General features: G+C 36.9%; 3 protein-coding genes and 2 pseudogenes across 4 annotated transcripts in view; 2 read left to right on the forward strand and 3 right to left on the reverse strand.

The window, feature by feature from the left end:
• Window positions 1–11,132: 11,132 nt before the first annotated feature.
• Window positions 11,133–138,624, reverse strand: FRK (fyn related Src family tyrosine kinase). Its single transcript, XM_003827562.6, has 8 exons — window positions 137,390–138,624; window positions 79,012–79,133; window positions 43,754–43,917; window positions 42,728–42,896; window positions 37,821–37,979; window positions 25,930–26,111; window positions 24,710–24,875; window positions 11,133–24,315 (listed from the first exon to the last, which is right to left on the reverse strand). The coding sequence occupies exons 1-8, from the start codon at window positions 137,731–137,733 to the stop codon at window positions 24,104–24,106; spliced, it is 1,518 nt and encodes a 505-aa protein (XP_003827610.4). The 5' UTR covers window positions 137,734–138,624; the 3' UTR covers window positions 11,133–24,103.
• Window positions 115,984–117,375, forward strand: LOC100995368 (triosephosphate isomerase-like; annotated as a pseudogene).
• Window positions 138,625–178,106: 39,482 nt separating the features above from the next.
• NT5DC1 (5'-nucleotidase domain containing 1) overlaps window positions 178,107–288,358 on the forward strand; it is a 144,820-nt gene continuing 34,568 nt past the window's right edge. The window contains exons 1-6 of one of the 2 annotated variants that reach the window (XM_003827561.5): window positions 178,107–178,370; window positions 183,621–183,712; window positions 185,739–185,810; window positions 188,225–188,331; window positions 193,067–193,146; window positions 195,214–195,298. In XM_003827561.5, coding sequence (XP_003827609.1) covers window positions 178,278–178,370; window positions 183,621–183,712; window positions 185,739–185,810; window positions 188,225–188,331; window positions 193,067–193,146; window positions 195,214–195,298 — 529 coding nt within the window. In that variant the 5' untranslated portion in view covers window positions 178,107–178,277. The remainder of the gene's footprint in view (window positions 178,371–183,620; window positions 183,713–185,738; window positions 185,811–188,224; window positions 188,332–193,066; window positions 193,147–195,213; window positions 195,299–288,358) is intronic. The other variant, XM_063605433.1, reaches the window with a different exon arrangement.
• On the reverse strand, window positions 196,381–243,606 carry COL10A1 (collagen type X alpha 1 chain). The gene is made up of 3 exons (XM_063605431.1): window positions 235,860–243,606; window positions 202,699–202,867; window positions 196,381–199,318 (listed from the first exon to the last, which is right to left on the reverse strand). The coding sequence occupies exons 2-3, from the start codon at window positions 202,850–202,852 to the stop codon at window positions 197,430–197,432; spliced, it is 2,043 nt and encodes a 680-aa protein (XP_063461501.1). The 5' UTR covers window positions 202,853–202,867; window positions 235,860–243,606; the 3' UTR covers window positions 196,381–197,429.
• On the reverse strand, window positions 214,384–220,053 carry LOC103783171 (60S ribosome subunit biogenesis protein NIP7 homolog; annotated as a pseudogene).

Below are 288,358 nucleotides of genomic sequence, written 5' to 3' on the forward strand. Positions count from 1 at the left end.
ATCATCAACCTCTTTCCTGGATCAAGCCCTTTGTATTTGCTAATTTTTTTCTCCTGTCCTTCAAATGGCTAGATTATTTTTCATTATTCAGGCCTTATCTCCCTTGCCACACCAACAGAAACATTTCTATGTCTAAATTAGCTCAGATTCAAAATTCCCACATCGGTTTGTCTTTATACCACCCCATTGTTATCAGAAATCTTGCCCCAATGGTAATTGTTGTTTTTAGTTTATTAGTTTACTATTCCCACAAACTGGGATACCATACTAGGATGTGAGCACCAAAAGACAAAAAGTTTTGTTGTTAGTGGTGGTGTTAATGGTGGTGGTGGTGGTGGTGATACACATACAGAAACACTGCAATTGTCAAAAACTCAGGTGGACCCTCACAGAATTGAGTGAAATGCTTGTCCAGGCATTACTAGGATTTATATTTTCACAGTTTCTCTAGTTGGTTCACCACTGAATCTCTGGCACTTAATATGGTTCCTGATACCCAACGAGAAGTTGCCTCTGTTAAAATCAGAAGGGTGTGCAGCAATAAGGGACTTAAAAGGGATAGAAAGCCACACACAGAAGCAACAGATGGAAGGTGTCATTGACTGTAGGTAAAAATAGCAGGAGGAGGAAGTGATGTTACCTGAGCTCTGGAGTGGGAGAAAAGGGGCCAACAACAAGAGCTGAAACCAGGATCTCAGTTCAACAGTGAGGAGATGAGAGGAGAAATAATCACCCCAACTCACTTTCCTCCCATCCTTCTATTGTCCAAGTCTAACCCAATACCAGAGAACAAGGGAGATGAGTGATACAGCTGTGGAAGTCATCCTCCCATGGCACAAAGCACGGCAAAGAAGGATTTGCAGCAAGCAGAGAATGACCAGCACAGCACTCAATGAATACTTGTGGTTTTTAAATCTATGTATACATGAGAGTTAACACTGAAGGAATAGACAAGAACTCTAGCCAAAGTGTGATTAGATATGAACAAGAAATCAAGAAGCAACTATTTTTAAATGCCCTTATCTAGGGAATGAGAAAAAATGGAAGTTTAAGAGAAAAATATGACATTTGTTGAGGGTCACTACACTTTTCCATCACTATTTTCCATGGGCTAAAATTTTAATAGTAAATATTTTTAATAAGCAATTTTCCTTTCCCACATTTTGATTGAGACAAATTTCCCATTCCTTTTGAGGCTTATGGTGTTCATTTGACCTATTTAAAATGTAGAGTTCTGCCTTTGATAGTCTACTGGTAGGAAAAAAAAAGATGAATATAATAAAAAAGAGGAAAAAGTCAATTGATTTCTACTACTGTCTTTTAAAAATTAAAATAAAATTTGTCAATTGATTACAGTCACCATATCTCTAAGCAAATTACTCTCAGGAATTTTAAGACAAACTTAGAAAAGATGAAGTAGATAAGACTTAGAAAAAGTGAACTAAGCAGATGTCAAAATGTCCTGCCTTCTCAGATAAGTCAGAAAAGCAGAAGAGTGAAAAATCATGAAAAATATAACAGATGAAAAAGGGAGGTCAGTTTCAAACTTGCAGATTTTAAGTAGATAGTTTCCATATTTGGAGATGGAGTAGGCTACACACTGAGCCATTCTAAGCAAATTTTACTTATAGAGAACATTCCCTACAGAAACTATAATATCTATGTAGAGTTACTCAGAATGTTTGCAAACCTTTGGCAATCTACAACCCAAGATAAGATCTAAGTTTCTTGGTAAACAACAGGTCTCATTAGGCTCTTTGAAGCTGTGGTCTGTTGATGAGATGTTTCAAAGAGGACAGAGACTGTGTTGTTTTTGTTGTTAGTGGCGGTGGTAATGGTGGTGGTGGTGGTGGTGGTGGTTGTGATACACATACAGAAACACTGCAATTGACAAAAATCAGGTGGACCCTCACAGAACTGAGTGAAATGCTTGTCCAGGCATTACTAGGATTTATATTTTCACAGTTTCTCTTTTATAAGACCTAACATTGCCAACAGTGCCCCACCATAGCTCTCTAACATAAACTGTGATAACTAAAGCCCGAAACATTTCATTTTTTATAAAACTATCTAAACTTAGGCACTCAGATTATTTCATATGAGTTCTATTTGAAACGTCTCTAGAAATTTTCTAGGATGAAAATAAATCTGATAATTTTTATTTAACAAGGAAATAGGCTTGTCAGTTCTCTATTATCCAGGTCCGGGGAAATTGAGAATGATTTCAAAGAATCATCAAGCCCTTGGAATTTGGTTTAAGAAAAACCTCAACCATACAGCAGTGCTGGCAGACAATTAGAGAGTATTTTAGTGCTCTGAAGATTAATGACATAATGAGAAGAACTTTAGCACCATTTTACCTTTATATCCCCATAATATTGCCCTTTTGGTTACAAAAACTGCAGCATTCAGGCAGAAATACTGGGTCAGAGTGAATCATCCTTAGAATGTGGGGCCGAGACTTAGTCGATCTTTCTAGGCCCATTATCCCTAGGGGCTAGATAATATCTGGCACATAATATGCACTCAATAAATAGCTGCTGAATTAAAATGAATGAATGAATGAATGAACGAATGAATAATCACTTTAACTTGATCTAAAACACTCATCTCGAGAATGGAGAAAATTAGTAAATAGCGAATCATACTGGAACCTTGAGTGAAGACAGCCTGAGTATAGCTGAATTTCGATTATAATAATAAATTTGTTTGACCTAAAATTTTCCTTTATGGTTCAGGAAGCCCTCCTTATAGAACCTTCCCATAACATGGAACCTGCTCAGTTTAAGATTTAACATAGCAATTCTTTCCTGACATCCAAGCCTCCTCACATTTTTAAGTCACAAGCCCTAAAAACTGATACTAACTATATCAGGCTTCATGCATATTTTAGGAAAATTTGTGAATTTTTGTTCTTCGCATGATTGGAAATTAAGACAACAATGTTCTTTTTTTATCTAGTTAGGTAAGTGAGATGATCCCATCTTCATCCTAAATTCAGTCTCTTATGATCCCGACCCTAGGTAATTTTTTCTTTGATTTCACATTGAGAGACAGAAGTGAAGATAAAGAATCCTTATAAACTTTAGCCCGAAAGGAAAATGAATTTAATCCACTTGTTTTTATTTATTCTGGAAACAGGTATTCTAATTAGTGAATTGGGAGCTCTCTCATGTGCTTCTCTGCAGAAAGCTTTCAAGGAAAGATTCAGCTCCACTTGATTATCTATGGAACCAGAGTTGTGAATAGATGACTAATGGAGAATGTCTTTTGACTTGGCTCTCAAGTTGCATTCATCACATTCGTTCATGGCACCAGTTCTACGGATGTCTTCTCCAGAGGCAGAAAGTTTCGCCACTTGGCCACCAGCTGATCTGGATATAGGCAAACCACACCATCTCCAGTATCCCTTTAAGAAAATGTTTCTCTTGCCATCTGCCAAGAAGCCAGAAACTGTGTTTTTAGTTGTGAAGGTTTGGACTGTCCTCTTTTTTATTTATTCAAGAAAATAATATGTACTGGTTGCCTACTTCATGCCAGGCACTCTGCTAAGAGTTGATCTTATGTGATGTGAGGCCAACTACCTCTAGGAGAAAGAGATCATTTTAAACTACAAGTGAGTTCTGTGTATGAGCATGAACTGGAATTCAACTCAGATTGTTCCGAAACCTTCTGTGTGCTGGGCATTCCTATATTAATTATTCCCTGCGATACCCATATTTTATAAATTTTTAAAAATGAGAGAGCCTGATTAGTCACCTCCAGATCAGAGAGTCATGGAGTAAGCCTCCTTCTTCACACACTGAGTTCTCTCTACCAAAACTCACTTTTATGTGCTATGTTTACTACCTTGGAGTTGTCTTCCCTACACTGGTGTTTCTCTTCCATTATATATGCCAAACTTGAAGAAAAATGTGAGGCAAATAAATGTTATTTTATGAGAACCAAGAAATTTCAAAATTCTCTAGAGACTAAAATTTTAAAATAGGAATAAAATGCAAAGAATGGTTACAGTATTTTGAGAAATATGGCAAATGAAGATAGATTAAAAGTAGACTTAACTGAAAACTAACTTTTTAAATTTAAACAGATGCCTACAAACTAAACAGAATCTCTGATGAACTTAAAGGGTCAAGTTATTTCATGTCCTAAAAGAGGGGTCTGGTTGAAAACCCTAATTAAAGTTTCTAGGATAAGTCCCATAAACTTGAAACTCAAACTGGAAGCCTATATGTGTGTGCCAATTATTTTTCAGGATAGATAGAATACAAGTCCTTGGCTTAAGATTCAATTCCCTTCAAAATCTGGTGGTGATTTCTTCTTCCAACTTGGACCAACCCTCCAATCTGATTTCATTGTGTCTCCTGAGCCCTGATAGTGGTCCATGTATGTCTGGGTAATAGCACTTACACTATATTGTAGTCATTGGTTATTCATCCATGTTCCCATAGATGATAGTCTTGGAGGACAGAAGCTGAATGTTTAAAGCTAATATGTTTTGAGTACATAGCCCTGTGCCAGACATTGCTCAAAGTGTGTTTCTTACTTAATTCTCAAAACAGTTCTGTGGTCTAGGTAATATCCCCATTTTGCAGATTAAAACAAAACAAAACAAAAAAAACAAGTAAACAAGATTAGGTAACCTGACCAAAACCAACAACTCCTAATTCAAACTTAGAATTTAAATCCAATAAATCTAGCTCCAAAGCTTAACCACTTAACCACACTGTCTTCCTCTGTTATTCATATTTTTATTCCCAATGCTACCCAGTCCCTAGCACAGAGCAGATGCTCAATAAGTGTTGGATTGAAGAGTGAATGAAAGCCCAAAGCATTTCCACCACCAGCACTCACCCACCTCCTTATATCTCAACCTTCACAGCAGGAGATATACTGCCCAGACTAAAATTAAATTACATTGCTTTTCTTAACTACACACTGACGAACTTGTGAAAGGAGACAGCTCAAAAATATGCTATGTGGCAAGGGAATATCAGTGCAGAACTAAGTTCCTCACACATAACCCACTAAGTGGTATTTGAGAGTTGGCTATATTTGATAACACATACTTAGATCCAAATATCTCAAGACCTTCATGAAATATTCATAGCTTTATATTCATGAAATCCTCATTGCAATTCATAAATACTAACAACAATATTTTACCAAGAGAAAAAAATGCTTATAAAATTAAGTGATATGATTTGACAAAGGCCTGTCAGTAAATCTTTGGCTAAGACTGAAATAGATGCTGTAAATCTAACTATGTAGTCTCAAGAGGGAAGAATGAGTTTTCTCCCACGACCTCACCATCTCTGCTTAGCTACGTTTTTTTCTTCTTCCAGGTTCCCTTTCTTCTTTTTTTTCATGGGATCCCATTTCTACCCTATGCCAAACACAGGAAAGAATGAAGTAGAGAAAATGGAACAATCCCTGCAGAAGTCAGAAAGCAGAAAATTCCTCAATTCCTCAGAGAACATTCACCCTTTCCTTTTCTGCTGCCTTCATATTCCCCTGCAACTACTTAGTAGTTATAAAAGTGTTACTGAAAGCTTACTCTGTAGGTAAATCAAATGTTCTCCTAAATAGGCCCAAAACCAAAACTTTCTTTGCCCAGCAGTGTCTCAGAACCATATTGGGATTCTAACATTCCACATATTTGCATCTATTTTTACCCCCAGAAAAAATAAGACAAACCAGATATGAAGTCAACTTTCCATTGACATTTTTTCCAGCATTAACCAAGTAGTACTTTTCTTTCTTAAAATCTTCTTGCTATCAGGACACATGGACATGAGACTGCCAGAATTTAACCAAGCAATGTCAAAAATGTGAGAAAATATAATTGTATCATTTGTGCAGAAAAAGTACAGAAATCTTTCTACATCTTCATCTCATTAGAAATTTGTTTATCAGGATAGAATGAACCTGAAGGACATAATTCTTCTTTATTGGACACATTGATTTATAATCCTAATATTGAGCAGATAATAAAGTACAGATCAACTAGTTTTCAGATCCACCAAAAAGTATCTATGGAATTTAGACAGTCTTAAAGTGTTAACACAAAATCAATATTTGACATATTAATATACTTAAATTTTATGCTGAAATGCATTAAGGGTTTAATGGAAGAAAATAAAATTATTCTAAGGTTCCATATTAAGTAGAGTTAATGCCACAAACAACATATCATTTTCACTGTTTCCTGATGTAAAAGTTCTAAAGCACAGTGGGAAAAAAATTGTGCAGTTTTTCACTGGTGTAATAATTTAAGACTCCTATGATTGAAAAAATTGAACTATGATTAGTTGTCAGTTTTGAGTTAGTATTAAAAATGTTTTACTTTTTGTGTTAATAATAATTCAAATGCCTGTAATTTAAAAAAATTAATTTCACAGAGGTCTATTCATATTTCTTTGTTAAAAGAGTGAATAAGCAAAGAAAGAGAGCAAAGATATATAAAGAGCATTTCAACGCATTTGAAATATAATTGGGCATGTGGGAAGATCTTCAATATGCATCATAAAACACATATAAAAATAAGAACTGAAATATTAGAATCTCTATAGTAAAAAAGGAAAATCCATGAGGGCTATATGCTATTAACTCTGTTTTGGTGAGGAATACTCAGTTATTTTGATAATTAGAGTTTGGTGAGTCATGAACTGTGTAATTTTGCATTTTTTCTAAAATGTAGGGCACTGTGTTGTAATCTATAATCAATGCCTTCATTGCAGATGTGAGCATAGGTACTTAAAATTAAGGGAGCACATTTTCAGTATTTTTTTAATGCACTGAATATGATATCAGAATTTTAGATTATTTCTAAAGTCCTTTTCTTTTTTCTTCTAATCATAAAGTGTTTGGCAGCAATCTGGGCCCCCATCTGCTGGTCAGCTTGAGAACTCCTGAAATTAATTTCTCTGTTGCTCTAATTTTTGCTATTACTTGATGTTGGTACCCATCCCCATTTGCACAACATTGCACATCATACATGTTTTACAATATTTGTAATGTGCAGCCATAAAATCAAATCTTGAATTTTATCTTTGCAATTCTCTAAATTAGGCACCATAAGTTTCTCTAAAATACAGGGAAAAAACAACTCGAGACAACCTTATTTATGCCATTTCTTTAGGATTTAGAGAGTCTATGAAGCAGACTCATTTGAAGAAAAATGTCCCTTGAATTACTAAATATCCCTTGCTTGTTATTATTTTTGTTTCCGAGTTTCATTCCATAAGAGGAAAGAGCTTCTGATAGCCTGACTACATGATCTCCAAGGTTCCTATCAGTTCTAAAATTCTGCAGTTCTATGAAAATAGATTGATGAAGATAATGCCCAAGGAAGATTTTATTGCAAGATCACTTCTGTCTGACTCAGCCCCCAAAACTTAGGGTTTGAACTAAGGATATGTTAAAGCCAAATAAGAACACTTCTGCATTATTCATAAGCCAATTAACCAGATAAAAGAAGAAACATTTCTCCAAAGACTTTGATGATATGTTTTCTTAAAATAGCCTTGCTTTTCTTTGTTTTGTTTTTCCTTCCTTTTCCCTTTTATTTTTTCTTATAATTACATTATTTGGGATGATTCAAATATCTTCTCTCTGACACATTAAAACTTCAGCTTCTTGTTACCTCTTTGACACTGTTTTAACATATTCCAATTGATTTCATACTTCATCTGCAATAAGCCATATTGTTTCAATTAGACCTAACATCCACATTCAAGAAAAATGAAAAGATATTTTACTTGGATTTAGTTGAAATTTTTCTTTTTTTACCTGTTTCTCTAGTCTAGATAAAACATATTTCTAAAGAAAAGCAAACTGCTTACTCTCAGAATATTAGCAAACTAGATTAATGTTTGGGAACAGGTAAGAAAATGTCACCATGAAACTCTTATTACAACAGTATATGGTTAGTCCTGGAATAGGAGATGTATTCGTTCAAAATACGTTTTTACTATATTCCAGGCTTAAATTCCCCTAAGGCAAAGAAATTTTGTTTAACAAAGAAGGCCTATATTATGCAATCCATACAAATTCAATAAGCAAGATAGCAGTTAGTTATTCTTTCAGATTTGAGTCACTAATCGTTCCTACATTATTCTATGTATTCTATTTTGGCCAAAATAACCTCTGGCAATCATTTATAGAGCATTCAAACGAGACCTAGTCTCTCCCATTTTTAGAAACACAAACACACACACACACACACACACACACACACACACACACACTCTCTGAATTTCAAATCCACAGTTAGTTATGTCTCCTCTCACCTTCACAGCTCCATGTTGGAAAAAGTTGTCAGTCCAATAAATGTTGCCCCCAACCTCATATCTCTCACTTGTGCCTCAACCCACTGCAGTCTACTGTTGATCCCACTTCTCAGGTGAAGATGCTCTTCTTTAGGGCCTCCACGTTGCCAAAAGCTAACAGCAGTCTTTAGTTAACATCTCAAATTAAATGTTTCATAACATCTTAAACTGATTAACTAACAAGCTCCTATGATCACCACTACCCACCAGCTTCCTTTCTGTAGTCCCATATTTTAATTACTCCTGGAGGACATCCTTGATACAAAATTCTTCCTGGCCCACATAGCCAAACAGTTGGCAAGTTCTGCTATTTCCACCTCCAAATGTCTCACGTGCGTCATTGTTTTCATTATCTCCTGCCTTCCACTAAGCTGACCCACTATTACCTCTCTCCCAGACAATCCATCCTCCTAAATTATCTCTCCATATCCATTCTTATCCTCATCAAAGCCATACTTTAAATAAAATAATATTTTAAGGTCCAAATTAGGTCATATTGTGTCCGGAATTGGTGGGTTCTTGGTCTCACTGACTTCAAGAATGAAGCCACGGACCCCCGCGGTGAGTGTTACAGTTCTTAAAGGCAGCACGTCCGCATGTCCGGAGTTTGTTCCTTCTGATGTTCGGATGTGTTCGGAGTTTCTTCCTTCTGGTGGGTTCGCGGTCCCGCTGGCTCAGGAGTGAAGCTGCGGACCTTCGCGGTGTGTGTTACAGCTCTTAAGGTGGCGCGTCTGGAGTTGTCCGTTCCTCCCTGTGGGTTCGTGGTGTCACTGGCTTCAGGAGTGAAGCTGCAGACCTTCGTGGTGAGTGTTACAGCTCATAAAGGCAGTGTGGACCCAAAGAGTAAGCAGCTGCAAGATTTATTGCAAAGAGCGGAAGTACAAAGCCACCACAGTGTGGAAGGGGACCCAAGTGGGTTGGCACTGCTGGCTCCAGCAGCCTGCTTTTATTCTCTTATCTGGCCCCACCCACATCCTGCTGACTGGTCCATTTTACAGAGAGCCGATTGGTCTGTTTTACAGAGCTGATTGGTCCGTTTTGACAGGGTGCTGATTGGTGCGTTTACAATCCCTGAGCTAGACACAAAAGTTCTCCACATCCCCACTAGATAAGCTGGATACAGAGTGTCCACACAAAGGTTCTCCAAGTCCCCACCAGAGTAGCTAGATACAGAGTGTCCATTGGTGCATTCACAAACCCTGAGCTAGACACAGGGTGCTGATTGGTGCGTTTACAAACCTTGAGCTAGATACAGTGCCGATTGGTGTATTTACAATCCCTTAGCTAGACATAAAGGTTTTCCAAGTCCCCACCAGAGTAGCTAGATACAGAGTGTCCATTGGTGCATTCACAAACCCTGAGCTAGACACAGGGTGCTGATTGGTGTGTTTACAAACCTTGAGCTAAATACAGAGTGCCAATTGGTGTATTTACAATCCCTTTGCTACACATAAAGGTTCTCCAAGTCCCCCCCAGACTCAGGAGCCCAGCTGGCTTCACCATGCGGATCCCGCACCAGGGCTGCAGGTGGAGCTGCCTGCCAGTCCTGTGCCCTGCACCCGCACTCCTCAGCCCTTGAGTGGTCAATGGGACTGGGCGCCCTGGAGCAGGGGGCGGCACTCCTCTAGGAGGCTCCGGCAGCACAGGAGCCCACGGCGGGGAGGGGAGGCTCAAGCATGGCGGGCTGCAGGTACCCAGCCCTGTCCCGCAGGGAGGCAGCTAAGGCCCAGCTAGAAGTCGAGCACAGCAGCTGCTGGCCCAGGTGCTAAGCCCCTCACTGCCCGGGGTGGGCGGGGCCGGCTGGCAGCTCGGAGTGTGGGGCCCACCGAGCCCACGCCCACCCGGAACTCATGCTGGCCCGCAAGCGCCGCGCGCAGCCCCAGTTCCCGCCCATGCCTCTCCCTCCACACCTCCCCGCAAGCTGAGGGAGCCGGCTCTGGCCTCGGCCAGCCCAGGAAGGGGCTCCCACAGTGCAGTGGCGGGCTGAAGGGCTCCTCAAGCACAGCCAGAGTGGGCACCAAGGCCGAGGAGGCGCTGAGAGCAAGCAAGGGCTGTGAGGGCTGCCAGCACACTGTCACCTCTCAATATTAACAATTTCAAGGTTTTCAGTGACTGCCCAGTGGGATTAAGATTCTGATTATTAATCTCAACTATACGAACCTCTATGATTGGGACTGGACATGCCTGGCCAGCCTTAATGTGAGTACTTTCCCCCTCACTCCCACACTCCCATCAAACTGGGTCTATGTCTTTGCCATGCATACCTTCGGACTAGAGGTACTTAATAAGCTTTTCATCTGTAAGACCACAGGTAATCACCACTTTCTTTATTTTTCCCCAACCCCCAGGACCAGTTAGGAGTATTTGTTATTCACTCCCACAGCATCCCGCATTTCTCCTCTATAATACTCAGCATAACCTACTTAAGTACTTTCTGTGTGACTTTTGTTTAACTTCCATATGTTGCAGGATACTATTTTAAGATATTAGCTAATGTTTTTCCCAGGTATTTTCTGTTATGCTTTAGTCCTCCCACTTTGGACTACTAGACTATGAGGCTCTATCATCTAAAGGGAGGATTATTATGGTTGAAAAATAGGAAAACACAAGTCAAATTCTTGTCGTTAGAGTTTTAAAATCCAAGGCTTTTGAAATGAATTTATCAGTCTTCTGGTCCACCCCACCTAAGTTCAGCATCATAAAAGACTAAAGATTCAAGTGCAAAGGGAAGAATGGAGTTAAACGAACATTCACAGTTTGGTAAGCCCTGCTCTACAATGTGAAGAGGAAGAATGGGAGGACTTCTGGGTGAGGTGGGGGAATCTGAGAGCAGAGGGTACCTATGTTCATTCCCGAGTAGAGACTGAGAGGAGGAAAGCTTCCAAGTACTTTCTCACATATGGCATGGTAGAGGGGAGAAGAGCTCCTGGTTGTGGGAGCATTTAGGCAGAGGGGTTGAATTCTTCCTTTGGACTACATAAGGATATAGAAATGGATTAGAAAGAGTTGAGGCCACATTCACTTCAATTGGGAGAGAAGACATCTCAGCAGATAGCCACATAGACAGGTAATGACATGATACTGGCACCAGACAATTCCTCCTGCCCCAAAGCCTTAACATGCTAAAGGCACATAGCACTTAGGGAAAAATGCTAGAAATAACATTTATTTTCCAATACCTGGCAGAATTAAGATTTTAAGTAGATAATGTGTTATTCAGAAATTGGGTGTGCCAGTCTCTAGAAATAGAGATTAGACATCACAGTTTCTTAAATAGCATAGCATTTCAGCCCTCCAATACTAGAATTCCTGAGGTCAGCAATCCAAGGATGGCATGGCAACTTCCCTTTCATCAATGACCCACACCCTACTTAGAAGTGACTTCCGGGCCGGGCACAGTGTCTCACGCCTGTAATCCCAGCACTTTGGGGGGCCAAGGCGGGTGGATTGCCTGAGCTCAGGAGTTCGAGATCAGCCTGGACAACATGGTGAAACCCCGTCACTACTAAAATACAAAAAAATTAGCGGGATGTGGTGGCGTGCGCCTGTAATCCCAACTACTTGGGAGGCTGAGGCAGGAGAATCACTTGAAATCAGGAGGCAGAGGTTGCAGTGAGCTGAGATCCTGCTATTGCACTCCAGCCTGGGTGACAGAGCGAGACTTCGTCTCAAAAAAAAAAAAAAAAAAAAAAGAAGTGACTTCCATCTCTAAGTGTTCCTCATGATCTAAGATGGCTGCCAGGGTTAAGGCTTAAGACTTAACAAAGGAGAAAAAGACAAAGAACGGCCCATGCCAGCTGTTTACCATACAAAGTCTTCCTAGAATTCCTGCAAACCAACTTTCTCTTACATATCTTTCGCAACCTCTAGCTGCAAAAGAGGGACGGCAGTGTGATCTTTCAGCTGGTTCTGCTACTAAGGAGGAAAGTGAGAATGGATCCTTAGACGATAATTTAATTCTTAGGAGGAAAACAAGAAGGTAAAAACTGTGCATGTAGGTTTGTGAGCTAAGATTCACATGCCCAGTTGGTCTCCCCTGATATTAAGCTTAGAGAAAAACAGGGTGTATTTCTCTGTTAACAATTATATCCAAACATTTAGTTCAATACTTCTACTTAGTAAGCAATCAATATATGCTGAATGAATAAATATAATAATTAATGAAGAAGAAATGGATAACTGAGTACTTGTGACCTTCCACCACTCAGCCTCACTTAGAGTTTGTTTTATCACAGTGCAACAGGCTTTAGTGCTACTTAGTGAGTATTTCTGGAGAGCTCTATGTCTGGGTACATGGTAAGATTGTATATCCATCATTCCTTGTGTCTGGGTGAAGCCACGTAATTGTGGCCAATGAGTGGGAGCAAAAGAGACATGTGTATCTTTTGGGCCCAAGGATGGAACTGCCAACATGAGATCCGCTAGAGCTTTCGTTCCTACTGCCACAGCAACCAACAACGTCTAAGCTGGAGGTTTCTCCATTAGCCTGGGACTTTGAGAAAGGTGACATGAAGCAGATGATCTGCAGTAAATGGCATCAGCAAGATCATATCCCCTGGATTCACAGACTTACTTTCTTCATCATACAAATGCAAACTCTTAACATAGTCAACTGAGGAGACATTTCACTTGCTATGAACACATTGAATTTATATTTTAGATCCACAATCAACTTGACTTCTGAAACAGTTGACTTTTAAAAGTCAAGGTAAAAATAATCACTTTGATATAATTATCATAATAAATCCAGTGTGAATAAAAATAGAATACATAGGGCAAAATATAATTTCAAGAAAAACCATTGCCTTAATATTTTAAAGAATACAGAAATAAAAATGTTTAAAAATTGTAAGTAGTTACATTTGAATCAGGGTAAATAATAGCATTATAACGAGTGGTACAATTAAAAGAGGTCTTCTTTAATCCCTGTTGCTACATATAAATTAGTCATATGTAATATGTGTCACATGTAACTGTACAATATAAATATTAAAGAATACAATATAAAAACATGCATGTTTTTAAGAGAAAAATCTCACTGTGGTAGCTTTAAAGTATACAAATCTGGCTAATTGATTTTATTTCTTATTTTTTGAATCAATAATTAAATATAGATTTTGAAAATTGATTAAAAGCTATGATATATTTTTACTCTGAAATTTTGTGGACCATAAAAATTAAATGTAACTTGGTTAATACCAAGCAGTTTTCTTTTTCACAAATAGTATAATTGAAGCCTCTATTCTAAAATATCAGAAAATCATTATAAAGCAATATTTAGTTTCTTCCAAACAGGGCAGTTTTAGTTGCTTTTAACCACTTTTTCCCAACATACAACTTCTGGTTATTAGGTAATATGACTTGAATCCTCTGCATGGTAATACTTCCAACTGGACACTTGAGGTGTGTTTGAGATATAGCACCCTTTTCTGGAAAAGCTGATTATTCTCCATGAAAATGAAAAAGATGTTACATTGACGTCTGTTGCTTCAAATGAATAATAGATAACTACCTAGGCAAGAAGAGTAAATGGAAATAATTGGGCATCTCTTTTCTTGTAATTTAATCTTATAACATCTCTGTATATAGTGTCATCTGAATGTAGATTGAAGCTAAACTTGTTAAGGCTTTTGAAATTCAGGGTTTACATACTACTTTGTTCTCCAGTATATTTCTAAATTTCATAAATAACTTGAGAGGCCTACTAACATCACTTTCTTAACAAAAGCAGAGAAAAATCTAAAAGAGTTTAGTGGGGGAATGTAGGCAGTAAGAGGATAACACTGAAAATTAAGATATGAATTTAAAAGATTTTTAGATACTTTCCAGCATTTTTTTGATCCTATGACACTGAATATTTGCATCATGTTGAAGATTACAGACTGAATCTTCTACATGATAATTCCAGAAAAAACAAGAATCAAACATTGTCAGATCAGCCCACTGGCAATTCCAATACCCAGGTGTACAAACCTCATTTACTTTTACTTTAAGAATGGCCTTTCTCTTGAATTAAATGATGATGCAATTTGAATAAGGTACCCAAATCATCACCATTCTAGCTCACATAATGTGTCTTTGTAAAGAATCATAATGAGTCACCAATGACACAATACCAGAAAGGCTATTTGGTTCAGAAATCATATGCTCAACCAGACCATGAAAAAAGTGATTGTAGGTATGGCATATGCTTAACAATCCATGGAACACCAGCTGGGCTCTGCTTCCTTCAGGAAGCTCCAGCTGGGTAGTGGTATGGCATCCTTCCAATGGCAACAGTTTCCTTTAGGCCTCCACAGAGTCGGAAGAGTTTGGGCCCCTCCTGGTTCATTAGATCCACACGGTCATCATACAGATATTGTGGGTAGAAGCTGAGGGTGAGCCTAGCCTGATGTTACCCCACAAGCTAGTTCTTTGTTTGTCTTTTAAGTCAACCCATTCCCACAGCCAGTTTGCAGATTCCTGGTCACTCTGACTTTAACTTTGTTTTTGATGACAAAATATTCAGGTTCCACAACTATTCAGAGTCTACCCTGTGCCTCTTTTGACCTTAGGTAACTTAAATCTATTCCCTTATTTCCTTCCTTACCCTCTTTTAAAAAAAAAAAGAGAAAGAAAAACTTAATGGAACATTGAATTTTCTTTATTGCAAATTCTTAGGGTTTCTGTCAAAAGAGATTTGAAATACAACATGAAATGATGTACTCACATCCCTCACCACCATCTCCAAATAACTGAATTACATAAATAAAACATTATGTGAAAAGTGCTTTGCTACAATTTATGGGAGGTAAATTTAAGAAGAGCTGGCTCATTGTAGGAAAATTCAACTTATCTTTTCCTGATCCTTTTATTTAATACAGGGAGAGAAATTTATGGCAGTTAAAAAAAATCTATTACTGTTTCTCATAACTGAATCCATTATTTTTCTCCATGATCCATCAGGTAAAAACAAGAATAATAGATTGCTTTGACAGAACCTTGAACATAAATGTCCCCAAGAATCAAACACAGTAAGTTAAACGGGTATCAGGTGGTATTAAAACAGGAAAGGATAAACTTCTTTTCATATTTCAAAATCAGATCTTACTTAAAAATTTATTATTATTAGCTACTAAAAAGAAACAAACTATATAGTGGCTGAATTTGCACATTGAAATGGGAATATTTCTATTCATTTCTATATGTGCGCAAGAAAAATTAAACATGAAATGAATTCAAAGAAAAGGAACTATTTTCTTTCCATTTATGCTAACTGGTTATTTATAATTTACTCCTTGATTGCATTAGACTAGATGACTTTAAATAAACAAGTTGTTCTATACACAGTCAACTAATTTGAAAGATTAGTGTTGATCTTATCTTAGAAATACTTTCTGTTTATAAAGGAATCAAGGGGTTCTATAATCTTTAGCTTCACATGACCCATTTAATTTCAAGGTCATCAGGAAAGTTTGGGTATATATGCACACATCTGCCTGGAATACACACACACACACCATATAAACACACAAAAAAATAAATATATACACACTCACATACCCGCATGTATATATTTAGAGAGAGAGAAAGGAGGGAGATGAGGTGATGATGATGATAGATGGGTGGATAGATAGATACAGAGATAGATAATTCTAACCATTAATTCATCTCAGGGAATGTTCTCCTTAATGAACACCTCTCCAGCATCTCATATTCTCTGCTTTTATTCAGATAAGCCAACCTCTCAACTTGTCTCTGAGGAAGGTGACCACATTCCCAGATTCAGAGTCAGAACTTATTTTAATCCAATCAGCACATAACATTCACATTAAGCCTATTTTTGGTCCATGGCTGGGCATAGGACCCAAGTTTGCTGGAACACAAAAATGAAAATAATTTTTAATCCAAGCTTGGGATAGAGATTTCCCATTTTCTCTTGCCAGATGAGGAGAAGAGAACGTGGAACCCCAGTTTTGCCATTGATAGCCATCTGTGACCCTGGGAAGGAGGGCAATGCTGATGGCAGAGGGAGGTTTGGAAAGGACATGGGTCTTCGTTCACATTGAACTGCTAATGATATTGTGCCTGGAGCCCTCCCTACTTCCTGTCTCCCAGTTAAAAGAGTTTACAAATTTACTTCTTGTTTAATCTACTTTGAATTTGGGTTTCTGTAACTGTTTAGATAGGCGCTTCTCCTTTAAAGAAAGGCATGAGAATATACTCAAAATATTCTGCTTTCTCATGGCTTGTTTCATTCCTATTGCTTTACACTGGAAGATCTTTGAATATATATTTGATTTTGAAACCATCTTGGAAAAGTCTACCTAGTTATCTAATGAGACAGATAATTTGATACATGCATTGTTTAAAAAAACAATAACTTTGTTACAAAGTTTAATTCAAACTTAAGATGAGTAAAAACCCTCTTATCCTACCAGACCAAAAAAAAAAAAAAACTTTCATAACCAAGTTTGGACATTATTCCTAGCCTCTAGTTCTGAAATAGAGTTTGACCTATTTTGTAGTCCATTTAAAACTCTGGTCTGATTGCTGGCAAGATGGCCGAATAGGAACAGCTCTGGTCTGCAGCTCCCAGTGAGATCAACGCAGAAGGCGGGTGATTTCTGCATTTCCAACTGAGGTACCCAGTTCATATCAGTGGGACTGGTTGGACAGTGGGTGCAGCCCATGGAGGGCCAGCTGAAACAGGGTGGGGTGTCACCTCACCCAGGAAGCACAAGGGGTCAGGGAACTATCTCCTCTACCCGGGCAGCCATTTGGGCAGACACTGAACTAGCTGCAGGAGTTTTATTTTCCATACCTCAGTGGTGCCTGGAATGCCAGCAAGGCAGAACCATTCACTCCCCTGGAAGGGGGGCTGAAGCCAGGGAGCCAAGTGGTCTAGCTTGGCGGGTCCCACCCCCATGGAGCCCAGCAAGCTAAGATTCAATGGCTTGAAATCCTCATTGCAAGCACAGCAGTCTGAGGTCGACCTGGGACACTCGAGCTTGGAGGGAGGAGGGCCGTCTGCCATTGCTGAAGCTTGAGTAGTCATTTTACCCTCACAGTCTAAACAAAGCTGCCTGGGAGTTCGAATTGGGTAGAGCCCACCACCTCAGCTCAGCAAGGCCACTCTGGCCAGACTGCCTCTCTAGATTCCTCCTCTCTGGGCAGGGCATCTCTAAAAAAAAGGCAGTCAGGGACTAATAGATAAAACCCCATCTCCCTGGGACAGAGCACCTGTGGGAAGGGGTGGATATGGGAGCAGCTTCAGCAGACTTAAATATCCCTGCCAGACAGCTCTGAAGAGAGTAGTGGATTTCCCAGCACAGTGCTCGAGCTCTGGTAAGAGTCAGACTGCCTCCTCAAGTGGGTCCCTGACCCTCGTTTATCCTGATTGGGAGATATCTCCCAGTAGGGGCCAACAGACACCTCATACAGGAGAGCTCTGGCTGGCATCCGGTGGGTGCCCCTCTGGGACGAAGCTTCCAGAGGAAAGAACAGTTAGCAATCTTTGCTGTTCTGCAGCCTCCACTCGTGACACCAAGGCAAACAGCATCTGGAGTGGACCTCCAGCAAACTCCAGCAGACCTGCAGCAGAGGGCACTAACTCTTAGAAGGAAAACTAACAAACAGAAAGGAATAGTATGTCCACTCAGAGACCCCATCCGAACATCAGCAGGATCAAAGACCAAAAGTAGATAAATCCAGGAAGATGAGGAGAAACCAGCGCAAAACAGCTGAAAATTCAAAAAAACAGAATGCCTCTTCTCCTCCAAAGGATCACAACTCCTTGCCAGCAAGGGAATAAAACTGGATGGAGAATGAGTTTGACGGATGGATAGAAGTAGGCCTCAGAAGGTGGGTAATAACAAACTCCTCCAAGCTAAAGGAGCATGTTCTAACCCAATGCAAGGAAGTTAAGAACATTGTAAAAAGATTAGAGGAATTGCTAACTAGAATAACAAGTATAGAGAAGCACATAAATGACCTGATGGAGCTGAAAAATACAGCATGAGAACTTCATGAAGCATACACAATTATCAATAGCCAAGTCGATAAAGCACAAGAAAGGATATCAAAGATTGAAGATCAACTTAATGAAATAAAGGAGAAGACAAGATTAGAGAAAAAAGAGTGAAAAGGAACTAACAAAGCCTCCAAGAAATATGGGATTATGTGAAAACACCAAGTCTACGTTTGATTGGTGTACCTGAAAGTGACGGGGAGAATGGAACCAAGTTGGAAAACACTCCTCAGGATATTATCCAGGAGAACATCCCCAACCTAGCAAGACAGGCCAACATTCAAATTAAGGAAATACAGAGAACACCACAAAGATACTCCTCGAGCAGAGCAACCCCAAGACATATAATCGTCATATTCACCAAGGTTGAAATGAAGGAAAAAATGTTAAGGGCAGCCAGAGAGAAAGGTCAGGTTACCCACAAAGGGAAGCCCATCAGACTAACAGAGGATCTCTCTGCAGACACCTTACAAGCCAGAATAGAGTAGGGGCCAATATTCAACATTCTTAAAGTAAAGAATTTTCAACCCAGAATTTCATATCCAACCAAACTCAGTTTCATAAGCGAAGGAGAAATAAAATCCTTTACAGACAAGCAAATGCTGAGAGATTTTGTTACCACCAGGCCTGCCCTAAAAGAGCTCCTGAAGGAAGCACTAAACATAGAGAGGAACAATCAATACCAGCCACTGCAAAAACATACCAAATTGTAAAGATCATCGAGGATACGAAGAAACTGCATCAACTTTCGGGCAAAATAACCAGCTAGCATCATATGACAGGATCAAATTCACACATAACAATACTAACCTTAAATGTAAACAGGCTGAATGCCCCAAGTAAAAGACAGAATGGCAAATTGGATAAAGACTCAAGACCCATCAGTGTGCTGTATTCAGGAGACCCATCTCACATGCAAAGAGACACACAGGCTCAAGATAAATGGATGGAGGAATATTTACGAAGCAAACGGAAAGCAGAAAAAAAAAGCAAGGGTTGCAATCCTAGTCTCTGATATAACAGACTTTAAATCAACAAAGATCAAAAGAGACAAAGAAGGGCATTACATAATGGTAAACAGATCAATGCAACAAGAATAGCTAACTATCCTAAATATATATACACCCAATACAGGAGCACCCAGATTCATAAAGCAAGTTCTTAGAGAACTACAAAGAGACTTAGACTCCCACACAATAATAGTGGGAAATTTTAATAGCCCGCTGTCAATATTAGACAGATAAATGAGACAGAAAATTAACAAAGATATTCAGAACTTGAACTCAGCTCTGGACCAAGTGGACCTAACAGACATCTACAGAATTCTCTACCCCAAATCAACAGAATATACATTCTTCTCAGCACCTCATCGCACTTATTCTAAAAGTGATCACATAATTGGAAGTAAAACACTCCTCAGCAAATGCAAAAGAACGGAAGTCATAACAAACAGTCTCTAAGACCACAGTGCAATCAAATTAGAACTCAGGATTAAAACTGACAGAAAACCTAACAACTACTTGGAAACTGAACAACCTGCTCCTGAATGACTACTGGGTAAATAATAAAATTAAGGCAGAAATAAAGTTGTTCATTGAAACCAATGAGAACAAAAACACAACATACCAGAATCTCTGGGACACATTTAAAGCAGTGTGTAGAGGGAAATTTATAGCACCAACTGCCCACAAGAGGAATCAGGAAAGAACTAAAATCTATACCCTAATATCACAATTAAAAGTACTAGAGAAGCAAGAGCAAACAAATTCAAAAGCTAGCAGAAGACAAGAAATAACTAAGATCAGAACAGAACTGAAGGTGATAGAGACATGAAAAACCTTTCAAAAAATCAGTGAATCCAGGATCTGATTTTTTGAAAAGATCAACAAAATAGAATGCTAGCCAGACTAATAAAGAAGAAAAGAGAGCAGAATCAAATAGACACAATAAAAAATGATAAAGCGGAGATCACCACTGATCCCACAGAAATACAAAATACCATCAGAGATTACTATAAATACCTCTAAGCAAATAAACTAGAAAATCTAGAAGAAATGGGTAAATTCCTGCAAACATACACCCTCCAAAGTCTAAACCAGGAAGAAGATGAATCCCTAAATAGACCAATAACAAGTTCTGAAATTGAGGCAGTAATTAATATCCTACCAACCAAAAAAAGTCCAGGACCAGATAGATTCACAGCCGAATTCTACCAGAGGTACAAAGAGGTACAAAGCTAGTACTATTCTTTCTGAAACTATTCCAAACAATAGGAAAAGAGGGACTCCTCCCTAACTCATTTTATGAGGCCAGCATCATCCTGAAACCAAAACCTGGCAGAGACACAACAACAACAACAAAAAAAAAAAAAAAAAAAAAGAGAAAATTTCAGGCCAGTATCCCTGACGAACATCCATGCAAAAATCCTCAATAAAATACTGGCAAACCGAGTGCAGCAGCACATCAAAAAGCTTATCCACCACGATCAAGTTGGCTTCATCCCTGAGACACAAGGCTGGTTCAACATACGCAAATCAATAAACACAATCCATCACATAAACAGAACCAATGACAAAAACCACGTGATGATCTCAATAGATGCAGAAAATTTGATAAAATTCAACACCCCTTCATACTAAAAACTCTCAATAAACTAGGAATTGATGGAACGTAGCTCAAAAAAAAATGACAGATTTAAGACAAAACCACAGCCAATATCATACTGAATGGGTAAAAGCTGGAAGCATTCCCTTTGAAAGCTGGCACAAGACAAGGATGCCCCCTCTCACCACTCCTGTTCAAAATAGTATTGAAAGTTCTGGCCAGGGCAATCAGGCAAGAGAAAGAAATAAAGGGTATTCAAATAGGAAAACAGGAAGTAAAATTGTCTCTGTTTGCAGATGATATGATTGTATATATAGGGAACCCCACCATCTCAGCCCAAAATCTCCTTAAGCTGATAAGCAACTTCAGCAAAGTCTCAGGATACAAAATCAATGTGCAAAAATCACACACATTCCTATACACCAATAACAAACAGAGAGCCAAATCATGAGTGAACTCCCATTTACAATTGCTACAAAGAGAATGAAATATCTAGAATTACAACTTACAAGGGATGCAAAGGACCTCTTCAAGGAGAACTACAAAACACTGCTCAAGGAAATAAGAGAGGACACAAATAAATGGAAAAACATTCCATGCTCATGGATAGGAAGAATCAATATCGTGAAAATGGCCATATTGCCCAAGGCAATTTATATATTCAGTGCTATCCCCATCAAACTACCATTGACTTTCTTCACAGAATTGGAAAAAACTACTTTAAACTTCATATGGAATCAAAAAAGAGCCCGCATAGCCAAGACAATTCTAAGCAAAAAGAACAAAGTTATAGGCATCATGCTACCTGACTTCAAACTATACTACAAGGCTACAGTAAACAAAACAGCATGGTAGTGGTACCAAAACAGTTATCTAGACCAACAGAACAGAACAGAGGCCTCAGAAATAACACCACACATCTACAACCATCTGATCTTTGACAAACCTTACAAAAACAACCAATGGGGAAAGGATTCCCTATTTAATAAATGGTGTTGGGAAAACTAGCTAGCCATATGCAGAAAACTGAAACTGGACCCCTTCCTTACACCTTATACAAAAATTAACTCAAGATGGATTAAAGACTTAAACGTAAGACCTAAAACCATAAAAACCCTAGAAGAAAACCTAGGCAACACCATTCAGGACATAGGCATTGGAAAAGACATCATGACTAAAACACAAAAACCAATGGCAACAAAAGCCCAAATTGAGAAATGGGATCTAATTAAACTAAAGAGCTTCTAGACAGCAAAAGAAACTATCATCAGAGTGAACAGGCAACCTACAGAATGGGAGAAAATTTTTGCAAGCTATCCATCTGACAAAGGGCTAATACCAACAATCTACAAGGAACATAAACAAATTTAAAAGAAAAAAACAAACAACCCCATCAAAAAGTGGGCGAAGGATTTGAACAGACACATTTCAAAAGAAGACATTTATGCAGCCAACAGACATATGAAAAAAAGCTCATCATCTGATCATTAGAGAAATCCAAATCAAAACCACAATGAGATACCATCTCACACCAGTTAGAATGGTGATCATTAAAAAGTCAGGAAACAACAGGATGCTGTTTTGGATGCTAAAGAGGATGTGGAGAAATAGGAACACATTTACACTTTTACTCTGTTGGTGGGAGTATAAATTAGTTCAACCATTGTGGAGGACAGTGTAGCAATTCCTCAAGGATCTAGAACTAGAAATACCATTTGACTCAGCGATCCCATTACTGGGTATGTACCTAAAGGCTTATAAATCATTCTGCTATAAAGACACATGCATGTTTATTGTGGCACTATTCACAATAGCAAAGACTTGGAACCAACCCAAATGCCCATCAACGATAGACTGGATAAAGAAAATGTGGCACATAGACACTATGGAATACTATGCAGCCATAAAAAAGGATGAGTTCATGTCCTTTGCAGGGACATGGATAAAGCTGGAAACCATCATTCTCAACAAACTAACACAAGAACAAAAAACCAAACACAGCATGTTCTCACTCATAAGTGGGAGCTGAACAATGAGAACATATGGCCACAAGGAGGGGAACATCACACACTGGGGCCTGTCAGGGGATGGAGGGCTAGGGGAGGAACAGCACTAGGAGAAATGCCTAATGTAGATGACGGGTTGATGGGTGCAGCAAACCACCATGGCACTTGTACACCTATGTAACAAAACTGCACATTCTGCACATGCACCCCAGAACTTAAACTATAATAAAAAGTAAAAAATAAAAAATAAATAAAACTCTGATCTGTAGGCCAAAGGGTACTTCTTTTTCTTTATTAATTACTCAGAAGTCTAGGCCACAGCAATCCTACTGTTCTCCTCTCATTTTCCTAAACTATTTTGATACCTATTTCTCAGACTTTATGGGCTATTAGACATTTCTCACATTTCCATAGATAATAACTCATCCGTTTTGCAACCTGATTCTCAATATTAAGAGATTAAAACTAATGTATATGACTCTCAGTTGACACATACTGAAGTACAGAAAAATTCCATCATTTCCTTCTGCAAAATGAAAAAGACTTCCATTCGTTTTCTCAACAGCTGCATCATTTTTTTATGCATGGAAAAAAATGTGCAATTACTCCAAGTACAATCAAGTCATTTAACATGGCTTTACCATCATTGTAGTTACAGGATATTTTAAAAGAGAAAAAAAAAATCTCAAAGCACAGGTCCTGCTGTGCAGCAAAGCAATCAAATTCCTTCATAATAACAGCCTGATGGGATTCAGCAATCTGAGGAATAATGAATAACCACTATAATCAGTAAACAGGAAAATGCTACAACAGTCACTGAGTAAAAATTGGACTATCATCTGTTGATTCTCTTGATCGGCATTTCAAACAATAAATGGAAATGTAAGTATCTCTTAAAAAGAAAAATAACTTGGTTTAGTGTGCTTAATTTTACCAGGCAGTGAGGAAATTATATATCACCTTGACTGTCCTGCAGTGTTGCCCAGTCAATAAAATGCACAAATAATCTTTTTCATAATACATGGCCAACTTTATCCTATCACTTGAATATGTCAGGATAAACTGATTGTGCAGTTGGTTGATAACATTGTATTTTGGAATGGATTATTTGAATTTGTTTTGCTAGTTTATTATTTGATATTCTTCTCCAGTGTTCATCTTATGAAGTTATTTGCATCTGAATATGAAGAGTCTGTTTCAAAATAGTCTTCAAGTTTCCAACGCAGTGTCTCAAATGTAGGTCGTTCCTTAGGCTCTGCATTCCAGCACTCCAACATGATGTTGTAAAATTGCTGTGGACAGTTGGATGGTTGCGGAAGTCTATAGTTTTGAGCCAACATCTGGATTACCTGGGCACCTGTCATACCTTGAAAATACAGAACGAAACCAACAACAACAAAAAAAACAAGTTAAAGGTCAGAGTCTTAAACTTATAGCCATTTATACTCTAGGTTACTAAGTAAGTCAATTTCCTTGGCAAAGATTTAAGGTCTGCCATCCCCTTCTCAGGTTACACAGATTAAACTAAATCCTGCAGCAAGTGATGTCTATAAGACTGCAATTCACTAGCAAAGGAGAGGGAAGCAATAAACCACCTCATTAATGCAAATTATCATCATCAAATTTTATCTATCAAGCTCCCACAGGTATGGTATGGTCAGCCTCATAACTCTGCCCTCTAAGTCTGGGCAAAGCAGTTAAAATCACACCTAAGTAAGTGACATGCAGCAGAAAGGTCCACTTCAGAATTAATTACTCACCACTGTAAGGCATTTTGCCATAAGTAATGATTTCATAAAGAAGGATTCCAAATGACCATACATCGGACTTAATGCTGAATTTATTACTACGAATGGCTTCGGGCGCAGTCCACTTCACCGGCAGCTTTATTTCGTGTCTAGATTCATAGATGTCTTCATTATCTACCTGTTAATGTATTAAGGAATCAGGCCGAGTTAAAGCAATTTTTTTTTTTGCTAACCTCATTCATCTATAATCTGCTTCACTTCAAAATTTAGAGAGAAAAGATTCAAAATGAGCTTAGTTCAACTGACAATTACAGTAGCAAATTCTGAATCTTGCATACAAGACTGAAAAATATGTGTGAAGTCATTAATAAAATATTATTTAAGAGCCTACTATGTGCCAAGAATAGCACTGAAAGAAACATTCTACTACATTTGGAGAATTAATACATGATGATTCTGGCTTCACATCTGGTCTTGAGCAAAAAAAAAAAAAAAAAGGAAGCAAAGTCTATTGTTTGATTTACTGATGATATTGAAAAGCCACTGACTTTGATAATTACCATGTAACCACTTGCTAATAATGAAAAGTAGGATCCAAGTGTTTTAAATTAATATATAAACTCACTGGGGTACTAATTAATTTACAAAAAGAAAAAAATGATGAATTCATGAAGATTAAAAGGGAATCATTTATTTGTTGTTTTATGCCCTATGTCCATATTTTTAGGGTACAATGTGGAAATGTAAAATTAATTTAAGAGAAAAACACCTAATATTATATCTCCTATATAGTATCTTTCAGACTGAGGTAAAAATGGGGAAATCAAAAAGCCAATGATTGCTGAAGAATTCTGGCAGCATGCAAATTAATCTGGCATACAGTGAGTAATAGTGGTTTAGGTTAACACTGCACAAAGTGTACTGCTTTTGTAAAGGAAATAGAGGCAAACAGAGGTGACTGGTACTAACTGAAAAATAGATCATTAATTCAACTATAAACTTAAGTACATACTTTCCAATCTGGTTGGTCATTGTTTTCTCTATTTTGTTTCTCCTTGATTAAGAAATAGGAAGGTGCGGGTAGTTTGTAAGGCTTTGGACTACTGAAGTAGTTTATGGACTACAGAACTTGGAGAAACATTGTTTTAAAGAATAACAGTATATCTATTGGTCTACTAACTGTTAGACTTTTGACCTATTACAAAAACTAATTAAAACAAAACTAAATGCACCTTAAAAACTCTGGCAAGTCCAAAATCTGCTACTTTGTAGATATTATGTTCGCCAACGAGGACATTTCTGGCAGCCAGATCTCTGTGAATGTAGTTCCGAGACTCCAGATAGGCCATTCCAGAGGCAACCTGTGCCGCTATGTCTACCTGTTGAGTCAGATGGATTTTTGATCCAGTGTCATCTAAGTAGTAAGAGAAAAGTAAGAAAGTTACCTTAGAGAACATTTGAAGTATGAAAGTGAATTCTGAGAATTTTGAATGTATGAGCTATCAGTGAGATTAAGTACAATGGCACTGATCTGTTGAGCAAAATATATATATTTATCATTAACACAACTTAATTTGCTGTGAAAGGTTAATAAGGCAAGGCCCTCTCTTCCTTGAATGAGTATTACAAGTAACAAGTCATCACATGATCCAAACGTGGCTGCAATTATCTGAGAGTCTGGCTATTTTGCCTTTTTTCTTTTTTAAAAAATTTATTTATCTTTTATTTTAAGTTCAGGGGTACATTTCCAGGTTTGTTATATAGGTAAACTTGTGTCATGGGGGGGTTATTGCACAGATTATTTCATCACCTAGGTATTAAGCCTAGTACCCATTAGTTATTTTTCCTGGTCCTTTCCTTCCTCCCTACCTTCACCCTCTCATAGGATCCAGTATGTGTTGTTCCCCTCTATGTGGGTGAACATAGCTCCCACTTATAAGTGAGAACATGTGGTATTTGCTTTTCTGTTCCTGCATTAGTTTGCTAAGGATAATGGCCTCCAGCTCCATCCATGTTGCTGCAAAGGACATGATTTCATTTTTTATGGCTGCATAGTATTCCATGGTGTATACATACCACATTTTCTTTATCCATTCTACCGTTGATGGGCATTTAGGTTAATTCCATGTCTTTGCTATTGTGAATGGTGCTGCAAGAAACATACATGTGCATGTGTCTTTATAATAAAATAATTTATATTCCTTTGGTTATATATCCAGTAATGGGATTGCTGGTCAAATGGTAGGTCTGTTTTGAGATATTTGAGGAATGGCTGCACTGTCTTCCACAATGGTTGAACTAATGTACACTCCTACGAACAGTGTACAAGCGTTCCTTTCTCTCCACAACCTTGCCAGCATCTGTTATTTTTTTACTTTTTAATAATGGCCATTCTGGCTGGTGAGAGATGGTATCTTGTTGTGGTTTTCATTTGCATTTGTCTAATGATAAGTGCTGTTGAGCTTTTTGTTCACATGATTTCAATACCACATGTCACTGACTAATTTCTTCATGGAAATTATTACTCAACTGCTACTGAATTTCTTTCAAGCACTGCATAATTTGTTTTAGTCATTGAGCCTATAAAACAATACTAACTTTTATGGCTGAGCCAATGAAAAATTCTCATTCTTCCATCATGTTGTTTTTAAAAACTAGCCCACTAACACAAATGAAAGGTCTATCCATAGTTATAAAGTATGAATATTACATTTGTACCACCAAGCTTGATACATTATTTTATTTCTCTGCCTTAGTCTGTTATTCTTAGAATAGGTTGCTCATCTCTCCAGACATGCACATACCTTCAATAGGCAAAGTTTCTCCTACTGCTAATTCTTTATAACTAAGTATAAAAAATTTATATAGTACAATCAGTTTGATTGTCGTTAGTAGAGGGGGGGTCAGCATTATTTTGTGGTGACTGACTCATTTGTATTTGTATTTGACTTACCTATTTTATATTTGTACACAAAATAATACTGACTCCTTCTACTTTGAAATGGGGTGAGTCATCCCTGGATAGGATTTAGCTGCCATACTGTTGACAGATGTTTTTAGATGTCTGGAGAATTAAAAGAATCTCACATCAACTCAAACTAATATTACTCTTATATATCCCCGTCTCAATAAGCTGAATACTACATAAAGTCCATTAGACTCATGGTCAAAAGCTTAGACACAAGCCCTGACTTGAGAGGCAGCTATATACATTACAGGGGCCAGGAAACCTGGTTTGAAGCTAGAGGGCCAGACTTTAAATCAAGGATATGCCTGATATTTCTTTGTGACCTTGGGCAAGCAGCTTAACATTCCTATGCCTCAGTTTCCTCATCTGTACAATGATAATAGTAACTACTTTATGGTATTCGTTGTTAAAATGAGAATTAAAATGAATTAATTCATGTAAAGCACTTAAAGCAGTGCCTGGCACCTAGAAAGAACTCAATAAATCCTATCTATTATTATCATTGCTCCTATCTAATCAAGATAAAACATGGAACTTGCTAAGCTAGAGATACACATGAATTACCTATGTGGAAATGACTGAAGGAAGACAAGCTATGGGTCTGGAACTCAGGGGAGAATATGCAGCAAGAGATATAGATTTAACGATCATAAGTTACAAGTGGGAGTTAAAACAGTAAAAGTGGGTGAGATTGCTAGGAAATGACAGAGAAACACCAATATTGAGGGTGGGCAGAGGAAGATAAACCTACAAGAAAACCGTGAAGAATCAGCCAGAAGAATATGAGAAGAAAACCACTGGAGAAACTTGTAACAAGTCAAAGGTTTTGAGAAACAGAAAATGCCATCATAGTCAAATTCTACAAGTAAGTCCATGAAGAAAAGGACTAAGACATTTGTCGAATATAATAAGGGAGACCCTGGTGATCTTGGGGATAGGAAGAGCAGTTTGACTGGAGATCAGGTATAAGGATTTGAGGGCTAAATATGAGTGGAGGACATGGGGACAGAAGGAGGAGGTGGCAAATTCCAAAATCCTAATCAAGAAGGAAGACAAGAAGGTTCTGGTAGAGGTAAACATAAAGTAATGGGAAAGCAGTTATCATAAAATTTGGGATAGTGTGGGGTTGTAATTGACAAAGTATTCAGGGGGTTTCTAGGGTGCTGGCCACATTCTAATGCTTGATCTGGGCAGTGACTGAATGGTTGCTTATTTGTTTGCTTTATAATTACATGTTAAACAATATTGTATAATTATGTGTTTTCTATATATATGATATTTTTAATAAAAAATGAAATAAATAGAGTCAAAAGAATTTTTTAAGGGAAAGACTTAAACAGTGTATGTGTGTGTGTGTGTGTGTGTGTACATATATATTTACTTTTTTAAGGCAAGTAGCATATCTCAATAAGATGTGAGGTGAAATTAACTCCTTACCAATCCTTTTGTCCTTTCTTTTTTCCCTGAGCACGCACAGAAGATTACATTTTCCATCTTCCCTTAGAGTTGAGCCCTGTCACTAGTTCTGGGCAATGCAATGTGTGCAAAAACGATGAACATCACTTACAAGCCTGGCTCTTAAAATCTCCCACATCTTTATGGCTAGAGGGATGCATTTCAAAATGGTAGAGCCACATGAGTCTAAATCCCTGTATTACCCTTTAGAGAAAGCCACCTAGCAGAGCAGTCTGGCCCATATCAAAAAAAAAGTCTATTGTTTTGTATTAAGTCATAGAGAGTTTTGAATTCTATATTATAGCAGCTGACATTATTCAGTCTAAAACAAGATGTGAGCATGAAAATAAATAGTATGCAGCATAATGGCAAAACATTGCTGCTATGATAGCCAAAATAGCTAGGCCTTTTGATATCAAATTCACTCAATAAGAAAGGAAATGTATGGAAATTAAGACAAGGTGGTTACTAACCGTGAGCTATGTGGTATCTTCTAAAATGGCTCCCAGTTACCAGTACCTCCTGATATTCAAGCCCTTGTGAAAGCCTCTTCTACTAATTGTGGCCTGGACCTAGTGACTCATGTTTAACAACAGAATATGGCAGAAGTAGGTGGGATATCACTTCCAAGATTAAATTATAAGAGGCTGTGACTTTGCCTTACAGATAATCTCCACCCTGTTGTTCTCTCGCTTGCTCACTCTAATAAAGCAAGCTGCTATGTTGCAAGCTGCCCAGTGGAAAGGTCCCTCTAGCAAGGAGCAAAGGGCATCTTGCAGCCAACAACCAGAAAGGAACTGATTTCCTCAGTCCAACAGCCCAGGAGGAAACGACACCTGCCAAGAGTCAAATGAGTGAGTTTAAAAGTGGATCTACCTCCATCAGAGCCTTCAGATGACTGGGTACTTGCCAACACCCTGACTGCAGCCTTATAAGAGGACCTGAACCAGGAGACCCAGCTAAGCTACACCTGGATTCCTAACCACAGAAACTGTGAGATAATAAACATTTGCTGCTTTAAGCCACTAAGTTTTACAAGTTTCTCCAGTGGTTTTCTTCTCATATTCTTCTGGCTGATTCTTCAGTTTTCTTGTAGGTTTATCTTCCTCTGCCCACCCTCAATATTGGTGTTTCTCTGTCATTTCCTAGCAATCTCACCCACTTTTACTGTTTTAACTCCCACTTATAACTTATGATTGTTAAATCTATATCTCTTGCTGCATATTCTCCCCTGAGTTCCAGACCCATAGCTTGTCTTCCTTCAGTCGTTTCCACGTAGGTAATTCATATGTATCTCTAGCTTAGCAAGTTCCATGTTTTATCTTGATTAGATAGGAGCAATGATAATCTTTTAATCTTTTGTGCAGCAATAGACAACTAATACAGATTGATATTAGGAAGATAACATCAGTGCTATGAATATAGTTAAAAACATGAACTATGAAGCCAAACTTCTGCCTTGGATGAGTTACCTAATCTCTACATACCTGTTTCTTCAACTGTGAAGTAGGACTAATAATACTTACCTCATAATGTGGTTAGAAAAATGAAGGAAGTTTCCTTGTAAGTTGTATTCCTAGGTATTTTATTCACTTTGTAGCAACTGCAAAAGGGAGTTTGCTCATGATTTGGCTCTCTGTTTTTCTATTATTGGTGTATAGGAATGCTTGTGATTTTTGCACATTGATTTTGTATCCTGAAACTTTGCTGAAGTTGTTTATTAGCTTAAGGAGTTTTTGGGCTGAGACAATGGGGTTTTCTAAATATACAATCATGTCATCTACAAATAGCGATAATATGACTTCCTCTCTTCCTATTTGAATACCCTTTATTTCTTTCTCTTGCCTGATTGTCCTGGCCAGAACTTCCAATACTATGTGGAATAGGAGTGGTGAGAGAGGGCATCCTTGTCTTGTGCCAGTTTTCAAAGGGAATGCTTCCAGCTTTTGTCCAGTCAGTATGATATTGGCTGTGGGTTTGTCATAAATAGCTTTTTTTATTTTGACATATGTTCTGTCCATACCTAGTTTACTGAGTGTTAAGGACCTCTTTAAAGAGAACTACAAACCACTGCTCAAGGAAATAAGAGAGGACACAGACAAATGGAAAAATATTCCATGCTCACAGATAGAAAGAATCAATATTGTGAAAATGGCCATACTGCCCAAAGTAATTTAAAGATTCAATGCTATTCTCATCAAGCTACCATTGACTTTCTTCATGATTTAGAAAAAACTTCTTTAAATTTCATATGGAACCAAAAAAGAGCCCGTATAGCCAAGACAATCCTAAGCAAAAAGAACAAAGCTGGAGGCATCATGCTACCTGACTTCAAACTATACTACAATGCTACAGTAAACAAAACAGCATGGTAGTGGTACCAAAACAGATATCTAGACCAACGGAACAGAACAGAGGCCTCAGAAATAACACCACACATCTAAAACCATCTGATCTTTGACAAACCTTACAAAAACAACCAATGGGGAAAGGATTCCCTATTAAATAAATGTTGTTGGGAAAACTGGCTAGCCATATGCAGAAAACTGAAATGGGACCCCTTCCTTATACCTTATACAAAAATTAACTCAAGACGGATTAAAGATTTAAACATAAGACCTAAAACCATAAAAACCCTAGAAGAAAACCTAGGCAATACCATTCAGGACATAGGCATGGGCAAAGACTTCATGACTAAAACACCAAAAGCAATGGCAACAAAAGCCCAAATTGAGAAATGGGATCTAATTAAACAAAAGAGCTCCTGCACAGCAAAAGAAACCATCATCAGAGTGAACAGGGAACCTTCAGAATGGGAGAAAATTTTTGCTATCTATCCATCTGACAAAGGGCTAATACCAAGAATCTACAGGGAACTTAAACAAATTTACAAGAAATAAAAACCATCAAAAAGTGGGCAAAGGATATGAACAGACACTTTTCAAAAGAAGACATTCATGCAGTCAACAAATATATGAAAAAAAGCTCATCATCACTAGAGAAATCCAAACCAAAACCACAATGAGATAGCATGTCACATCAGTTAGAATGGGATCATTAAAAAGTCAGGAAACAACAGATGCTGGAGAGGATGTGGAGAAAGAGGAATGCTTTTACACTGTTGGTGGGAGTGTAAATTAGTTCAACCATTGTGGAGGACAGTGTGGTGATTCCTCAAGGATCTAGAACTAGAAAATACCATTTGACCCAGCAATCCCATTGCTGGGTATATACCCAAAGGATTATAAATCATTCTACTGTAAAGACACATGCACACGCATGTTTATTGCGGCACTATTCACAATAGCAAAGACTTGGAACCAACCCAGATGCCCATCAACGTTGGACTGGATAAAGAAAATGTGGCACATATACACCATGGAACACTATGCAGCCATAAAAAAGAATGAGTTCATGTCCTTTGCAGGAACATGGATGAAGCTGGAAACCATCATTCTCAGCAAACTAACACAAGAACAGAAAACCAAACACTGCATGTTCTCACTCATAAGTGAGAGTTGAACAGTAAGAACACATGGGCACAGGGAGGGGAACATCACACACCAGGGCCTGTCAGGGGGTGTTGAGCAAAGGGAGGGATAGCATTAGGAGAAATACCTAATGTAGATGACAGGTTGATGGGAGCAGCAAACCACCATGGCATGTATATACCTATGTAACAGAACTGCATGTTCTACACCTGTATCCCAGAATTTAAGTATAATCTTAAAAAATAAAAAAAATTGAAAACAAAAATGAATGAAGTTAATATTTATAAAAGACTTAGAAATTGCCTGTCACAAGGTACTACAGTGTTTTTTAAAGAAAAAAAGTATATACATGATCCTCTCCTATCACTATCTCATATAGTTTATTTCCAGTCAATCACCTAATTTAATACTCTGAACAACTATATGAAGTAAGTATTGCAATTATTCTTCCCCATTTCATAGGAATTCCTTTTACTCAAAGGAATAGGTAACAAGTTGTGTGACCTATAATAGATGTTCTATAAGTATTTACTGGGGGAAAAACAAGCCAAACTAAACTTTTTAAAAATGGAGATATTTATCCTCTTTAAATTGTAATAAGATCTATCTGTCATTAATTACCCTCAATACTAAAGTTTTTTTACAGATCTTTCTCATTTTGGAGAAATGTATTACAAAAATTATCCAGCCAAGCTGAGAAACTACAAAAAAGGTTATATAGAAAAAATATGTATGTTATCTCAACTATCACATATGACATCTAATCCTATTACAATGGATAGAAAAAGGTTTGCACTGACAGGCATAATACTGGAGGAAATTGAGTGACACACATTTCCTACTTTGAAGGGTGCAGTAGCCTCAGTACTGCCTAAGTAAACATCAACACATACTTTTAATACAACCAACAGAGGTCAAAACCGATGTAAAAGTTCACAAACCTATGATGATTTACATTTGCAGCAAGAAAATATTTTCAAATATATTCCATTACTCAAGAATCTTGAGTAATGTTTTACTCAAGGTTTTTTGGCTGCATAAATGTCTTCTTTTGAGAAGTGTCTGTTCATGTCCTTCGCCCACTTTTCAGTGGGGTTGTTTGTTTTTTTCTTGTAAATTTGTTTGAGTTCATTGTAGATTCTGGATATTAGCCCTTTGTCAGATGAGTAGGTTGCGAAAATTTTCTCCCATTTTGTAGGTTGCCTGTTCACTCTGATGGTAGTTTCTTTTGCTATGCAGAAGCTCTTTAGTTTAATTAGATCCCATTTGTCAATTTTGTCTTTTGTTGCCATTGCTTTTGGTGTTTTAGACATGAAGTCCTTGCCCATGCCTATGTTCTGAATGGTAATGCCTAGGTTTTCTTCCAGGGTTTTTATGGTTTTAGGTCTAAAAAAATGCGCACCATCACTGGCCGTCAGAGAAATGCAAATCAAAACCACAATGAAATACCATCTCACACCAGTTAGAATGGCAATCATTAAAAAGTCAGGAAACAACAGGTGCTGGAGAGGATGTGGAGAAATAGGAACACTTTTACACTGTTGGTGGGACTGTAAACTAGTTCAACCATTGTGGAAGTCAGTGTGGTGATTCCTCAGGGATCTAGAACTAGAAATACCATTTGACCCAGCCATCCCATTACTGGGTATATACCCAAAGGACTATAAATCATGCTGCTATAAAGACACATGCACACGTATGTTTATTGCGGCACTATTCACAATAGCAAAGACTTGGAACCAACCCAAATGTCCAACAATGATAGACTGGATTAAGAAAATGTGGCACATATACACCATGGAATACTATGCAGCCATAAAAAATGATGAGTTCATGTCCTTTGCAGGGACATGGATGAAATTAGAAATCATCATTCTCAGTAAACTATCGCAAGGACAAAAAACCAAACACCGCATGTTCTCACTCATAGGTGGGAATTGAACAATGAGAACACATGGACACAAGAAGGGGAACATCACACTCTGGGGACTGTTGTGGGGTGGGGGGAGGGGGGAGGGATAGCATTGGGAGATATACCTAATGCTAAATGACGAGTTAATGGATGCAGAACACCAGCATGGCACATGTATACATATGTAACTAACCTGCACATTGTGCACATGTACCCTAAAACTTAAAGTACAATAATAATAAAATAAAAATTTTTTTAAAAAAAGAAAAAAAAAGAATCTTTCATCTTAATAATATTCATCATGATGGGCTGCTTAAGAGTGGTACATCCATTTTAAGACCACTTTATTGAATGTGAACCCTCTTGACTGGGGAAGGGGCTATCTGCAGTGAGCATTTGTTCATTACTCCTTCTGGCTACTAATCATCATCCTCACAAATGAAGGCACTGATAAACTTGACCCTAATGGCCTAACCCTGAAGCTGATAGGGTTCATACTTAGCCCTGAGTAAACCACATCACCAAGCCACAAAAATCCTCGATGTCAAAGGTGTTAGCCATGTACCAAGTTGATCTTTTCAAGCTAATACCAAGAGTCTCAAAACAAGCTTGACTCCAAGTCCCAATCTTGTTAGGTTCAGGATGGTCCCAACTTAATCTATTTATTCAATACCTAATTAGCCCATACTTTCTTATGTGCCAGACACTGTTCTAACTCTGAAACAAAGAAAACACTATCTGCCTGTGTGGAGTTATATTCAGAGGATACTAAAAATAAGCCAAATAAATAAGATACACAGTATAAGATGCTTAACAGCCAAGAAGATAAAATAAAAAGCAAGGGAAGAGGAATACTTTAAGAGTCAGTAGAAAGAGATTAAATTTTAAAATTCAGAGGGTGACCAGTGAAACACTCACCAAGATGGAAACATCTAAGTAGAGATTTTGAGGAAATGAGAAGTGAGCATGTGGATAAATGTCAGAATAACAAAAAAATTCAGGCAGAGGAAATAACGAGTGAGGCAAAAGCATGCCTGGATGGTAGGAAAAATAGTAAAGAGGGCTAGTGTGGCTGACGAAGACTGAGCAAGGAGAAGTTGTAGAAGATGAGATCAGAGAGGGAATAGAGAGCCAGGCCATGCAGGACTTCATGAGTTACACATGCTCTGATTTACATTTTAACTGTATCTCTCTAGCTGTTATGTTAAGAAGAAACTGAAGGAGACAAGAAGCAGAAGATGAAGACCAGCCGGGAGCTACTGCAGAATTCAGGTGGCAGCCTGGATCAGGGTAGGAGCATTGAGGAGAGGTAAAATCCTCTATATATTTTGAAGGCCAGCCAATGAGATTTTGCTAGCAGGTTAGAGATGGGACATGAAAAGTAGAGATGATGCCAAGGTATTAGGCCTGAGTTGCTACGGTCAAAGAAGGAAAGACTGCAAGAGTAGCAGATTACTGGGGAGAATACAGGGAGATCAGTTTGGGGCATGTCATCTTGAGATGTCTAATAGACATTTCTACTATAGTAGAAATTAGGGCTGTTCACAAACAATGATTTTTTTCCTCCTTTCAAGTACTTTAGAGAATTGTACTTCCCTATCCTCTTTGACTTGATTTGTCCAAATGGAAAGGGAACAGAATTACTTCTGTCACTTCTGGTCAGAAGCTTTAAGAATCAGGGTGAGATTAGTCTCATCCCCTTTCTCTGCCAGGGTGATCAAAAGAACTGAGCCACCAGCCAACCTATTTTGCAATGTAGCATGGATAAGAAATAAACATGTGTGTTAAGCCCTCAGGGATTTGGAGACTGTTAGTTATTGCAGCATATTTACATTATGCAGACTGATACAAGATTCAAGTGGAGAAGTTAAGAAGGCAGTTGGGTATGATTCTCAAGTAAAGGGGGAATAAAATTTGGAGAATTGTCAGGACATAAAAAATTAAACAATGAGATTAGATGAAATTAATAAGGGAACTAGTGATGTTGTGAACAGTCTTGGAGAACTCCAAGATATTGAAGGGTCTGGGAATGAAGGAAATCCCATAGGTTGAAAAGAACCAGCAAGAAAGGAAGGAGGAAATGCCATTGAGTGAAGTGTCCTGAAAGCCAAATGAAGGAAATGTTTCCAGGAAAAGAAAGCATCTATTGAATTAAATGCTGTCGATAGATCTGAGGATGGGGAATAGGCCATTAGATGTAATTATGTGAATATTATTAGGGACCTTTATGAAGCATTTTTTGTTAGCTATGACCCAAGACCACTTTTGCACTTTGTCCTGGGAATAAGGCAAAAGGGGTTATTTAATAGCTGAGTTTAATCTTTCTATGGTGGGTAACATATTCTGATGATGTTAAATTCAATATTTTTCTGCAAGGAAGCTGAGTATATTTCTGTTTTTAACAGCATTCAACAGGCCTTATTATGTTCTTTGTTATTCTTATCTTGTTTTGTAGCTTAATGTTACCAGCTTCATAAGTCATCCTGAAATCAGAGGATATTCTTATCTTTCTGAAATCTTTGTTTCATCATTCTCACCTCCCTTTACCTCTAAACATTCTATCATTCCATCCTGACATTTCAAGAAATTATGGAAGTCTCCTTTTCAAGCTCAAATTATTGTCAATACTTGATCTCACCTTCTTTGAACATCTCATTTTAATGCTCATTATACTGTATTGTTGTTTACTAAATTATCCATTTGTAATAAACATCAAAATTTCATAATGCCCTTCAGTCTTCTCTGACTACAGGAAGCAAACAGAGAAATAAAGTAATAGTATATTTCTGCTTTTTTGTCTGACAATTCTTATGTTGCCTAGCAGTGGAAGTATTTTAAACAGCAATAAGTACAATGTTGTCAAATACCAGCAAATAAAATAAACATAGGATACTTCCCTCCCTTTTTCCCCAAATGTATTCCATGTCCCTGAATTCTCCGTGCCATAGAAAATATTGGTCCATAACTGATAATGTTCAATTAGTGTAGGAAATAAAGCATCATGCAAAGCATCATGCTAAATATCCATTCTTTAATTTCCCACGTTACATTCAATTACCCTAATATATCTGTTGTGAATAATTTTCTCTTCCACTACATAAATATTTTCCACCTTTTGAATATACAATATACAACCTATTAAATAGTAGTTGAGCCATTCAGTGTTAAGACATTCATTCTCACAGACATACACATAGTAAATATCCTTTCGGTTACAGAAGGCTTGCTAAATTGACACTTATGGGACTAGCTAAACTAAATTCCTCTTTTTTTCCTCGTATTAAGTCTTTAGCTTACTTTGGAGATATTCTTGCAGACTTCCATGTCTCATCAACTCTGTAATAATATAAATTGGATCTTCTAAAGTGCAAACAGCATAAAGCTGGATAAGCTTTGGATGTCTTAGGTTCTTCATTATCTGTGCCTCCCTCAGGAAGTCATTTGGATCCATTGAACCTGAAACAAGAAGAGGGAGAAATCACTTTATGTTATTGAGGCATTCCTATCCTCACAGCAGCCTGGTGGGAATCATCAAGATTGCCTCCTGCTTCTCAGTAGAGTAAGAGCCTCAGTATCACAAATCTTCAGAGTTATCAAAAAGAGAATCAGTTCAGCCAGAGCAACCTAGTAACTGGATGTGTTGGTGCATCAGGAGTATACGGTTTATATGTTATGACCTGTAGGTGAAGAGAGGTTGATTCAGATCTACATGAAAAATGAAGGAAAAAGGAGAGACTGACAATCTAACTGATAAAACAAGGCATCTTAACACAAAAGGAAAACATTCTATGAACACGAGCGCTGAAGGTCACTGAATATTTAATTACTGCAACCAGAGACTGATACCTGCCCCGTCCTTGGTGCCCACTGTGGGAACAGCTGGACAAAAATCCTAAAACAGTGACATTCTGCCATACTTTTGTCTTTAATTCTGTAGGAACATAGTGTGTAGACCAAGTGGAAAACATCCAAGACCATCCCCAAAAGTTAATGGGTTTTTTTTTCACATGTTTTATATGTTCAACTCGAAACTGATATTTAATATTTTCTCCTGTACTATCTGCTTCCACAGTCAGAGCCTTAATAGCATGGCCAAATGGAGGAGAGACAATATTAAGGCCTATTTAGAAGACTTGTCTGCAATTAAATCATATTTTAATGGATCCACTCTGACTCATCGTGCAAGATGTCAAGTAGTTGACATCAAATAAAATCTAAGAGGAGGAAGATTATCTGGAGTTTACATTTCATCAGTAATTTTAAAATCTTTTCTTTTAGAATATGATGTTTCAGAGGCATTACTGTAATTAAAGGAATACTGTCATTTCACATCTTAGTATTCACTATGAATAATGCAAATATGGTTTCCATTGATGCTCAAAGAGACTACTACATTCATCATCCTCTTGATGTTGAAGACTTTACAACTGATATTTAAACCCAGACATGGATAAGCTTTGACATTCTAAGGCAAAACTATGACTTGTTTATTAATGTGAAGTTGAGTTAGTTACATGTGACCTGCACATCATTTCACATAAAACATTTGAGCAGTCTCCCCTTTGAGAACCCAGAAGTTCAGAACTGGACTAATCAGACTCTGCATTCTAGACAAATCTCAACTCTCTGCCACTAGTGCCCTGTGTGATCTTGAGCAAGTTATCAAACCTCTCTAAACTTCAGTTTCTTCATCTGTAAAACATGGCTAATAATTTTACTGACATTGTAAGATCATTACCAAGATAATAGCAATGCCTGCACGTATGTATTCAGTGACTGTTGATCATTATTTATATTATCATTGATATGCATAGTCTTGGAAAAACCAAACAGACCAGCTGTAAGTATATTTCATAGGCTAAGGAAGAAAAGGGACAAGGACTTAAAGAGAGAGAATAGGAGAAAATGGCCGATTCTCTTTTCTGTTACATGTTTCTGAGCTCCATCAATTCCATCTCTACCACTGGTTTACTCCACACAGTCAAATAGGATTAAAATTTGGAATCATAGTCACAAAATGGAGCTGAGAATAAGAGACACCTAAATCATAATAAGGGACTTTGTTCTTAATTGTTACAACTAGTTTGGCCTATGGTCAAATATAATATAGTGGGGACTCCCCCCACTACCACCCCCCAAAAAACAAGCTTCCAATGATAGCAGTAATTATGATAACCATACAGAAAATTAGGCTGGGCATGGTGGCTCAAGCCTGTGATCCCAGAACTTTGGGAGGCCAAGGCAGGCGGATAACTTGAGGTCAGGAGTTAAGAGACCAGCCTGGCCAACATGGTGAAACCATGTCTCTACTAAAAATATAAAAATTAGCCAGGCATGGTGTCAGGTGCCTGTAATCCCAGCTACTCAGGAGGCTGAGGCAGAAGAATCACTTGAACCCAGGAGGTGGAGGTTACAGTAAGCTGAGATCACACCATTGCACTCCAGCCTGGGAAACAGAGTGAGAATCTGTCTCAAAAAAGGAAAGAAAGAAAGAAAGAAAGGGGGGTGGGGAGAGAGAGAGAGAGAGAAAGAAAGAAAAAGAAAAAAAGAAAGAAAGAAAAAGAAAGAGAAAGGAAAAAGAAAATTATATATACAATATATATTTATGTTAATAAAATTTCTGTGTTGTGTGGCTATCAGATTCAAGCAATACAGGACACTCAAACGCATTCCCAAATCAGACTATGCACAAGAACTGAAATCACAGTAGGTCAGAAGCCTCTGCAGGTGAAGACTGTTTCAGAGCACTCCTTCATGGCCATGCTGGTTATAGCTCCCCAGCTGCAGAGTAAAGGAAACCCAATCTCAACTCAGCTAGTAATGTAACATTAAATATTAATTTTTGCCTGTCAAAGCTACTGTGGGAGTTCATTTCAGGCTCATCTTTATTGCGTAGTAGCCTGCTCAGCAATAAACAGCCGCTCAGATTGATTAATGGCCCCAGTGAAGTGAAGACATTTAACCAATCACTAAAGCTGTTTGTGGCTATTACACTGTAAATCAATAATAATTATTCCTGTTGGAGAGAAAACTATCGTGGTTTTTTTTTAACATGAGAAATCTGACTTTTTTTGTTGTCTTTTGACTTCCCAAAGGGCTTCCTTAGAGAACAACGTTAGGCAGGCTAGCTAGCTGCCTCTTCTTAGAAAAGAATTATTAGATTGGACAATAAAGTTCAGCCACCATTTATTAACAAGATTAGGGTTTAAAAGCATATACACAGTGATTGTGAAAATCTCAGGTGCTAGAATAGAATGTCCTCACCTGGAGCACTCACATAGCATCTGGCCACTTTAAAGTGCCTGTCTCTTGCTTCATCTGCCAGATGAAAATGCTGAAACTGAATTCCTGCACTAGTAAATTTGCACTTCAGTGGACACATCTGTCAGCAGCCCCATGGAGGCTAACATTTATTAAGAACTTGCTGCATATACTTTACATATATTGACTCCATTTGTCCTCATAAAACCCTAGAAATTAGGAACTATTATGATTCCCACTTCCAGATGAGAAGATTCCAAAAGGTTAAAAATTGTCTGAAGTCACAGAGGGCAGAGCCAGGTTTAAACACAGATTTATCTTATATCGAATTTGACACTATTCACTTGTTACACCAGAGGATCCCAGTGTTTTCAGTTCATGGAACCCTTAGTGTCTCCATAACTTTTTTCATGATGTCTCTAAGTGAAAATTTAAAAAAACCTAACAGTTATTTTGATTACTGGGTTAGATCCAAACAAGTTAAGAAGTATTTATCTTAACAATTTAATAGCCATTTGAAAAAGTAACACAGGTGAATTGAAAGGAAAACATAATTCTTCACTTAATTCTTAACTACAAGTGCTTACTAAAGTGATATATGCATCCCTGGGACACTGCACAATTTCTCCAATCTTAGAATCAGATGAAGCACTGCTACCCCCATTTTCTGGTCCATATTGATTTTTGTGTGGATTTTGCATTTGACCATAGCAACTATCAAAAACCCAGCTTCACAAAGATATGATGTCAACAAAAGGAATGTTGTTCTAAAGTTGAAACTATGAACTACTTCAAGGTAGCAGCTTGTACAATATTCAGGATGTTGACTTCAAAACTTTTAAGTATTCCACAGCACTCTTTTGAATTCACCGTGGTGCCCCCATGAGCCTTGGCACACAGTTTGGGAACCATGGTGTTACCCTATGCTGCTAGCCAACAAATCCCAAGTGCTCAAGTTCTGCCACCAGGAGGTTTACCAAACCTCTAAGAATTCTGGGCTAGGTAAATAATGCACGTCTCCCAGAAAACTACAATCTAGCCTATGTTGATTATTCTTACCTCTGTTATAAAGGTATATATGAGGCTACTATAGCAATGTTGCACTTTTATAGACTGTCACTTCCATGGAGCGTGAGGCAATAGTAATAAATGTGAGTTCAAATCCCAGCTATGCCATTTACTGACTTTTTCCTTATTATAATAATAGTTTTTATCCATCACTTACTGTGAACCAGGCACTATACAAAGCATGTCCACTAATGACCTAATTTATCTTCTCGGTTGGCCTTATTATTATCTCTGTTTTACAAATGACAAAACTGAAGCATAGAGTTCAAAAATTTGCTCAAGATCATATGACCAGAAAGTATTTGGAAAGTTACTTAGTCCCTCTTTAAAATGGAGGGAATAAAGCCTGGCTGAATAAATACTGATTTCAGTATAATTTTACTTGCCATCACAGGAAAAAGGAAGATGGAAGGGAAAAAAAGTTCCTACATTTTCAAATACAAGTTTCTTTAGATGGACCATTTTGCCTTTTAACCATACAAAATTAATACTTTTAAAAATATTTGTTCCCTGAATAGTATCAAGATTCCTTGTGATTTTTAAAATATTTTCAGCTAAGTCAGTATCTTTTAACTAAGGCTAGGAACAAAATGGGAAGAAGGACATTGGAAGACTGAATCCTAACTCAGAGAAGAGATGAGTTGTCAGACTCTTCAATCAGCGATATTTTAAGACTCAGCTGAACCAGGAAGTGTGTTCTTGTTTTTATATTTTAATGCCTTATCCATAGGTTGGGGTCACCTGGGCTAGAGACAATGACCACAACACCTGCTTGCTGCCAGTATTAGCCACCCTATGACCTCTTAGATATTTACAGTGTTAAATTGAGCTCATAAAAAACAACATATGCCATTTAACCTTTATTGTTCTCGCACCTGGTTTTAATGTTTTCACTGCTACTGGAGTGGTATTGTTCCACAGACCTTCCCATACTTCGCCAAACTGACCAGATCCCAATCGCTTCAGAAGCTGTATGGAGTTGCGGTCTATCTCCCATTGGTCCACGGTTTTATACGACAAATCAAATGGAGCTGGGACCTGGATCTGTTTCATAGAATAATAAGAGCAATTGTTAAAAAGAAAAAAAGTAGATTTAATATTATTTTGTTGAAAATAATAGTCTAGGTACTTTTAAATAAAACTTCTTAAAACAAAATATTGTAAACTGTATTATAATTACTTCAAAAACAAAAAGTATGGTGGGAGAATCTGCATTTGTTAACTCTTCAAATTGATCTTCCAGATCTTGGGAAGTCAGGCACCTCGTTGTCCACCTGTCTGATCCCATACCTAATGCCATCCTCACTCAGGTCTGGAATGACTTCTCTCTACCTCTTCGCCTAGCTAAATCCTCTCAGTTTCAAGGCCCAGCTGAAGTTCCCTCTCACCCACAAATCCTTCCCAAATTCTTTGGCTATAGTTTTATTATATGTATCACCTATTTTTGCATAATTAATTGTTTTATATTTTTCAAACTCATTTTTTCATTTCTTTATTTGTTCATTCATTTAGTTACTCATTCATTTAGTAAGTAAAATTGTTTTAAGAATTGACTAGGTTCTTTTCTATAAACAAAACAAGCAAGACCCCTGCCTTCCTAGAACTCATATTCTAGTTTACCACCTGCCCTATGGTCTCCGTTGCACCTTCTAAACTCTGCTGTTATGGCACAAAAGAATCCAAAGAAAACTCGTATATGAATGAGCATCTGTGCAAATAAAACTTATTTACAAAAACAAGCATACGTCAGTGTGAGCTCATAGGCCATGGTTTGCCTATACCCGCCTCAGGTAATAAAATGACAATTTTTTTCCTGAACTGATATTCCATGAAAAATACTCAGATATCTGAAGGAAAAAAGTTAACTTCAATAAAAAAACACAGCTTGAAAGCATTTTCACCTTTAAGCATGGTTTCCCCAGCTTGACACACAGGCCGTCACTTGTCTTGGTGTAGTGGCTCACAAATTCGTTCAGTGTTGAAAAGATTCTTCTTCGCGTGAGAAAAAATCCCCCTTCATCCAGTCTTTTAATTCTGTAGTGTTTTACAACTGCTCCATCTAAAACTGGAACCCAAAATAATTCCTGTTAATAAACTTCTTGCTAAAACCAAGCAGATTTATTTACTTTGTGGTGACATTTTCAATGCATAAAATGAAATCTATATAAAATTATATGTATTTCTCAACTTTGTCTCAGAAAAGATTTAAGAAAGTTTACAAAGGATATAGAACAAAAGAGAGAGTGTGAGAACTGGGAAACAATACTGAAGGAAATAGAAAAATAAAGGGGTGAGGCTAGCACTAAAAGAATCCATGCTTCAAAGCCTAGTATACTTGATTAAAACAAGCCATAAAATTGACTCTATCACTCTAGCAATGCAAAGAAGGACACCTTACCATTTTGAGGAATCACAGTATCCATAAGATAAAATCATGAAAGGTTTTTAGAAACAGTTTGACTCTTCCTGGTGCAGAGACCAGGGAGAAATTTCTCCCATGAAATCCTATAATGTGGCTTTGGAAATAAACAGTGTGCTCAATACTGTCTTACAATAATGCATGGAATTCCACAGGACTGTTCATTATATTGTACCTCAATGCAGACTGGTAACAGAATGCCCTAACACAGTTCAATAAAAGCAATTCCACAGAGCCTAAAATGATGCAGTCCACACATGCAACGTTCTAGCAGTATTGCTTCATCCAAGGGTAAGTCCTGTAGGACCTACAGGAATAACTAAACTGTGTTATTTTGACCTAGTCTGGCTTGCAGTGGCTATTTTGCTACTGTTGCCGCCCACCTACCATTGACCCTTCTTCTGTTAACAGCACCCCCAGTTTTCCTCAGAGAATTGTTGTTTCTCTGAAAGCATGTGGTCCAGAGGGACCTGGTAGCCACTTGGAGCCGAAGAAGACATAATTAGTGCAATAAGAGCCAAGGAACCCCAATTCCGGGACTTAATAGTTCCAGAAAGACAGGAAGAGTTTTGTTGCTGTGGCTGTTGTTTTGGTTTTCGTTTACTGATGGGAGTTTGGAGCTATTGACAGAATCCTGGCCTCCAGACAGGAAGCAAGCTTGCCTGAGAAGAGAAGCAGCCCAGTGGGAGGCAGTCTTGATTTGGAAAGTGAAGCTTAATCCCAGGAGCCAGCCAAGCCTGGCTTTTCAGCTACAAGAGTCAATTAATTACCTTTTTGGTTAAACTATTTTGAATAGGGATTTCTGCACTTACATTCAAAATATTGACTAATGCACTTTATACCTATGCTTTCACTTAGCAAAGTTGTTGATAAGTATTGGGCAGCATTTATCACCAGAATGCTATTCTGCATTCCTTGCTAAATATATAACTTTATGCTTCAATGATTAGTCAGGCTGGTGCAATGCTCTTATGAAAGGAAAGAAGACATCCCACTTCCCATATGGAGGTTTACTGAGGGCATGCCAATAGCTAGGAAAATTTTTTTTTTCAAAAACAGGAATTGGCACACACCAGAAAAGCTAAAATGAAAAAAGTATTAACAAGGAAGTGGAGTGACTTCCCACACACAGTTGATGGAAGAGTAATTTTTACCACCACTCTGGAAAACTGTTTTTCCTTATCTACTAGAGTTGAACACAGTCATACATGTCATACAGTAATTCCACTCCTAAGCATAAAATCAATAAAAGTGCACAATATATTCACCAAAACATGTGTTTAAGAATGTTTTTAGTTGCCTGATTTGTAAGGGTTCAAACCTGGAAACAATCCAAATGTTCATCAACACATAAATAGAACTATCCAAATGTTTATCAACTAAAAAACAATTGAATTAGCTAAAAAATTGTCATCTAGTGGAATGCAAATTTGTAAATAAACAAAAACTGCAGCTACACATAACAAAGTGAATGAATCTCGCAAACTCAAATATATAGTCTCATTATTAAAAAGCAAGGCTGAGCTGGGCGTGGTGGCTCACGCCTTTAGTCACAGCATCTGGGGAGGTTGAGATGGAAGAATTGCTTGAGGCCAGGTCTGCAAGCCAGTCTAGGCAATGGTGGCAGACCCTGTCTCAACAAAAAATAATAATAATAATTGTTTTTAAATTAGCCAGGATTGGTGGCACACACCTGTAGTCACAGCTACTTGGGAAGCTGAGGCAGGAGGATCACTTCAGCCCAGAAGGTCAAGGCTGCAGAGAGTTATGATCGATTGTGCCACTATACTCAAGTCCAGCCTGGGCAACAGAACAAGACTGTCTCTAAAATAAGTAAATAAATAAATGTCAAAAACAAGCAAAACTATTGATATGAGGGGTCAGTGACTGGGACGTTAACCTTATTCTGTTTCTTAACTTGGTGCTGGTTACCTGGATGAATTCACTTTGTACTCACCAAACTAAATTTTTATGAATTGTGTACTTTTATTATGTGTATCACACTTCAATTTAAAAGAATACTTTTAAAATGTCAGTGTTTTGCTTCTCTTTATGAACAAATGGTGAATCGAGTCTCCAAACTGCTATATTATGGTTCATGCTGTATTATTTCAGTATGGAAGGTTATTAAAGTAAATGTTACATAATTTTCACCCTGGGTATAAAAATTCTCAGTAACATACACGTAGAATATTAACTTTAAGCAAATAAGTTTTCTAGTAAGCACTGTGAGAAACCTCCTAAATAACTGAGTTGACTTGCACTATAGGAGTATTTGCTATAAGCCAGAAAAATGCAGGGAAATATCAAACAAAAATCAAGACTTTAGGTGTACAACACTGAATTTGAAGGTAACCTTTCTAACACAGCATCAACCACAATAATGCAAACAATACACAGAAAAGCACAACTAATAATTAAAGCCTACACCTTTCATGTTCTTCCCAGTGGTCTTTAATTTGTAGTCTGTGAGAATAACACTCCCCTGTCCCTAGATGAAAGCTCCAGCAAAGTTTTTCTGCCCACTTTTAGGTATTAGACAGTCTTACTTCCACTTAAAATCACAAACAGTGTCTCAATTCAAGCCTAGATGCCCAGTCCCAGATGATAACCAAAACACTCTACTGCTACGTGATCAGATGTCGAATCTTCTCTCCTTCCCCAGCTCGGTCTGGCCCGCTTCAGGCAAAAGGCAGCAGTGGAAACATGGTATGGGTGGCTTCCTCTCTGTTTCTCTACTATAGCTGCTCCTCCACTTTTCCTTCCCAGCTGGGCTCTGAGCATCCAGACTAAGAGCAGAGAGAAGAGGGAGTAAAGAAGGAGAAGGCCACACTCAGTCAACTTCCCACTCCGAGCCTGCTGGCAGAAACTCAAGCTGACTCCTCTCTGGGACACTCATGCAGGCCCTTTGGGGCTTCCCCATCTCTAAAGGAACCCTCACTGCAGCTGCTAAGATGCAGACATTTCTAGGATGCCTGCACCCAATTGCCTCTCAGCTTCTGTTTCCTGGGCAGTTCTCCCACTACATTCTCCCTTATAGGTCTCCTCTTATCCTCCAGCAGAAGCTTTCTTGAGCAAAACCCAAAACTCCTCCAGACTGTCCATCTACAGTGCCGTAGCACTTTTGCTCATTAGGAGACCCACTTATGGTCCTGAGATAATATTTACACATCCCTTGCCCTGACAATTACTAGGAGGAGAGAGAAGCTGGTGCCCTAAGTCACCTCTATCCTACTTCCACAGGATGCTTTCACCTTCTCAACCTGAGTCAGGCACCTGTGTTCTATCCTCCCAACTGCAGAGGGTGGAGAGTTAGCTCTCAGAGTGGCCTTCCTGAAGCACCCTCTCACTAGGTTTGGGGTCCCATTCATTAGCCCAGGAATAAAGGGGGTCCCATAGTGTGCCAACAGCTTTCTTCAAAAGCAAAATGCCATCAGCAAATTCTTCCTCCATTCCACTCCTTGTATCCTTTCTAAATTATTAACAAGCTGAGAGATCCAAGAACAGCCATACCTATCTTTGACCAATTCCTTTGTCAACTGTGAGTATGGAGATCTGACTTTGAACTTCTACTTCTATTGTGTCTTAATAACCTCAATCAAAAACTCCATTTTAACATTGTTATATTCACATGTATTGACCCAAACACCATGCTAAGCATGATTTTACATTATTTTGTTGTAATCTTATAACAGTTATATAAGGTAGTTATTAGGTCCATTTTACTACTCATAAAAGTCAGTAGATGGCACTGCCAGGATTCAACTTGGGGCCTTGTGACTCTAAGACGCTCTATAACCAGCAGATTTCACATAGCAGATCTAAATGTCTAAGAAGACACACCTCCAGTTCACGACAATAATATTATGTCATCTGTGTTCAGGAAAATGTTTTACTTTCAGCAGTGATATCATTCATTAATTTTAATGTTTTCCTTTACATTAAAATACAAAAGGCAAGAGTCCATTTAGTTCCTTCAAGAGCAATATCATTTTCTTAAACTTTTTTGTGTATCTGGAACACATCCTTGCACTCTGATTTGTCAAGCTACCATTCCTACTGGCTATGACTCTTAGGCCAGTGTTAATTGCCCTATATAATAATCATCAAATAGAGGACTTTTATCAGGATATAGAGCTTAGCTCATAATATATTCCTGAAGCTGGAAACCATCATTCTCAGCAAAATAACACAAGAACAGAAAACCAAACACCGCATGTTCTCACTCATAAATGGGAGTTGAACAATGAGAACACATGGACACAGGGAGGGGAGCATCACACACTGGGGCCTGTTGGGGGATGCGGAATTAAGGGTGGGATAGCATTAGGAGAAATACTGAATGTAGATGATGGTTGATGGGTGCAGCAAACCACCATGGCACGCGTATACTTATGTAACAAATCTGCAGATGCTACACATGTATCCCAGAACTTAAAGTATAATGTTTAAAAATTAAAAAAAAAAAAAAGCCAACAAAGGGCTGGGCATGGTGGCTCATGCCTGTAATCCCAGCACTTTGGGAGGCCAAGGTGGGCAGATCACTTGAGGACAGGAGTTCAAGACCAGCCTGGCCAATATGGCGAAACCCCATCCCTACTAAAAATACAAAAAATTAGCCGGGTGTGTTGGCATGTGCCTGTAATCCCAGCTACTCAGGAAGCTGAGGCAGGAGAATTGCTTGAACCCGGGAGGCAGAGGTTGCAGTGAGCCAAGATTGTGCCACTGCAATTCAGCCTGGGCAACAGAGCGAGACACAGTCTCAGAAAAAAAAAAAGCCAACAAAAAGTCAAAGACAGCTGTAAACAATATCATGTTAGTCCCAATTCATTTCTCCACAAAGTTATAAAAATATAAGAAGTAGAAGGATATCTAAATATAAAATATACTTGCTATTTACATAAATTCTTGGCCTACATGTTCAAGCCTTGACATCTATCAAAAAGAGAAGTCCATAAATTAAAGCTGAGATGTCTAGCAAGCCAATAGGTCTGTAATTGGAAATGATGGGAAGCAATAAAAAGAATTTCCCTTATATAAACAAGATGAACTATCTACTAGTTCCAAATTGAAATGGACTACATGGAAATTAAACACAAACTTACAAATTCCTTCATAGTGCACCACAAAAGATCTAATAGTCTCCAAGCTAGAGACTAAAGTAAATAGATGGCAGAGGGGTTAAAGTGTGCTTTGTGATTTTCTTAATAAGAGATGCAAATCACAGTGATAAATATGGCTTTGGAGATTGCTACCGATTATATAAAGAAAGCCTAAATAAATATTTGCCAGATCTTTATGATGCAGGTTTAAATTTTCAACTGTAAAACCCAATGCTTGGCAATAGCACCTAGAGTTTTCAAGCACAAAGAGAGGTATTTTGCTTAATGGAAAAAGCAACAGACTAGGAAATGGCAGACCCAGGTTAAAATTTAATTAGTATATAACCAAAAACATGTCAGTCTCATGGGCCTTGATTTCTTTATTATTAAAATAAAAGAGTAGGCTTTTAAAAAAATCTCCAAATTTCCAAATGTTTCCATCTTAGCATTCAAAGATTTCTGAAGAGCATTGCTTTCTCTCCCTAAATTCTGATCTGTTTGTGTAGTCCTTTCATAAAATTTTAGTAATTCTTACCTTGGAGCTTTTGAACCCCATTTGAATGCTTTTCCTGTGAATCTTCTAGAATCTGGCCCCTTCCTTTCCTCTCAATTTAAATCCTCAGAGCCAGCCTTCTCTATCCACTCGAGCTCCTCCTTTCTATCACATAAACCTGTTTAATTGTGATACTATTTATCACAGTAGAATTATCTCTGTGAGGGCAGGGGCTCTGCTGTCTTCATCCAATAACTAGAGGTTGGCTCAGAGTAATCACTAATATAAACATCTACTAAATGAATGAATGATATCACTAACTCTTGTATTTTAAGTGAAATATAAATTTCTGAGATGTCTGCTGCAATATTAAATAGGTAATTATAGCAATACTTTCGGGACTTACAAGACTTCCCTGCAATCTTATTTTAAAATGGCAAAAATAAAAAAAACCAACCTCAGGATATAAACACTACTAGAGAATAGTCATTCAAGTCAATATCTAATTTCTTGATTTTTAAAATATAATGCAGAATTTTTTTTTCATCTCTTACTGGCATCATGAGCATTTATATATGGTTCCTTCAAGTTTTCAATCTCAACAAAACTGGAAGATATATATTATTTAAAAATAAGACAACAAAAGCTACATCAGGAAAATTCAATACATTGTAGCCAGGATGAAGGCACTTTTAATATTGCATATATTCATAAATAATCAAATACAGAATACGAACTGTTTTTTAAAAGTATTTTCATCTGTTAGTGGTGAGTTCATATGCTTGCAAATTGTCGTTCTTAATGAAGGTTGAATTCAGGTGTCTCAGAACCAGAGAGAAATGAATTTTCTATTCCTTTCCTGGCTTGTGATCTTTATTATTGAACTGAGCCTATTCCATTTCCTACAGACCATAAGTGAATGCTTTTGTGCCATTCTTTTTGTGAAATACTATGAGTTCATACTAGTTAAGTATTTTAGTAGTTCAGCTGCAAAAAATATATAAGATTAACTAAAATAAACTGGAATCATCCATCAATAAAGTTGCTGGCATTATGATTGAACTCAGCTAAAAGATCAAAGATCCCGAGTTTACTTGTTGTTTGACCTAGGGAGAAATGTTTCACCTGTCAACTGATGAATCTAGCAGAACATGTCGAAGAATTAGGACATATTGTGGAGACGTGGGTAAGTATGTATCAGGAATACAATAAATGTTGGTTGCATGTTGAAAGAACTCAGCTATTCTGCATGTTAACTTCTATATGGACTATACCACAGGTCACCTGATTATTTGGCAACCCTCACATCCAGAGTAACTGGTTCGGGAGAGGATCTATGAGATCTAGTTGGGGTCTGATGATTTCCGTCCTATTTGCCAAACCCAAGTGCATTTATGTAATATATAGTTGGTGACAGATATAGAAGCCCAGCTTTCTTCTAACATGGTAAGGTCTTATTTTGCAGTCCTTTCATAAAACTTCAGTAATTTTCACCTTGGAGCCTTTGAGGTAGAAAAGGGTTTCTCTGCCACTATATAAAAGAATACTGTGAGATTTTATCATAAAGCACTTTCAAAGAACTCTGCCCCAATTCTACCCCACACAGGTAACATATTATTCAGAACATATTAAACAATTATGAAATTCAGGATATTCCAAAATTAGATTTTTAAAAGACAGAAATTCCAGAAACTAAGTTTGGAATATAACATAAACATAAAGTCAGAGGCTGTGTCTGCAAGACACAAAGACGTCAAGTCGGCTCAGTGAAAAACACTGGTATAACAATTAGTTTGGTGTTTTACAGAAAAACAAATGGTTGATTGTGCAGATTTTTGTTTTTCAGCTGGTCTTCTGGCATCATCTGGGCATAGCCTTATTCCTACTGACTGATAATAATCTCTTCCCATACTGAGTAAAACAATATGACTTCATTGATTGAGCAAAGGAATGAAAATCAAGAACTCACTCCCCTAATCTTATTCTGCCAGTGATTTGTTCTCTGACCTTAGGCAAGGAATTTCATTTCAGTTTCCTTATCTAGAAAATGAGAATAATGATCTTATCTATATACTCCCACAGGGATAGTTTGAGTGTCATTGTTCACAAAGGATGATAGATATTTCTAATGTACAATGTGTGAATACTGTATCACAATATCAGTATTGTCAAATAGCATTGTCAACAAAAGAGAGGCAGTTCCAAAGTAATATTTTCTACTCCTTACAGAGTAATGGCAACTTAACATAGTGGCTACCAAGCATATTAAGCTAAGAAATTGCTATTAATTCTGTGTGCAAAAACTCCTGCACTTGTAAACTCCTGTTTATTTGGTTTGTTTTTAGATTTGTTTATACTTTTCAAAACCATTACAAAGACAACCATGATGATTCTCCCTATACCACTGCCTCAGAAATCATGCTAAGATAGCTCTACACCAATAAGTGAATAACATTAATTGATTTGTTATGTTGTATCTCCCATTAAAACACAGTTCAAGACACATGCTAATGTTACACTGAATTCTCTTCTACAGCAAATAGAGTAGGATTCCAGCACGAATTATTTTGAGAGAAGAAAGTACATCTGTCTAAATTATTAAAGTGCCATCATGTAGAAGAGTTGTTCTCTCCTTTCCTGGGGAAAAATGTCCACTAAGACTAAAGAGAACAAACACAGCTGATTCATTTTATGCATACAACTCAACCTATGGGTCTCAAAGGGCGCTTGGCTCCCAACCATGAAAATTCTGTGTGCTGCGGACATTGGTCAGTAAGTTTTACTATTAAACTGTAGACTGAATTAGATCATGATCCATTAAGGAAGTGTCTATATTAGTTGACTCAAGAAAGCTTACCAAAAGAGCTTTTTGAGGATACATCTAATAGGTGCCAAGTCCTAGGGTCTGTCAGGGTTGTTACTGGTCAAGAAGCCCAGCTGAGGTTACTTTATAGTTAGAGGCAATAATCAACAACTTTTGTAGGCAAAAATTAACTATCTCTTCCATATGGCATAGCATAGAAATTGTGAGCCTGAACCATACATTGGTTCAAATGCTGATCACATTTTTGAGAAAAATTAGTCTTATTCTAAAGACCCCAATAGTCCAATCCCTTATGGGAATAAACCAACTTCTTATCAAAACTGGCTATTAGGTGTTCAGTACAGTATGTCAATTTTATTGTTTATATATCCGGTATGTAAAGCAGATGAGTATCTTTTTAATTAACAATAAATAATTGTAACATTCAATATTTTGCCAGCTAATTTAATTGAAAATTACAGTTTCCCATGAAAAGTACAATTTCCCATGAAAACAGCATTTACAGCATCTCATATTGCAGAGAAATGCTCAAAGAAATAACTTGATTCTTTATTCCTCTCGGGACTCTAACTCCTCACTTGGTATTATATCTGCAATAAATCACCAGGAATTAACATACTTGGATTATATTATCCCAGTTTCCTACAGAAAATCTTACACTGGGTAAAGATATAATGAGACATGAGACCCAGTGTATCTACTTTTCAAAACTTACTCTAAGGAAATAATCTAAATATTTACATCCATTTATTTAGTTATATCCCTACCTTGTTCTAAAAATGTCTGAAGGTTTGCATAAATTATAAAATGCCTCAAAATATAATAAAATTTAAAATAAGTAGATGAAGGAAATAAGACAAAAGGTAAAGAAAAGGACGATGACTCCAGGAACTTGCCTATTATGCTTTACATAGATATCTTCAGATGCCAATCCACGTTCAAGCGATATGAGCCAGATTTGGCACTGTGCCTTTCTAGCGCTCACAGTAAAGAAGTAAACACATTCAGTTACCTAATTCCATGAAGAAAATATTAAAAAACTATTAGTAAAAACACATACACACACACAACTACAGTCATGTGCCAAATAAAGATGTTTCAGTCAACAACAGCCTGCATAGGTGATGGTGGTTCCATAAGATTATAGTGGAGCTGAAAAATGCTATTGCCTAGTGACCTCATTGTGCTACCACTTGTAGCACAATGCATTATTACATGTTTGTTGTGTACAATACATAATATATGATAACAATAATTAATGACTATGTTACTGGTTTATGTATTTACTATGCTATATTTTTTGTTATTATTTGAGAGTGTACTCTACCAGCCTGGGCAACACAGTGAGACCTTATCTTTACAAAAAATGAACAAAATTATCTGAGTGTGGTGGCACATGCCTGTAGTCCCAGCTACTCGGGAGGATGAAGTGGAAGGATCATCTGAGCCCAGGGAGGTCAAGGCTGCAGTGAGCCATGATCACACCACTGTACTCTAGCGTGGACAACAGAGTGAGACTCTGTCTCAAAAAAAAAAAAAATACATGCAAAACAAACAGACAGAGAGTATACTCTTTCTACTTACAAAAACATATTTAACTATAAAACAGCCTCAGGCAGGTTCTTCAGGAGCATTCCAGAAGAAAGCACTTTTATCATAGGAGATGACAGCTCCATGGGTGTTATTGCCCCTAAAGACCTTCCAGTAGAACAAGGTGTGGATGTGGGAGATAGTGATATTGATGATCCTGACCCTGACTAGTCCAAAGGTCGTGTGTGTGTTTATGCCTTTGTTTTTGACAAAAAAAGTTTAAAAAGTAAAAAATAGAAGAACTTTAAAATAGAAAAAAGCTTATAAAGACACAACAAGAGAATATTTTTGTAGAGCTGTAAAATGTGTTTGTTTTACACTGTGTTATTACAAAAGAGTCAAAATATTTTTTAAAATTAAAAAATGTATAATGTAAAAAGTTATAGTAAGCTAAAGTTCATTTACCATTGAAAAAAGAAAAATATTTTTTATAAATCTGATGTAGTCTAACTGTACAATATTTATCATAAAGTACAATAACATCACAGGCCTTCACATTGACATCACAGGCCTTCACTGACCCACCCAGGGTCCTGCAACTTGAGCCCTGCAAGTTACATTCATGGTAAGTTGCTTATACAGGTGTAACATTTCTAATATTTTAAACCATGTTGTTACTGTGTCGCTTATATGTTTAGATATAAATACACAAATACTATTGTGTTACAGTTGCTTACAGTATTCAGTTTAGGGACATGCTGTACAGGTTTGTAGCCTAGGAGCAATAGGCTATACCACAGAGCTTAAGTGTGTAGTAGGCTATAGCACCTAGGTTTGTGTGAGTACACTTGGTAATGTCCACACAATGGACTCACCTAATGGCACATTTCTCAGAACATATCCTGGTTGTTAAGTCATGCATGACTATATTTCTGATATTAAAATGAGAGAGAAATTTCTCACATTATGTCCTCATAAGGAAAACACAGAAAATACAATGAGCAATATCATCATTAACATTCTTAATAGTAAATACACCAATATATTGCAAAGAACTGACTCTTATAATGTCCATTAAGACGGACCAGTTACCAACAGGGAATTCAATAAAGGTATTTGTATGGGAAACTACAACAACACAGTTCACCACCCAGAAGAGGAAAAGCAATTTGCACAAGAATGTTCACTAGAGCATTTTTCTAGGATTAAATGACTGTTAAATTGTAGCAAATCTGAAAATTCAGAGTCGTTTTTTAAAATTATGTAATTGTAAAAATTATCTAGCAGCAAGAAAAATATGTAAAATGTATTAAGTGAAATGGTAGGATACAAAATTAAGAGAATATCATACGGAAACATGAGGATACATCTGGCAGCTCACGTGTCCTAGAGCCCTGTACTACTAAAGGAATCCAGCTGAGGTTCCTTGTGGAAACCATAATTGTATATGGGCAAAGATGATTAAATTTGCCAACATGAAAATAATTGTGTTAGATTGGCAGATTTGTGGATGTTTTACTCCCTCTGCTTTCCAAATCAACTGTAATAAAGTTATACTGCCTTTAAAATAAAAACATACACATAATGCTTCCAGCTTTTTTAGAAAAGCAGTATGAGAATTAACAACTTAAAGACAATGTCTGCACATTTTGCTGAAGACACTGTCTGGTATGATACTTGATATTCTTTCCATAAAGACCTCATGAACTCATTTCTCTTTGAACTTAATGCTTAAAATTATAATGTGTCTCCTCTTATACATAAGCCAGTGAGAAGCACAATGTGTTTCCCTTTTTGCCTTATCTGCCAGAGAACCCCTGGCTAAACTGATTTCTAAACTGTGATAATTATCTTCTGTTAGAGACTCAGCATGATCTACATCTCTGTTCTTTTTCGTTGATTTTGTCTTTTTTATGTTTAGCTATATTTTATATTATGTTTCAGCATTATATGCTGACTTAAAACCTTTTGGAGATATATGGAAATACATGCACAAATGAAAAGATAATCAAATGACACGGCACACTTACTAAACATAAGAAAGAATTACTAAAGAACTGAACTGCCCAACAATAAAATAGGCTGATTCTCCAGGATTTTTGTTTATGGGAGCTTTGAAGCTTCGAATTATGAGAGATTCCTCAGCAAAGACAATACAGTAGTAGACTAGACATTCTTCACAACTTCTCTTATTCTATTAATGAAAAGAAATGGAGAAAAGAGAATATGATATGTGAACTATCAGAAATTTTAAAGATGGTTTAATTTTTTTTCTTTTACTGATGAGAAAAACAAAATCTAGAGGTCTGAAGTACACCGTTGGTTGTTTTCAGAGCTGGAATCTAAGTCTAGCCATATGAGTGATAGTAGAAACAATAGAAACATTTAACCACTAATTTCCTATTTCTTGATCAAAGAAAAAAAGTTAAGAACTTCTTATTTTCTCAGTAAGATGTTATATGTTCCAAAGCTTTCTGAGGGAAATCTTTCCCTTCTCTCTCAAAACTCTCCTAAAACTCTCAAAAAGCCTTCCCCATAATGAGGGAAAATCTCAGGACTCAATTCCTCTTCTCTTTTTCCCCACCCAATTTCAGTAATTAGTAGACATGTTGAACAGGGTAAACATGAAAGTCATACAGAAAGGTAACAAACGGTAATTAAAATACCTTGAAATCAATTTTTATCTCCTTTGGAAATACAAAGGAGTATTTTTTGTATTAGCTAATTTATTTTCATAGCAGATTATTGTATTTCATTTTTTCACCTTGTTTCTACATATGCAAGAAAACTATTGGTAATTTGATAATTATTAATTCTCATTTCTACAAGCAGATAGCTCTATTTCTTGGAAATTTCATCATATTTAATGAGGACCCATGCTGTTTATTTCAAACAAGGATTAGACAAAGGTTACTGTGATGGTTACTTTTATGTGTCAAATTGACTGAGCTAAGAAATGCCTTGATAGCTGGTAAAGTGTTATTTCTGGGAGTATCTGTGAAGATGTCTCCAGAAGAGATTAGCATTTGAATTAGTAAAGAAGATCTTCCCTCATCAATGTGGGCCAGCATCCTACAATCCACTGAGGCCCTGAATAGAACAAAAAAGGTAGGATGGGCAACTTCACTCTCTCTCCTGGACGTCCATCTTTTCCTGCACTTGTACATCAGAGCTCCTGGTTCTCAAGCCTTTGAGTTCTAAGACTCACACCATTAGCTCTCCCGCTTCTCAGGCCTTCAGAGGCCTCTAACTGAATAATTATACCATTGCCAGCCTTTCTGGGTTTCTACCTTGTAGATGGCAGATGATGGGACCTCTCAGCCTCCACAATTTTGTGAGCCAATTCCCATAATAAATTTCCACATATATATACTTTACTAGTTCTGTTTCTCTAGAGAATCCTGACTAATACAATTAAAGAGGGTAGACTATGTTTACTTTTATTTGTCATTGTTTGGTGCAAATGTAGGTCAGGTAACATACAAGTAAACACTTCATATAAAGACAAACCACCCCTTAGTTACAGCCTGCACTTTGAAGGCTGGCTAATCATCTTCCTAATGACCCTTACTCATTCAGGAGTGAACCAGGTGAACAACTGTGAATTACTCAGTCCTATCCATCACCATTCCTAGAAAAACAGCTCAAAGTACACATTCCAATGAAAGGTGGGCCAACAGCTCCATCTTTCAGTGCAAAACATAGCATTCTTTATGAGTAATAATAAAAGCTATTGAGGCTTGGTGGGGTGGTTCATGCCTGTAATCGCAGCACTTTGGGAGGCTGAAGCGGGTGGATCACTTGAGGTTAGGAGTTTGAGACCAGCCTAGCCAATATGGTGAAAACCCATCTCTACTAAAAATACAAAATTTAGCCAGGCATGGTGGCACACACCTCTAATCCCAGCTACTAGGGAGGCTGAGGCACAAGAATTGCTTGAACATGGGAGGACAAGGTTGCAGTGAGCCAGGATTGCACCACTGCACTCCAGCCTGGGCAATAGAGTGAGACTCTATCTCAAAAAAAAAAAAAATCTATTGAATTTGTATTGAGCACCTGACCTAAGCAAGCACTGTGCTAAGTGCTTGTTTATGTAATATTTTGTCTAATCCTCATAACAACCTGATGGGGTTTACAGTGGAGAAAACTAGTTTATGAAGAGATCAAGTAATTTGTCCCAGGATACAGAGCAAATATCTATGAGTGCTATGGTTCAAAACCAGGTAGTGAGATTCTGAAGCCCACACTCTTAATCCCTACATATCTCCCTCTATTGTCAACCAGCAAGCACTTTTAGGCAGCTATCACAAGGCACTGCTCACAGCTCCAAAAGCAAGTAACCTTGGAGCTACTGTTTAACAAGATGATAATGCTTTGGATAAAGTCTATTCTATGACTGACACCTCTTAAAGGGAAATACTAGGTTGCGCATTACCTTCTTACACAGTATTTTTCTCCATCTAATACCATGACTCTATTTTCCTCAGTCTTACAGATACAAACCAAAATTTCAATTCACATTATCTTATTCCCCAAGTGTCCTCCCCATCTTCACTCCTCTCTCTCAATGAATGGCACTGCTATTCTGAATCCCAGACATGAAAGCTGGATTCCTCTCTTCCTGCCTTCTTAATTCTGGCTGGGCATTATACTCTATCAATTTGTCCTCTGCACTGCCACCACCTTGCTGTTTCTCTGCCTAGAGTGTTTCAGTAGCTCATAGTCTGTTTTCCATGTCTCCAGCCTCACTGTCCATCTTCCAGTCACCAACATCATCTTTCTAAAATGCAAATCTGACCTTGTTACTGTCCCCTTTAAAGCTCTTCAACTGTTTCCCTACTGCCTAAAGTTCAGACCCCATAACAGAATTCTCCACTGCATCTTATCCTCAAGGTTTAAATGCTTATTTGTTGCTCCCTGAATGTACTATGGTGTTTTCTATCTGCGTGCATTTTCACAAACTGTTAAGGTAGAATATCATTCTATTTACATATTACAGGGTAATTCATTTTTCAAGGCCCAGCTCAGGCATCTCCTCATTTATTAAACCGCCCAGTGTAAGCGAGCAGAGTAGCTCACTTCGTCCTTAGCATCCATTGTGTATCTACCTCTGTTATTGAATTCATTCCACATCATTGCTTATATATTTACCCTGTACTTCTCCTACTGGACTTTGAGCCCTTTGATTGTAGAGACCATGTCTTCTTTATTATCCTAGTACTTAGCACGAAATTTTCAAATCAGCATTATCATTATCATCATCATCATGACTAACACTTATTGAGCTCTTATTGTATGTCAAACATGGTGCCAAGACCTTCACACACATTATCTCAGTGAATTCTCACATCAGTCCTGATATGGGAAAGTGAAGCTGAGATGGCTTAAACAGTCTGTTCAAGACCACTCAACTATTAAGTGACGGAGCTGAGACTGAAATCCAAATAGTTTGATGTCTGTGCTCTGCAACCTATTGGCTCAATAAGAGTTCTCAGCACATGTTTGATGGATATGTAGATAAACAAATGGATGCACTAATAATGACTCTACAGAAGTAAGTCCCAAGCAGAACATGGCCTGTTCCATGAGTTTTGATGTTTATTCCTCTTGTTTTTTGTTTTCTTTCTTTTTTTCCTGAAATCTCAGTTGAAATATCCTATACCTGTTTCCCTCTGCCATTCACACAAAGTCTAAGGGGAGATTAAAAAAAAAAAAAAAAACTCCAATAGCTTCTGAATTAGACTTTGAATCACATGATCAGTATCCACTTCTGTTGTGAACTTTTGAAACAAATTTGTTTCGATGTGCCGATTTGGTGATAATTTAGAGATCTTCATTTGGAGATCTTAATTTAGAGAGCTCACGGAGCATTTTTCTTTCACAATTCAAGAAAGCTTCAATAAGCACATCCTTGTGGGTGGAATACCATCTGACAATTACAATGACATCATCCTGAGCCTTGTACTTGAAAGGCAGCATGGTGGGGAAGAGCCTGAGCATGGTCTCACAGAGAGCTGGATTGGAAATGAGATCTGCTACTTACATGCAAATCAATTAATTCATCTTCTCTAAGCCTCAGTTTCCTCACTGTAAAGCCAAAAAGAACACTCCCTGAAGGATCATGGTGAAGATTATAATAAATACACCTAAATCAGGGTGAGCGTTCCATGCATAGTAACTACTATTACTTGTTTCCAAAACCCCACACAAATAGCATCACTAAGCCCGGCCCTTTCATGAGCTCTCTTTGGGTGGTTACTTTTCCTTTCAGGGACTAGGATATAAGACAAGGATAGAGACAGCGGTGAGGGCAAAACACTGCAACTACAATTTTTAGTAATGTGTTTAAATATTTAAATGCTACAATGTTTATTTTTAAAAAGAATGATGAATGAGATCTCAATCTTATATTTCTGTACTAGAGTTTGCAAAGAATTTTCACATATTCTTTTTTATTGTACAATGGGGTGGATGTCCACATAAGTTCTGAGTCAGATAGCCTGGCTATAAACCTCAGATTCTTTACTTTCTAGCTGTGTGACCTTGGACAGCTACTCCATGATGCAGTTACTTCCACTGTAAATTGGTGGTAATAATAGTGCCTACTTCAAATAAATATGCTAAAACATGTAGAAATGTTCAGGACAGTGTCTAGCACAAGGGAAGCACTCTGTAGATATTATTCTCATCAACCAATAACGTAGACAGGACTGATGCTACAACTATTTTACAGATGATGAAACTGAGGCTCACGCAATGAATGCCCAGAGCTTCTGATTTCCAATCTGGAGTGATTTTGAGATAAAGAAAAAATATAAAGAGGAAAGTATCAATACTTTCTCCCAACAAGCAGCAAAATCATTATGATTAGAATGCTGAGTGCTTATATTATACGTATATTTTATAGTAGACAACTTTTCAATACAGTGATGTTGCCTTTTGGTTGGGGGGGAACAGTTATTTGAGGCTATTTTTATACCATTAATATGTGTACAAATTTATGTCTGGGACTATTTATGTGAAACATGGGGTTAATTATTCATTCTCTCCTAGCCTTTGCCATGACTCTCAATTAGATGCAACATTCTTCTCCATCCCGCTTACTCAGGATGTGGCCAAATGACTTGCTTTGGTGAATTGAGTAGCGGCAACCATGACAAACAGCTGTCTTCACAGAAGCTTTAAATAATTTGGTTTGCTTCTTCTTAGTCTTCTGCTCTCCGCCATGAGAAACCCATGACTCACATAGCAGCAGGTCCTTTAGCCTGAGTTCCAGAATGAAAGGTACATGGAGATTACCCTAGGCCTGTCTACCTTAGACAGAGCCCAGTCGAGCCATGACCAAACCAGCAGCCATTATATAGCTTGATTAAACCACTGAGATTTATGGGCAAAAGTGATTAATACAGGACATTTCAAAGAAAGCACTGTGACTTCTGTATAATGTTTAAAAAATATCAACAGATCCTGTTTTAGAGCTATCTGCTCACATCTAGTCATGTTAGCACGGATGAGTAACACTCTATCTAGCCTTTAATTCCTTCAGTTATGAAAACAGTGTTTTAAAGAGGTGATCTCTTCAGTTCAAGTTCTCTACTTCTAAGATTCTAGCAAGAAGGTTTACAGAAATAAAGTTATCATAACATTCAAACGTGGTGGAGAAAAATTATGATCTCTACTTTCTGAAAGAGAAAACTGAACCACAAACATTTAGATGAAATCTGAAAATTCTAGAGACTCATTATTGTGACAAGGCACATCCAGGGAAATGTGGTGGGTTATACATCGAGTAATGTGTGTTGACACTGGGATTCTGCTCTGTGGGCATCCCTTCTACCCCTGATAGCAGCTCCATTAATTTGCCTAATTCTTATTTTTTTGCAAACTAAATTATCCAAACAAACAAAACAAAATGCTGAAGCTACATCACAAATTCCAGAGAGAAAAGAACAAACCCAGTACCTTCTTTCTTCCTTCCCACAGGCAATTATAATAGCATCTCAATCTCTTCATAGGCCATGGATGCCAAGCTACAATCATGGGACAAGCTCTATGAAGGTTCTTTATTGCTCAGGCTTGAGTGCTAATGGCAATAGCAAATACTGATTTTGCTCGCTATGTGCCAGGCTATGTTCTAAGCAGTTTTCATGCATTAACTCATTTAATCCAAACACCACCACCAAGAGGTAGGTACTATGTTTTATCTCCATTTTACTGAAAAGGAAGCTGAGGCATGGAGAGGCTAAGTGACTTGCCTAAAGCCACAGTTCTAGTAATAGAAAGAACCCAAACCCAAGCACCCTGGCTGCAGAGTTCGTTATCATAAACTGCAATACTCTTAATGGGAGAACCCATTTGGAGTTCTGATGACCTTATCCTTCCAATCAAGATAATCTTAGCATAAAATTCTGCTTTCAGATTTCTTACAAATTGAAGACATAAGAAAGCAATCCTCATTTCTACTCTAACTCGTTATTATTATACACATAAAATTAAGTGTTTTCCTTTATTTTGACCATTTGCTTATCTTATAAAAACCAGAGTAACACAACAAATTAATATCTTTCCTATACGGGTGTCTCTTTTCATTTAGTTGGCATTACCCCTCTACTGCCAATTCGAACATATGCTTCACAATGCAGGAACTGTATCACTTGCCATTTAGTCCAGCCCTCTGAATACTTAACTGGCACTTAGTAGGCATTAAATAAATATTTGATGAATGAATGGATGGGTTTGTAAATGAATCACAAGTTCTTTAAGGCATGGATCATCTCTTTGTTCGGGACTATACATACAACAGATATATAGAAAGTGCTGTTCACTATAATTACGTAAAAATGAAAGTATAATTTTTGCTTATTTTTCCTTCTTTTATGCTTGTGCTTCCTACTTACTTTACTTTTCACAAAACCTTTTTTACAAACATCTGCAGGTGGTAAAGAGATAGCTCTGCAGAGAGAGGGGATTGAAAGAAAGTCCCTGCTCTGCTGAAACAAATAGGAAAATAAAATTCCAGCAATGCATAGGCTTTTAAGACAACAAAATAGTTTCTCAGATTGCAGTTTCTGTGCCAAATTTTCTAATAATATAATGCAAGGCATGTTTCTAAAATGCATTATAAATGACTTCATGATTGACAGGATGCTGATAAATAGTTATAAAGCAGCTAATGTGCATATATCATTTTAGATACATGGTTTAAAATTAGAAACAATAACTTATTAAATTGGATTGTGTTTATTTCATTCATTTTTATATCATGAACACATTTTGTGTAACTATCACCATATAAAAACTAGATGCCTAAACCATTAAGAAAAATTAAGCTTTGGTCAATTTTTTGACGTTCATAAAGCAAAACTGCTACTGTATGGAAGTGGTTTCATATAGCATAAATTACTAAAAATGCTTTTAAATTGTACATTTGTTTTCAACTAAAATCAGATATTCTTTTTATGAATTAATGGGTCATGAAAACTAAAAACAAACAAAGTTAACAAAAACCTTCTATGTTTTGTCTACATGATGGTGCGTTATTTCTGACATGCCACAAGAAGGAGCACATGTTTGAGTGAAAGCCCTCCAGTGGCCCACAGATGTAAATTAAGAGTATGGAGGGAAGAGTTGAGTAGCACTCAACATCATAGTGTCCTGTTTGTATACGCGATACACTACTTGGACTTCATTTCACATTATTTTTTCAATAACATATTTTTGCCACTTGGAATAACAAAAGTAAATTTCTTACATATCTTATTTGATGTAAGAATCAGGCAGCCTTAAGATTCAAACATTTATTTAGTTGTTATTTACCTGAAATACAAACTGAACTTAATTTCTCAAGCCCAGTGAAAAGAAAGAGGAACTGGATGCCCTCTTTCTGACTGACTTTCATCACCAGGGCCAAAGAGCTTTAATTTCCTGTTCAATCCAAAACCCGCACCAGGTCTTCTCAAATGTTTGAGATCATTTTTTTTCAATTTGAGATCATTATGTCTACATGATATCTCGGTCTGAGAAGCAGAGAGACCAGTCAATCTCAGTTCTGGCACTTTCTAGCTATCCAAAAATATTATCCATATTGGATTTATCATGGCCAAATTGATAATATATACAATCCAGTACCTTTGTTAGTTATTCAAGCATAATGGTGGTAATAGACTAACAATTTACAGATCTTTTTATTTGCTAAATGGTTCAAAAGTGCATCACAGAAAACAATTTCCAATTCTTTTATTTATCTATTTTATTTTAGATTCAGGGGGTACATATGCAGGTTTGTTATATTGACATATTGCATAATGGTGAAGTTTGGGCTCCTAGTGAACCCATCACCCAAATAGTAAGCTTTGTACCTAAATAGATACATTTTTAAACTCTCACTCCCTTCCCATCCTACCCCTTTGTTGAGTCCCCAGTGTCTATTATTTCCATTTTTATGTTCATGTACCCATGGTTTAACTTCCACTTGTAAGTGAGAACATGTGATAATTGGTTTTCTGTTTTTGAGTTATTTCAGTAAGGATAATGTCCTCCAGTTCCATCCATGTTGCTGCAGAGAACATGATTTCATTCTTTCTTAGTATAGTATTCCATGGAATATACATACCACATTTTCTTTATTCAACCATTGATTGACACTTATGTTGATACCACATGACCTTGCTATTGTGCATACTGCTGCAAATAAACATACAGTTGCAGGTGTCTTTTTGGGATAACCATTTCTTTCACTTTGTGTAAATACCCAGTAGTGGGATTGCTCAGTCAAATAGTAGGTCTATTTTCAGTTCTTTGAGAAATGTCCACACTGTTTTCCATAGGAGTTATACTAATTTACATTCCCACTACCAGTGCACAAGCATTCCCTTTTCTCCACATCCTCACCAATATCTGTTATTTCTTGATGTTTTAATAGTAGCCATTCTGAATGGTGTGGGATGGTATCTCATTATGGTTTTAATTTTCATTTCTCTGAGGATTAGCAACGTTGAGTATTTCATGTTTGTTGGTTGCTTCTGTGTCTTTTGAGGAATGTCTGTTCCTGTCCTCAACTTTTTAACGGAGTTGTTATTTTCTTGTTGATTGGTTTGAGTTCTTTATAGACTCTGGACATTAGTCCTTTGCTGAATGCATAATTTGTAAATATTTTCTCCCATTCTGTAGGCTGCCTGTTTACTCTGTTGATTGTTTCTTTTGCTGTGCAGAAGCTCTTTAGTTTAATTAAGTCCCACTTGTCTATTTTTGTTTGTGTTGCATTTCCTTTGAGATCTTAATCATAAATTATTTGCCTAGGTCAATGTCTGAAAGATATTTTCCTAGGTTTTCCTCTAGGACTTTTATAGGTTCAAGCATCACATTTAAGTCTTTAATCCATCTTGGGTTAATTTTTGTATGTAGAGAGAGGGGTCCAGTTTCATTCTTCTGCATACGGCTACACAATTTTCCCAGCACAATATATTGCATAGGGTGTCCTTTCGTTATTGTTGAATTTGTCAACTTTTGTTGAAGATCAGTTGGTTTTGGCTATGTGGCTTTATTCTTGGGTTATCTATTCTGTTCTATTGATCCGTATGCCTACTTTTGTACCATTACCATTCTGTTGTACTTATTATAGCCTTGTAATATAGCGTGAAGTTGGGTAATGTGATGCCTCCAACTTTGTTCCTTTAGCTTAGGATTGCTTTGGCTATTTGTGCTCTTTTTTGGTGCCATGTGAATTTTAGAATTTTTTTTCTAATTCTGTGAAATATGACATTGGTAATTTGATAGAAACTGCATTGAATTTGTAGATTGCCTTGGGCAGTATAGTCATTTTAATGATATTATTCTTCCTATCCATGAGCATGGGATGTTTTTCCATTTGTTTGTGTCATCTACAGTTTCTTTCATCAGTGTTTTATAGTTGTCCTTGTAGAGGTCTTTCACCATCTTGGCTAAATGCATTCCTAAGTATTTTACCTTTGTTGTGGCTATTGCAAATAAGACTGAGTTCTTGATTGGTTCTCAGGTTGACTGCTGTTTGTGTATAAAGATGCAACTAATTTTTATATGTTAATTTTGTATCTGGAAACTTTACTGAAGTTATTTATCAAGTCTAGGAGTCTTTTGGAGAAATCTTTCAGGTTTTCTAGGTGTAAGATCACGTCATCGGTGAAGACAGACAATTTGAAATCCACTTTTCCAATTTAAATGACTTTTATTTCTTTTTCTTGTCTGATTGCTCTGGCTACAATTTCCAGTACTATATTGAATAGGAGTGGTGAGAGTGGACATCCTTGTTTTGTTCCAGTTCTTAGAAAGAATGCTTTCAACTTTTTCCCATTCAGTATGATGTTGGCTGTGGGTTTATCATCTAAGGCTCTTATTATTTTGAGTTATGTTCCTTTGATGCATAGTTTGTTCAGTTTTTATTATGAAGGGATGTTGGATTTTATTGAATGTTTTTGCTTCATCTATTGAGATGGTTGCATAATTTTTGTTTTTAATTCTGTTTATGTGGTGAGTTACATTGATCAATTTGCATATGTTGAATCATCCTCCATTTATTCCTGAAATAAAACCCACTTGATCATGATGAATTATCTTTTTGGTATACTGTTGAATTCAGTTTGCTAGTATTTTGTTGAGTATTTTTGTATCCATGTTCATCAGGGATATTAGCCTACAGTTTTATTTTTTTGTTATCCTTGCCAGATTTTGGTATCAGGATGATAATGATTTTGTAGAATGAGTTAGAGAGGAATCCCTCCTCCTCAATTTTTTTGAATAGCTGCAGTAAGATTGATGCTAGCTCTTCTTTGTATGTCTAGTATAACTTAGCTGTGAATCTGTCTGGTCCTGGGATTTTTGTTGTTGGTGGTAGATTTTTTTATTACTGATTCAGTTTCAGTATTCATTATTGGTCTATTTTGGGAATTTTATTTCCCAAAAATTTTATTTCCCAGTCATAATGTCACTTTATCATTTCTGACTGTGCTTCTTTGAATCTTCTCTCTCTCTTTTTGTTTCTTTTAGTTAACCTAGCTAATAGTCTATTTTGTTTATCCTTTCAAAGAAATAACTTTTTCATTTCATTCATCCTTTGCTCTTTCAAAGTAAGAAAGGTTCTTAATAATAAACATTGTCTTAACAGAAAAACAAATTCTGTGCCACTATTTTCCATTTGCTTTTACTCTCTACTAAGCATAGTGGTGTTTGTTGTCTCATCTCCTGTAATGCCCTCCCTTATAAATCCCTTCAAAAGAAGTAATTGCTCTCTTTTCTGGGTCTTAAATCACTTTGCATATAACTTGATTATTATGCTTGTCATAGTGTGACCTATTTATTTGCTTACATAATTATGTCACATAGTAAACACAAATGAAAGTGCTATGTTAAATGAGTAAATGTATGAATCAATGATTAAATGAATGGTTAAAAATAGTTCAAAGTGTTTCTCCAAATAGTTTTGAAAATTTCTTTTCTATATAAAGACAAATTGAGGCCAGGAAAAAAAAACAGTACCATTCTTATTAAAACAATTCAACCTTTATAAGAAAACAGTTATAAAGAAAACACTTCAACATGCAAAACACCATGCTATGTCTTGAGTACCTTGCTCAAAGAAAGTAAAGAGAAAGGTTTAGAAGATGGGAAGTGCAAGTCTTAATCGTGCAATAGCTTATGTCATAGCATAGCATAGTTTAACTTAAAGTAATACAAACGATTAGACAAGAAATGGCTTTTAGCAAGGCTATGAAGGGCTTAAATGTCAAGGTAAATAGGAATGTATGAGGTTTGTAAAGGAGAGCTATTGAAGGTTTTTGACTCTTCTAAATAAAAGAGAATGAGATACAATACCAAAGCAATGCATAAACTTCTATCTATTATATCAAAAAGCAAATAAATAGAGAACCAGAAAGGACATTGGGAGAGATTCGAGTATGAACTCTAATAGATAATATTGTTGTATCCATCTGAAATTTTCTAGGTTTAATAATGGAAATGTAATAATGTAGGAGAGTGTCCTTATTCATAAGACATAAATACTAATGCTAAAGTTTTTAAAGTTGAGGTGACATGATATCTACAACCTATACACGGATGTATGTAGATATACAAATAAAGGCGAGAGAGAGGGAGAAAGTAAATGTCACAAGGTGTTAACATTTAGTAATTTTAGGTGGAAGTATGCAGTTATCAACTTTATCAACAGTCAGGCAAAATGTATACTTATCAACTTTTTAAATAAGTTATGAGAAAAATAAGAAAGATTTTATATGTTTTTATTGAGTTTTAATATGTAATGCTGTGAAGAATTCTGAAGCCAACTCAATTCTCATTCTTTTGTGATTAACTTATTTTTTCCCTGGATGTTCACAGAATTTTTTTCATTTTTCCTTGATATTATAATATCTTGAAAAGATGCCCTAGGTATAAATATTTTCACTTATTTTGCTTGAAATACTGTATTTTCAATCTGCCAACATGAATTTAAACATTAATATAAAAGAGGGCTTGGCCTGACTTCACCACTACACAGTATATTCATATAACAAAACTATACTTATACCCCATAAATTTATACAAATAAAAAAATTAAGGGCAAATGTAAGCATGCTTTCTTGAAAAATAAAAAAGAACTGAGGAAAGCTTTCTTATGCTACATATTTAACTATTGCTTGCATTTAATTATTCTAATAAATTTCAAAGAAATGTCTCCTCTTTGTGCATCATTTGTCCTCACAAACTTTAATCTATTATTCTTTCTCCCCAAAGAGCATCTCAAGTATGCTCTTTATATCACTAAGTGATATCTCTCATCAATTGCCTTTTCATGCTGTTTTTTATGCTTAATTTCATAGAATTTGTGCTTTCTTGTATTCTGAGATTTCAAATCAAATGATTTCAAAATTTATCTACTGTTCCTTTCAGTGAATTATGTCTCAAATGTAGGAGTTTTCTATCTTCACGTTATTGTCATCTCTTATAGTATTCTTTTTCCCAAACCATGTTTTATAGAAAACTTAATGGTTCTATGACCAAGTAGTTTGAGATATTCAGGGTTGAAAAAGTTCTATTTCTTTGCCATAAGACTTATCAGAGACTTTAATATGCTTTGTCAAGTCAAGGCAGAGATAATGTAACATGGGGTACTTTCAAGTGCACGTAACTGCTGAACCCCCCCTTTCCAGTGAAACACTATTGGCTTATCAAAGAATTGGGGTCCTAGAAGATAAGTTGGGAAATTTTGTTATTGGGTATCCAGAATCTCACAACCCCCCCGCCTTTTTTTTTTTTTTTGTCATTATACTCATCTTTGAATGAAAAGAAACCTGGTACTTAGAAAAACATGTGCCTGTCCTCCTCGCTATGCATTTGGATGAGTCTACACTTTCTTCTGTTAACTCATACACAGCAGGGCTGCAAATGCATTAAGTCTCTAAACATATTAGCAATGCCTAACAAATATTCAATCCCTATGATTTTGCCAGAAAAAGAGTGGATCTTCCCCTACTTTACTGGCATGGCCACTGACAATAAGAAACAGAATTTAATACTTTGAAATTGTTATGACCTGCAATTGCAATTGTGTCCCTTTCTCAAAATTTATATATTGAAGCCTTAAATCTCAATGTGATGGTGTTTGGAGGTGAAGCCTTTGGGAGGCGATTAAATTTAAATGAGATCATGAGGGGTGGAGCCTCCATAATGGGATTAATGCCCTTATAAGAAGAAAAAGAGACCAAAGCCCTCTCTCTTTCTCTCCCATGTGAGGATACAATAAGAAGGTGGCCATCTGCAAACCAGGAAGAAAGCCCACACCAGACAACAAATCTGTAAATAGAAATGAAGGGAGCTATGTGGTGCCTAGGGAAGGGCCAGATCACTGAGTTCGTTCCACTTAGGAGAGCAGAAGCTGCCTGGTTTTCCACTAACTGCACATCTTGCCTCTCTAAAACAGGGGCACACACTCAGCATGAGTGAAAGCATCCTCCTATCTTCAACTTGACTAGCACTGATCTGATGCATAGGTCAAAATCTATTCCAGCCACTTAACAACATCTCAACCTACATTCACACTGAAGGTGTGAGAGTATCTACCCAGATTCTAAGAAATCATTGGTTGATAGACTTAGTTTATAGAGCTACTATGATTCTGCATCTCTTATGCATGTTTTGAATAGTTGAATAGGAAGTAGGAGGATGCTAACTCCAGCCACTATCTTAATCTGAAAGTACAAAATGTAAATAAAGGATCAATTTACTTCAGCTGTTAATAAAATGAAAAAATCAAGGGGGTAGAATATATCATGAATTACAAAAATATAGCAATTTCTCACATGACTTATCAACTTCCTACTTATTTATTTAATATCTGAAATTGATTATTATAAAGCAGCATCCAAAGGGTAATAATAGGCATTATTTCTTTGTTATGTTTTCCTCCAAATTGCTGAAAATATCAATACAAAAAATCTTTTTAACAAACCAAGGTAAGCAAAAGAAGAAAAGAAAATTAAGACAAGTCAATGTGAGGGGTTCACAGACAAACAAAAGAGGGAAAAAAAAGAAAACAAGCCTTGTAAAGAATATTTCTAGAAATGTTAGTTATGAATTTTCAGTAAGATAAAAGATTTCTTCATGAACCAGTGCCCTAGAGGAAAAGGTTCTTTGCCTGTGCATCTGCGTGTATATGTGTGTGTACAGATGCAAACACAGACACATGTGCACATAATAAAATGTTAATTTAACTTTATAGAGTATTTAAAACATTTGAAATATAACTTATCATTGGTAATGTTCAGAAAAGGCAGTACATACCATAACTCACAGAAAAAGTCACTTGCAATTATAGGCAATGATATTTGCAATTTAGCTGAACACAACTAAATTATGACTTTAATTAAAAGGCATTTTCTAAGATGGCACCAACATGTTTAAAATTTAATACATTTTATATGAGATACTGGAGTTATTAACATAACATTCTCTTTCTGCAGCATGTGCACTTTTTAAAAAGCAAAACATCTTTAACCAATATCAAAATGCTCCCAGAATCCATAGAAGTTTCATTGCATAATAAATTCAAGGAGCAATATTTTTTTTGTTTTTCCAGTCGTTTAATATGTGTCTCTTCTTGGGACATACATCTGTAGTTAATGGTAATAGAATTACTGACAAACACTAGTGGCCACAATGTTCGCATTAATTTTAAATGAAGAATGAATGAATGGCTCAAGGGACTGATGATGAAACTTAGAACATTTTGTGATTGGACTGAGTCACATTCGAATGACTCTGAAGATCTCAAAAGTTTGAACAGAATCATGGTAGCTGAAGGGTCTGTATAAAGTGAGTTTAGGACGAACTCTGTGCCTGGCAGAGACATAGAGGGTCATACTAACAAGTGATATGTCTTTCTGATTGTGTTTCCTCTACAAAAGTCTTATTACCTGGAAAAAACTGACCTGTCAAGGTGTGAAATTGTCTTTCTAAAATAAGTCTGAAACACAGCAGATAGGAGGATTATTTGTAATCCTACATGGCCCAGACTTCTAAGGTTTAAGGCAGTGACAATGTCCTTGATTATCTCTGCACCTTGTAGACTACAATGTAAAGAGGTGTTTGTGTGGCTACTGATTTTACAAAACTCTACTGTAAATTATGAAGATAGAGAAGAAGCATGAAATAGAAGCAATAAAAACATGTTCTTCTACTGAAGGAGTTTAAAATCTAGTTTGAGATGCATATTTTTACCTACAATGAAAAAGCCACTCAAATTTAAATGAGTCTTTTAATTTGTAAGTTCAACATGAAGGATACACACAAGGTCAACAAGAAAGGAGACACAACTTTCCTAAGGAAGCTGTTACTGTTCTCATTACTTTTTGAATTGCCTTTAGAATTAATTACAAGGTATGCAGTAATATTTACAAAGTTACAAATCCAGAGTATCATTCAAGTTAATCATCCATATTATTCAGAAAGTTGCTTTGGATAATTCTGCCTACTTCCAAGTATCAAAGCTGCCCTTAATGAACACATAATTACCCCAGCTAAGGGATATCAAATAATTATCACATAAAGTAGTATTCTTTCTAAAAAGGCAATTCTACCATTTGTGCAATACTTTGTACAATCATAGTCAATTACTTTGAAGAGCAAAACATGTATTTGGTTCTGAAAATTCTAATATGCTTATTTTTCCATTAAACTATGCCACTAGAGAGGCCTATTATATTCTCAAGAAGTGACTTCACAGTGATCATAAACTACTATTATAAAAGTCCTGCATACTCCATGGGAACTCCAAGTTCACTGTGAGGAAATTTTATCATAGAAAGTACTCTGCTCAAAATCAGCACAAACAAGTCTCCCTGACCAAAAAAAAAAAGGAGAATGGCTATTTGTATGTTCACTCGTATGTGTCTCAAGCACCTCTGAGATTATTTCCCTTGGTTTCTTCCCCTCTCTCTGTAAATCATCTCCTCCTTAATACCTCATTTAGCCAAAGCTACCACTATCCCCCAATCCCTCATGTCAGAGATCTGACATCCATCCTAGAATCTCATTCTCCCTTATTTTGCCCCATTTCTGATTAGTCACCAGTTCCTGTCAGTTTTATCTTCTAGATATTTCTCACCTCTATTCTTTTCTCTTTGTTCCTCATAACTCTGTCCTGGTTCAAGCTCTCCTTTATGGAGAAAGGAGACTGTGTAGAAAAGAATCCTGGGAACTCTTTCTGGATTGCAAAGCAAAGGGTTCACTAGGCCTGTCCCACTGTCACCCCATAGGGACTGCATCTGAACTCAGCTTCCCACAGCCCAAGTGATTTCCTCTTCTGAGCAAAAGAAGCTGCCATTTCCCACAGCACTTCAAGCTCATAGGTGCTGGGCTTTCCAAAGAACCTTACAAATAACTGATAACTAAACTCAGACTGCTTAGCACCAAAGCAGTCTTTATCCCCAGTCCTTGGGCGACTCCCATACTTGCTCATAAAAGAGAAGAGCAACAGAGGGGCCCTATGCTTCTGGGGATGCCCTCTGCTAGAGTAGAGACAGTGCAGCCAGCTGAGCTTGGGATCTGTTGCTTCTGTCTGCAGAATGCTGATGGACTCTGCTCATCTTGCACCTATAATTTCAAACAGCAACTAGTGATTCCACCGTGTGTGTTCCTCTCATATCCCCCCGGACTATTGCCTACAAATCTCTCATCCATTCTCAACATCAAAGGTAACATCTAACAGACAGATTACACTAATTACTTTCTGCCTAAAACTTTGCTCTGTAGAACAAGGTCCAAATTCCTCAGTGTGATATACAAGGTCGTGAATAGTCTAGTTCCAACTTTCCTTTCCACACTTATTTTCTACCATCCCTCCTCGCCTTCATCCACTCCCCACATGCACCCACACACCTGCACTATCCTCCCGCCTTCCAATCACTCCACAAAACACCAGAAAAACTCACAACTCTGTGCATTTGTCTTTGCCAGAAATAATAATTTACACACTGCCACCTTAAAACACAAATTGATACCTTCCCTGACTCCCCTCAGAGATTTGGCCCCTGCCCTCTCTTGTCTCACAACAAAATAACTGTATTGTAATTCTTCTCTAGACTGAGTTCAGGGACTGTGCCTTGCTGGTCTTGGCTGCCTTTCACTTACTAGAGGGCCTGGCACACAGTGGGCATACTGAATGCCGTTGAAGAAATAAACAAAGGTATAAGTATATGTCAACTCCTAGATGCATCACCTTGAATATTATTGATGAGCTCTTTTGCCTTATGGCCTCAATGTAGTCACTTTTCAATTATCTTCAATATATTATTGCTTGGTGCTGAACGGGTTTCACTGACGAAAAATGTGAAAGCTCTACTACTCTGTAGGCTTTTACGTGCAGAGTTGTCTCAAGTAAAATCACAGTATTCAATGCAGAATCTCCTCTGAAAAACTCAGCTGCAGCTCAATTTTAGACCCTAAAGTGCATTTTTTAAAGTGTACTTTAAACAATAAATAATACTAATGCTTATAGAATACCAACCAGTAAATTAATATTAATGGTAATAACAATAATAGTTTCCTTTAAAGTAATTGATTGAAGTCAAGAAATAGCCAAACCAGTTGACATGCAGTTAGAATTTGGTATTTTTCATCAGAAAAACAATTCACTACCAACGACAAATAAGAGTAAGGTCACTAAAACTATCTGTCATGCATCTAATGAAGACAGATTCTCTGGCTACCACATATAATATGTAATATTCAAAAGCGCTGCTGTAATTCACAGCTAATTAGTGTCTTGCCATTATGAGAGGTGTCGTGGCCCTAACTCTCTTTTCAGATCTACTCAGACCTCACAAGAGCAGACAGCCGTGCAGGGATCACAACAACCCAATTAGCACCCACCCAACCTTGGGCTGCTACTTCTCAGCCCACTCAGCATCAATAAATCATGCACCCTCATGAAGCTCTTCTCTGACAGCTCCAAGCCATTGTTGCTCAAGGAATAAAGACAATACTTCTAAGGAAACTCATGTGGGAAAGAAAGAGATAGAAAAGGGATATTTTTTGCCTTCCTTTAGCAGCACAGCAGTCAGCAAAATTGAAGACCATCAATTCAGACTGATTAAGAAGACAACTGCACTAAGAAATAAATCTATGAGTGGTATATCTGAAGATCCTTAGCAATAATCAACAGTCCGCAATTGGGTTGTTTGTTTTAATGTGGATATATTGAAAGTCCTTTTTCTTTCCATTTTTCTCCTGTATAGCCTTCCCTCTGGCTAATAGGAAAAATTTTCTTTCAGTAGAACATAATGGTATGCATTTACTTTGTCCCCCAGTGAATACATAGCAATCAGATAATTTGTTTAAAAGACTAAATTGTTTGACTTCATTGAAAAGAAATCATAATGATATGCTGGTCTCTAAGCAAGGCCTGCAGAGCTTCCTAAATCCATAAGCAAGCTCTAGAGTATTCACAGCACATAACAGCCAATATCCTTGTAATTTTTTTCTAAGCCTGTAAAGCTGTTTTGTTCCATAACATTCTACTTAGAGAGTATTCTGAACAGTCACTGTAGCCTGGCCATTATTCAAAGATATAATTCAGGAAATTCTACTTTAAGTTTGTTTTCCTCATGAAAATATCATTCTTTCTTTTTTTTTTTTTTTTTTTTTTGACAGAATCTCACTCTGTCACCCAGGATGGAGTACAATGGCGTGACCTCTGCTCACTGCAATCTCCACCTCCCAGGTTCAAGCAATTCTCGTGCCTCAGCCTCCCTAGTAGCTGGAATTACAGGTGTGCACCACCATGCCCCATTAATTTTTATATTTTTAGTAGAGACAGGGTTTCGCCATGTTGGCCAGGCTAGTATTGAACTTCTGGCCCCAAGTGATCCACCCACCTCGGCCTCCCAGAGTGCTGGGATTACTTACAGGCATGAGCCACCACACCCTGCCTCATTCTTCTATATTTTTAACGCTAATCTAAAAACATTTGATCTCACTTTTGACTAAATAGCTGCCACCTAATTTGATACTTATTGCCAAAGACAAATAAACAAACAGGGATGTATTTAAACAAGGAATTCTCTTATAACTCTTCTTATTAAGCATAAAGATTTCAAAAAGATTTTTCTTCCTCTGAATATATTACCATGAAAATACTCAAATATTCAACTATTTATCTGTAAGGATGTCCACTGTATCATATTTTATAGCAGCAAAATAATTAAAATGTACAAAATATACAATAAGTCAAATAAATGATGATATACCCATGCAACTTCTAAAAGTAATAGAAGAATATTAAAGGGCGTGCAAAAATGTTCACAAGATACTGCAAGACAGAAATAAGAAATATGGAGCTTGGGCCAGGTGTGGTGGTTCACGCCTGTAATCCCAGCACTTTGGGAGGCCAGGGAGGACGGATCACGAGGTCAGGAGATTGAGACCATCCAGGCTAACACGGTGAAACCCCGTCCCTACTAAAAATACAAAAATTAGCCAGATGTGGTGGCACATGCCTGTATTCCCAGCTACTGGGGAGGCTGAGGGAGGAGAATTGCTTGAACCCAGAAGGGAGAGGTTGCAGTGAGCCGACATGGCGCCACTGCACTCCAGCCTGGTCGACAGAGTGAGACTCTGTCTGAAAAAAAAAAAAAGAAAAGAAAAATGGAGCTTGGATCCATGTTATACACATACATGCATACATGCATGCACACACATATGTATATACATATGTCTGTACACATGTGTGTATATTTATCTAGATATAGATAGATTTATAGATATATACACTATTAACAAAAGTTAACCTGAAAGAGCCAGTCTTCAAGATGGATCCCAAGTGGCTAACTGGTCCTAAATTTAAAATAGAACCAAGGGTCCATTTGCTGATAGAGGTCACACACATACTCTGAGTTTCCTGAAAATCCACACCTCTTTAACTTTGGGACTTTCAGAACTTACTTGCCTTGGCCTATCATGACTCAGCTGTATCAACCAATCAGGACTCAACTTTGACAATCAATCAAGGTTCAGCTGTATTGACCACTCAGAACTAAGCAAGTTTGAATCCCTCATTTGCATAAATGAAACTGACTGGGCACCTGGGTAGTAACTTTTCTATGAAATCATAACCCTCCCTTTGTTCTCTGGAATGCATCTTTGTTTTACACAGAAGGCTGCATCTTCTGGGTCTGCAAACTTCACTGGAATAAAGTCTCTTCTTTCGAATTCCTTTTTGGAGAATTTTGTTTACAAAACATACACACACACACAAGTATTTCATTCATTATTTACAAGCTAATGTTTGATGCATAATCTCTTCTGAAAATTCATTTTCAGAACATAATTTTTCAAAACAAAAATTGTGTTTTCTGTGTATGGGGGTATAAGTATGTATGTATATGTATATGTGCATAAAAAATATACGTATAGGTCAAGAATTTTTAAAAATCCTGACAGGAAAAGTATTTCGATATTTAAAATGCATCTTTAGAAAGTCTTATTCTAGATTCTTCTTCTTTAAGCTGTTTGCTTATAGAAAAGCTTTTTATGTTTCTTTCATAATGAGAAAAAAACATTGCTATATGAAATATTCACTTATATCACTTGGATATACAGATGTGGACTGGTGTGAAGTCCCAGCCTGGTGGAGCATCTTTTCTGAGTGGCTAATGCCCATCCCATATCAGTCATTAGATATTTTGATTATCACCTTGGGTATAAACAACATTTAAGGTAAGTGACAGGCCAGGCATGGTGACTCACGCCTGTAATCCCAGCACTTTGGGAGGCCAAGGGCGGTGGATCACGAGGCCAGGAGATCGAGACCATCCTGGCCAACATGGTGAAATCCCGTCCCAACTGAAAATATAAAAACTAGCCAGGCATAGTGGCGCGCGCCTGTAGTCCCAGCTACTTGGTAGCCTGATGCAGGAGAATCGCTTAAACCCGGGAGGCAGAAGTTGCAGTGAGCCACTGCACTCCAGCCTAGCCATAGAGCGACACTCCGTCTCAAAAAAACAAAAAAATGGTAATTGACACATCACACACAATCACATTTCAAGAGTAACTGTCAGAACTAGCATACTCTAACCTCTTATCCATGGATTAGGTAGTAGTGAAGTTGAATCCATGTGGTTCTGGGGTACCACATTGACTCAGTGTCAGCATAGTCAGGACCTGAAGTACGGACCCTCGGCAACACCTGCCTCAAAACCACTGCCCTTGCTTCTCTCCAGCTCCAACCCATCTGCCCTGATATTTGGGACTACCAGGTGTGGAGAAGGATAATGTGTACCAAATACAGACAGCCTGGCCAGAGTTCAGGTCAGATAAAAGTTCCCAATATATGTGGAATTATGGCCTGCTTTCATGCGGCATCATGACGGCTGCCCTGATTTCCAGCTCAGTGAGTCAGGCAGACACAATGAGGCAAATGGGCATCATGTTTAATCAGCATTTATTGCAGGGCAACAGGAATAGAGGGAAGCAAAGCCTCTCCCTCCACAAGGTTCACATCTAATTGGAGAAACAGAATAATACGTATTTAAAGGGGATGATAACACAAATGACAGACCTTGACAACACAGAGAACAGAACGGGACAAGAAGAGAGAAAGCCTCATATTTAGAGATGACTTAGTGTAGGGTCTTCAAGAAAAGATATTCTGCAACCTGGCAATATACCTAAAAATATAGCTTTTTCAAAGCAAAGACATATATTTAGGTACCTGTAACTACTGAGTACATTTTCAGGTCCCCTGTGCTTCTTTTCTCCTGGGGCAGTGTAAACACGTACTTGATCCTTAAGTGAAAAACTACATTTGACCAAATTTTACATATTATGGGGTTAATCACATATATTTGCATTAATCATTTCAATTCGTTTTATGTTTAACCAGCAAAGAGAATTGAAATGCCAGAAGAAGAAAAAAATTATATTGTAGCATGATAATTTTGACAACAGTATAGTTTTTGTTTCTTCCTTATCATTTCCCTAAAAGAATCCTAGATAATGCAAAAGTTAGAAAATGTCAGCAGATCCATGTTCTCCATTTCATATCTACAGCATATATATTTGAAACTGTTTATAGAGACTTCTAGCCATAGACAGTATCTTTTTGGCTAATTTTTATATTACTCTTGAGTAGTTTAGTATTAATTTTGGTGCTACTGTAAAGATAAGAAATATGGCAAATTTTAAATGATCGTGTCCATGTTCACACAGAAAGCTCATGACTGCAGACTCTCAAGCTCATATTGAATGACACAAAACAATACCCTTACCTGAAAGAGAGAATTCTCCTTTTTGGCTTTCACTTTCTCTGATTAGAAAGGAACCGGTCTTGTTTTCTGAATATAATAGTTGTTTCTCTGCATCTGATCTTCCGATTGCTCCAAAGAACCACCTAAAAAGAGAGATATGTAAATGTTAATTAACCAATTAACATTCATTTTTTAAGGAGGAAAAAGCCTGGCAAGATAGTATTCTAATATCAAAAATGTTTGGTATTCTTTAGTAAAACTATTACAGGTATAAACGGTAGCTTCTGACACTTGAGATGATTTTTCAGAATGCCTGTAACCCACACCAACATTTATTTTTTTTAACCTACAAAGCAGGAATTTGATTATGCCCACTACCACATCACTTCTCACAGCTGTGTTCTGTCTGAGAGGCCCTGAGCCTTCCCTCTATCAAAGCCAAAGCCCCAGTGTCTGCCTGCCATGTATATCTGCCATGTCCCAGGCTCTAAAATGACTCATCATCTCCATCCAACCATCCACTGCTTCCCCTAACACCTCCGAGCTGTTAGGAGGCAAATATTCCAATCAAAGGATCCATGTACTTTATGTTAAAGTACGAAGGATTAAAAATATAGTTCTCTGGATATTAGTTCCTTTCTTTTCCCACCTCCACCACTGCCCAACCCTGCCATAAGATGAGATTATTTTGCATATCTAGGAGGAATTTATTAATATAAAGGAACATTTAAGCAGTGGAGAGATTATCTGAAAAAGATACATCTGCCCAGGAAATATCCTTTTAGTAATACCTCCACTTCTTATCTTTTCCCCTCTTATCTTTACCATTCCAGAAATATAAGAGTCAGATACTGAACACACAAGTTCATGAATGCAATCATCATCAACAAGGAATTATGGATCATTAATATCAAAGCCACTGTCAAATGTATATCATGTTAGTAGAAACCAATGTGTTCTAATAAGAGGAGGCTGAGAATTCCTGCTTTTCACAAATGACCCCTCACTGTAGGGCCATAAAAATGGTCATCATCATTAAAGATTTTAGGTAAAACATTGATCTTTTCAGGTAACTTCTTTAAAAATGTAAACACTCCAAGAGAAGAAATGCAGGCTTAAGGGAAGAAATACAGGCTGGGAGAAAAAAAAAAAAATGTGTGCTATCAAAATTTAACTTGAATTTGATTGACAGGTAATGGGTATTAGAGAATGTGAGTGCCCTAACAATGACACAATTGTAAGGCAGTTGGGGGAAGGAAATGAAAAGAGAGACATTAACATATAAATATTACCTTCTAACAAATGCAGGGTGTTCGTTTATCATTTCCCCAATTATCAAATTGTAAATTACGGTACATTAACTGTATCTGTCAGGATATGCCAGGTCATCTTGGAGTAATGAACAACTTCAAAAATCTCAGTGGTTTAAGACAACTGGTTTCACTCAGCTCCAGGTCTATTAAGGTACTCAAGGTCATCTGGAGCTCTGCTCGATGTCAGTCTCACTCAGGGAGTTTCTATCTCCATGCTTCCATGATTGCTGAGCCAGGATTGGAAAATGTGGCAAATCGCAGGCTGGTTCCTAGAGCTTCTATTTAAAGATTCTACTCAGGAATGAACCCACTGGCAGTAAGTCTTATAGTCATGTCTAAATGTAAAGAGAGTAGAAACAGCCAATCCCACCATTTCCCAGAAGGTAGAAAATTGGAAACATCTGGTAGACTACACTAATGACTGCTGCATTGAGTCAGTATCAGGAGCAAATTGATGTCCATGGACTATTGTTTATGTAACTGAAACCATGGAAGTCATGGAAACCTTCCAAAGTGGCCATGTAATGAATTCACAGAAAAACAGAAATGCATGTTTTTGATTACTGCAGAAACAAGTCAATAGAATACTTGAACATAGTAAAAAACTGAGACCTAAATATACAAATTAGTGATGAAAGAATGGATGATTCAATAAATAACACTGTTATCATTAATAATCCATATGGGAAAAAAACTGATGCTACCAACAGCATACATAATAATTTCACATAGATTAAAGGCCTACTGTAAAAGGCAAACTTCAAAACTTCCTGAGGACATTGGACTAGGGAAGTTTTCTTTAGCAAGACAAAAACAAAAAGACATACAAACCTTAGGGAAAAGATTGATAATATTTATTACATCACAGTTAAAATCTTCTACACCAACAAGGTCACCATGAAATAAAATTTGAATATAAGCCAAAAACCTGGAAAAAATATTTGCAAAGTATATAACCCAAAATAGGATTAGTATTCACATTATGTTGAGACCTATAATCGATAAGAGAAAGACAACACAGTAGAAAAATTGGCATAGGATATAATGATGCCTGGATATAATTGGGCAGTTCACATAAAAAGAAACCCCAAATAATTAATAAAAATGACAGGAACATGGCCTCTACATGTGCTGGTATTAGGAATATTACATATAAAACCACAATGAAATACTATTTTATACTTTCACATTACAATTTAAAATGCTAACATTATTAGGTATTGAGGAAAATGTGAAATGAGCTTTTATACAGTACTAGTGGTAGTACGATTTGGTACAACTAATTTAAGAGCAATTTGGCACTATCTGGTAAAGCTGAATATTTGTGTACTACTCAATTTCACTTCTAGACTACATGCTGTATGAGCTCAAGAAGATACACTACAAGAACATCCACTAAAGAATCCTGGCATTGAAAATTTGGAAACAACCTAAATGTCCATCACAGGAGAAAAGATAAACAAACAGTTGTAGATATAAAATGAAATACTATGTAGAAATTAAAACAATAACTGGGCATGGTGGTATGCACCTATAGTCACAGGAACTCAGGAGACTGAGGCAGGAGGATCACTTGAGCCCAGGAGTTCAAGGCTGTAGTGCACTATGATCGCACCTGTGAATAGCCACTGCACTTCAGCCTGGGTGACATAGAAAGATTCCATCTCTCATAAAATAAATTAAATTTTTAAAAATAAATTGTTCAAGGATTAGAGTAAGTTAAAGAATGAAAAGAATGATATATACCATTGTAGTAGCATTTGTATAAAGTTTAAGAAAACACGTTAGAAAACTGTACATAATTTTTATGAATACATGCATGTTTAGTGAAAGCTAATAAAGTACTCAAGCATTCTTTTAACTCTATTTCCAGAACTGGCAATACTTTTTCACAGAAATATTTCAAGCAAAGAAGCAATATGGATGAAATATCTTTTTTTTTTTTTTTTTATACTTTAAGTTTTAGGGTACATGTGCACATTGTGCAGGTTAGTTACATACGTATACATGTGCCATGCTGGTGCGCTGCACCCACTAACTTGTCATCTAGCATTAGGTATATCTCCCAATGCTATCCCTCCCCTCTCCCCCCTCCCCACCACAGTCCCCAGAGTGTGATATTCCCCTTCCTGTGTCCATGTGATCTCATTGTTCAATTCCCACCTATGAGTGAGAATATGCGGTGTTTGGTTTTTTGTTCTTGCGATAGTTTACTGAGAATGATGGTTTCCAGTTTCATCCATGTCCCTACAAAGGACATGAACTCATCATTTTTTATGGCTGCATAGTATTCCATGGTGTATATGTGCCACATTTTCTTAATCCAGTCTATCATTGTTGGACATTTGGGTTGGTTCCAAGACTTTGCTATAGTGAATAATGCCGCAATAAACATACGTGTGCATGTGTCTTTATAGCAGCATGATTTATAGTCATTTGGGTATATACCCAGTAATGGGATGGCTGGGTCAAATGGTATTTCTAGTTCTAGATCCCTGAGGAATCGCCACACTGACTTCCACAATGGTTGAACTAGTTTACAGTCCCACCAACAGTGTAAAAGTGTTCCTATTTCTCCACATCCTCTCCAGCACCTGTTGTTTCCTGACTTTTTAATGATTGCCATTCTAACTGGTGTGAGATGATATCTCATAGTGGTTTTGATTTGCATTTCTCTGATGGCCAGTGATGATGAGCATTTTTTCATGTGTTTTTTGGCTGCATAAATGTCTTCTTTTGAGAAGTGTCTGTTCATGTCCCTCGCCCACTTTTTGATGGGGTTGTTTCTTTTTTTCTTGTAAATTTGTTTGAGTTCATTGTAGATTCTGGATATTAGCCCTTTGTCAGATGAGTAGGTTGTGAAAATTTTCTCCCATGTTGTAGGTTGCCTATTCACTCTGATGGTAGTTTCTTTTGCTGTGCAGAAGCTCTTTAGTTTAATTAGATCCCATTTGTCAATTTTGGCTTTTGTTGCCATTGCTTTTGGTGTTTTGGACATGAAGTCCTTGCCCACGCCTATGTCCTGAATGGTAACGCCTAGGTTTTCTTCTAGGGTTTTTATGGTTTTAGGTCTAACGTTTAAATCTTTAATCCATCTTTAATTGATTTTTGTATAAGGTGTAAGGAAGGGATCCAGTTTCAGCTTTCTACATATGGCTAGCCAGTTTTCCCAGCACCATTTATTAAACAGGGAATCCTTTCCCCATTGCTTGTTTTTCTCAGGTTTGTCAAAGATCAGATAGTTGTAGATATGTGGCATTATTTCTGAGGGCTCTGTTCTGTTCCATTGATCTATATCTCTGTTTTGGTACCAGTACCATGCTGTTTATGACAAACCCACAGCCAATATCATACTGAATGGGCAAAAACTGGAAGCATTCCCTTTGAAAACTGGCACAAGACAGGGATGCCCTCTCTCACCGCTCCTATTCAACATAGTGTTGGAAGTTCTGGCCAGGGCAATTAGGCAGGAGAAGGAAATAAAAGGTATTCAATTAGGAAAAGAGGAAGTCAAATTGTCCCTGTTTGCAGACGACATGATTGTTTATCTAGAAAACCCCATCGTCTCAGCCCAAAATCTCCTTAAGCTGATAAGCAACTTCAGCAAAGTCTCAGGATACAAAATCAATGTGCACAAATCACAAGCATTCCTATACACCAACAACAGACAAACAGAGAGCCAAATCATGAGTGAACTCCCATTCACAATTGCTTCAAAGAGAATAAAATACCTAGGAATCCAACTTACAAGGGATGTGAAGGACCTCTTCAAGGAGAACTACAAACCACTGCTCAAGGAAATAAAAGAGGATACAAACAAATGGAAGAACATTCCATGCTCATGGGTAGGAAGAATCAATATCGTGAAAATGGCCATACTGCCCAAGGTAATTTACAGATTCAATGCCATCCCCATCAAGCTACCAATGACTTTCTTCACAGAATTGGAAAAAACTACTTTAAAGTTCATATGGAACCAAAAAAGAGCCCGCATCGCCAAGTCAATCCTAAGCCAAAAGAACAAAGCTGGAGGCATCACGCTACCTGACTTCAAACTATACTACAAGGCTACAGTAACCAAAACAGCATGGATGAAATATCTTAATCAACTCAATGCATTTTCCTGATTCAAAGTGCATTGATTATGCATCAACACTAAAATGTTTAAGCAACATATTCATCTAAATATCTCTTTCATTAGTTCATTGCTCTCCATCTTTGCTAGCTCATAGACTGAAAGGCATGAACACTCTCCAGTGAGTTATTGGGACAAACCCTTCAATGGACACTACTCACTCATGCTTGCTCTCCAGTCTTTTCAAATAATGTTTTATGAGCACTCTCACATGCTCTTAGTTTACAGATGAGGAAACTCAGGCCCAGGGAAGTTTATTAACTTGAGACCGCATGGAGAGGTGATGGTTGAGTCTGAAATTGAGCCAAACTTCTATTTCGCACGCCACAGTACCTTGAAGTGTAATGTGAAGAGGATGGGTTGGGAACACTCAGATAAAATATGAACCATTATTTTTGCACCAGGCAAAGGGAATTTAGGATAAAGAACACCATGTATTTTGGTCCTCATTTCTTATTTTAAACTAGTAAAATTTGAGCATTTTAACAGTGTCTTAGATAAGAAATAATACACCAAAGCGGTTTTTGTCCCATATAATTGGTTTCTACCTTCAGGTTGTAAAGCTGAATTAGTATATAAAGTATCATACTCCAAAGATCACTCAGAATGGCATTGTCCTATTAATACACTATAATGTTTCTAATCTTCAACCATCCAGGCAATTTAATGGTTTCAATAACTTTCTAGAGGTGACAGTAATGCATATATGTTCAGAAACATAATACAGCATTTGAAAGTTGGGGCACATAAATTTTAATGCATGTATTTAGAAAATATATAATTTACTTCTAAGTATGTTTTTATTTGAAAAAAATGAAGGGATGATGGTGCAAAAATAAAAATAAAAGGTTTAAACAAAATATAAATATGTAAGCCTTTACAAGAATTACAATGTATCTAGCAGATTAAGTTCTCCAGAATTATTATTATGTCTCCTATATATCATTCTCAAAACTAAATACTCCATTACATAAGTTTTATGTACATATGTTACATTTGTATTTTGGCTAATCAAGTCTATAAATGATGTGTTTCCTCTGTCCAATATATATATAAGCAGGCAGTTTTTATAAATCAAATGGTTAAAGATAAAGCAATTTTACTACATTTGTAGAAAAACCCTATAGCAAATTTTTTTAATCCTCCTTTGTTTCAACAATTTTGGACTTTTGTATAATAGATTGGTACAATTACTTTACAAGGCAAATCACACTAGAATTGAATCCATAGTAACCATGAAATAAATATAATATTTGACTGAATGCATCAATTCACTTAATTCCTAGAATTTTACTTAGCTGAGCTCTGATCAGGAAGTGAAGAATATAAGTTTAAAAATGTTTTCTGCATGTAGTGGCATTTATAACATCGTCCTTCATACTCAAAGGTGATGCAATTGCTGTGGACTGCAGTCTCTAGGGCAAGTGCTGCTGTGGAGACTGATGGATAAACAATAGCTTGTTCTACCCTTTGCATGTATGAAAACTGTTTCTTAATTTGAGGTTTGAACCATTGGCAGGACTGTCATTCTGGTCAAGTCTGCCTTTTAGAGCCTCTGCTGGCCCCATTCTGGAAGGGCACACACTCCAGGCCCAGATGTCCACCACAGCCATTTTCAGCTCTCTCTTTAAGCTACAGTTCTTACGTGCAGTAGACAGAGAGTGCTGAGAAGGGATCAAGATATCCTAGGAGTATAAAGCATCACAAGAGAGTCATACGGATCAGTGATCCTCCAAGTGTGGTCCCTAGATCAGGAGCATCGCATCACATGAAAACTTGTGTTAAAAGAAAAACCTTAGACAAATCAAATGTAACAGAGTTTAATTGAGCAAAGAATGATTCACAAATTAGGCAGCCTCCCAAGCCAGAGTATGCTCAGAGAGTCCAGTGCAGCCACTTGGTGGAAGATTTATGGACAGCAAAAGGAAAGTGACTAACAAAAAAAAAACAGAAGTGAGAGACAGAAACAGCCGGACTGGTTACAGCTTGATGTTTGCCTTATTTTGAACAAGGTTTGAAGAGTTGGCCCCCTTTGATTGGCCAAACTCAGTGATTGGCACAAGAGTAGGTTACTGTCTGTTCATACATCCAGTAAGGTTATAGTTTACTATGCACGGAGAAACCTTTAAGCTGAACTTAAAATATGCAAGGAGACAGCTTTAGGCTAATACTTGTTAGAAATGGAAATTCTTGGGTTTCACTTCATACCCACCAAATCAGAAACTCTGGGGGTGGGCCCAACAATCTGGGGTTTATTAAGTCCCCCAGCTGAATCTAATGCACATTAAAGTTTGAGAACTACTGATGTATAAAAATAGTAAACCAATTAGAAATTTGTACAAGGCAGCTGAGAATGTTTGAGTTTGGCACTTACGTGCAAAAAGTATCCAGTAAAATAATACCACAACTACTCATACACACACAGTTTATTGATATTTTAAAAAATAATCTTTATTGACATACCATGCCATGAAAGATATCTTTATTAACAATAACCAAGTAGAAGATTAAACTCATGATATGAAAAGAAATCCTGGAAGAAACAAATGCTTCAATTTGATAAAAACAAACAAAAAATATAATTTCTGTTTTAGATGAAAAGAGTATGTAATTTAAGTCTATAATTATGTAAATTATCAAGTGTCTACTGTATGTGAATTCTGTAACATTAACACAGAAAGATCTGCAGGACATTGTTGTATAAAAAAGGGTAAATTACAAATATTAGGAGTGTTATAGGTTTATTTATATTTTAAAAAATCAACAAACTGGCCGGGCATGGTGGCTCACTCCCGTAATCCCAGCACTTTGGGAGGCCAAGGTGGGTGGATCACAAGGTCAGGAGATCAAGACCATCCTGGCTAACATGGTGAAACCCCATCTCTACTAAAAATACAAAAATAGCCAGGCGTAGTGGGCACCTGCAGTCCCAGCTACTCGGGAGGCTGAGGCAGGAGAATCGCTTGAACCAAGGAGGCGGAGGTTGCAGTGAGCCAAGATCGCGCCATTGCCTGGGCAACAGAGCGAGACTCTGTCTCGAAAAAAAAAAAAAAAAATTCACAAACTAAAAATTATATGTGCTTACTTTCCTGGAGATTAGTGAGAGAGTATGAAAGTAATGACAGAGGAGTTTCACTTTTTACTATGCATTCTTCTCTATAATTTGGATGTTTATAATAACATGTAGTTGTAGATTACTTTAAAATGTATTTAAATATAAAAAATTAAAAGAGGTCAATCAGGAACATGCTACAAAAATTTACATGTTGTAAAGGTCTGGACTAGAAACTTTGGCACTTAGAATTGATAGATACAGGAAAAATCCCAAAGGAATATGAAACAAGTGATTATGAATGAGCAGCGAAACAGATGGAAGCGACGATGTGACACCAGGATTTCAAATCTGAATGACTAAAGGACAATATGTCCTGCAACATGTTAGAAGGCAGAGTATAATAACAGTTAAGAGTGACAGCATCTCATTAGGAAGTTATTTAACCTCTCTATGCCTCAATCTCCTCATTTGTAAGTGAGAATAATAATAATTTCCTTATAGCCTTGTTTCAAGATTAAGAAGAATGCTGCATGTAAAGTGCTTTATGTCTCGACACATTCATGCTTAATAAATAGTAGAGATTTTAAGATAATTAATTGAAGGCAGATATTATCAATTTTGTTTTAGGCATGTTGGATTTGAGGTCATGCTGGGACACGAGTGAATATGTGAGCATGACCTTCTTTCTTTGTTTGTATTAACAGTTTCATCCCAAGTGACTCTTCTGTCCTGCCTGCTGTTCTTGACTAGGACATGCTGCCACCAGGTGGCAGTAGGCCATTTTACTAATCCAAAAAGGAAAGGAGAGCTGTCCTGTGATTAACTGGACATGCTTTATTTTATGAAAAAGGCAGTGAGCCTTAAAAAAAAAAAAAATTGCAGTATAAATGAATATCAACATTTACATAAGATAAATATCTTAAATATTGATCAAAATTTAGGGAAATCAACATGTAAATAGATGTGTTACCTCAATTAAGGTTTTGTCATTTCATCTAATAGAATCTCATTGTGCCTCACTGACGTGTACAAACTAGGTTCCTAGGTAACTCATAATTCTTTTCACATGAAGATAATTGTCTCTTACACTTTTTAAAGAGAAAACTCACGCCCAGCAACTGATGGCTAGGATTTACAAAAGTTAACATATGACTTCTTTTTATAATGTCTCCTTAAGACCAAGGCAGTCAGCCTTCAAGTACTATAGACAGATCCTAAAAAAATAAACTCTTAAGACTAGTTCCAGGAAAAAAAAAAAACCATCCTTCCAGAAAATGCAGAAAGGAAACTGGGTCGATCAACTTGGCCGAACCAATCGTGGGGAAAGTAAGCTAAGATGATTTCCCTGTGGGAGCTCAGGGTTAGCAGTGTCTTTCATGTTTTCATCACAGTTACACATGTTATAATGGGTAAAACCACCTATTGTCCTCATGAATGTGACTTGGCAGGCATCGCTGTCACCCACATTGGCAAAACACCTTCAATTTGCAGGGCACACTCATAACTACATTTAGTCATTTATGGTATCTAAATGAAAGGCTTGATTCATGCCCCTTGAACTATTATGGTTCTGTATGACTCACCTGCATCTACCTGTGTTTCCACAACACTATCAAGAAAATCTCTGTGAGAGTTCTTCCTGTCAAGGTAATTATTTCCCTCCCTTTCCACAAAACCTTCTTCGGCTCAGTATCCCCTTAGTTCCCAGGAAGTTAGCCCTGCTACTCTTTCCCACTCACATGGAATGATAAGGACAAAGAAAAAAAATAAGGCTCACAATTATTTTGTTATTCATTCCTTCCTCTCCATTTCCCTCACCATAACCCTTGTCTAATTCAACATCGCCTCTTGGATTATGGAAATATTTTACTGCCTGTTCTCTTTAACATTAACAATTTATATTTACTGATCACATAAAAGGAGGCAGGCACTGTTGCTACAAGCTTTACATGGATTTATCTCAGACTCTCCCCCTCGCTCACACCACCACCACTAGATTTATCATCTCCCCACATACACATAAATAAGGGGTATTTTGCTTATAGAGTAAAACCTCTATTAACCTGGAAATTCAGGCCTTCCACCATCTGGACACAAGCCACTTCTTCAACTTTATCCTCCCTATATCAGCTCTCTGTTCTAGCTAAATTCACACTCCTATCACTACTTATACTGGCAATACTAAAACTTGACTGCTCAGAATTCCTACAGTATTCAGTGACTACTCCTCTGTTTTGATATGTAGCATACAAAAGCTAGTGATGCATTTTAAATTCTTTTTTAGATTATTCTTTGTGTACACTTGAAGCTACAGACCTCCCCAGCATAAGGACAGAGTCTGATAACTTCACATATCTGTGGCATGAAGCACTGGCCTCATGCCCTGTGGAGCTGTTAAATAAATACTTGTTGATGAAACATTAATACATTGTACTTCCATGTGGGCATTTTATATAGTCTTCTGGTTTATACTGAACATTGAACTTTAGATAATGCCTGTGTTTTTGTGTAATCTTTTATTTGAGCTTGCCACATAGCTTGCAGTATAAAGTGTTTATGGGAGAAGGCTTATCTGCTATGGACCAGTTGCAGCACAGTTTCTAATGTTAATTGGCCTTAGACCACAGATTTCAATCTGACCTCTCTCTTTTCCCCCAAAGAGAACACTTTCATGTGAATGTAAAGATCAAAAATGAAATTGATTTTTCTGTCCTTTAAAACACAAGCATATCAGGGCTGTACACATGTAAAAAATTTGTGAAAAAGTGACAATGTCAAATTAAGTATCAGAGGTAGGACTTGCAGTCACATAGAAATCCTTTGCTTGGGTCATTTGATAAAGCTTTTTTGTTGCTGTTATTCACCTTTATAGTCATCATAAATGGGAAATTTTGAAGGAATTTCTTTAGAGGGGAAGTCAGGTGAACTCATTTGTGCTTTCTTCACTGGGGGAGGCGACTATTTATAAAAGAATCTTGTTATAGTCTGAATCCACTTCCCTGAGTCTGGTAATCAAAAGTATGCAATTCCTCACAAGAAGTTTACAAAGAATACAACAAAGTTCATATAAATATTCAATCTCAGGGCACTTTTTTTGTTTCAAAACTATCCTCTATTTGGGGAAAAGGAAAAGACAGGTAATATTGATTTCTCTTTTAAAATAAAAAACAAAATGTGTGCCTATATAATGACATTTCCAATCATCAAGCCTGAAATAAAAATGTAAATTTTAACGCATCTGCTTTGATTTTGTACAACATTTGTGATAATGTTTGTCCCAGAAACTAGAAGAATATGGATGGGTTAGAGTTGAAAGCTTTAATCATTAATTTCTATCTTTGTCACATCCAAAGAAAGTAAATGCAATTGATCTTATGATGCCTAGGAAAATGCCTTATTTTATAAAATACCACAAATGTTCATTCCTATTCTCTATACGAATAAGCTTTGGGGCAGTACTATACTTCTTACATGGGACACTATATGGTTATACAGGACACTAATTTCAGAAATGACAGTCCCAAAGACCAAAGACCAAACTCAAGTCCCAACTCAAATACCAAATTTGAGTTTAGTCAGCTAGTAGTCATTGTGTGTAAACCATTCAAGAAGGATCAATAATGTCAAGTTCAGCCTGCTCTGTATTCCCTGGATCCAGGTTTCTCTTCCAAAAAGTAAAAAAGAGGGAGCATCTTTCTTCCCTTTTCCTATACTAGAGGTGATATTCAAAATATTTTATGACTGATATAGCACACACACACATCATCAGAAAAGACACCAGCAAAACTGGAGGCTTATGTCTAAGCTTCAGCCCTGGGGCTTATCATTTTAACACTCAGTGATGCACTATGATGTCACTGAGATTCATTAAATCTCTTATCTCAAATAAAATATTGTAAACATCTTGAAGGTATCTTAACCTCATTACCTACAAGGTACTAATCATATCATTTTCTATGTGCTGAAATACATTAGAAACATTAATTTTATACTAACAATATGGAGAAAAAGCAAAAGAAGGGTATATAACTTTTCCTTTGAAAATCTTAGAGTATCAAGGGAGAGATAAAAGACCACTTTAAGTAACAAATCAAAAAAGAAAGCGATGAAACAGGAATTTAAAAATCATTTAATCATCAACAGTGTGTAGTAGAAAATTAACCATAGGCTATAAGGAGGATGGAAGTGTTCTTTTAAAAAATATACTTTGAAAGGATTTGAAAGAGATACAGAAATCTAAAAAAATGAAAGACAAGGGTATGTGCACAAGTGAAGAAACCAAAAAGGTATTTGTGAGCAGATTGGTTTAATGAACAGCAGTGGTCAGGGGAAAAAAAAAAAAACCAAGAAATATGGGCCTTTGATGTTTACAGATAATTCCATGTGGAAACTAACTCCATGGAAGAAGTAGATCTTTGGTAAATTTGAAAACTACAAAGGAGAGTTTTAAGATACTCCATTTAATATTTAACACAAAAGGAGTTTTAAGCCCTGAGCTCACCAGCAATATGAGGGAAAAAATGTGACTTGTTCTTTAAAAATTGTTTCACAAACAAATATGAAATGGAGATGTGGAGGGTGAAAGCAAAGAGGAATTCTTCCATGACTAGAAACAAAAAAGAGACTTGGTCCAAACTTTAGAGGTGAAAAGAAATTTTCATAAGGATCTACAGGCAAAGGTGTTTTAATGAGTACATGCATTTTTTTCCGGGGAGATAATCCATTGTTTTATTAAATTCTCAGAAATGCCTGTGAAAGAAACTAACCAACTCTTTCAATAAGGCCAAGTGTTTCTTCTGTATTTACACGAGCTGGTGCCAAGGCCACAACCACAACCTACCACCTTGAAAATCACTTATTCATTTTTTATTCAAAATTTACTTATTGATATGGTTTGGCTCTGTGTCCCCACCCAAATCTCTCTCTAATTATAATCCCCATGTGTTGGGGAAGGGACCTGGTGGGAGATGACTGGATCATGAGGGTGTTTCCTCCCATGCCGTTCTCGTGGTAGTGAGTTCTCACAAGAGCTGATGGTTTAAAAGTGGCAGTTTCTCCGAACTCTCTCTCTCCTGCCACCATGTAAGATGTGCCTTGCTTCCCCTTCCCCCATGATTGTAAGTTTCCTGAGTCTTCCCCAGCCATCCAGAACTGTGAGACAATTAAACCTCTTTTCTTCATAAATTATCCAGTCTCAGGTAATATCTTTATAGCTGTGTGAGAACGGACTAATACAGAAAATTGATAGCAGTAGAGTGGGGCACTGCTATAAAGAAAAACTGAAAATGTGGAAGCAACTTTGGAACTAGGTAACAGGCAGATGTTGGACAGTTTGGAGGGCTCAGAAGAAGACAGGAATATGTAGGAAAGTTTGGAACTTCCTAGACACTTGTTGAACAGTTTTGATCAAAATGCTGATAGTAATATGGACAATGAATTCCAGGCTCAGTTGGTCTCAGATAGAAATGAGGAAGTTATTGGGAACTGGAGTAAAGGTCACTCATGCTATGCTTTGGCAAAGAGACCGGTGGCATTTTGTCCCTGCCCTAGTGATCTGTGGAATTGTGAACTTGACAGAGATGATTTAGGGTATCTAGCAGAAGAGATTTCTAAGCAGTGAAGCATCCAAGATGTGACCTGGCTGATTCTGAAAGCAGTCGGTCATATGCATTCACCAAGAGATTATCTGAAACTGGAACTTTTATTTATCAGGGAAGCAGAGCATAAAAGTTTGGAAAATTTGCAGCCTGATCATGTGGTAGAAAAGAAAAGCCCATTTTCTGGGGAGCAATTCAACCCAGTTGCAGAAATTTGCTTAAGTGACCAGGGGCCAAATGTTAATAGCCAAGACAATGAAGAAAATGTCTCCAAGGCATGCCAGAGATCTTCATGGCAGCCCCTCCCATCACAGGTCCAGAGGCCTAAAAGAGAAAAATGGTCTCATGGGCTGGGTACAGGGTCCTGCTGCTCTGTGCACCTTCTGGACTTGGTGCCCTATGTCTCAGCTGCTCCAGCTCCAGCTGTGGCTAAAGGAGGCCAAAGTACAGCAGAGTACAATCTCTATAGTAGGTTGACTATAGTTAACATTAATCTACTGTTCCTTATTTGAATGTTCCTAGCATGAAGAAAAGAGAAATAGTTAAGGTAATGGATATTCCAATTCAGATTATATTAATGTATCAAATTATCACATGTACCCAGAGAATATGTACATCTTTTATGTACCAATAAAAAATAATTTTAAAAACTATACTGTCTAATCTTAATCCATACATGACACAGAGACACACACACATATATGTGAATGAGTGGATGGATGTGTGTGTGTGTTTGTGTGTGTGTGTGTGTAGCTGCAGATACCAACATGGATGTACACATAGGTACTAGTTTTACTGCTTTGGGGGGATTAAAATGAAGCAGGTGCCCCCAGGGAGTCAAGGTGTGAGACCTGGTCTGCTACAGGTCAGAACAAGCACACACGTTCTCTTTCTTTCTTCCTTCATTCTTTCTTTCTTTCTTTCTTTTTAATAATTTAGCCCTGTATACCAAGATACTCACTAAGCATTGCTATCATGAATAATTACCAATAATAACACCAACGTTAATAACTAAAGATAGTTTAAAACCCATGTAAATGCCACCCACTGGACTTTGAAATAGTAGAAACTGAACACATCCACAGAGCAGCTTGTTCTCAAAAAGAAAGCCTGAAACAGTGCCAGAAAACACATCTTTTGTTTTCAGTGTCAACAAACTATTTGTCAGGAAACAAAAGGAAGGCTCTGCCTGCACTGATGGACTTTTCTGAAATCTGAAAATTAGTTTACTGCTTGCTCCTGCTTAGAATTACAGAAAGAAGCAGTTGCACAAATACATTACAAGCTTACTCCTCAGAACTGTTGTGGAAAAAGGCAGACTGAGAGAAGAAAGAGCCTCCACCTCCCTACCTCCCAACACACACCAGTGTTACTGTTAAATCAAGCAGAAAGCTGTCTCCTTACACGTTTTAAGTTCAGCCTAAAGGTTTCTCTGTACACAGTGAACTGCAACCTAAATGGATGTGCAAACAGACTGTAACCTACTCTTGTGCCAATCACCAAGTTTTGAGCAACCAAAGGTGGCCAACTGTTCAAACCCTGTTCAAAATAAGGCAAACACCGAGCTGTAACCAATCCAGCTGTTTCTGTACCTCTCTTCAATTTTTCTACATCGCTTTTCTTTTTCTCTCCATAAGTCCCTTTCCACCAGCTGGACTCTGTCTGAGCACACTCTGGCTCAGGAGACCGCCTGATTTGCCAACAGTTCTTTGCCCAGTTAAACTCTGCTAAGTTTAATTTGTCGAGGTTTTTCTTTTATCACTACCTAAGGATTAACCTTCTCTAGGGCCTCAGTTCTCAAACTCCAGTTTCTGAAGACTGTCCCAGGAAGTGTGTACAAGGCAAATAGTCTGAGAAGGTCGGAGGTAGAGCTCAGGATGCTGTAGGTTCCCAAGTGCCACAGGCAATTCAGAGGCAGGTAACCAAGGTACTACAATTTGAAAAACACAGCTGTTTTTAGAAGAGGGGGACTTTCTCTTAACATCTTCTCCTAAATCCTGAGTCATCCTGCCATAGCCCACCTTGCACCTTTTTCTCTCCAGTCCACTCTGCCTCACACTGCCTCACACTGGACCCCACTTCTTTATTTTCAACCCTTACAAAACATTACAAATTCAATCCAAATGCTGTATAAAATTTGTGAAGAGCAAAGCTTTAAGTACAATACAGAGCAGAAAACAAGTTCAAACAGATACCAGAAATTTCTGTTCATTGAAATTTAATGTCCTTTCCGCTGAAGAGGGAATTTCCCAAAACTTTTTCCCTTATGTCTAGGGCCCCCTAATAGGTTGCTGAGGAACCACTCCTCTTCCTCCTTTCTCTGTGCCAGGGATTTTACAACAAAATTCTCCATGTTTCTGTATGCAAAGCAGTTTGATTTCCTACCCAACCCTTACTCCAAACTAGATTCTGGGTCTCCCTCTGTATACCCCAGCACTTCTTAAATTGTTCTGCTCAATTAAGGCCCATCTATTCCATGTCTTTATTCTCAGCAGCACAAACAGCCAGAGCTTTGAAAACAGAATTTTCTTTAGCACATCAAATCCTTAGGCAAAGCTCCTCTCACACCATTATCCATAGCAGATGGTAGCAACAGCATTATGCATCCTCTCGCTGTCCAGAACAAGCCTATACCCTGGGGTAAGGGTGAAAGGCAGAGTCCTTCCAGTTATATTTGTGTTTTAAATAATTCAGTTTATTAAAATTATAAGTGTCTTGAAGTAGACTAAAATGTTTGCTCTCTTACAAAGTGTTTTCATAAGAGGATATACTCTAATAATACACAATGGAAATATTATTTGTAAATAGCATGTAAACTATATACAAATATGTGTTTTGAGAAACTGAAATATTCCCTGCCTTACTAGTAAGCATATTGCAATTAAATAAAATTTTATTCCAGAATTTTAGTGATACAAAGACATTTCCACCATGCTCTTTGCCTGGGATAATTTTTTTTCAATCATTGAAATACTCAGAGCATAATAAACTCTGACCTGTTCACTGTGACCCAGGAAAGGGTTTTAAAATCTTATAGATTTGAAGAGACCTGCTGTTGGAAAGAGGGCACAGTAAAGGAACATCCTAAAGCCTTAGAATTAGAGCTTCAAGTAAGCTTGAGGAGCATATTTCTCTGAAGGTGAATGATAATAGATTCATTACACAAGCCAGCTCCCCTCTGACTTATCTCCAGTGTATTCTTTGGATGGCAAGGCAAGGGGCTTGTGGTAGGAAAGCCTTCCTCTACAGATCAAATGAGTCTGAGCACCTTGTTCCTTTCCTTCATAGCTCTTTCCTTAGCTTACTTTGTTTTTGGTATTATTTGATTAATTCCTACTTCCCGTTACACATGTAAGCTCAAGAGAGTGGAAACCTTATCTTTTACTTATCACTGAAATTCCAAGAGCCTAGCACAACACATGGTATTAAATAAACTTGCATTCATACTGTTGAATGAATAAACAGATGATTATTTGAGGATGTGAGTCTTCCACTTGAAAGTTAAAAAGCTGACCAAATAATTTCAAAACGTAGGACAAGAATATAGAGAGAATATACTGAAGATCTGGTACAGAGAGCAAAAGAACAAGTCCACTTTTACCAGTAATGAATAACCTCATAGCCAATCAGATGATCACAATCCTATGAGGACGATGACAATTATAACAATCATGAAAAGAATAACATTTGGATTCCACTTTATAATTGAGTGCCATCACCTAGAATATGGCACTTATTCTCAAGGCAACTCTTGGGGATAGTCAGAGCAAGTGCTTCAAAATCCCCACTTTGTGGAAAAGGGAACTAGAAATGAGAGAAATTGCATGATTTGTCATGCAGAAATAATAAGCAGAGCCAGTGTGTTGGCAGATGTGCAAAGCAGTTACATGTGACTTCACTAAAATTGTGCAGAATAGAAAGTGGGGAGTATGGACTTGTTCTCAAATAATAATACCACTCTACAGAGTGGGTCAGAAATAGCCAATAGTTATGACTTATTAAGACCCAAACTTCAGGTTCTAAAAATGTTCCTGTAGAATAACAGAATATCTGTTTATGAAGTTAAACATTAACTCCTATTTGTTATTTAGAGGTAGGCTTGGTTGCATAAGGATTAAAATTTGAAAACAGAAAGCAAAATGAGATTCAAATAAATATTTATTTGCAATCCTAAATGTGCAGCTATTACCAATAATAAATTATGATCTTAAAGAAACTTTTCTAAACTATCAACAACAAAAAAATTGATCAAACATTTCAAAAGTAAAACCAAATTATTATTTATTCCATCTATAGAAAACAGTATTACAAAATCATTGTGACATGAAGAGCCAAAGAGAATGAAGACAAAGACTACCATAAAAAAATTTATAAAAGACAGCTCATTAATATCTTATTATTCTCTAAGTAATTTAAAGTGATCTCTTCTTTTGTCCCAGATCAATATTCCTTTTTTTTGTTTTTTGGTTTTTTTTTTTTGGAGTTTTTCTCGGACGCCCAGGCTTGAGTGCAATGGCATGATCTTGGCTCACTGCAACCTCCACCTCCTGGGTTCAAGTGATTCTCCTGCCTCAGCCTCCCGAGTAGCTAGGATTACAGGCACACGCCACCACATCCAGCTAATTTTGTATTTTTAGTAGAGATGGGGTTTCACCATGTTGGCCAGGCTGGTTTGAACTCCTGACCTCAGGTGATCCACCCACCTCAGCTTCCCAAAGTGTTGGGATTACAGACGTGAGCCACTGCACTGGGCCAATATTCCTTTTCTCAACAAATTCTGCAAACATCATTTTGTATCATTTTTCCTTAAGAGAGCTACCTCTCCAAATTACATATTCTATAGGCTCTCTAGATTCACCTGTGTTCAGAACTATTTTTGTAAACAGTAAATCACAATGACAAGACACAATTTTTCCAACTCCTTGAGTTTCCATACATGTGCTCATAATAGGCATTTTTTAACTTTGCCTCATAAAACTTTTCAAATATATTCCAAAGTAGAGACAATAGTATAACCACTTTACCCAACATCCAGCTGCAACAATTATAATTTTTCTAATTGTATTTCTTGTGGTTTACTTTTGACATGAATACAGATTTCTAAACTGTGGTTGGTTTCTAAACCTCAGTAACCTCAGTTGGGAAATTGAAGTAAAAAAAAGGACTAATAAAATTTCAGTGGTTTCATGTTTGCTTTTAAATGTAATATTTTTATGATCCATTAACTTTTAAAATCAAGTTCTTTCTGTTCTTTAGAAACTAAAAAGATGAATTATAAATGTTTTAAATGCTGAGACACATTTTAAAAATATATTGAAAAAATAAATATTTATGGAGGCCTATTATGCACTGAAAGAATAAAAAAAAAAAGACCACGCTTGCTTACAAGTTTACATTACAGTTGGAAAAACACAAACGTAGACCAGTATAAAAAGAAAAGAAGGGTCACAAAATATAAGCTTCCTAAGCACGCCATACATCATTTTGATGTCAGATAATTGGAGAAATATATTTTAAGAGAAATGTATCATGAGGAAACGTTTCATAATTGACATATATGATCAATATGTCAAATGGTGCAGACAAAATTTCACCTATAATGGCTGATCATTCAAAGGTTATGAGTAAAAAGAGTGATACAGTATAATTGCCTGGAATACATAACTATACTTCCACCTTCAAATTACAGTGCTATTGGTAGGAGTTTGACTTGACAAGCAGAGAACAAGGATTTTCTGCCTTATGATTTCTTTATGCTGACTGCAGTCTTCATGCCCATTGTATGTAATTAACTAAAATTAAATTTACAGCAAAGGTCATGTCACTTTAAAATCTCTTAATAACAAAAATAAGATGATTAAGAAATCTGCATAAATTTTCTTAGCATGCCCTAATGCAAATCTTTCTATTGCTTTTTCAAAGCCATATATTCCCTTTCAATTCATGTTTTGAAAAAAGAACAAATTAAACCTAGAAGACATAGAAGGAAAGAAATAGTAAAGACAACAGTAAAAAATGGTCAAAGGAAAACCAAACCATGGGAAGAATGCACAAAGACAAAAATTGATATTTTTGGGAAGATTAATAAAAGTCATAAGGCTCTAACAAGATTGTTCAAGAAAAAAATCAAAAATAATTTATCAATATCAGCAATTAAAGAGGAGACCATCACAGATTCTCACATATATTAAATTAATAAAAAAAATTGTTAACAACCATATGACAATAAATTTGACAACTAAGATGAAATCGACAGGTTCCCCAATAAATATAAAGTACCCAAAATAACACAAGAAGAAACAGAAAATATTAATAACCCTATATTTTTTAAAGAAATTACATTTATAATTTAAAACCTTCGCACAGAGAAAACTCCATGCCCTCAAGCCTTCACAAGTGAATTCTACCAAAATTTAAGGAAGAAATAATGTCAGTTTTACACATAAACTCTTTCAGAAAATACAGAAATAAAAAATATTTTCCAATTTGTTTTATGACACAAAGTTACCCTGATACCAAAATCATAGAGAATCATCTTTTTCCAAGAAAAGGAAACTACAGATGAATATCTCTTATGAACACTGATTTGAAACCCCTTAAAATATACTGGTAAATCAAATTCATCAAAAATATATCACAACCAAATGGGATTTATCCCATTTAGAAGGTTATTTGAAAATCAGTTGTAATTGACCATGTTGATGAATTGAAAAAGAAAAACTATATAATCAGCCGCTCAATAGATGCAGAAAAATCGTTTTGAAAAATTCAACATCTATTCATGATTTAAAAACAAAAACACTTAGCAAAGTTGAAATAGAAGAAAACTTTCTCATTCTGAAAAGGGGCAACAATATAAACCCTTCACCTAACATCATACTCAATGGTAAACTAAGAACAGACAAGAGCTACAAGCAGTTTTATATACATGGATGCAGACAAAGTCTGCAGTTAGATTCAGGCAACTTAATTATCTAATAAAACAAAAAAACAATAATTTTCAAAGAATGTGACAGAATCTAGAGTAGCTACAACAATGTCCTATATCCAATCACAGAAATAGCAGCATAGCAAAGAAACTGAAGAGTAACCCATACTCAGGCAAAAAAGCAGTCAACAAAAACGAACTCCAAGTATGTCCAGATGTTGAATTTTTAAATGGGCAGAAGACTTAAAGAGACACTTCACAAAAGGAAATATGAAGTTGGCTAATAAGCACAGGAAAATGTGCTCAACATCATTAGTCATCAAGGAAATGCAAATTAAAACCAACGTGAGATGGCAATTCATAACAAATAGAATAGCTAACAAAAAGACTAACAATACCAAATATTGGCAAAGATGTGGAGCATCTCTCATATGTAAAGTCAAAATAGTACAAGGCCTTTGGAGAAATATTTGGCAATATCTTATAAAGTTAAACATACATTGACTCTATGATGCAGCAATTCCACTCTTGGGTATTTACTTAAGAAAAATGAAAGCATATGGCCACAAGTAGACTTGCACAAAAATGTTAATATGAGTTTTGTTTGTAATAGACAAAAATGGGAAGCAGCCAAAATGTTCATCAACAACAGAATGGAGAAACAAATTACAATATAGTCAACTGGTACTCAGAATCAAAAATCAGCAAACTAATGATACATGCAACAATATGATTGAGCCTCAAAACCATTATATCAAGCCAAAGAAGCAAGACACAGAAAAGTAGATATATGATTGCATTTATATGAAGTGCCAGCATAGGCAAAACTAAGCTATGGTGATGGAATTACAGGGGCAGGGAAAGGGAGAGTATCTGGAAAGTGATATGGAATTTCCTGAGGTAATAGAAATGTTCTACATTGGGAGCAGCGGTGGCTCAGACCTGTTGTCCTGGTGCATAAGGAGGCGAGGTTTAGGCGTTCGAAGCCAGCCTGGGCAACATACAAACCTCTCATCTATATAACCAAGAAATGTTCTACATCATTATTGTTGTGTTATTTGATATACATTTATCAAATTCCATTGAAATGTAAGCTTAAAATCTGTTATTTTACTGTGTGTAAACTGTACGTAAGAAAGAATAATTTTTCAAAGCTACATTTAATTTTATAGCCCTAACATTTTCTTAGTTACACTTGAAAATAACTAGGTTGGCTTTTGAAAAAAAAAATTCCACTGAAAAGTTTGATCACAGAAATCTTTTCATACAGTTTATGTCTGCTGCTATAGAATCCTGAGAACCTACACACACACACACACACACACACACACACACACACACATTAGACTGACCCATGTGAATATAACTTTCCTGGCTCCTGCTTCCTTACCATCAAGGAGGGTATGGAAATGACGTGAGTTACTTGGGGAGAATATCTGCTTTCCTGATAAGATATTTACGTTTTTATGTATTTATTTACTTATTTTTTCCTTTTTCTTTCATTTTTTTAATTATTATTATTATACTTTAAGTTTTAGGGTACATGTGCACAATGTGCAGGTTAGTTACATATGTATACACGTGACATGCTGGTGCGCTGCACCCACTAACTCATCATCTAGCATTAGGTATATCTCCCAATGCTATCCCTCCCCCCTCCCCACACCCCACAACAGTCCCCAGAATGTGATGTTCCCCTTCTTGTGTCCATGTGTTCTCATTGTTCAATTCCCACCTATGAGTGAGAATATGCGGTGTTTGGTTTTTTGTTCTTGCGATAGTTTACTGAGAATGATGATTTCCAACTTCATCCATGTCCCTACAAAGGACATGAACTCATCATTTTTTATGGCTGCATAGTATTCCATGGTGTATATGTGCCACATTTTCTTAATCCAGTCTATCATTGTTGGACATTAGGGTCGGTTCCAAGTCTTTGCTATTGTGAACAGTGACACAATAAACATACGTGTGCATGTGTCTTTATAGCAGCATGATTTATAGTCCTTTGGGTATATACCCAGTAATGGGATGGCTGGGTCAAATGGTATTTCTAGTTCTAGATCCCTGAGGAATCACCACACTGACTTCCACAATGGTTGAACTAGTTTACAGTCCCACCAACAGTGTAAAAGTGTTCCTATTGCTCCACATCCTCTCCAGCACCTGTTGTTTCCTGACTTTTTAATGATTGCCATTCTAACTGGTGTGAGACGATATCTCATTGTGGTTTTGATTTGCATTTCTCTGATGGCCAGTGATGGTGAGCATTTTTTCATGTGTTTTTTGGCTGCATAAATGTCTTACCTTTTTAAAAAAGGTCTTCTGGAGAGAGGGCTTTAAAGCAAAGAATAGAAAGAATTGCAGGCCCCATGAAAGGAAGAAATTAGAATTAGTGAGGCCCCAGAAGATCTGTCAAAAGATATCACATAGACCGCCATTGCTTCTTTGTTTAGAAAGGTGTAGACATAGCCACACATTGCAGAGGACCAGCTGGATGAAGCTCTAATTCTGGAATCAAGAAAGTAAATATCTAATTGGCAATATTTGTTATGAAAAGTTATGCTCCCAATTAGCTGAGGTTTTTGGAAAAGATATATTCAGATTGAAAAGTAAACAAAAATGTATTGTTTGCTTTCACTTTATTCAAAAAATGACTAAAACTTTATCTTAAAATCTATATATGGAATCTACTCTGTAGTTGACTATGAAATATTCTATTGAATTTCAGCAGTAAAAGGAAATTCCTGCCACTGATGGTGAAATCATCATGAACTTATACCTAGACCATAAATATGTTTTCAAATTAAACAACTCTTTTCCAGATATGATAAAGCTTGAAACCACGTTCTTGTCATTTTGACCTTTTACAAAACTAGACTTATTAGAAGACCTAAAAGCACCCAACATATGTGGTTATATCTTTATTTGTTATAGCCTACTTCTTACCAATGTCCTTCCTATTACTAATATTTGTGTGTTATAATCCTCTGTTAATAATATGAGTTATCTGTCATTGGTTCCACAATACAGAATAATAAATACTGTTGGGAAAACAAGCTATAGTTCTCTGTTTATGTTGAATCCAAAGTTTGCCATTTACTCACTGTAAAGGAGTATATTCCATATGTTGCATGGCCTCTGGCCTCAGTTTCCTCATCTGAGTTAAACTGAGATGAGGAAACTCATCTGAGTTAAAAAGGGGGTAATAATAGTACATTCTTCACAGGGTTATTGCAAAGAGTAAAGTAGAATTGAATGGAAAAAAATTCAGCACCTTAATATCTCCTTGACATTTCAATTGGAGTCTACCAATAACTCTATAAAAGTAATCTACCAATAACTCTAGAGTAATCTACCAATAACTCAATAAAGCACAGAGAACAGGGGCCTTATCTTTCCATGCTCCTCCCTCCTTCATGACAGTACCCATAGAAGAGGAACTTTGTGTTTCTATAATGCTAAAAGCCATAAAAATATTTTTTAAAAGGAAAGACTCTAGCTATATACACTATGGCTAAGTCTGTCATCCATTTATTCATTTACATAGTTTTGAACTTTAGAATCAAGACTTCTGATTTCAGTTGAGAAGTGTGCAGCAAATAATTCTCTAATCAAATTGTACTAATGTAAAAAGCAAGGCAAAACCCTTCAGGATCTCCGGCTAGGCAAAGAGTTCCTAGACGTGACACCAAAAGTATGATTCATAATAGAAAAACATAAGTTAAACCAGGAAGGAAGGAAGGAAGGAAGGAGGGAGGGAGGGAGGGGGGAAGGGAGGAAAGAAGGAAGGAAGGAAGGAAGGAAGGAAGGAAAGACACGTGTAACACACCCACCTGCCCACCCACCATTAGGTTTTGTTTTTTTTTTTAACTGATGATAAAATGTCAGGGATGTGGATAAGATGTCTTTCAAGGAGCCAAATTCTTTGGGATCCAAGTTAGAGAGAGCTGGTTGCTTTGTCCACAACAAAAGGCTTTGAGAAGCCAAAAGGTGACTTACTAATTCTACAAAGAATTTACCAGAAGGAAGGAAATGTAGCATCAGTGAATGATGCCAGTAACCAACACCTGAAGAAATCATCAGCTGAATACCAAAACGGGGCAAACTGAATAGTGGAGAAAGACGTGTCAAAACTGGGCATGGAATAAGGTATAAAGTAGGGAAGAGATGATAAGGAATTTATAATAAATCTCTGAAGTATTGGCTATTGCTTTATGTATAACTTGTCATGTTCCTGCAGGAATAGGATCAGGTCTTAAAGAGTTGCCTGTGGGCCATCCTAAACTGTTAAATGCATTAGGAACGATGTGTTAGATGTGTTGGAAAACTGTTAGATGAATTCAAAGTAATTGTTACTAATTACTTCACAAAGTGATTTTGAGGGCTAATGAGAGAGCATATTTAAATCATCCAACAATGTTCAAACTGCTATTCTTTAACATGAAATAACTTCCTCCCATCATACTACTAGAACAAAACAAAAACATAGTCGCAAATAAACAGCCTTAACAGAAAAGAGACAAGACAGCATAATTTTTTAAACTGTCAAATAGGTTGACAGAAGAAAATACTTATAATAGTGAATATAAGTGGCCTAAATGCTCCCATCAAGTCATAGAATTTAAGACTGGTTTAAAAAATCGAATCTGAGTGTATATTTCTTATCAAGTCACCAAAGGTGAAAAGATACAGAAATTATCAAAGTACAGTGTCAGATAAATTTTTTTCAATTTAATTTTTTAAAAACTAGGCACAACAATGTAAATTTAGAAAAATTGGAGTTTGGAGTTTTTCTAAAATCATCAAATTATAAAAGGTCATTATAACTGATAATTCATAATTCACAAATATGTTAATATGCACAAAATAGGATAAATAAAAATAGCATAAAGTAAGAACTATTCAAAAGTAAAAGGGAAAGCAGAACATTTGTAATCCAGTCCTATAGGTCTACAACAGATTCAATAAACAAAAATTATAAAAGGGCTTAAAGAAGAAAAAATAATATGATTAGAAAAATCATGATAAAAGACATTAAAAGAAAAATGCAAAATGAAACATGAGCTTTGAGTTAAAAAAAAAAAAAGGCTGATATATAGGAGTGGACAGGACAGTTAGAGATGCTGGCCAAAGGGAAGTGAGGAACTGTTCAGAGACAAAGTCAGGGTTCAGAGGAGAAGCTATCCAGTATCTACAGGAAAAGAAAACTGAGTCATTAAAATGCTTATAATAAGTGCCTATATGGTAGGTAGAAACTGACTCCTTTTACTGCACAGTCAACACTCAATAAAATACACCACTTCTGATACCAGATGTGTAGGAGGTTTTCCCCACACACCAAGCATTTCACCAGCAGACACCAACTGGGTTTTCTGCAATTTAACTCAGTTTTGATGTTAACTGGTTATACTGTCACAAAACCCTTATCACTACTCAGTACCATCAGTATTTTTTCTGACAGGAAATCACAATTTATTTTTAAAAATTTCCTATACTAACAAATTTAAATTTTCTACATATGTTCCTTGACTAATTGCATTTTTATCTAATAAAATTTCAGTCTTTTGATTATTTAAAAACTGGATGTTTTTTTCTTAACATAGGGTGTGGACTCTATCAAAAGAAAACATTCATTCAGTGTGTTAGTTAGCTAGCACTGCTGTAACAAAGCACTACAAATGGGTTAGCTTAGCAGGAATGTACCTTCTTCCTACAGCTCTCAAGGTTACAAGTCTGAGGCCAACATGTCAGCATGTTAGCTCCTTCTGCGGTCAGTGAGGGAAAATCTGTTCCATGGCTCTCTCCTAGCTTCTGGTGTTTTGTTGGCAGTCTTTGGCATCCCTTAATTTGTAGATACATCACTCCAATCTCTGCCTCACATTCACATAGCATTCTTCCTGTGTGTATGTCTGAGTCTCCAAATTTCCCCTTTATATAAGTACATATTAGGGCTCCATCCTATGCCCGTATGGTCTCCTCCTAACTAACTAGATCTGCAATGTCTCTATTCCAAATCAGGTCACATTCTGAGGGTAAAGGCGGTTGGGGACTTCCACATAAAGACTTTGGGGGGACATACTTCAACTCATAGCATTCAGTAATTCACTTATCAATATATTTAGGCAGAGAACATTTATGTCCTGAATCCTACAATGCTTAGCCTTATGTTGTCATTGGAAGGAAAGAGGAAACTTCCAGTTCCTGCCCTCACTGAGCAGACAGTTGAGATGTGGGACCTGCCATTCTGTTTTGCTCACTCTGCTCCAGCCACATCAAGCTCCTCCATGTTCCTGGGCACAATTAGCAAGCTCCTTCCTCAGGGACTTTTCACCTTCTCTTTCCTCTGCCTGGAACGCTCTTCACTAGATCCTTCAATTCACCACCTCTGTGAGATCTTCCCTAACTATCCCATTTAAAATAGTGACACCACTCATCTCACACTGCTTATTTCTCCTTCTAATTTTCTCAAAAATGCTTCTCATCTTCTAATATAGTCTATAACTTACTTCTTTGTTTTGTTTATTTTCTGCCTCCCCACTAGAATTAAACAACTTGAGAATAGGGATTTTTGTCTGTTTTGTACACTGCTGTAACCCCAGGGCCTAAAATCATGCTCAGATAATGATGATGCAATGGATTAAGTGCTATGAGAGATACTACAGCCTTAAGGTTTAAGTTCAATAATCTCTTATTTATTTTACACATATTTATTGAGCACCTACCTATTTAGGTACTGCTTGTGTAGTAGTGAGTCATACCAAATTCACTTTCATTGTTTATTCTCTCTTTGCTCTTCAGAATAAAAGCTTCCTAAATCATCAATTTAATTCAGTATTGTTCTATTGCATAAAGTAAGGGCCAGGCACCGTGCAAATTATTTACATTAACTATTCATCTATTCTACAGAACAACCCTATAAAGGAAGCACTCTTACAATCACTTCCTACACAAGGAAACTGAGATGTTTTAAGCCTTTTCTGAGGTCAAATTAGCAAGCCACAGTGCTAGAATGCAAATCCAGATCTATCAGTCACCCCTTTTCCATCTGAAGGTCCTTTCATTCATCATCATCTATCTAAAAATCAAAATACTCTGATATTGTGCCCTTAATCCCTTTTTTAACCTGATTTTTAAGGAAAATTTTTTCCAATTATTTTGTATTTTTGTTTGTTTTAGTTTAACTTTATTAATTCCAGATCCTATTTATTTTCTAGCCATCTCAGAAAGTACCGTATAAATTCTTACTCTTTGAAATTGAATTTCTTCATGGCCTACAATGATCAGTTTTTATTTATGAACCACAGACCCCTCGGACGAAGGTATAATCCATATTTGTGTGGTACAGAGTTGGTATCTGAAACAGGTGTTTTCCTGGCCTCATAGTAGAACAGAGTTTGAGATTATAATGAGCCAGCCACTCCACAGTTCAGACCCTCTCAATTTCTTTTTGATCCATAGTCAGGGACAGAGGTAAGGGAGAGAGGATGATCCCTCAGGTGTCCCATAAAATGCTAATTCCCTTGGTCCAGTGTGCCTGACCACTCGTGGTTTTGCCAACTTACTTTGGGGAATCCGAGAACTCAGCCAAAATCATTTCCCAAATATTAAAATAAAATATGCACCTAGCGCTCCTATCACTCAGAAAATGATAAGAGTTTTAGGAGCTCTCTGGCACAAAGCTCCTAATCCTTTGGAATTTCCTGGGTGATAGGAGCATCTTTTGTTCTAATGGGGTAACACATGGTGGGCTTCTGAATTGGGGCTGGTCACCAGAAAGAACAAGCCATGAGGAGGGAAGAGCTGGAGATCTAATAATTGATCATACCCACGTGATAAACCCTCCATAAAAAAGCCCTGAACATGTGGATGTGTCTGGAGGGTAGTGCATTTGGGGAGGGTGTGGAAACCCTTCATTGCTTTCCCCATACCTCACCCTGTGAGTCTCTTTCATCAGGCTGTTAATCTGTATCCTTTACAATATCCTTTGGAATACATTGGTAAACGTGTTTCCCTGAGTTCTGTGAGCCATTCGAGCAAACTAATCAAACCCCAAGAGTGGGTCATGGGAAGCACCCAATTTATAGCTAGTTGGTCAGAAGCAAAGGTCACAACCTGGGGATTGTAGCTGGTATCCGCAGTAGAGGACACTCCTGTGGGACTAAGCCCTTAAGCTGTGCAGTCAGTAGGATCCTTTACAAACATATTTGGCAATAAGCAGTAAGAGCCTTAAATCATTCATTGTTTGGCTCAGTAATTCAGATTCTTGGACTCTATCCTTAAAAAAATCGTGCAAAACATGGAAAAATCTTTATATGGGAAGAAATTTGTTGCTATGCTATTCAAACATTAGAAAAATAAAAAGTGTAAGAAAGTCTAAATGCTAACTGTTAAGATGAGGGTTAAATTATGATTAATTCACTGACAGAAATATGAAAATTAGAAAAATTAAGCTGAAGACTGGGTAGCACCTTAAAATGCATAGAAGTAAAAAAGTGGAATATGTACACTGATTACTTTCATGCAGAAAACATAAGCACATGAAAACTAAGATATTTTACTTTTGTATAATAAATTTGTTATACATATATCACCTGAAAAATATATTTTAGTAACATTCAAAAATGTCATTATAACATAACATATTACTTTGTGCCAAAAATACTTCAGTGAATTTCAGAGAGGAGGAAAATCACATCTAGCTCTAATGGTTGAGAAGAGATGTAATGCAGGAAGTTAGATTTAAAGTGGATATTGAACAATTTGGATGGCAGAGAAATGAGTACACATTCACAACAATACTTTTAATTTATGTTCCAAACTCCACATCACCCCAATTTGGAGTAAGAAATCAACTCAATGGATCTGTGTACATCTAAGCCAATCAGAATTAGAGTCCATGGACTCCCACAAAGCCATGTGACCCCCAAGTCTGACATCAAAATTACATCAAGATCAGCTAGAAATAGATTCAGTTAGGTTTCTTTCAATTTGTTTCTTAAAAGATGAAAGTGTTATAAAAATACACCATGTCTTGGTTATCTTTAACCAATTTATCTATGAAATATGAAACAGCAGATTAGGAATAAAATTTATTTTGAGAAACAATATGATCATTCACATGAAAACTGTCCCAAACTCTCAGATATTTTTAAATTCCTAAAAGATTTTCCCAGACTTACAATTATTTCTCATTACTTCATTCTAACAGACTGTCACCATAATTCTGACATTATAATTAAATTCATATCCAAAATATACACAAGAGGAAGCTGTAGAAAAATTTCCAACATAAGGTTCCTTCCTAATAAAATGAATCCCTCATTGTATTCTAAGGCCTACAGGGTCAGGAACTGTGTATCATTTCTCAGATTCATCCACATATGGAGCACATGGAAGACAATAAATTTTTTCTGAGAAAATCAACACAGGTAAAAATCATAAAGTGAAAGACTAATAGGCAATATTATAGAAATATTTTTAAAATTTTGTGTAGCAAAAAAACATAATAAAAGTCAAAAGGCGAGCTAAAACTGAAAAACATTATCTGCAACACATGAGAAAAAAGAGATGCTTTTCTTACAATGTTCTCTTACATGTAAATGAGAAAAGATTGACATTTAAGAGAAAAAGAGGCAAACTTGCAGCCTATCCCCAACACCACGATATCCTAAGGAAGGAGTGATCATTACAGAATATGTATAGAAAAAAAAAATCAAGATTCACATGGCAGGTTTAATAAGTTTGCTTAATAATACAGAATTTGAAGAGAAATCTTTAACAAACATGTGGTGTATTGATGAATGTGCATAATCCACTCAGCATTGTTATTACAATCCATGTTTAAACACTTTACATTGTTAATTAATGTTGGTTAATATTGGAAGTTCTGTTAATTCAACTAAAATGTCAAGTAGCATTACTGCAAATACATATTCATTTATATTTCATGGCCATGTTTAATTTCTTGAGGGAGGGAGAAACATCTTTGAGATGCAGAGAGTAATTTTATGTAATAGCACCGCAGAATTGATTCACATTGTTTTTCCATGTTTACAGCTTTTTGGGGGTGTGTATATATTGCATTCAATTCATTAAAAAAATTCTTCTTTGCAGACATAAATAATGGAATTCATGCCTGTGATAAGCAAAAAAGAATAAAAAATTTTAAATTATGGAAATAAGAGAAAAGCAAATGCAATCAAGGGTTGTGAAATGCCTAGGACTGAAATCTAGAAATCTGTTTATTAATAACGTAGCCTTTTGTTGTCATTTTTAGAAATACTAGAGACTATTTTCACCTCTCAGATTGTCCCTTCTTGCACTCAGCATACTTGAGCAAGAAAGACTGTGTTCTCCAGACTCTATGATGGAACACAGGCAGCCAGTTATTAATAAGATCAATTTGAACTGCCAGGCAGAGATGAAACATCAGCACAAGCTAATTAAAAGGTTACATTTCAATTCAAATATCTAAGTAAGAATAATAGTCATTACCACAATATCAATAGACTTTAAAACTGGCTATGTTTACCAATATCCTCAGGATAAATGTACACATACATGGACCAAAAAAGACACTTTCCCTTTAATATAAAAATAAATTACTTAGGGATAATTTGTCCTAAGCCCATAGATCAGTGGTTCAGGATAGAGCAAGGTATTATATCTATGAGACCAGTTCTTCAGCTTTTAAATTCTAATTGAGCCAGTTATTTTTCTCTTTATTTTGTACAAATTTATTGAACAATAAATTTTAAAATCTAGGCTCTAAACAAATTTTATAAAATCATTTTTCAACTAGGTGTCTACTTTTCCGCCTCATAAAAGTCCTGTGGCAGAAGTGGAAGAAGCCAAGGAAAAAGAAATGAGGAATTAAGTCAGAGAAGTGATGGTGTAAATGAGAGATAATTAGGGCCTTGAAAGGCCCTGCAAGGAGACTCAGAAGTCAACTCTAAGTCAGAGAGAAAACTGCTGGAGGATTTTGAACAGAGAAGTAATTTTAATTTTTTGGCATTTTAATGGGGTCACTCTGCCTGCTAGGTTGAGCATAGACTGTATTTAAGGTAAGGGTTACATCACAGAGGCCAGTTAGGAAACTATCACTCTAAGCCAGATTGAAAGTTCAAGGTAGGTTGGACCAGATGGGGACAGGAGCTGGTGAGAGATGGTTCATTTGTGGACACTGCTGAAGGAAGAGGCAAAGCAATGTGTCTGGAAATGAGGTGTGAAAAGAAAATGGAAATCAGAACGATTCCAAGGTATTTGGCCTGAGCAAATGGAGGATATTTGCTGTTGACAGAGCTGGGGTAACCTTTGCGTGGCCGGGTCATGGGATGAATGCTCCTGCATTCATGGGATGAACAGAGGTTGTTTACTGGGTAAAAACATACAGTTAGACAGAAGGAATAAGTTATAATGTTTAATAGTACAGCATGATGTCTATACTTAACAGTAATTGCATATTTCAAAATACCTAGAAGAGAGAATTTGGAATGCTCCCAACACGGAGAATTGATCAGTGTTTGAGGTGATGGATATCCCAATTACCCCGACTTGATCATTATATATTGTATGCATGAATCAAAATATCACATGTACACCATAAATATGTATAATTATTATGTATCAAAAATAATGTAGATAACTAAAATGAGGACTAAGATCTGACCAACAAGTATTACGATGTGGAATTTCCTTGGTGACTTTTGATAAGAGCAGCTTCCCAGAGTAGTAAGAAGAATAGTCTAACTGCAGTGTGTTCAAGAGAGAATGAGTCAGCAAAATTCAGATTGTGGGAAATTCCACAGGCAAAGGAAATAAATTGCAAGGAAACTAACGCAGAGAGAAGACCCATATTAAACAAGATTAAAAGAGACAAATCAATTATAACAAATGGACTTTATGTGGACTCACAAGCAACCACAAGACATACCCACAAAAATCTGGATTCAAATAAACCATAAAAAACAAACTATAAAACTGTGAGAAGTTTTACCCTGGATACTTGGTAATATTAGGGTTATTTTATTTTTTAGGAGAGATTATTTTATAATTATGTTTGTTTATTAAGAGTATTTCATGTATTTTAGATATACTTACAAAATGATTTACAGATAGAATTATATGATGCCTAGGATTTGCTTTGAAATAACACCATAGTGGATGGAAATTGGGTGGGAAGAAGAAATATTAATATAAGGATGAGATAAGATTGCCATATATTGAGAATTGTTGAAGTTGAGTAATGGTACCTAGTGGTACTGTTCTCTATCCTTTTTATATGTTTGAACTTTTTTATAATAAAAATTTTAAAATTGTGGTGTGGGGGATCAGAGAGAGAAGAAAAAATTAGGACCCTGAGTATAGGCAACTTTTTCAGAGTTTTGCTATATAGTAGAGATTCATGTGCAGTAATCAGAGGGGAAGTAGAGTCAAGCATTGTTTTTAAGAGTTAACAATACTGATTTTGTTTGCTGCTGCTTGGCCTTCCAAGAAGAACTTAGTTTTGACAAATGATTTAATTCTTTACTAATGAGAATTTAAGTTATAGTGGTGACCTCAAGAGAGGTCAAAAATTGTTCTAAGAAATCAGTACACAAATATCCAATTTCAGTTGACCTCACAGGATGCTTAAGGATCATCCACATTATAACATTTCTAACAGTCTTATTCTTTTCCAATATAACTACAACCATTACTCACATCTACATATCCATCAAAAACACACATTCAGAAACTCTCTACATAATAACATTGAATGAAAATTCTGTTTCAAAGTTATAATCTGCTAATATAACTCACTAGCAAAGTATTAGCACATGACAGCTAGTAAATTTGGATTAAATATAACCAATGCCCAAATCAAAAAATGAAGAAGCAAGGAAAACTGTCATACGCTGTATGTAGCTATTCCTTAAAATCAAACTATCAACTCATTGGCTTATTAGTAGAATTAATTCTTAAACGTTTTCCTTAATCACTACTGTACTCACTTTTTTTTCAACATTGCTGGCTAACAAGTACTCAGTTGTTGCAACAACTACCCGTAAATAAATAGCGAGCAGGTGAATATCTGTTTCTATGGTTTCTATTTACAGTAGAGAGAGATTGTTTGACACTTGCTACTTTCCTTTTATAATAGAAATTTAAATATTGCCTTCTCCCTATTCTTATCCTTCTTTTCCTCCATCCTGTAATGCTATCTATTTTCTTTCTCTTCATCTGGCTCTCTTTCTCAATCACCATTACCTCTAAGTTCCATTAAAAGTGATTTAATTTCAGTTTTCCATTCTAGGAAAAATGTCTGGACAGAAAAGGAACAAGCAGTGGGAGAGCTGCCTGCACTTTTTTTAAAAATAAGTTTCAGCAAATATACTTTGCTTCTTAAACTAGATCAGCAACTTAAGAAGAAATGACAGAGTTTCCTTCTTTGCTTAGACAAAGCCTCTTTCTACGACAAATCTTCGAGTAACAGGGATAGTTCCTTCCACCTCCATCTTTCAGCAGTGTCTGATATCTGTTTGATAAGATAAGCTTCAGGAATGCAGTGAGCCAATTACTTGGGTTGCCCTCAGCAAATATACTTACTTACTGCTGGATCAAACTAAAACATTCATTACTTATACCCCTATTTCTATACATGGTACAAAATTACAGCAAACAAAAGTTGGTAAAATATAATGTTACATTGATAACAAAAAACATCAGTTTGAAAAATAATTTGGGATCATTTTTCTCATAATACCCTCTGTACAAAATTGAATCACCCAAGTGTGCTCAATGACCTGTCAGTGTACAATGATGCAATAGAAATGGTAAAACAAAATCCTTTATATCATCCCAAAACTGTTGAGCAAAGATTCCTGAGAGATAGTCTTCCCTTGCTTTTGAGAAAATTAGCTTCTGGGAAGTGACTTTCAAAGTCAAACAAGGTGGTAATATTCTTTTGAAAAGGAAAAAAATAATCCTTTATTCATTAAATAAGTAAAATAACATTACAACATAGATATCAATGTACTTAACTGTAAATTAAATGTACAGATATGTTGAGCAAATTAAATGAGCACTGTCCTATGTCAACATTGGAACTGTGCAGAAACATATGAACCTTCTCTAATCCAAGTTCAATTATGTATTCCTTTAACTCCTCAAAAAGCAATTTCATATTCTACATGTGAGCATGCCAAGAGAAAAAAAGTTACTTTTAGTATTATTAACATAGTATTTCTTTGAATATTAAGTCAGCAAATAACACATATTTCATGTTTGTCCTAATGGAGAATGTCAGGCACACCCAAATGTATCACTGCTTTCTTTGTAGACTTTCTGAATCACTCAGCCAAGCAAAGCTATTAACTTACTCTAATACCCTACAGAAGCCTTTGGTTTTACCACCTTTAAAATGCCTGTACAGCCAATTTCCCATTAGCAAATAGAAAAGATTTTTTATATTACTATTAAGTTGCTTTAACAAATTCAATTTTAGGTCCCTGAAGTCTCTTACTTGGTTCCACTGCCTGTACAACAGGTGTTCGTATTTTTGTGCATTGCTTTCTTTTTACATTAAGAAAGATAAACAACACCAAAGTGTAATAGATAATTTGGTTGATATAAAGAAAGTAGAATGAGGGAAGAAATGGGCTTAATTCACTTTCAATGACAATGATTAGAATTTCATTTTCTACACTACAGACCCAATGGTAAAGGAGCAAAAGCTCCAGGGACTTTAAAAATATAATTAAAATAATATAAGCACAGAATCATGAACTTTCTGGCATGCCCATATTTGTCTGACTTATTTCCATACTGAGCACAATATCCACATCCAGTCTTCCCTCAGCTACTGCATACTATTATCTGTCTACTCATAAATCCCTTCTTATTCTCTATCGTTTCTCACACATTCTCACTTTACTTGTTTTCCTTAAACATTAGCTTATTTCTTTTATTTTTGCCTTTGGGGTCATTTGTTTAATAAACATCTTCTTTTCTAATGTTTATTAAAAATTCACCTGCCTTTTTTACCCACATTTTAAACTAATGTGTCTCCTCTTTTTCTTTGTCTTGATTGTTTTCTCTACACCTCATATTTCTCCTCTACTGCACCTGGGTCTCATTCAGGTAGAGTGAAGAAAGGCCCAACTGAAGGCACTTTCCTGCCTTGCTTTGCAGATTTGGAGGAAAACAGAATGAATCCTACACATGTGTACAAACCCGCAAATGAGGGGAAAGCACAGGGAGCTTGTGTCAAATTCTCCAGCAAAGATGTGCACAGTTAGAATTGAAAAGCAATGGGATAAACAAGGTAAGAGGCAGGGGAGACAGCACCAACCAGCATGAGAGCCACAGAAGCAAAATGGGAGCCAGGTAAGGAAGTAGCTAGAGGAGGTTTCTGGCCAACATTCATTAATTACAATTCTGTCAAACAGCCTGTCATGTTTGGTTTACAATGAGTCTTCCAACCAAGCTCAGAAAGGCAATTTAAAAATGTATTTTTTAATTAGTATATAGATTAAGATATAAAAAATTTTTTCTTTATAATTTAAGGTTCTAAAATGTAAAACATGTCAAGACTGATCATTATTATTCATGTATTAGAGTAGGTTAAAATAGCAGATGCCTATAAAACTCCACATATGTTCTATAGAATAACAATTTAAAAGAATTCAAAAAAGAGTGTGAGAAGGAAGAAAATAAGCCAGACTTAAAGACAAATATGGTTATTATGAATAAGCATTAGCTGGACTCTGAGCTTCCTAGTGGCTAAAAATAAAGAAAACCATGATGTGTAATAAATTTTTAGTATCTGCTATGAGGAAGCAATTCAACTTTTCAAGAGAAATGAACCTTAAGCTTTTGCCCATACTAATCTCACAACACAGGTTCTTACATTTTTTTTAACATGATACCTTTTAGAATATCATAAAACCTATAATCCCCAACCTAGAAAATCACAGAAGGCTGACGCTGACCTTCAGTGCCTCAGCTCCAGGGCCATGGCGACCTCCAGGAAGTTCGTTGGGGGGAACTGGAAGATGAACCGACGGAAGAAGAGCCTGGGGGAGCTCATCCGCACTCTGAACGCGGCCAAGGTGCCGGCCAACACTGAGGTGGTTTGCACTCTCCCCACTGCCTATATCGACTTTGCCCCAGAAGCTAGAGCCCAAGATTGCTGTGGCTGCGCAGAACTGCTACAAAGTAACTAACGGGGCCTTTACTTGGGAGATCAGCCCTGGCATGATCAAAGACTGCAAAGCCAATCGAGGGTCCTGGGGCACTCAGAGAGTAGGCATGTCTTTGGGGAGTCAGATAAGCTGATTGGGCAGAAAGTGGCCCATGCTCTGGCACAGGGACTCAGAGTAATCGCTTGTACTGGGGAGAAGCTAGCTGAAAGGGAAGTGGCATCACTGAGAAGTTTGTTTTCGAGAAGAAAGAGGTCATCGCAGATAACGTGAAGGACTGGAGCAAGGTCGTCCTGGCCTGCGAGCCTGTGTGGGCCATTGGTACCAGCAAGACTGCAACACCCCAGAAGGCCCAGGAAGTACACGAGAAGTTCTGAGAATGGTGTCCAACATCTCTGATGTGGTGGCTCAGAGCACCCGTATCCATTTATGGAGGCTCTGTGACGGGGGCAACCTGCAAGGAGCTGGCCAGCCAGCCTGAAGTGGATGGCTTCCTCGTGGGTGATGCTTCCCTCAAGCCCGAATTCGTGGACATCATCAATGCCAAACAATGAGCCCCATCCATCTTCCCTACCCTTCCTGCCAAGCCAGGGACTAAGCAGCCCAGAAGCCCAGTAACTGCCCCTCCCCTGCACATGTTTCTGATGGTGTCATCTGCCCCCTCTTGCGGCCTCATCCAAACTGTACCTTCCTTTACTGTTTATATCTTCACCCTGTAATGGTTGGGACCAGGCCACTCCCTTCTCCACTTAGTATAATCGTTGGAACTAGACGTCACCAAGGTGGCTTCTCCTTGGCTGAGAGGTGGAAGGGGCAGGATTTGCTGCTGGGTCCCCTAGGCCCTAATGAGGGAAGGAGAGAAACCATCCTCTTCCTTCTTACACCCTGAGGCCAAGATCCTCCCCTCGGAAGCCATGAGTGCTGCCCTCTCCCACGGTGCCCGCGCCTGTGTGTGCTGTGTATGTGAACCACCCACGTGTGAGGGAATAAACACCTGGCACTAAAAAAAAAAAAAAAAAAAAAGGAAAAAGAAAATCAAAGAAATTTTATAGACATTTTCAAAGATTCATGAACTGTTTCAAGCCTATCCTTGGAACCTCTAGAAGTCCATGATCTACATATTAAGGATTCTTGTCATTAGAATGGACATGGGGGAAGTCTTAAAAGTCATAGTGAATAATGACAGCAGAAACTGCAAAATCTGTTTTAATGTCTTTCTTATTTAAGAGCATAATATTAAGGGACAATTTAGTGAAAATAATTGTGTAAAGAAGGGAAAGTCATATGTAAATGACTTTATGTAAAGAAGGTAAAACTACATATGTGTAATCACAATGTCTATATTTGACCTTATGGCCAGCATATTAGCTACCTTTATTTTTCATGGCATAAATAACTTCTAATAATTTCTTCTAATAATATCCTATGGAAGTATAAAATCTATAATACTCAAATAAGTAAATCTAATAGCAATCCATTTATAATTCTCTTACTATATTTTATAGTTTACTAACATACATTTGCAAACAATATATTATTTGGTTTTCCTTATTTGTGGGCTTTATAAAAATAGAATTATGTTACATGTAGTCTCTTGAAACTTTTTTCACCCAATATTATGCTACCAAATTGCACCCGTTATTATACATCACTCAATTCATTACTTTAATCTTGCATATTTTATTCAATAAATAAGCCATAAATTATTCCTCACCCATTAATAGATATTTGAATTGATTCCAGCATTTGCTATTAGAAATTTAGGTGGTATCAACATCTTCTGGGAAAAAAGATTTACTCTGACAATGGAAACGGGAAGAATTCATAGGCTCATTACTAGTAATAGTCTAAGTCTTGGGCTAGCTGGTTATATGGATGTTCATTAATTATTATGCTTTAGAACCTACCCGAAAGTTACATATATTATTTTGTATTTATAAAATATATTTTAAGATAAAATTGATAAACTAGAATATTTTATAATACTAAAAATTTTGGATAATGGAGATTCATGCTTTAAAAGATGGTAGAAATTTCTTTAAGCACCAAAATTTTCAAAAGTGAAAAATTATCTATTGGGATTCTTTGGTCTCCACTAATTACTATGTAATAATTTTGTTTTCTATCATTTTCCCGGGACCTACTAAATCAATAGCATGTCTTTCCATTTTCCTCAACTATCGCTTCCCTGAGTTAGACTTTGATAAGAGATAGCACAGAGTTCAAAGTGATTCATCATCAAAACCAGTACCTGTCTGTTTTGCTATAAACTATTGCATAACACAAATGCAAGGTATTGAGTTGCTTTTTTATTGTTTTTATCTGAAATGTCACTGTATTCTCTGGATTATAACAGCCTAAGGCTAAACAGAGGAATAGTCTATAACCACTGTATACCAGAAAAGAAAACCAGGGCTTCTTAATTCATTCCCTATCTGTCTTCTAGGAAAGTGCAAAGAGGATCATGTGTTGTTCTTGTGTATAAAAGATTCCTTGAAGCATCTTGGATTAAGTCGTGCGCAAGATGGCTGAATAGGAACAGCTCCGGTCTGCAGCTCCCAGCAAGATCAACACAGAAGGTGGGTGATTTCTGCATTTCCAACTGAGGTACCCAGATCATCTCATTGGGACTGTTTAGACAGTTGGTGCAGCCCACAGAGGGCAAGCAGAAGAATGAGGCGTCACCTCACCCAGGAAGCTCAAGGGGTCAGGGAACTCCTTACCCTAGCCAAGGGAAGCCGTAAGGGACTATGCCGTGAGGAACGGTGCACTCCAGCCCAGATACTACTCTTTTCCCACAGTCTTTGCAACCCACAGACGAGGAGATTCCCTTGGGTGCCAATGCCACCAGGGCCCTGGGTTTGAAGCACAAAACTGGGCAGCCGTTTGGGCAGACACCAAGCTAGCTGTAGGAGTCTTTTTCATACCCCAGTGGTGCCTGGATCACCAGCGAGACAGAACCGTTCACTTCCCTGGAAAGGGGGCTGAAAGCCAGGGATCCCAGTGGTCTAGCTCAGCAGATCGCACCCCCACGGAGCCCAGCAAGCTAAGATCCACTGACTTGAAATTCTTACTGCCAGCACAGCCGTCTGAAGTCTACCTGGGACACTAGAGCTTGGTCAGGGAAGGGGCATCCACCATTACTGAGGCTTGAGTAGGCGGTTTTTCCCTCACAGTGTAAACAAAGCCACCAGGAAGTTCGAACTAGGCAGAGCCCACCACAGCACTGCAAAGCTGCTGTAGCCAGATGGCCTCTGTAGCTTCCTCCTCTCTGGGCAGGGCATCTCTGAAACAAAGGCAGCAGCCCCAATCAGGGGCTTATAGATAAAATTCCCATCTCCCTAGGACAGAACACCTGGGGGAAGGGGCAGGTATGGGCGCAGCTTCAGCAGACTTATACATTCCTGCCTGCCAGCAAAGGGAGGCCCACTAGACTAGCAGCAGATCTCTCTGCAAAAACCCCACATGCCAGAATAGAGTGGGGGACAATATTCAACATTCCTAAAGAAAATAATTTTAAACCCAAAATTTTATATCCAGACAAACTAAGCTTCACAAGCAAAGGAGAAATAAAATCCTTTACAGACAAGCAAATGCTGAGAGATTTTGTCACCACCAGGCCTGCCTTACAAGAGCTCCTGAAGGAAGTACTAAATATGGACAGGAAAAACGGGTTTCAGACACTGCAAAAACATACCAAATTGTAAAGACCATCGACACTGTGAAGAAACTACATCAACTAACGGGCAAAATAACCAGCTAGCATCATAATGACAGGATTAAATTCACACACAACAATATTAACCTTAAATGTAAACGGGCTAAATCCTGCAACTAAAAGACACAGACTGGCAAATTAGATAAAGAGTAAAGACTCATTGATGTGCTGTATTCAGGAGATCCATCTCATGTGCAAAGACACATACAGGCTCAAAACAAAGGAATGGGGGAATATTTACCAAGTAAATGGAAAGCAAAAAAAAAGCAGGGTTGCAATCCTAGTCTCTGATAAGACAGACTTTAAACCAATAAAAATCAAAAAAGACAAAGAAGGGCATTACATAATGGGAAAGGGATCAATGCAACAAGAAAAGCTAACAATTCTAAATATGTATGCACCCAATATAAGAGCACCCAGATTCATAAAGCAAGTTCTTAGAGACCTACAAACAGACTTAGACTCTCACACAATAATAGTGGGAGACTTTAACACCCACTGTTAATATTAGACAGACCAAAATGAGACAGAAAATTAATAAGGGTATTCAGGACTTGAACTCATCTCTTGACCAAGCGGACCTAATAAACATCTACACAACTCTCCACCCTGAATCAATAGAATGTACATTCTTCTCAGCACCACATTGCACTTATTCTAAAAGTGATCACATAATTGGAAGTAAAACACTCCTTAACAAATGCAAAAGAATGGAAATTATAACAAACAGTCTATCAGACCACAGTGCAATCAAATTAGAACTCAGGATTAAGAAACTTACTCAAAACCTCCCAACTACATGGAAACTGAACAACCTGCTCCTGAATGACTACTGAGTAAATAATGAAATTAAGGCAGAAATAAATAAGTTCTTTGAAACCAACGAGAACAAAGACATAACATACCAGAATCTCTGGGACACAGCTAACCCAGAGTTTAGAGGGAAATTTATAGCACTAAATGCCCACAGAAGGAAGCGGGAAAGATCTAAAATTGACACCCTAACATCGCAATTAAAAGTATTAGAGATGCAAGAGCAAACAAATTCAAAAGCTAGCAGAAGACAAGAAATAACTGAGATCCGAGTAGAACTGAAGGAGATAGAGACATGAAAAACCCTTCAAAAAATCAATGAATCCAGGAAGTGGTTTATTGAAAAGATTAACAAAATAGATAGACCGCTAGACAGACTAATAAAGAAGAAAAGAGAGAAGAATCAAATAGACATGAAAAGTGATAAAGGGTATATCACCACTGATCCCACAGAAGTACAAAATGCCCTCAGAGAATACTATAAACACCTCTACACAAATAAACTAGAAAATCCAGAAGAAATGGATAAATTACTGGAAACATACACCCTCCCAAGTCGAAACCAGAAAGAAGTTGAATGCCTGAATAGACCAATAACAAGTTCCGAAATTGTGGCAGTAATTAACAGCCTTCCAACCAAAAAAAACCCAGGACCAGACGGATTCACAGCTGAATTCTACCAGAGGTACAAAGAGAAGCTGGTACCATTCCTTCTGAAACTATTCCAAACAATAGAAAAAGAGGCACTGCTCCCTAACTCATTTTATGAGGCCAGCATCATCCTGTGACCAAAATCTGGCAGAGACACAATAAAAAAAAGAAAATTTCAGGCCAATATCCCTGATTAACATTGATGCGAAAATCCTCAATAAAATACTGGCAAACTGAATCCAGCAACATATAAAAAGTTATCCATCATAATCAAGTCGGTTTCATCCTTCGGATGCAAGGCTTACTCAACATATGCAAAACAATAAGCATAATCCATCACATAAACAGAACCAATGACAAAAACTACATGATTATCTCAATATATGCAGAAAAGGCCTTCAATAAAATTCAACACCCCTTCATGCTAAAAAATCTCAATAAACTAGGTATTGATGGAATGTATCTCAAAATAATAAGAGCGATTTATGACAAACCCACAGCCAATATCATACTGAATGGGCAAAAGCTGGAAGCATTCCCTTTGAAAATTGGCACAAGACAAGGATGATCTCTCTCACCAATCCTATTCAACATGGTATTGAAAGTTCTGGCCAAGGCAATCAGGCAAGAGAAAGAAATAAAGAGTATTCAAATAGGAAGAGAGGAAGTCAAATTGTCTCTGTTTGCAGATGACATGATTGTGTATTTAGAAAACCCCATTGTCTCAGCCCAAAATTTCCTTAAGCTGATAAGCAACTTCAGCAAAGTGTCAATACAAAATCAATGTGCAAAATTCACAAGCATTCCTATACACCAATAACAGACAAACAGAGAGCCAAATCATGAGTGAACTCTCATTCACAATTGCTACAAAGAGAATAAAATACCTAGGAATACAACTTACAAGGGATGTGAAGGACCTCTTCAAGGAGAACTACAAACCACTGCTCAAGGAAATAAGAGAGGACACAAACAAATGGAAAAACATTCCATGCTTATGGATAGAAAGAATCAATATCGTGAAAATGGCCATACTGCCCAAAGTAATTTATAGATTCAATGCTATCCCCATCAAGCTACCACTGACTTTCTTCTCAGAATTAGAAAAAAACTAATTTAAATTTCATATGGAACCAAAAAAGAGCCCACATAGCCAAGACAATCCTAAGCAAAAAGAACAAAGCTGGAGGCATCATGCCACCTGACTTCAAACTATACTACAAGGCAACAGTAACCAAAACAGCATGGTACTGCTACCAAAACAGATATATAGACCAATGGAACAGAACAGAGGCCTCAGAAATAATGCCACACATCTACAAACATCTGATCTTTAACAAACCTGACAAAAACAAGAAATGGGGAAAGGATTCCCTATTGAATAAATGGTGTTGGGAAAACTGGTTAGCCATATGCAGAAAACTGAAACTGGACCCCTTCCTTACAACTTATACAAAAATTAACTCAAGATGCATTAAAGACTTAAACGTAAGACCTAAAATCATAAAAACCCTAGAAGAAAACCTACTCAATACCATTCAGGACATAGGCATGGGCAAAGACTTCAAGACTAAAAGAAAACCTAGGCAATATCATTCAGGACATAGGCATGGGCAAAGACTTCATGACTAAAACACCAAAAGCAATGGCAACAAAAGTCAAAATTGACAAATGGGATCTAATTAAACTAAAGAGCTTCTGCACAGCAAAAGAAACTATCATCAGAGTAAACAGGCAACCTAGAGAATGGGAGAAAATGTTTGCAATCTATCCATCTGACAAAGGGCTAATATCCAGAATCTACAAGGAACTTAAACAAATTTACAAGAAAAAAACAAACAACCCCATCAAAAAGTGGGTGAAGGATATGAACAGACACTTCTCAAAAGAAGACATTTATGCAACCAACAAACATATGAAAAAAAGCTCATCATCACTGGTCATTAGAGAAATGCAAATCAAAACCATGAGGAGATACCATCTCATGCCAGTTAGAATGGTGATCATTAAAAAGTCAGGAAACAATAGATGCTGGAGAAATAGGAATGCTTTACACCGTTGGTGGGAGTCTACATTAGTTCAACCATTGTGGAGGACAATGTGGTGATTCCTCAAGGATCTAGATCCAGAAATAGCATTTGACCCAGCAATCCCATTACTGGGTATATCCCCAAAGGATTATAAATCATTCTACTATAAAGACACATGCACACATATGTTTATTGCAGCACTGTTCACAACAGCAAAGACTTGGAACCAACCCAAATGCCCATCAGTGATAGACTGGATAAAGAAAATGTAGCACATATACACCATGGAATACTATGCAGCCATAAAAAAGGATGAGTTCATATCCTTTGCAGGGACAAGGATGAAGCTGGAAACCATCTTTCTCAGCAAACTAACACAAGAACAGAAAACCAAACACTGCATGTTCTCACTCATAAGTGGGAATTGAACAATGAGAACATGTGGACACAGTGAGGGGAACATCACACACCAGGGCCTGCAGGGGGGTAGGGGGCTAGGGGAGGGATAGCATTAAGAGAAACACCTAAGGTAGGTGATGGGTTGATGGGTGCAGTAAACAACCATGGCACGTGTATACCTATGAAACAAACCTGCACATTCTGCACATGTATCCCAGAACTTAAAGTATAATAATAAGAAGAAAAATAAACATTCCTTGAATAGATAGATCTGAGCACATTCTTTTTCTTTTTTAAAATAGTACTACTAGTATACCAGAGGGAGGGAAAGATATTAAAAATGTAGATTCAAGGTTTATAATTAAATATTCAAGTACCCCTGACTCAGCATTTCCAAGTTGTGGTCCTGATGCCCCCATAATCTACTACCTGTATCTGTATTGTGAAGTTTCCTTCACAAACTTCTTCATGAGTTACATATATATATGTATGTATATATATTTATATACATATATATATATTTGCTGCCTCTACTTTAAGACCTAGGACTGAACTCATTCTTCCCACAACATGACCTCAAAATGTGAGAGGTCACCCATGACAAAAACTGATGAATTTTTCTAATAAATTTGGGAAGGCCAAATCCATGGAGCTAAAGATGAACCTTCAAACTAGCCTCACTCTACTCCAACCTCCAAATATCTAACCCACCAGGGGATACTGAATACCTACCAAATCTGATGCCGTAGAAAGGGTCAAGCCTTTGATAAATCACAACCAGACATCTGTAGTTTTTTTAGGAAACTGCAGACTCTACCCAGAGATGGAGGCAGCTGTGTTCCACTTCCTCTTTTTTTTTTTTTAATTGAGATGGAGTCTTGCTCTGTTGCCCAGGCTGGAGTGCAGTGGCTCAATCTCCACCTTCCAGATTCAAGTGATTCTCCTGCCTCAGTCTCCCAAGTAGCTGGGATTACAACCATGTGCCACCATGCCTGGCTAATCCAGCTTCCGGATTCAAGTGATTCTTCTGCCTCAGTCTCCCAAGTAGCTGGGATTACAAGCATGTGACACCATGCCTGGCTAATTTTGTAGCTAATTTTTAGTAGAGATGGGGTTTCACCATGTTGGCCGGGCTGGTCTCGAACTCCTGACCTCAAGTGATTCACCCACCTCAGCCTCCCAAAGTGCTGGGATCCACTGCCTCTTTTGCTTTTGTTTTCTCTCAGCTTTGATTATCAGGATGGACCTAAGTTCCACATGTGAAGCCCTCCCATACAATTCTTTTCCTATGGTTCAACCCAGCCTAAATGTGTCACTGAAGACTTCCAGACAGAGCAGGCAGTTGCCCTTTATAATTCTCTTTTCTACAGGCTATCACCCATCATTACTTTATGAAACTGCTTTTAGTGTCACCAAATAATTATCCAGCAAACCTAATGGTCTTTCCCTCTTCCTCAGTACCTTGACCTTTCTTTAGCATTTAACTCAAAACCTCTTTATTGACATTCTATCTCCTTGCTTTGAAAAAGATGCTTTGATTTGCTTCCACTTTGATGAATTTTTCATCATTGTTTTCTTCAGTGGCCCTTTTTCTTCCCTGTATTAGTTAGGATTTGTTCCATCACAACTATTTAATTAGCTCATGAGTCTAAAGGTTACCACTTTGGGATAGTATCTGCTGATCTTAGCTGGGCTTGCTCAGTCAGCTGATGAGTCAGCTGGGCCAGTAGGACATCTCTTCACATAGTCTCACTTCCTCCTGGAGGTTAGCTTAGGATTTTTATGGCAGTTGCAGGACTCCAAGAGAACTAAGAAAGAAAACTCCAATGTGCAAGTGCTTTTTAAGTCTCCACTTTTGTCACATTTGCAACTGTCCCATTGGCCAAAGCACGTGATTTGGCAAAGCCAAGAATGAGTGTGGGAGGAGACTACCCCAAGAATGCAGATGCAAGGAAGCACAAAAAGATGGGACAGTTACTACAACTTACACACCACTTATTCACCTAAACTACAGCTATTTAAATCTAAAGACTTGATCTTTGCCTCATTGCTCCTGTTAGACTCTCATTGATTCTTAGAATCCTTGTGAAGTTTAAAATATTCTGCAGTTCTTATATTACTGTGACATCTATAATACCTTGGTGTGAATGCTTCAAAATCCATTTTTACAGAATAGAGTTGGCTCTTTGCCTTGACTTTTGTGTTTCTAAATTTCCTTTGGACATTTTCACTGAGATGTTCTACTGGGGCTTCAATTTCGACATGAACTAAAATTGAATGTATTATCTTCCTCTCTGTTTCAACCATTCCTTCCTTGTCTGCTTCAATAAAAATTACCATATGACACATGTATTTATCTTAATGTTTCACCTGGTCCCAAGTTACATTTTTTGTTGTTTTGAGACAGGGTCTTGCCCTTTCACCTAGGCTGTAGTGCAGTGGTGAGATGCCAGCTCACGGTAACCTTGACCTCCCAGCTAAAGCAATCCTCCCACCTCAGCCTCCTGAGTAGCTGGGATTACAGGCAAGCACCACCAGGCCCAGGTAATTTTTGTATTTTTTTTTAGAGATGGGGTCTCGCCATGTTGCCCAGGCTGGTCTCAAACTCCTGGGCTCAAGTGATCTTCCCACCTCAACCTCCAAAAGTACTGGGATCACAGGCATGAGCCACCATGCTGAGCCCCCAAATTACATATTTTTTGTGTCAGTCTCTTTCTCCTCTCCTCTTCTACATCTAATTTGTAGTTTTACTTCTACCATTTACCAAATAAGAATATATGAATTTACTTAAATTTTACCTTTAATTTCCTTGCCCTAAAAATAGTGATAAGAAAATTTGCCTTGCAGAGCTATTAGATGGATTAAATTAGTTTTGTATGCTTAGCGCATTGAATGTATTCAAAAATGTTATTTTCCTTCCCCTTAAGTCTTCTTGATTCTTATTCTTGGGATTGTTCACATCCCTGCACTTCTTTTTTTTTTTTAACAGTACCACAAATTAAAATTAAGCCCTTATAACCTCAAGCCATGGACCTTTGAAATATAATTTCACTATACTTCTCTATAATTAGCTTATCTCTTCTATAATCCATTCCTACCTCCTCGTAGTCTTTTCAAAGCCCTGCCTTCTATCTATTTCTATTTCCCATTAGATAAAACCCACTCTTTAAACTATCATACATGCTCTTTTCCAAAACTTGTTCCTGGCTATTTTTCCAGATTTGTTTCCCATTGCTCTTCTCCATGAATGCTTCAGCTAAACTCTACAACTTGCCATTCCCCAAATACACTTTTACTTTCCCTCCTGTATATTATTCAAGGAATTGTACTAAATTGTTCATCTCTCTAGGCTTTTAGAAATTCAGCTTGGTAAGCATTGAGTAAAACTAAATAAGACAGTCTTTCTGCTCCAGGAAATTTACAATCTCAGGAGAAAATAGATAGTCTCACTTTATGATATTATAAATTCTCTGGGGCACAAAGAGTCTTGCATAGTTTTCCAGGCAATCAAAGACTTTACAGCCTTATAAGACAAAAGTTTTATAGCTAGCTGTTATATGATAAAAGTACAGGCTCTGAGAGCAAGCTGGAGGCAGATAAATCTCACTTCCATCATTTACTAATTGTGTTGACATAAGCAGTTTACTTAAACTCTTTCAGCTTCAGTCTCCTCATCTGCAAATGGGGGTAATAAAAGCATCTGTCTCATAGGATAATAATATAAGACAATGCAAGTTAAGTTATTTGTATGGTAAGTGACATAATGGTATGCTCTCAGTAAATGTCAGTTATCCCTGACCATTGCTCTCCTAACAATAAATACAAAATCATGGGAAAACAAAATAAATTAAGAATTCTTTCTATGAAGGTTAGAAAACTTTTAGGAAAAGGGTCATATGAGCTGAACCCTGAAAGGAAGGTATGATTTCCCCCAAATCAGGACTGATCTCTTCTATCTCTGCACTCATTCTTCCAACTATTTGTGTCTTCATTCATGAGTTGAACATTGTTTTTTACATGCACACTACATGGCAGACAGTTTGTGACACGCTTATGGCATTTATCAGCATCTGTCTATGCTAACTGAGGAAATGAAAATTAACTCTTGACATCCTGGACCTGGACTGGCACTTAACGGCTAGACCTTGCTGTCTTCTGTTGAACATAAATAATCTCACAAAACATCAACTTCAGACGAGGCTACACTGTGACTATGATGGATCAAGACAAAAACAAGATCAGATCATTCCATAATCAAGTCTCAACACCCACAAAAACATGGATATTGTCCATCCTAAAAAATGACCAAACATCTACTTATCTTGGCTAACCTGAGTGACTGATGTTTCTTAACCAATTCTAGCTTTATTCCCAAACTAATCTTCCATCTTTCTCAATAAGATTTATTAAATACCTAATTACACAGTTATTCCCATTTCTTAACAATATCCAAAACAGAGCAATGCCTGCTTCCTTAAAATCTCCCCAAAGTCACATCCCTAGATCTAATAGTGGGCCCTATCTAACACCCTCTTACTGAAGTGCTCTACTCTTCACCATGTGTGTTCTCCTTCCCTGCAATGAATAATAAAACACTACAGATGTGTTCTTGATGTGCTTTTGACAAAGGGCATTGTCACAACATTCTTGGTTTACTAATCTTACCTCCTGAAACTGTAAAATTCTCTGGAGAAGAGTATTGTCTTATTAATTTTCATATCTCCCACTACACAAAAACAGTGTCTTTAATAGAGTAAATACATACAAAAAGTTTGTTGAATGGATAACTGAATCTCATAGAAACTATTTTCTTCAATGACCAGAAATGGTGAAAAGACACTGGAGAAAGTGTCCTGAATCCTGCTTCTCAGAAGTGCAACTAGGAGTATCCAGAAATTATTCTCTAGCAGTGACTTTGCAGGCAGCACAATGCTGGAAGTTGCAGGGTGGTGTCTTGGTATGTCAGAATTAATTATTATTCAGAAATGGTAAAAAGATATATGTGAGATCAAAATAGCATTACAATTACCTTATAGCTATCAACAATACTGGCCTTTCAGAGGAACCTTAAAGTGGGATCTTCTGAATCATCCAAATCATGCTGCCAATGTGGTATACAACATTTGTGTTAACAGGAATATTTACTATGAAATAGTATTCTAAATGTCTTTCAAGTAAGATACCTAGTATAAAGTTCAAAAGTTCCTATTAATTTACTGAATTGCATTTTTATTTTACCCATAAAAAGGCACAGAAATCATGAAAAAAGTATTTGATTGAGAATTTAGTCTGAATTTAAAGGCACTATAAAATGCACCATCTGAATATTAAAAATATGTTAATAAAAACATGAAAGAATCTGACATTCAATCGACTCAATTGGTAAATAGAAAAATATTCAACTAAAAAACTGTAGAAAAAATGGCATCATGACAGAAAGATATTACACAAGGGACAGTCTATGACAGTATCTGAATTTATCCAAATAAGCAATAAAGTAGGTGATCCAGAGTATATGATCTACATTTGCATCTACGCATTTTAGCAAATTTCTTCTGTTACATTAATCTTCAAGGGAACAGCCATATAAACTAATACTAAAGTTGCAGGCTTTAGGAAAATATCTGTAAGGAACCCTGCAATATCGTTAAAACTGCTATTAATCTATATAACTACCTTCCCTAGGGAAACTGGCTCAATCCTTTCAATGCTAAGAAGAGCTAAGAACCCATATTTAAAATGGGAGTCAGAGAATGCTGCAGAGAAATTAGTAGTTAATTAGTGAGAAAACTAGTAAAAAGAAGATAAAATTATTTTTTGGTAATGTTAGAATGTACAGTAAAAATCTATTAATATTCAGTAAAGAGTCAGACTTTCAGCTTATGTAAGCTGAAAAATATTTCATACACATAATAATTAGAAATTATGTATATTGAGCATAAAAACTGAAATTACAAGTCTGGCTCCACAACATTAATTTTGTAAATTGGATCTACATTTGCTCTCCATTTAAAAGCTCTAGCCAGTAAATCCTCTACTTTAAATATAACCATAGTATGGTTTAATATGTGTATATGTGATTTTTAGACGCCATTTCAATGAGATTTACAGTCTGTTCCTGACTTGATATTCAGTCTACATTACAAAGAATAGTTGAATTGGTCTACGACTCTTAAGTATTTTCTCCCCAGAGGTGGATTAGAGCAACTAATTTCTGAGAACCTGGGAATTATGCTTTTATGACTGTGAGTCTAACCAAATATTAAGGCGTGAGCAATTTCATTGAGAAATGAATAAAAAATAGCTTATGCCTTTAATGTAGAATTTTCTGGTAGGTAAAAATGCAATTCAGAGAGGAACAGTTAAAGAAGAGGTGTCTCTGTGGGCTGCTCTTTAAAAGACCTGAGATTTGTAGATAAGCAATCATTCATTTAGTTATTCATCTACCCAATCACTGCTTATTATTCATAGGTATCATACTAAGCTCTGGGAGGAGCAATGGCTCACCTTTCCACTACCCACATCCATAGTTTACAGCACTGCAGAAAATAAATTAGCAGTAAAGAAAAAGGGTGCTAACAACTCTAGGCAGGAACACCTCATGTAGTCTAGTATGTCAGGAAAGGCTTGGGGAAGGAGGAACAAATAGGGTGAGACTTGAAGGATAAGTTAAGCTGGTCAGGAAAAAAAAGAGGAAGGAGAGGGTTATAGGCAGAGAGAATAGCCCATCTGAAAACCAAGGCTGCAGGTGAGGGAGAGTGCAGACGGTCGAAGACTGAAAGACACTCAATGTCCAGGACACCTGTTACAGGGAAAGAATATTGTGAGCTCAGACTAGAGTGGGGGTGTAAAGTATGATCCATTTAGACAGAAGTAAAAGAGGAGCTGCCAACTATATGAAACATAATATTTATTAAACCTTACTATGTGTCAGGTTCTCTGCAGTGCACCCTTTCTGCACAGTCTCATTTATGTCACATAATGATCCTATAAGATAGGTGTCACTGTGATTCCTATTTAACAGATGAGAAACTGAGGCAGAGGGGTCAAGTAATTTGCTCAGGCTCACACAGCTAAGACATTACAGAGTCAAATTCAAATCTAGATCATCTGAGCCTATATTTTATGTTCTTAGGCATACCATAGGCTAGGTCAAAAAGGGTAACCAGCATTATATTTCAGTAAAACTCTATACACTAATGTTTGGATCTAGTTGAAACATTCACCAGAAGAACCCAAAGGCTGCTCTTATTTATATTGTCCATATAGATTCTCACTATTGTATTGGTAGTTAGAAAATCTGAAGGGAATTTTCTGAGCTGCAACAAGAATTAATTGAGGCAAAGTTTTGTTGGTTTTTCCTCTTTTGGTAACCTCAAGAACAATGAAAGTGCACAGCATATAGTAGCTGCCAAAAGAATTTAGTCCTGCTTTACTGTATAGAAGGTTGTGTCTACTTTGACTATCTCAGTTTGGTGAGATTCTTGACTTCTATTCATCAAAAAGCAACACTAGGATGTATCTGCAGAGACAAACCATGGAATTAAATTAATTCATTTGAACAAAAGTAAACCAATTTGAATCCAACAGAACATTTTCTTTTCAAAGAATAAATTTGATCAAGTTAAAATTTGGGTTCTAATCTTTAAGACTGGAGCTCAGTAGTTAATGATTTATTTCACTCACATAAGATTTTTCCCATTGTTAGTAATTTGTAGAAAACCTGAAAAGCAAAAATAATCAATACTTTTACTAAAGAGTGATTCTGAATGACATATTGCAATTGGAAATTTTAAAGTATTATCAATGTTGCTACTTTTCCTAGAAAAGACTCCTAACTCATTTTAATGATGCCATACTATGTCACTTCACTGGTTCTCAAAGGTACTTTGAGATGCATGTAATCAAGCTTTACTGCTATTAATTACTTAACACAGGTATTAATTAAACTTCAGCTGGGATTTTAACATAGTTGAATTGGTTGCTCTTTTCTTCACATCTATGATTTTGCTATTATTTTTATGAAATATATTCTAATTTAGTAGTTAATTATTTTTCTTAAAAATAGTGGCAATTTATGTAAAAATTTATTATATAACAAATTGAGTTAGTTATATTAACATAAACAGTACAATTATATTAACATGAAGTCATATAATGTTATACCTGAGATGAAATTTTTTGATAAATTATTTTAAAAACGTATTTGTCATATTCTTATTTTACATCATCATAAATAACATATGGTGAAAAATAAAGGATGGGGACAGTAACACTAATTAATCTCATGGCATTTAAATATGCTTTTGGTTGACTTAAATGATTTGTGCTAAAATTTTTATCTTGATTAATCCAAAACACTTGATAAACAACCATATGTATATTTATAGTGTATTTTTTATAAATATAGTATTATTTATATAGTATATTATATATTATATTATACTATAATATTATATATTATATAATATATAATAGTATATTATACATTATAATATACTATATAATATTATATATTATATAATATATAATAGTATATTATACATTATAATATACTATATAATATTATATAGTATATAGTATAATATAGTATATTATAATACTATATTTTATAAATATAGTGTTATTTATATATATAAATACCTTTTTATTTCATTTCTAAAATTATAGTAAGTATACTTTGTCTTAGAGGAGAGAACTCAGAAATGCCAGGCATTATTTTCAGGCATTTATTACTAGGTATTATTTTCATTTTGACACATGGGCATTTAGTCTTCCCTGACAACTTACACAAAGGGAACAAAATAAATGATCTAGATAAAGAACAATTGTGGAACTGATCGCACACTGGTGACTTTTAATAATTCAAACTTCTCAAAGTAGATAACATCTATTATGTCAGAGTGGATTATGAATATTCTGATGACTTTTAAAATGTATTAAGGGTAATGTTAATTTTTAAAACCACATTGTTTCTATACCTATAATTAAAATGCAAAAGCTGGTCTCATATCCCAGCTAAGAAAAAAATCTGCTGACATTTAAGTTGAAAATGATTAGGCACACTATGTATAATTTGTATTCAATAATTATTAAATTCCACAGCATTCAAATGACAAAATAGCAAAGCCTCACTCTATTTTAAAACGGTGATATAAGAATCTTTCCAAGAATATACCACTTTGTTTCACCATGCTGCTTTCTTCAAGCTCGACAATGGCAATCATCATAGGTTAGATAAAATCTTCAAAGAACTCTAGTCTGACACACTAAAGAGCAGCACAAGCAGGAAAATATGGCCTAAATACATGGAGAAAAATCCCATTACTTTTATACTTCAGAACATTCTAACATTTTTATACCATAATCATAAACTACCAACAAAACTACAAGTTACAAATATTTATTCTTGCTTTCTTTTTCAAGGAAGCCACTGAAATGATGAATAGATGAGGAATTGGAAATTACCTACCTTTCACAGTAATAAGAGGAGAAGAAAAACTTTCTACAAAATCCAGTACTTTGCTTCTTCCCCTGCTAAAGTGCTAACAAGAGATACAAAGACACCATCGTAGGTCAGTATGGGTGGCTCCTCTAGCCCTCCTACCCACAAAGGTATGCCATGCTCAAATTTAGGAGATAGAAATAAACTTTATGGCCTTTATTGTTTCACACATAAGTGTGGAAATATTTCTTAACATAAAGCCAAATTATATATATATAACAAAGCAAATACTAATTCCTCTGCCTTTGCTGAGTCATTCACTTAGCACCATACCAGGCCTATAGAATGGACTTAAGACAAAATTATTGATTCACAAGTAAGAAGATACACAAGAATATGACCTAGAAAAATGTGGAGCTTAATAAACAATAAACTTTAGAGATGATTGTAGTGATCTAATTTTCTTAATAGAATCTTCATTTATGTCTTTGAGAAGTGTATGGAGTCAGAAGTTCAGCATCACATTTTATTGTTGTTATCATAACTTAAACTTAACATGCAAAGGGGAGTCAAATCAGCTATCTCAACTGCTGCCCTTGGCTTGCGTGGTCAAGTTGGCGAAGCAGAAATCATCAGTGGCTGGCTTATGTGATTATGTCCACCCCATTCCCCTCCTACCAATCCCCTTTCTGGGAGATTAAACTGATCTCATCTCTGACCCTAGTTCAATTTAACACAAAAGTATATTAGACAACACCTAAGGTACACTTTAACAATTAAGCAAACAATTGTTCATTTGGTTTTTGTTTTTTTTTGGTTGGTGGGGATTCGAGATAGGGTCTGGCTCTGTCACCCAGCCTGGAGTGCAGTGGCACAACCATAGCTTGCTGCAGCCTCAACCTCCCAGGTTCAAGCAGTGTTCCTGCCCCAGCCTCACTCTCTCGAGTAGCTGGGACTACAGGTTTGTGCCACCATGCCTAGCTAATTTTTTAATTTTTTTGTAGCGACTGGGTCTCACTATGTTACTCAGCCTGTTCTTGAACTCCTGGACACAGGTGATCCTCCCTAAGCAAAAAAACTTTTTAAACTCTTCGCAGATAAATGATGCTATGTCTAATATTATTGCTGATCATATTGCTTTTTAATCAATATTTTGCAATACTTGAATTTTTTACAATTAAAGCAATGAAATTTAAAGCCATTACTTTTGGTTCTAATATTTATATGTTATTTCCACATCATTATTTTTTATGTGAACTTTATATCTTTAAAAACACCATAAATAAAATATTAAAGAAAGTTCTGATTAATAAGACCCTAAGGGCAAGGTTTTCGAGGGATTTCACATTGAAGATGTTGAAGAAAAAGACTCATCTCTAAAATGAGCTAGGAATAAATTCAAGTCGAAGATAAGATAAATCTAATGATTCTTCATAAAGACAAAATAAATCTTCAAGAATTGGTTTATTATATCACTTAGTGGAAGATATTCAGTAAAGGTGAAAAGCATTTCTAAGTGGGATAAGAATTAGTAAATTGGGCTTTTTAAACGATAGTTTGTTTTTCAACATCTCTACTTCCAAGTATAAAAGAAAACAAACAAACTGCAAACTAAAGCCTTAAACTAATTTTCCCTGGCACCAATAACTCCAGAAGTATTTGCAGTTTCTTCTTACAGATGCACATCAAAAGTGAAGACATAAAAACACAAATACTAACATACATTGCATTAAACTGGTCTAATTAGGAATTAGATGACAGCTTTCATTGGTTTCCCATTGCCTACTCAACCCATACATGTGGATATAAACAATAATCTTTCCTTAAGTCTACCTACTGAGCTCATGATTTTAAAAAATTATGTTAATTTTCACAGCATTCAGGAGAAAAAAATAGACTTTTGAAAAAACTCACTGAAGAAAAAATATTAAAATAAGTTGTTTTTATATAATTCTTCAAGTGTTAAAGTACTGTGTGAGCCACTTGGACACACTCAGGCGGAAGGCTGTTCAGTAAAAATCGCTTCTATTTGAGATGGAGGGGAATTCTAGAAGCTACAGCTACTTGCACTAAGAGTATTGAAGCAATTTTGCCTTACGGTGACAAGAAACTTCAGAAGTAAGCCAGGTTCACAGGTGAAGACCATGGTGTGCACTTAAAAGAAAACAAGTAGCCTGTTCCAGCCAGGAGGCAGAGTGGCAGCATTTTCTGGGCATCATGTTTTTGATTCCAGTGGATGTGAAGATCCCAAGGAAAGCTAACTACAGAGATCTAGAATGGTACTGACAGGTAGGAATGCTGCTGAGAACCAATTCCAAGAAGAAAGGTCAAGGTAATGTGCAGAGGGAAAAAATATTATTGGCTACAAATGACTCTGAGAATCAAAAATAGCCATAATAATTTAGTTGCCTTATTTTGTGTTTGTAGGCGAAGAAAATCTAAATTAATAAGAACACTGCTCTCAAGCCTTTTACCCAGAATATGATACCTTCAGATTGCTTGACTTGTTTCAGTCAATTTGCTTTCTTCAGCATTTCTAATATAGTCAAGCATGAATGTAACTGAACCACTACATATGAACATAAGAGCTCCTGTTCCCAGATAGTCAGGAAATCCATTGGTCATGGCAACCCCAGAGAGTTGCAGATGAGGAAATTGAGGTCCTAAGTAGTTATATGAGTTGAATATATTTAAAACTAACAGATTATGAATTCAAGGCATGAAACATTAATATATTATTATTATAATATACATGTTATGCCAAATATAAAATATGCATAATGCCATACAGGACATAGAAATCATAAAGTAGTGAAAACAGATAAATGCACATAAGTGTATCCAATATATAAAGATATTTCCTGTAGATTATCACAGAAAGCAAATGTTCACACAGGTGATTTTCCCACTTGATAACTGATCAATTCCATTCATTAAAAGTATATTTCAATTCATTTCTATTTAAGCATAAATTAAGACCCTTCTAAACATTTATAGGTTCTTGGCATTGAAAAGAATCTCAAAACTCAAAAATCGTCAAACCTCCCTTCATATAAAAAAAAAAAAAAAAGAAACCATTCTATAAAATGAGTCCATTTTTTGAAAGACATTCCCAGTCTAAGGTTTCACTGGATTCAGGAAGCAATGAGATCAGGGCCAATGACAGTCTCCATTTGCTTCCCAACCCACCAGACCCCAAGTATCCATTGTCAAGACTATGTTTTATCCACTTTGTATTCAGTCACTACTAGAATAATCTCCTTTACCCTCCCCAACTCACCAGGCCCACTACTGTCTATGCCTGGCACTTGGAGGGGTGGTAGGTGGGTGGATGGATGGATGGATGGATGGATGGATGGGTGAATAAGTACATAAAAACTTTCCTCTTTTGTTGCACTATAATTCATATTTCATTCAAATACCAGGATAAAGTCTTTGTCTCCTCTTCAAGGAGTTGTTGTCCTTTTTCCTATCAAAATTTACCAAATGTCTGTAGCTGGCCAGTTTCTAATCATAATAAAAACCAAAAGATATCATAATTTGGGTAGCATATCTCAGGATCTGGGAATTAAAAAAAAATCTATATCATGATGTCACTGAGAACATTAGTATCTTCTAAGTGTTGTCTTCTACATTAGCCCTGTATATTCCCATCAGAATGAAAGGGATTAGGATTAGAGCTAGGGCTAGAGTTGATATATTACCCTGGAATGTTTCAAAAGTTTTTTTTTAAAAAAAGGATCTGAAGTTTAGATTTGAGAATATCATTAAGGGAAGTCTTATAATTTACCTTCAAACAAAATGCAATTTTATTGTTAAAGTGAGGCATGAGTTATTTTACAGCCAAAGAGAAGGTACAGTATTAAACACATCCTTTGTTTATTTTGAAAATACACCCTGGACCTGTGGGTGTACATACTGTAATTGAAGTCATCTCAACAACAATTACTGGCCAGTTTCACACTCACTTAGCGGGGGAGGTGTGTTTCAATTAGTGGTTTCTTGCCAGTACTTCCTCATACTTTTTAGGCAACTCTTTGGACATTAGGGGGTTGTAGAGAAGTAGAAAGGAAAACTCATTACCCAGCCCTCAGAGAGTTCAGAAATTAAGTATAAGTTTGTACTACTCACGGCTCTGCCTGTAGGCTTCTGTCCTCAGCCACGTAGTTAGAAGGAATATAGCCTTGTAGTTGCTGACTGGAGCCATCTTGTCTTTTCTCCAAGTGTCTGGCAAACCACCAGCCCTCATGCAAAGTGTCCAGAACTTGAAGTTTGTCACCTGCTCGGAAGCTCAAGTCCTCAGCAGTCCGAGCCTGGTAATCAAACAAAGCCACAAAGTAGTGGCCATGCCTCTGTGACTGGGGAGAGCAATGGGCCCCTGGATTTTCAATCACGGTTGACTTGTCTGCCTCCGTGGACAAACAGGGGAGATAGGGTTCTAGGTACTCCCAGAGCCTCTGACAGATGTTGCTCATTGTGCCTTGGTGGGGAGAAGAGGAGCAGGGCTTCTCCCTCTCCCCTTAGTCTCTGCGATCCACCTTCTCTTCCTTCACCAGGCAACTTTGAAGTCAGCACCAACTCACCATACTTCGGAGAGTATGCAAAGTCCCGTTTCAGATCAGTCCAGCAGCTGGGTTGCAGCAAGTCCTACCTGGAGAGACTTACCGGCTTGCTTTCTGTGGCTGGAGGTGCTACCCCGAGGCAAAACTGAGCAGGAGCTGGGCAGCTGCTCACTAGGAAGGTGTCTTTTCTTCTTATCTGCTTAAGAATCCCACAACAAAAATAAAATAAAATTAAAAGGGCTTTATTTAGACAAATATCTGAGAACAGAATGGTGCCATCTTGCCTTTTGTCCCAATAAAAAGTTAGCAAGAGGAAGCTACTAACCCCTGGTAAAACCTCCACGTCTTGCTTTCGCCAGGAGCTCTCCCCGTTTCAAGTCTGTTCCTGTCTTTCGACCAGTCCGGATCTGGACGGCTCTCTCCTTTTTGCTAATGAATAACCAACCAGCAGAGGCTGTTGCCTTTAACATTCTGAGCTATGAACAGACTGTAATAATTTCCCCTTACTTCCTGGTTTCTTTCTGTCTGTGATCTAAATGGGATTCTGACCTCTTTACCCCTCCCATCTCCCACACCCAAGATAGACCAGATCCTTTACCAAACTGTTAAAGCAGCCGCTAAAATCTATATTCCTTTTGTTTCATCCTGGAGAAACAGGCTAGCCCAGGTAGCTTTTTGTCTTGCTATGTTCCCAGCACTGAAATTCACGGCAGAGATTTTTTTCCCTGACAAATAGGAGTAGAATTGTTTTGCCACCACTAAGGGAAATTTAAAAAGGCAAATTAAAGTATTTAGGTATTTCTTGTCAGACACAGAGCAATTGGAAAAGAACCATCAAGTCACTCCCTTTTCTCATTACCAAGAATAGATTTTAATAGCTTCAAAGAATAGTCACAGTCTGGAAAAGTAAGAAAGCAGCTGACTAAAATGCTGAGAACCCAAAATGTTGCTTTTTCCCATAGACATTGAATTTCCTATCCTTCAAGTACTATTTGGGAAACACACACACACACACACACACACACACACACACACACGCTACACACCAACTAGGTGACCAGTAGAGAAAAAAAGAGTAGAACAGAAAAAGAGCTCTTTGCACACTGCTGTGGGGGCTCTTTCTGCTAAACTTTGACCTCCAGATCTATGCTAGTTCTTACTAACTAACTTGCAAAGAACTCAGGAACTAATGAGACTGACATCAGGACAGCCATCTCTAGACAGGCAGTGGTTTTTGCTTGACCTTCCCTAGTTCAGAGCAGCTGTCTCACAAATATGTGCCCTGGCAAAAACAGCCGGGCAATGAGTCTGGCAGATCAACGTACGGTCATTTATACTAGTAGACAGCATTGCAAACTTGTTTATGATGTGTCACTGATCTCTCTATAAGACTTTTTTTAAATTTCTTTCTTAAAAACAATCTTTCTAAATGTTGTGAGACCCTTGAACCTGGCTAACCTATTCCTAGTACAAGCTCATAACTTCTGTTCTTTTTCAAATTGCAAGGCATTTAGTAATCAGAATAATCAAACTCAAGAAAAAGGAAGAAAGAAAGGAAGAAAGAAAGAAAAGAAAGGAAAAGAAAGAAAAGAAAGAAAGAAGGAAAGAAAGAAAGAAAGAAAGAAAAAGAAAAGAAAAAGAAAATCAGAGAACCATGGCATCAGCCCAACCTGCTATTATTTTGTGCAAAAATCAGTCCATAGCAGTGGACAGATCAATTGGTTAAAATAAAATCTTGTGTTATGCTCCCAAGTTTCTCCAATTGTCTTTGGAGTCAGAGTACAAATAACAAGTTGACAGAAGTAGAAAAGCCAAAAGCTGAGCCAAATTTTTGTTGTTGCTGTTGTTGTTTTGTTTTATAATTATATGAGACCTAAAATAGACTGGATATGTAATTTCATATTATATACAAAACAGAAAATATATAATACCAAATGACCATAAAGGATATTTTGTTCCAAATACAATAATGGATGTAAAAGCATAGGATTCTATTAATGCCCCAACAGAGGCACAGATGCTGAAGTCTTCCCTGAGACATCTACATGATCTAAAAATGAAAAAAAAAAAAAAAAAAGAAAAGAAAAGAAAGAAAGATTTGGAAGCAACCTGAGAGATGTATTCAAACCCAATTTGTAAGTGGGGTTTTAGATTTTTGAATTGTCGGGGTTCTAAATTCAGATATACCTTTACTATAGTTATGACAAGGCATTCTGGAAAAAGACAAAGCAGCAGACCTGCACACCACAGTCATTGAGCAAGTGAGTGAAATTCAAAAAGCAGCCAACCATCCAAAGATGTCAGGTGAGCAATGGTCTGAGAACGCAGAGCTGAGGGGTGGAAAGACAGAAGGTTTCTTTGTGTCCATAGTACCAGAATTCTCCAGTCACTCAATCTCAAAGTCTTGCAGTCATCTTTCGTTTGCTCCCTGGTTTCTTTGAGCTCATCAGTCACTGAATTCTGCTCAGTCTTCCTTTTCATTTATTCCACAAACTTTCTTTTAAGCTCCTTCTGAGCGACAGCTGGGCACCAGACAGAAAACAGAATATTCTTTCCTAGATTATTCCAGAGGCCTCCTAACTGATCTCCCTTCCTCCAGCTTATTCCCATCTCTGGCTCATCTTGCACACCAAGATGAGTGGTGTTCATAATAGTTTATAGAGTAGTTTTTATAATAGTAACAATGACTGAGGTGATAAGTCATTCCCAGTCATTACTAGTAAGAGTAGCTATCTGTTTGGAAAGCTTTCTATGTGCCAGGCACTGTACTAAGAATGTTAGAAATAACATCCAGGAATTCTACTCCAGGGTATGTATCCAAAAGATTTGAAATCAGGAAGTCTGAGAGATATTGAACTCCTATGTTTATTGCAGCACTATTCAAAACAGTCAAGTTATGGAATCAATCTGAGTGTTCATCAATTGATGAATGGACAAGAAAATATGGTATATATACACATTAGAATCCTATTCAGCCTCAAAGAAGCAGGAAATCTTGTCATTTGTGACGACATGAATGAACCTGAAGGACTTTATGCTAATGAAATAAACCAGACATGGAGGCAAATACTGCATGTTCTGACTTATATGTGGAAGCTAAAAAAAAAAAAAATCCAACACATAGAAGCAGAGTGCAGAATGGTGGTTACCGGAAGCTGGGGAATCAGGGGAATGGGGAGATGTTGGTTGAGGGGTACAATGTTTCAGTTAGACAGGAGGAATAAATGATAAGTATTCCATTCGAGACTGTGGATATGTTAATTAGCTTGAGTCAATAATTCTACACTGTATACATGTATCACAGCATTACTTTGTACCCCATAAAATATACAATAATAATTTGTCAATATCAGGTAAAAATAAGAGAATGTTACAAATAACATATCATTTAATTCTCACCAAATAAAAAACAATGCCTACAAAGAAGGTAGTATTTTTTTTTTTAAAGTATTTTAGAGAAGAAACTGAGGCTGAAAGGCTAGGTAATTTGTCCAAGGTCACACGGCCACCAAGTGGCTAACCCTGAGTAACACTCTGTTCTCAATCTGACTCCAGAGCCTGAGAGTATAAATCCTCAGTTTTGCTGACTCTAAAAATATCTGATATTATTCTTCTATGTAAAATTCTGGAAGAACCTCCAACACATTTGGAATAAACCTTAGTTCTTCAGCATGATACACAAGGCCCTGCTAACTTCTCCAATCATGGTTCATCACTCCTGCACACAGGTCCTGTGACATAGTTCGCCAAATGACCAGCAGTTCCCTGCTGCACCTCTGCATCCTCCTCTACCTGCTCCCCTGATGACTTCCTTGTCATTTTTCTAGGTTGGGTTCAGGCGATGCATGAATATACATGAAAGGCCTCTATGCACCCCTAAATTCTGGCAGAAACTTCTACTTGGTTTGTGGTTGAGCCCCTCTTTGGTTTTCCAAGGAGAACTGAATTCCCTTCTCTGAACCTTTAGTGTCTTGTACAATGTCCATTATGTAAATAATAAATATTTGATGAATTAAATAATTAACACAGAAATAAAGAAAAAGAAACAGTGTGGGAGAGACAGAGATAAAAATGGGGAGGAAATGGAGGCAGGAAGAAACAATTGGGGAGAGATAAACATTTATGTGAATATTCATGATTGAGAGTGAAAGTTCTATAGTGTGAAAAGAGCCAGGAGCACAGAGGAGAGAATACATTCTGTTTATTGCTTCTCAGTCCCTTCCTTTCCTCTCTTATTGTTCCCTGAATGTTAGATTCCTTTGCCAGCCTCCTAACCCAGTTTTCCTGCCTGGAGTCAATTTTCTTCTCATCCTTATAGCAAATTGCCACCATATTAATCTTAATCACTCTCCTACACAATAACCTTCAACAGATCCTCATTGCCTGGAAGATATGACTTGGAATTCAAGGCTAAGGAATTTGTACTTTATCCAAACTTTATCAGATGTACCCTTTCAACACCCCCTCCATTATGGCTTTATGTTAGCCAGACTGGTTTATTAGATCTCCCATATGCCTCATCTGTTCCCACATCTGATCCTGTATCCTTTGCCATTCTTTTACTCAGTATTCCTTCCACTGCTAACTTCCCCTCCCAGTAAGTCTACTTACTCCTGCCTGCATTTCAAGGTCTGAATAAAAATCCCTCACCTCCTTAGACCTTCCTTAACCATTCCATCCAAAAATCACTTCTGTCTTCCTTGAATTTTCTAGCTCCCACAATCCCCACTCCTAATATACACAATATTAAATGAATTGAACCATGCTCCTATACCTGGTATGCTGAATACTGCTACAGAAAATCCAACAGCTATTCAGTTTTATACCAGGATGAATTAATGATCCCCAAACCCTGCTAGGCCTCAGCACTAGGGCTTAGAGAGAGTTATCATAAAGGAAAATTGGACTCTGTCTCCCCAACTCACACAGTAACATATTCCCCCACACATAGAAAAGAGGATTATGGCCTAGGGAGCCATAAAAAATAAAAACAAAACTCTCCACCACATAGTCTTCCTCCAAACTCTTGCTGTGAACCCATATAATCTGCAAATGTGCACTTCTTCTGCATACCTGTTGACCTTTGCTCAATCCCCTTCTTTTGCCTGATGTGATGACCCCAACTTCTCTCCCTTTTCCTACATTAACCATCTTCCAACTTATTTGCCAGATAAATATGGGTTCTTGTCTATCTTTTAAGAATCGAATAAAATATCTCTGTCTTTATTAATTCTTTCCCAACTACTTCATTAGACAGAATTGACCACTCTCTCATTTGTGCCCTCCCAGCATAACCTATACCCATTTTTGTCATTTATTCCATGTGTGATTCTGAACTCTTTATGTACTTAATGTAGTGTTCTTTTGTTCCTATATTGACACAATGCCTAACACTTAATGGACACTCAATAAATATATGTTGAGTGAAATCTAATGAATGTCATTCTCCTAGAACACAGTTTATTATATCTTATGTAGTCTAATATCTGCTTATATGTAATTGTGTTGTTTCCCCAAGCATATTGCCCTGTCTTTGAAGACAAGTTTATTCTTATATTTCTCTGTATCACAAGGAAAATCTAGAATCTGTCCTATGCATAGGAAGTCTCCCTACTTTCACTCTTGTTCGATTGCAATTGTGATGTTTAATATTGAGTGTCAACTTGATTGGATTGAAGGATGCAAAGTATTGATCCTGGGTGTGTCTATGAGGGTGTTGCCAAAGGAGATCAACATTTGAATCAGTGGGCTGGGGAAGGCAGACCCACCCTTAATCTGTTGGGCATCACCTAATCGGCTGCCAGCAAATAAAAAGCAGGCAGAAAAACATGAAAAAGCGAGACTGGCCTAGCCTCCCAGCCTACATCTTTCTCCTGTGCTGGATGCTTCCTGCCTCGAACATCAGAGTCCAGATTCTTCAGTTTTGAGACTCGGACTGGCTCTCCTTGTTCCTCAAGCTTGCAGGCAGCCTATTGTGGGAACTTGTGATCATGTAAGTTAATACTTAATAAACTCCCCTTTATATATATATGTGTGTGTGTGTGTGTATGTGTGTGTGTATCCTATTAGTTCTGTCCCTCTAGAGAACCCTAATACAGCAACTTATTCTCCAAATGGCAGCCAAAATAATCTTTGTATAATATCAATCAGATCTGTGTTTTTCAATAGCTTCCCATTGCACTTATGAATTCCAAATTCCTTATCTTCAGAAATAAGGCTCTGCTGGGGCTGTCTCCAGCCTGTCCCTTCCCTCCATCTGGCACCACTCTTCTGGCTCTCTATGGGCCAGCCACAGTGGCCACCTTTCTGTTCACCACGGCAACAGCCAAGCCCTTTTTTCTGACCATGGATTCTTTCTCACTATTCTTCTAATCAACAACATTCTTGTCCAGATTCTTCATTTGGATGGATCTTTCTGTTCTCAACCTAAATAATGTATCATTAAAAAGGTTACCCCTAACCACTCTGTCTAAAGTAGCAAAACTACCCAACCTAGCTTCTCTCTTAGCATGTCTCATGGGTTGAATTGTGTCCTCCAAAAGGATATGTTGAAATCCTAACCCTCAGCACTTCAGAACGTGACTTTATTTGGAAATACGGTCTTTACAGAAGTAATCAAGTTAAAATGAATTCATCAGGGTGAGCCCTAATCCAGTATGACAGGTGTCCTCATAAAAAGGGAAAATTTGGACACAGACAGGCACAGAAACAACACCAAGCAAAGATACACAGAGAGAAGCCCAGCCATGTGAGCAGAGTAATGCATCTGCAGGCCAAGGAATACCAGCAAACACCAGCAGCTAAAAGAGGCTAGCTATAGAGCATGGCACTACTGACAACTTGATTTCAGACTTCTAGCCTTCAGAACTATGGAAGAATAGAGTGCTGTTGTTTTAGGCCACTCAGTCTTTGGTACTTTATTACAGCAGCCCAAAGGAACTATTACAGCATGTCACTATTTTTATTTTTATTTTTATTTATTTATTTATTTATTTATTTTTTGCAGCACTCATCACACTCTGTACTTATGTCTTCTATTTATTTGCCTACTGAGTACAGTCTCCTCTACTAGAAAATGTTCCAGTGAGATGGCGGCTTCATCTACCCTCTTCACTGCTATGTCCCTAGAGCTTAACCTGTTATAGGCAATCAACCAATAATCATTACATAATGGTAAAAATAACAAAAAACATTTTTATTGATAAAATAATATCACTACAAATGCAGTAGATACAAAGACACTGCTATTTCAGTGGAAAATTCCTATTTCTAGAAGGAAAGTTGGGGCCACTTATACTAATTGTAAGAGTCTTGTTGTTGTTGTCGTTGTTTTCTATAATAGAACAAAGTGAAATATCTCTAAAGATTATTTTATACCAAAGGCTGAATGATAATGTCTGGCTACTACTGCTGAGAGGCTGATGATGGGATTTATGTTTTTCTGAGGTTTAATGGAAACTTTTTCAGGCTTCATCTGTCTTCCATGATGCCATTAAATAAGCAGACCGCAAACAATTTCATCTTATCCCTTGGACTTGAGTCTTGGCATCAGCTTAATCTTTTATTCTCTTCCAGACAAAATTTAGATACTTCCTTTGGCTATAATACAGCTTGGTACCTTGGGATTCTCCATCTCTTTCATCTTAACCTTCACCAATTCCTCTTTTAGTCATCTCTTGTAGGACCAAACACTAGCCTGACACTAGGGGAAATGACAAGAATCTGTTAAAATGAAAGGAAATGAAATATGGAGCTCTTTAGTTATAATCAGAGGAAAACAATGATGATGATCATGATGATGATGAAAAGATGGCCTTCAATATTTGCAGCAGATGGTAACAACTTAATTCTAAATTTATTCCAGTTTTCTTGGCCAAAGAATATAATCCTCAGACTGGAAAAAGAAGACCAGACATATGTGAGTGAGTCTTGGAATTTAAAGAAAAGCAATGACTATTAGAAGCCAATATGGGCTTAAAAAGAAAAAAAAAAAAAGATGCCGAATTAACCTCAATTTCCTTTTTCATATAGAATTACTATTGTAAATAAAAATTGTTTAATTACTTCAGAACTTAGAAGACATCAAAACCAAATGCTGTATTTTACAACTGGTTCTATCTAACCAGCTGAAACCATTGAAGAACATGAATTTTGAGGTGTGTTGGCATGCCATGTCCTTAATATCCATAACTGTAGCAGTTTTCCTGACCAATCATGACGGACTACATTAAACATCCAGCCAACATGGGATGCTGGACTCATTCTCTCCTACACAGAAGGTGTGTTTTCAATACTTACAGAGCATAATCATGAAACCCTATTTCTATATTTGAAAACCCATGAATTTTACCCTCAATAAACTACAGCTACTCAGTGAATTTCTTTACTGATCTGAGTTCCCTTACTTGCAAGTATATCAATTCAGGTTTAAAAAAAAAAAACTTTTTAAAGCTTTTTGTTTCATTCTTTGGCACAGTCAAAGACACAAAATAGGCACAGTATATCTAGATTTCAGTAAGATACTGAAAAAAATGATCTAGCAATATCCGCAAATGGGATTAGAGAACTTGCTTTCCAAAAAGACTGAATATTCTTGTATATGCAATCTCCCAGAAGCAGCTGATAAGCCTTTCCTAAAATATAGTTATCCATGGTTTACCCAGGTGATTTGTTCTTGCCTATTAAGCAGATAATTCATCAATCAAGATTCACATCTACCTAGCAGCAACATTATTTTAGCAATGCCACAGAGCCTCTCTAATCTGTTAGACACTATCAAATTTCCCCAAAATAACAGAAAATAGAAGCACCTGAAGTCTCTGAGGACTTTTTTCTCAAGAATTTCTCTTTTGATATTTCACCAAGTTTGGGATACAAAATTTGTGGCTGGGCTGACTGAACATGAGGATATGTAGTATGACGGCATAGTTCTTACTGTTCATCTTCAAGTTTCTTGGCTAATTCCAAACTCTATGTGCAAAGTAAGATGAGCAGAGTCATGCCTCTCTTGCAGTTAACTCCTATGAAAATATTTATATTATTCAATATTACTGTGAAAAAAAAATTTTTTAAACTTTCATTTGTCCAGGCATGGTGGCTCACACCTGCAATCCCAATACTTGAGGGGGCTGAGGTGGGAAGATCACTTGAGGCTAAGAGTTCTAACCAGTTTAAAAACTAAAAATCAATCTCACTTGGTTTTCCTAGAAGGTCTTATCCAGACATAAAAGTGGATTAATTCTGCTTAGTTTCGTAGATCAAACAAAAAAGGATGAATATGAATGTCATTCTGCACTAGAGCAGGGGAAAACAAAAAGGATTCAGGCTGGTGAGACCTGCAGATGGTCAGGGGAAATTCCTTGGGGATTTGGGCTTCCTCCTGTCTCTCTCACCTTTGACACAAAGCATCACAAACCACCCAGGGATCCTGTAAAAACTTGGATTCTAATTCAGTAGATCTGGAGTGAAGTCTGACAGTCTGCCTTTTTAACAAGCTCCCAGGTGATGTCCATACTGCTGATCTTAGGACCACAGTTTGTGCGGCAGGAATTTAGTGACTCAATTTATAGCTTGGTTCTCTGAGTGAGAGACATCAGCAAATCCTCACTATCACCCACGTTTGAAAGCATGATCATCTAATCCCTTGGATTTTTCACTTTGAAAAAATATTTTAAAGACCAACTTATCTAATTATCTCATTTTAGAATGAAGAAAACAGCCCATTATCTAAAAAAAAAAAACAACCTGCTAAAGTGACTTGCTTTAGGTCACAGCTATTAGTGAAGATAAAATCAGAAATAACCAACCCTGTACAAGAGAATCTTCTCTTTACCACACAGCTGCTTCTTCTCAAAAACTCCAGTCAAAAGCAGATTCTGGACAATTCTTGGCTAGCATAGGTGGCAGGGTTAGGGGGCTGCATGGGTAAAGAACTCAGTGAGTGGAAGAAGAAAAGTATGTGGCCAAAGAATATTTTTACATAGAATGTGACCCATACAAGATTCCAGGACTGGGATCCCAGGCTCCTGATTCTCAGTCTAGGTTTATCTTGTGCTAACAACAATTTATTTTGCATCCTTTGAATTATGATGTCCACAAATCATATAACCTGAACCATGGGCTTTCCTTTCTCGGAATGCTGCATTTATGATGCAGCTTTTGCAAAATCTCAATAGTATTAACAAAATCCTAATGCAAGAAGAAGAAAAAAAAGTCATATATCCAATCAGTATTTTCCAGTTAAAAGACATATGTAATAGGTTAATTTCTATCACCCATGTTGTAAAACTTTTAGTCATTAGCAACAACAGCAACAACAAATGTACCGTTTCTTACTTATATATACATGGTCTTTTATAGAAACAAAGAAAAAAATTCTTATGACAAAGTTTCCAGATTTAGATTTTTCCTATGTCTATGCCAAGAAATTGGATAGAGCTTCAAGAATTTCTTGTCCTGCTAGGCCTTTTTTTGTCTCTTGATACATAAGAAGTATACTTGGCATTTTTTATTTTGATATTGGACATTTTTAAGTACCTGGTATTTTAATAACTAAGTTCATAATAATGATGTTTTAGCAATGTTTTTATTGAAAATCTGTTAAACTTATAATGCATATTGTCATCTATGGCACACAAGTAATTGGTGCCCTGGGCCTTGGAAGATAAGAGTAGCTCATTTTGGAAAAGTAACTGAGTCTTAGGGGCTTATTATTTCCTGGTGAATCATCAAAGTAAACATGGTCAGTATATAATAAAAGCCTATTACAAGGCAGTTTGCTTTTCCTCAAAGTTAAACCACAAGTCATACCTTGTTGCCTATGTACATAATGATATGTATGCATTTGGTTCACTTTAGCACAGAAAGTCTGTAATATGTGCTCTACTCATCTTCACAAAGGAAGGTATTCGCTACTGGTTGACTGTACACATTTTCACACCTTCACAGTCAATAGAAATTTCAGAATATCAAAGAAAATATATGAATTGAGTTATAAATCCACTCAACAAACCTAGCCCTACATTTACAGAATGTGAAAAACCTCATCATTCTCCACTTTTGCCTCCAGCAAATGTGCCATCTTCAGCCACTGGAGGTCATCTGCTGAAACTTCATTGCCCAGTTCGTATCAGATGCAATCAGAATTTGTTTGATGACAAAAACACTTATCAGCTAGTCTGTCAGTGCTTTAAAAAAAGATTAAACCACATGTCATTAATAGACCAATTAAAGGAAGCACACTCTGGTGTGCCTGCCTATTAAAAATTATTTATTTCAGTAGTCCTTGAGGCTTACCTCCTTTGCTTCACTGATTCAACAAATATTTATTGAGCTCCTGTGTGTCAGGCACTAGGCTAGTGCTTGGGGATATAAAATTAAATAAAATAAGTATAGTCTCTCCTATACAAGGAGAGTCTCTCACATTGCAAACAAAAATGTGACCAGATAAATATTGTCAGTGCAAAAGGAGGTACAAATCTAAAGAAGCATACATTTGTTTGGAAAGATTGTCTCCCTCTCTGACTACCATAGTAGTTTTCTTCTTTTATAATTTACTCAACACATAATTGTTGAACATCCCCTGCTAGATATCAGGCAGGGTATTTGCTGTTGAGGATGTAGTCATGAAAAGAGGTACAGCCTGTAACCTAAATAGAATTTGTGAAACTACTAGAGCATTAGATAGCATTAGACAAATAGTTGTAGAAATAATTATAACCATCCTGCTAAAGCTAGGAAGCAGAAGTATCAGGTACTATAAGAGGACTATTGCACTCTATTATACACAAGAGTCTTTAGATCTATACTTGTTTCATCTTTGTATCATCCACAGAGCTTGGAAAAGAACATTGAAAAAATTGATTCTTAAATAAATATATGTTGAGTGATTGAGTCCTGAATCTGAGGATGGGGTAAAAAATGTCATTCTTTCTAAATAAAAATATTAATCAAAATGACTTGATGTGGTATTCATTATTGCTGTTCAAAGATATTTCCAGTTCTCATCTTCTAAAATATGGCAGAATTGTACTTTCCTAACCCTTTGAAGATAAGCAAAGACATATGATTTGCTTTGAGTGATGAAATGTTAGAACTGATTACATCACTTCCAGGTTAAATAAACACACACACACACACAAGATACCTTTCAGAGGAAATGTGCAGTTACACGTGTTTCCTTCCCCTACCATGATGACAATGTTCCAGATGAGGGGTGATCTATTAGCCTGCATTGTTGGCTAAGCAAAACATGGAAGAGCTTCCACTGACCTGATAGGTACATATAACCTAATTGAAAAATAACCTTTGTTGTTTTAGGCCTCAGAGAATTAAGGGTTGTTATCCTGTAGGAGTTTAACCTAACCCATACTAACTGATAACCTAGATAAGGTGAGATATCTGTGGAAAGTATAACAGGGAAGAAAAACATCCAAAGAAATAGTAAGTAAACTGCTGGTAAGATTAGCAAAAGGCTTAGGGTGCTCCCTGGAAAATAAAATATCCCTCTGAAATGGATGCTAGAAAATGTAATGTGTTTGCCATGAGGAAGTTTGTTATGTAATTTAAAAAATTTCTTATGTGTATGTGTGACATTTAAAATATTGAAAGAGAAGACTGGCACCAGAAGAATGTATCAGTATGTCTCCACTGTACCCTGATTTTAATTATGAGTTAGTATTGCAGAATTTTGGTAAGAAGAAGAAAGCGTCACACTGGTATATCAAGGTGAGGAGATGATCTGCTTGATACACTCAATTTCTTTATTCAGATTCTCTATGCTCTAAGTAACTTTATTTTCTCTGTCTTGGACTTCGAAATGTGTCTTATCAGCTCTGCCAAGAATACTTCTAATTTTATACTTAGAAATTCAAGAATGGAGCACTAATTCATGTAACAGAAATTTGATGTGCAATGACCTTGACTAGAGAAATATTTATTTTCTTAAGTGATGAGTTTCAGCAATTATTAAGTAATTAAACATCTCCCTAGTACACCAGAAAAATTTCAGTGGAGAAAATCAGTCAGTGATTTACAAATTCTAACTGGAAACAAAGAAATGTATTGAACTTAACAGCAAACAAAATGCATCAATATGTAACAACAATAATAAAATTAATTTAGCAGAAATTATTGTTGAGAACATTAAATAACAAAAGCACTAAACGTATTAAAAATGAATAGGGAAGCAGCAGGTAAGTGATCGCCACTTAAAACTCTCGCAAGAAGCCACTACAGCCCATGACTTATTTTCCTTGTACATATTATGTAGGAAACTATTTTTCAGTTCATGCAATAATACTTACACTCCATTTTTCCATTAAAATGTGCTCATAAGTATTAATCAATTCCCATAACAGCAAAGAGATAGCTAAGAATTATCCAGAGTTGACAGACTGAGAGCTTGAAATGATGTTTGACTATAATGCCAAAGACTGCTGGGGGAATTAATAAGAGCTGACACGAGAGTTCCAAATTCTGGCTCCTGGCTGCTGCCAGGGTGAAGGAAGCTGTGAGCAAGTTAACTTATCCTGTCCTCTGCCCACCACATTGACACAAAGGAGCCAAGAGCACCTGCTTCTAAATTACCCCTGCATGATCAGCAAAGCTACTGCAGACGCTCTTTCTATCTTAGCTCTTGGTGTCTCACAGAGTTAGGTATTTCACTTAGAAAAGATTAAGAAAATCTTCAAATCCATAGTTCAATGACCTGGGTCAAGAAGTCCTCCACAGGTCTGACTTAGAGCTTAAGAAATAATACTGTTATATCCTAAAGCTAAAACCAGGAGACTGGGGGTGACTCATCTGTCTTCATAATGACTAACACCTTTGTTTTCATGCTTTTAATGTTAGGAAGCTTGAGATTTGTACATGGCATACTGGTTACCAGGGACTGAGGGTCTCCAGCTCTGCTGGACTTTCAGTTTTAAAACTGAGGAAGTCCCAGGCAAACCCAAATGGTTGGTCACCCTTCTTCTGGGTAATGAAATATGCCATGCTTCTTCATTTTATGTAACTGATGAAACTAACGTAACCAGTTGTCTTATTTCTTCGAGTAATCAGATATACATGGGGCAAAATTAAATTTGAGCAAACACTTTTAAATTATTTAAAAATATATTTTAGTGAGTTATGGCTACATTTTCATAGATAGCAAAATTTCACTAACAATATTGAAACTGCCATGAGGTAGGACCATCCATATATATCAAAGCCTATACCAAAAACTTGTCTTGAGATTATTTCTTTGCATAGAAGTCAGACGGGAGGAGTCTAATTCCCTTTGTACCATCCCAGGTCCACTTCTCATCTGTGGCCCTCAGCCAACCTACTTCACAGCCCTATGAAGGGATGTAAAAAACTTCCTAATGCTCTCCAGTACCATACCAGGACACAAGAGAATCTGAGGGGCTGCCCTTAGTTTTCTATGTCATGCCTGTCCCTCTGTTGTGCCATGCTGTGTTCCCTTTGACTTTACGCCTTGACATTATGGCCTCCTAGGGTTACAATCTGGGAAGCCAGGCAGCAATATATACTGCTCTGGGACCTATCCGATTCCCCCTCCCTTGTGAGTGCTCAGAGAGAAGGAGAAGGGCAGAGATTAGGGTCATTTCAATCATCCAAGGGGGTTTTCAGCTCTCACCAAGGCCCCTCTGATTCTCTTTTTCCCACTTGCTTGTTGAACTCTTCTCTCCTTTTGGAAGAGAAACCAGTTCTTACATGTCACCATCCACTCTTTCTCCACTGTGAATCATGAACAGATTCTATGCTAGGTCCCAGGCTTTGGCTTCTCTATAATTACTTTCTATTTATGTGACTGTGAGTAAGTATTTCTTTTTAATCTTCTTATGCCCAAGTCCTCATCTGCAAAAATAGGGATAATTATAGTATCTACACCATATGGATCATTGTGAAGATTATATGAGTTAATAGGTATAAAAGGCTTACGAAAATTTTGACACAAAGTAAGCCCCCAAAAAAGCTAATAGTATTTTTGATTTTGGTGTGATTATTCAAATGTAAGCTTAAGAGCTGGGGGGGGAAAAAAAAAAACCTGGAACTTTTTTTCCTCCCAGAAGTTGGTACATTTTAAGATGATTGTTTCAGTCAAAGGATCAAAGGCCCACTTTTAAACTCAGGTGAGAAATTAACGCTCTTCATTGGGGTTCTTTTGTGCCCTCCTTTCCCTAGAGACCTAGACCTCAGTCTTTGGCTCTGTTTTTAACAATAAAAAAGTGCCCCCCCCACCACCCACAATTAAGGAGTAAAGGGATGAAATAATACCAGGATGATATTACGGTCCTTTGCTAGCTGTGTGACCTTGGCAAGTGGCATAAATTCTGAGCCCTACACTTTACAGGTGCTCAAAGAAGGCTGTTAAGGCTGGACTGAACAAAGTGAGGAGAGTGACAAGAGGTGACAATGAAAGATAGAGGGATGAGATCTGCAGGGCCTGTAGACTGTAGAACGCAAAAATTTAATGAGATGATAAATGTAAAATTTTGGCACATATCAACTCTTCCCTTAACATTGATTCCTTGCATAACTTGACATTGACTTCTTCCTGGAAATTCCTTCTGCAACACAGAATTTCTCGTCTTCATTATTGTTTTCTTAGTGCTCTTCTTGTTTTAAGTATTTTAAATTGAGTCACTTCGTTTATAAATGTCCATTTTCTAAGTGTCTTGCATATCTGTTTCTGTATGAAAACTCTCACCAAAAGTTTATATGATGATTGCCAGATGATAAAAGATTTTTCTGAAATTATTTAAAGGAAATTATTCATTTTTTTCTTACAGTATGTTATGACGGATGTCATATATATGCAACGTATATCAAATTTATTTATGCAAATATAAAATACTAAACAGCAAAGTTCAAAATGATTTATTTTCTTTAAAGTATTTGAAAGTATCCTTTTCTATTGGACCACACTTCCTTTTGTATTTCACATATTTTAATTTCAACTATTGTGTCATTTTCTTGATTTTAAAAATGATTTCACCATTAGATTTTTGCTATCTTTTTATAACAAATGAGAAATTATTATTTTTTTCATCCATTTCAGCCCTTGTAAAAGTATAGCAATGATAAGGAAGCAAAGGGTATGAAATAGCTTATAAACACCTTGCTGAATCGTTCCTGATTGGTCAATGACAGACATGTCTAATATCTTTGTTGCACTTATTTTGAGGATGAAAGCTGATAAGTGAGCTTAACTGCTCAAGGGTCACACATTTCCAACCAATTCTCATGTGTTTTTCTTTGACTAAGGTGGTGCAGTGAGCTGGCTGCACAAATGGCCATGCAGACCCAGGCGGTGTTTATACTTCTGTTGTTCCATGAGTGCCCTATGCACTGATTCTCTAAGTTAAAATAATAATAGTAACAATGCCTTTCACTTTGCTATCAGTTTGAATCTGAACTTGTCCAAGAAAGGTGTTTACCAGATCAAGGAAAGAAGGGTGATAACGTTATAGATTATTTTTATTGTACTCTATCTGCATTATCTTGAAAAATCCATCTCCCAATTCATAAACATTTTCAGTTACCCAAAGATAATTCCGAAGTATTCATATATCAGATTGACTATTCAAAAGATGAAAGAAATGAAAATCAAAAAGTTGTAAGTTCCTACCACATTTAGATTAATGAAGTAATTCATATAGAAATAGAGGTACATTACAAACTCCATTTTACATGTTTTTACCTGTAATGTAGTTACTGTCAGTTAGCTTTATAACAAAATAGAAAAACAGAGGCTTTAGGTTATTTACTGAAGTCACACATCAAGAACCAAGCAGGAATTAGTTCCCAACGCATCCAATGCCGAAGGCTTCATTCCTTTATGATGTTGTGGAAGGAATATTTCGCATAGGGCTTAGCTGTGCCTGTGAAAATGCACCCTAGGACACCAGCCCTTCCCCACCTTGATGGGCCCAGGGTTGCTTTTCCTTTCACAAAAATTACAGTTGACTTCAGCTGCTCCTCAGGTAAAGTGGACTTTAAATCCTATAGCTCCCCACCCAACTCATTCAAATTTGTAATCTGATCCTTGCAGATACACGCACGGTGCTAATTCAGTGTGATCTTTCTCTAAAATATGGCTTCTCTCCTCTGATTTATTTAAACTGTAATTACCCTTAATTTCTTTCTTGATCACATATTCATGTGTACATTACCTTACTCATTGAACAGTTTTTTGAATATTTCCTAAATTCCAGGGACTATCTAAGTACTGGAGAAAGCTTGTGCTTCTTTCTTTCAGAGAAAATGGAGACTCTCCTTTGCTTTATTATAGATCTCGATGTCATCATGCCTATGACCAGACTCCTTTATTTGTTCCAACCCTGCCAGATCAACTAATACTATACAGCAGTTATACAACTGGATGTTGACATGTCTTACAAGACAGTCTAAACATCTGAAAATTGGCCAGGTGCAGTGGCTCATGCCTGTAATTCCAGCACTTTGGGAGGCCAAGGCAGGCAGATCACGTGAGGTCAGAAGTTCGAGACCAGCCTGGCCAACATGGTGAAACCCCATCTCTACTAAAAACACAAAAATTAGCAGGGCATGGTAGCAGGTGGCTGTAATCCCAGCTACTCTGGAGGCTGAGGCAGGAGAATTGCTTGAACCTGGGAGGCGAAGGTTGCAGTAAGCTGAGATCGCACCATTGCACTCCAGCCTGGGCAACAAGAGCAAAACTCCATTTCATAAATAAATAAATAAACATTTGAAAATGAAAATGAGCAAAATGACTTCTTTACTCAGGAGTAGTGTCCCAACTTCTGGACAGCAGTTATGAACGTGGGAGGATTTGTTAGAGGTGTTTAACTTGTTGGATAATATTGTTTTTTATTACTAGGACTAAAGACAATACAATAGTCTCCTGGGAACCGTCCTGTTTTTCTTCTAATGTCCCTTGACCAATCTGGGAAAATGAGTCTAATTAGCCTAGTGTCCAGTTATTAGATATCTGAGGTCCCTAAAGAGCTTGGGATGGACACATAGACTCCAAATAGCTAATGTATGTTAAGGGGTTGGTTTGTTTGTTTTAATGGGGTCAGAGGTAGTGTTAGTTGTTTTAATTCTCAAAACACCCCATGTGAAATAAATACCTTGTTTTGTTAAATTTTCAAAATTGTGAGATAGAGCTAACATACAGAAGAGTGAATAAACTTAAACGTATAGCTTAACAAGTTGTCAGATGCGTGCTCATGTATTATAACACAGATAAAGAAACAAAACATTATTGACACACTAAAAGCCCCCTGCAGGACCGTCTGGATCATAGCTCTGTCTACCTCTCCCAGTGCCAAACACTTCCCTGACTTTTACAGAATTCAACTTCCTTTCATTTTTTTATTGTTTCACAACAGAATTAACCATCCCTAAAAGCATAGTTTAATTTTGCCTACATTTTTGTTCATACAGTTACCGTTCTGTTGTCTCTGGCCCCTTTTGCTTAGCATCATGACATTAAGATTCATCTAGTTTGTAACATATCAAAAGTCCATTCCTTTTCATTGCTGTGTATTGTAACTTTGTGTGGATATTCTATAACTGTGTATTCTGTTGGGATGCACTTTTGGGTTATTTGCGGTTTGGGGCCATTTTGAACAATGCTATAAATCTACATGCACACATTTTCTGGTGCGCAATGTGCACATTTCTCTCTCTAGCGGTGAAATTGCTGAGTAGTAGATTATAGGCATCTATACTAGATATTACCAAAGAGATTATTCATAAGAGTTCCTCTTGCTCCACATCTTTGCCTGACTTGAATTATCAGACTTTTAATTTTTTCCAATCTGATGGATTATAGTAATAGTTCCCTGAAGATCTTAATCTTCATTTTTCTGGTTTCCAGTGATATTGGGCATCTTAATTTGTATTCTATTTATATGTCCTCTTCTTTGATTCAGGTCTTTTGCCTATTTCTGCATTGGGTTTTTTTTTTTTTTTTTCAGAGTTCTTTCTGGATAAGGGCTCTTTATCAGTTATGCATGTTGAAAACACACATTTCTTCTTTGAGGCTTACTTCTTCACTATCTTAGTTGTGTCTTTTAATAAAAAGAAAACTTAATTTCATTGTAGGTACATTTAAAATGTTTTTTATGGATAATATTTATTATATTGTTTAATAAATCTCTTCTTTTTTGAGACAGGATCTTGCTCTGTCACCCAAGCTGGAGTGCAGTGGCATGGTCATGGCTCACTGCAGCCTTGACCTTCTGGGCTAAAATGACCCTCCCACTGTGTGCCCTGAGCAGATGGGACTACAGACACATGCTAATTTTTTAATTTTTTGTAGAGACAGGGTCTCACTATGTTGCCCAGGCTGGTCTCAAACTCCTGAGTTCAAACAATTCTCCTGCCTCAGCCTTCCAAACTGCTGGGATTACAGGTGTGAGCCACTATCCTTGGCCATAATAACTCTCTTCTTATTCGAAGATCATGAAAATAGTATCCTATGTTACCTTTACCCTACCTCAGCTCAAAATGAATAATTAAAATGTAATCAATGAGAAAAAGAAGACCTATTAAATAAAGGGTATTGACCCAATTGACTATCCGTTAAAAATAGTAATGTGAATATGTACTTTTTTTATAATAAAAGTATTTGAGTTAGATTAAAAGTATAATGCAACGATAGCATAAAACATTAGAAGAAAATATAAGAAAAATGTTTTTAAAATCTAGGTAGAGAAAAAGCCTTTTTGTTTGTTTGTTTGTTTTTGAGATGGTCACCAGGTTGGAGTACAGTGGCATGATTGCGGCTCACTGCAACCTCCGCCTCCCAGGTTCAAGCAATTATCCTGCCTCAACCTCCTGAGTAGCTGGGACTACAGGCACCTGCCACCACACCTGGCTAATTTTTGTATTTTTAGTAGAGATGGGGTTTCACCATGTTAGCCAGGATGGTCTCAATCTCCTGACCTCATGATCCACCCACCTCAGACTCCCAAAGTGCTAGGATTACAGGCGTGAGCCATTGCACCGGGCCAAAAGAGCCTTTTTAAGTATGAAACCCAGAAGCCTTGAACCCAACATCTGGCAGATTTGCCTATGCAAAAATGTTAAACTTCTATAACATACCACATTTATATAATACCACAAGGAAAGCTACAACACAAAGTTGAAAATAATTGCAGTCTAGAAAATAGACAATGGATTAATATTTATACCATATGAAAACTTTCCACACGTTAGAGAAAAAAGAAATAACCCATAAGAAAATGAGCAAGAGATATGAACAGACAATTCATAGGCAAAGAAACATAGAAGGACTTCTAAGCATATAGCATATGCTCAGTCATTAACAATGAGAGAAATGCAAATTAACACTACAATGAGATCTATTGTTTGCCCTTGATTGACAAAAAATATAAATATTGATAATATCCATTTTGATATGGATGTGAGAAAATAGATGTTGTATTAGTCTGTTCTCATGCTGCTAATAAAGACATACCCAAGACTGGGTAATTTATAAAGGAAAGAGGTTTAATTGACTCACTGTTCAGCATGGCTGGGGAGGCCTCACAATCAAGGTGGAAGGCAAAGGAGGAGCAAAGTCATGTCCTACATGGTGGCAGACAAGACAGCATTGCAGGGAAACTGCCCTTTTATAAAACCATCAGATCTCAAGAGACTTATTCACTATCTCGAGAACAGCATAGGAAAAACCTGCCCCCATGATTCAATTACCTTCCACTGGGTGCCTCCCACAACATGCAGGGATTATGGGAGCAACAGTTCAAGATGAGATTTCGGTGGAGACACAGCCAAACCATACCAGATATCTTCAAATACTTTTTGTGGAGGTGCAAATCAGTACCATCGTTTTGGAGAGCAATTTGTCACTATTTATGATATACATTCTGTTTGATCCTATAATTCCACTTGTAAAAAACGATTCTATAGGCCAGGTGCAGTGGCTCACGCCTGTAATCCCAGCACTTTGGGAGGCCAAGGTGGGCGGATCACCTGAGGTCAGGAGTTTCAGACCAGCCTGGCCAACATGGTGAAAACCCTGTCTCTAATAAAAATACAAAAATTAGCCGGGTGTGGTGGTGGGTGCCTGTAATCCTAGCTACTCAGGAGGCTGAGGCAGGAGAATTGCTTGAGCCTGGGGGGCGGAGGTTGCCGTGACCCGAGACCATGCCACTGCACTCCAACCTAGGCAGCAGAGTGCAACTCCATATAAATATATATATATATATATTCCATAGACATAAAAGATAACAATAATAATAATAATGGTTACACTTACTGAGCACTTGTTATGGGTCAACTGATATTATTAAGAGAAAACAGCAAATATCTACACATTAATCAAGTGTTTTAATTGAATCCCTATTATGCATCATATGCTGTTCTAGATGCTGGAACTTCAGCATAGGCACACACCAAAAAGAAAAATTTCTGTCCTCATGGAGATTTACATTATAGTGGGAGGAGAGAGAATAATAATAAACAATAATCATAATAAATCAATAACATGCTCTATTAGAAGATGGTTAAGTACTAAGGGAGAGCACAGGAAAGATAAATGGTGTGTGAGAAATTTGAAATCTAATCACCCAAGAGGGTATAATTTAAGCAAAAATATAAAGAAGTTACACAGATATCTAGGAAAAGAGCATTCTAGGCAGAGTGATAAACCGCTGAAAGATCTCTGAAGGGGGAGCTTGTACCGCATATTTGAGGAATAGAAAGAAGGCTGGTTTGATTGTAGCAGAGTGAGAGAAAAGATATAGTAAGAGATAAGAAAGGGTAACAGAGACCTGACAGTGTACACCTTGTTGCACCATGATTACCTTAGACTCGATTCTGAGTGAGGCTAAAAGCCACTGGAAGGATATAAACAGAAGGCAAAATCTATTTTATGCTTAAAGAAGCTCTCTGCCTTGGGCTGAGGACAGAATTGGGATGGAGAGGGATGAGGATAGAAGTAGGAGGACCAATTAGGGGCTATTGCAATATTCCAGGCTGGAAATGGTGGTGACTTGGATCCAGGTGGTAGCAGTGAAGGCGGTTAGAAATGGCTAGATTCTGGATATATGTTTAAAGTGGAGGTGCAGCATTTGATCATGAATTAGATGTGAGATGTAAGAGCAAGAAAGGAATAAAGAATGGCTCCAAGCATTTTTGTCTGACAAACTGGAAAACATAGAGTTTCTATTAACTAGCTCAGGAAAGACTATGGATACAGCAGGTTTTGGAGGAAAAATTAGGAGGTCACTTTTAGACAGTAGAGCTTAAGAGGTCTATTAGATCTCCAAATGGAGATGTCAAGTGGACAACTAGATCTATAAACCTAAATTCAGAAGACAGGTCAAGGCAAGGAATAAAAATGTTGGAGTTTTCAAAGTATAGATATATCTTTTAAGTCATCAGATCAGATTTAAAGAAGAGAAAATAGGAGGCAGAAGGAAGGGGAGGGAAAGGAACAGAGATGTTTAGACATCAAGAAGACGAGGAACCATCAAGACATCAAGAAGATGAGGAAGTTCAAGGAACGCAGAAGTTTAGACATCAAGAAGATGAGGAAGAACCAGCAAAGGAGACTGAGAAGGATCGGTCAATGAAGAAGGAGTAGGGTTCCTATAAGCCCAAAGGCGTTTACCAAGGAGGGAGAGATCAACTCTGTCAAATGACGGTCATGGATAAAATAAAATAAAATAATACTGAGGATTGACCATTGGGTTTAGCAAATAAATAACGTCAGTGACTCTACAGTTTTTGTGGAATATTGAAGGGCAAAGTTCACCTTCATGTGCTTAAGAGAGAATGGGAGCGAAAACAGATTGCAAACAGTGAGACAAACAACTATTTCAATCAGTTTTCATCAAAGGGGAGCAGAGAAGCAAGTTTGCATGGAAAAAAAAAAGCTTTGTTTTGTTTTAAGATGAGAAAATTAACAGCATGTTTGTATGATGGTGAGAATGATTTAGCGGAAATAAAAAATATCATCAGAGGAGGGGGGAAGCAGTATTTTTGAGAGGATGCATAAGTCTAGTGCCTAAGCGAAGGGTTAGCTTTACCTAAAAATGCAGATAATTTATAGGAATGATTCTCAAATTCTAATATACATCGGAATCACCTAGAGGTTTTATTAAAGTACAGATTGCTGGGCCCGACCTCCAGAGTTTCTGGTTCAGTATTTCTCAAGTGGGACCCAAAAATTTGTTTCTAACAAGTTCCCAGGTACTACTGCTAGGAACCACAAGATAAGAACCACTGCCTATAGTAACAATCATAGTTTACTGCAAACTCAAACTACTGGGCTGGAGTGATCCTCCCACATCAGCCTCCTGAGTGTGTGGGAGCCACCATGCCCAGCTAATTTTTTTTTTTTTTTGGATAGATGAGGCCTCATTATGTTGCCCAGGCTGGTCTCAAATTCCTAGACTCAAGTGATTGTCCCACCTTGGCCTCCCAAAGCACTGGGATTACAGGCATGAGCCACAGTGCTTAGCCCTAAGGAAGCTTTTTTGACTGCTTATATATTCACAGAAAAATAAAAGTTCGGTCAATATCTGAGAGTGAAGATGAGGGTGAAGGTGGTAGCAGTTTGATGAAAGGAAAAATATGAAATAATTGCTAGGATACCAGCAAAGCAAATGCACCAAGGCAATAAAATATGATTACCCACTAGCATTAAGTACTCATTGAATGGTTATATATATTTTCTTTAGGCAGGATCAGTTGCTCAAGTGTGAATGCAGACAATAAAAAGAGTCAAACTTATACATCTGTTAACCAAAAGAAGATAACCAATGTGTATAAGTATTGCTACACAAGTAACCCCAAAACTCGGTGGTTTAAAATAGTATTTATTATTACTCAGGAGTCTAAGGTCAGTTGGTAGTCATGTTGATCTGGACCAGGCTTGGATGATCATGGCTGGACTCATTCATGGTCTGTAGTCGGTTCACAGTTCAGCTGGGGACTGACTGTTTTCAGATGGCTTTGCTCACATGTCTGGCAGATCAGTGATTACAGGCTGTGATGACTGGGGTGACTGTAATAATCATCTCCTAGCAGTCTAGTTCAGCCTTATTCAAATAGCTGTAGCAGAATTCCCAGAATACTGTGGAATTCCTCATGGCCTCTTGTGACTCAGACTCAGAACTGGCAAGATGTCACTTTCCACTTGATGTTATTGGCCAAAACAGGTCACAAAGCTAGATCATATTTAAGATGGAGAGAAACAGATTCTTTGCCTTGATGAGAAGTGTTGCAAAGTTGTATTGTAAGGGGCATGGATACAGGGAAAGGAATAATTATGCCTATTTTTGATTGTGGTTTTTTCTAGGAATACAAAGAGGTGAGAGAGGAATATCAAATTAGGATATATCAATGAAGTGATTATAATGATTCTCTATGAATATTCATAGCTTTGCAAAAAGAAGTGATAAGATAATGGCAGCGAAGGACATAGTGAAAAGGAAGTGGGGTTCATTAGATTTTAGATACCAGTGGCCTCTAAGGATTGTTGGGGTAGGATACTTGAGAACATGAGTGGGAAAGATAGAAGGGGGCAGTTAAGAGAGTGGTATGCCTGCTTTGAGATTATGAAGGATGTGTGAAAGCGTGGCTGAGGTTGTGTGGGTGACAAGAACATCACAGAAGTTAAAGGAATTGAGAGCCTGGAGTATTAGAATCATTAAAAATTAAGAAATAAGTAGGATGGAAAAAATACAATGAAGTAGGAGCTAAAATTTTAAAGAAATGGGAAGTGTGGGGAGTTGAGGGATGACTAGGATAGGTTGGTACATACCGCATACATATCTGTATTTTGTGTGTTGGAATAGATCTTTAAGGACATTCACTCAACTGCTATCAGCAGTTACTTCTGGGAATAATAATGATGATAAATGTGTGAAGTAGTGAAAGGGGATTTTCATTTTAAATCTATTTGCTTCTCTTTTTTGTTGTTTCATAACACATATGTATTATGCATAAATGACTTAGTCTAAAGAAAAGGTTCAAGTAAGAAAGCAAAAGTGTTGAACTTGTCACAAACATTGGAATTTGAATTATATTTGTAAAATGAGTGTGCATTTACCTATTTCCATGCTGTTACGATGAGTGAGGTAATTATCTACTGTTCTTAATACAATGTCTGGCATATTAGAAGGAGCTCAAGAATGTTTTCTATTTCTCTACCCACTGACAAATCCCCCCATCACCACATGCACCACATGCACAGGCCGTGTGTGTGTGGGTGTGTGTGTGTGTGTGTGCATGCCACAGAGAGAGAGGGAGAGATGGTACAGAGAAGGTTACATATGAACACGGAGATTCTGTAGCACTTTTATATTCTCCTTGGAGTACTCTCAGATTTTGAGATGAAAAGGAAGAAAGAAAATGGACATGTTTTTGTTTATATAACAATTACCTGGCTAATTTCCAGAAGAGAATAGTAGTAACAATAAATTACACATACATTGACACTTCCATTGTAAGCTGTAAGCAGCATTTATTCAACCATTCTCATTACCGTTTGAATGTCCAAATGACTTTTTTTTTTTTTTGAGACAGAGTCTCACACTGTCGCCCAGGCTGGAGTGCAGTGGCATGATCTCTGCTCACTGTAAGCTCCGCCTCCCGAGTTCACGCCATTCTCCTGCCTCAGCCTCCCGAGTAGCTTGGACTACAGGTACCCACCACCATGCCCGGCTAACTTTTTGTATTTCCAAATGACATTTTAAAAATACAGCTTTAAAAACAAGTTGCAGGGGACAAAAAGTACTATTTTCCAACAGTCAAAAGTCACAATGAAGAGAATTTAGTAGGTAGTATTATCTCAATATAGATAAAAATCTATTAATAGGAACTAAGGGAACACTGTGAATCTCATGATAAAATCCATAAACCTAAGTTCCTAAAATAAGTATTTTTCTATGTGATGTACTATTTAAAAAGTAAGTGCTGCCGGGTAAGCTCATTCTCAGTTTCCTAAAATGTTAGCTTAGGCTGTCTTTATGCTGTAATTATTTATATAGTCTGCCCATCAGTTCTTGGTGTGGGAAATGGTCTACCAAAGGTCAAATTAAAAGTAGTAGCTCATGCACTGATACTAGTATTTGACAGAACGAAAAATTAATGGTTGTCAGAACATTTCCTGAAATTGGCTCCAAGCAACTGAAATCTTTATTCTAAATCTGTGATTAATTGATTACTAAGGACATGGGATTCAGAGTTTCAGTGAAATATGGGTGCCTATGGCCTCTGAATAAAAGCTTCTTTGCAGCCATTGATAACTTCACAACTGAAAAGATGAAAATGAATAAATGGGAATTCATTCATTCATTCAATGGATATTATGTGCCAGGTTGTGTGCTAGGCACTGAGACACAAAAGTGAACAAGACGAAGTCCCCATCTGAAATAACTTAGAGCTGGAGGAGAAGACTGACATGAAAACAGGTTATAATACAACAAAAAGATGTAAAGATAACTTCAGGTTCCTGCAGCTAGACAAAATACTTGATGTCGTTTCTAAAGGTAATGTGGGAGATATCCTGCATGGGAATGGAAGTCAGGAAATCAAGGGAGAAAAAATATTTTGAGCAGAGCACGCAGCATGAATGAAAGAAGCATTGCCAAAATAACGTCTCCTCTTTATTTTATACACAGTGTTTTATTGTAGTTATCAGATTATGTGCCATCTCTTTCTCTAAACCGCAGGGCCCTCTAGGCAAGGTACTTACTTTGTCTATATTTTTATTGTAGCTACCATAGTGCCTGGCACGCAGTACATTCTCAATAAACATTTGCTAAACTGAACTGAGAAGTAAGAAGCCAAGAGTTTACTAGCATTTAAAAAGAAAAAAATAGGTTTATTCAATAAAATATTTCAACCAATGTACCCAACACATACCAGGTTATATTTATGCCACAATATTGATCAGCCCTGCCCTCTGCACCCTAGAGTAACCCAAAGCCTAAGCTGCCCCACCTAACTGGACCAGCTTTTTCTGTGTGTTCCAGCATGCTAAGTAAACTTCACCATTTTCTATGTGAGTCATGACACGAACACGTTTGGAAAGCACTAAACTATTTATGGTAATTTCCACTGAGTTGTATTACTTTGCCTTGGGGCAGAGAATACAGAGTAGCCCACAGATGGAACAGAAAGAGAAGATACAGAAGGAACAGGGGGTTAGAGACAGACTGGCCAACAGATGAAGACACCATTCCCAGCCTAATTCTTATAGACTGGAATAAATTTTGTGGACTATACTGAAGTGAATGAGCTTTTACAAGAATGGCCACTGTAGCAGATGGCACTGGTACTCTGTTTCACATCCCCTTAGCCCACTTTTGATTTCAACCACAGCTCATACATGCTCATTTTCATGTAAGTACAGACTTACGGCACACTAGCAATGACCCACCTCAACAGAGCTCTGCAAGGTCTTTCTCCTTTGTGCCCAAGGGCCTTCTCTGAGGCCATAGGAGCCCAAGCACAAGCACAGCCTGAAAGTTGGTGAGTGGATAACCCTCAATCATGACAACAGGAGCCAGCGGGTAAACACTCAGCCTCTCCTCCTTCCAGTGGACAATTCCAGGAAGTATCCTCTGTGTTTCATGGGACATGCCAGCAGAATTGAACCACCGTTGCCTACAACAGTGATCTTGATGTTGCTTTTTGGTATTGTTACTGGCTTACTCTCTCTCCATTACTTTACTGTTTATTCCTGGGATCATCTCCTAACATACCACCTGCAGCCAAGTCCTTGTCACAGGCTCTGCTTTTAGGGCAACCCATCCATGAGAAAGATGCAGTAAAGTAACTTTTGAGAAATTATAAATTTTCTGCAAATAGTAATAAAAAAACAGACATGAGAACTCAATACCTCAGTGCACAATGGTATAGGACAAGAACTATAAAACAAGCTAACCCTGGAAGAAGAGAAAGCCTGACCTAAGAGCATTCTCTTACCCCAAAAACATTTCCTCTGATTTCTTAAGGGCAAGGAAGTTGAAAACAAATGTCATAATCTCACCAAATAACATTTATATTTTGTTGCATATGTACACACATATAATTGTACACTACAGAGTATGTGATATGTACTATGTCATTTTCAGCTAAAATATTTAGCACCTTGCTAACATCCCTGGTTCAAGGTTTCTTCTTATGTATGGTCGTAGTTCAATTTCTCAAGTCTAGCTAATATTGCAGATGCGATTCTGGTGCTCAGAGCAAGCAAAGCCAGGGACAATGTCTGACAAATTCAATAATAATTTATGAATGAATGATTGATTGGTTTTTTTAATATGATTAGCTCTCCTTGGATGCTTTCAGTCAGTTAAGTCATGAAAATAAACACTTCCTGAGTTAACTGACTGAAAGGTGCCCAAGAGGTCTGAAGACAAAGAAGTTATGCACTTAAGAATGAGCCATGGGGAGCCCCACATTGACTGGATCACAGTTTATAAGGGATTCCTGAAATATGTTCATATTTGGCATACCCTTAAATAATCAAAAATTTAACTCACCTAGATATTTGAAAAATTGGAATCAATACATGAGGCAAAAGAGGAAAGGACAGACATGAGTGTAAGAACCATTTCAGTCTTCTTACATATTATTTATACTGCTATTACCATCAAAATGCTGACCACACTCCAAAACTATCTCACAAATTTCCCATAATCCCTCAGAGACATCAATCCCTAGATAAAAAGGCTTGGCTTAAATGCTTCCATTATATCTTTCTTTATAGACTTTGCTCATGCTGCATAACATTAAGATATTGACTGAGATATCTTTGCTTCAAATTTCCCCCCACTCAGAAAGCAGCAATAGTTTTCTCAGCCCAGCCCTAAAAGGAAGATCTTCTAGAGCAGAAAAGAGAGACAATTCTTAGTTTTGTTTCCCAAAATGAACTCTAGACTCTAATAGTAAATAAATAGTCTTGAATGCTGTATTAGTTTGCTAGGGCTGCCATAACAATATGCCACAGATTGGGTGGCTTGAATAACGGACATGTATTTCTTACAGTTCTGGAGGCTGGAAGTCCAAGATCAAGGTGTCAGCAGGCTTGGTTTCTTCTGAGGCCTGTTTTGTCTTGTAGACGGCTGCCTTCTCACTGTGGCTTCACATGACTTTTCTTTCTCACTGTGTCCTCACACACTCTTTGTGCATCCCTGCTGTATCTTTATGTGTCTAATTTTCTCTTCTTATAAGGACAACAGACAGATTGGATCTGGGCCCACCTTAAAGCCTCATGTTAACTTAATCACCTCTTCAAAGGCCCTATCACCAAGTATCATCACATTCTGAAATACTGAGGGTTAGAGCTTTAAAATATGACTTTTGGACGGACACATTTCCGCCTATAACAAACCCCAAGGCACATCTGACTTTCCTTCTGAAAGAAAAAAAAAATACTAATTACAAAAATGTTTCCAAAAAGTTTGTTGCAAAAGGATATTGAGTCCCTGTCTCACAATGCCAGATTTAGCAAATAAAAATATAGAATATCAATTTAAATTTGAATTTCAGATAAATTTGAATTTCAGATAAACAAATAATTTTTTAGCATTAAGAAGTTCCACAAAATTTGGGGCATTCAAATTTAATTGGGCATTTTGTATTTTATCTGTGAATGTTAGTCTCAGATAAACAGGATGAAGAGCATGATAATGAGTCGTGTCATGGGTCCTACACTCTGTTCCACTGCAAGGTTAAATCCCTTGCACAGGAAACAACAGCACCCCCAACATGAGTTTGGGGGTCCCAAAGCAGAGAAAACTAGGTCCTGATTCGCATTTAGAATTCTGAGAGAAAACAGCTTTGCAGGGTGTCCTGTGATGATACGGGACAGTGATTAGAATAGGAACAGTGGGTCACATCTAGAGACAGGGTCTGAGGTGGTGACCTCACCTTCCCCTATCATAGTACATACATCTTCTTTTTCTGTGGTTCCAAAACCAAAGGTTTCCTGTGATTGCAAGATAAGTACAGAGGTTGGCTGAGTGTGGAGAGGCAGGCCTGAAATGGCCGCATGGTTTGAGTCAAAACTAAACATGTTTTAGACAACACTGTAACTGAAGTGTTTTAAAGTTTATACAGCAGTGGTGGTTACAGACAATGTGTCTAGAGGCAACCTAAAATCACCAGGGATGGTCTAGTCCAGGAAAAGCCATGCATATGGATGCCATTAACCAAGGATCAAAATTCTCTCCCCAGACCTCTCAATAGTATGTTAGCCCTTCTGCAATTTAGAAGCCCCACACCCCCAAAAGAACAGCCAAAGTCAAAGAGAGGTATTATAAAGTGACAGTCAAAGAGACATTAAGTTTAACCTGGAACTAGCTGAGCTTACCTTGAGTTTATCCATATTGTATTTCCATCTCAGCTGCTGGCAAATCAACATTCCCTATCATATATCATTAAAGTTGATTATTTGAACCTTAAAGCAAAACTTAACATTTAAGTAAATTTCATTTCATTGCTCTACCATTTGAGATTTTTTAAAAATTGTAATCCTGCCACTTAATATCTATCCAAGAGGAATTCATTTCATATTCTAAACATTTTTAAAAATCTAGACACAATCTTTGTAAGAAGTTTCCTACAAAAGTGAGAGGTGAAGCCAGTTGGACTTCCTGGGTCATGTGGGGACTTGGAGATTTTTTGTGTCTAGCTAAAGGATTGTAAATGTACCAATCAGCACTCTGTGTCTAGCTAAAGGATTGTAAATGCACCAATCAGCACTCTGTAAAAACACAGCAATCAGAGCTCTGTGTCTAGCTAAAGGATTGTAAATGCACTAATCAGCACTCTGTAAAATGGACCAATCAGCAGGACATGGGCAGGGACAAATAAGGGAATAAAAGCTGGCCACCCCAGCCAGCAGCGGCAGCCTGCTTGGGTCCCCTTCCACGCTGTGGAAGCTTTGTTCTTTCACTCTTCACAATAAATCTTGCTTCTGCTCGCTCTTTGGGTCTGTGCCACCTTTAAGAGCTCTAACACTCACCGCGAAGGTCCGAGGCTTCATTCTTGAAGTCAGTGAGACCAAGAACCCACCGGAAGGAACCAACTCCAGACACATTTTGGCAACCATGAAGGGACTATTGCCTATCACCAAGCAGTGAGTACCATCAGACCCCTTTCGCTTGCTATTCTGTCCTATTTTTCCTTAGAATTCGGGGGCTAAACACCAGGCAACTGTTGGCCAGTTAAAAGAGACTAGCGTGGCCGTCAGACTGAAGACAGGGGTGTCAGGGTTTCTGGGAAAGGGCTCTCTGACAACCCCCGGCTCTTTGGAGTTGGGAGCATTGGTTTGCCTGGAACCAGCTTCCACTTTTCCTGTACTTCTGGGCTGAGCCGAGAGTCGACAGAGAGGAAAGCCATTCAGCTCTGGGGTCCAGACAAAAAGTTGGTTGACCCTGTAGCCATGTGTGGAACTTTCAAAGTCATGTCACCCAAGCGAAACTTGCCCATCTATCCTATCTAGCCTGACCCTCGCCTCTTGGGTCCTAAAGCCAGTCAGAAAAGCTTCCTCTTACCTCTCTTCTCCAAGGCTAGTCCCACTTCTAAAAACCACTCCCTGTCTCTGGTGCTTTTCTAGTTTCTCCTATAAGAATGATTTCTAGTATAAACTTCAGGACTCTGTTACTTTCTTTAGGCACCTGGGCTTACCAATCAGAGACATAATTTTTGCCCAAAGCCCTGTCGGGTGGGGACTATCTGGAATTTTAGGATCTCTCCTCAGACTAGAAGGCCTAACAAAAGCTATTCCTGAAGCTAGGATATGGGGAGTCTCAGAAATGATATCCTTCCTATCCATATGATGAGAAGTAGGACAAAAGGCGTCACTCTTCCAACCCTGGAGATCCCTTCCCTCCCTCAGGGTATGGCCCTCCACTTCATTTTTGGGGCATAACATCTTTATAGGACAGTGGTAAGGTCCCAATACTAACAGGAGAATGCTTAGGACTCTAACAGGTTTTTGAGAATGAATCGGTAAGAGCCACTAAATCCAATTTTTCTCGGTCCTCTTTGTGGTCTAGGAGGACAGGCAAAGGTGCAGGTTTTCAAGAATGCATCATTAAGGGCCACTAAATCCGACCTTCCTCGGTCCTCCCTGTGGTGTAGGAGGAAAACTAGTGTTTCTGCTGCTGCGTCACTGAGCACAACTATTCTGATCAACAGGGTCCAGGGACCGTTGCGGGTTCTTGAGCAAGAGGGGTTTCTGCTGCTGCGTCGATGAGTGCAACTATTCCGATCAGCAGGGTCTGGGGACCGTTGCGAGTTCTTGGGTAGCAGTGGGAAAACAAACAAACCAAAATCATGGGCAGATTTTTCTTTCACGTGGGAAACACTCAGTCATCAACAGGCTCATCCTTGAAATGCATCCTAAGCCATTGGGACCAATTTGACCCACAAACCCTGAAAAAGAGGCAGCTCATTTTTTTCTGCACTATTGCCTGGTCCCAATATTCTCTCTCTGATAGGGAAAAATGGCCACCTGAGGGAGGTATAAATAACAATACTATCCTGCAGCTTGACCTTTGCTGTAAGAGGGAAGGTAAATGGAGTGAAATACCTTATGTCCAAGCTTTCTTTTCATTGAAGGTGAATCCACAACTATGCAAAGCTTGCAATTTACATCCCACAGGAGGACCTCTCAGCTTACCCCCATAGCCTAGCCTCCCTATAGCTCCCCTTCCTATTAATGATAAGCCTCTTCCAATCTCCCCTGCCCAGAAGGAAATAAGCAAAGAAATCTCCAAGAGACCACAAAACCCCCCAGGCTATCAGTTATGTCCCCTTCAAGCTGTAGGGGGAGGGGAATTTGGCCCAACCCAGGTACATGTCCCCTTCTCCCTCTCTGATTTAAAGCAGATCAAGGTAGACCTGGGGAAGTTTTCAGATGATCCTGATAGGTACATAGATGTCCTACAGGGTCTAGGGCAAACCTTTGATCTCACTTGGAAAGATGTCATGCTATTGTTAGATCAAACCCTGGCCTTTAATGAAAAGAATGCTTTAGATGCAGTCTGAGAGTTTGGAGATACCTGGAATCTTAGTCAAGTAAATGATAGAATGACAGCTGAAGAAAGGGACAAATTCCCTACAGGTCAGCAAGCCATCCCCAGTATGGATCCCCACTGGGACCTTGACTCAGATCATGGGGACTGGAGTTGCAAACATTTGTTGACCTGTGTTCTAGAAGGACTGAGGAGAATTAGGAAAAATGAATTATGCAATGATGTCCACCATAACTCAGGGAAAGGAAGAAAATCCTGCCTTCCTCAAGTGGCTATGGGAGGCCTTAAGAAAATATACTCCCCTGTCACCTGACTCACTTGAGGTTCAATTGATCCTAAAAAATAAGTTTATTACCCAATCAGCCGCAGATATCAGGAGAAAGCTAAAGTGAGCCCTGGGCCCTGAACAAAATCTGGAGGCATTATTAAACCTGGCAACCTCGGTGTTCTATAATAGGGACCAAAAGGAACAGGCTGAAAAGGAAAAGCAAGATAAGAGAAAGGCCGCAGCCTTAGTCATGGCCCTCAGACAAACAAACCTTGGTGGTTCAGAAAGGACAGAAAATGAAGCAGGCCAGTCACCCAGTAGGGCTTGTTACAAGTGTGGTTTTCAAGGACACCTTAAAAATACTGTCCAACAAGAAACAAGCTGCCCCCTCGCTCATGTCCACTATGCCGAGGCAATCACTGGAAGGTGCACTGCCCCAGGGGACAAAGGTTCTCTGGACCAGAATCCCCCAACAAGATGATCCAACAACAGGACTGAGGGTGCCCGGGGCAAGCGTCAGCTCATGTCATAACCCTCACTGAGCCCCGGGTACATTTAACCATTAAGGGCCAGAAAATTGACTTCCTCCTGGACACTGGCATGGCTTTCTCAGTGTCCTGTCCCGGACAGCTGCCTCAAGGTCCGTTACCATCCAAGGAATCCTGGGACGGCCTGTAACCAGGTATTTCTCCCACCTTCTCAGTTGTAATTGGTAGACTTTGCTACAGATAGTAAGTATGCTTATCTAATCCTACATGCTCACACTGCAATATGGAAAAAAAGGGAGTTCCTAACCTTTAGGGGAACTTCCATTAAATATCACAAGGAAACCATGGAGTTATTGCACGCAGTGCAAAAACCCAAAGAGGTGGCAGTCTTACACTGCCAAAGCCATCAAAAGGGGAAGGAGAGGGGAGAACAGCAGCATAAGCATCTGGCAGAGACAGGGAAAGACCAGCAGAAAGGAAAGAAAGAGACAGAAAGTCAGAGAAAGAGAGGAAGAGAGGGGAAGAGACAGAGACAAAGAGGGAGTCAGAGAGAAAGAGAGACAGAAAGTCAAAGACAGAGAGGAAGAGACAGACAGGGAGTAAGAAAGAGAGAAAGAGAGAGACAAAGAAGTCAAAGAGAAAGAAAGAGAGATGGAAGTAGTAAAGAAAAAACAGTGTACCATATTCCTTTAAAAGCCAGGGTAAATTTAAAACCTATAATTGATAATTGAAGGTCTTCTCTATAACCCTATAACACTCCAATACTACCTTGTTGTCAGTGTAAACAAGGGCATAGGCCGAAAATACTGAGGCCACTGACAACCCGTAGCCTTTCTATCAAAAATCCTTAACCCAGCAGGTTTCCTAACAGGGGATCTAAATCTTAATTAATTACCATCCAAAGGTCCAACCAGACCTAGGAAGAACTCCCTTCAGGACAGGACAATAGATGGTTCCTCCTAGGTGATTAAGGGAAAACGACACCATGGGTATTCAGTAAGTGATAAGGGAACTCTTTATAGAAGCAGAGTTAGGAAAATTGCCTAATAATTGGTCTGTTCAAACATGGGAGTTGCTTGCACTCAGCCAAACCTTAAAGTATTTACAGAATCAGGAAGGAGCCATCTATATCAATTCTAAGTTAATACGGACTGAAAGAGGTTTTATTAATAGCAAAGAAAAATTAAAATCCCAAACTTACAAGGTTTTCAACAAAAGTAAAGTTTGCTAAAAGTTAACAGTGTAACATGTATTATCCTAACTTCTAATCTTATGGACATCAGACCCTATCAGTGCCCCTCAAAGCTCAAGTCCATCAGCGCAAGGTCATGCAACTAATACCCCTACTTATAGGGTTAGAAATGGCCACTGCTACAGGAAGCAGAATAGCAGGTTTATCTACTTCATGATCCTACTACCACACACTCTCAAAGGATTTCTCAAACAGTTTGCAAGAAATAACAAAATCTATCCAGTAAGGATAGTAACTACAATCCCAAATAGACTCTTTGGCAGCAGTGACTCTCCAAAACTGCCAAGGCCTAGACCTCTTCACTGCTGAGAAAGGAAGACTTTGCAGCTTCTTAGGGGAAGAGTGTTGCTTTTACACTAACCAGTCAGGGACAGTATGAGATGCCGCCCAGCATTTATAGGAAAAGGCTTCTGATATCAGACAATGCCTTTCAAACTCTTATACCAACCTCTGGAATTGGGTGACATGACTTCTCCCCTTTCTAGGTCCCATGACAGCCATCTTGCCATTACTCGCCTTCAGGCCCTTTATTTTTAACCTCCTTGTCAAATTTGTTTCCTCTAGGATCACGGCCATCAAGCTACAGATGGTCTTACAAATGGAACCACAAATGAGCTCAACTAACAACTTCTACCGAGGACCCCTGGAGAAACCCACTGGCCCTTTGACTGGCCTAAAGAGTTCCCCTCTAGAGGACAGTACAACTGTAGGGCCCCTTCTTTGCCCCTATCCCACAGGAAGTAGCTAGAACGGTCATCGCCCAATTCCCAACAGCAGTTGGGGTGTCCTGTTTAGAGGAGAGATTGAGAGGTGAAGCCAGCTGTACTCTGTGGGTCGAGTGGGGATTTTTTGTGTCTAGCTAAAGGATTGTAAATGTACCAATCAATACTCTGTGTCTAACGAAAGGATTGTAAATGCACTAATCAGCACTCTGTAAAAACACACCAATCAGCGCTCTGTGTCTGGCTAAAAGACTGTAAACACGCCAATCAGCACTCTGTAAAAACGCACCAATCAGCACTCTGTGTCTACCTAAAGGATTGTAAATGTGCCAATCAGCACTCTGCAAAAATGCACCAATAAGCACTCTGTGTCTAGCTAAAGGATTGTAAATGCACCAATCAGCACTCTGTAAAATGGACCAATCAGCACTCTATAAAATGGACCAATCAGCGCTCTGTAAAATGGACCAATCAGCAGGACGTGTGCAGGGACAAATAAGGGAATAAAAGCTGTCCACTCCAGCCAGCAGCGGCAACCCATTCAGGTCCTCTTCCATGCTGTGGAAGCTTTGTTCTTTCGCTCTTCACAATAAATCTTGCTTCTGCTCACTCTTTGGGTCCATGCCACCTTTAAGAGCTGTAACACTCACCACAAAGGTCCATGGCTTCATTCTTAAAGTCAGTGAGACCAAGAACCCCCTGGAAGGAACCAACTACGGACACAAAAGGACTTTGTCCCATTACGTCCTCCCTCTCCATCATCAAAAATAAATTCACACACCAAAAAACCACAGTGAAATTTCTAAGTAGACTTCTTCTTCTTGTGGTAAGAACAGAGTAGAAAATCAAGAGAGTAGAAAATGAAGTATTTTTTATTAAGAAATGTAAAGATTTTAAGATTACTAAAAAAAAATAAAAAATATTCCTCATGCAGGACTACTGCCATCTAAAGGCCTCAGCATAATATTACAAATAAGTATTTGGTTCTATGTAGCTAAATGTCTAATATTTAAGTGCCATAGAGTTTTATTTTTAGAAATTCATATTTTTCCTATTTTTTTCCAATTTAGTAAATGAACTTTTTTCTTACCCCTTAAAGAAATTATATGTGCCACAGAAGATATGTAGATTGGCTTAGGTTATACAAAAAGTTGAACATACAATGTTTAATTAGGAATATTTAGAAAAGCATATTTTAAACTAATGAAAAAAGAAACAGGCCATTTCCCTCCTTCCCCAAAATGTATGGCAAATCATATTTACAATATAGATGTTAAAATACAGTATTATAAATTCACAAAAGATCAGTTATTGAGATATTATAGAGTCTAAAGCTTAAGCTAGCTAATCACAAGTCACACCTAAGGTTAAAATTGCTAAATTATAGTACCACCTCAATTAAAAGCAGATCAATTGTAATAATGAAATTTAATTCTAGAAAATCAGCTGTAATATAACTTCCTGTTTCTGAATATTTCTAAATTATTACATAACTCATAAGTATAAGAAAAAACAGTACATGAAATACTAAAAACAAAAAAACTCTAAAACTTCACAGCATGGTATTAATGTTACACATAAGCAAAAGTACCCAACTTCAAGAAGTCAACAAATAACATAAACCCAAGTTCATGTCCTTTACAGACCTTTCAAATGGCAAATATTTCCTACATTTAACACAACACTGATTTGAGTCAATTATCCTTATTAACTGCCTTAGTTGGCTCAGCGTGCCTTAACAGAATACCACACAATGGGTGGCTTAGACAACAAAAAATTATTTTCTCACAGTTCTGGAGGCTCAAAGTCCAAGATCAAGGCGCTGTCAGGGTTGGTTTCTGGTGAAGCCACTCTCCTTGGCTTACAGACAGCTTTTTTTTTTTTTTTTTTTTTTTTTAAAGACAGGGTCTCACTCTGTCACCCAGGCTGGAGTGCGATGGCCTGATTCCAGCCCACTGCAACCTCTGCCTCCCAGGTTCAAGCGATCCTCCCACCCCAGCCCCTAGAATAGCTAGGACTATAGGTGCCTGCCACCACACCCTGCTAATTTTTGTATTTTTCCTAGAGATGGGTCTCGCTATGTTGCCCAAGCTGGTCTTGCACTCCTTACCTCAAGCGATCTGCCTACTTTGGCATCCCAAAGTGCTGGGATTACAGGTGTGTGCCACGACGCCAGGCAGACAGCCCTGGTTTTGTGGCTCCTCACATGGCCTTTCTTGTGTGCTTGAAAACTCTGGTGCCCCTTCCTCTTCTTACAAGAATGCTAATCCTGTTGGATTAGGGCTCCACCCTTATGGCCTTATTTAACATTAATTACTTCCTTAAAGGCCCTATGTCAAATATAAACACATTGTGGGTTAGGTCTTCAACACATGAATGAGTGGGGGACAAAATTCAGTCCATGATACTCAAAGAAACAGAAATTAATTGGTATCTGAGTAGAAGACTGAACTTGTAGTTGATAATACAAGAGCTGTGGCATTTTATCAGTAAGTGTGATAAAAGTTTAATGTGCAGGGAAAATGAAATATCTTTATCCAAAAATAAGCCTTATGAAACAACTAAACTGAGTGTTTGTATTTAAACTCAGGGTTATGTAGGGAATGGGAGAAGAGCAGGGAACCATTCCCTATATTTTTGGAAGAGTCAGACTGAGGTTTGAGGTACAAAGGAAAGGTGAGTGGGGCTCAAGAAAGAGTACAAGCCTCTAGGATTGGATCATTTGCAAAATTCTCCCACAGAGTTTAAATGATGTGGACTCTCTAGCACAAGAACTGTTTGTGTAAACATGCAGAATATATATAATTTGTTAATCAGCAAGTACATAAGATTGTTGATGTGCATGTAATAGCCAGATCCAGTCCCAGGACCACTTGATTATCGACCCAGGGGTCTTTTTCTCTTTAAGAGTGCCCTGGTTCCCTCTCTCGCCTTACCCCCAGTCAATTTCCTGTTCACAATTCAGCACACTCAAGAGGTTTTGTAAGGAGAAGTTTTTGCTAAGTCAACAAAAAACAATCCTTTTATACTCTTCCCTCTTACAATGAATGTACTAGTACATTTGTATTACTAAGGGAAGTCCCTAAAGTACCTAAAGCACCTACTCCCACATGAAACAAGATATTCCCCAAGGAAACATGTGCCCTTCAATGTGGCATGCACCTGGAAGTTTGACTTTGGTAGCATTCTATTGCAAGGTGCGGAGAAGAATGCCAAGGTCAATGCTCCAGGGCCAACAAGCTTTTTCCAGCCTCTCCAACAATCCAGCCTTTTCTCTTTTGGTTCACAGACATTGAAAACATGGTTGTTGGACTCATCAGTGAACAGCTTAATCTTCTTGAAGATTCTTTACTTTTCCTATTCCAGAGAGATTTGTTTGGGGCTTTTAAGTGTTATAATGGAACAAGTTATCAATATTATTCAAATGGGTCTACTAGGTATAAGTGTCCTCCTACTCAATTGCACTATCCATTGCACTAAATTAATCCTCTGATTGGTCTATTAGCCTCAGAAGGATTAGTATTTGAAAGGGTTAAATGCAGTTCTCAATCAATTATATTTTCATTATGTCACGACTATTGATTTGTCCCATTAGACACATTGTTCCTTTAAATTGAAAACTGAAGCAGTATAAACATAATAGATTTGTATTTTCTTTTTAAAATGAGGTACTATGTAATAAAGATCTCAAAGTGCTAGTCCTTCACATCCGGAAATCAGGAAGAGAATTAAATGCCCTAAGGCATACATTGTATGTAATGGATTAACTTTCTCTGCATCTAAAATGGTAGTAGTTATACAGTTCTTGAGAGAATTAAGCAAATGTCACTCAAAACATTTTGTGCTCTATAAACCTTAAACCCGGTTTGCAAAAGTTTTTTTTTTGTAGTATGCTCTATATATTTCTATGAAGTTTCTGATGCCCTTTCATAGAAAAATTCATTACAATAACAAAATAGGATTATCAAGTAATAACCAATATTGGTTTCCATAACCAGTATCATCTTGCAAAATGGTTCTTCACGATGTCTGATACATTTATTTTCTAACGCACTCCAGGGTATGAAATGGTGAAAGGTCTGTCTTCCACTTAACCACTTAGGAAACCAAGGAATATAAAGTTTTTGGTTTAAACCACTATCAAAGATCACGTGGGTGAAAAGACCTTCCAAATTGTAGGCTAACTGGGTCAGAGGGATATTAGCGGATGAATTTTTTCTATGATCTTACTATTCCTCACACAGGGGTAAAAGGTCAGGTCTAACCTCATGATCTCCTGGTTTCCGAGGCGCCCTGAGGCGATGGAGTGTCCCGGTTAATTTTGTGGTAGCCCTCGGGAAAGGCTACGTGCCTACAGGTCTCAGTTGTGCAGCAGCGGCACCGCTCCTGGACCCCTACTGCCTTCTGGGCTCCTAGGCTTGCGGAACAGATCAGGAGTCGCCGGCATTGGGGTACCAGGAGGACGCGAGCTGACTACCTGACTCCGGGCGGCGCAGGACGCCCGCCGCGCGAGGGGCGGGGGCTAAGCGTATCGAGGGGCGGTGCTCGAGGGCGCGGGAGGCGGGAGAGGCTGCCGCGCCGTCTGCCCTGGCAGCCGCAGCCCCGCCCCGCCGCGTCCGGCCCGGTCCTGTCCCGCAGCGTCCCGCCAGCCAGCTCCTTGCACCGTTCGCGGCCGAGGCGCTCCCTGGTGCTCCCCGCGCAGCCATGGCTCAGCACTTCTCCCTGGCCGCCTGCGACGTGGTCGGATTCGACCTGGACCACACTCTGTGTCGCTACAACCTGCCCGAGAGCGCCCCGGTGAGTGGCGCGGGCTCCGGGGCGCACTGCGCTCAACCTCCATGGCGGCTGGGGCTTGAGTTTCCTCCAGGTTTGGGCAACGGCGGACGCTGCCGGGGGCCTGCGGCGGCCGAGTCTTGCCGCAGAGCGCGGCCTCCAGCGGCGAGAAGGGGCGGAAGTGTGCAGCCTCCGCTCCGCGCCGGTGCCGTGGGGACCGGCACATTTACCTCAGCCATTAGCTAACGTTGAGAGGGGTAGGGAAGAACGAAGGAGGGGCAAACTGCGCAAGACTGGGCTGGGGAATCGGTGATTTCTAGGGCCGAGGAGGGGCGGGGTCAGGGGGACTGGGGCTGTCCTTGAAGATCTCACGTCGTGGAACTTTCTCTGCATGTCTTTCTGGACACCAGCTGATTGTGGACACAGCCACTTGATTTGGTACTTGCATTTTTTTTGGCTGCATTTTTCTGTTTGCACGATCAACCACCCATCAGTGTTTAAACTGCAATCTGGGAGAGATGCGTAGTATATAGTGTAGTGTATTGAAAGGAACACTAGTTGAAAAGTCATTAAGATCTTAGCCCTAGTTTTACCTTCTATCAAGAGAAGAAAATAAATATTTATTGCGCATCGACTACGTGCTCCGTGCACTTTGAATACATTCCAGTCCTACCAACAGTCTGCAAAGTTTGGGTCCTCACTGTGCCCTGAGGGAGGGGGACATGGAGTATGCATGCTTCCAGACCTGTACACTCAAATTAATTGCCCTCCCTCCACTATTCCTTTGGTTTCCCAATTCCCAAGGAAACTAATTTTGAAAAGTTACCAGATTTTTTTAGTCCAAGATCTAAGCATCCAGACAGAAAAAGAGCTGGTTATGAGTACAGTGGTGAAAGCGAGGACTCCTCAGCCAGACTGCCTAGCTTAGGACACCAGCTCCACTGTTACTAGCTCTGTGACTTCGAGGAAGTTACTTAACTTGTGCTGCTTCTCAGTTTCCCCATCTGTAAAATGGAGCTAATAATTGGATTTACCTCACAAGATTGTTGCAAGGATTAAATGAGTAAGAGATGTATAATGCTTAGAATAGTACCTTGGCAAAGACAAGTGTTTGCTTTTATGGTTACCACCCAAACCATTTGGAAACCTCACAGTTTATGGGTAGAACTCTAGATCACTGGTGCAGACATCAGCCAGGGCTGTGCCTCATTATGGGCACCCGCCAGTTCCTGCACCCGCCAGTTCAGGTACACGTTAAAGGTCAAAAAAGAGGGGCTGCCCGAATTTCTTGTGTGTTTTCTATGCCCAGATGCTAAATTTTTTTTTAAATGTCCTTTTTCTGCTGTTATACTTTCCTGCTTTCTTACCTTACAGGTCTGGTTTCCTTAGTCACATTGAGAATTAAGAAGGCTTTTTTACTGCTTGATTCTTTGGCCACTGCTTCCCCTAGGTCTTTGATACATGTTTTCCTTCCCTCTGTGTCTTTCGAATCCTTCCTGGTTCACAGTTTTGTGTGTCTCCTCTTTATTTACCTTCATTTGGAGGTAATATTGTTAAACCACTGTCATGTTAGAGCTAGTGTTGTCCATAGGTGATCATAAAATTTCAGAATATAAGATTCTCAAAGACAAGAGGTTTTTTTACTGCAAACCTGGAGAATAAGTGATGTTTAAAGCTTGAAAACAGTAACCTATTGAGTTTCGGATCATGTTTGGTGTGGAAATCTTTTTTATTTTAAGTCCCACAGTGTGCTGAGCACCATGCTAGAGCTGAGGATACAGAGATGAACACGCAGGCCTCCAGGCAGCCTTACACAGTAGGCAAAAATGCTGAAGAGTTAGTCTTGGTCCCTTGTGGTGGGTAGTATGACCTGGGTCTTGCTTCACGCTGCCAACAGTGCCTGGAGGGCCTCTTTGCTCTGCACAGAAGCTCTTCATCCCATCAGGCCTCATCTTAAACATCGTTCCCCTTAGGAAGTCTTTTTGGCCCTTAAAGTTTGCCCTTCCATTCTAAGCCCACCTTCAGTTTTCCAGAAAACCCTTCATTCCTCATAGCACATGCCGCATGATATTAACACTTCCTGTTTACTTGTTGGACTTCCCCTAGAGCCCAGCGTGATGACTCCATCAGTATCTGTGACAGTTTCTTGTGTGTTCTGTGTGCCGAGCTTAGTGCTGGGCACATACTGGGCTCAATAATTAGACTGAATAAATAATAGGTATTTTAATAACAGAATATGATACAGCCATGATTCTAATAAGCATGCTGCTTATATGAATGGATTTAATCCTTACAACGTCCCTGTGAGGTAGATATTATCACCACTGTTTAATCACTTAACAGTGATTTAGTCACTGTTTAATCACTTAACAGTGATTTAGTCACTGTTAAGAGAGCATCAAGCAACGGGGCACAGAAGGAAAGTGTATCCAGGGCAACTAAGCGAGGTAGTCCGGCTGTGGATTTCTGCTTCTTCCCACCTTGCTGTCTGTATGGTGCCCGAAAACACAGAGGAAAGGCCGGGAGCTGGCAGGTGAGGAGGTGGAGAGGAGTGCTTCACCCAGAGGAGTTAGAGTAAAGGCCAGAACCTCGAGGTGAGCAACAGCACCGGGAACTGCTGGGTGCAAGCAAAAGGTGGCAAGTTGCAGGAGAAGATGGTGGAGAAGTCAGTGGGGGCTGCATCATGGAGAGCTGTGAGTGCGTCTCCTTTCAGTTTTGTAGGCATTTAACAACTGCACAGAGTTGTGCAAACACAGAACTGAGTGTGTCCCCCTCACTTGAGGCCTCAGGAAAGGCATTCTAGAAGAGAGGATGACAAGTGATTTCTCCTCTCTAAGGTTGCAGACTCAGAAGTCTGATACCAGTCAGTTAACGTAGATGTGTGAGTGGGAGAGTGGGGTCCCAAATATTGCATGCTTATACTAAAAAAAAATTATTTGTTTTTTATTTGAAAGTCACATTTACCTAGGCATTTTTAAATTTTATCTGGCAACCTTAAGTGGGAACCAAACATAATTTGTAGGCTGCATATGGACCACAGGGTACCAATTGGCAACCGCTGTAGAACATGTATTATTATTACTCCTGAGAGACTGTGAGGTGGTGACAGCTAAGGCTGGGGGAGGAATGTCATGGAGAGCCCTGTGCCATGAAGGCTTCTAGAGAGACTCAGCGTACTCTAAGGACAAACTGCAAGAAGCCTTCTGCCTAGACCAGGGGTTTCAGAGTACAGATGCCCCTGCTTTTCTTCACACTGCTTTTCTCTGCTTCTTTTCCTTGTCCATTGGCCCCCTTCTCTCCTGTTACACAAAAATCTCCTCCACAAGGTAAGGAACACAGCTGTTGCTGTCCCTGTTGGCATCTCTGATGGAAAGGGCTCCTTTCTTCCAGGAGAATTCAAGTGTTTTAGAATTACATGCCCATATCTTAGACTAATCACTTGAATAACTGGAGAAACTCAAAAGTGCCTCAACGAGAGGCAAATCTAAGGTGTACAATAGCTGGCTCTTAGGGGCTTGTGAAAGCCAATTGTTAACTATTCAGGAATTGTGCAAGCAGGTAAACTGCTGTTGGTGACTTGAAACAGGCCATGGTGGGAATATTTACACCGTGGAGATGGGCAAGCGCTACCTGTCAGGGCAGTGTTTTTGTTTTCTGTTTTTTTGTTTTGTTTTGTTTTGTTTTTAGCAGCATACAACATAATAATAGCAAATACTTAAATTGGATTTGCTGGTGTGCCAGGCTCTGCTCTAAGCATTTTACATCTGTTAGCCCTGCAGCACTGGTTTCTTATAAGCAGGATCGTGATGTGGACTTTTTATTGTCCATAGTACTTTGTACCACAGGGTGACTCAGTGTATTTTTTGTTGCTTTTTTCCTTTTAATGATTGAATAAAAATCTGTAAAACATGCAGGTCAGTGATTTTCAGTGTTCTCTGTGCTTCAGAGAGGGCCCTCTCTACCCTGTATGCTTGGAAGCTCTGGGTAGTTTTAAGAAGTGTCACCTATGGTTCTGAATCACCACCAGGGTTAAGAACTGTTGATATATAGTGTTAACATAATGTGGTTCAATTAACAGTTGACCTGGATAAGGTCACGTTGCACTGGATGGAAGTACATGTGTAGTGATTTTAATTAGCTTTATGACAGGGAGCAACTCGATTTGACATTTCACAAGGAGCCTTTGCTTTCTCCATGCTCATATCCTGACACTCAGACCCCGACACCCCTACTCCAGCTGTGTGCAGGCCCCTCAGTTTCTGAACCTGAGTTGCCCCCCATTCCCTCTGCATTCACCCAGCGAACTGCTGCATCTAAGTATCAGTGTAAACCTCACTACCCAGGAGAGATTTCCCCCGCTCCTCTGCCTCCCTCTTCTCCCTAAAAGTATGACATGTTATCGAAACCTGTTGTGGGTTAATATCTGTAGAAGAAGGGTCAGATTGTTCAGTGTGTCCTTTTGGACACTGTGCAGGTTGACTCAGACCACTGTTCTGCTCAGGCTCAAGTGTACCCAACACTGGCCAAAGAACACTTCGAGGTAGAATAAGGTTGGACCATCTACCTTTTGTGCACTTTTTGTTTGGTATGTACAGTTCTTTTAAAGTTAGCCAGCACTTAAAAACCAGATATTTTACTCAAAAACCTAGCATTTTTTGTTGTTGAGAAATAAGATCTGTCAGCAGTCAACAGAGTATTTATTATTATAATTATTGTACTTGCTTCCAGAGGCTTTCTTTGTCCTTTGTCTTTAGATTTTTTTTTTTTAATGGTTTTTGTGTATGTGTGTGTGGAGAAACAAGAGTAATTACCTGTATCTGATAGAGGCATCATGACTTGTTTAGATCACCTTCCTGGTCCCCATATGTATTTCCCTGACATGGGGCCTTTCTGGCCAGAATGGACCAAGGATGGATGGATAGAGTGGTCATCATCTTTATCATCTTAGTGATGTATTAAATAAATTTAAAAAGCTTTGTCAAGTCTTAAATTATGATCTCCAACCCATTAGAATTCAGGAGTAGGGTTAATAATTGTCTTTGGTTGTATAATTGTATGCTGACAGTATAATTTTGAATGGGACAGCTACCTGGGGCATGCAGGGGATGATAAATTGCTTGTGAAGGAGAATTATACTGCGGAACTTCACAATTACAGATATTTCCTTCCTCCTACCTGCCCCCATCAGCAATTCCATTAGGGTTTTAGGTCTGTGACATTAAGAATGAATAGTGGGTGTTATATTTAATCTGTTTTTCTTCCCCTTATTTGCAGCTCATTTATAATAGCTTTGCCCAGTTCCTAGTTAAGGAGAAAGGGTACAATAAGGAATTGCTCAATGTGACCCCAGAGGATTGGGATTTCTGGTAAGTTCTTTTTTTTTTTTTTTTAAGTCTGTACATTTCCTGTGGTTCTAATTGTTACTGATAAAACTATAATGCTTTCTCTTCTAAGAAGATGGAATGTGAAATGTGAGATTGAGTCAAAGGACAAATGCCTTCTATATTAAAAGTTTTGTATTTAATGAATTAAAGTGTTTTCTACTTTAAACAAGTTTAGACTTGCCTAATTAAATGTGAAAATAAGCTAAGAGCTTATGTGACTAATTTGGATATTTTCATATAGTTTAAGTTTGTCATAATAGTTTCAGAGGTTAGTAAGAACTGTTTCTAAAATTTACATCTTTAAGAAAAAGGTTTGGTTTACTATCTTTTAAGAACTATAAGAGAAAAGGAGGAATCATCACGTTTTGAGTAAGTCTGAATTAGGACAATTGGTTTTCTGTCATTTAGTTCGACATTCCTAAGACTCTTACTGGGAATTCCCTTCCTGGGTTAGGACTCTCAACTTCCCAAAGCTTCGTTTGTCTTCCTCGTTTAGATAACAAAACAAACAAATATCCTAAGCCACTTTAAATTGTTCACTTTAAAATCAGGCCAGGCAGGCGTGGTGGCAATTCTGTAATCCCAGCACTTTGGGAGGCTGAGGTGGGCAGATTGCTTGAGTGTAGGAGTTGGAGACCAGCCTGGGCAACGTGACGAAACCCCAACTCTGCAAAAAATAAAAAATAATTAGCCAGGTGAGGTGGCACGTGCTTGTATTTCCAGCTACTGGAGAGACTAAGGTGGGAGGATTGCCTGAACCCAGGAGGTCCAGGCTGCTGTGAGCCGCTGATCATGCCACTGCATTCCAGCCTGGGCTACAGAGTGAGATCCTGTCTCCAAAAAATATAAATAAATAAAATCAATAACAATACTAAACCACATGAAAAATGCCTACATTATGTTGATCTAGTATGCATTCTTTTGATATTTTGTTAGTCTTTTTTGATGTAAAATTTTTGTAAAAGGAAGAAACAGTAACATGTTACTATATGAAATTACTGACTCTGGAAATTTTACCCTGAACAAAAGTAAATAATCCTTCTAAAGTACCCTATCATTTTTTGTTTAATTCCCTTGGTATTTGGTAGCCATTATACCACTTTGCTTTTATTATTCATAATAATGAATCTGTACTCACCTTTCTCCCCAAATCCCACAAGTCTTTTACAGTAAAGGAGCTAAAACAGTATTTGACTTTCTTTTAGTGGTTTTCTTTTTATTTTATTTTATTTTATTTTTGAGACAGAGTCTGGCTCTGTCACCCAGGCTGGAGTGCAGTGGCGCGATCTCGGCTCACTGCAAGCTCTGCCTCCCGGGTTCACGCCATTCTCCTGCCTCAGCCTCCTGAGTAGCTGGGACTACAGGCGCCTGCCACTACGCCCGGCTAATTTTTTGTATTTTTAATAGAGATGGGGTTTCACCGTGTTAGCCAGGATGGTCTCGATCTCCTGACCTCGTGATCCGCCCGTCTCGGCCTCCCAAAGTGCTGGGATTACAGGCATGAGCCACCGCGCCTGGCCATAGTGGTTTTCAATGATATGCCTTGTCCAGATGGCAAGTTCTTGTAACCTGACCTAAATTGAGATGAATTCTAGAGTGTAGGAAAGACTGGCTAAGTGCTTAACTTGTAGAATATAAATGTGTGTGTGTGTGTATGTGTGTTTTATTTAGTGGAAAACATTTGTACATTTTAACAAAGTCATGGGATGATGTTCAGGTTCTTTTTTTCTCTTTTGAGTTTTAGATTTATCTTTTGAAAAGCCTAAAGATTTTACAAACTAAATATGCTGTCCTTGTTTACCTATATAACAATTTTCCTTTTATACCTGCTCAGTGATAGATATTTAATTTTACAGTTCTTAGATATTCTTAATTGTGTGATTAACATATCATTCCCCTGGGTGGCAGAATCCCTTTTTAGCATTATGATGTTTGGAAAATATAGGTTGTTATTTCTTAGGTTAGCTAAATATATGAATTGATTAATAATCAAACTTTCCTATTTCAGTTGCAAAGGTTTGGCATTGGATCTAGAAGATGGGAACTTCCTTAAACTTGCAAATAATGGCACTGTTCTCAGGTAATAAAACTTAGTTGTGAAGTCAAAACTTTACCTTCTCTGAGACACTTTATTACTGAGTGGCATATGACCCTTACAGTATGGGTTAAATATGATTATTTTAATTAATCAGATGACAGATTGTCTGTCTACATGTCTTTGCATGAATTGTTTAAGCCATTTAAATATGAATTTGTGAGCATTAGATTTAAAGGTCTAGTTCCTTTAAGTTTACATCATTAGAAATATTTGTAGGACATACAATAGAAAGTTTATAACCTGCTACGTCTCATTGACCACCCCTTCTGGCAAAAGAGCCCAGGAATTTTACTGTTTTAGCTGACTGTGTGGCTGCCTAAAATAAAATTGGGATTCTTTTTGTTAAGGAAGAAAGAATGGATATTGGGTAGGGGTTGGTGGTCTATACCCACCACCCTCTCTTTCTTCATTTATCCAAATTTGGCCCCGTCATGCAGGGATCATGTTGTGTCCTAGCTCCTTTTGGAAGTTTTTCTGGACTGTTCCAAGTCTCATCAACCTCTTCCTCCTCCCACACTCCAGGCTGACTTTCTTTACTTCTCTCCTCTCTGAGTGGGCCCAGCCTCTCAACGGTTGCTAAGGGTATGATAAGCAGTCCAGAAGCAGCTGCTGTCACTGCTCTGTCTCTCACAGGGCACCAGGGAGGGAGCATCTGTTTTTTCTCCAGTACTAATAGTACAGGCAAGTCAACATGGCTATGAAGCTATACCATTTATTACATACACAAACAGGATCAGAATCAAAGGAGAGAACTCCCAGACCCCTAATATGTACTCTCTTTTGATGCATCATTCTTTTTGCATGATGCAAACTCCCTTCACACTTTCCCCCGACCTTCCCCTAAGGTGCATCTAACTAGAGCAGGTGTAGCCCCACCTTTGGTATTTTGTAGTTTGTTTCCATGTTTATTTCTCAGGCATTGAGAGATAGGGTATGTGTAAACGCAGCTTTGTCTATGACCTTTAACTCTTCTGTCAGATTCTCACAGTGTTCTTGGCTATCTTCAACCACAGTTAAAAGAATGAAAAGCTTTCTACAATTTTGTTTCTTTCTCTCTTTGTTCTATCTGTCTGTCCCTGTCCCAGTACCCCTCCTACAAGGTCTCTCTCTCTCCATCCAAGTCCTGGCTAACCTTTAGTTTCTCCTGAATTTATTAGCATACCTCCTTGATGCTTTCTTTCAACCAATGTAGTAGATTCCTTCTCTGATCATATTTCCCATTCAGGATTCTTTGATCTTTACATATAGCTTTCTAAAATGTTAACCCCTTTATAAAAAGGAGCCCATTTGTGATTTTCCCCCATTTGCTTTTCTTATTTTATTTCTTTTTTCCTTCATATTATTTTGTTGCCACATTATAATACCAAGAGAATAATACTCTCAATCATTATAATTTCTCATAATAAACTACATTAACATTTCAACTAGTTCCTATAATGAACTACATTAACATTTCAACTACAGTAGTCCCTCCTTATTCTCGGAGATTAGCTTCCAAAACCCCCAGTGGTTCCTTGAAATCATGGATAGTACATATCCCTATGTGTACTATGTCTTTTCCAATGATAAGGTTTAATAGATATAGTAAGAAAATATAAAATATAACAGTAGAACTCAGAATGCTATGCAGTTTAAAACTTACGAATTGTTTGTTTCTGGAATTATGCCCTTAGTATTTTTCAACCCAGGTTGACCACAGGTAACTGAAACTGTGGGAGAGCAAAACTGGATAAGGGGGAACTACCATATTTCTCTATAGCATAGGATTCTCTTAACTGGACAAAAGCAGTATTTCGAGCACAGAAAATACCTACTTTCTTGTCATGTTGCTCTGTTTTTCCACATTTCTCTTCGATTTCCCTATTTGGTTTTAGCCATGCTGTGTCCTTGAGTGGGCAGGTTGCTCCTCATCTTGTCTTCACAGTCCTGCGTGCTCACAATGATCCACCTGTGGGTGCCAGGTGCTTCCTGTGCCTCCTATGGGCTCAATGGACTCATGCTTTGACTCTGGTACCTACTGCTCTTTCTCCAGTGCTGCCAGAACCAGCTTCCCACTAATCCACACAGTTGTTTTCTAATTGCTCCAGGTATGTTCATCTTATTTGTGTAGTTAAATGACAACTTCTCTAAAAAAGGGTGGTATCTTATCCAGTGTTGACCTCAGAGTGAGTATCTCCTAATCACCTGCTACTTGATGGATTAAAGTGGGGAAGTGCTACAGCTGCCCACAGAAATGCTTTACAGAATCCTAAACAGGGAGGCACCCAGTTGAAAACAGAAAAAATACATATGTTTTTGTTAGCTCCAGTGGCAACAGGGATCAACAGTCACAATGATAGAGGAAGGGGCATTCAAGGAACCATTAATGAGCAATGTGCCTCCTCTCTCAAAATCAGGGCAAGCCATGGCACCAAGATGATGACTCCAGAGGTGCTGGCAGAGGCATATGGCAAGAAAGAGTGGAAGCACTTCTTGTCGGACACTGGAATGGCTTGCCGCTCAGGTATGACTCAAATGAGGCAGCTCCACCATCCGCTCCCTGTTTGTTTTGTACCCTAAACCTTTGATGTCAGGACAAAGAAGACCCCCCTTTCCCCTGCTGGGCAGGATGCCAAAGGGAGCAGCTTCAGCTTTATAGCAATAGGATGTATTTTTTCCAAGTGTATTTGACTTCAGTTTGGCAGATGGTTCAAAATACTGTTCACAGAAGATTTTATTGGCACTCCTTTTACCTGTACTTGTTCTGGTTTAAAGATTAGCACTTAGGAATAATACAATCCTTAGTTGTCCTGTATTTATCAGTTTTGTTTTGTCCTCAATCCTTACTTTTCTTTCTCCATCTCTGATTCCTCCAGGCATTCACATTACCTACCACTCCTATTTTCTATGATTATCTTCCTTACTGCCAGTTTAGTATCATCTGCCTTTGTCTCTTATTTTCCTGTTTTCCAGATGATTTTAACTATTTTTATTTTCTACTGCCTTTAAAGAGTTTCACCATGGGTAAACATGAAATGATTTTTCAGAAATGATTTATAGACATAGATGTGCATAATTAATAGGGAATAGTTAAATGTTTTTATAAACAGACCTTATTAAAAATCCTAATTATTAGTTTTTTTATTTGTTCCAATTTTTTTGACCATTTTGCAGTTTTCTCCCACACTACAGTATTGAATTGCACCTTTTCTCCTTCAGAGAATATAGTAACCTGAAAATAGTTGCAATTACTCCTTGTTCCTATTGTGTTTGCTTTGTTATATTTGCTATCTTTTGAGAGTTCTGTTTTGTTTGCTTGTTTGTTTTTATAGCGAGCTGAAAATGTCAGGAAGTATGAGTGCTCTTGATAAAATTAGTTGATAGGAGAAACTAAGATTTCACACTGGGGTTAGATATAGAATGCCTTTGTATACCTATCAAGTCAGATGGGAGGAAAGCCTCTTACTCAAATGATGGTCGAGAACTGCTGTTGTCTCTCCAGATGTAGGCAGGTGTAAACAGGCTCTTCCTTTCTCCTGGAAAAGCCAGGCACATAGCTGAGTGTTTCACTCTGAAATTCATTAAGAATCCAGAGTATTTTAAAGAATAAAGTACCCAGCTGCTAAAAGAGCATTCACTCAGTAAGACACATCTGTTTACCCACTGTTTCGCCCACTAGAGAGCGCTACCTCTTGGAATCAGTAGCTTCATCTGGCACTTACTTGGTCAGGAGCCTTCTGAGAATGGTCCCGGGAGTTTATCTGTTCCTACTTGGGTTAGTTAGGGAAGTGTTTCCCATCCAGGTACCCAGTGGTCAGGTTGTGACACATAATAGAGGCCCATTGTTTTTGCAAAATGAGGGAGAGCTAATGCCTTTAAAAAATAATATGAGTTTTTTTAAATGTAGTATAGAAAAAGGAAAAAAATGGCCTGTGATACCACAGCCCAATTAAAGTTTGTTTACGTTAAATATTAATCTCAGCACATGGTTAGAAAATTTAAATATTATAGAAATGAATAGAAGGAAGAGTAATTGTCTTCAACTCCTGTCCTATTTTTTAAAGGTATACAAAAGGAATTATGTATTTACCTTGCTCTTTTCAATTTACATCTTAGAGATTCTGGCATCAGCACACACACACTAGGTACACTTAGTTCTTCTAAATGCTGGGGTGCTCTGCAATTCAGTGCCTGTATCGTGATATATTTAATCAGGCTCCTAGCAATGGACATTTATGTTGTATCTGGTGTTTCACCATTACAAACAAGCCTGTGGTGATGTTTTCATGAATGTATATTTTGCACTTTCATACATATATCTAGGATAAACTCCTAGAAGTATACTTGCTCTAAAGATATACAGGTTTAAAATTTTGGTAAATATTGCCAAATAAGTCCTTTATTTTCAGGAACTCCAGTTGATTTTATATTTGTAGCTTTCTTCTACCTTTAAGTATATTAATCCTCAGAGTTAAGAACAGAGTTGTAAAGTACATTCCCTATCAGTACATTTAGGAAATTTAAAGCACTGAGGGATGTAGAGATGTTTAATGACAACTTGTTTGATAATCTCTTTTCGGGTTGTTGACCTAACATAAGAACAGTGTTCCTTGCCAGGTGATCTCCAGAGAGCAAATCCCTTTGAACTTATCTTCCCCAAATGGTAGATTATGCAGAAACAGCTTGGTCTAGTGGAAATCACAAGGGGCTTAGTGCCAAACAGTCCTGGATCATATTAGCTCTGTTATTTGCTGGATAAAGTGTCTCTGGTACTAAGTCACTCTTAGCATCAGTTTTCTCATCTTTGAGTGGAGATACTACCACCTTTGCAGAAGTGAGAACCTTTGTTAACATAAATTGTTCCTTTCCCCTCAGTCCTTCATTTGCCATTCTACCATGGCCACTAAGACAAAGGGAGTAGGGTTGGTAGTAGTTTCTTGGGGAGCAGTTTTTCTCTGTGTAAAACTTAATGGTTATAGGACTTGATCTTGATTCAGAGGCTTGTTTTGTTGAACTGGGCCCACTAACCACTTCATTAGCAATGAGCTGTCTCTTCTATACAGAGGTGGACGTTGAAGCTTTCATATGGTATAGTGTCAGAGTTTGGGTGTTGGGTGAGGCATTGCAAGCAGCCTGGCCCAGTTAATAGCTCAAGGCTGAACAAGCCCTTGTGTCCACACAGCAGACATTCAGCCCAAGTTCAACAGTCAAATGACCTTAGCCTCTTGCATTGTGGGTGAAAACCAATGAGCTCTTCTCATTAGGTTCCCCCTGAATTATTTAATTAGAACTCAGCCCTTACTCAAAATCAATAGTTCAACTCTTAGACTGAATTTCATCTATTAGTACCCACAAAGGAAGAAGAATGGGAGGAGAAAAGCAAGGGTATGTAACTGGCAATGCCGGGATGCTTCCTGCTCCAACAGTGCCTGAGACAGCTGACCATGAAGTTGGGTCAGTCTAGTGTCAGGCCAAGCGATATGACAAAGTGCAGATTAATGAACCTTGGGAAGCTTTACCCACTGTCCTAAGTCTTGGGAGTCCTGGAGTGTCATACAGTCCTACAGCATAGCAAAGCAGAGGCAGAAAAGCACATGGCATATCATCTTCCTTTTTTTCCAGATCACTGGTTCTTCACACTGCCTAAGCCATCCTAACCTTTCTTAGGAATTAAAAACAGCCTGAGAGGTTCCCCTAACAATTCAAGCTGTGAAAAAATGAAAAACAGGGAGACTATATCAACCAAAATATTTTTAACTGAGAGAATGGACACAAACTGGCACAGCCATTTTGTGAACTAACAGAAAGAAAACTTTGATTTTTTTTTATACATTTTAAAATAAATTTACAGGAAGAAGTAAGAGGCAGAAAACAATATTCAGAGGAACAGAACCCTGGCTTCTGCATATGGTTTTCTTCTAATTTCCTTATAATACTTCTGCATTCCAAAGTAATCTATTTGCTTATTGGATTACTCATTCATTCATTCAGCAAACATCTATTGAGTGCTTAGAATATGCTGAACACTGTGCCCAGTCAACGCTAAAGAACAAGACAAGTGTGTTCCATAACCTCATATACATAGCTTACAAATTGGGGGAGGGGGGGGAATCAAAATCAGGTGATTATAATGATGTATTCAAGCACCTTATTATTAATGTAAAATCTGGCTTTACCTATTGGTTCTGTTTGACTCTTCTTTGTATCAAGCGTTCTCTAGGGAACTGTATGAGGTTGGGTTCCCTCAAAAGCAGAGTGGTTACTCCTGATCCCAGTAGTCAGGAGTGAAGGAATGAGAGGATAAGACATGGAAGGAACAATGGTTGCTGGACTCCACTGGGACTTCCTAGGAGAAGCGCAGAGAATACCTCCTAGAGTTGTCTGTCCATGGAACAGGAAGCAGGGCATTCTTTTACTGGTTCCTGAACCTGTTCTAAATGTGAAGTTTGCCACATGGGCTCCAGAGCCTTTGGGAGAAAGAGAATCGACACAGTTTTGCCAAGGTGGGATGGTGCTATTAGCATAGCAGTGGCTGCAATCAGACGCAGGCCAAGGGGATGTGACATGGGTCATCAAAAGTGTCTGTTCAGGGACAGCAGATCCAAAAGTCACATGTGCCAAAGAAGGGCTCAAATGTAATTCTACCCTAAAGTCATACAGAATAAACCAAATCCCTCTCTTCCACGAAATCTTGGAATGTACCTGTCCCATACTCTACAGTTTTTAAGCACACTGTGTCTTCACATGGCATGATTATATTCTACTTATCACCCCAGTTTTTTTCACATTATACTGAAATTTGTCTTAAATGGCATAAAAATAGAATGCAGTACTCTAGGAGGGGTCAGCCAACCAATCTGAAAAGCACTATTGTTTAGAGCGCTTCATGGTACTCCAGGGTTAGGTAAATTGATTGTTTTGAAATTCAGTGACATAGATAACATCATATGGCTTTTTCATATTCTATTTTATTTTTTGCATATACTCTTTTTAGTTTTTACATTCTTTAAGATGACTAAAATATCTTCGAATACAATGCTTAACTTCTAGATATCATCTTTTAACTTTCTTGTGGTGCCCTCAGAGCTTAAATCTTTCTTAAAAGACAATGACAGCCAATAATGGTGCCACTTTGAATTGGAATGGAGGCTTCTTCAGATAATTAAACAAAATCTAGTGTCTCTTCAGCCATATTCCTGTGTATTTCACATGCATGCAGCATTATGTTGTTCCCAGTTTAAAATTTTGTTCTTTTTTAGGAAAGTATTACTTTTACGACAACTACTTTGACCTGCCAGGAGCTCTTCTGTGTGCCAGGGTGGTGGACTATTTAACAAAAGTAAGTGGGGACTCATTTTTTAAAACTATGATATGTAGTCAGTCATAAATTGGAGGACCTAATTATATATTGCTTCTGAGTTGTGATTTTGCTTAGTTTCTTTGTGGTTTCAGAGCTGACTGGGAAAGAAAAACATGGTGAATTTGGTTCAAATATTTTTGGAAAATTAAATAGCAGTGACCTTTTTTTTTTCTCTCAGGAAAAATAAACCTATTCTCCAGCAGAGGGGGCAAAAGTTTAGAAAAAGAAAAGAAATACAGAACTTGGATCTGGACAAAACATTTTTTTTAGCAAAATTAAAAAGTTAGAGGTGATTAAGAAAATTCAGCATGTCTTTAAGCATTCTAAATAACATAAAATAGAAAAATTGGATGAAATTTAAAAATTCACCATTTTGAACATCATTTAATGAATATAAATTTTTTCTTTTGTACTGTATATCAAGATTAAACAGATCTCTGGTTATACTAGTTTATCCCTTAGGACTTAAGACCTATGAACATCAAACAGATTTATATGTCAGAATCACTTTCCTTTATGCATGCCTTTTAAAAATAACTACTTTTGGGGCCAGGTGCAGTGGCTTACGCCTGTAATCCCAGCACCTTAGGAGGCCAAAACAGGCGGATCACGAGGTCAGGAGTTCGAGACCAGCCTGGCCAATATGGTGAAACCTTGTCTCTAATAAAAATACAAAAATTAGCTGGGTGTGGTGGCATGCACCTGTAGTCCCAGCTACTAGGGAGGCTGAGGCAGGAGAATTGCTTAAACCCGGGAGGCAGATGTTGCAGTGAGCCGAGATCACGCCACTGCACTCTAGCCTGGGCGACATAGCAAGACTGCGTCTCAAAATAATCATAATAATTACTATCATTTTGATAATAGAACCCAGGTAATGCTTTATTTGTGAATCAGAATTACATTTATGTGTTGTGAAAGTTTCCATTGAGCAATAGTTTGGGTATGTTTGTAGAAATCTTAATAACACAAGATGGAGTCAGTTTCTCATTCGGTAGTTACTACAAGGAAAGTGTATCAGTCTTTAAATATTTTGTAGTTTGTATAATTAGATATAAATATCTAGTAGTCTGTCTTTGTTTAGATAGGTCACTGGTTAACATTTTCAAGGAAGCAAAGGATCATAGGGTTGTATATTTTAATGTAATGTTTATTTGCTTTCTGATTTAAAAAAACTTAATGAAAACAATTTACAGTGCAGATTTGGAACCTTATTCATCTCTTCTATTGAGACTTGCAGCTCTTTCATATCGAAATTCAGGTTAAGTGTGCACTGAATTCTAAAGTAACTAGCTTTTGGGGTTTTAGGGCGTCAGTCTTCTTAGTCCCATTGATGCCATAGTATGTTATATAACACATTCTGATATCCCAGAAATTATATAACACTATGAATTTGCTGTGTTTAAAAATATTCTATAATTTTTAGACTTTATAACGAGTGGAAATTTTTATTTTATTTGGGCTATATGAGCTATATTAAAATTTAGTGATATGTATGTGTATATGTAGCAGTGATTTTCGTGGAAGATTTCTTTTTAAAATCACATTTAGAAGAATGATAACTTTATTATGTTTTGTAAAATATAAACTTATATCAGAATATAGTAATACAGATGCTCCCTAACTTATGATGGGGTTTTTTCCTGATAAACCCATCGTTAAGTCAAAAATACTATAAATCCATTTAATACACCTAGTTTACTGAACATCATAGCTTAGCCTAGCTTATCTTAAACATACTCAGAACACTTCCATTATCCTACTGTTGGGCAAAGTTATCAAAAGAAAGCCTATTTTATAATAAAGTATTGAATAGCTCACGTAATTTATTGAATACTGTACTGAAAGTGAAAAACAATGGTTGTATGGGTACTTGAAGTTAAGTTTCTACTGAATCTTCATCACTTTTGTACCATTATAAAATAAAAAAATTGTAAGTCTAACCATCTTAAGTCAGGGACTGTCTGCATTGTAATTGTTTGCCAGCATTTTTCACTATGCTTAAAAACTGAATTATTATGTTTGTTTCATTTGGAATTATTTTTTCAGCTGAACAATGGTCAAAAAACATTTGATTTTTGGAAGGATATAGTTGCTGCTATACAACACAATTATAAAATGTCAGCTTTTAAGGGTAAGTATTGTGAAGAGGGGCCTTCTAATACGTGTTTGTTAAGCTATGTTTGTCTAGTGAATTAGCTGAAAAGTAGGTACTTTGCTGTGTATCTTACTTAGGATTTAATTTGAGCTTAAATATTATTATAAAGTTGGTTCTGACTACATTTTCAGAGGTCCTTTTATTTGTGCTTCTTTCATGGCTATAATTGCCCATATTCCAAGCTGTGCTGTTACACTCTCCTTTACCATGCCTGCCACGAGGGTCATTCTGTGAGTTCCCTAGAATTGAAGTCCAGTTTTGCTTTTTCACGGCCTGGGCATAAGGGTTGGTGACTTGTAACCATTAGTGTAGTAGTTATAGACAGGTGGGCAAAATGTCTGCCGGCAGAAATTTTGTTCTTGTTGCTTAAGGAACAAAACTGGCTGACCCAGAGTGAGGGCAGAGATATCACCAATCTTGAGCCCAGAGTTTTACCTTTCCAATCACAGCTTTGCTTGGATTACACAAGATTGCTTCTAAGGAATAAATAGATGCCTTTATAGTATGTTACCTCAGTGACTTGAGCCACATTGTCCTGATTAAACTAATAGGATGATGGATTCTTAAGAGTAGTATTTTTCAGCTTGGAAAAAATGTTGCCTTTTGATTGACATAAAAAAATTGCTTGCCTTTTTAAAATGTAATTCAAGCCATCAAAACAATTTTAAATATTATAACTAAAAACATGTCAAGACAATAAATGGTAACTGCAGAATATTTGTTCAAACTGCATATTTCTCTGTCACCTGCTTCTTTCCCTCCCAGGAGAAAATTACAACTTTGGGGTGATTTTGTCATTTTTCTATCCCTAGTCATCAGCCCTTGACCCTGACTCAGATTGCATGTGGTTTTGTGGGTACCTCTTCACAGTCAACACTGAGTGGTTGGGTCTGTGGGAATAAAGATGCATCACCAATATAGGGACATATCCATGACAACTGTAAAAGCCACCCATCACTTTATTGTCCTACTTTTTTATTAACTTTGAACAATGAAAAGCCTTGAAAGAATGGTTGAGAACAGCAAATTGCTGCTTTCAAATTAATTCAGCCTAAAAATCTATTGATGTTATTTTATTGCATCGTAAATAAGGAGTAGGTAAAACATTTTGTGCTTTAATAAGTGAGGCACAGCTTAAAAGTTTTAAACAGCAATATAAAAATACAGTACAGAGCATAAATAAATAATATATCTCCACTTCTAGTCGAATTTTGAAACCCTCAGTGTTAATTATAACTTCACTTGAATGGGAGGCACAAGGTACATGTGCTAATGTTCTGTAAATCCAGAAAATCATATCACATAAGATTCAATAAGGAATTAAAGAAATCAAATTAATCACACTTGTGTTAAATAAATAAGAATAGGTCAGATACCTGTTTCCAAGTTATGCTGGGTATATAAAAAGCTTCTCTGCAATCATAGAAAAGTTTGAAAAGGTTCATTGATGAAAGCACCTTGCATTTCAGATGAACTTCAATATTTTGGGGCTTTTTTATATAAGAGCTTTAACAAGTATATATGCACCTGTATATTTGAATAGATATTGATGAAAGGGGCCATACAGGCCTCAGAGTAATGCACCATCAGAAATATTTTAGGGGATACAGTGTCTTTTAAATTTGAATATTCAAGTATTTAAGTTCTACAAAGTTATATGATACCTCCTGGATGTTTCCTAGAAGTTCTCATATTCATAGTTAGAAACAGGCTTTTTTAAAAAGGAAATGCCGAGTTTCTCAAATCAAATTTCACATAACTTAGAGCTCTATTTCTGTTTTTTTTTTAATTTTTTTTTTGTTGTTTGTTTTTTGTTGTTTGTTTTTAACATAGCAGGACTTCTTTGGTGATATTTTTTAATATTGGAGAAAACCTTAAAGAGCCTTAAGATTGCTAACTAGAAATTCAAGAGAGGCTTCACATACGTTTTTACGTTGCTGCTCACTTTTCAGGGGGAAGGTTTGTTGGTCTGATAGCTCAAATCTGTACTTCAGAAAATAAAAATTACATTCTTTTCAGCCTACCTCCATATGCATTTGGTAGGGTGGGGTAGAGCTAGAGAATGCTTTTTCTAGCACAAGATTTAGATTAGCTCTGTGGGGTGTACTCACATTGGAGCCACTAGGAATCCTGAGAAAGAGGAGTGGACATACTCAGAGGAGTATAGGCCATTTGACTCGGCATTGGGAAGCTGGAGCCACACCTGGTCATTTTCTGTGAGATCGATGATGGCACTCCCTGAAGCCTGATCCAGGTAGCCTTTGGTGTATTCATCATAGGTGTACATTACAGGGGTGCCATTCTTATACAGGCCTACCCAAACATGAGTCCCTTTCACATGCACGTGGTATGAAAAATAGTATATTCCTGGTATCCGACAAGTAAAGATTCCAGTCCTTGGGTCATAATGCTGTTGCCTGTTATACAAAATTTTATCAAATGGTATGGGAGTTCCTATTGCTGGGTAAGCTTTGGAGAGAATAACAGTAAAAGCAGACACAGGCATTCCTGTTACCCCCTGGTTGGCACTAACAAGAGGGGTCCCAGAAAGACTGGGCCTTTGGCCTGCCTTTATAAAACCCTCAGGCATGACTGCTTGACCTGGTGGGCCTGGAGGCCCAGGGGGCCCCGGAAGACCAGGCTCTCCAGAGTGGCCTCTTGGACCTGGAGGCCCTGGTGGCCCAGTGGGTCCATTGAGGCCCTTAGTTGCTATGCCAGCTGGGCCAGGAGGACCGGGACTTCCTGGATCCCCTTTAGACCCAGGGAATCCTGGAATGCCTGGTGGCCCAATAGGGCCTCTAGTACCTGGTATTCCAGGGGCACCTCTGGGGCCAGCCTCTCCATTGTGTCCGGGCATTCCCTTTGCTCCTGCTGGGCCCACAGGGCCTGGGAGACCAGGAGGTCCTCCAACTCCAGGATCACCTTTTGGGCCTGGTAACCCTGGGTTACCCTTAGGACCATCGAGACCTGGTTCTCCTGGGTACCCTGGTTTTCCATCTGACCCAGGGGAACCCCTTTCACCCTTAGCCCCAGGGTATCCTGCAGGCCCAGCTGGCCCTGTCTCACCTTCAGGGCCTGGAAGACCATGGTTACCCGGGATGCCTTTTGGTCCTTGGGGTCCCATATTCCCAGGGGGTCCAGTCAGACCTGGCTTCCCAGGAAGACCTGCTGGCCCTTGTTCCCCTTTGGCACCTGGACCCCCAGGAAGGCCAGCAGGTCCTCTTTCTCCCTTCAGGCCTGGCAAGCCTGGTTTCCCAAAGCCAGGAGGCCCTGGGGGCCCAGCTATTCCTGCAGCCCCAGGGAGACCTTTTGTTCCTGGAATCCCTGGCTGGCCTGGGGCTCCAGCAGCTCCTGGCTTTCCAATGCCTTCTGGCCCTCGTTCCCCAGGAGGGCCTTGGGGACCTGGTGGGCCAATTGGTCCTATTTCTCCCGGAAAACCTCTATCACCTTTGATGCCTGGCTGTCCTGGAACCCCATTTTCACCTCTTTTTCCCACTCCAGGAGGGCCAGGTGGTCCCGTGGGACCCTGAGGGCCTGGAAGACCCCTCTCACCTGGACGACCAGGAGCACCATATCCCATTTCCCCTTTCTGTCCATTCATACCAGGGACTCCTGGTGCACCCTTTTCTCCAGGAAAGCCCCTGGGTCCTGGGGCTCCTGTGGGTCCCTGTTGTCCAGGTTTTCCTGACACAGAAATTCCAGCCGGTCCAGGGATTCCAGGTGGTCCTGGTGGGCCCCGGGGTCCTGGTAGGCCAGCTGGTCCAACATCTCCTTTTGGTCCATATGGTCCTCTCTCTCCTGGTTTTCCTGGGAGTCCTGGCACACCTGGTTTCCCTACAGCTGATGGTCCCGGTGGTCCTGGCAACCCTGGCTCTCCTTGGAGTCCAGGACTTCCGTAGCCTGGTTTTCCTGGTGGTCCGGAAGGACCTGGGTGCCCTCGAGGTCCAGCAGGGCCTGGTGGACCAGGAATACCTTGCTCTCCTCTTACTGCTATACCTAAAAGACACACCCAACACACCCACCCATAGAAGGGGATGGTTAGTGACATTAAAGAGAATCATTGCCTTTCAAACTATGAATTGGGACACGATATTTCAGCATCATTTATTCCATGTAGACAGAACAGTCTGAAATGGTTTTAGATTATATGTTTTATACTGTTTTAAAAAACTCTGCTGGAGAAGATGGTTTCACAAAACCATGGCTACCATAATACTTTTATCCCATGACAGTGATTCATGAAAATGAGCTAGGATTGAAGAATTCCTCTAGAATAAGTGCAGTGGAGGTAAATTTAGTACATTTATTTTGGGAAAATCATGTACAGAAAAGGCAGAAAAAGACAGTGCAGAATAAGTGAGAAAATGTTTAAGAACTATAAAAAATTTTCCCTCCCAAAGCTACCCTGTCAGACATAAAAGAGAAACAGAATTAATTCTGATTTACATTTGCCATGCCTCTGCTGAACACAGGTTAGATTTTGGTTGATTTACTTTTACCTCAGAATATACTCTGAGCTCTTATACTCTCCATTATTGACTTAAAATTGAAACAAAGAACTAGAGAATTAGACATAATAGGTGAGGTACATAAAATAGTATTAAAGTACTTACCTAAATACAAATATATAGTGTTTGATTTCATAGAGCTGTGAGTTCACTTGACCTGATAAACTAAACTTAAACTAAAAATCATAGTGCCTGTGATGTGAAAAATGCGGCTGGGCCACAAGTATGGGGAAAGCACAGGGTAGAGATGTTTCTGAGATTTGGAAAACATTTGGTGTATATAAATGCAGAGCGAATCATTAAAATAGATATGCCGAAATAGGAAAATAATTGTTTCAGATTTAGATTTTTTTTTACTAATTAGAGTTATATTTCAATTTGAAAACATTGATTAATATAAATACATAGAGCTTTCCCCATGGATTTTCAGAAAATGACATCAGGAAAAAGACTGTGAGAAAAATTTATGTAAAAGATTTCCGTATATTAAATATTTCATTGATTGTAGTGTACATACATGATTATATTATGTATAAGTGGATATTGATATGTTGCAAATAGAGGAATAAATAAGGAATTTTTTAATGGGTTGGAGGAATCAAATAGTGGATTTTTTAAAATGCCACCTATGTTAGATTGAGCTTTGCTTTAGAATCTGATTATAAGGGTCATGTTCACACTAAAAATAATTGTCTTAGTCTGATTGGAAATCTGTTTTACTATTAAAGAGGAGAAACAAGTCAATGGAAATGAGTGCATTGGGCGTCATCCGAGACTGGAACTCCAGTGACAGGGCGAACTTTGTCACTTGGAATGTTGTCCTAATGGGTCCTCAACTTCTCAGTGCAAGAAAGAATTTGGCTTCTATTGAATGCTTGGGGGACAGCCCCTGTTTGTAGGTTGTCATCTGAAAAAATTTTCTTCATTCAAGATTAGGGTGGCACAATCCTCAAGGTAAAACGACTACTTCCTACTACTAAGTTTTTTAAATGCCACAAACTGAAATCGTGATTGGTTGTGTCAGAATGTGGCACGTGCATCTGCCCACCAGCTGTGGAATCCTCTGCAGCATAATTTAGTATGTTTTGACAGAACTCTTTTTTAACCTGTGTTGGATGGATATGCCTAGGAATTATGTAATAACTCTTTGAATTCCTGTTTCAACTTAATGTCTTACTTGTATAGACTGTGGGCTTTTGTGTTTGTTATGGTGCATTAATGTCTGCCAATGGATGATAGTGTAGTTGAGTGTCTATCTAAAAAGAGACTAAGGTGGATTTAGTAGTTTAAATACAGCTTCTGAACTTTTCATTTGTTAAGATATTTTCATTTGTTCTGCAAAAGTAGCCAAGATAATGGTGTATATTAAGAGAAGATCAAAGTATTTTTAACCTTCTAAAATAGTGCATTTTCTTTTTAATTCAAGACTTTGTTATGCTCTTATTAAGGTATTAAAAAGTCTGATTTTTGTGATCATGGAAACTATTGAATCCAGTGCTGTTTGTCATAGCATTTCAAATTGTGTTTGTTGCTTCAAGTAAAGCGGAAGGTTGCTTTGTCTTTTATTTTTTTCTTTACTAGCTTTTAAATTTTAAAATTTTTATTTATATTTTGAGACATTCAAAAGTATCTGTTGTATACCTGTGCATTTATTTTCAAATATTAAGTTTCCTTTTGTGAAATATTTTAAATTCCATCTTTCTTCTTAAAAAGACAATTCTATAAGTTTCATTGCTCAAAATGGTTGTTCCCAAAAGCATAATATTTAAACTTTATAACAAATATCCTTAGCTTTATTTACAGTATAAAATATATAATTAAAAAATTATGGAAAGGGAGTTTGAAGCCTACAGTCAGTTTATATTATTCTGTAGATATTTTATAGGTGGTCGTGTCAGTTGCTGTTAAATAAAATTAGTGAATATGAGGCCTAGAAGTTGCCCTCCTTTGAGAACCTTAGTGCTTTACATATATTATCTCAGTAATCTTCAAAGAGTAACCAAGAAAACTGGACAGGTAAGCAACAGATTCAAGAAGAAAGTTAACTTATTGAAGCCTATATTAGTAGCTAAAAGTAGTAGAAATAAAACTAGGAGTAACAGAAGTAGTAGTAGAAGTAATAGCAACACTTAAAGCACTTTACAGGTATTAATTCATTTAAACTTCGCAGCAGCCCTTGAGATAGCTGCTCCTTATTTTACAAATGAGGAAACTAAGGCATGGGAGGACAAGTAACTTACCTCAGGTCACACAGCTTATGCATTACAGTTAAGTCTCTGCATTTTACCACTAAACTATATTCAAAATGTATAAGTAATTATGAGAATTGCAGTTTCATTTGCCTGCTTGGCAATTCTCATAATTACATTTGTTCATTGTTGTGGGGGAGGCCATCAGATTTTTTTGATAAGACTCAGTTTTATATCTGTTTGTGGGCTAGTTGAATTAGTTTTAAAAGTAAATGTTTAAGTATTTAGCTAAATAAACCAGCTACCTTCTTTGTACAATTGGCAGTTATTTTTAGCTTAAAATTTTTAAACTTGATTAGTTTTGATTAGATCAAGATTTCTGGATTACATGCAGTTATTTGTGCAAAAGCAGCATCTGAGAAAAAAATTTGTACACACAAAAGTTCTGATTTTTTGCAGGTATATCTTTCAACTATATTTTCAAGTATATCCTTTCTACTACACTTATTGGATATTCTTGTTCTACTTTTTTCACAGATCACTTTGTTGTAATAATTTGGGCTAATTCAGAAGTTTGAAAGTAACACCAAAGTTAAATGCATTTTGTTAAAGAGATTATTAAGATTATAGAAAGCAACAACCAACTTGTTAATAGAACAAAATATACAATTCAGTTTACCTTTACTCTTTATGGTGTAGGGAATGAAGAACTGTGTCTTGGTGTTGGGTAGTGGGCCTTTTATGCCTGTGGGCGTTTGGTATCGTTCAGCGTAAAACACTCCATGAACCAAGTTCAAGGATACTAGCAGCAAAAAGGGTATTTGTGGCAGCATATTCTCAGATGGATTCTGAAAAACAGAAAAGAATAACTTTATACAGCATTGTTATTAACCTATTTTTTATTCTCATGTTTCACAGATGAGTTCTTTATACAGTTATCTACTTTTTTAACCTATCCTATATATTTTTAATATGTGCCATAAATAAATGAGAGATCATTTTTTAGTTATGTAAATATATGTCTTAGTTATTTTTGGAAGCTATACTCAGGTAATCAAGTGAAAATAAAATGATTTACCTAAAGGAAACGAAACAGAAATTAGGATTGGATGTCTGTATTAAATAATCTAGGATCTTTGACATAGCCTGAAATATCTAATAGTTTCAAAATACACTGAAATTCGGATTAGGGCAAATTTTTACAATATGGTTTTATTGGGACTATCATCCACAGACTGATGCAAAAAGAACTTTTGGAGTGCATTTTAGTAGAAACCCATTTTTTAAATCACTTTAATACTTCTAATACTTGAGAAAACTCAAGTATTTAAATCTTTAAAGTTTCTTTCCAAGCAAGTTAACATGGAAGTCCACCAGTAAGCGTACGCTTACCTGCGTGCTGGGAGTTCCTGGAGATGGTGCCTTGGCAGCTTTCTGAAGCTTCCTCTGCCCAGATGAGCAGTGCAGAAGGTGCCTCTCGAGAGCTGTTCAGTGTTATTTATACTGTTTTTCCCTTACTACATGAGGTTACCCTGAGCTTAAGCTCCTCCCCTCAAAGGTGGTAAGCACTAATTATGGTGGAAAGTTCTATTGGGTAGGCACACAAGATCGGGCTGGGCTCTCCTTTTCCTTGTTTTCTTATTTAAAAATAAACCCATTGTCTTAAATATATATTAATAGTTTTAACCAAGGACTATCTTTGTGATTCTATTTTATTAGTTAATACTCTAGTGTTCAGGCTGGTTCATGGTGGAATGATGATACCCCCTTTTTATTTTTGAAAAGCACATTCTTATGTTAATTGGTTGATATTATATAATATGTGGTAGTACATAAAAGCGGATAAAATTCCTTGAAGGGGGTACTGGATTTAGACCATCATCTAAATTATTGAGTTATTACATAAAGTTATCAATGTGTCTATTAATATTCATAAATTTTTGTGAAAATAGCTGACCCCAATTCTTAATTACTTTTAGGCTTTTAGGATTTAGATCCCTTATTCACAACACTACGCTATATTCAGTAAATGACTTCAGATTTTCGTGCTTAAATTTGGGTTTACTTTAGAGTTGCAGTAGAGTTTGCAAAAACCCCTTAATTTGATAATCTCATATTATGTTAATTTACATAAGATTGCTGTGTTTATTTCAGGAGAAAAAAATTCTCAAACTTTGCTTTCAGCTTAAAAAAAATATTATTGGCTTAACTTGCAGTTAGGAGTCATCCCAGTTAGAAATACTTTTCCTCAAAGGTGGAAGTAAACACTATTGTTGTCAATTTCGGTAGTTAGACTCTGTTTAACAATATTAGGAAGCCTTTAAAATCAGTTTTTAGGATCCTAAAAAATCTAATAAAGGTGGGAAGTTGAGAGTCCAAATTTTTCATCTTATTTAATTTCATCGTTTTGAATCAAAATCAAATTGACTATGCAGGTGAACTGGTTGAGGAGGACTATTCCATACACAGGCATAGACACATCATTTTTCTACCTCCACAGAATTAAAGTAGTATGGATTCAGGACTAATCAATAATTGAAATAATTGAAAGTTTGACCAGTGAATGAACTAAAGATTTATCCTTTTTCTTTTCCCTTTCTCTCCCCTTCAAGCAATTTTCTGTATTTTAAACAAAGCCTTGTATAGCCCTTTATGGAAATGTAAATGGATAAGGCATCTCATTGCCTCTCTCCTCTTGCTTGTAAGCATTTTGTTGATTGCCATATTAAAAAAATTTACATTGTTATATATATCTCTGTATAATACTCATAGATACATATAAAATATGTTTCTTATAGCAGTTTAGAATAACAAAATAGGAAAGTTTATAATTCTTTCATCATTTGGAAATTATATATGGAATAGCTTTTGTAATTATAATATGTACTCTGCTACATCTGTAGGAGACTACAAAAGATAAGTGAGAGAAAACACCTGCCTTTTGGCTTATGGCCCATTTGGACACAATTTTGAAAAAGTAGGTGAGGTAACTTTATGGATGCTTTTGAATGCTAGGTTGAATTTGTTTTGAAAGGAATTATTAAAATATATATTTTAATATTTTGTGTGTATATATGGTGATACACATGCACACACATACTGCTATTTGCTTATAATTGAGACTGATACCCTGTTAGTTATCACTCGTGAACGTTCAGAAGACTAATTCTCAGCTCTTAATACATAGTGCTATGCCCCGGTGTATACCATTTGTTCATCTGTGGCTATTGCAACAATTTTCAGAGCCTTTCACTTTAACCTCTCTGGGCATCTGTTTTTTATCAACACAATGAAAAGTTTGGACTAGGTGGTTTCTAAGCTCCTCCCAGTTTTAAAATTAGATTATTCCTGTGCTTGAGGTATTCTGCTGTTCTCCATGGTCAGGTGGTAGACTTGGCTCCAGTTAGTACTTATTAGAGACACAAAAAAATCCATACCAGGAGGCTGTGTGTCTTCTTTTAGGGATATGTAAATATATGTGGGTATTTGTCATTCTATACTCCCCTTTAGTTTTGGAAAATGTGGTGTCCTTATTGAATAAGCCTTGGACATTCAACCCTTTTTGCAAATAGTGTACTTATTTCAGCACAAGGAATCTGACTGCTGTTTGCTTTGTTAGTCACATAAGAAGCACTGTCTTGTCCAAAACAGATTGTAGAATCAGAATATTTTCTAGCCACACCCCACCCAATTGTGTATTTAAAACTATTTTTACTCTGGGTGTTTACTTGTAGCTGTTTGAAGTGACTAGTCTGTGGCTTTATGAAGGAAACCCATTCCACTCAAAACAGAGAGCCATACTCTTTAAACTCTATAACCTGAGTAATTTTTTTAAATATCAAATATGAATAATGATTTTTTTCACATCTGGCAGTTAGCTACTATTAAGCTTGCCTATTCATTTGCACATCTGTGGATCGTTAATTAATTCACCTTATGTTTCTTAAGTGCTTCTTAAGTGTTAGACATTAAGATAAATACTGGGTGAATAATATATATTCTATACCCTTAAAGTGTTTACACAGTGGTTCTCAGCCTCTTTTTCCCACTCCTGCTGTCCTGAGGGAAATGCACAATTCCTTCAGCCTTTGAGGTTCATTAAAATAGTGGTGATTCAAAGACTATATTTTCATGAAGCTCCTCAGGTGATCATGATGGCCTCCTAAGTTAGAATGTATAGTCTGATATCAGTGTTCTATTACCACCTTGTTAATATTAGTTACATTGGTTTTTGTTATTTGTGTTCATATGCTTTTTAAACTTTTTTACAGAAAACTTGTCTTTTATAGTAGTGAGAATAGTTACAATAAATGCCTATATGCCTGTCATTCAAACTGATCTCAACTCGCTGTCACTCAATTCTCTTTTCATTCACTACTCCTCCAAATTTTGAAGTAAATCCCATATATTGTACCAATTTACCTGTGAATATTTTGGTATATTTTTCCAGAAGAAAAGGAGTCTTTTTTCTTTAAAACAATGTCATCATCGTATTAAAAAATCAGCCATTTCTTAATATCATCAAATCCTGTAGTTCACATACATATATAGACATGTATATACACAAACATATGTATACACATGTCTATATTATATAGAAACACATACATATCCACATATATTTTTTATTGATTGATAAATTGTTTGTTGAAATTAGGTTGATTCGTATATCCCTGTTGTCATGGTTTGAATGTATCCCCCAAAGTTCATGTGTTGGAAACTTAATTCTTAATGTAACAGTTTTGGCAAGTGGGATCTTTAAGAGGTGATGAGGTTGCGAGGACTATGCCCTCATAAATGGATTAATGTTATTGTGGGAATGGGTTAGTTGTTGTGAGAGTGGGCTTTATATAGAAGCAAGCTCGGCCCCCTTTTGCTCTCTTGCACACTTTTGCCCTCTTTTGCCCTTCTGCCTTCTGCCATGCGATACTACAGCATGAACGCTCTCTCCAGATACCGGTGCCATCCTCTTGGACTTCCTAGCCTTCAGAACTGTGTGCCGAATAAAGCTCTGTTCATCATAAATTACCCCGTCTGTGGCATTCTGTTATAGTAGTGTAAAATGGACTAAACCTGTTACTCTAGGTGTCTTGTGTCACTTTTTACTCCCTTGCAGTTTATTTGTTGAAAAACCGTGTCATCTGTCTCATGCAATTTCCTGTGATCTAGAATTTGTTGTCACTTAACTTGCTACTGTGGAGATTGGTAGTTAAATCTAGAGTTTTCATCTGATTTCAGGTTTGAGATACACACACTCACTCACACACAGATACAGCACACACAAATACATTTTTTGGCAAGAACCCTTTACAGAGAGTGGTATGATATACTTCTGTTAGGAAGCCCTTAATTGCTGGTGTCTCTTTGGTGTTACTGGACATTGGTAATTGCCTACAGTCAATATTTTATTATAGGTTATAAAATGATGATATTCTGATTTTATCATTTGTATTTTATTTATTAGCTAGGATATTCTCTATAAAGAAAAACGCCCCTTCATCAACTATTTGATTACCCTGAAGAACAGTGTGTATAGAAAAAGCAGGAGAAATGCCTTTACCAGCATTTAGAACAATAAGCTGCTCCCAGCATCCTCCACAGGTGTAGTGAGGAAGGTGTGTGTGTTTATCATTATAAACATTCAGTTTATAATGTATTGTATGTGTTTCAGTCCATGGCACTTATTAATCTTACTATTGTTCAGAATTTTTTCCCCATTTTTGGCCAGTGAGAGCCTCTCCTCTACCAGTTGGCTCCTGAGTTCTTTTGACCATGATCCCAGTAGCTTTTTTTATAGCTTCTTTCCTTCTAATGTTTTGTACCTTTCGTGGCCCAGATCTACAATAAGACATTTCTCCACAGACTCTTAGTTTCTTTTGTGGGAAATAGAAACCACAGTCTGAGTGCCTGGATGTCTGGGTCCTAGGGATGCACATTGCTTCTGGGTTGGTCATTCTATCTAGTGAACAGCTAAGAAACGTATGCACAGGGTGTTCATTAAATATAAGATATATGATAACATTTTACTGATGTAGCCAATGCACATTCAGGACCACAGGTGTTTACTTAATGACCTCAATCTTGTATCTGTAGCTGCTTGGTCCCATGCTAAAAACCCTAGTACTCATGCCAGTAATATAGTTATTCATTTGTTTATTCCATGATACTCACAATTTCTCAAAATAAAAATACCAATATTCGTACCAGAATATTGAAAAAAAATATAAGCCGTTTGATTATGTTTGCAATTCTTTTGGTATTTTCACTAGAGCTGCATTACTGTGCTGTAAAGTCACATGACACAGTTGATTCAATGTGGTAATACTACCCACTCAATTCACTGTTAGGTTTGTTTCATTTTGCTTTCAATTTTTAGGAATGCTCTTTTTAAATTTAATTTGTTTTATACTTTCATAAAGTACATATGTTTTATCTGGTGTTCGGATATATGTTTAACAACCAACCTGAGGGTGAAGGAGATGTGTTTGCTGATCTCCGTGGTATGGTCAGTTTCCAGAAAACCCGATCACAAAATACCTGAACGTTCACCAAGAGCCAGTATAAGCCAGCTCCAGCAAACATTGTATATTTCTGAAGTCAAATTTATAAAACAAGGAATATTCAGAGAAGGGTAGCCTCTGTTACTGACCTATCCACCCTGTGTTTCACCTTCCTTCTATATGTAACTATTTTTAAAACATTGTTTTGATTTATCCTTTTTATTAAAAAATGTATTATTCATTTATATCCCTCCCAGCTTCTTAAGTAAATGGCATCACAGTGTACATACTTCATTTTGTAAATGACTCAGTTTTTCTTGACCTGAACTGAAGCTTTATTATAGATAACAGTTTATATTGGAGATCATTGCAGAACATTGTGTAAAGATGGTCTGCATTCCTTTTTACAGCTTCATGGTACTCCATTGTATAGATGCACCATAGTTTTTTCAACCATTGCCCTATAGATGGACATCTGTGTTATTTCCTGTCTTTTGCCAATACAAATACTTTTTTTTAACTTTTAATTCAGAGGTACAAGTGCAGGTGTGTTACATAGGTAAACTTGTGTCATGGGGCTTTATTGTACAGTTTATTTCATCACCCAGGTATTAATCCTAGTATCCATTAGTTATTTTTCCTAATCCTCTTCCTCCTTCTACCCTCCACCCTCTGAAAGACCCCAGTGTGTGTTGTTCCTCTCTATGTGTCCATGGTTTCTTATCATTTAGCTCCTACTTATAAGTGAGAACATGCAGTATTTGGTGTTCTGTTCCTGTATTAGTTTGCTAAGGATAATGGCCTCCAGCACCACATGTGTTTCTGCAAAGGACATTATCTTATTGTTTTTTATGGCTGCATAGTATTCCATGGGGTATATGTACCACATTTTCTTTATCCAGTCTATCATTGATGGGTATTTAGGTTGATTCCATGTCTTTAACACAAATACTTTATAGTGAATAACTTTGTGTGTGGGTGTATATGTAGCCTGAATGTCTTTGGGAGAGAGTCATAGAATGGGGATTCATGGCCTTGTTTCCCCTCAGCATCACCAACAGGATATGTTGTTTAGATTTTGTTGAACTTTTTAATTTTTGTCCACCTTAGAGGTGAAAATTGGAATCTCAGTCTAGTTGTAATTTTCATTCTTCTTACTGAAAGCATGGTTGAGTATCTTTTCATATAGCTTAGACCATTTCTCTAGCCTACTTTTCCTGTACATGTTCTATAACTTAAACCTCTGTTCTGTGATATAGTTTTCACATATTTTTCCCAGTTTATTTGTCTTTTTAATTTGCTTATGAGTTTTTTTTTTCATGTAAAACTTTCTTTTAAGGTACATATGTCTTTATTCAGAATATTATTGTTCTTTCATAGACTCAGCTGTAAGGGGCAGGAAAATTCATCCACATCAATCATTTTATTTTTCAGACAAGGAAACTAGTTTATTATGCACATCCCCTGGCCTAATGTTTAACTGAGTTACATTTCTGATGTGACAAGCTGTTGGCGAGAGAGCCCACTGAGGGAAAACACCAGCGACTGGGCTAATGTGTTCACCCCCTGTTCTGGCAGGATAGTGACTTTCCTGTTCTTCTAATCCTTCATCCTTTTAGGGTAGAAATGGGAAAAGTGCCGAGAAGTTTAGTCAGGGCACCTTCCACCACCACCTTGCTGTACCTCATTCCTCTTGAAAAAATTTTAAAAGAACATTCTTAGGTGCCATTATAGAGCCCAGAAGCTAAAAATGATCTATTTGTGTAAATAGTCTAATGTGCTTTAGTGGTTAGATACCTGCTGAGAGTTTGAAAAGAGAAATTCATGCATAAAAACAGGTGTTTATGAAAAACCCCTGAAACGTCAGGTCAGGTCAAGAAAAACTGAGAGTCATTTACAAAGTTTTAACAAGGGCTTTATATTCTGTTTTCCGTTATACACAAATTGCTACATTACTTGAAGAGCTCATAGTTTCGTGCGCCAAGTGCTTAATGACATCACCTGCTTTCCATAGTAACCCAGCTGAGTTAAAAATATAGAATGTCTTGGCCCCTTGACCTAAGATCTTCAGGGATCTTGGCCACCCAATGGGTTCTCAACCATTCACACATGTTAGTTCCTACTCTGTTTACAACTTCAGCTTTCACATGCAGTTTCTGCTAAGTTGGAAGGAGAAATTATAGCAAATTAAAGTGTTAATTAGAGAAGTCACAGGGTAACACTTTTTATTTAGATCTCTTTATTCCTCTGTTTGCCATCATACTTGAGAACAACTCCACAGTCACCATCTATAGTGTACAAAGTAAAGTACTTGTAGGGTACATGAGTACCTGTAGAATATTAAGTACCTATAGGGCGCCTGAGTACCTGTAGGGTCTGTGTGGCAACACAGACCACCAAGAAACCCATCATCAAAACGGATACTTATGCAGCTATTTAACTTAATCATACTAACAATGAAAATACATCCCAGTAATGCTGGGCCCTTGTCTGTTTAGCCATTGATCAAATAATTGTGTTACCTCACCCACAGACCTCTTCCCTAACAGTGCAAAGATGCTAAGTGAGTCTTCCTGCCATCCCTGGTTCCTGCCTCTTGCATACCAGTAATGCTGACCAGATCACCTGGCCTTTTTGCACCCTGGTTTCCTCTTTGCCTGCTTTCTTTCATATTTTAAAGGTAATTGCTATTTGGGAAAAATGTAACAAATAGAAAATAAAATGTATGTGCTATAGAGATATAATAACCATTAATAGTGGTTTTTTTCCCCCAGTGATCTTATTAGTGCTGAAATTCTTACTATCTTTAATAACTTATGAGTCAAAAATAACTCTTGCCACTTATGATGCTAATCAGGCGGAAGTTTAGACATGCTGTCATCTTCCCCTACTTTCTCTTAATTTTATATGTTAGGATCTTTGGAAAGTGAAATGACACATAAGTGGCAAAACAGTGCTTGGGAATGCTCCACAATTGTGATTGGTGATGATGACCATACTGGTGTCAAAGAGGTAAATATCTCTGATATTAGACAGTCTTCTCAAATGATTGTCAGACTTTTTCTGACCCTCTATGTGTACCAGTTGCCAGGTTGGGTTCTAGGAATCTGGAGCAGGAGCTACTTCCTGCTGTAGACTCATGGAGATAAACGCCAGACACCAAAGCCTCTTATGGCCTCTGGCTTCTTTAGTGTCTGTGTGAATCTATCTTCCAAATCATGAAATGGTGTTTTCTCATACTTTATACTCTTTCCTGAATGTAATTCAAGGACTATGGGTTATTTATTATTGAAATTCCACTCTATACAAGTAGTGCCTGTTATAAGGCATAGGCCTTATAAATGTTCCTGAATGAAGGAATTAAGAGCGTCAGGACACCAGATTTCCATGTTTATTGAGGTGGATGGTTTGCCTCATGCTTGTGAATTCCCAGGGATAGGGCCATTTGCGTGGTGCTGGTTTGGACCTGAGTCTTTCCAAACCTTTCTTTACCTTAAAATAATAACTTGGAATTCTTGTAGAGGTCCTAGTATTAACAACTTCTTCCCAAAGTAGTTTTCACAAAAGAAAATAACCGTGGTTGCTGTTCTAGTAAGTGTGTACCTTAAATTGTTCTACTGGCTGGCTAATAAGTTAGAATTTCAGAGATTTTTCAAAGACAGTTTTTCTGAAAGTAGGCATGGTAGGAGGATATAGATGTAAGAGGGTAGGTTCAGGTTGGGCCTGAGATGGAAAGAAAAAGGAGAAGAGCCCAGAATCTTGGGAGTTTAGGGAGATTTCTTTAAATATCTCAGAAACCTGAACTATGAAGTTTCAGAGCAACAAATAACTTTTTAGACATAGCTATGCTTCACTTTCCCATTATCTTTTACTCATCCGTACCCCATTTACTTATTGATAGATTGATTTATTCAACTCTTCAATGTATTAAAAATATTATATGCCAGGAAATAAAAATGGGCTCACAGACTACTGATATCATTTATTAATTCTTTCCCTGCTCAACCTACCTGTTAGCATCTTCTCTTGAATGGAAATACATATATGACCCTTAAAGGGGGAAGATGTTATCATTTGGGTTGTGAGTATTAGATAAATATTTTAGAACATTCAAGTTTATAAAATGAAAATTGGAGAATTGCATCAATACCATTAAAATATGAATATTAGAGCTGAAAGAGATACTAATCCAAGTAAGTACTAGAAAATATTTCATTTTTTTTCTGTAGCATCCATAACCGCCCCCCCCCCCCGCTTTTTATTTAACAACTCCATGTGAGTTCTCTAGATAATATTGGTAGAGCCCTCAGTTCTGCTTGTTATTCAGCAAAGTTATGCTTGGACAAAATTAACTTTTTTCTCATTAAAATCTTAGGTAGTATTCCATTTCATTACTTGATGAACAATATAACTTCTATTACCAAAAGCATTTTGCACGAGCTATATTTAATATTTACTCTAGACTCATTGGACTTTAATTCGACTAACAAACATTTTTTTTTTCCTGATATATATGCTGCTGGCAGTACTTTAAACTGTGGATCAACATACCCATCCCTGGTCATAGTTTCACAAATACTCAGGTTAAAAAAATTTTTTTCTGGCTTTATTGAGTTATAAGTGATAAATTAAAAGTATATATATTTATGGTATACAATATATTTTCAGATATATATATATACACATACACACACATTGCTAAATGGTTACCACAATCAAGCTAATTAACATATCCATCACATTGGTGAGAACACTTAAATACCTACTCTTTTAGCGTATTTTAAGTATATGATACAGTATCTCGAACTATAGTCACCATGCTGTACATTAGATTTCATGAACTTATTCATCCTACATAACTGAAACTTTGTGCCACTTGAAAAACATCTCCCTGTGACCCTCCACTCTGCAGCCCTTGGCAGCCACCATTCTACTCCCTGCTTCTATGAATTTTGACTTTTTTAGATTACACGTATGAGTGAGATCATGCAGTATTTGTCCTTCTGTGTCTGGTTTATTTCACTTAGCATATTGTCTTCTAGGTTCATCCATGTTGTCAAAAATAGCAGGATTTTCTTCTTTTTTAAGGCTGAATAATATTATGTGTTTGTGTGTATGTATGTAATATGCACACTTTTTTTTTTAAAGGACAAGGGGGCTGACACCTGTCATTTCCCAGGCACTGTGTTACATGCTTTATAATCATGATTCTTCTAATTCTAAAAACCATTCTTAGGTAGACGGTTATAGCTATTTTTTTTAAGTTTTGTGGGGTTTTTTTTAAAAGAAGAAAATGAAGCTTATTAAGTGGAATGACTCATCCAAGGTCATTTAGCTGGTAGGCGGCAGAACTGGGGTTTGAACCCAAGTTTTTCTTCCACACCACATAACACTTACTATAAATTGCTGTTATTATTTCAGTCAAATTTCATTTGTGAAATCTCAGATGTGACTTACTGTTCTGATATGGCAGTATCTATCTTTCATATTAATAAACAGAGAAAAATCCATGTGCTGTTATCATGAGTTTGGAAAACAAAGTGTTATCACAGATAACAATAAGCTATTCTTGTCCTTAGTTCCAACGGTTTGGAATCTGTTACTCAGAACAAGAAGCCCTCAGATTCAGATACGAAACAGAATATTTAGTCACAAATGCAAAGATCTGAAACCCCAATTTTGAGCCATTTCTGTACAAGAAGAATCCAGCCTGTGTTTGTCAGTGATGGATAGTATATAAACTAAGAAGACCTGAAGAGATCATAGTGTTGACAAAATTCAACCCGATGGTGGAATACACGCAAACACAGGAAACAAAGCTGGGCCTTTCCACACCACTGTTAAGTCCTTGCAGTGACTTCATTTTAAGTCACCGTCTCTTCATGCCACACATATTCACCAGTGTTTGCTTGATGAAATACCACAAATCGATGGGGTCTCCTTTTCTGCAGTCTTGCGTAGATGTGGCTGCCACCCCAAAACCCAAAGGGATGTCTGCCACCACCACTTCCTGGCCAGGAGAAGTATTTTTCGTGATTTGACTCAGACCAGATTTCAACATATTGTCCCCATATAGAAAGGACTGCTGTGCTCCAGGTTTTATCCACACTTTATACTTGGCATAGGATGCAGGGTAATCCAGAGCTGTGATGTTCAACTGAAACTTGTAGGTCTTGGTGAATTTTCTGAAGGAGGTCACAGGGAAATCAGATATCAGTGCCAGCTTCAGAATCTTCTCACTCACGTAGTACACCTGGTCTTTGTGCAGCCGAGAACAGTAGGTGCCATTGAGCCTCTCAGCTGGCAGCTAGAGATTCTCCCTAATGTATTTCACAGTCTTCTCAAACATTACATGGGTCTCCTCTTCAGTCAAAGGCTGCGTTTTCCCACTGGGTTGGAACACTGGATCCCCGTGCCTCAGTAGTGGGAAACAAAAGTCCCACATTTTCTTTATCCCTTCAGCCATCAACAGACACCTAGACAAATTCTATTATTTACTGAACCAAGACATCTTTTATAAAATGCATGTGTGCAATACATACCTGTTTATATGGAAAACCAGTTATCTTTTAGAGTTGTGAGAATCTATTAGAAAATGCCCAGCTTGGCCGGACGCACTGGCTTATGCCTGTAATCCCAGCATTTTGGGAGGCCGAGGCAGGCGAATCACAAGGTCAAGAGTTCGAGACCAGCCTGACCAACATGGTGAAACCCCATCTCTACCAAAAATACAAAATTAGCCGGGCGTGGTGGTGTGCGTCTGTAATCCAAGCTACACAGGAGGCTTGGCAGGAGAATCGCTTGAACTTGGGAGGCAGAGGTTGCAGTGAGCCGAGATCACACCACTGCACTCCCGCCTGGGTGACAGAGTGAGACTCTGCTCAAAAAAAAAGAAAAGAAAGAAAATGTCCAGCTCAATAGCTGACATTTTAAGATCTTATGTGCTAGATCTCATTCTAACAACTTTGCATATATTATTTCATTTACTTCTCATAGCAGCCCCGTGAAGTAGGTACTATTATTATTCTCATCTTTAGAGATAAAGAATTTGAGGCCTAGAGGTTAAGCATCCTAGCCAAGATCACCATGGTAAAGCGACTGTTTTCTATGGATATATTTCTTTAGGATTTATGAGAAACAGTATAATTCCAAGAATAGCACTACTTAACTAGGAACTACTGTGTTGGCTATTCCTTGTTAAGATTTGTGTGAAAGTGTAATCCCACTACGTCTGCTTTCCAAACCATCTCAAATTGGTGAACACTGTTTTTAATTCTTTACAATTGAAAGAGCTATGTTGTTTCAGTTCTAAAATGGGCTAGTTCAGAATTTGCTAATTAAAAACGAAGCTAATTGAAAAGCAAATAGTGCGAATGTCGATATATTTGTTTTTATTTCGAAGAAGTGTCAAACATGCTTATTTTTTAGGACATCATGGCTTGTTATAATGATTAAAAGGCATAATAGTATGACTAAAAACTTCTCAATATTTTGGGAGACTTTTGAATTATTACTAATATATGAATCCTTACTAATGGGGTACATGTAGAACTTCATTTTGTAGTATTTATATTTGTATAGAATTGTATATTTAGCTTGAGTTAAATATGGCAGGGGAATGCTCTTGATTACAACTATGATATTGAGAGAGTAAGAATAGATAGTGAATATTTTTTCAGTCTTGCTTTTGGTTTGATTTCCCCATAAATCTTGATTTCTCACTTTGGTAAGTGTTAGTTTATAATTGCATTATTAGTTTTGTGACCAGTAGGATTTGTATAATTGCAGCAGAGTAAAACTTTTTCAGATTAATTTAGTAAATGATATTTTGATCATACATGATTTAGGAAATAACTGATAAAATAGTGCAACTACAAAAAAAGATGTATTCTTATGATTTATAGCACAACTATTAAAAATACAGAAAAAAGGATAAAGAGTTATTTGGCAAAAATTCTAATAGAAGAATATTGGGGGAAAATGTTAAGAGTTTTGGAGCCCATGGGAAGTAACTGACCTTATCAAAGTGTGGATTTTTTGGGGGGAAAGAAGTCCTCGGTCTACTAGTAACAATTTGTGGGTAATTAACTTAAAGAATAAATTCTGTGTTATTTGGTACAAATGATGATTAAACTCTTGTGTAGAATTTGGATAATACAATTACTATATTTTGAATAATACAGTCTAAAGCTGACTCCAAAGCAATATTGAGAACAATTGTATTTGAAATCCACCTATTTGTATACTTTTTTTAACTTTCAGTGTCGATACCACAAAATTCTTGTACATTTTAATACACATTGTATACTACAGTGTAATGATATTGAACTGCATTTAAAATGCATTTTACTTGCAGTGTTAATAAGTTTATTGGAATTTTAAAAAACATTTTATAAGACAGTAAAGAGCCCTTCCAGTTTTTAAAATTTGTTTGTTTTACTTTACGGCACTTTACGATCTAGTTTTTTGGTTTGCAAATTACACATGTGGGTCATGTTATGAGCTATGGTTCTTTAGATCTTTCTTGTCATGGGAGTAAGGAGAGAAATAGGAATTTGACAGTTTTTTTGCTTAAAAGGCATTATAAATATTAATATTAAGACATCTTCAATGTGAGGGCCATTTGTATAAAAGTTGTGTCTTTGAGACCTAGTACAGCACTTGAGTCTTCTGTCCCACATTTTAAAAATAACATTCCATGATTCTCATGATAGTTAGGTCTGATTCAACTTTGTCTTCAGATTGGACTTGTGTTTATTGAGAGTCTTCCCTGTGTCAGGTGTTTTGCTTTTCTTATTTGATCCAGAAGAGACTTACGTGGTAGATATTACCACTGTTATTTTGTAAGGAAACTGAAGCCCAAGAGGTTGAGGAATTCCACATGTTCATAAAGCCAGTAGGTGGCAGAGCGGAGAGTTGAATGCCGCCCTCCTATGGACACCAATTTCAAAGGCTACTTTGGCATTTTTCCACCAGTGCATGCTCTCAGGTATTTTCAAGTATTCCTCTTTTGTTTAATTTCCTTTCATTGTTACCTAAAGCCATCAACTTATGCTTATGTTCCATCCCTTATAAACTAGCTGAAATGCTGTGGTAGCAGTTACACATCACTTAGCTAATATACTTTCTCAGAGTGGGAGCACCACCTTTGCTCTTCTGGGCATATCACACCTCTCTTTTCTGCCTTACATTGCTGGTTTCCACAATTTTCAAGAACAGGTACCCATTTTTTTCAATATTTAAAATTGGGAAAACTTGGATATGTGTATAGTAGATATCATTCTTTTATGCTAAAGGTGAGGGATATTAATTCAATGAACACATGTATGTGTATCTGCTACCCAGCAAAAGAAACTTAACATTAGCATTCTTTTTGAAACCCCTATGCCATCTCCCTGATGGCATTCCCTGTGTTTCCTCATGTTGTTAATTATGCTGAGTCTTATTCCCTCTGTCCTTCTAGAAAGTATACCACTCCACATCCCATCCACAATAATGTTTTTCTTGCATGTTTTAAAATTATATATTTAAAAGGAATTACACTGTATGTATCTGCTTCTGCAACTTACTTTTTTGATGTAACATTGTGTTTTTGAGATTTGTCCATACTGATGTGTGGGGCTGTTTATTCATTTTTCTCTGCTCTGTAGTTTACAATGGTGTGAGTTTATCAGAATTTTTTTATCTGTGATGGATATTTAGCTATCCAAAATAATACTGCTCTGAACCTTCTTGTACATGTTTCCTGGCTGCATGCAAAAGAATCTTTCTAGGAAGTATACCTAGGAGTGGTATATTAACTATGTATATTTTTCTGCTTCACTGGCTAATTCCAAATTATTTTCTAAATTGTTTCATGTTTTTACCAGCAGGGTATAAGGGTACACCCACTTGGTATCATTTAAACTTCAAGGTTTGCCAACCAGTAGTTGTAAAATGCTGTCTCATTTTATTGTATTTGTATGATACTGATTCGAATGGTGGTGAGCATTATTTTTATATGTTGATTGTCCATTTGTGTTTACTCCTCTCTCAAATACCTGATTGTACCTTTGCCTACTTTTTATCAGATTTTTTTTTTTTTTTGGTGGTGGTGGTTTTTTTAGTATTCTTACATATTTTTGATATTTATTTTCATTAGTTATATGTGTTGCAGATATTTTCTTTCAGTTTGTGACATGTTCACTCTCTCTAGGGCATCTTATGTGTTATCTGCAGTTATCACCTATCTAAGAAAGACTCCATTGTTTAAAATAATTCATTGAGATTCAATAAATTACTTACATTGTTCTTTTCCCAACTTTCCAGTGGGACTCCAAGTCTTTGTATATTCAAGAAAAAACGTGGCACCCTTGTGAATGATGGTAGAGAATGTTTCATTAATTTTTTTGATGACCTTCCTTTTTCTAATGGAATTAGTTGACCATTCTTTTAATAGAATTTCTGATTCTAGGTTTACTTGCAAAGGTTCTGTGTAAATCATTAACAGAAGTTTATATTCAACATTTGAATTCAAGAAAAAGTTACTTTGCTTCTTATGTGATAGAGAATGTTTCCAGTTGAGGATTATGATAAGCATTTAATTACTGAAAATCCTTACATAGAGTCTTATTTCAGTAAAAGATTTTCTGCCAAAAAGAAAACACACACACACACACACACACACACACAAAACACAGTAAGTGTGAGATGTTCCTAGTCTAGAAAATATATAGGAATTCCTGTTTCAGGAAAATTTTGACAAAGTTACTTAGATGAAAACTCAAAAAAAAGATTTGTTACTTCTCAGTTTCATTTAATAGCTGATTTGTACGTGGTAACAAATGGAATTGATATTAGGATCTTATTCCTTTGATATTTAAAAAAACTACTTTTTTGTAGGAACTAAATGGATACTCTTTTTAAAATATGAAACTAATATTAGTATAGTTCACAGTTGTTCCATTTTATTTTTCAGAAGTTGTGGGACCAAATTTAGTAATTTAATTGTAAAAGACAAAACACCATAAACTATTTGATTAAATTCTATTTTTGCTTTTTTTTTTAACTTATTTGGCATATACTTAGGAAAAGGTAGTAGAGATTTCAAGTTGTAAAAAGAAATTAATAACATAAAAACCACATATACTCAAACTTGAAAGCACCTCTTTCAGGTTTCATTTTTTACATTTAATTATTTTATATATCATCAATGCTAGTTCTACTCTTAAACTCATGTTTCACTCCTAAAACATGTTAAATGAATTTATAAACTTACTTCTGATTATTTGGTTGAAATTTGTTAGCATCTGAAAATAAACATATACAGGAAAATAAGATACTTAATTTATAGTGTGTGGTAAAAACTGTGTTTTTTCCTTAAGAGTCAGGAATGTCTTCAGCGAGCTGGGCATCTTGATAGAATGATAGCTTAAAGCAGTCGATGGCAGTGGCTGAGATAAGCAGGAAGCAGTGAAATATATTAATAGTGTTCTTCCAACCTTGAAAAATAGAATTTGGGACTGCTTTTCTTGTTTATTTTTGTTTCTTGTGAACTGTCTGGCTCAGACTGAAGATGTAAGGTTCTGTATTTATCAGTTCTAAAAGTTATTTTCGTGTTCTGATGCCTTCATTACATCTGTCCCAGTTTCTTCACATATATGTCAGTCTGAATACATGGAAATCAAACAAATTCCAAAGCAAAATCCAAAAATCTGGATTAACTATTCTCTGTGTTTCATGGTGGGAAAATTTGATGGATAAAATTATAGACATTATGGTTTGTGTCTTATTTGGAAGAAGACTATGGTTCTGTCCTTTTGCTCTTACTAGGAAATTCCTGGAGACAGGATTTTGTTATTTTGAATAATATTTAGAAATAATATTAAAATGCCTGATAAATTTGCCTCTGGCATAGATAAACACTAAAGGAATTTTTAGAAACATAGATAATATTAAAAGAGATAGTACTACATTTTCTCACCTCTTTTGTTTTTATTTTTGATACAGAGTCTTGCTCTGTCGCCAGACTGGAGTGCAGTGGCGCGATTTCGGCTCATTGCAACCTCCAGCTCCCAGGTTCAAGCAATTCTCCTGCCTCAACCTCTCAAGTAGCTGGGATTATAGGCATGCACCACCATACCCAGCTAATTTTTTTTGTATCTTTAGTAGAGACGGCATTTCACCATGTTGGCCAGGATGGTCTTGATCTCTTAACCTTGTAATCCACCCTCCTGGGCCTCCCAAATTGCTGGGATTACAGGCTTCAGCCACTGCGCCCGGCCTTTCCCATCTCTTTAATTGTTTTTGTTCAGGTTGAATTCGTTCTACTACTTAAAAATTTTTTTAATCCTATGAAAATTTCCAAGTCACACTGTCCTTGTTAGCTATAGTTAAGGAATGAGAGTGTGCTATTTTTTATTGCTGTTAATTTAATATTTTGTTGCATTACTTTTTTGTTTTGCATTTTGGGTGTTTGATATATAATTTTAAAGATAAGTGATTGTTTTATGGATAAGCCTGGGAAGTAAGTTATTCAGTCAACAAAATTAGCTATAGTAATTCATTTTATTATAATCAAATCAAGAAAAATTAGGACTGTCATTTATTGCAACATTGTCAAGTTTGTAGTAGTGTTTGGTTGTGTTGTGTTTTCTCTGTTAGATTTTAATCTGTAACAATTAGCAAAATATTTGTAATGCTTTATAATAAAGAACTGATGTGAGTAGAATGTCTTAAACCTTTTTATAACTTGAGAAAAAACTTAGAAAGATTAGGAGCTTTATCATTATGATTTTTCACACACATTGCCAAATAAATACAATCATTTTTATATTTTTATAATGAGGATATTCAGTTCATATATTGGTGATGTCGGGTATTCTGCAGTCAGATATTTGGATATCCTGGGGATTTATGTAATTGGAATCCTTTTTATAACAGACAGTATGAAAACAAACGTATTCTTCTTACAACATTAAAGTGTAAAAGGAGGCCAGGCGCAGTGGCTCACGCCTGTATCCCAGCACTTTGGGAGGCCGAGGCGGGTGGATCATGAAGTCAGGAGATCAAGACCATCCTGGCCAACATGGTGAAACCCCGTCTCTACTAAAATACAAAAAATTAGCTGGGTGTGGTGGTGCACGCCTGTAGTCCCAGCTACTTGGGAGACTGAGGCAGGGGAATCTCTTGAACCCAGGAGGCAGAGGTTGCACTGAGCTGATATTGTGCCACTGCACTCCAGCCTGATGACAGATCGAGACTCCGTCTCAAAAACAAAAAAAAGTGTAAAAGGAGAACACCAACTTTCATGAGTTTCTCCTGATTTTCTATATTACTTTAAATATATGACTCTAAGTTTAGAATTCAAATATTTGGGTGTATTTAAATTAACCTTGATTTTTAATGAGTTAGTAAACGGACTCTTAGAGTTTATTTGTAATCCACACCAGACTTTGGGACAACTGTTTGTTAGACTTCACACCAGTAACATGTTCCCTAAGGGGACTGGGTGGGATAGCAGGAAGTAAACCAGGAGTGGTGAGCCAATGGTATTTGTCCCTGACAACTTTGAGTTAGTTCACCACATCCCAGCCACAAATATGCATGATAGGAGAATGAGAGCTCTGTTTGGCACATAGTTCAAAAACAGACGTTTTCAAACAAGGGATCTTAGGCTGAGGCGTTGAAAGTTACTGGATTTGTTCTAAAATGTGCTAGTTGCCAGCAGTGAAGAAGTGATCTGAGGGAAAAGGGTTCAATTAGAGAATGTATTATGTACCAATTATAGATTTGATTCGTACATCAGATTGATACATGAGAAATGGAATGCCTCTTAAATCTAATATATCAGCAAAGTTATAAGACATAAGAACTTCTAGTTTCTGTCTTGAAGCATTATAATAGATTGAAAGCTTCTTTAAACTCTCCTCCTCACTCTGCAGTGAAAAGTTGGACAGTTGTCCTCAACAGAGGACAACTGATAACGGCTTACTATTAAATGTCCCCAAAAGAATTTGTTTAGAAAGGTGTGATATGATAAAAAGAATGGGCAACAGTGTTTCCCTTATCATACGTTTTGTCAGAGCATAAGATCTGAGTTCAGTAACTCTATGAAATGCTAAAAAAAAATCAACATTAAATTGATGGTAAGAAGAAATGCTGATTTTCAAAATGCAAAACTTTTTCTGTTCTTTATTATCTCTTAGTAAGAAGATTGGCCACATCCTTGCTTCAGGATATATCTACAAGTTTTATACTTATTTAAGAGATTAAAATGGGTCCTATATTATTTCATTAGAAGTCCTGTCCTGCTATTGTCATCTTATTGATTATTCTTGAGATTGTTTTCTCTTCACCTCTTACCTAATATTTGTTTTTTTACTAATGTTACATAATCTACTCTAACGTTTTAGAGTTTTCTTTAAAGTATCCCCAGTGATGTGAAAATCAAATTTGTATCTTCCATCCTATAAAATAAAAAATAGTTTGTTTCATTTTTTGAATTTATTTTTCATTTCCAGATACTTACCAATTCATTTTTTATTTAGTTTTTACTTACTATTTTATTTTTAGCAGTAATGTAGCTCAAAATTGTAAACTAATGAAACCAAATTTTTGATACTTTCTGAACTTGTTTTAACATTTATGTGATGGTATTTGAGAGCAGCAAACACCCATTTTGTCTTTGGTAACTATTTCAATTTGGTATGCAGTCTAGTGTTTGTACAGAGCACTGTGCCAGGCAGAAATCTTTCCTTACTTACTTCTGGAAAGCACCACAGAAGTAAAAGGATGTCCTCCTCATTTTCCTATCACAGTTAACATATGCATGGTTACCAGCCATGTGTCCCACAGCCTGACTTGTTGATTATGGTTACAGTTAATAGTAATGAAAAAATACTTTCATGCTTTGTGTGGTGGGTGTGGTGGGCAGTTTGAGGCAGGGAGAGTCTCTGGGGATATGATAAAGGAATATAGATAACCTGAGATTTAAGTCCAGTGTGTGGTTAAAAGGGAATCAAGTAAATAAAAAGTTATCTAGGCTTCAGAACAAAGGTGGCTATGTACTTTTTGAGTAGGTGGCGTCAACCTGTGATTTTTAGACAGCTTGCTAAATAGACTTTATCATACTTTGACCTCCCAACTTCAGATAAAAGGGGTAAGAAGGAATTTCTCAGAAGCTCCATGACAATGAGTAAATAACTGGAGTTGCTTTACTCAAAATGAGGGAAAGAAATCCCTTTGGATTAAAGCCAGAGAAACTCTTAGCTGGCCACTTGGAACTTTCGCCTTAACAAAAGAAAGTATGTGCCAGGGGGAAGAGAAGGTTAAATAAATTATTGTTAAATGAATTAAATAGGAATAAATCTAGGGGAAATACTTACTTTATCTGTATCTTACAGTTTCCTATAGTTATGATATAACTTATGTTTCTTAAACTTAAGTATGCTATAAATCTTTTTGATCTACATTGTTTAAGTGTCATGGTATCCAAACTGAATAGAAAGTTCAGAAATAGACCCAAAAAGACTGGGAAATTTAATGTATGAAAAAGATAGCACTTCAGATCAGTGGAAGACAGATTATTCAATAAGTGGTGTTTGGCCTATGGATAGCCATCTGAAAAAATACAGTTGTGCCCTACCTCACACCTAATACCTAAATAAATTCCACAGAGATCAAAGGTCTATGGATTAAAAAATAAATTATAAAACTACCAGTAGAAAAGGTAGGGGAATATTTTATATATGTATAAAATAATATAAAATATATATATATTTTTAATCATGTAGTCAGAAAGCCTTTGAAGTACGACCTCAAACCCAGAACCATAAAAGAAAAGATGTATGAATCTGACAATATTAAAAAAAACTGCACATAAAGAAAAATACAAGTAAAGTTAAAGATAAATGACAAACTGGGACCAGGCATGGTGGCTCACACCTGTAATCCTAGCACTTTGGGAGGCCAAGGTGGGCAGATCACCTTGAGGTCAGGTGTTTGAGATCAGCCTGGCCAACATGGTGAAATCCCGACTCTACCAAGAATACAAAAATTAGCTGGGCGTGGTGGCATGTACCTGTAATCCCAGCTACTTGGGAGTCTGAGGCAGGGAAATTGCTTGAACCTGGGAGGCAGAGGTTGCAGTGAACTGAGATCCTGCCATTGCACTCCAACCTGGGCAACAGAGCGAGACTACATCTCAAAAAAGAAAAAAATAAATAAAAAGATAAATGACAAACTGGGAGAAAAATTTCCAACTCATGTAATGGAGCTAATAGTCCTAATATATAAAAAGGTATAAAAAGTTCATTTTAAAAAGTATTTAAAGCAAAACAATAACCCAGTTGAATAATGCATAAAGAATTATAAATGGCCTTAAACCTATGCAAAGATTTAGTTTTATTTGTAATGAGAAATTGCAAATAGAAACTGTTACAAGACTTTATATAAACTTTAAAAATGTTAAATGCACATTCACCCAAGAATTATATCTCTAAGAATTTATATTACAGATACAGTTGCATGTGTGCAAATGATGTATATACAGGGTTATTGATTATACCATTGTTTGTAATAGCAGAAGAAGGAACTGCTCAAATATTCATTCATAAGAACTAGCTACATTAGCAGTCATTAAAAAGGTGGAGGCAGGCGTGGGATCGCTTGAACCTGGGAGGCGGAGGTTGCAGGGAGCTGAGATCGCGCCACTGCACTCCAGCCTGGCGACAGAGCGAGACTCTGTCTCAAAAAAAAAAAAAAAAAAGCGGGGGTGGAGGCACCTTGTTGTGGACTATGAAAAGACATCCAGAATATATTTAGTAGAAAAAGAAGTGTATAGAATAGAGTAGATGGTATACAGCATTTGTGTAAGATACATAATTGATATGTATGTAACACAGAATATCTCATATTCCTTGTATAAGGATAGACAAACTAGTAATAGTGCTTGCATCTTGAGAGACAAATTGAGTAAGCTGGGGACAGGGGTCGGAGGGAGAATTATTTTTCATTGTATGCCAGCCTTTACATTTTGAATGTTGTACCAAGCATTATCTATTCCAAAACACATATTTTTAAAAATCCTTACAAAAAGACAAAAAGCAAAATAGATAATATTGTAGCATTTGTTTTCATTGCAATTTACCATACATGCCATCCAAAGATTGTCTACTTTTTGGAGCGTTTGAATACAGTGATAGACAACTGTGATCCTAAAATTATAGTTAATTTATATTCCTTTGCTGGTACTAGCCAATCTTGCAGTGCCTTAGGATCATCATTGTGGATGTTGTTTTTCATTGTACTCAGAATGTGAACGTGTTAATTAATAGAAGTATTACTATGATAACGGTTTATTATATGTATTTTTTTAGAACATCAGGGTTTTTTTGGTTAAGATATGACTAAAAGTTGGATGGTTTATATAACAACGTCATTAATAATTAAAATGGTTTTTTGAGAAATTTTTTGTCTTTCTCTATGAGAGATAAGTAATTGAGCAAAATACTGTTTATTATTCAGATATATGTGAGTGTACTGACTTTTTAAACCCATATTTTGAGTGGATTACAGGTAGTCATTTCTATAAGTCAAAAGTAAAGCATAACAGGGAAAATAAGGGTCTAACCAAAGAAACGTTTTTAAAATATATGTATTACATGATACCAATTTATAAATTACAGCTTATTCCAAGAAGCCAGTCTTTTGTTTTTAATCTCTAGAAATATACTAAACATTTAAGTGATGAGAATTGACAATTCTTTGTAGACTTTCCTTGATGTTTGGATTTTTAGCCCATTCCATGTGTTTTTTAAATTTTCTTTCTTTACTATAAGACAGGTGCATAATCCATGGATAAATTCAAGTGGACAGTAAGTCAACAAAGTTCTCAGAATATATTTTGCCTGGCAGGACATTTTGGAGTAATTATACATTTGGTTCAGAATTTGAAGGTGTGGATGATATTATTAGCTGTTTGACACAATTTAAGTTACTAGGTGACTTCCAAAATTTTAAATTAAGAATTTTTAAAATAATAGCTTAAGTATATGTTTTCATCACTGCAAAATTTCAGAATATTATAAGCCATTTCTATATACTAACTTATTCTTCCAGTACGTATGACAGGAAATCAAATAGACAGTGTGTCTTTACCAGACTGGCTCTGCATTTTTAGGATTATGATCTTCTAAATTATTTCCCTGCCAGTACTAAGAGAACACTAACCTATTCAAAGGCTACTTTAGTAGGATAAATAACTTGAGTCTGAGACAGAGCTTTCAAAACAGAATGGTATTTGAATAGTGAAATACATAATGCTTTTAACAAAGGTGAACCAAAGGATGACTGTCGAAAGGGTATCTAGACTTTATTGGAGAAATTGTTTTTCCAAAAAAGCCCAAATGCCTGGTGGAGACACTGAATTAAAAAGGCAATATTTGAACTTAGTGTTGATGCACCAAATCAGTTTAGAGATTGGGGTAGAACTTTTTAATCTGGGATCTCCACGTAAAATAAGTGGTGAAAGAGTTATGAAATCAGACAGCTTGAAGATTCAAATAGAAATCTTTTTAATGAGTCTCCCTTCTTTAGAGGTGAGGAAATTGAGATAAGGAATTTGATTTGCACAACGAACCAGCATTAGGACTTAACGGCTTTTTATCTAAAGCATAGTGTTCCCCCACTCACAGGTAGGTAAGGTTGAAAGTGTTGCTACATTGGTGTACCTTTATTCCCTATGATGTCTCCCTTTGACATCTGCCCCCCAAAGTACTGTTGAGGAGCTGAGAGAAGGCTTGTGGGCCATAAGTGTTGAAGTTTAGAGAATAGGAGCTAGATCATGTTGTTTTGTAGGCCCTGATAAAAAGTCGAGTCTTTGACAAGGGCAATGAGAGGCCAAGTCTTGAAGGAATTTTTACAGAAGAGTGACCAATTAGATGTGTGTTTTTAAAACATTACTATGGCTGTCACATGGAGAGCATGCTGAGGGAGCCCATGGCCACTGAGAGATCAGTTGAGAAAATGGTTTTTTTTTTATTTTAAATTTTTAATTATTATTTTTTCAGACAAAGTCTTGCTCTGTCACCCAGGAAGGAATGCAGTAGCACTGTCTTGGCTCACTGCAACCTCCACCTCCCAGGTTCAAGCAATTCTCCTGCCTCAACCTCCCAAGTAGCTGGGGCTACAGGTGCTGGCCACCACACCCAACTAATTTTTCTATTTTTAATAGAGAGAGGGTTTCACCATGTTGGCCAAGCTGATCTTGAATGTGTGACCTCAAGTGATCCACCTGCCTCGGCCTCCCAAAACACTGGGATTACAGGCGTGAGTCACTGCACCTGGCCTTGAAAATGGTGTTTTAAATTAGAATGGGGCAGTGGAAATAGAAGTCCCTGGACAAGAGTGAGTTTTAGGTACTTTACCTAACTTTCAGAGATTGGAGCATTAGTCTAGCAGTATTTTTGTAAGCTAGTTTTTATTTGATGTTGTTTGCTATTATTGCTATCTGTCATATAAGGTCGTAATCTAATAAAATATCTGAAGGTAAGGAAGCTGGAGAACCTTGGAGTCTTATATATCTAGTGAATATCAAATGTGAATTTGAGAATGTCACATCAAATTTTGTGTAATAAATACATTGTTCATATTTAACCATTACATAGGTTGATTTTAGGTACTATGACATTTAAATTTTGTAAGTAAAACATGGCAGATTGTATATTTTATGATTTTTTGACAGGTGAGTGAATAAGATGACATTAACAACTCTTTGTGGCATTTAAAATGTTATCTCATTGATAGAAATCTTGACATCTCTGAGTTTTTATATTTTTGTGAATTTGCTCAGGGATTAGAATTTGCAGCTCCTAATTGCAATTTGTATCACCTGCTCAGCCTTCTTTTTGCTTCTGGGCAGCTATCTAGCCCATATTCCTGCCAACTTCAGTGCCTGCACCATCACTTATAAAATCCCATCTTCCAAACCCCCACATTTTAAAGACTCTGAGATCAGAATATGTGGGCCTGTGATGAGCATATCAGCCATCTTTGATAACATTCATACATGCAAGTGCATTTTTACTCCACATATTTTTCTTAACTAATTTTTTCTCAAAATTATACAGGAAGAAAGATTCTTTATGTTTTCAACTCATACTGTTTTTGGTTTCTACCCTCTAAGTGATTGTATAGTTAAAGGGCATTTATAGAGTAAAATTTTATCTATCCATTTATTTATTTACTTGAAATACATTGAGCACTTACATGCTGCTCCTTGTTTAAATTCGTTAATATGAGACTATTAAGTAATGTATATATGTGGCCTGTTGGTATGCTTTTAAAATTCACAGTGTTATCTCGAGAATGCAGTACATGCAAATAATGGCAAATGTGATATTGGATTTAGGGTTACATTTATAGATAATATGTTAGAAACCATAATTTTATATTTCTCTTTCCCACTTATAATGGGAATTAAGTATGTTCATTTTAGCTTTTCTATAATAAATACCAGCTTAGTCTACCACAGCAAATAAACTTTTTTTAAAAAAGCAGCAACAACAAAATACTTCACTGTACTCTTTTCTTGGTTTATTGAGATATTAATAAACTGATAGTTTTGTCTCATCAAATATTCTTTTGTTCTGAAACACTGATGCATTTATTTTGGCTTCTGAAGTTTTTATAAGAACATGTTATTTGGGGAGTATTGATGCCAACTTTATTGAAAACACTTATTTTACTAAGCTAATTCTGTTGACTAAGATGCAGGATTATAGTAACCTGGTTGATTTCGCTACATTCTTCCTTACAAAGCAGAAGGTGAAATGGAAATTTTGGAGGAGGTGGAGTGAGATTTGTATGTCACAATCTATTTTCACAGGATGCAGTGCCTTCGTTTTCATTATACTTTCAGTATGGTTGACTTCTTAAACTAGTTTGAAGATTTAGAATTTGAAATGAGAATATATGATTAGAAAATACAGGAGCTGTGCATTTAATTTTTTTCATTTAATAATGATTAAGGTTTTAACACCTTAAAGGTGCACACAACAGTTGATTCTTCAACTTATCGTACCATTTAACTCCCATTCCTTTCTTTCTGGCCTCTGCTTTTCACCATGAGGTAGATTCCCTTGCCTCTTGTTTCAAAAATAAGAAAAAAAAATTAGAAAACAACTTTTGAACTCCTGTGTCCTCTAGCTTTAAACTCATCTATTATGGTGATTATCTACCCCACCGTGCCACAGAATGAGGCACGATGGGGTCTCCAAGGCAGTCTGACTCCTGTGTACTGGATTTATTCCCCTCTATCTCACATGGGACTTTCATCCTCTGTGCTTTCTTTACCAGGTCTTTATTTAACCCCTTAACATAATGCTATAAAACAAAAAGAGAATCCTTCTTCAGCCCTACTGTATCTTCTCTTCTTTTTTCCTCCATCTTCTTACAGCCATACTTCTTGGTTAGAATGTTCCATACTTAGGTTTCCTTTTACAACTCTAATACAGTTCTTGGCACCATTCCATTTTTCTTGATAAGGTCAACCAGAAACTCCAAATTGCTAAATCCAGTTATTTATTTTCTGTAGTTATATTGCCTCCGAGTTCTTGATTGTGCTCTATGATGTCACCAGAGAAAAGGAAAAGTAAATTTAAATAACCTATAATCCTTCTCCATACTGCTGTCTTATTTTTATAGTATAATGAAATACAGAGGAATGATTGCTTTATACTTTACCACTAAATGGCTGAACTACATTGTTTTTTGAAAAGAAGTAAAATCTTAATCACTTGAGGTAGGCTAATATATAACATTTAATAAAATCCCTGATATATTAATATAAAAATATATACACACAAATATATGTATATACATACATATTCACACACACTACAAATATACAACATAATTTTTGAGTAGGGTTATTAGAATTAAGAATTTTTTTAAATCATAAAACTTATAACCTTGTCTGATTTTAGCTCTATTTATAAGATATGTTATATAAGACACATAAAAGATCAGAGTATTTTCACATCATGTTCTTACACAGACTGCCCATAAACATCAGCTCTAAAAGTTTCACAAACATCTTGAGGGTGAATTTAGCTCGATTTTAGATCTAATATCTGTTGTCAGATGATACATTCAGTTATCTTTAAGCATAGTGTTTTATAGAGTCTCTATTCCACTGGAGTTCAAAGTAATAGAAGATAATATGCCATTTATTCATTTAATTTTTAGTTATAAACATTTTCTAATTTTTAAGTCTCCTTGAGTCGAGGATTGGTCATAAGTACCTCTATTAGGTACTTAGGCTTCAGGAATATAGTTACCTCTATTAGGTACCTAGTTAGGCTTCAGAAATAGAAAAGTTACATATAAAATTGCTATTGTTGTCAAAAACAGTCAAATATTGGCAGTTTCACTGGCAACAGACAGTTGGAGTTCAGTCTAGTAACTTTCTTACTGGTTTAGTCATATTCATTTTTATGTTTTATGCAATGATATGAATAGTCTTGTGGGACTAAGTTTTGATAAACTGAGTATTGTTTCCTTACCTTCTCTGTGGATTTTATTGAAGATACATGTACAGAAATGCAGTTTGGCAAAATAAGCATCAAAAGGAAAAGTAAATCTTACTACGTGCCAAAAGATTTTTCAAGTACCATTGCAGTGTAAAGCTGTATGTATTGCATTTGGAAAATGCATGGTTCATCTTTGAAAATAGAATGTATAATACATGCCTAAAGGGAAGATTTCTTTTTTTTTTTTTTTTTTTGAGACAGAGTCTGGTGATGGGCTAATTGAAGTGATTGACCAAACAGATGTTAAAACATGGCTCTCAAATCAGCATTGATTTGTAGTGTACTTTTTCCCCCTCAGAATAGCAATAAGAGTCTATTGATTTTACTTTTGGCTATTTAATTGTAGTGTAAACACTTAATTAAAATGTGTGAAATTTAAAAATAGTTGATAAATGTATTCAATATTTTAACAAAACATCAACATAGCTGGAGTAGGTTTCGTCTAGCTTAAAAGATGTTGTCACTGAGGCCGGGATTTCTTTCTGTTCCTGTATCCTAACACCGTCCATGGTCACCCAGTTTCCCCTCAGAAGGAGACATGGTTATTACTTGTTTTCTTACCTGGCCCCTGACAACAGATTCACCCAAACACATTATACTCCTTGCTACAGGTGATAATGTTCCTGCTCTGTGATTTTTATGTTAACCTTATTTTAAGTCTTCCAACAAATGCTGATGAAAAAAAAATACACAAAACTTTGTATTTGCTTTTTTAAAAAATGCTAGAACAGTGAGGTGGTGTTTAAAACAGTTTGAAAGTACACAGTTCATGGTGTTTATTTGGTAAACTTACAGATTAATTTAATTATGAAAGGGAGAGGTTCTCCCTGGGAAATATTTGGATGGTTTTGATGATGGAATTAAATAATTTCTCATTCATTCTATTTTATTTCACTCATCAAACTAAAAACAAAGCACCGTTTGATTTGTTTACGCCTCAGGATTAATAACTCTTAGCAGAGGCATCTTGTTACTTTCTTTGACTTGCCTATGATGCCTTGTAGGTAAGCAAAAATAATGAATTGTTTTAATATCATTTTTATTCATAAGATAAAAATAAAAAACATCATTTAGGAGTTTAAAAAACAAACCATAAATAACCATATACAACCACATTGTTCTTTCTGTTTAACTTTTACTCCCTGTGCTGATTTGAAATGAGGCTGGTATAACAGAATAGAACTTTGGTTTGACAGGGAGTATACAGACTTTAATATTAGGCTGGTGCAAAAGTAATTGCGGTTTTTGCCATTACTTTCAATGGCAAAGTATGTGGCTGAGTATGATATGGCCTTGAAGTATTTCTACATTTGGATTAGTTAAGGTTACAAGTAGTTTGCATGGGTTTAGTGCTTATAAGCATTGTTAGACAACTGTCATGATGGTTACATGTTATATAGTTTCCTAATGTCTCCAGACTGCTCCAGATATCTGGGATAATCTGAGAAAAATAATAATCTTTCTTATTATTAATGACCAATTCATTTAGCACTTTATAGTAGTGGCTTTTATTTTTTGGTTTTTGTCACTCGCCAACACAAACATCTCTTTTGGAATTCAGTGGCCACTTTCTGGGTGCTCTAGAGGACCATTGTGAATTAACATGGCCTAAAATCGTATTTTAAGAATATCATGTAATACGTACTGAATCCAGTTTAAGAAGTTTGACTAAAGCAAACAATCTAAACAATTTAAAATGACTTTGAATCCATCCAAAATCACATGTGTATTTACCTATCAGTATTCTGCAGGTCAATGAAATTACATATGAGTGAGGTTACTCCATTACAACATAGGTTGTAAAAGCAAAAGATTAGAAGCAAGGCTGGTATCCATCTAAAGGGCACTGGGTGAATAAACAACACTGCATCTACACAAAGAAATAATGTACTTCTCCTTAAAAAAAAAAAAAAAAAAGAGGGAGGAAGTTCTGTGTGTGCTGAAATGGAAACATTTCCAGGGTATATGTTTTTTAAAGAGCAGATACAGAGCTTATACATTTTATGCTATCTTTTATATAAATGGAGGTGGAGGTAGATAGGTAAGTGTTTATACAAAAAAACAATGGGAGAATTTACAAGAGACAAATGTATTCAGTTACCTAAAGGCTTTAGGGTTGGGAATGGGCTAGAAAAAAATTACATTGACTTGAATCAAGTTCAAGAGTAGCTTTTATCTCCTGTAATAAAACATTATGATAGTGACAAATACACTTTCCTAATCATGCCATCACTTAAAAATCTTGAAGTTATGTAAAGGTCAATAATATATATTTTATTTGAAAGCATATCTTCAGTCTCCTGTTCCCCATCATCTTTTATTTTGGGGAGGAATAAGTAAAATATTTGCCATTTGTCTCCTGTTTTCTTGTGTTTGCTCTTCACTTTCTGTAGTTTTTTCCTCCTCTGCAACCCATTTCTCTAATTTTCCGGCAAAACTAATGAACTTTGTTTTTGGAGTTAAAAAAAATTTTTTTTTAACTAGTAGATCTCATTCAACTAGTTGTGTTTTGTTTATTAGTTAGTTTGCTGGTTTAATACTATGTAGGCACTTTGAGGTTGAAAAAAATGTGTTCCATTATCTTTGCTTTCACTTAGCTTATTATAGTCTGCCTCATAAGGGATTACTATGCTGTGTATAGTGCAAAGTAAAAAGGAATGCGTCTTAAAGAAGACATGGGCAAAGTAAGGGAAGAGGAGACCGATTACATGTGCTAATTGCAGACATATGAAAGAAAGCATAAGGAAGTCTTCATGGAGGCAATGGTAATTTAGAGTTTCCTTGAAAGATGACTTTGGTCATGTAGAGATAGGGGAGAGAAGTCAGATGGAATGACACTGCAGATATTCTTATTGTACTTTCATAATATTTGCTTTTAAATTTCAGCATATCTTGAATAAGAAGTACACTTAAGAGTAATATCCAAGATATCTATGGATATGAAGAAAGTAGAGATCAGATAGCAATAATTTTGTGCTTCACGTCCTCTCCCCAGGCCACCCCATGGCCCCATTACATCACAACTCTTGCCACAACCCCTTTTGTTCTCCTCAGGAGCCCAGCTTGTGTAAGTAGCCCCTGGTGCATTGACCAGCCACTCACTCCCTTGCAAGAAGGCCTGCTGCATTTTCCTCATCATAGCTTGTTTATTTGGATATTTTTTTCTCTTTGCCTAAGTGTGTTCACTTCATAGCACTGCCTCCCTTCCACCAAATAGACATGGAGGGGAGGAGACCAGGTCTTGGGCTGCAATTACATGGATTATTTGGGTATGAGAATATGGAAAACAAAGCAAAACTAACCTTTGGTAATATGTGTATCTCAGATATTTGCCCCTTTTCCCTCTACCTCATGTTTTCATTATTAATTTGGTTTAAAAATGAGGATTCCCCCCATATCTCTTGAGTTAATTACAGTGCTCTGAGTTTCTGTAAAAATGTCAGATTGTGTGGCACCAGTCAGTTGTCAACGTAACTTGGTTAGTGGAACCCTAGACAAGTAACTGTATGGACTTCCACCTTATTACAGTCTTTGGCCACTGCTATCTTGGAAGCTCAGGCAGTGGGAAAAGAGCTATGGGGACAGGTTCAAAGAGTTGAAACTATGTTGAAAAAGCTGCCTGCCAAAAATCAGTGAAGTCTTAAAACTAAATAGTTTTTTAAATTAGAAAAATATTAACATGAATTGTTGAAGAGATTTGAGTCCAATGGGGGATCAAGTGTATGTGAAATTGCATTTTTTAAAGTTGTTCTTTTCCAGTAGACCATAACAAAAAATTACATGAAACCACAAGAGAGGGTGTCTCCCTGCCTTCCCCAAATTTGGGCTCATTTTTTAACAAAACAGAATAAAAACAGTTGAACTAAATTAGAATGTTGAAATGGTGAGAGTGGGTGGAAAGAAGAAAGGCACTTCACTTCAAACAGACTCTAATGGGGAAATCAAAAACTGATAATAAGACCACCCAGCTGACCTGACTCACCTATTCAGGATCCTTCTGAAAGCCTCTCATCCCTTGTATTGTACGTCTTTTAGGCTAGTAATAATATCATTGAAGTACAGAAATAAAATGTCTCAAACGTGTTACAGGAACATCCAGAAAAATGAACAGCATATTTTCCAATTAAATCTTTCAGTACTTCTCTTTCCAGTTTTTTCCTCTCATCATTTGACATTTCCACTTCTTAAAAAGAAAAAGCATCACATATTGGCAGCTTCAGCTCTCAAAAAGTCAATTTCTCTGAACTACAAGAACTTTCTAGTTTCAATAGCTATTAATATAATGAGTTCAAATTACTACAGTTTTTATTACAAATAAATCTACATTGACAATACTGGTTATCTGTCATTGTTGGGAGATGTTTAGTATTACAAGTGAGTGTAGATCTGGGAGTAGTTTAGTGTGCTACCTCGGTGAAGATACATGGCATTTCAAACAATAGCTTTCTTGTTAGTCCTGTGCATCTACATGGATGCTTTCCACCTTCTGTTTAAATCTCCTACTCAAGCTTCTCTTCAAATCCAGAAAAAAAAAAAGTATTGAGTTTATAAATGATTTACTTTTTATTTAACCTTTGCTTAGTGAAGACAAGAAGATAAAAACTTAGCAATCTTATGAGACACAGAAGGAAGTATCATTTTCTTTAAATACATTTTATCTCTTCAGAGAAATTATTTAAATAGTCACAGCCAGTATTTTTGCCCTGTTTTTCATCTAGTCACATTATTGGTTACATAAACCTATTGTCACACGTTTGAATTTCTCCTACCTGTATTTGCTGAGAGATTCCCTATATGCTTGTTGTCGGCTGCTCTTTAAAAGTCACTACTTTGTCATCCTGGGGTGTTCTTCTGTCAGAACTTCATGGATGCTGTCAGTGGTGATCCCAGGAGGGGTAAAAACAGTCCACTACTTCCCGAGCTTTTTGGGGGTTGCTTTTGAACTTTATACTTTTATACAAAGCTCTGCTGAATCATATGCTGGCTACCGAATGATGGTTTGCCTTCTGATTCATTTCCAGGAGAGAATATCTGTTGTTTTCCAGCAGTCAGTGACTTTTTTGAGACGCAGATGGGGATTGGGGAATTTCATTTATTTGATCCCATGTGTAAATGCAAGAATGGAATGACACCTTGGCATGAATGCTTGCATTAGGATAGCTCAAATACAAATTCTTCAGTAGTTTTAATTAATAAATCTAAATGATATGTACATTTTATTAGGGAAATTACTTCCTGTCTACTTACTAACTAGCAATGTTATGGAATTCCACAGAAGGATATCTTCTTATGCCATTGCTCTGGGATCAGTGTTTTGTTTTTGGTTTTGGTTTTTTTAAGTATACAATTATGTGACTTTTTTTGGTAGTTTTATGGATTTTTATTCTGCATTACTCCTTTTAAAAATTGATTTCACCATATGAGGTTTATTCTTATCAAAAACCAGAGAAGCATAACTTTCTTTTTCCATAAAGAGAAAAAAGACACTTTCAAGTCATTATTTCTGTTTTTTAATTCACATGCTTTATCCTAATTATTTGAGAATTTACACGTGTGATTATTCATTTTCTACCCATTCCTTTGTTCTTTATTGCCTCTGAGTTAAAGTATACCATGCATTATACAATGTCTTAAATGTTGCAGACTTTTTTCACCATTATATCTGTCGGGTATTCTGGATGTCATGTGAATAATTTGCCAACTTGCTGAATCTATATGATGTAGCTATAGCCTGTAATTTTCTTTATGCTCCCTGCAGCACACACAACACTGCTGTCATCTTTTTCCCCTTTTCTGTTAAATTCAAGGGATATATGTGCAGGTTTGTTAACGTGGGTATATTGCATAATTGTGAGTTTTGGGTTTCTAGTGAACCCATTACCCAAATAGTGAACACCGTACCAAGTAAGTAACTTTTCAACATGTGCTTTCCCCCAGCCCCCACCTTTTGGAGTCCCCAATATCTATTATTTCCATCTTTATGTCCATGTGTACTTCACTTATATGTGAGAACATGCGATATTTGTTTTTTTGTTTCTGAGTTGTTTCACTTAAGATCATGGCCTCCAGCTCTATCCATGTTGTTGCAAAGGACACAATTTCATTACTTTTTATGGCCGTGTAGTATTCCACAGTGTATACATACCACATTTTTTTTATTCCAGTCAAATTTTGATGGACACTTAGGTCAATTCCATGACTTTGCTATTGTGAATAGTGCTCAATAAACATATAAGTACAGGTATCTTTTTGATAAAATGATTTATTTTCCTTTATGTATATACATAGTTGTGGGGTTGCTGGATCAAAGGGTAGTTCTACTTTTAGTTATTTGAGAAATGCCCATAATGTTTTCCAAAAGTGTTTAACTAATTTACATTTCCACCAACAGTGTGTATACATTTCCTTTTCTCCACATCCTCTCCAACATCTGTTATCTATTGGCTTTTTTCATAATAGCTATTCTGACTAGTATGAGATGGCATCTCACTGTGGTTTTAATTTGCATTTCTCTGATGATTAGTGATGTTGAGCATTTTCCATATATTTGTTGGTCACTTGTATGTCTTATTTTGAGAAGTGTCTGTTCATATCCGTTTGTCTACTTTTTAATGGAATTTTTGTGGTTTTTTTTCTTTTTGATTTGTTTAACTTCTTTACAGATTCTGGATATTAGTCCTTTGTCAGATGCATAGTTTGCAAATATTTTCTCTCATTCTGTATATTGTCTATTTGCTCTGTTATTGCTTTTCCTGTGCAGAAAAACTCTTTAGTTTAATTAAGTCCCATTTGTCTACTTTTGGTTTTGTTGCATTTGTTGTTGAGGTCTTCGTCATAAATTCTTTGCCTAGGCCAGTGTCCAGAAGAGTTTCCCCTAGATTTTCTTCTAGTATAATATTTATAGTTTGAGGTCTTACATTGAAGCCTTTAATCTATCTTCAGTTAATTTTTGTATATGGTAAGAAATAGGGGTCCACCAGCCATCCCGTTACTGGGTATATACCCAAAGGACTATAAATCATGCTGCTATAAAGACACATGCACACGTATGTTTATTGCGGCATTATTCACAATAGCAAAAACTTGGAACCAACCCAAATGTCCAACAATGATAGACTGGATTAAGAAAATGTGGCACATATACACCATGGAATACTATGCAGCCATAAAAAATGATGAGTTCATGTCCTTTGTAGGGACATGGATGAAATTGGAAATCATCATTCTCAGTAAACTATAGCAAGAACAAAAAACCAAACACCACATGTTCTCACTCATAGGTGGGAATTGAACAATGAGAACACATGGACACAGGAAGGGGAACATCACAATCTGGGGACTGTTGTGGGGTGGGGGGAGGGAGGAGGGATAGCATTGGGAGATATACCTAATGCTAGATGACGAGTTAGTGGGTGCAGCGCACCAGCATGGCACATGTATACATATGTAACTAACCTGCACATTGTGCACATGTACCCTAAAACTTAAAGTATAATAATAATAAAAAATAATAATAAAGATGCATTGATATAACAATGTAGATAAAAATAAAATTATATAAAGCAGATAAAAAAAAAGAAATAGGGGTCCAGTTTTATTCTTCTGTATATAGATAGCCAGCTTTCCCAGCAGTATTTATTGAGTAGGGTATCCTTTCCCCATTGTTTATTTTTGTTGACTTTGTTGAAGATCAGGTGTGTGGCTTTATTTCTGGGTTCTCTATTCTGCTCCATTGATCTATGTGTCTATTTTTGTACCAGTAGCATGCTGTTTTGGTTACATTAGACTTGTAGTGTAGTTTGAAGTCAGGTTATGTAATGCTTGCAAGTTTATTCTTTTTGCTTAGGATTGCTTTGGCTATTTAGGCTCTTTTGGGTTCCATATGAATTTTATAATTGTTTTTTCTAATTCTGTGAAATATAACATTGGTAATTTGATAGGAAGTTGCATTGACTTTCTAGATTGCTTTGGGCAGTATAGTCATTTTAATGACATTGATTCTTCCTGCCCATCAGCAAGGGATGTTTTTCCATCTGTTTGTGTCATCTACAGTTTCATTGTTTTATAATTCTCCTTTGTATTTCACCATCTTAAATGTATTCCTAGATAGTTTATGTTTTTGTATGGCTATTGTAAATGGGATTTTCACCATCTTAAATGTATTCCTAGATAGTCTATGTTTTTTTATGGCTATTGTAAATGAGATTGAGTTTTTTATTTGGTTTTCTGCTTGACCATTGTTGGTGTATAGAAATGCAACTGATTATGGTGTGTTAATTTTGTATCCTGAGACTTTAGCGAAGTTATTGATCAGGTCCAGGAGTCTTTTGGAGGAATCATTTGGGTTTTTTAAATGTAAGATTATGTCCTCAGTGAATAGAGATAATTTGACTTCCACTTTTCCGATTTGGATGCCTTTAATTTCTTTCTCCTGCCTGATTGCTCTGGCTAGAACTTCCATTACTATGTTGAATAGGAGTGGTGAAAGTGCACATCCTTGTCTTGGTCCAGTTCTTAAAGGAAATGCTTTCAATTTTTCCCTGTAAGTATGATGTTGGCTGTGGGTTTGTCAAATATGGTTCTTAGTATTTTCAGTTATGTTCCTTTAATGCCTAGTTTATTTAGAATTTTTATCATGAAGAGATGTTGGATTTTATTGCATGTTTTTTCTGCATATTGAGATGATCATGTGATTTTTGTTTTTAATTCTGTTTATGTGGTGAATCACATTTATTGATTTGCATATGTTGAACCATCCTTGTGTTCCCAGAATAAAACCCACTTGATCGTGATGAATTATCTTTTTGATGTGCTGTTGGATTCAGTTTGCTAGTATTTTGTTGAGGACTTTTGCATCTATGTTCATCAGGGATATTGGCCCATAGTTTTCTGTTTTTGTGTTATCCTTGCCAGATCTTGTTATTAGCGTGATACTAGTTTCATAGAATGAGTTTAGGAGGAATTCCTCCTCCTCAATTTAAAAAATATGTATTTTTAGGCCGGGCACAGTGGCTCAGAGTGCCTGTAATCCCAGCACTTTGGGAGGCCAAGGCGGGCAGATCACGAGGTCAGGAGATCGAGACCATCCTAGCTAACATGGTGAAACCCTGTCTCTACTAAATATACAAAAAATTAGCCAGGCGTGGCGGCAGGCACTTATAGTCCCAGCTACTCAGGAAGCTGAGGCAGGAGAATGGCGTGAACCCGCGAGGTGGAGCTTGCAGTGAGCCGAGATCATGCCACTGCACTCCAGCCTGGGAGACACAGCGAGACTCCGTCTCAAAAAAAAAAAAAAAAAAAAAAAAAAAAAAATATATATATATATATATATATATATATATATATTAGTAATATTGATACCAGCTCTTCTTTGTATATATGGTGCAATTTTGCTGTGAATTCCCCTGGTCCTGGGTTTTTTGTTGTTGTTGTTTGTTTGTTTTGGTTGGTAGATCTTTTATTACTGATTCAATTTTATAATTTGTTGTTATTGGTCTGTTCAGGATTTTAATTTCCCCCTGGTTCAATCTGGGAGGTTGTATGTTTCTGGAAATTTATTTGTTTCCTCTAAGTTTTCTAGTTTGTATGCATAGAGATGTTCATAGTAGTTTCTGATGATCTTTCGTATTTCTGTGGTATCAATTTTAATGTTATCTTTATCATTTCTGATTGTGCTTATTTGAGTCCTCTCTTTCTTGTTTAATCTAGTTAGTAGTCTATCAATTTTTGTTTATCTTCTTAAACAACCAACTTTTGGCTTTGTTGATCCCTCGTGTGATATTTTAGTCTCAATTGCATTTGGTTCTGCTCTGATCTTTATTTCTTTACTTCTGCTAGTTTTGGGTTTGGTTCGTTCTTGTTTTTCTAGTTTGTTAGGTACATCATTTGGTTGCGAATTTGAGATCTATCTTTTTGATTTATGAATTTAGTACTATGAACTTTCCTCTTAACACTGCTTTTGCTGTATCCTAGATTTGATATGTTACATGTCTATATTCATTTCCAATTCTTTTTTATTTCGGCCTCAATTTTGTTAAAGTCATTCAAGAGCAAGTTGTTTGGTTTCCATGTATGTATGTGGTTTTGAGAGTTCCTTTCAGCATTCATTTCTAATTTTATTCTGCTATAGTCTGAGAAGATACCTGATATTATTTTGATTTTTAAAAATCTATTGAAATGTGCTTTGTGACCAAGCATATTGTCAATTTTAAAGAAAGTTCCATGCACAGATGAGAAAAATGTATATTCTTTGGTTGTTGGGTGGAATGTTCTTTAGGTGTCTATCCATTTGGCAGAGCCCGTTTTAAGTCAAGTTTCTTTGATAGTTTTCTCCTTCAGTGATCTGTTTGGTGTTTTCTCTGGGATGTCGAAGTTTCCCACTATTATTGTATGGCTTTTTATTTTATTTTCTTAGGTGTAGTAGTACTTTTATAAATCTGGGTGCTCTGGTGTTGGGTAATGTATATATTTAGGATAGTTAAATCTTCTTATTGAGTTGAAGTCTTTATCATGTATCATACCCTTCTTTGTCTTTTTTTACTCTTGTTGGTTTAAAGTCTATTTTATCTGACATAAGAATAGCAACCCCTGGTCTTTTTTGTTCCCCATTTGCATGATATATCTTTCTCCACCCCTTTACTTTGAGCTTGTGTATGTCTTTATACATTATGTGGGTCTCTTTTAGGCAGCAGATGGTTGAATCTTGTTTTTCTTACCCAATTTGCTAATCTATCTCTTTTAAGTATTTATGTTCAAGGTTAATATGCATATGTGAGGTTTTGTTCCTTGCCTAATATTGTTAGCTAGTTGCTTTGTAGCCTCAATTATGTAATTATTTTATAGGATGTGTGAACTTTGTACTTATGTGTGCTTTTGTGGTAGCAAGTATCATCTTTCTGTTTCCTTTTAGCATTTTTGGTGTACTGGTCTAGTGGTGACAAATTTCCTTAGCATTTGTTTGTTTGGGAAATACTTTATTTCTGCTTCATTTATGAAGCTTAGTTTAAAAAGATACACACTTTGGGAGGCCGAGGCAGGCAGATCATAAGGTCAGGAGATCGAGACCATCCTGGCTAACATGGTGAAACCCTGTCTCTACTAAAAAAATAAATAAATAAAATACAAAAAATTAGTGGACATGGTGGTGGGTGCCTGTGGTCCCAGCTACTTGAGAGGCTGGGGCAGGAGAATGGCGTGAACCTGGGAGGCGGAGCTTGCAGTGAGCTGAGATTGCACCACTGCGCTTCAGTCTAGGTGACAGAGCGAGACTCCGTCTCAGAAAAAAAAAAAAAAAAATTCTTGGCTGGCATTATTTTTCTTTAAGAAGTCTAAAACTAGATCCCTGTCTCTTCTGGCTTGTCAGTTTCTGCTAAGAAATCTGCTGTTAGTCTGATAGGATTTCTTTATAGGTGATTTGATCCTTTTTTCTAGCGGCGTTTAAGATTTTTTCTTTAGCATTGACCTTGGATAGTCTGATAACTATATACCTTGGTGATGTTCACCTTATATCATATCTCACTGGTGTTCTGGATTTCTTCTACATGGATTTCTATATCTCTAACAAGATCAGGGAAATTTTCCTGAATTCTTTCTACCAATATGTTTTCCAAATTGCTTACTTTTTCTTCTTCTTTCTCAGGAATACCTATAAATTATAGATTTGGTGACTTCACATAGTCCTGTATTTTTAAAAGGATTTGTTCATTTTTTAAAATTCTCTTTTCTATTTTTGTCTGACTGGGTTAATTCGAAAAATGCCTCTCCTACATCCACAACAGTGGACTGAGGGAGCAGGAGATGACCCCCCTCTACATCTGTTACCAACCACCAGTACCACCCCATTCAGTGATCAGTTTGTACCTGCATTTCCTTTGTCCCACGGGGGTTCTTAGTGGGCCGCACTTCCCCCTCTTCTAGGGGCAGCCTGTGCTTAGGGCTGAATGTCTGGAAATCCCACAGCTCCCCAGGGACCTGCTGGTCCCCTGTGGTTGTCAAGTCAGAGCAGGTTCTGGGCTATGTTTGCAGGGTACTGGTGATTGCAACAACTCGGGCTGAGATTCCCCATGCAGGGTAGTAGCCCACAATGAATGCACAACCAGTATGGTGTCTGCCCTCTCAGCTCAGGCTTGAGGGGAGTGAGGGGATACCTGCACAAACTAGCTACTCTGTGCTCTGTCCCCAGGAAGATCCTAAATCCGCACTGACAGCATTGCCTAGGGTCATGAAGGTAGAAAGGCTCCCTGACAATTTGGCAGTCAGCAGCTTATTGCAGGGGTGAAGGGAGAAGAGAAGCACCCCAACCTACCCTTCATGCGGGATTCAGAGGTTCTCGGGAGTCAATCTCTGTGAGACTCTTGCTGCTTTCCTTTTCTGCAACCCCACATCAACCAGTGGGGTCTCCAACAAATCCTGGCTATCTTCCCTAAGCTTTCCATTCAGATCATGACCATTCATCTATGTCTTTGATCTTCTCTCTGAGGATAACTGACATCCAAAATCCCTAGTTAGCCATCCAGATTCCTCCTAACCAACAATTTTGATACATGGTGGTTGGATATTCAGTTCTAATTAAAAACATAAAGGAATGGATCAACCAATCTTCAACAAAGGTGCTAAGAAATCACAATGGAAGAAGGATTTTGTCTTCTGTAAATGGTATTGGGAATAGTGGATATTTGACTAGTAATTGTGATGAATTGCTAGAGGCTGAGTGTTGGGCCATCAGAGAGTGAGAAACTCCTGGCATCGATCTCCATTTATCCAGTTTCCCAGATATTTCCCTTGAGGTTTTCACTGCTGACATCCTTTTCTACATGCTGATAAAAAACACTCTTAAAACCAAGTCAGTAGTGTATTTCAAAAGTTAATTCAGTTATTTATCTAAATCCATGAGAAATTTCTACTAAAGTTTCAGAGACTTTTCATCTTTTATCTAGTAGTTACTTAAATTATGTAAGAGATAAAAATGGTTCCCTGATGTAAACTTCATCACAGTGGTTTCTATTTAAAGACGAAAGGACTGAAATTCTGAAATGTCTGGAATCTGACCTTGAAATGAGAATAATTTTTTGTTATTCAGAATTGAGCCAAAGAATTGAGCCAAGGAAGTATCTTGCCTTCCTTTCTTGTCTTTATTAATTGTTTTGGGGAGCCTACTCTGTACAGAGTTGCATATTAGGCCTACTATAGGACTTATAAAGATGGTTTATAAATTTTTGCCCCCAAGAAAATTAAATCACACTTAAAACTATTCAGAGCATGTGATATCCTTAGAATTATCTTTTATCACTGATGATTTGTATATGTTCAACCAAATGCATCAGATATAAAAGTGACATACTTTGTACTTAAAAGGTGTTTGTAAAATTAGTTCAAATAGAAGATTTTTTTTTTTTTTTTTTTTTTTTTTGAGACAGAATCTTGTTCTGTCGCCAGGCTGGAGGGCAGTGGCACAATCTCAGCTCACTGCAACTTCCGCCTCCCAGGTTCCAGCGATTCTCCTGCCTCAGCCTCCCAAGTAATTGGGACTACAGGCGTGCGCCACCACTGCCAGCTAATTTTTTGTATTTTTAGTAGATACAGTGTTTCACCATGTTAGCCAGGATGGTCTCAATCTCCTGGCCTTGTGATCCACTTGCCTTGGCCTCCCAAAGTGCTGGGATTACAGGTGTCAGCCACCGTGCCCAGCCCAAATAGAACTTTCTAAGGCAAAAAATATGCATCATTTTGATACCAGTTATTTGTACTGATTTCATTTGATAAAATTGCAATATTTTATAAATTGACAGGCATTTTTTACTTCCTTCTTTTCTTACCCTTCTACCCTCCGTTAGTTTTTAATTTGTTTGAATTGTTCATAGGCAATGTTTCGGCTCAGTGACTTGGGAAGTAGAGCTTTCCTAGAAAAGTCAATGCCCATGGCCGTTGTTGGATAATTACGTTGCATAGCCCTCAAGTTGTTATGAATAGATATGATTGTTTAGCTCAAATGAAGTATAACATTAGAGCTAAACAATCATATCTGTGTATTGGATGTTGATTTTCTGAAAATTTTTTTATTTCACTTTCATTCTTAGAGAATATTTTTAATGGAGGTCTAGGTTAATGGTTATTTTCTGCACTATAGTCTAGTTTCTATTGTTTATGTTGAAAATTCAGTTATCAGTATAATTGTTCTTTAAAGGATAATCTGTTTTGCTGAGATTACTAATTTCTCTTTGTCTTTGGTTTTTCATCTTCGATTTATGATGTACCTGGTGTCTTTTTTTTTTTTTTTTTTAATTCTCCTTGGAGGGCTTCTCAGATGTTCACTTAACACCATTGGTTTGTTTTGGAAAATTCTGAGCCATTATCTCTAAAAATATTGTTCTGCTCCTTTTCTCTTTTCTCTCTTTCTGGGATTTCAGTTATTCATATTTTAGAAGATATTTTTACTATCATTTATGATCTTTCACCTTCTCTCTTCTCTTTTCTTGTCTGCCTTTTGTTCTGTTTTCTTTTAATCTCATTTCTAACCATTTTTCTAATTCTCTCTTCAGTTGCATCTAATCTGCTTATAAACCTATCCATTAAGCTTTTAATTTTGATTACTGTATTTTTCAGTTCTAGAATTCCATTTAGTTCTTTTTCTATTTTTCAATTCTCTGACAAAATCTTGATTTTATTTTAGAGCTTCCTGAATTTATTATTTATAGTTTTCAAGTCTGTCTTTATACCATAGGAGCTTCTGTGGATCTGGTTCAGTCTGTCTTCATGCCATAGGAGCTGCTGTGGATCTGGTTCTGTCGTGTATTTTCCCCCTTTTTTTGTTTGTTTGTTTTGTTTTTATATTATATTGTCTCCTTGAGTATCTGATAATTTTTTATTGATACCAGCTATTGTTTTTTTTAATTTTATAGAAAAATGTTGAGGTCTGGATTACTTTCTACAGAGAGTACTTTTCTACAGAGAAAAATGTTGAGGTCTAGGATAACTTTCTACAGGGAGAACTTATGTTTGCTTCTGGCAGGCAGCTAGGGCTCTAGCACTCCTGGATCACCTGTCATCAATTTTTAGAGATTGAGGTGATGTGAAGTTGTGCGTCAGGCCGTTGAGAGCTGTATTTATATCTGGTTCGTACTTCTTTCTGTAGTATAGCCTTTTGGGTCAACCTGGAGAGCTCATTAACTTCTAATAAACCCTGGAGAGTTTATTAGCCTCTACCTAACCTTGGCAGGCACTGGCCTCCATTTTTTGTCCTCCAAGCCTCTTGAAGATTGCGACTTCTTAGGCTCTCCTTTACTTTTCTTGAAGTTGGTGTTACTGCTAATTCCAGGCAGAAGCCCCAGATTCCAGGCTCAGCTTTCTGGGTTTCTCTTTTCCTCAGCTTCTCAACTTGACCTCTTAAATCTTCATTGACATTTTGGTTCTTCAGTGCTGTTAAGCAGATATTTTTTAAAGTTTGTTTAACTTTTCTAGTTATCCTCAGTTAGACAATTTGTTCAAATGGCATAGTTCTCCACTGTCAGAAGCAAGAGACCAATTTCCACAACATTTAAAAAATGAAAACATGTTATAGTCTCCAGTTTATGACTGTTACAATATTTTGTGTCTATGCTTACTATATTGCCACTTCTGTAAGTTCAGTAAGCATAGTGATTAGCCAGAATATCATGATAGGTGCCGTAAGTTCTGTATGAAAGACTATATGGTAGGAAAATATATATCTTAACAAGCCTTTTGAGGATTTTAGCTATTCATTTTGCATACTGATCAACTATATGCAGCATTGCATGAGCTCTTTAGCTATGGGGTAGCCTGTAGTACCTGCTATCTGCTAAGCTTTATTTTTTATTGAGAAATTTTAACAAATGGATAAAACATGAGGAATGAAGAGTTCTATTTTGGACCTCTTGGGTTTGAGATACCCATGTGATGTCCTAGAGGAGATGTGTGGACAATTGGACAGACATTTGGAGTTCAGAGGATTATCAATAAAAACCTATTGATTGAAAGTGTGTATAGATGGTATTTATGAAAGGAAGAAAAACTCAGATTGAGCAAGTGATAATCCAGCATTTATAGTTCTTAGGGCAGAAGAGGAGTTGAGAAGAAAGGTAGATAAGGAAGAAAGGAAAACAACAGAAATAGGGGAGAGGGGTTTCCTAGAACTAACAAAGAGAATTAGTTACCTGTTGAGCCATTGGGTAATAGAAAGACAGTTAATTGGCCATGGGATTAGCAATATGGAGCCACAAGCGACATTGTCCATAGCTAATCCCTCTTTTCTTCAGTAGGAAGACAAGTTTAGAAGGATAAGGGGAAATTAGGAAGTGGATATGGCCAGTGTCTTTATATATAAACATTCTGTCGGTTTTGCTGTGAAGTGGAGAGACAAAAGGAGTCATAGCTAGGGGATGATATGGAATGAAAGGAGATTATCTTGTGTCCCCACCAGTGATTGGGGGGTGTGACCTGATTAAGAAGATAATTGTGGTGTGTATATGTATACTTTTTTTTTTTAATTCAAAAGAAAGGGTTCATAGAGTACAGACTTAAGTTAAACTGAATTCGAAGTCTATTCTGCCACGTAGTTGGTGTGCTTGTAGGCAGATTATCTAGCCACCATTTATTTTTTCCAACAGGGAAAGTACCAGGTTCATAGCCACCATTTTCTCATAGAAATAGTTCCTGTTTAAGGGCTTTTGTGGATATATAACTAAATCAGAAGTGTACGTAAAGTACCTGACTCATAATAAGTAATCAGTGCACCTTAGCTGTTGGGTTTGTTTTAGTCACTTTTAAATTATAAATAGGGTATATGTTCAGAAACTATTAAGAACTGTTTGTGGATAAAGCCATGTTTCTTAGCATAGCATACATAGCCCTGGCTGTTGCTGTACCTCCCTACCCCAAAATTCAGCCTTAGCAAACTGCTTGCTTGCTGGTACTAGGAAGTACCTCTGAAATCAACTGAAAATACTGCATAGTACCTTCAGTTGATCACCTTAGAAGATCTTGCAGTTCTCACTCCCACCTGCTGTGTAGCCTATCCTCATTATCTGTCAGGGCCAACTTATCTTTCAAACTGCAGCTTAAGGTCACCTCCTCCCTTAAGGCTTTTCCTGACATCTAGCCTGTCAAACCTCATTCTGTATTTGACCTGCCCATTCCTCCTCTGTGGTCTCATTTTATTTAGCCTGTTACCACCCTACCACGCCTCTTCATTGGACTTGATGATTCACACATCTCTCTGTTTTTACTGGCCTGTAATATCCTTAGAAGTCATCTTTTTTTTTTAAATCCCCAACATAGCACTTGATCCATAGTAGGTGTTCCATAAGTGATTGTTGAATAAATGAATATATGTAAGGTTAAATGACCCACTTATATTATTGTCACCACTACCTTTTACATATTTTAATGTTTTAATCACTTAACTTATTTTTTAATTGCCAAGATTATTATTTTACGAAGAATACACATTATAAAATCAAATAAATATGTGGTTTTTGCTTTGACTGGAAAAGCGTTATTTTGTGGATTTTGAGACCAGGAATTATAAATAGACACTGTTCTAAAAGGCCATTTGTAATCTATTTGTCAGAAATTTGGAATATACTTTATAAAACAAGCCAGGCTGTGCAAGTGTTAGTGGTGGTAAAGATGATTATTATCATCGTAATAATAATCAGATTTCAGACTGGTACTTACAAAAGACTTGTTTAAACCATATGTCATATAACTTGAGAGCCTACCTTTTTGGGGGGACTAAGAATAGGGCAATAATGTGGTTTAGGTAGGAAAAGCAGGAAGACAGTGTATTCTATATTTGATTTGGCTGAATTCTCTCTTTGGTATCCCCTATACTTTTCTCTGCTGTTTCTGTTCTACTTTTGAATTTAAAGATTATTCCAGAATGCTGAGTTTTTACGGTTTTCTCCCATGGTAAGAACAGTGGAGCTGTGTTGAGCAATTGGGGCACAGAGAGAAGCCTTGGTACAACCATTTGCATAAATGTGCAATTTGTAAATTTAGTGTTTTGATATTAAAGAGATACTTAAACAGTTGTCTTTAAATTTGTTTTCTATATACAGGGAAGTTTAAGTCCGAGAGTGAGAGAGTTTTCTGACCTGCTTTGCTTAGTGGATAGGATTTTATTGATGGATAGCCAGCTGTATGACAGCCGCCACATCTTAAAAGAGAAATTATGTTGTAGAAAGATTAAGAGGAGGGTAGAGAAAACACTCTCACTTCCATCCACACATCTTTGGTTTCAGTGTTTTTTCCATATGTAAGTCAAGATGACTGAAGTAGTTGAGCATTTCCTAACCTGTTGTAAATTTGTAAACCCTTTCCTAAGTGATACAATCTCATGATTTCCTCATAGAAAGATTGAAAATTATTTTTTTCACTTTTACATAGTATATAATAAGTGGTTTTAAGTTTAAGGTTATATTAGATAAGTATATTATTAAAGATTGGATTGTCAAGTTCATTTTAGTATAACCCCTTAGTAACTTTTTTTTTTTTTTTTGAGATAGAGTCTCGCTCTGTTTCCCAGGCTGGAGTGCAGTGCAGTGCCACAATCTTGGCTCACTGCAACCTCTACCTCCCGGGTTCAGGCAATTCTCCTGCCTCAGCTTGCTGAGTAGGTGGGACTACAGGCGCACTCCACCACGCCCAGCCAATTTTTCTATTTTGAGTAGAGACAGGGTTTCACCATGTTGGCCAGGATGGCCTCGATCTCCTGACTCCCTGATCCACCCGCTTCAGCCTCCCAAAGTGCTGGGATTACAGGTGTGAGCCACCGCGCCAGGCCACACCTTAGTAACATATATACTTTGTAAGGAAATTGTTTATGTTTTCTCTGTATAGCAGATAACATATATTATTTAATTACATAAGAAAATATTATTTCCTGAGAAATTTTAAAGTATTTATTATATTTCTTTATGTACTCAGGCATCAAAAATAGTCAAAACTGTTTTCACATCTGGATGTTTGGAATTCTTGAAATTTGACCTTTAGGAAAATCTACTCTCCTTGTTTTTATTTGGTTTCCAAATGATGAGATAAGATAGGATGTTTCAGGATTCTTTTTGCAGGCACTTTTCTACAGTTTCACATTGCAGGTGTGGATAACCAATTAGGATAAAATTATATTTATATCTTGAGATATCTTAATTTTTTTACGTAAGAAATTTGATCAGAGGAATACAATTCACAGATGTTATTTTGGAGAGAACCTATGGAATTGTCATTTTTATGTTCTTCTATAACTTTTAAAGTTCAAAATTTGTGGTGATCCATTATGGAGATAAATTAAACACAATATACTAAAAATGATAGCTAAAAACATTGTATGTGTCTAAACCACAGCCCCTGGCAGTGTTCATCTAAGGTGTAAACTATAACTGTGTCAGTGGCTACTCCTTACCACTCAACTTGAAATACACATGGAGCTGCTCCACGTTTTATTTTTAAGAGTTGCAAAATTTAAAAGTTAGAAAAATATGATTAAAAAATAAATTAGAACATTTACTCTTTAACAATCTGAAGTTGAAATACCTTCTCCCATCTGGGGTGGGAAAACACTGACGGTTCCTTCCAGCTGTGTGATTTTTGGACAGCAGAACAGAATCCTCCAATGGTGTAATGAGAGAGGTAGGCAGCCTGTCAGTCCCTTTAGAGCAGAGAGCTTCATTCACTTCATGTAGAGGGTTCCCGCTTTGAGCAACAGCAACACTAAAGCTGAGCGAGGGCGAGTGTGCTCCTCAGGGTATGAGGAGCTGTGGACTGTGGTAAAAATCAGACCCAGCTCAGAAAATTTCCTTGGGCTCCTCTTTTCCTGCACATATTATTTTTGTAATTTATTTATTTATTTTTTTGGTTGTCTTGTACACTTTGTTTTGGAATAATCCCTAAATGTATAGAAAAATGATAAAGACAATATAGAGTGATCCTGAATATCACCCTGATGTTCACATCTTACATTATTATGGTACCTTTGTCACATCTAAGAAACCAACATTGGCACATTCCTATTAACTAACCACAAGACTTCATTTAGCTTCTACCAGTTTTTATACTAATGTCCTTTTCCTGTCCCATAATCCCATTCAGGATACCACATTGCATTTAATCATCACATTCAATTAGTCTTTTCTGGTCTGTGACAATTTCTCACTTGGAGTGCTAGCCACGTATTTTATAAAATGTCCCTCCATTTGGCTTTTGTCTGATGGTTTTCCATGACTAGACTGCAGTTGTGGTTCACTTCACAGAAGTGAAGAACCAGTTTTATCACATCATATGAGGGGTACATGCTGTCAACATGACATCACTGCTAATATTAACCTTGATTACCTGACCAACATAGCATTTGCCATGTTTCTCTACTGTAAAGTTACTCTTATTCCCCTTTGCATACTCCATTTTTTGAAAGCAAGTCACTAAGTCCAGCCCACTCTCAAGAGTGGGGGGTAGGTGTTAAATTCCCCTGCCTGAAGTAGAAAAAAATATACTTATTTGGAAATCTTCTGTAAGAAATATCATAGACATACCATTTTGACCCTACTAATAGGTCTGTTCAGCAGTGTTAATTCTTCCCCTCACTCCTGAAGGAAAAGACGATATGCATGTTTAATGAAATAACCAACTTAAATTATGCTCATAACTAGATTAAATGTATTTTTCACCACTGAATATAAAATTTAGAGTGCCAATGTTAAGTGAATAAAATATTTCCTATTCTCGTTTTGTTTCATGATAAAAGTAATGAAAAAGAAAAACTTGTGTGAAGATTAGGTAGAATAGAGAATTCAGGCATTTTCCCTTTACTATTTTCAATAAGATTTTTTAAAGACATCTTCGATTTTTATACAGGTACTTGTTTTCTCTCCTTTCTAGCTCTCATAACTTTTTTGAATTTGTATTTTGCTTTCATCATACTCCATTTTGAAGGACTCAGTCTGCAATTCTACCACTTGCTTTGCAATCTGCTGGTACCATAAAGCATGGCTAATTCAACCTAATGGGATTATTAATAGTTCCCTACAAACACTACATAAGCCATTTTAGGATAGCAAGGGTTTCTTGTAGTATTAAAGATACATCTAAAAAGTCATGTTTTATAATAAACCATTTTGCCTCCTTTTCTTAAGGATTAGGTTATTGAATGACCATAATAATCATTAGTAAGGGATATAGAATATTTCCATGAACAGGATTATCTACTCATTGTTTTAAAAATTAAGGAATTAGGCTTATTAACTTCAGAAATTTAATTTTCTTGAGATATAATTTATATACAATAAAATATGTATATTTTGTATAGAGTTTGATGCATTCTGACTCATATATACATTTGTATAATTGCCATTCCAATCAGGATACAGAGCATTTCCAGAAAGTTTCTTTGGAGGCAGTCCTCCCCATCTCTACCTCCCACCCAAGAAAACTAATGATCTGATTTCTGACACTATAGGTTAGTTTTAGAAAGGCAGTTATTTTATATTACTCACATTTTTTCTCCATAGCTACCTTCATGATTTCCCTTTTATATTTGCTTTTTAATAGTTTGACTATGATGTGGTAGATTTTGAAGTAGGGGGAGTATTTATCTCACTGAACTTATTGGATCTGTGTTTGATATCCTTCATTATTTTTTGAAAAATTATTGGTCATTATCTCTTCAAATATTTCTTCTGCTCCATTGTCTCTCCTCTTTCTCTGGGACCCCAATTATGAGTATGTTGGACCATTTGATAATGTCTTACAGTTTGTGGATGCGCTGTTCCTTCTCCCCCGACACAGTTTTTTTCTCTTTGTGTTTCAGTTTAGGTAAATTCTATTGACTACTGTTCAAGTTCACTGATATTTCCTTAGTTATGTCAGAAGCTGATGAACACACCAAAGTAATCTTCCTCATCTCAGATACTGTCTTTTAAAACTTTTAATATTTCCATAGTTTTAATTGATCTACTGAAATATCCTATCTACCCATTAATGTTGTTTATCCTTTTCACTAGATCCTTTAACAGTTCAATCTTAGTCATTTTTAAGTCCCTGTCTGATAATTCCAATGTATGAATCATCTGTGAGTCTGTGTCTATTGATTAACTTGTCTTTTAGCGCTGGGTTGTTTGGGGGCTTCTTGTTTGTTTGTTTTGTATATGAGATTTATAATTTTTGATTGAATGCTGGACATTGTGTGAACATTAGGCACTGAGGCAAACAGTATTTACACCTCAAAATGGACTTGCCTCTTCTACTACGCTGTAATTGTGTGAGGTTGAATCAGTCTAGTCAGCAGCTTAGCTGGATTTGGGTTTTGCTACCTATGGTAGACCATAGGCTTCAAATTCTTCTAGTGCTAGAGTGTTGTTGCCTAGTGCTTAGGGATGCTGTGCTGGCTAAGTTTTCCTCAGGATTACTGCTCCAGCTAATGTTTCAGCTGTCCCTGCGTGCATGTACCACAGAGAGGGTATAGCACCACACTCTTGCTCTTCCCCTAGCAGAAGACTGCTGTTGCTTAGCATTATGTGGTTTGCTTCTGTTGGGCCTGGAGGCAGGGTATAGTTCTCTGTTCTGGCTCAGTCTCAGCCTTAGAGAAGCCACGTACACCAGGGTCTTGGGGATATTTTCTGCTTTACTGGTTCTCCTCCCTGTGACAGTTGAATACTGCCTTTACTTGCAACTGACATTAGCAGAAGTTTTCTGCCCCTCTTAGAGCAGTAGAAATTCTCCAAAAAATAATGAAAGATATCAAACACAGTACCATCTACTTGGTATTGGTATAGGATCTTAGGCCCAAAGCAGTCTTGTGCCCATAATAGAGTTTTTCTTCCACCTTTTTCCCAACCACATATTGTCCTTTATGGTGCCTGTTGGACTTGCTGCCCTTCCTCCAGCTGCTTAAGCCTTTTGTTTCATTAGCATGAAGAGTCTGAGGAAGCAGGTAGCACCGAAGCACTGTGGGCTAGGAGGATTTGTTGTTCCCCCTAGAGGGACAGATATATCCCAAGTCTATTTTCCTCTTGCCTGGCTGACTGTCCTGTGATCTTCTCACTTCTCCAAGTGCAGCATCTGGACCAAGATATGAAAGGGGCCCTTTTTTTGCCCCGTGTAATTTTAGAAAGTTTATAAGAACTTTAGATATAATTTTAATACAGTTCTTTATCTTACTGAATTGAATACTAGGGCACATATATGCTACAAAATGTCCAGAGAACTACAACTAAAATCTGAAGTTTTGATTTATAGTATAGTTTCTGTTATAATATGTGGACCGGTTTCAGTATAAATACTAGTGTCTCATAGAGTGAATTGATGCATACGACTATAAAAATTAAGTCTTTTGTTACTTGAGCTTTTCGTTTCCAACAAATTCTCAATACAAATAATTAAGTTTAGTCTCATAGATTATGTTTCTTTGCTATTTCCCTTGACTGTTTATAACATTCATGACATACTTTTCAATTAACTGTGTTTTTATTCATGGGCGTTATAGACTTTAAAGAAAAAACTTGATAGAATATATCCAAAGGCAGGCACCACTATAAAATCTAGACTTTATTATTTTTGTGATTGAAACTCACCACTCTAAATATTAGAAATGGCTTCCATCTGTTTCATTGCAAAATGGGTAAAACTATATTCATGAGCTTTCTTCTCTTTAATGATATAAATTTTCTACTTAAATGTAAGCCACTAAGTACTAAATGTAAAATATAGTTTAAGTAAATAAAATTACATGATAAAATGTATTTAGAAGTAAAATATTAACAGTTGCATTCAAGCCCTGTGTTTTCCAGTGCTCTTATACTTTTTACTTAAAGGAATTTATCTAAAAATTCGTGGAAATAAGAGATAATGTATCAAAATACCATCAGCTCTCTTAAAGTTTATTACTAAATAATCTAATTAAATAATAATATTCTAAAATGTTTTCTGACATTCTAAATTATAACCACGTGAAAGGGCATTAAAGCATCCCATTTGTTTATTTTCTGCTGATAAGCTTTAGGTAACAGCTCTGAAATGCCTACTGGAAGGGCAGGGAGGTTGGAAAGGAAATGGACTTTTTGCTGTACTTTTGCTAGAATACATTTAACTCCTTAGAGATTGGAGATTAGTTTCATAGTATAAAAATACCACTACCTTTCACTGCAGCATCAAGGAGTTTACTTTGTGGAATTGTTTTATCCTGTATGTCTAGCTTTCATAACTTTACAAAGAGGAAAGTGTGTGTGTGTGTGTGTGTGTGTGCGTGCGTGTGTGTGTGTGTGTGTACTAGTGGGACTGGGTCTAAATTTATGTGATCTAAGTGAAAGTTAATTTGCTTGAAACCCTTCTTGTTTGCTTGAAACCCACAAGCTGAGGATCATACCTAGGGGACCTCTCTCCCATCCGAGTACTAACCAGGCCTGACCCTGCTTCACTTCTGAGATCAGGTGAGATTGGGCGCGTTCAGGGTGGTATGGCCATAAGCCCTAGGACACCTTTCTGAACTCTTTAACTTGAAGTCAGCCTTTCTTGATTCATAAAGGCGATAGAAAGAATCTGTAAACATCTCTATGTTTTATGGTCAGGTATAAGAATCCTAAATTGAGTGGTCAAAACCTGGACCAGTTTATTAAAAGAGATTACTGCAATGAAGCAGAAAACTAACCGACTTCCAGTCATTTGTTGTTAAAGAAGTCATAACTAGTGTCAGCTGGTATGTGAAAGCCAAATTACCAAGTGTTCCCACCTTTTACTCTGAAGAATTAACTTTTCAAAGTCAGTGCAAAGAACTATAGTTTTGGTAAAGGCAATTTTACTGAATAGTCCAAAATGTTATTGTACTTCCAGAAATATAGAGCAGTTTCCCTATAATAATAAAACCTCTTGATTGATGCCCCCCAAAATGTGAGCATCTCAGAAGGGGAGGGGAACTCATGGATTAATTGACAGGTGAGAACCAGAAAAAGCCCCCAACTCCCAGTAAATTTGCAATTTCAGTGTTTGCCTTATAAAAATCTTCTTGCTTTAAGCAAAATTTCTTTTACTCGATATGCATTTCCAGCCCTCTAATTTTTCTTTCCTTATGAGTTTGAAGGCACAAAGACAGTGAACAGTAGAAAGAAAAGATTATTCTATCCTCATCTTCATAGTTATACAAATGGTAATTTCTTGGCCCTAAAATAGTCAAAGTAAGTTTGTAAAATTAGATATGTTCATGCTGTTTTTTCTTCTTATTTATTTAACATAAGTAGAGATATTTAGCTTCAGGAAGTGTCATTGTAAGGGTGGGGATACCAATTTATTTGTTTCTCTTTATAGAAGAATTCTAGCTTAAAAATATTAAATAACATATAGTAGATATTCTTCCAGTGTATTTTTCACTATTAATGTGAAAATACTCCTTATCTTATTAATATTACATTAAAATGAAGAATTCTGAAAACTGCATAATGGCAGGAGGATTTACATTCTTATACTGATCAGATGTTAATACTTTCTTCAGAGAATTGGGGTTTTAGCATTCATTCCTTTTCATGCATCTGACAAAGGACTAATATCTAGAATCTACAAGGAATTCAAACAAATCAGCAGAAAAAAAACAATCCTATCAAAAAGTGGGCTAAGAACCCGAATAGACAGTTCTCTAAAGAAGATACGCAAATGCCCGACAAACATATGACAAAATGCTCAACGTCACTAATGATCAGGGAAACGCAAATCAAAACCACAAAGACCTTTTTAAAAATTAACCTACTGAAATTAAATTGTTTTCATCATTCCCAGTGTTATCAAAAAGAATAACGGGTTTTGAACAAGCATTTGGCACTTTGATGACAGGAATCTAAATCAGCTTCAGTGATGAACTCAATAAATTATAAGATTCTGGTTTGATTGAGACATACACCTATCTTTGATGTCCTGGTTTGGTTCAGGCATACTGAGGATAACTTAGAGTAATCTTATTTCTTTTGGAAAGGCACAAGAATATACATAATGCTCCAAAGATTCTTGATGTCATGAAAATCACTCTCATCCTAAAGGATTTGTTAGCCAGTGATCCCTCTGAAGCAAGTTCACATTTATTAGAATTTCAGAACAGTGTAGATAATGTGGATAATTTTAGTTCTAGCTGCATAAAATACCCAGAAGTTTATTATTACAATTAAATCTTGTTTTTTATTGCAGAATACCGTGGTGTTCTCTATAACTGTGTTGAATTTATAATGATCTAATTGAGAGGAATTTATCCCCAAAGGATAAGTGTTTACATTTTTTATTTTAAATTATTAAGGGCATATATTATTTTAATTACAGAGATAGTATATAAGTAAAAGATTCATTTTATTTAAATGTTTTCTTAAAAGTGTGTTATGTCTCATTTTTCAACGTTTAGAGGATGCAAGAGAACCAACTCTGAAAATCATAAAAGGAAAGAATGAAACAATTATCTTATTTCTCTTTTACAAATTCTAACGCAAGGTAACTCGTTGGTGCAGGACAGTTTCTCTTTATAGAAGAATTCCAGCTTTTAAAAAATGAAAATGGAATGATAGAATTGATATGTCACACTTTATAATCCCTAATGAAATAATGGACCTAGGTAGTGATCATTAATGACTGCTAAAACTGCTAAAACTTAAGTGAAACTTCATGAATGGAGAAGACTGATAACACCTGAACTTATTGCTTAATCTTATCACAAAGAAAGAAACACTCAGCCATTTTGTGCCTCATGATGTGATGCAATAAGAAATACATTCTCTATAAAACTGTCTTGCCAAAATATCAAACCCAGATTGTATTAAACCTCTGTAATTACCAGTTCATAGGAACTAGAGTACCAAGTTAGTTGACACTGTAGAAAGGCAATAAGCAGAATCCAGAATGAGGAAAGTGCTATGGGGGAAATGACCCAATTTCATCAGTGAATAAATGGAAAGAAAAAAGAATGAAGGAGAACTGTAGGTTAAAGGACATTTAAGTGATGTATCAACCAAATGCAATTTGTGAGTCGTGTATTTTCAGTCAACCAAACCAATTTTTAAAAAACTATTTGGGAGATGCTGGTGACATTTTCAACACTAACTGATATATGATGATAGTAAAGAATTATTGTTATATTTTTCAGGTGTCATGTAGCTTAATAAGAATTCTTATCACTTAGATATACATACTTAAAGGTATTTTGGGATGAAATCATATGGTATCTTGAATTTACTTTAAGACAACCTAACAGAGGTACAGGAGATACATATATAGATGAAAAGATTAATAATTATTGAAGTCGAGTGATGAGTATAGCAGTTTGTTATACTCACCTCTCTACTGTTACATGTGTCTGAAAATTTCCATAAGAATGAAAAACTAAACTTAGGAATATCAGATAAATAAATATAGTAAACATTAGGTAAATTACTATAATAAGAATACAATGTAATATAGATACAAAAGGATCTTACAGAAATCTTACAGAAATATTAGCAAATTCAGAATATATAAAAAGTTGCAAAACTAACATTGGAATTATCAGTTTAATTTATGATATTAGCAAATAATTTATGATTATTTCAGTGGATGCAGAAAAACCCAATTAATAAAACCCAGCATCTGTTCATAATAAAAACCATAGGAAACTAGGAATAGAAAAGAACTTCTTTAATCCCATTATAGGATATCTCCAAAGCTTCACACTCTTGGCTAAAGTATTCTCTTTGACACTGAGAATAAGACAAGGAGGCTTATTGTCACCACTTTTTTTCATTACATAAAAATCAGTTGTATATCCAGATCCCAACACAATCAATTGGAAACTAAATGTTAAAGAAATGCCATTTGCAATAGTATTACAAAATACAAGTACCTAGGGATAAATTAACAAAACCTATTGCAAGCTTTCTGTGCAAAAAAAAAGTGCACAAGATTGAAATAACTGAAGACCTAAATAAATGGGAGCTATATTATGTTCCTGGTGGAAGACAGTATTTTAAAGGTGCCATCTCTTCAAATTAATTATATAAATTCAGTGCAATTCCAACCAGAATTTTATTTATTCATTTTTCTATTTCAATAGGTTTTTGGGAAACAGTTGATGGTGGTTACATGAATAAGTTCTTTGGTGGTGATTTCTGAGATTTTGGTGCACCCATCACCTGAGCAGTGTACACTATACCCAGTGTATAGTCTCTTATCCCTCACCCGCTCCCACCCTTTCCTCCGCGTCCCCAAAGTCCACTGTATTATTCTTATGCCTTTGTGTCTTCATAGCTTAGATACCACTTATGAGTGAGAACATTGGTTTTCCATTCCTGAGTTACTTCACATAGAACCTCCAATTTCATCCAGGTTGCTACAAATGCCATTATTTCATTTCTTTTTATGGCTGAGTAGTATTCCATGGAGAGTGTGTGTGTGTGTGTGTGTGTGTGTGTGTGTGTGTATCACATTTTCTTTTTCTTTATCCACTCTTTGATTGATGAACATTTGGGCTGGTTCCACATTTTAGCAATTGCAAATTGTGCTGCTATAAATGTGTGTGTAAGTATCTTTTTTGTATAATGACTTCTTTTCCTCTGGGTAGATACTCAGGAGCAGGATTGCTGGATCAAATGGTAGGTCTACTTTTAATTTTTTAAGGAATCTCCACACTGTTTTCCATAGTGGTTGTACTAGTTTACATACCCACCAACAGTGGAAAAGTGTTCCCTTTTCACCACATCCACGCCAACACCTATTTTTTTTTATTTTTTGATTATGGCCATTGTCGCAGGAGTAAGGTGGTATCACATTATGGTTTTGGTTTGCATTTCCCTGATCACTAGTGATGTTGAGCATTTTGTTACATGTTTGTTGTTCATTTGTATATCTTCTTTTTAGAATTGTCTCTTCATGTCCTTAGCCCACTTTTTGATGTGATTGTTTGTTTTTTTCTTGCTGATGTGTTTGAGTTCCTTGTAGAGTCTAGATATTACTCCTTTGTTGGATGTATAGATTATAAAGATTTTTTTCCCCACTCTGTGGGTTGTCTGTTTACTCTGCTGATTGTATTTTTTGCTGTATATAATTAAGTCCCATCTATTTATCTTTGCTTTTGTTGAATTTGCTTTTGAGTTCTTGATCATGAAGTCTTTGCCTAAGCCAGTGTCTAGAAGGGTTTTTCCACTGTGCTCTTCTAGAATTGTTATGGTTTTGGGTCTTAGATTTAAGTTTTTCATCCATCTTAAGTTGATTTTTATATAAGATGAGAGATGAGGATCCATTTCGTTCTTCTACATGTGGCTTGTCAGTTGTCCCTGCACCATTTGTTGAATAGGGTATCCTTTCTCCACTTTATGTTTTTGTTTGCTTTGTCGAAGATCAGTAGGCTGTAAGTATTTGGCTTTATTTCTGGGTTCTCTATTCTGTTCCATTGGTCTGTGTGCCCGTTTTTATACCATTACTGTGCTGTTTTGGTGATTATGGCCTTATAGTATAGTTCAAAGTTGGGTAATGTGATGCCTCCAGATTTGTTCTTTTTGCTTAGTCTTACTTTGGCTATGCAGGCTCTTTTTTGGTGCCATATGAATTTTAGGACTTTTTTCTAGTTCTGTGAAGAATGGTAGTAGTATTTTGATGGGAATGGCATTGAATTTGTATATTGCTTTTGGCAGTATGGTCATTTTTTAAATATGGATATTTTGTGGGATTTTTATAATATCCCATGTTATATGGAGCATGGAATGTGTTTCTGTTTGTGTCATCTGTGATTTCTTTCAGCAATGTTTTGTAGTTTTCCTTATAGAAGTCTTTCACCTCCTTGGTTAAGTATACTCCTAAGTATTTTATTTTATTATTATTTTTTTGCAGCTTTTATAAAAGGAGTTGAGTTCTTAATTTGTTCTCAGCTTGGTCACTGTTAGTGTATAGCAGGGCTACTCATTTTTGTACATTAATTTTGTATCCTGAAACTTTGCTGAATTCATTTACCATTTCTAGGAGCTTTTTTGAGGAGTCTTTAGAGTTTTCTAGGTATATGATCATGTCATCAGCAGAAGCAACAGTTTGACTTCCTCTTTGCCAATTTGGATACCCTTTAGTTCTTTCTCTTGCCTGATTGCTCTGGCTAGGACTTCCAGTATTATGTTGAATAGAAGTGGTGAAAGTGGGCATCTTTGTCTTTTTCCACTTCTCAGGAGGATTGTTTTCAACTTTTCCCTGTTCAGTTTAATGTTGACTGTGGGTTTGTCATAGATGGTTTTTATTACCTTAAGGTATGTCCCTTCTATGGCAGTTTTGCTGAGGGTTTTAATCATAAAGAGATGCTGGATCTTATCAGCTGCCTTTTCTGCATCTATTGAGATGATCATGTGATTTTTGTTTCTAATTCGGTTTATGTGGTGTATCACATTTATTGACTTGCATATGTCAAACTATCCCTGCGTCCCTCATATGAAACCCACTTGATCATGATTGATAATCTTTTTGACATGCTGTTGGATTCAGTTAGCTAATATTTTGTTGAGGATTTTGCATTTATGTTCATCAGGGATACTAGCCTGTAGTTTTCTTTATTTGTTATATCCTTTCCTGATTTTGGTATTAGGGTGATACTGGCTTCATAGAATGATTTAGAGAAGATTCCATCTTTTGAAATAGTGTCAGTTGGATTGGTACCAATTCTTTGAATGTCTGATAGCATTCAGCTATGAATCCGTCTGATCCTGGCCTTTTTTTGTTGGTAACTTTTTAATTACCATTTCAGTCTCACTGCTTGTTATTGGTCTGTTCAGAGTGTCTGTTTCTTCCTGGTTTAAACTAGGAGGGTTGTATATTTCCAGGAATTTATCCATCTCCTCTAGGTTTTCTAGTTTATGCCCATAGAGGTGTTCATAGTAGCCTTGGATGATCTTTCATATTTATGTAGTATCAGTTGTAATATCTTCTGTTTCATTTCTAATTGAGCTTATTTGGTTCTCTCTTCTTAGTTATTCTCACTAACGGTCTATCAATCTAATTTATCTTTTCAAAAAACCAGCTTTTTGTTATATTATGTTTTGTAATTTTTTTTGTTTCAATTTTTAGCTTTGCTCTGATCTTGATTATTTCTTTTCTTCTGCTGAGTTTGGGTTTGGTTTGTTCTTATTTCTCTAGCTCCTTGAGTGTGACCTTAGATTGTCTATTTGTGCTCTTTCAGACTTTTTGATGCTGTGAACTTCCCTCTTAGCACTGCCTTTGCTGTATTCTGGAGGTTTTGATAGGTTGTGTCACTATTATCATTAAGTTTAAAGAATTTTTAAATTTCCGTCTTGAGTTCATTGTTGATCCAAAGATCATTCAGGAGCAAGTTATTTAATTTCCATGTATTTGCATGATTTTGAGGGTTCCTTTTGGAGTTGATTTCCAATTTTATTCCACTATGGTCTAAGAGAGTACTTGATATAATTTCAGTCTTCTTAAATTTGTTAAGACTTGCTTTGTGGCCTATCATATGGTCTGTCTTGGAGAATGTTCCATGTGCTGATGAAAAGAATGTCTATTCTGCAGTTGTTGGGTAGAAAGTTCTGAAAATATCTGTTAAGTCCATTTGTTCTAGGGTATAGTTTAAGTCCATTGTTTCTTTGTTGTCTTTCTGTCTTGATGGCCTGTCTAGTGCTGTCAGTGGAGTATTGAAGTCCCCCACTATTATTGTGTTGCTGTTGATCTCATTTTTCTTAAGTCTAGTAGTAACTGTTTTATAAATTTGGGAGCTCTACTGTTGGGTGCGTATATAGTTAAGATTGTGATGTTTTTCTGTTGGACTAGTCCTTTTATCCTTATATAATGTCCCACTTTGTCTTTTCTAACTGTCGTTGCTTTAAAGTTTGTTTTGTCTGATGTAAGAATAGCTACACCTGCTTGCTTTTGGTATACATTTGCATGGAATATTTTTTTCTACCCCTTTACCTTTAGTTTGTGTGAGTCCTTATGTGTCAGGTGAGTCTCTGGAAGACAGCAGATACTTGGTTGGTGAATTCTTAGCCATTCTGTCATTCTGTATCTTTTAAGTGCAGCATTTAGGCCCTTTACATTCAACGTTAGTATTGAGATGTAACATACTATTCTATTCATCCTGCAAGTTGTTTCCTGAAAACCTTGGATTTTTTTCATTGTATTGTTGTTTTATAGATCCTGTGAGATTTATGCTTTAAGGAGGTTCTATTTTGGTGTATTTCAAGGATTTCTTTCAAGATTTAGAGCTTCTTATGGTAGTTCTTGTAGTTCTCTCTTGGTAATGGCAAATTCTCGCAGCATTTGTTTGTCTAAAAAAGACTGTGTCTTCCCTTCATTTATGAAGCTTAGTTTCACTGGATACAAAATTCTTATATGATAATTATTTTGTTTAAGGAGAACAAAGGTAGGACCCCAATGCTGTCTAGCTTGTAGGGTTTCTGCTGAGAAATCTGCTGTTAATCTGATAGGTTTTCCTTTATAAGTTACCTGATGCTTTTGTCTCATAGCTCTTAAGATTTTTTTTTTTTCATCTTGACTTTAGATAACCTGGTGACTGTGTGCCTAGGTGGTGATCTTTTTGCGATGAATTTCCCAGGTGTTCTTCCCAGAGCTGCTTGTATTTGGATGCCTAGATCTCTAACAAGGCTGGGGAAGTTGTCCTCGATTATTCCCTCAAACATGTTTCCCAGACTTTTAGATTTCTCTTCTTCCTCAGGAACACCAGTTGTTCTTAGGTTTGGTCATTTAACATAATCCCAAACTTATTGGAGGCTTTGTTCATTTTTATTTAATTCTTTTTTCTTTGTCTTTGTTGGATTGAGTTAATTTGAAAGCCTTGTCTTCGAGCTCTGACGTTTTCTTCTACTTGTTTGATTCTGTTGCTGCAAGTTTCCAGTGCATTTTGCGTTTCTCTAAGTGTGTCCTTGACTTCCAGAAATTGTGATTGCTTTTTTATTTATGCCATGTATTTCATTGGAGATTTTTTCATTCGTATCCTGTATCATTTTTTTGATTTCTTTAAGTTGGACTTGTGCCTCCTTGATTGACTTAATAGTTGATCTTCTAAATTCTTTTTCTGGCAATTCAGAGATTTAGTCTTAGTTTGGATCCATTGCTGGTGAGCTGGTGTTATCTTTTGGGGGTGTTAACCATGTTTGTCATATTACCAGAATTGTTTTTCTGGTTCCTTCTCATTTGGGTAAACTATGTCAGATGGTAGATCCGGGACTCAAGGGCTACCGTTCAGATTCTTTTGTCCCACAGGGTGCTCCCTTGTTGTGGTGTTCTCCCCTTTCCCCTAGAAATGGCTCCCTGAGAGCCAGACTGCAGTGATGCTATTTCTCTTCTGAATCTAGCCACCCAGCAGAGCTACTGGGCTTTGATCTGGTACTGGGAAGTGTCTGCACAGAGTCCTGTGATGTGATCTGTATTCAGGTCTCTTAGCTGTGGCTACCAGCACCTGCTCCAGGAAAGGTAGCAGGGGAGCGAAGTGGACTCTGTGAGGGTCATTAGTTGTATTTTTGTTAAGTCCAACCAAAATTTTAACAAGTTTTTTTATAGAAAACTGAAGCTCATGCCACAATTTATATGGAAATGAAAAGGGCCATGAAGAGCCAAGACACTCATGAAGAACAGGGCAAGAGGGTCTGTTCTACAAGACACTAGCAAATAATTCATGGCTTATTTTAAAGTTACAGTAATTTGGTCAGAGTGCTTTTGGTATAAAGACTGACAACTAGAAGATCACTGAACCGGAGATCCCAGAAAAGACCTTTGCAGTTGTAGACACATGCTTGATGACAGAACGGGTACAGCAGAGCAGTGGGGAAAGGACTGTCATAAAGGGTGCCTGGAGAGTTGGAAATCTATGTAGAAATTCATAAAACTTGATCCCCACTCACATATTAGACAAAAATCAATTTCACATGGATTATAGAAACAAATATGAAAGGCAAATCAGTAAAGCTATCAGAAGAAAATCTGAGAAAAATAGCTTCATAGCTTAAAGATAATGAAATATTTCTTAAATAGGATAGAAACAGTATTGATTGATTGTAAAGGAAAAGTGAATAAATTTGACAAACATTAAACGTCTCTCTTCATAAAAAATTACTAAGAACGAAAGGGCAAGTTATAGAAGAGAAGATATTTGGAATACATATAATCATAAAAAGACTTTTATCTAGTGTAAAAAAGACCTATAAATCAGTAACAGGAAGACAGCAACCCAGTAGAAAATGAACAAAAGTCTTGACAGGCAGTTTACAAATAGGGAACTCTAAATGGCCAATAAACATGAAAATGTGCTTATGCTTATTAACAGTCATGAGAGTGCTAATTAAAGTTCAATGAGGTACCACTAGATATCCATCAGAATAGTTGGAATTAAAGAATCTAGTGATTTCAGTGGTTGGTGAGGATGTGAAGCAAAGAGAACCCTTAAACTGCTGGTGGGAGTGTAAATTGTTGAGCTGGTTTTGAAAATTGTTGAGTATTATCCTATAAAGTTGAAAGTGAGCATTCCTTATGACACAGCCATATTAGGCTGCAATATATACCATCCAGAATGTTCTTAGTGGCATTCACTATTACACCAAATTAGAGACAGCCCAAATATCCCTCAGTAGTGCAGTTGCTATGCAGTGTGTCATACAGTGACATTCTATTCATCAATGAAAATGAAGCTTTATGAACAACATGAATGAATCTTAAAAACAGAAAATGAGAGAGAAAAAGCCAGTAATACAGGATATATATATTCTATGGTTGCATTTATAAAATAGATATTAAAATGGGTTACACTAGAGCATAATTAGGTACTAAAGCCAGAAAAGTAAAGATGTACCATAGATATGAGGATAGCAATTACCTTTCAAGGGTGGTATCAGAGGACTTCTGGTATCCTGGAAATTTTCTACTTTTTTTTTTTTTTTACCTGATTAGCAATTACATGAATGTTTATAACATTTCAACCAAAGTACAGATTTATGTTTTTTGTCTTTTCTATGTGTGTGTATGTTTTATAATTTTTAAGATTATGTATAACTTCTGATTTAAGGAGAGAAGGCCTATTTCATAGCTGATACTCTGTTTTTTAATTTTGATCTGTTTATTTATAATTAAGCTTCACTACCATTTTGCAGAATGGAGTTTAATTTATAATTGGAATGGATAAATAAAACATTATCATTGGCCCCACATTAGAACTTCACTGTATTTAAAACAGATTTTATAAATTCTAGAAGTTGTATCCTTGTATATTCACTGTTAAAGTCATTCATTATCAGTTTTCTCATTACAATTGATTTTTTAATAATTATTTTAATCAAGTTGAAATGAGTTGTTTAGTAGTAATACCTTTCCTACTTGAATTTTGTTCTTTTTTTTAGTTGACCACTCTTGAGAAATTTATTTTAGGTACAAATTGTAATAAAAGTTTTACTTCTATTTATTAACTGGTACTTTTTTCTCTTGTAAACCTTTAGAATTGTGTAATTGATTGTGCATGTATATATTTTTTCCCTCATTTTGAGGGCTAGTAAGCTCACAACCCGATTTGAGACTTACATATAGTTCCAGTATTGCAGTATATTTACATTTATTTTTTGTCTTCCTAGTCTTGACATTTTATTCTGATTTTCTTTGGCTTGGGATACTTATTCTTTATATACCTCTCTCTCATTTCTAACTATATTTTGCAAGCAATTTAGAACCTTTTTATATTTAGGAGGAGAAGACACAAATGAACATACAAACGAATGAGTATTGGATGACATTAAGTTGTGCTTGAGACTATTGGTTCTCTATAGTTCTTGTGTATTAAATAAAGTTCAAAAGTTTAAACCAGTTATGCAGACTGTTTTTCTATTTTTAAAAGGCCCTTGCCTGTCAAATGAGAGTAAATATTTATAGTTGGCCATGGTGAAATGTTCTGAGGATGAAAAAAAAATGATTTTAATAGAACTGCATCCTTAATAGAAGATGGATACAAGAATCCATTCATATGCAGGAACTAGAAAAGAATGAAGTAATGGTAGACAGCAGTTACTTAGTTACAGCTAAATGCTTCCGTTCAGGGGAAGCACGTAATTCTCTTATTGTATACTATGCTATATGTATGTTTTTGCCTTTTAAGATTTTTAACTGATTTCAATAAAGAAGTGAAATGTTTGTTGTTCTTTTACTAGTTTTCAGGTAGTGGCACAATAATGATATAATGGAAAGTACAGTGGCTCAGTTTAATGTGGGCAGATTATTTCATCTCTCTGAATCACTGTCAATACTTTTTTCAGCTTTATGGGAATAGCAATATCTATCACAGAGCTTGTAGTGGATATTACATAAGATGTGATATCTATATCATACCTGTTACATAGTGGCTGGTCAACATATGTTCATTTTCTCCTCTTCCCATCACCACACTTCTCAACCTTAGAAAGTCAGCATTCCCTGAGCCAAAACAGTATTTTTTAAATTATCTATGTATTTTTTCTTTTATCAATATATGAAATACTGTCTTTTTCCTTAAAAAATGAAATTATTACCATATGATAAAAGGAAGCAATTTTTTATATTTCTTATTTTGAAAGAGCAAAATAAGTTGTTTTGTTAGTAGACTTAGAAACAGAGGGGAAATGTGGATAGTTACTTGGATGAGGGATGAGAGGTGAGGAAGACAGTAGATAGGTTACAGAAGTTACGGCAGTGGTATCTGGAGAAAACAAAACAAGCATCCCCCCACCTCCCATCACATTAGTTGCCCTTTTTTACACAGCTAAAATTAAATTGAGAGGGAAAAGATGACAGTGGTTGTGGGGGTAAACACCCCATGCAGAAAGCCTCTACTTTTACACAACTCTGCTTTATTGGATCGTCAATAAAATCAAACAGGAAAGACTTCAGACCTGCAAAGCTGCCAAAAATGTAGTGGTCTCTGGATTCTTGACAACTGAACTGTGAGAGTCATGTGGTATGTAAAACGTCTGGAAAGAATCGTTCTGCTGAGGGGGCAAGTGACAGGTCTGCTGGATTTCAGTAATCCAAGAAGGTGCCAGAGACAAGTTCTCAGTTTCGTTGGGATGGGTTCTGTGTGGTGCTTCTACATGGCTCTCATTAGTGGTTACCCCTGTTTATAAGGATGAATACAAGGAAATCCTGGTATTCCAGAACTGGAAAAGACTTGAGAAATTAACTCCAGCTCTTTATTTTAAGTGAGGAAACTGAGGCTCAGAGGCCTCAAGTGACTTCCCCGAAGTTGCACAGTGAGTTGTTGTTAGAACTACAGCCAACACCCGAGTCTCTGAACTCCTGAGTTAAATGCAAATATCTGTGGAAACCAATTTTTTTAATGTAGGGTGTGATTCTACTCATGTAACCTTATTCAGCTCTGGAAGTCGATATCCTAAATAAAGAAAGAGAAATAAACAACTCCTACCCTTCCTTTGTAGTTTAGCAAGAATTTGTACCTCTGACCCAAACTCCAAGGACAAGTTGCTTCAAGATGCAAAACAAGGAAGAGCATCTGAGGTCTTTAAAAAATGTTAACCATAGTAAACAAACAAACAAAAGAAACCCTACTGTACTTACTGTGTGATGGCCCCCATTTCTCTCTGGAAGGGGAAGGAGAGGAGATTTCACGGGAAAGAAGAGGAGGGAAAAATGTTTTACAGTGTAAGAGGTTTCTACTTAGTAAGTGCTTCATAAATATTTACTGATAGATGAAATAGCCTTCAACAATCACTGTCTAACTCAAAAAAGCTTTTTATGTAATAAATTATACCTTAAAATAGCCACATCTTTTCTCTTCAAGGTACGTGATACCACCAATTATATGAAATGTAGTGCAGTAGGAAAATACAGTCTGTCTAAACTAACTGTAAAGAAAATCCATTGCTAAAAAGAGTCAATAACATTGTCTAACATTTTTGTGTAATAATGTAGTTTATATAAGTTTCTAGGATTACTATCTAATGAGGTGTTTCTCCTAATACTTCAATCCTTAAAGTGTGTATATTGATGTACAGTATTTATATATTTGTATTCCCCAAACCTTAAGGCTGCCTGGTTCTCATTGCTCATTAATGTCCCCACCAACAAGGGAACAGGAGGCATTATCGGTGATAAATCAAATCAGTTTTGCTGCTTCCTGTAAGCTACATTGATTGCCATGATTTTTTGGACAGAACAAAGATGAGGTAGAAATTACGAGCAAACATGAGGATGAGGATGCAGGCTTATGAAACTCATCCAGTTAATCTCCCGTTAGCCCATTACTTAGGTGAAACTTGGTAATCATTAATATCATGATTAAGAATTTGTCATGTGGACTTAATTAGGTGGTTAGAGAGAGTGGTAGTCTGTGTGATGTTTAAGAAATGGTGTGAGTTCAGAGTTAACTGTGTGATTTTGCCAGTTAATTAACCTCTGTAAGTCTCTGTTTGCTCTTAAAATTGGGATAAGTTGTATTATGAGTGAGATAATATATGTGTTATGTTAAGCACAGTGCCTAATACATAGTGAGGAGCTCTCAATAAATATCAGCAGATAATATTACTAATGAAAAGGCATTATTTCCGTTTTGGGTATACTCGAATATTCTTTTAAGATGCCATTTCTACTTTAAAGGGTTATACATATTCCCCTCCATTATTTTAAAAAGAGAAAATTAGTACTAGGGTTTAACTATATACAGATGAAAGACTTGAAATGGACATTTTATGTTGCTCAAATTGGATTCTATGTTTCCGTTAAGTAGGTATTGTTTTTAAAAAGCAAAACTTCCTAAACTATTTTCTTTTGATGTAAAGTCAAAAATCAAATCTTAAAGTACATTAAGGAATGTTTACTTTGTATATTATAAAAAGTCAATATGAAGTTCAAAACTTTGTAACTGAATTTTGAGGTTTTGCCTTATACCTATATAGAGAGTGTAAAACCTCAACTAACCAGAATCTATCTGGTCTGAGTACTAATATTTTGTCTTTATTTCTGTGTGCACATTTCCTCTATTACGAATTCCTCCTGGTATTAAGCTGAAACCTGCTTCTTTGGCCTCCTACTATGGGAAGGTGTGTCTTTTCTAGTCTCAACTTCCCCTGCTTCCTCACGTTGCATCTTCAGCAGACCCCAGTTGTCCTGACTGGTCTCTGGTTGGGCTTGACCTTAAAGTCAAAAGCCAGGATTGTTGCCAAGAAGCTATTTGTATGAGATATACTTAGTTTGTCAGAGTATTGTTGGGATCACTTTTCCTTTTTATATAAATGCAGCATTACTAAAGCTGTACAGAATAGCTCCGTGCCTTACAGACTCTCATGTATTACCTGAGAATATGCTTATGAACTTTTGGCCTTTCTTGACTATTCAGTTTGTTATTAGCAACTCTTTGTGTAATGGCCTTTTAGTTTATTTGTGTTTTACTCTTAGTTCTGCCAGTTTTTCACTGTTTATTTTTTAAAATCTTGCCCCATAGTATCCAGTAATAAATAAGAAGTGGAGATATTGTGCTTTCCTTATAGGAGTGCTGTGATAACAAAACCTATAAATAAAAAATTAGGATGTTTTACTTTTAAACAAAAGGAAGGAAGAGCCCATGTGTTAGAAAGCTGTGGTGGAAGCAAAGAACACTGACCTTTGAAAAATGAAAACTTGATTTCAAATCTGGAACTTGCAACTTGCTTGCTGTGTGATCTTGGCTAAATCTCTGTTTCTCTAACTTTAAGTTACTTTGTGAAATGGAGAAGATATTTCCTAATTTATGGATTGAGAGAATAAAATAATATATGCAAGCAATGTTTCATAAACTGAAAGTCACTAATATACACAGAATATGTCTCATCTCTGTGCTAAGGGACAATATGAGCAAATGGTTGTCTTTGTGTAAGCATTTACAAACAAGAGTATTTTCAAAGCGTGCTTTAATTTTAACTCTGCTGTAATAAACCTTGAATCTTTCATCTTTGTTGTTGGACTTAAACATATAATTACACTGTTAAAAATAAAAAAAGAGGAGTTGGGCCAGGCACAATGGCTCACACCTATAATCCTAGCACTTTGGGAGGCCGAAACAGGCAGATCACTTGAGCCCAGTTGTTCGAAACCAGCCTAGGCAGCATGGCAAAAAATACAAAAAATACAGAAAGTAGTCAGATGTGGTGGCATGTATCTGTGGTCCCAGCTACTAGGTTGGCTGAGGTGGGAGGACCACCTAAGCCCAAGATCCATGATCACCCCACTGTACTCCAGCCTGGGCAACAGAGTGAAACCCTGTCTCAACAAAAAAAAAAAAAAAAAGAGTATTTGGTCAACAATAAATAAAGTAAAAGCAATTAGGAACTCCAGGTAAAGTAAGAAATTGTAGAATGATGTCATGGTCCAATCAGAATGTACAAAAAATGTGACATGATTTTGAGCAGTTGTGAAAATTAAGAAAAGGAAATCTATTTGATCTTTATTCTAGTAACATGTTCTTTCAAATGACGGAGTTTATAAAAATGGAACTCTAAAAATAGAAATGCAATTCTAGCACATTACTTGTTTTCACAACAAGTAATATTTATATTCATAACAGAGTAAACAGATTATTTACCTTTAATTTTTAGGAACAACTTAGAGACAAAGCCTAGAAAGGGTAGTTGACAATTTCGGGAAAAAAATGGCAGTCAGAGGCTAAGATGTGGAAGGGGACTGGGAATTGGTGAGAAGGGGAGAATCACTAATAGCCTATTTTATGTTGTGGGGAGTTAAAAATTGATTGAACAGATAGAACCTGAAGTATATTGTTTAAAGTTAGCAGTGGCCAGTAAAAGAATAAAACTATAACAACTGTGAGGGAGGGGTAAGAATAATAAAGGATAATGTGAATTTTCTTTATTTCTTAATGGGAAGTCAGTAGATGTTGTTTATGGCTTATGAACTAAGAACTACAAGTATAATTATATTATTTAGAGTTTTGAATGTAAATTATCAGAAGAGTTAGAAACAAATGACTAAAGGTAGTGGCTTTTGGGTACAATGCTGAAGTGGGGCAGGTATGGAGCTAGAACCTATTCTTTTCCATTATAAGACACTCTACATACTGTTGTAATATTTTTATGGTTTACATTATTAGTTTGATACAAGCATATTTTTCTAAGTACTGATATCCAAAAGTCATAGTTGGATACTGTGGCATATTTGCCATCCCCAAATCTGGAAGATATACAGTGATTATTCAAACCTAAAGTTACCTCACCTTCACCTTCCTGCCATCCATACTCTACCGCTCTCTCTATATTCTGCTTTGACTTCTAGGTAGCATGAATTGTTTTTGCTTGCCAGCCTAGGATCAGCCTATGTCACATTATATTTTATATCATCTCATTGTTAGTTCTCTTGTTCACTGAAATGTCAATCTGGTTAATTTCTATAAAATAAAACATACTGAAGTTATAATATAGGCATATGATAGTAAGAGAAACAGTGTATCTACTGCTTAGAAAATAACTTGCATGATACCAATATTTTATATCACAATTTCGCTATTAAAATTATACAGAGGAGAATATTAATTGACTCAAACATTGGAAATTTTTTTGGAAACACCATTTTCTGTATTTTTCTATTAAGTTTACCTTAACTTTTTTATTAACTTTTTTTTTATTCAAGAGGTCATAGTAGTTTACCAGATTAGGTTGGTCATGGCCAAATTGTGACCAAATCATTACTAAAATATTCATTTTTAAGAATAGTTCAATACAGGGATTCCAATGATAATCCAAATATTCTGCTTTATATATGATCGTATTTGAAATGATTACTTTCATATCATTTATCTGCTCCCTCCCTCAAATGTACATAATCAGGGGTTAGAAAGATGGCTGGCTATCAGAACAGCTTTTAAATTTTTGGTTGGAAAAGGCACATCTTTAGAATATGGTAGACTCTCTTGTTAGCTAAATATATTCATTAAGATTGAAGTGTAGGCAGATTTAGATCAACAATAGCAACTAGTAGCAATTAAGCAAATTTAATGTGCACAGAACAGATGGTGGGATTGTGGGTGGGGACTGAAGACCAAAGAGATGCTATTTTCTAACAGTAACTTTAGAAGAGACCAAAAAGCTATTTTAAGCCGCAAGTTGGAAAGGGGGAAGGTGGAGATGGAGAGAGATTCCTGCCTCTGACCATATTTGATGATGAGCATTTTGGTCAGTTATTCATTCTTCCATCCATCTGTCTAGTACTTGTTTGAGTACCTACTGTAACACTCATTGGTTGGTGTTGTCGGGTTGTTAAGGGGCTAAACTTGACATTGTTATCCCTGACATTCTGTTATTTCCTGACATCATGCTATCCACAAGGGTGAGATTGTATCTCAAAAGGACAGTCGTCCTTTCCTTATTACTCATACTCCATAAGCATCTAACTTCCTTGATGACTTAAACCTCAAATCACCCAGCAATGACCTTCAGGAATTCCATTTTTTAACTGATAGATTAGTTATATTTTCCATATCACATTTGTTATTTCCTAAAAGTACATTTAAATCCTTAAATGTTTTTGAATTTTTTCATTGCTCTAACTACAGCAACAAAATATACACAATGGGAAAGAGTTCAGTTAATCAAAATTTAAACCAGTTTTACCTAATAGCATTTAAATCTTTTCTAAATTTTTCCCCAAACTATAAATCAACCATTATTAGTGATTAGTTTGATCTAGGGAAAAAAAAGTTTTCTCTTTGCCATTTGGTTTTTAATAGCACAAAGAAATTATATCAATTAGAAAAATACTCAAACTATTTGGATGTTATTTTATCAAATTATATATAGTATATAGAAAGTTGAGGTCAGGGGAACAGGAGGAGTAGCTTCATTACACTAAACAAAATAGTGTTTCTTTGTGTCTGCTATGACATTTTGTGAGCATTTCACCAGCATTGCTGACTTTTTCTGGGTTGTGTTTGCTGCTTCTTAACTCTGCGGTGTTGGGAATGCTGGCTCACTCTCTCCACCTTTTCCTCTTCTACTTGTGCAGCCTTGTGTATGCTGTTTTTAACACTCACATAGTGCTTACCATGAGCCAGGCACTGTTCTTCATTAGACAAGGAAAGCAGATACTTCCTTTTCCTCCCCTCTTCTACTCTGATGTTGGAGATATCCTCAAATGGAATAGCCATGTTTTCTCCAGAGTTCTATCTAGTTGCATCTGACCAGCTCTTTTTCCTTTCATTTCTGGCAGACCTGGTGTCTGAGGGCTCCTCATTTTTCTACAGCTGTGTGTGTCCATCAGAGCCATTGCCTCAGAGCCAGAGGGTCACGGGAAGCAGGATCTCCTGTCCACCCCCACCTCCTTTCTCCATTTGTAGTGGGCCAACTGCCCTCCTCACCTCTACTATCTTCTGCTCTCTACCTAGGGTCTGAAGAGGCATGAATCTTCATAGGCATCTGGCCACGGATCTGCTTTGCCTGGTTAATGATGTCGATGTCAGCTTTGTCCTCAACCACATACCATCCATAGTTTGTAGACACCATTCCCTTTACTGGTGGCCAACTGAGACTTATAACTGAACATTTTACAAAATCCACAAAAAGTCCTTGATTCTCTGCTAGGTCTCTGATTATCATCTTGTCTGATTTAAAATGCTAAGCAGAATTGAATCATTGGAAGATACTGGGAAGAATCTTCCCGGTCAAGAATCAACATTCTTGACCTTCACCACCTTTTACCTCTGCCACCCAAGTTTTAAGAACAAACAGCCAGGTACAGCGGTTAATAACAATAATTTTAGTTGCTGTAGTGCAGATAGAAGACAGTATAATACAGTAATGAAAGCACCCAAATGTCGGAGTTAGACTGTTAGAGATTCAAATACCATCTCTACTTTTTGATTGTTTAGCATTGGCCAATTGACACAATTACTTTTAAGTTCCACATATGAAAATAAACTTGATAATGGTATTTATCTCATAGGATGTTATGCAGATTCAGTGAGATAATGTATAAAGAACTTAGCACAAGGAATGATGGATTGAAAGCGCTAGGTAAACATTTCTTCTTTATGTTTGCTACCATTGAGGAGCGTTTACATGTACCAGACATGCCAGTGCATTGACTACTTTATATACACATGTCTACTTCATTAGGAGCTCCACAAATAGCTTCACCCCAGATAGGGCTGCCACCAAAGCTCTCCAAATTTTGTCATAGAGAGCAGTGGCAATTTATGGCCCCAGGGCACCTAGCTTTGCTCAGAAAATGTCCTTCATCAGCTTGTTAGTGCCAAGAGTGAGCAAGCTTTTTCTAAATCTTCCAAGAGAGATCCTGGTAAATAAAAGGGTTATTTCTCCTGTCAAAGTGCTGGGTGGTCACCACATCAACAAATAGGGATTCAGTCACTCACTTCCTCTCCAAATTGAGGTCACTGAGTAGTGAACAACAGTTTCTGGGTAACAGCCATCTACTTGGTAAGGTTCACCCATTCAGTCAAAGCCACGTAACTATTCCACACAGCTTGATCCTGAAACAGAAAACAGTCAACGTGGCCAGTAAATGATGGCTTATATGGAGATAGGCCTTTCCTTTTCAGGACCATTATATGTAACTGTGCTCATGCCCTGCTTGACTCAAGCAGCTTGTTTAAAGAGCATGCCTTCTTCTATTCGTCCCATACATAAGAACTACAGGTGGCTGAGTATAGTGACTCATGCTTATAATCCCAGCAGTTTGGGAGGCTGAGGCAGAAGAATCACTTGAGGCCAGGAGTTCAAGACTAGCCTGGACAGCATAATGAGACCTCATCCCTAGAAAAAAAATTTAAAAATAGCCAGATCTGGTGGTGTGCACCTGCAGTCCTACCTGCTTGGGAGGCTGAGGCAGAATTGCTTGAGCCCAGGAGTTCAAAGTTACCTATGAGCTACGATCACACCACTGCACTCCAGCCTGGGCAACAGGGGAAGATCCTGTCTCTAAACAATATTTTTTTAAGAAAAGGACTACAGGAGTCTCTTATCTGATTTGAGAGCCATGTTTCTTAACCAAAGTGGGGACTTTTTCTTCTGATAGGCTAACTCATGAGGTCACAGAATGAGACAAAGTCTTCCATGGTGATCCCTCATAGCCACCAATAGAAAACTAATTCAGTTAGAATATAAACAGTGTAAATTAGATGAAGAATCTTCTAGTATTTATTTCTTTAGCTACCTTAGCACTATTGTCATCTTGAACTGGGTAATTCTTTGTTGGAGGAGCTGTTCTGTGCATTATATAATGTTTAGCAAGATCACTGGCCTCCATCCACTAGATGCTAGTAGCAGCACCCTCCACCCACCAGAAATTGCCAAATGTCCCTGGGGGTGAGGGGAGCTAAATCACCCTCAGTCAAAAGCCGTAATGTATAAAAATATCTTTCCATGAAAGACAAAATCTCCAGTTGTTTCTTCTAGATAGACAAGAGAGTTTGTCAGTTACGCCTATTAAATTTTACCTCCTGAAAGGACTATCTTCTGGAAGTGCCTTTTTCCTTTTCTTATAGGTTGTTAATCTGGTCTTTGATGCTGTGTTCTCATCCAGAAGACATTAGATAGTCAAAGGACAGGGAACTACCATTAGAAGACTGAGTTTTATTCCAACACTGCTATTATTAGCCTTGGCACTGAGCAAATCCTTTAACTACTCTAAGCCTTAGTTTACCTATCTGTCATCAAGGTTGTGGAAAGAGAAATATGTATGTACAAAAGCATCTTTAAAAAACAAAGAAGTCACCTAGCACTCAGATCTTAGTTTCTAACGCCATTCTCCAGTATTAGAAGCCAGGGCTCCTTGGAGAAATCTCTGACTTTAGGCCTGGGGCAGGAAATATACAAGATGACCTAGAGCATCTTGTAGTGCCAGAAGTAAATAAATGCTTTTTAAAAATTACAATGATGGAGGTGTGTAAAAGGGACACAGGAATTAAAGGATAGAGCTCCCAATGGCTAATGCTGGAACAATTTGAGAACAAAATTAATAAAGTAGTATGGAATTATAACCCAGAGTATAAAATAACCATCAATGAGTCTGATATAAATAAGTGATTAACAAGTAAATAAATGGGGAGAAGAGACTAATCTACCACGCAAAATATTTCCAAAATAGTTTATGCACACATTTTACCTTCAAGAAGGTAGAGCATGAATTTTTACTCCTTAAGGGTAGCCTGTGCATTGTACTTCCTTACAAAGAGTACAGTATGGAAAGGGGGGGGAAGAGTAACTTTGCAGTGGGGCAACCTGACAAATACTGTCCTGGCCAAATCATCCAGGTCAACATCAACAGTGACCCTTAATAGTATATACCCTTAATATAACATGAGAGTGGCACTTTATCTCCATGGTCTTCCACCCAATAACACATAACCCCGTCTAATGAAAAAGTCAGACAAATCCCAATTGAAGGACATTCTACAAAATATCTAACTAGTACTCCATAAAACTGTCAAAGTTACCAAAAACAGGGGAGGTCTGAAACTATGTCACAGTCAAGAGTAACCTAAGGAGACATAACCAGTAAACGTAATATGGTATCCTGGATGGGATCCTGGCACAGAAAAGAGACATTAGGTAAAAATTAAGGAAATCTAAATGAAGTGAGGACTTTAGTTAATAATAATGTATTGGTATTGCTTCACTAATTGTGACAAATGTACCATAATATTGAAAGATATTGATAGGGAAATTGAGTGTGAGGTGTATGGGAACTCTGGACTATCTTTGTAATTTTTCTGTCCATCTAAAACTGTACTAAAATTAAAATTTTATTTTAAAAAGCATAGCTAAATAAAGGTAAGACACTATTATAAGTAATGGTTATTTTATCCAGAAGGATATTGTCGAGCTCTGGTATATAATTCCCTTAGTTTTAAAAGTCTGTTCATGAAGTCATTCCTCAACTTCTCTCTCTGGGTGATGTTTAATGTCCTTATGGATCGTACTTCATCTCTTCTCCCACTAGCTTGGAGCAGTTTCAGGTTCCCAGCTAAAGAAGCTGAAGGATATCACATAACAGTTCTTCACCTTCTTGGCATAAATCCTGTGGCAGACCATGTTTACTTTTTCTTATGAGGAAATCCACATATGCTCCCTTCTTCTTCCCCCACCCACTCAGAAATACAGCTGCCTTACAACTTACCAGTGCTTTTTTCTAACTAAGGTCTGAAAGGTTCTCTGTTTAGTTTCTTTGTTCTCAAGAGGAATGGAAAAAAGCGGGAAGGTACTATGGTAGCACCCCACAGCACCAACTTGCCCAGTAGGAGTGAAGTACTAACTTGCCCAATAGGAGTGAAGTACCAACTTGCCCGAGAGGTACTGCACCTAGATGTGTACAGAATAAGAAGGTGAGATAAGGGGATCCTTCAGAATGAGTCACCACATGTAAAATCTTGGAGGGACGATACATGAGCAGATAAAAAAGTTTAATATAGGTAACTACAATTAGTTACCTCTATGATACTCTTGCCTTTTTGGCTGTAGCCATTATAACTAACTGTGTAATTGGAAGTCATTCCCACCACCTTTATTTCAGTGAAGAGTATTGTTTATTCATTCTGGGCGTATTGCACTGTATAAAGGTATGTATTTGAACATAGTTTGTTATAGAAATTGAATTTAGAATCACTCCAGTATATAGAGTAGTGTTCTGTAATCCGTTGGTGAAGAAGAATTGACCAATCAAATTTCCCTAATGAGACCAGTGACTTATGGGACTGCCTCGGTAATGCTTTTCAGTTCTGAGAACTTCAGTGAGGTGAGCATTTGCCAGAGTCAGGTTTACTGATGATATTAAAAGTATTGGTTAATATAAAGATAATAGGGCAAACAACATGTGCTTACTATTATTTAGGCTTGTTTGACATCCCTTCCCACCCATGAAGTCGGGAAGGTAATATATGGCCACTTCTGACGTGAGGTCATGGGCAAGGACATGCAGCCGAAAGAAACACAGGTGTACAGCCTAAGCCACTTGATTCTGGGCAGAGTATTTCCCCTTCTAGCCTGCACTGAAGCCTTGGCATGGTTTCATGATTATAATTATTGCCTCTACTTTTTTAAATGCTCTATTTCTGGACCAAATCATGTTTGCTTATTATTTGGATCCAAATGCCACACTGGTAGATTTATGCACCTACAGCTGATAATTTTAGGAACCGTGAACTAAAGTTAATTTACACCTGGAGGAGTGCTGACCAATAGAACTTCCTGGAGTGAAGAAATAGTCTATATCCAGGCTGTCCAATGTGGTAGCCACTAACCACATGTGGCTACTGAGCACTTGAAATGTGGCAGGGAGTTGCAGGAACTGACTTAAATTTTACTTAATTTAACTTGAAGTAGCCACGTGTGGCCCATACCTGCTAGAGCACCAGTCTAGACAGTGTAGGAATCCTCCATGTGATGCAGGCTCCCCTGCTACCTTAGCTCTGGGCCTTCCTTGCACACACTTGGCTATTCTTTTCGAGAAAACATTTCTGTAGTACCTTTTTTTCTTATGCTTAGCATGGTTGGAATACATAGATCAGTAGCAGAACAAAGTTCCTTCTCAATTTTGGCCCACTTAAATCTAAAGCTGTAAGTTCTTAAGCTCATCACTAAAAAGTAAAATTCACTGAGTTTTGTTCACCGTACTCTTTTTTAGGGGAAATGAGGAAACAATGATCCCATATGTTCTTGATTCCACCTTTAAGAGTTTGAACCTTTAGAAAATTATTATTGGCAATAGGTTTATTTCTTTAATTCTAAAAACAAAGGCTATTTTCTTTTACAGATGCAAATCTGTTAATTTGATGCCTGCAAAGTTCAGTGACACTTTAAGTTTAGATTGAGTGATATTTACAGAGTCATATGAAAATTCAGTCACATGATGTTTGTTAGATTAAGAATGGCATTCTGAGATTATAGTCTAGGAAAGGGGGAACTGCAGTGTACAGTTTCATAAATGCATTGCAGATAAACATTAAAATATTAAGACAATGACAGCTATTTTTATTATTGTTAACTTGAGCGAGTAAATTCAGAAGCTCTATGGAAGGAATCAGAAAAAGTGACAGTTCTTAATTACCTCACATTTCCTTAACTAGAAAATCTTAAGGAGTGAGGAAAGTACAAAGGCAACAAATATTACTAGGGGTAGTGTAGTAATGCAAAAAGGGAGGGAGGGGCTGTCTCATAATAAGCTTTTCTTTTCCAAACATGGTTTTTCACTTAATACAAGTGGTTTTTTAAATTTAATTTAATACACAAATTTTTTCCCACAGATTATGATATTAAAAAAACATTTTTATGGTAGGATACAGGAGATAGTGAAGTTAATGTAAAATGTCACTTAATGCAAATTTGAACAAACCAAATTACCAAGTGGTTGCTTTTCTATACTAAACAGTTTTACAGTATTGTATTAGATTGTCATTTAATGTGAGTCTTTCATTTCTGATTTAACACTTGTTTTTATTCTATTTCTTGGATTCATTTTCATGGTCATGAAACTATTATGTCAGTTCTTTATTATTTACTATACATTGTTATTAAATGTGAACATATTTTCAGCTAATAGAGCCCTGCAGTCCCCCAGAAGCTCTCTTCATGCTCCCTTCTAGCCAACATCCCTTTCCTGGAGAGACACCTAACACCACAGATTAATTTTGTCTCATTTTTTATTTTAAATATGTAATTATGCAGTATGTATTTTCCTGCATCTAGTGGCTCTTCCTCAACATTATGCTCCTATAATGTCTCCCTGTTACTGAATGTCACAGTAATTCATTAGTTTTCATTGCTGTACAATATGCCATTATATTAATATAACTACACCACATTTTATTTATTCATCCTACCCTTGGTAGACGTGGGTTAATTTAATTGGGGACTGTTATAAATAATGCCTCATGAACATCATTTACATGTGATTTTCATGCCTATTTACATGTTACCCTTAGATCTACACCTAGAATTAGAATTGCCACATTATAGGGTGTATTTGTGAGTTCAGTTTTAGTAGGAACTGCCAAATAATTTTTCAAAGTACTTGCACAGTGTGAGTTCCAGATACTTTATACTCTCAATATCCTCACCAGTACTTGATGTTGTCAGAAATATTTTTTGCCACTTGAGATCTATAATTATTATCATAATTTACCTTTTAGAGAACACCAGTAGTTTTAGACCACAGATGCCCTGACACACACACGGTGATCATCAAATATACCTATTCCCAGCTCTCCATAGACCTGCTGAAAAAAAACCCTCGAAGGCTGTGGCCTCTGACCCAGCTCACTTTGGGCAGTATAATTTGGAATTTGGTCCTGCAGTGAAACACTTGGGTAAGGGAGAGGGTGATGCACTGCTGTGAGCCTGAAGGCTTTTGGTGGGGTAAGAAACACTTCAGGAGTTAATACCACCGAGTTTGTCAAGTGCTCTCAGAGTGTGTTTGTTGAATTTTTATAATAAAGTAACTTCATAAATAGCCCTCAATTTACTCAGTTGAATACAACAAATTGCTTTTTGGTAATTACTTCATTCTCAGCCTTGAATGTAGAAATGTAAAAGGGATGAGAGGTAGTGACTGAGAAAGATTCAAAAAGATGCACTACCTAATTAGTAATCAGGGGAATGCAAGGTAAAACAATGAGATGTCCACTTTCACTTAGTATATTAGCAAAAATTAAGATCTGACAGTATGACCTGATGAGAGTGTGGGGTAAGTGTACACACATATATGCTGCTAACAATGTTAAAAACTATTGTCCCCAACAATTCTGAAAGCAAACTCAGTGTAAATATTAAGATTAGAAACGCAGATATGCAATGAGCCAGCCGTTTAACATTTATAAGCCCTAAAGAAGTACTCATATGTGTACACGGACTCAGATACAATGTTGTTTACTCCAGAATTTATAATGAAAAAAATCACCAAAGTACTGTTGTATTCATATGCTGGATTGCAATGTTGTGGTTAAAAAGAATGAAGGGTTTCTAGAATGTAAGGTCTATGAGAGAAAAAACTTTGTCCATGTTTTCAACAAGTAGAACAATGAATAGTGTGTAGTAAGTGCTCAGTAATTATTTGTTATAATTACATGGCTAGATTTAAGTACATGGCTAGATTTTGAAGTCATTTTGTTGGGTGAGGAAAGCAAATTGCACAAAATGTGTATTAGAAAATACATGTATATGTGTGTGTAAGTCCATAACACCTTATTGGAAAGATACACACCAAAATGTGAACTACATATGTGTGTATGCAAGTCTGTAGAAATTTATCTGAAAAGTATACAGTGCAGAAGTGTCCAAGCAAATAATACATTCATGGGTTCTTAGTTTCTGTTTCTGGTTAGGCCGGTAAAACCCCTTCCTCATCCCTCTTTTCTGCTTATCATTACAGACAGAAACTAAAAACCATGTCTTCAGGCTGCTAAAAGCCTAAAACAAAACAAAATAGAACAACAACAAAATAAGCCGGGTTGGACAAGCTTGGTGTGACACTAAAATGACAAGAATGATACTAGGGACCAGAAATTGAGAGTACTATTTAGAGAAGACTTCAGACTTTTTTTTTTATGTTTCAAAATTTAGAACATATATTTGGAAATTTGGAAGTGTTCACATATCTTACTTGAGTAATTACGAGATAATTTTAAAATAACATTTAACCTTAGAAAGATAATTTCCGTGTTATCTGGTAGGTTGGAACTTACTGAGTCAGGAGCTTCTCCCTCTGGAGCCCCACAGTCTCTACACAGATATACAGAGCATCTGATCTTGCTAGACCTAGTCTTCCCAAAGGAAATTCCTTAAATGTGTGGAATAAATTGGGGGGGAAAAAAAGGCTGTTCAGATATTTTATACATTTCTTTAAGAATAAACCAGCTGTTTGTGTAGTTTCCGTCTTTATTCTGATTTTGTATTAAAAGGGTACATTTTAAATTTTTCACTAATTGTATTTACATCTTTACAACAAGGCTGTAAAATGTCTTAATAAAGGGGATAAAACAATAAGATTAGTAGATATGACAGTAAGGAATGTGTAATGAAAAAATCAAAGAGACCAAGATTTTCATTCCATCCTGCTATTTTCCTCATTATGTCATGATGATAGGCAAGTCAGCCTCTCTAGGCCTCATTTTCATATCTGCACAATGAGATTAGGTTTTGTGGTCCCCAAGGTTCTAGTAGCTATCCCAAGTTTCTCTGCTCAGTCGTTTGAGAATGATCTAATAGACCATTGGACCATCTAGCCCAGTGTTTTTTCCTGGAAATAACAAAAAGTAGAACCACCCTGCCTCCTGCTCAGTAGGACTTTTAGGGTTTTTTCATAGCATATGTTTCAAAATATGTTTTGAAGGTAAGTAGCATTTTGATAAGGGAAATCTTGCATTTTGGGCCCATGCAGGGCAATTCCATGATGCAGTGTGGCCCATAGCATTTCGTGGTTAATCAACTGCCTGTACTTAAGCCAGAGGAACTTGTTACAGTAAAAATAGCTCTAACACAAAATTTTTACTATGTGTAAAGCATTGTGCTAAATGTTTCACATATATCATTGCATATAATTCACACAATTACCTAATGGGGTGAGTGTTATAACTGTGATCATTTTATAGATAAGCCAACAGTCTCTGAATGACTAAAGCACTTACCCAAGGAAATTGCACAACTAAGACTTGACTCAAGACTGTCTGATTTGGGTCCATACCACCCAGGAACACTGGAGACCATATCCTGTAATATACTTTTATCTGTGTGTCTACTCTGGTACAGAACTTTGTCCTCTGAAGCTTTTCAGTAGAAATGGAATAGCAACTCTCCTTACATCAACAGCAACAGCTGTTTCTTAATGAAGTCACCTGCAAATTATGAATTTCTTTCTGCCATCCCTCCTACCCTGCTCCATAATGATTTAATTTGCTGGCATGAGACATTTAGATAAAGTTCCTTTTGATGTTTTAAATGGATTTTATATCTGGAGGGCAAAACCTTTTCTTTGCCACAGTTTTTAGATAAACTGTTAATTGGTCGAAGTCTAGTGCAGTTTCCTCTTTACTCACATTTTTCTTCATTGAATACACATAGGGCATTTAGTGTTTATTGCTAACATTTGCCAAATAATTGTGTGCAAAATATTTGTCTCATTTAAATTGGATTTTGAATGTTTTCTTCTTGTTTATTGAGTAATTCTAGAATTTAAAGTTCTCTGGATTTATATTGACATCTTTCCTTTTAAAAATAAATAGTCTGATCACTTATGTCATATGCTTTCTTAACAAACTTTTTCCTAGGTCAAAAGAATGTAATTTTTTATTAGAAAATAGTTTCATTATTACAATATTGTTTTATTCAGATCCTCTGGGAGCTGATATCTCTGCATTAATAACTATACCTATTCCCTGCCTACAGCAGATTTCTTCCACTTTATTCTGAAAGATTGAAGGTATGCACTCAATAAATGGATCATATGTCTTAAGAAATCATGGGAAAAAATATTTCTGTACCTGCATTTCCTTTTAAGATCAATAGAGTCTATAGCTATAGAAGTAAATGTTTTCTTTTTTATTGTGGACTTCATGTGTTCTAAAGAGAGAAAGCAAAAAAAAATCCTTTACAATCTTTAATTAGATAGATGATAGATACATATGTCCATATTATATAGGTAAAGACTAAGTTTATAACCTTATTTTTCAGATTTTTTTCATGCTAACCGGGTAAAGAGTTACTTAATTTTTGGTTTAAAAAGTCTTTCATCTTTATGTTTGAAAAGTATATATGATTGTATTTTATTATGATTATATGTTAATTCTAAAAAATACCCAAAATATATAAACTTGTTGCATTAGATTGGAAGCAGGCAGTGTGAAAAAGGCAAAAATAAGACCAAAGAAGAAAAAAGAGGAATTTAGATGGTTAAAAGCCCTGCTTAGAGTAGAATATTCTGGGAACCCAGCCATTACTCAACTGTGAACCCCTCGTGCCCAGGTTCCCACTGTATTTCTACCTGAGTCTCTGCCCACTCCTTGCAGAGGCTATAAAGAGCTGCCCCAGGCTTTCTTTACTCTGTGCCTCATTACTGATCATTATGGAATGAGGACTGGGTTCCCATCACAGATTATTTTTGTTATTTATATTGATTTGGGAGCTGAGTTTAGCATAGTGTATACATACTGAAATGCTGTCTTGGCATTCTGTTAGGCTACCTACTACAGAAGAAAAACCAGGTTAGAAGAAACACAGTGAAAGTTCTATTCCAGGTCTTTCGTTTGTTAAATAATTGAGCACTTCAGTCCTCAGTGTGGGGCAGATTTCCTTAAGACATTGATAGTTAATGACCCCTAATATCTAGCTTATGATTTCTATGTTCCTGTTATTTTTTCTGATCTCTTTGTGCCTCAAAGCTAGAGAAGTCAACTGTAACTTTTTTCAAAGGAATAAGCATTGCCACATTTCTGAGTCTGCTTTGCCCTGAGGCATCCCATTTTAGTTCTCCTAATTTTTTCCAGCTTCTCTTCTGAAGGAGGTGGAAGATTTCAAGTAAGGATAATGTCAGTGGGCTGACTTCTGTTGAAAACAAAACCCTCCCAAAATGGTTTTATGCTTCACAAATACATTTTAAAACCGTTTGAAATGAAAGCTACAGTGTATCTCTTTGAAGCTAGCCCCTAAAACCTGTCCCAGGTTTTACCTGGAGGCATCTTTGTTTTGCTGTACCAAGGAAAACATTCCTATTTCTTGCACAGTTAATTTGTAAGGCTGTACTTAGGCAGTAGTGCCTTTATTCATTCATCTCAAGCTACAAGCTCTTTAGTTCTTTCTGATCATGTCATCATGTCATCATGTGCATTTTTGGGATCTTTCAACTTCCTTTGACATTCATGAGGAAAAATATTACCAGTGGTGGCTTTCAGCCCTAGGCTTGTAGTGTCTTTCTGTGACCCTGCGATTGCTCTTTTAACAAGCAGACCAAGTGAGCCTGAAAACATCTTATTCAGAGACTAAAAATAAAGTGTGCTAAAATCATAAAAGCAATAGCAAAGGCACATATAGATAGGTTTTAAAGAAATGGCAGAGTAAAGAGACCCATCATCTGGCTCATAGAATATACTAATAGAGAACCCAGGCCAGAGAGTAATTGAAGGGCAGTTACATCATGGCTGGGGATCCACTGTGATTAAAAGATACATAAAGGTATTTATGTTGTCTTTCATTAGTTTGATCACAAATCATTTTGTAATATTCACTCTGCTCAGAGACTGCATAGCCTTTAAACAAAGTCTCTTAAATTGATGATTTTATTATTCTTTTGGTACTTTCTAATAATAGTGCATTATATATAACTAATTGTATTTTTATTACGTTACTGTCCTGTAGTTATTAAATACTACATATCAGGATTCAGCAAACCTTTTCTTAAAGGGCCAGATAGTAAATATTATAGGCTTTGGGCACCAAGAGACAAAATCAAGGCTATTATATTGATACTTACATTACCATTTTAAGATGTAAGCACCTTTCTTAGCTTGTGGGCTGTGGTTTGCCAACCACTGGTCTTTATGGTCACCTGGTAAGTCTTGCCTGGTAGCTTTTTCCCACACACACTTACTTCTGTAGTTAGGAATCCTCTGGTACTTGCCTGATATTAGGAGTATAAACATGAATGTTAAGATGGTTCTTTTCTTAAAAGATCTCAGAGTCTCAGAAGAAAGAAAAATACATAAATATGCATATTACAAGTGTTGATTATAGTGTAACATGATGAATGCCATCATTGATGTGCAGAGTGGGTATTGGGGAGGGCTCCTCATAGAAGGTAACCTTGTGACAAGCCTCCAAGGTTCACCAGGCGGCAGAGGGGAGGCAGAGTATTCCAGGAAGGGAGATAATATTTATGCCTTAATTTTAGACGTTTATTTGGGGTTTTTTTTCCTATCTCAGTGGAAGGTCTGAGTTTCCAGATAATAGCAGAGACAATATCAGTTCAGTGACAAAGAACTTCTGCAGAAATCCTGAGGAAAAGCAGAATTGAATTTTATAATTATTATCCAATAATTATATAGCTAAACAGGCATACCATTTAAAGCATTTGATTTCTGCTTCTGAACGCAAGTTATTTTTCTTTAACAGATAATGGTCATCAAATAAGTTAGATCTCAAACATATAGATTTAGACACATAAATGATGAGGTTTAGTGGATTAGGATTCTTGAGGACTCTATTCCATACCCAAGTTTGTTACTAACCGTAATTTTGAGCAAAATATGTGGTGGCTACTTAATCATCTTTAATATGACAAGGTTGAAGGGTGTGATTTCTAAGGCTCCTTTTAATTCTAGATATAATTAGAATGCATATTGATGGATACTTTTTTCTTCTGCAGAAATCTAATTTGGTGTTTCAATTTTCCTTTATGGCTTTTGAGTTCAGTGCCATGCTTAAAAGACTTTCCACATTGCAAGATTTTAAATAAATTTATATGTAAGGTTCAAAAAGAAGCTAATTTGATTTGTCAAAATTTATCCAAATTCTGAACTCTCACTTATTAAAATTCTGAACAACCTCAAACCCCTGAAATGTAATAATGTACCATGTGAAAAAAAAAAAAAGAGTAAAGATTTGTGGTGACCCTGTAGTTACCATAGAGTCCCCAAATGCCTTGTAACTGGAGGGGCAGTATTGCACAAGCTCCGAAAGCAGACCGCCTGCATTCAAATTCCGATTCTGCCACATGGTAGCTGTGTGACTTTGGGCAAGTTCCTTAGCCTCTCTGTATCTCGGATTTTCAGTTGCAAAACAGGAATCATATAGGACCTGTTCCTGGGGTCATTATGAGGATTAAATCCATTAATAGTTATAAAGGTCTTGGAACTGTGTTTGGCAAAAATAAGCACTCAGATTATGTCAGTTATTTTGAGGATAATTATTATAAATAATCTATTTTAAAAGTGATATTAAGTTAAAACCATGGAAATGTTTTAAAATAAATGTTAATGCCATAGGAAATTCCTCAGATACAATGCTGAACAGAAACACAGGTAAAAAAAACTATATATGGTATGCTTAAAATTCCCACAGAGTTAGATATGAACAGAAAATATACTGGCAGGAATCACATAGAAGTATTAGTATGTTTGGCAGCTAGTCTACAAAGATAGCTCTCTAATGAATCATGCCCCCTAGAAGTCACACCTTTCTGTTTTCTTCTCCTTGAAAATGAGCTGGACCTCTATCATCAGTAAAATTCAGCAGAAGTGCTACTGTAAAATTCCTAAAACTAGGTCATAAGGAGCCTTGCAGCTTTTGCTTGTCTTAAAACACTTGCT

Source organism: Pan paniscus, chromosome 5 (assembly GCF_029289425.2).
Source record: "Pan paniscus chromosome 5, NHGRI_mPanPan1-v2.0_pri, whole genome shotgun sequence".
In the NCBI taxonomy this organism is placed as follows: Eukaryota; Metazoa; Chordata; class Mammalia; order Primates; family Hominidae; genus Pan; species Pan paniscus.

Coding starts and splice junctions, on each gene's coding strand:
- FRK (XM_003827562.6), bottom strand. CDS start 137,733: ATGAGCAACATCTGTCAGAGGCTCTGGGAGTACCTAGAACCCTATCTC. Junction 42,897..43,753: donor TGGGGAAACCATGCTTAAAG/GTGAAAATGCTT, acceptor TCTATGAAACAG/ATCCAGGTCCCAGCTCCATT. Junction 26,112..37,820: donor TCTGCAAGAATATCTCCAAA/GTAAGCTAAAGA, acceptor CTTACTACTTAG/ATGACACTGGATCAAAAATC.
- COL10A1 (XM_063605431.1), bottom strand. CDS start 202,852: ATGCTGCCACAAATACCCTTTTTGCTGCTAGTATCCTTGAACTTGGTT. Junction 199,319..202,698: donor CTACACCATAAAGAGTAAAG/GTAAACTGAATT, acceptor TGTGTCTTTTAG/GTATAGCAGTAAGAGGAGAG.